The sequence below is a fragment of the Platalea leucorodia genome (genome assembly GCF_965183815.1).
Source record: "Platalea leucorodia genome assembly, chromosome: 5".
NCBI lineage: Eukaryota > Metazoa > Chordata > Aves > Pelecaniformes > Threskiornithidae > Platalea > Platalea leucorodia.
In genome coordinates this window covers 1,330,037-1,573,829 of record NC_138827.1, presented here as the reverse complement: position 1 = coordinate 1,573,829, position 243,793 = coordinate 1,330,037, and the positions used below count along the sequence as shown (strand labels likewise).

The following is a 243,793-nucleotide window of genomic DNA, read 5'->3' as shown; positions in this document are numbered from 1 at the left end:
CCATCCCCTCCCTTCGCGTGAGCTCCCAGAAAACCGATCTTCCCCTGCTTTATTTCCAATTCTGGGGCACCCAACAAAAAAACAAAACAAAACCTTTTCTCTAGCCCACCCCTGCGGGTCCTGCTCCGACCCCGTCAAGTTGCCCAGCGTCCTCCCAAGCCCGCTGGCACCCTCGGGGCCCCGACCCACTGCTGGGTCACAGGAGGGAAGCTCCTGGGCATCGGTGTCCCCACCCGTGGGTCCCTGGTTGGGGTCTGCTGAGGCAGCGGGGATGGGGGTCGACGGGGTCCCGTGAGGAAAGGCGAGTCCCGGGCCTTTGGGGATGGGGGACAGCGGGGTCCCATGAGGAAAGGCAAGTGCCTGGCCTTTGGGGATGGGGGACAACGGGGTCCCACAAGGAAAGGCAAGTGCCCGGCCCTTGAGGATGGGGGACAAGGGGGTTCCGTGAGGAAGGTGAGTGCCTAAGCTTTGGGGATGGGGGACAAGAGGGTCCCATGAGGAAAGGCGAGTCCCTGGCCTTTGGGAATGTGGGACAAGGGAGTTCCGTGAGGAAGGCGACTCCCTGAACTTTGGGGATGGGGGACAATGGCGTCATAGAATCACAGAACCGTTAAGGTTGGAAAGGGCCTCTGAGGTCACCGAGCCCAGCCGCTACCCTAACTGCCAGGCCACCTCTAAACCCTGTCCCTAAGCGCCACATCCACACGGGTTGAACACTTCCAGGGACTGTGAGTGCACCCCTGCCCTGGGCAGCCTGGGCCAGGGCCTGACCACTCTCTCTGGGAAGAAGTTTTCCTAATATCTAATCTAAAAAAAAAGGAAAAGCTAATATCTAATCTAAAAAAAAAAGGAAAGGCGAGTGCCTGGCCTTTGGGGATGGGGGAAAATGGGGCCCCATGAGGAAAGGGGAGTCCCTGGCCTTTGGAGATGGGGGATAAAGGAGTCCCATGAGGAAAAGCGAGTCCTTGGCCTTTGGGAATGGCGGACAACGGGGTCCCATGAGGAAAGGCGAGTCCTTGGCCTCTGGGGATGGGGGACAATGGGGTCCCACGAGGAAAGGCGAGTCCTTGGCCTCTGGGGATGGGGGACAAGGGAGTCCCACGAGGAAAGGCGAGTGCCTGGCCCTTGCCGGGCACGTCTGCGGGCTGGGCGAGCTGGCGTTCCTTATCGGCCAGCGCAGCCGGCAGCCCTGCCGCCCCGCTCTGGGCGCCGCGGGCAGGCGCTGGGGCGAGCCCCCGTGAGCAGCGCTGCCGGGTAAGCCGAGGCCGGCCTCCGCCGCGGCAGCGCCGGGCGAGGAGGGCGGGCGAGGGGCAGCGGCAGCGGGCAGCCCCGCAGCGCGGGCGGAACGCGGGAGGCCGCTTCCCGGCGCCGGCCGGGCCCGCCGCGGTGCACAGCCCGGCGGCAGCGGCGTCTCCGAGCAACCGGTCCCCGGAAGCGGCCGGCGTGGCGGAGCGGGCGGTAGGCGGCGGCGGGCAGGGCCGGGGCGGCGGCGGGGGGCGGCGGGGCGGAGCGGGGCGGGCAGGGCCTGCCCGGCCGCGGGGGTCTCCCCGGCCTCGCCTGCCCTCGGCGGCCCGGCCCCGGGGCTCCCTCCCCGCCGAGGCCTGGCCGAGGGTGTTAGCTGTTACCCGGGATCGCCGGGGCTGGGGGGTCCCCAGGGTCCCGGGGGCGGTGTGGGGGCAGCCCGAGGGCCAGGGGGTGGTGACTAAACCTGCCCCAGGCTCGAAGGAGGGGTGTCGGGGAGGGGGCATCTCATTGCTGCTGCCCCAGCCCACCCCTGCCCTACGATCGCATTTACAAACCGCAAAAGCACTACAGAAATGCTCCGAGGCTGGCCCAGCTCTGCTGTGAGGGCAGGCTGAGAGCTGGGGGGGTTCAGCCTGGGGAGGAGGGGGCTGCGGGGAGACCTCACTGCGGCCTTGCCGTGCTTAAAGGGGGCCGACAAGAAAGGGGGGGACAGGCTTTTTAGCAGGGCCTGCAGCGACAGGACACGGGGGGAGGGTTTGAAAGTGAAGGAGGGGAGATGCAGCCTGGATAGAAGGAAGAAATGGTTTACGCTGAGGGTGGTGAGGCACTGGCAGGGGTTGCCCAGAGCGGTGGGAGATGCCCCATCCCTGGCAACCTTCAAGGCCAGGCTGGCCGGGGCTCTGAGCCCCCTGATCTGGGTGAAGCTGTCCCTGCCCCTGGCAGGGGGATGGACGGGATGGCCTGGGAAGGGCCCTGCCAGCCCAAAGCGCTCTGTGGTTCTGTGATTCTATGAAAGAACCTGTATGAGCAAGAAGTTGGTGGGCTTTGCAGGGAGAGAGCCCTGCTCCTGCTCCTCCGGGACCAGCTTGGCAGTGCTTTCTGCATCTCCTGGCCCGGTGGCCCTAAACCCCATGGAAAGACCTGGAGATGCTCAAGCCTGGGTTTGCCGAGGGGCCGGCAGCCCTCGGCACGGCTGCGGTGACGGGGCAGCCTGGCGAGGCCGGGGCCACATCCCGCTGTTCGCCTTTGCTTTTCCATCTAAAATTCTGAAATGAATCAGTCCTGGGGTCCTTTCTTCATTTGTTGGTTGCGTTGATGCGTTTTAGGCTGCGTCCAGTGTTGGCTTTGCTGCGCCCAAGATCGTTGCGTTGATGCTGTGCAGCAGCTCAGGGAAAAGCTGGGGCTTTCCAGCAAAAATGGGCAGAGCTGGAAGGCTTTCGGCACTTCATGAGCTCAGACTAAGCATATTGGTAGGATATATCTGTTAAAATTAACAGCAGTTGCCTGTGATGACATTTAAAATGTCAACTTTAGATTTCAGACAGTCTATGGAAATTAATAAAGTAGGGTTAATTAATAAATCCAGTCATGGGTTTGGGAATACCAGCTCTGCCGCCTGAGCTCCCCGGCCTGCTCCCTGGTTACTACCGTATGCCACATTAACATATGAATACTTGATAGTTTTCAACTATCGAGATATTTTGTACAGCCTGAAAATTGTATCATCAGAGCCTTCTCTGCCATATCTGCAGCAGCCAAAGGGCAGGCAATGTGCTTAGGTATTATTTAACCCGAGCCATAACCAAAGCAGTTATCTGCATAAAACTAAGTTAATTTAAAAGGTTGGGGAAGGTGTAAGCGGAAAAATTCACAAACTAGAGAAGATAAGGATGAGAAGTGTTTCTCCTCCTTGAGAAGTTTTCCCAGATGACTGGGGCTATCTTTAAAAAATATCTCAGTGGAAAATAAATGTTTGAATTAAGAGTCAGTTGATAGTTCTTCTCTGAAATGTCGAATGGATGGACAAACCTTTAAGGACAGCCGTGCAGAGGCACTGGAAGTCTCTTGCAGCGATACTCTCAAACAACTGTGACATCTCTTGAGGAAAAAGAAGAATAAAAGAATAAACTTTAAAAAGTTATCTGTCCAATATTACCAGTGGTAGCTTTGGTAATTAAAATAGAAATACTGAAAAGCCCCATTCAAGTGCTTATTTTCTTCATTTTTCTCTGGGTTCTTTAAAATAACGAGCTCAATTTCAGTTTTTAGGGTATTCAGTTACCGGTAAATTTCACTTGTAAGGTTTTGGTACTGCAGTATAGCTCGAATGTGATCATGCTAGCTACATTTATATTCTTTTAAATCATTTCTGAGCATATGCCTGTATGTACATTCCCGACATGTTCAATCTGTTATTTTGCCTTTCAGAGCCCCTGTATTTATATCATTTATTTCCTTTTTTCCTGGGAATATGTCTGTGGGTCTTGGGGAAAAAGACTGAAAATCCTTTTTCAAACCTCAAGCTAAATTGTGAAGCAAATCTCATCTCGCCTGATAATAGTAATAATGATAATTTAACAACCTGAGTTAGGCAAGGAGGGAGGAGAGGCGGTGAAGGGAAGACTGTTTTGGCCGGTGTCCGTGGACAAACCGCAGTCTTTCTAGAAGAAAGAAAAGTGAAATGTAGGGGACAGGTTTTATTTCAACTTTTTTAAGGACCGGTCTAATTAATTGTCTCCGTTAGCTGATTTTCACCGAAGTTTCCTATGCCTGTCAGGACCAACCCTTTCAGACAGGAGATGTGTCCTTTGGTGTCTTCGGGGTCTTCCAGAAAAAAAACACCAAAAAATACCCAAGTCCTAGCTATTTCAATAGAAATAGAAAATAAGCTCGGATGTCTTGTTTCTCAGTCCGTTTGGGTCTAATAGTCGTTAAACTTTGGTGAAAGGTGACGTTTTTCAGCTGTACGGCAAGTCTTTGGTCGTTCCCACGCCTGCTGTCCTACACCCCTACAGTCCCAGGGTGTCGCGTCGGCCCTTTCCCTGGCCTTCCTCTGGTCCGCCTGTCCGCTTCCCTTCCCTCCTGCTGCAGCCTTGCAGCCCTTTAGAGAAACACATGTTATCTGAGCTTCTTCTGAGATCCTGCTTCCTCACAGACTCCACTTCTCCGAGGTTATCCTTCTGGGCGAGGAGGGAGAGAGGGAAGTCCCCCTGTGGCCTCCACATCTCGCCGTGGGCTGGAGGGTCTGGGGGGCAGCGAGGGACGGTGCTCACCGCCCTCAGCGCCGGGGAACGCTGCCTGCTCCCAGCAGCACGCTACGAACAAAATCCCTCCCGAGCACTTACGCCTGTTTGAGGGGAAGTCTTGGGGTGTGCTTTGCAGTTTTGCAGTAAAAGGGAAAGTTCAGTCCCAGGAAAAAAACCATTACTCCTTGCAAACGCAGCAACTGTGGTGCTTTTCCCATCGGAGGAGCGAGCCGTGCACCGAAAAACTTCGCCTTGCTGCCTCAAGGGGCTGACAACTCATCCGTGAGCAGACGTTTCCTGCTGCGGTGCTTGGCAGGGCTGTGGGGCTGGGAGCGGGCTAATCGCTCGCCCTTGCTGCTTCCCCATCGCCGCCTCCATGCCGTAGCAAATTGCCAGGTGCTGAGATTTACCAGATCAATCGTCCTGTATTAAAAAGAGAGAAGATCAAACCCACCAGGGCCCTCCACGTTGTGCATCCTCTCTCTGTGTTATAAATACGCTCCGTGTTCCTCTTTCCGATTGACTGGGTCCCTCGCAGAGGAGCCAGCCTCGGGGGCCTGCGGAGTTTTCACATCTCTAACACAGCACTGAAGGACGGGAAAGGACAACGGGCGCCGGGTGCCGACTGTTCTGCGCCAGCGCCCTCCTTACTGCAATTATATTTCTGTTAGAAACCTCCACCTTATTTAAAGAGACATTGTCAACTGCCCCAAAGCTCCTTTTTGTAAAAGTCTTACAACGCCATTGAGATGTTTTCTTAATGACATGAAGAAATATATTGTAGATCAAGAACACTGAAAAAGGAGAGATGCTTCTCCTTTTTTAGGGTCTTGTATCTAATGAATTAAAACTACTACATAAACTTCAATCACTTAATCACTGTAGTCCCTTTTGACAAAATTATCGTCTCTGTTTCCAGATGAGGGGAGTGAGACGGGGGAGGTGAGTGACCTGACCAAGGTTGTTCAGTGAATTTGTTGCAGAGCACAGCTCTGGGTTCCTCGATGATAAAGGAGGCTCTGAGATTATCTGGCTTTATAGCATAAACCGATATTTGATTGTCGGTAGTAGGAGGCAATGTTCCCCAGAGGCCTCATGGTGCACTACGACATCGCCCCTTCTCTAGGAAGTGCTCAAGCGCATCCAGTGTCAGACCCAGGATCCGAGGCTGGCTGGATTCCTGATCTTGGCTGGTCCGACGGGCTGTGCCTGTCAGTGTGCCGTCGTGAACGACTGCTCCAGGACTCGGAGAAGGGCTTTGCTGGGAAGCTCCAGGCTCGCCACCCCTCACTTCAAAGCCTGCAGATTATCAGGAACCTCCTAAATACTTCTCTGATGTGTGTCTGTCTGTTGGCTGTCACTAATGTCGTTATGCGAGTGGTTGGACTTAGTGTTTTAGAACTTGACTGGTCCTCCCCGGTGACTTTGGTCAGCTCAGATTTTCCTTGCATTTAGTCACCGTTATGAAGTTTTATTTCTGTGTTTATTGGCAGGTGTACCGTTCTTCCAGGATTGCTGCCATGGTACTTAAGGTCTTCTTTCCATCATGCTGCTCCTCGGCAGAAAGTGGCATTTTGATCGGCCGCTGGATCTCGGAGCAGAACTCTGCTGTTATCCTTGCCGTGGTCCATTTCCCTTTTATTCCTGCCCAGGTGAAGCAGTATCTCAGTGAAGTCCAGCGGGTGACTAAAGTCAGCGTTTCTGTGCTCGGCTCATGGAGCAATAGCAAACAGGAGAAAGAAGAGAGTCTGAGTGAGTTCTTGGAAGACCTTGGGACAATATTCTCCCATGAGCCATGGATTCAGATAAGCAAAGAGGGAGGCAGCAAATTCTGGAGCTGTTCTACCCTTCAGAAACACTCTAACAACCCTAAGGAGGAAGAAATCATCTTGGTGTACTATGACCAGCGCAAAGTCATGCTTTCCCACCTACATCCCCCTTTGGACACAGCTACCTCCACTGACCACACAGACGATGCTTCAAAGCTCTCTGCCATCTTTGACACGGTGGCGAAGAGTAAGATACTGTTCATGACGGACAGGTACGATGAAGGGCCCATCAAGTTGACCCACTGGCAGTCGGATGGAGTTGAAGCTAGTATCATCGTGGAGCTGATGAAGCAGGCCTCTGTGCCTGCGTGCATGCTGCTGACATTCCTGCTTTCGCTTATCTCTGGGATCTGCAGGTGCAGGTAAGCGGTGCGACATCGGCCAGCTTACCTTTTGCATAGAAATGTAATTCTTCTTTAGGCATTTGCAGGGTTCCTGCTCAACCCTGGTGAGAAATACAGTCAATACAAAATCATTCTGTTGCAAACAGGCTGCCGCAGAGCTGCTGTTAAAGTTTGGGGAGCTCCATTGAAAACTCAAGGCTAAAGGATCCCTCAGATATGGTAGAGCTCTTCAAGGAGCTGGGAGGTTTTGTGGGGCGGCCCTGATCTCCTCCCCATTTGCAGCAGGGGTAGCTCAGCCCCACTTCATAGAATCATAGAATCACAGAATCACAGAATCGTTAAGGTTGGAAAAGACCCTTAAGATCATCGAGTCCAACCGTTAACCCAGCACTGCCAAGCCCACCACTAAACCATGTCCCTCAGCACCACATCTCCCCGGCTTTTAAATCCCCCCAGGGATGGGGACTCAGCCCCTGCCCTGGGCAGCCTGGGCCAGGCCCTGACAGCCCTTTGGGGGAAGAAGTTTTCCCCAATACCCAACCCAACCCTGCCCTGGCGCAGCTTGAGGCCGTTCCCTCTCGTCCCATCGCTTGTTCCTGGGGAGCAGAGACCGACCCCCCCGGCTCCAGCCTCCTTTCAGGCCGTTGCAGAGAGCGATGAGGGCTCCCCTCAGCCTCCTCTTCTCCAGGCTGAGCCCCCCCAGCTCCCCCAGCCGCTCCTCCCCAGCCTTGTGCTCCAGCCCCTGCCCCAGCCTCGCTGCCCTGCTCTGGCCACGCTCCAGCCCCTCCATGGCCGCCTTGGGGTGCGGGGCCCAGCGCTGAGCACAGCATTCGAGGGGCGGCCTCACCAGTGCCCAGCGCAGGGGCACCATCACCTCCCTGCTCCTGCTGGCCACACCGTTCCTGATACAAGCCAGGGTGCCACTGGCCCTCTTGGCCACCTGGGCACACTGCTGGCTCGTGTTCAGGCAGCTGTTCAATTTCATCACAGCTGAAACATTGGGTTTCCAGCTATTCCATGGCTGAGAGAGTGACGTGAGGCTCTCCTTAGTGGCTCGGTAGCTGGGACTCCCTACTCCCCATTTGCTATGAATCCCTCCACGGCTGTGAAATATCAGCAGTGTGTCTAAATCCATCGTGTCTCTAACAGACGGTGGTGCTGCAACCTTGGCACCGTATGGCAGGTTACAGGGAATGCTGGTCTACATGAATCCTTGGGGAAATCCCGTTATCACAACCACGCGACTGAATAGGATGCTTCAAACATAATGCGCGGCAAGCGCTTGCGCGGAAGAGGAATTCTGAGCAGGTTTGAAGGGGAGAAGCTTCTGCATATAAAGCGTAGTGACACATCTGGTCAGCCTGCCTCGAGAGGTTGTGCCGGAGAGGGGAGCGGAGTTCAGGTTCCAAGCTGCAAGGGGACACGTTGATTGATGAAATTTGGATAACAGCTACTACTGTATTCATGGATAAATCTTCTCAAGTACAGCCTAAGGGTTTGGGGAACGGAGTCTTTTCACAGGTTTCCAGTTGTATGATACTGTCATAAAAAAAATTACAGTGAAACTCTTCGTATGCAAAGATTTTCTGAACAGTTGAGTTACGCATTTTGGTGCACAAAGGGAAAACTGTCTGCTTTTGGACAACTCTATTGGAAGAGATTTAGGGTCAAACCCAAACCTGATATAATCAGGGACCACTGGTTCCTGGGACTGCTCGGTAGACACTGACTGTGCACTAATGGTTGTTAATGGTGACTAAGTTAATGGTGACTAAGTTAATGGTTGTTAATGGTAACTAAGTCAGAACTTTGTGGCTGGGTAGAAGATTGGGAGTCAGCTCTGAAGGTCCCTTTTCTGGCTGTCCGGGGACTGTGTGACTACCAGCAAACAGGATGATCCTTTTCTGCATAGGCACTTGGTCTCGAGGCCAGACTTGCCCACCTTGATTGCTGCTAGGACTCAGACCAGGCCTTGAGTCAGGTTAAGCCCAAGCTTTGCAGGTCTCCAGAAGGCCACAGTCTAAGCACGACTTGGGAGCTGGAGCTCGGTCTGGCAGGTTGGGCACAGATAGCTGCTACCCAGCTTATCAGGAGCTATTCTGATTTCAGCTTTTCCTGAGCCCAGTCCGGGTGTTTTGAGCCAGGCTAGCAGCCAGCTGCACGGACCAGCAGGCAGAATGCGAGGCTTGCTGTGCGTAAACCTAGGTTGAACTTGTTCTTAACCTTGGGAGGTGGATACAGGTTTCTTTCTGCTTTGTTTTATTCACCCATGCTATCAGCATTATATTTACTGATCTTACGGGTGGTTTAAAACATCACTCTTGGAGAACAGAGAGCAGTACCTCGCTTTATAACAAACCTCCTGCTTGACCTTCTGAATCGTTTAATGCAATTTGGTTCCCTTCAGCACGTGATGTGTAGTACAGCCTCCTTCGTGCCAACATACGCAAGGCAGGGAGGGTTCAAGATGTCATGTGCAGGTGTCCTGCCAGTCCCCTCCTCCCTGTGCTGGGGCAGGACGTCCCGTAAAATAACATCTACCAGGTTTTTGCTCCTTCTGGTCACAGGACTTCTTTCTTTCCCAGGTTTTTGTGATGTTAAGGGATAGTCAGCTTTGAAAAGCTAAAGAAAGAGCGGAGTGATGTCCTTTCAGGCTGCGGAGGCTTGGGGCTGTTTTGGATGTGCCGCTGTTGGGTATTTGCGCGGGGGAAGCAGGGCGGCAGCGTTAGAAATCTCAGCAAGTGCGTGCCAACGTCCATCCAAGCCTACCGAGCGCTCTCAAGTACAGCAAAAATTAAGGCATTTCTTCAGCACCACCTTGTGCTACGCGGTGGCCATTGCACTTCTCTCTTCAGCGGGACTTGTGTGCAGGATTCCCAGTACTGCCGAAGGTCTCTGGTGTGCTGTTGGGCACATCAGGATGATTTAGTATTGAGGCGATAAACTCGGTGTGCTCCTTTTAAAAACAGTCCGTTTCTAGCAAGGAGCAAAAAGACAGCCGTGGGTTCTGGATAACGGAGCTTTAATATTTGCATGTGATCCAGATTCGGAAAGATTGCTTTTCATCTGATATCTGAAAAATCCGCTCTCGCTCTTGGAATAAAAATGGAATTGGAAAACCAAGATTTACTCATGTAGGCTATGTTAATTTTTTGCCAAAATTCCTTATATTTGGAAATGCCCCAAAGATCTCCTGCTGCTTAAATAATGCAGTGACACGTCGCTGTTTTTTTGTTTTGTTCTGTTTTGTTTTTTTTAATTTGGTTGGTTTTCCATTGCACTTCTGAAAATCATTCTATATACTGTGTGGTAAACAAGTGGGAGCATTTATGGCAAGGCATAGTCGGTACGCACAGGGGCAGAAGACCACGCAAGAAATATTTTTGGCTTTCTTCCTCAGCACTCCTGGAGATGGGAGTTTCCGTAGCACATCTTGCAACTGTTATATTGAGCTTTTTGCAGCGTGTTTGTATTTTTATTTAAATAAGTATGCGTATGTATTTAGTTTGCAAAGAAAGTGTCTGAGTGGAGTAGAGGTTGGTGTTAAGTGGAAGGAGAAGAGTCGGCGGGAGCACGGACAGACAGACCTCTGACGCGCCTCTTGGGCCCGTCCTCTTCAGTCCAGGAGACGCGTTTACCCGGTGCAGGCTGCGGTGGGTGCACGTGTTGGGGGGTGCTCCTGGGGGTGAGGCTGCTTTGGGGATCATTCCGGCTTGTTCAGGACATTCCTCAGGCAGAGGAGAGCAGGAGCCTTCCTTTCCTTTGACCAGGGGCCTCTGGTCGGTGGGTGACCCCCAAGCTCGACGCCTCCGGCCTGGGGAGCTGCGGAGCAGCAGTGGATGGTAGGAGACACGCGTTGCTGGGAGGGGATGGGAGACTGCCAGCCCGGTGCGTGTGTAGCACGGGGCCCCAGAGCCGTTGCTTTCTGCTTGAACTGAGACGGTCTGGCAGCTGTTGGTTTGACCAGGAGTTTTTCACCTTCAGTTGTACATAAGCACACAGCTAGAGCGTTTCTCCTCCCCCCTTCTTTTGCATTTCAAGTGCAGTTCTCTGCTCTAGCAAAGGTTTGCCACACCGGAATTTGTAACCACTGGGCCAGGATATAATTGGAAGAGAAAACTCATCTGCACTTGTGCCTCGGTGAATCTGCGAGGTCTTTGAGATCAGCGGCCAGTGCCGTCGCCGCCCGCGTCTCCCTCCCCTGCACGACGGCCTTTCCTCCGCCGCTTTGGATGCCACCTCCTGACAAGCCAGCTGAGGAGCAGTGCGCTCATTTGTCTCTAAGGTGGGAGGCTGTAACGAAGAGCTGAGTAACTCGGAGGCCTCAAATTAAGAAGAATGATTCACAGTACACTGCGTGTGTCTCAAAAGCAATGGGTGTGAGATTTGAATGGGGAGGAGGAAGGGGGGACTTCAGCACTCTGGTTTTTAAGCTGACAAACCTTGCACGAAGGATGGTTGGAAGGGCTCAGGAGGATGGGGGGAGGAAGGGGACAGCAGCCACAGTGAAGCGAGCAGGATTTTGAACGAGCCATACCTTTGCGATTTGTGTAAAATGGATAAATAGCGGCCGGAGCCCCGGTCTGCCCATCCTGCGTTTTATCCTGGCCAGTCCCAAAGGCACGCTGCTGCCGGCCGACGGGCTGAAGTCCTCCCGATGAAACCTGGGGAAGGCATGCACGCGTTGCAGGGACGTCTCCAGGCCACGCTCACTAATGATCCAAACAGCTGTACAGTTTCAAAAGCAAAGCAGGATACCAGGGATAATTTTAGTGTTTGGAATGACCATAAACTGAAGGAAAACGCCAAAGCATTGAGAGTACGTGAAGAAAGCGACTGCAAGCGAACATAGATTCCCGGACCCTTAATAAGAAGCAGTGAAACACTGTGACAGTAGTGAAACAGCCATCGTGTACGGGGGAGAAGTGACGCAGGTCACGGCCACAGCAGAGTTTATTCCCCCCAGCAAACACGGTGCTTTGTGTTGCTGTACCGCTGCTGTGCCCTCTTTGACCGGCCTGCATCCAGTGGTGTCGTTTTAGACCGCACAAATCACCATCGTTCCTTTCTTTACAGGGTGTGTGGTAATAAAAGTAACTCCCAAAAATAATTTAATTGAGCATCATTTAGTACTTTTCTTCTGAGTCATAAAAGAACCATGTGAGTATTTCCTCCCCTACAAGCCTAATGTGGCTGTTAACTTTGAAACCTAATTAAATGCTAAATGTTGTGTTATCTACATAATGCTGGTCACCCTTGGCAAGGCAGTGGAGAGAAGATAGAAAGGAAGACCTTGAGAAAGGAATTTGGAAGGAATAAAGAAAAAAAGAAGAAAAGGATCAAGTGGAAGAAAAAGAAAAGAGGGAACAAGGGACAGAAACTGCAGGGAGAGCACAGCTGTTGGTTATACCAAGCTCGCACTCGATGGAGACCTGTGGTTAGTCGTACCGGGGTTTGTGAAGCCGTTGCACCGTGTTGTGTTGTGTTGTTGCGCTGTGCACGCCACTGCCTTGACTCCAGCCTCCCGGAGACTTAGAGCAGCGTGCAATCCCAGGGAGGTGTCCCGAACATCAGGATTGCGGTGTCCTTGGAAGAGCGAGACGCTTGGTTTTACAGAATGGAAATGAGGGGTTGGGTTGTCTGCTTTAGATGTCTTGATCTGGAAAGGCTGCTTTAATTCTGTTAACCTTTAGGAGAGTAGTTAACATCTGATATTCTTTAACGATAATACGTTGACACCGTCTCTGGTTGTACAACCTTAACTTTACAGTGAATGTTTAGCACGGAGTTTGTGCGCTGTACAGCCTGCTATACGGCGGCAGCAAAAGCGGACGTTCCCGTGGTGTTTCTGCAGGGTGCTGAAGTTTTGGCCTTTGTCGTTCTTATGGAGCAAACTCTCAACTTGTGAGCAGCTGGGACATCGCCTGCAGCACCTCCAGGTCCTCAGCAGCAACAAGAAGGCTGAAACCCAGACCCAACTAATGAGGTACGGAGTACGCGTAAAGTCACGCACGCCTTTGCTCTAGCCCTGTCTCCTCTGGGGAACCCGAAGCTGGGGTCCTGGGCCCGCACAGCACTACGGGGTCCTCGCTGCGCCATGTCATGTCGCCTTCCTTGCTCTACTCCCTGCTCGTTTGCAGATCTTTACTCTGTTTATATTAATTATGCTTTTTGCCAGAGAGATGCCTTTTTGCCTAGCCTGGGAAAGGCAACCAGGATATTGCCCACAGAAAGCTGGTACTGCACCCGCGTACTCCCACAAGCTCATTGCTTTCACATATGCTGCTGTTAACCAAAAACTGCAATCAGGATTCAGCGGCACTTCCCGTAAGAGCAGAAAGGTTTAAATGCTCCCCTCTTTCCCCCACCCTTTTGGGGAATCTTTCTTGTGGTAACTGGAGACCAGAGACTCCAACAGCGGTAACAAAGTCAGTGTAACAGAGAAAGCAAACATGCAGCACGGTGAGTGCAACAGGGGAGGCAGAGATCTGAGACAGATATTGAATGCCCTACGGCCCTTACGCAGCGAGTCTTGTTCTGTGTGGTTCTCTGATCCTGCGGTAATAGACTCCCCGGGAACACTTAAAATAGATTAGCAGATTTGAAGGCCAGAAGTGACTGTGATTTTTTTAATCTGATATCCCGAATAACTCAGGTCATGGAATTCCATTCAGAAACTCTAGCAGTGAGGGGGCGGGTCCGCAGCCCTTCTGGGTGCGTTTATGTACCCAGAAACACTATTTATTGCATTGACTAGTGGTTCGGGGCAAGTATTCCTCTTGGAAAGCCCTCTGATCTCAACGCGGGTACTCCAAGTGCTGGTGCCCTTAGTACTGGTAAATCCCCCCTGCGTATACATAGGCACATTCCGTCTAACGTTCCTCTTTGTAGCTTCAATCCCGCTCTTCGCCCCCCTTACTAAGAAAGGTTTTGTGGTGTGGCAGCGCCGAGTGGCTCCGTGTTTGGCCACAGAAGTAAAGCACACCAGTGAAAGTCAAAAGGTCTCTACACCGTGTCTCTTCAGTAAATTGTCCTGGTGTCCCTGGGACATTAAAGATGGTATGTAAGTGAAGCCGGCAGTTGTCATTGAAACATTAAACACCATCCTTCCTTTTGCTCTAATGCTGTTTCTCTTTATCCTGCATGCAGGAAAGCCAACATCTTTGTCTCTCTGCTGATTGATGTGGCTCTGGGGATACTGCTGATGTCCTGGCTGTACAGAAAGAACCGAATTGGCCACCTTGCTGACACCCTCATCCCCATGGCTGATGTAAGTCTGGCCAAAGGCGTTTCTCTCTCACCCGCTGTGGGCGCTGACCAGCCCTGGATGCCTGGGGTAGCTGGGAGGAGGCAATGCCTTACGCACGAGGACTTCAGAGTCCTCTCTGAAGTCATGCAAATCAGGTCTCCTCAAGAACAGTGAAATCTTCCAATCAAGCCTGCTGGGGCTGCTCAAAAGGAACACAGCTCTGCTTTGCGTGTGCAGTGAATGCTAATTAGATGTTTACCGGAGGGCTGCTCCAACTCCTAAAGTAACAATTATGGCTGGGACGGAGCTCTGCAGCTGCAGGTGGAGTGGTTATCGAGCCAGAATACTTTTATTCTGGAGTCGACAGGAGGTGTCCTCAAGTTGTTGCTATATGGGGCGTTTGGGGAAAAAAAAAAAGCTGTAACTTGGGTTGAATCTGATAAACTGCTGAAAAGTCAAACTTGATAAGCAGTGCAGCTGTGCTTGTGAAGAGGAATTTCACGGGGAAATCCAAGGGCGTTAGCTAGTCAGGATGCAAACACCTGAAATCCTGTCTTAAGAGCTCTGGTGTACAGATGGTAAACTAGGAAAACTTGCTGTGTCCTGTGATTTTCTCAAGCATAACTCCGCTTGCCCGCTAAGATCCCTCGACATCAGCAGAAATTCATGAAGAACAAGTATGACTCATACTATCCTGCTTTTCTGGTGGTTCATTTTAGGTGCAGTACTCCAATATATCTGTTTAGTGGCAGTAAGGAACACACAATGTACTTTAGAGGCTGGAGACCAGACCACTGATCTGAAGTTAGCTCTGTTTTAAGGGCTTCTGTGTCTTGGGAATACACGTGCAGCCAGCGTCCAGCACTGTCGTGCAGCTGCACAGCCTAATCCTTTCTCTGCCCGCTTTCCTTTCACTTCTGGGAGAGAAGGTGGATCTTTCCATTGGTTTCTTTCTAGCAGCTGGAGAACGTCCTCTCTTTGCTCTTTCTCCAGCTTCTTGGTTGGGAGGAATTATATTCTGATTAGAGAATTCCAGCAGCAATTTATTTTTCCTACTTATCCTGTCTTTCTTAGGAAGAGCTCGTGTTTCCCTTGATGATGATCTGCTTGGTCCATGTCTAACCTTTTAATTGTTACAAGCCATCGGTCTCCGATCATTCTTGTACATGCTGTGCTTTCAGAAAGTGTGTATGGCGTGTCCAGCGTAGCTGTGGATCGTTATTATGGCTATTTTTTTAATCTTTCGTAGTCAGACTTCTAAGGATTGCTGCAGACACTATTCAGCAGCAGCGGTGGGGTAGAAAGGGCCACAATTCTTGCAATACACTTGCTCTTGTATTTGAGCTGTACACTAAAAATATTTTTCTAAGTCATATTCCTAAGTCTTTTCCCTTACAAATATTTTAGCTGGATAAGTTTAAGTTCTCTAGAGCTCTCCCTGTGGCATTACTGTAAGTGTCCAGCTCCAGAAATCTGATTTCTTAACAAGTCTGCGAGGAAGTGGCTTTTGGCCGCGTTCCTGTTTGCACAGGTGGCTCCAGGAGGGGTTCCATCTGCCCGGTGTCTTCGGCAGATGGACGCGCTCTGCGCTGAAGGTGTATCCGATCCCGGCACCTGTCCTGCATCGCCTTGCTTGTGAGAGTCGCTCGTTTGTTCCCCTTTCAGTAATTTAGCTCACCTGTCACTCAACTTATGCATCATAGTGCCAGTTATTTTCACCGTGTCTCCTACGTGTGCGGACTTCATTACCTTGCTATCATGAAGAGCTGTTTACTTACTTTCCTGGAACTGTTAACTCGCCCTTGTGTGGGCGGCTTTGTCGGTTGGTGCCTTTCTTCTCTGCGGTATCTCCAAGCTTATCAATTCAGGCCACTTACAACTCTTCTCACTTTCCAGCCTTGCTTTCTTTCAAGCGTATTAGATTGTGGACATAAAATCATTTGGAGTCCTTTTACTGCCTTTGGTGGGCATTCATTTATACGCATTATGTGCAGGCCTTAAAAAATGCAGATCTGAGCGATCCCAAAATATACCAATGACTTCAGCATTTGGTGTGTGAGCCAGCACCACTTCTTTTCCAGTATGACAGCAAAATCTCCCCGTAGCCATTCAGCAGTAGGTTTCCTCTTTGCTGCTGAGTGTCCATCTGGTACGCATTATTCCCATCACTTGGGCTCTCTCAAGTGCTTATGCGTTGCCAAGTTCAGTAACGCAAACTTTCCCATGTGCAGAATGAGTTGCTTTTCCTTCCCGAATGCTCCTTGCTATTCTGCTTTTGATATGTCCCGCAGACTGATGGTGGCATCGACCTTACATCTCTGTTAGTAAATAGAACATTATATCTATTATAATCAGATTATTATATATTACAAGGTTATATACATGACCTTATTTTAACCTTATTGATTTGATTGATTTTAATATTGACAAACTAACCTTATACAATGTATAACCTTATTGGTTTGATTGATTGATGTTAATATTGACAGTCATGGCTGTGTGGGGGCTGGATGCAGTGCTCATTTTTTCCCTAGCCAAGCTCTCTCTGGAAGGAGGCGGGTGCAGGTAGGTTATTTTAGCTCTCAGCAGCTGCCAGGGTCACCAGCTCAGCCTGCTGACGTGAGGATCAAGCCATGTTCCCTAGCCATCCTTCGTCATCCCCTGACAGAACGGTTCTCAGATCAGCACTTAGCTAGCAGTTGTCGATGATGCACGAGGCATCGTTGACTGCAGCTCCCACTTTCACAGCTTGATGGGCTGCGCTGTGCTGACTGTAATAACGAGTTGCTTTTGTCAGTAAATGAGGCAGATGTGATTCAGAGACACCTAGGGAGTAACTGGCGAGTAGCTGTGTGCAGTACGAAGGACTGATTTTTGGAACAGGCTTTCAAATCCAAGAATGGAAAATGTGAACAATCTTCTCCCTGTAGGTGCCCTCGCAGCTCCTACCCTCCTCTTCCCTCTCCTTCCCACCAGGCTTCCCAATGGTTGTCCTCGGTTTTGCCTTCCACAAGGCGGCCTTCTTTCAAAAATACCCAATTCAAAGGGCTACGGTTGTCTGTTTTAAAAAGAACTGCTTATAAACCATCTTCTTTTTTTTCTCCTTCCCCTCTCTCATCCTTGCTGATGTCTCTTTTTCTTAAGCTGTAATCTCTTTGAAACAGTTAAATGTTTATCATAGATCGTGCCTCCAAAGATGTTACTGGGGCTTAGAGATAATTGGATGTAAGTTCCTATTCAGTCACGTTCTGCTAATCCATAAACTAAGCAAGCAGAGAGGACACTTTCTGGAAAATATTTAGATGTTAATTTGTAAAATAGTATAACTTAGAGCCCCAAATGCCTGCAACAGCCACAGGGCAAGTGTGCTTGGTAGGGAGTGCTTTGGCTCTGCTTGCCACGACTGGCGCTGGGTGCTCTGCTCGGGAAGCTTGCACGGTGCTCCCTGGCGCCCACCGCAGCGCACCCTGCGGCCTTCTCCGTCCCTCACATCGCTGTTCGACTAGAAAGAAGGGCATGACAGTAAAGAAAATATTTCCACAGTGATCTCACCTAAACCATGTTATCTTTAGTCTCCAGTTTGGTAATGGCCCTACACCCCTTTATGAAACACTTCCAATTCACTGCATCTTTTTTATTAGTACTGGTCACGTTCGGTATTCATGACTGCAACAGGAGAATTGGCCTCCCAGTCACCTTTTCTGATTCTGCTTGCTATTGATCAGTCCTAAAATCTCTGGCTGGAACACAACCTGCAAGGTTATGCCTTAGGACTGTGTTTTGAAACTCAATAACAGCAAGCTAGGGCACCTTCCAGAGCTACGTGCCCGTCAGAATTGAGGAGCACCCCTGGGACCGGCAGCCTCCAGAAGCATTCAGTGCTGAAAAACAGCCTTGCTGAAGCACTGCTTTCAAGCATTTAAATATTTCATTAAAATCCCCAAATGCTTTTTCTAAGTTACCAATCCAACACTTTAAATATTAAAAACAGTCTATTTATAAAGTAGCTACCACTTCTCAGCCACAGAGGTAAGATCCATGGGTTCAAATCAGTTCTGACTCGCAGTGAGATATTTTAAGGGACAGAGGGAAAATGAATGAAATAACAAGGCATGCCTTTTGGATAAGTTGAAGATGGAGCTCTTAATTTTGCCACTACACTGAAAGTAAATGTTTACAAAAAGTAAATGTTTACAAACTCGTTTTGCAAGGATCCTGTTGCTTACTGAATAAAATGGAATCATTCCTTGGAAATCATTTCCCCTTAGGGAAATTATCCGTATGAATGATGGGGAAAGTAGGCTACAGCGCATCAGCTTCAGGTAGCACGTCTTGATTCTTCTGCCCGTGCCCAATCTGCAGTGCAATTCACGTGCATGGACTTGACTGTAAGTGGGGTTTTCAGAGGGAGAAGGTTTTTACTCCCAGTCTCTGTTCGTGCGGGACAGCGTGAGAGGTCACTTCGCCCAGGGACGTTCCCCACCTCTTTGCTGGAGGCCATCACTCTCGACCACCTCAATTCACAGCCTGGTAAAGGGACCCCACCGCTGATTTGGGCTTAGGTGAGTAGGTCAGGCGCAAGCTGCTGCGGAGCAGAGCCACCCTGTCTTCTGCCCTGCCGCCTGCAAGGGGGACCTCTGGCAGCGTAGCGGGGTGGAGAGAGAACATCAGTAAATAACATCAGCCTGGGATTAAATCAGCAGACGTTGTGAGTCAAAGCCCTCAGTGATTTGGGGACGAGCTCCATTAGGCTTTTTTCTCCATGATTCAGAGAGCTTCTTTTTACTGGGGTGCAATGGGTATCTCTCCACGAAGCCCGCAGACACACACGATAGGGGCAGGCAAGAGCAGTGCTATACAGCGTGGTTAATCTCGCCTAGTACACCACAGAGTGTCAAGAAAGTTTGTTTATGTATGAAATACATTTATAGAATTGTGTTTTTTACCCTGGTGTAAACACATACAGGTTATTTGTTTGTAAAAATGCACTTTTTTTGCCCAGGAGTGCACTGCCATCTTGCCCCTTTTAAAATCCTGACAGCCTTCCCCATAGTTAGATTGCTTGCTCAGTTCTGACTCTTCAGTTGACTGTCCAAAGAAGCTGATTTGTGCACCAGCGTTTGCCATCTCTTTCAAGAACTCTTATTACCCCAGGAAATCATACTGTGCCAGTCCACCCGGGATGGCCACGAGCAGGTTTGTGTTCCCAGCACTGTTCCGCATTTAAGCGGTTCAGCTCCCTCTCTGCTCTTGTGTTTGGGTTCAGTAAAGAGTCATCTGCCCGTCAAGGTGCGTTTCGGACCTAACTAGTTGTCTGTAAAGTAGTAGTTTGGATGGTTTCTTCCCGTTGGTTTGAAGGGTGGGGTAGGGTACTTCGGGGGAGCAGCGTGTACGGTGCACTGGGCCTTTCAGTGTGGCGGCAGTCTTTTATCTCAGGTGCTTTGCTTCCATGTGTTTGTAGCACGTAGCTGAAGAGCTCCAGGACCTGCTCCAGTGGCTGATGGGAGCGCCAGCTGGGCTGAAAATGAACCGAGCTTTGGATCAGGTTTTGGGACGCTTCTTCCTTTACCACATCCATCTTTGGATTAGTAAGTGCAATTGTTTAACTTTTCAGCCTCCCTTTTCATCTCTTCCCTCCCGAGTGTTTAATGTTTGCCTAGAGGTGAATAATGAATCAAAATGCACTACTGCAAGTACAGACTCGTCTGTGAGTCTTCCTTCTGTGGGAACTCAGGCCAACGTTGGATTCCCACACAAGGAAGTCATGCATATTAAATAAAGTGCTTGCATTGATGCTTCGCAAGAAGTGCAAATCATGACGGAGCTTACTTGGTGCCATTAGTGGTGAGGGTCCAAGGGAAGGCTGTAGGTCTTACGTAGGCCTTCGTAGTCTTTGCCCTGGAAGAGGCAGCTGATAGGATAGGGATGGGAAGCGGGCTGTCGAGATGGAAATGCAAACTCTGCCTTGTCACTGACTTCAGCTTAGTGCAGTTTTGTTATTTCAACACACCTCTGTTATCCTTGATAAGTGGCTTGATGAAGGAGTATAGTCATGATGGAAACAAACTCCCCAGTTTTATACTGATTTACTCTGCTCACCAATCAAGTATGGTCTCGTTTCCGTGACTTTGCTCCCCTTCAGTGATGAAAGAGACTGTGTGTCTCCATGCCATTTTATTTTACGAAAGCCATATGGGATGGCTTTTGTGGGGACAGCAAGAAAAGGGGAATGGTTGCAGTAAAGGTTGATGTGTGAAGTTAAAAATGTAATTAGGAACCTGGACATGAATCTAGAAAAGCAAATCACCTGCGGGGCAAGGTGACCGCTCTGTGTAAGCTGAGCATGTCCTCCCGTTCCTCACCGAGCTGCCACGCCTGGACAGAAACCTAGGGGGAAAGAGAGCTTTTGTTGGCCCTCCTAAACAGAAGATGGCATCTGAAGGAGTTTTCCAGTTTTACTTCCATGTTTTTGTGGCTATGATTTCTGGAGCAATGTTCTAGGGCACAGATAATCAGTCTTTTGTGAGTGTCAGCTCGCAAAATTTGACTCTCGGGATGTCTCGGTCACATACTGACACTCTGCAATGCCCACTAGGCTACATTCACCTGATGTCCCCATTCATCGAGATGATCCTCTGGTACGTCGGTCTCTCGGCTTGTCTGGGCCTGACCGTGGCTCTCTGCATCCTCTCTGACATCATCGCGCTTCTGACTTTCCACATCTACTGCTTCTACGTCTACGGAGCCAGGTGAGTTGATCTCTCTTGGTTATATCTTGGGTATGTTTGGAGAGAAGGGCCACCGAACACTCAGGGCACGTGTTTAATTTGCGGAGCATTCAGTCCTGGCATAGTTCTCTTGAATTCACAATTTAGCCAGCAGTTAATGTATTGCATTCTTTTATGCATGTAGAAGTGAGGGCCACAGCAGTACAAGCAACCTATCTTTCAGTTCTCCTGTATTTAAATGTTTATTTATTGTGGTAGTGACCTTGAAAAATAAAACTACATGACAGGCAGAAGACAAGAAAGCAGTTCCCCCTATGTCTTTGTTTCGACCTTATAGCACTCTTTTCAGTTGCACCCTACCCCATAGTTTTGAGGGGAACTAGAGGAGAGGAGGAGGAAAGGGGAACCCTTGTACTTCTGGAGAAGCCCCAAAGTCCCTGCCTCTGCCCTGCTTCAGAGGTTCTCGTCTGCGTCGTGGAGCACAGCTGGCAGGTTTGGGGTTGCAGCATGGCTGTGGCACCATCCTGGTGTCATTGGCTGGACCTACTGGAGGGCCCCACGTCCTGAGAGCCAGGCAGAGGCTCCGGGGAGCGTGTGGGAGCGCAGAGGGCTTCGGGGCATGGCCGGGGCACGTCGGGGTTCCTGTGCAAGTGGTGCCCCCAGCGTGCTCTGTTCCTGCCTCCATTGACACGTGCTGCAGCAAGGCATCACACAGGCCACTGGAGAGTAGCTGCTCTTGCCAAGCAGATGAGAGACAAGGTAATAAGAAACTTTTGGCTTATAAAGTACAGGATGGTCATTGTTCCTCCCCAGGCTGTGAGCAGAGGGCTTTACACTGCAAACAACAGAAGAAATAGTAGAACTTCAGTTATGGCTAGTTTAGGGGATGGTTAGAAATATTGAGAGATGGCTTATGAATCAGTTCTGTTGTGAGCATAGGGCTTACGCCTGAAATCAGTAATGTTGGGAGTCTCTTCCCAACACCTCTAATTACTGGAATTTGTGTTTGGGGCTGTGAGGAGTGGCCTTGCTCCTCCTAATTGTGCAGAGAGTGGAAACAGGAAAAGCGTTTTCTCAGCTGATTGCTTTTCCCTTGTGAGCTGCAGGGAGCCAGTCCGCCCGCCTCGGCTGTTTGTTAGAAGTGTAGAGCAGCTATATCTTATCTTGCCGCTGGCACCAAACTGCCCCTGCTGTGCCAGGTGCCCTCCGTGGAGGGTCAGAAGGGGACAGCAGTCACCCACATGGAATCACAGAACCACAGAGCGCTTTGGGCTGGCAGGGCCCTTCCCAGCCCATCCCGTCCATCCCCCTGCCAGGGGCAGGGACAGCTTCACCCAGATCAGGGTGCTCAGAGCCCCGGCCAGCCTGGCCTTGAAGGTTGCCAGGGATGGGGCATCTCCCACCGCTCTGGGCAACCCCTGCCAGTGCCTCACCACCCTCAGCGTAAACAATTTCTTCCTTCTATCCAGGCTGAATCTCCCCTCTTCCACTTTCAAACCCTCCCCCCGTGTCCTGTCGCTACAGGCCCTGCTAAAAAGCCTGTCCCCCCCTTTCTTGTCGGCCCCCTTTAAGCACGGCAAGGCCGCAGTGAGGTCTCCCCGCAGCCCCCTCCTCCCCAGGCTGAACCCCCCCAGCTCTCAGCCTGCCCTCACAGCAGAGCTGGGCCACCCTCGGAGCATTTCGGTGGCCTCCCCTGGCCCCGCTCCCACAGCTCCATGTCCTTCCCGTGCTGAGGACCCCCGAGCTGGACGCGGGGCTCCAGGGGGTCTCCCCAGAGGGGGCAGAGGGGCAGAATCCCCTCCCTCGCCCCGCTGCCCACGCTGCGGGGGATGCAGCCCAGGAGACGCTTGGCTTGCTGGGCTGCCAGAGCACATTGCCGGCCCGTGGCCAGCTTTCCATCCCCCAGCACCCCCAAGTCCTTCTCGGCAGGGCTGCTCTCCACCCCTCCATCCCCCAGCCTGTGCTGACACCGGGGGTTGCCCCCACCCAGGTGCAGGACCCTGCCCTTGGCCTTGTTGAACCTCATGAGGTTCACCCAGGCCCATTTCTCAAGCTTGTCCAGGTAACACCAACACAGCCACCACAACACCTCGCATTCCTGCAGCTGGCAGAGGAATTCGGTGGTTCAGGTGCTGGTGAAGCCTGAGATCCCCTTCTGCAACGAACCGCAGGGTGAAACGAGAGCGGGCGTGTGTGTGCAGGCAGCCAGGGAAGGTGGGGCAGGGCTGCAGCAGGAACGCCCGCTTGCTGCCATCTCAGGGTGCGCAGAGCCACGGGGCAGGTGTGTACCAGCAACCTGGAGGAGTTGTCCTGGGCGCTCTCCTGCCTGGGGATTAGTGCACCGAGCTGTGCCTGCCAATCTGGGGGCACCCTGCCAATTCCTTGAAGAAGTTGGTGTTCCTCAAACCAGATTCTTCTCTTGGATAAGATTCCTTGCCTCTGTTTTCACAACACTGCCTTGAAATCCAAGCAGCCTCCACACCTTAACTAGGCTGGTTAACCAGTCTGGCTTTTGTAGCTCAGGCTTTCTCAGGCTCTGTTCTGCCCCACAGATGGGCTGTGTCCCCCTTCTTTACATCCCTGTATGTCGGACACTGCTGCCCAGGGCTCTGTGCGCCTCTTCTCCATCCCAGGGGCTCTTTTTTCCTCTGTGTTATTCCGTAGCGGTGTCTGTTTCCCACCCCTTATCACCCCAAGCTTCTCTCACCGTTGCCATTTTGCTGGGAGGGAGGTAGCTCCCAGTGTCGTAGCCCCAAGTTCCGAAAGCCTAAGGAAAGGATGGGGCAGGGCTGCCATCAGCCATTTAGTTGATCTCTTCCCACTCTTACGGGTGTTTGAAGCTATGGTTTACTAAAGAAGGTGCAGGGGCTCCAGTCCTCTCCCTTGCCTCTCGGTGCTACGGAGGCAAAACTGAATTGTGTTGACTCAAGTGTGAGGGGTAAGACCTTGGCCGCTCCTGCCGTGGAAGGGGCGTGAAGCAAGGGGCACAGGGCAGATGTACACTGGAGAGACAGGGGTGAGCTCGGGGGAAAAAGCTCACTGCTTCTTTTGCTGCAGAAAAGGTGGTGGCATGGGGCTGGCGATGGCTGCTGCTCATAGGGGCCACCCTCCAGCATCACTTGCCACTTCCCATATGCCAGCCTTGTCATCAACGGGAGCAGAAATCGAGAGCCTTGCCACAGCCCTGGGGTGTGGCGTGGCCATTGCCCTCCCGTGGTCCGGAGCCGTCTGCAGTAGCCTGCTTTGCCCGTGCCACGGGCCAGCCCAAATACGGTTGACTGAGCAATTAGTATTTTATCTGCGTCATTCTCGGGCTCATTTCTTTTGCCGCCCTGAGTTCTGCGGCGTCGGTAAGTGAGCGGGCGCAGGGGTGTAATGGTGACAGCTGTTTTGTGTTGAAGCTCGGGAACTCGCAGCTCTGATGCACAGCGTTTTCTCTTTGCTCAGGCTCTACTGCCTGAAGATTTACGGCCTGTCATCTCTCTGGCGCTTGTTCCGTGGGAAGAAGTGGAACGTCCTCCGGCAGCGGGTGGATTCCTGCTCCTATGACTTGGACCAGGTAGTGCTGCAGCGCCCGGGGCTCGCTGCAGGACGCTGCCCACGGGCAATACGGTCCCATCCTCCTTCGACTGATATCGAGACAGAAGGATAGGGCACGGGAGGCTTTGTGCTGCCCAGAACAAGGGCCTGCCCCGGCACACCGCATCCGTGGCTCTTCAAACAAACGCTTGGACTCTGCTGCTCTGCAGCACCCCTCCACTTTTCTGCATGTTCAGGGGGCCTAATTCTGGCAAGCACTGAGCACCCACAAGGCACCCCGGTGAACTTTGGTGGGTGCTGCAGATGCTCGCAGCTCCTGGAGCATGGGAGTGGGTATGGGGGAGGGAGGGAATTTAAAAAGTGGTGCCCAGCAGTGTTGCCACAGTAACAGACGTGCCAGCGTTTCTATTAAAAGACCCTGTTTCATTCACGGTGCGCTGGAGCCTGGCCCACACGTTCTCACTCAAGCAGCAGAGGCAGTTTTTTGTCAAACGCTGTAGCCTCTTTTTAATTTCCGAAATGCCATGCAAAAGTTCAGCAGAGCTGGAACTGCTCCACGCCGGCAGCTGCAAACGTCACTAAAATAATACAATAATATTTGGTAACTTGTAGGGCCAGTGCCGCTCTCTCCGTTGCAGCAGATAACCTTGAGCTTCTTACACCACACTGGAGGAGCCATTTTTCTGTTTCTTTGGTGATGGAAGAGTGAGAGGCTCCGTGCCAGGAGGGCGGGTTTGCGTCAGGGCTCGGTCCCTGTGTACTTTGAGGAGAATGGGTTTGGCACTTCAGGCTTCATCCTGCTGCTCCGGAGGCCGGTGGGAATTATGTCGTTGGCCTGGGTGGGAACAGACATTCAAAGCAGACCTTAAGAGACTTTTGGAGATGTTAAGCAACTGCAGTGGAGTGGCAGAGGAGGGGAAAAACAACTGCTGTGAAGGGAATGGGTCGGGTTATGATCTGTTTCTGGTTAGGTGCATAAAGCTGGGATGTCGCTCCACCTCTGCAAGAGCACTGTCTGGGTTGTTTTCTCTCATAATATACCACGGCCGTGATCTCTTTTTGCAGAGATGGCAGTGCCCTGTGTTCCTGTGGCCTCTCTGTTCTGGAATTGGTGACCGAAAGTTGAAGAGTCAGATCCCTATTTGTCATAAATCTGCATTTCTCCCAGCTGGAATTAGTTAGACCTACGCCAGCTGGGCTGGCCCAGAATAAAAATAACATTTTCTGTGGGCAGTGGAGCTAATGACACCTGCTTTCCTATGGATTTTTCTCCTTCATCCTCTGGATATTGCTTCCCCCACCCCAGCAACTCCAGCTTCTTTCTCTCTCCCAGTTTCCAGGCGAGCAAGAGGCAGAGGTTCTGCGGCTGGCCTGACCAGCTGACTGCTGCTGCTGCGAATGCTTATCCACCAAATTTGTCAGCTTTTCCCCAGCTGCTTGTTCTGCTAAAACAAGGAGGACCAGACATACTTCTCAATTCGCTGCAAAGCTCCCTACCAAATTCCTACTTCTTTGTACCCTTCCACCTTTTCCTGGTAAACACTGGCCAATGGCTTTAAAACTTGCGGGGACAGGGGGTGGCATGGTCATGTAAGTCATTTCATAAGGAAGCCGGCCTGAAATAGGAAATCTTGACTATTGTCTACAAGGGAAAAAATGCTGTCAGGATCCAGCTTATTTATCTTTCCGAACACAGTCCTGTTACAGGGAGCTTTCTGCAAAGGCCCAGGGAGAGAAGTACTGAAAATATTCAAGGTAACAGCATTATTCACACAGGGAGTAAAAAGACATGTTAAGGAGTCTTGCAAACTTCCATTGTCTCCGTTTCCTATTCTTTTATTTTTATTTTAGTTTGTTTTGCCATTGTTCTGCTAATGATTGATTGTGTTTCTTTTTTCCCCTAGTTATTTATTGGCACTTTGCTATTTACAATCCTGCTGTTCCTCCTGCCTACGACTGCACTGTATTATTTGGTGTTTACCCTGGTAAGATTTAACCCTTGGAGCTAGTCGTATTCTGTCCTCTGAGATACCGAAAAAAGGTTTCCTAGTCATGTACAGTCATCCACAAAGAAAATGTAAGTCTTGCCTAAGTGTCCTAGGAAGGGTTCTCACACAGCCCATGTAGGCCAAGCAAGTGGAATTCAGGATACGTGCTTGTGTTTCTCCAAAGGGAATTCCCAGCAAATCCCAGTCAGCGGGACAAGCTGTTCCCCTCTCACTTGGAAGTCATTTTTTATCTTTCCATCCCACGGCTGGGGTGACGGCCCCTCTGGTTTGATCTAGAACTTTTTTTTCAGGAAGTTAACTCGCCGTGTTAATGCTTTCAGCCAGGCTTTGCTCAGAGGGTTGGACTTCTTTATTTTTCTTTTTTCCCCCCAGTATGACCAGTCCTCTCCGAGGCCTGCCTGGAGCGAAATTTTCCACAGACAGTGGCCATCACATGGTTTCAACATCTTTTTTGAGCCCTCTCTTTCCAGTTGAGCTTGGCAGCAAAAATAAACGCAGTCTGACAAAAGGAGGTGCTTTAATCAGGGGACAGAAAACACGGAGCAGGCAGCTCATTTCTGACTGCGTTGCTCTTGCTTAGATGCTCTACGTGCAGTTTCTTCAGGCAGAAATAAGCTGCTTCACTGTTGGAGAGAGGAAAAATTTACATTCACTGATACACAGTGATGGAGTTTCCTAGAAATGGAAGCCTGAATTCTCCCTTTTAGACGATGACCGCTGCAAGTGGAATAGCTCTCGTGTCCTTGCAGGTCACAGCCTCTGCAGCTGCAGGGGCTTCCTTTCAGTTACACCCTTAAGCTAAGATTGTCAAGGAACCTCACGCAGGGTCTGGATGCCCAGCACTTGTAGACATCAGACCCACTTTGGGAGGCTTTAGCTTCGCACACAACAATGTCAGATTGCAGATCAGCTCATGAATTTGCAAAGGTTGCATCTGCCGCTTCACCAAGATTTTCTTATTAAACTGTTTCTCTGTAGCTCCGTTTGCTGGTGGTGATCGTGCAAGGCCTGATACACTTGCTAGTTGACCTGGTTGACTCTCTGCCTCTTTACTCAATCATCCTTCGGCTCTGCAGATCCTACAGACTCGCAGGTAAGTCCTTCAGCACTGCACATGCAGCAGTTCAAGGATTTTGCATTATGCATTTAATTTGGATGCGATGGGTAGCTTCTGAATAGAAAGATGCAGCGGGGGCAGGAAAGAACCTAAGGCTCAAGTCATGCAGTCGTCCATACTGTTAGCCAATTACTGCAGGATGAGGATGTCAATGGAAAGAAATATAATGCTGAAGCAGAATCAGGAGCACCTTTACAACGCCTGTGGCAACTAAAAGTGACATCCAAACAAGCACCGTATAAATGAATTCATCTTTTGATTCCAGTTCTAGTGTACCAGGTCAGGTAAAGCTTCTGAGAGCTCAACAAGCTGTTAACCTTGGGGGTTTGGGCTCTGAAACAAGCCAAATTACAAAAATTACAAAAGTACTTGGAGCATCCGCTGTTTCAAAGGGCTGGATCTGCACTGGCTGTGGGTCAGTGGAGCCGCTTCAGTTCCGTGCTGACTTGACTGACTGAGGTCCTGGTCTGAGGTGTGTGGATTAACTTCAGAGCTCTGGGCAGATGTCGGATAATCGTTCCCTTTTTCAGACTAATCTGTCACCAATGTGAAACTAGTCCTTGTTTTTCCACTTTTGGTAACCATCAGCTATGGCTGGCATCAGAGTAAAGGGTCATTCTGAGATGGGTTTAACTGTCAGCAGCTATGGTAATCTAGTTAAAACCAAGCAGATGTAAATATTATCTCCCATCCATTTAAAGAGCATGCAGCAGGAATTTTAAATATAAGAAAGAGCTTGATCATCAGTAAACCAAGGCTAGTCATCAAACGCAAAGGAAGCTTGAGGCAACCGATAACAGCTTTGTCTGTTGGAGCAGTGCCAGGCTCGATTTTGGGAAGGTGAAGCTGAGCTGTGTTACCAGCTCGGTTGCTTTTCCATGTGTGCCTTCAGCAGGTTCCTATGAATTTCCTGGCAGAAACTTCTTAACCCTTCAGGGCTGTCTTTGGAGAAGAGGAGATGCTGCTGAAGAAAGCTGACCCAGTAAACAGCAGGCCATAGGGTAGAGGGAAATCTTGTTGCCACTGAGAGATGAGGCCATATATTCCCATCAGCCTTAGGTTACTTCTCCTCAGTTTTGTTCAGCCGGCTGCCTTCTGCAGGGTAATAAGCCTCCACCCAGGCAGAGGGTTGTCTTCTCAGTTGAGTTTGTTACCTGACTGACTTTCTTTGTTGGCTATTTGTTTGCCGCTCTTAAACACGTTAAGAAAGAGAACACGGCAATGCCATGCTGCCTGCAAGACGAAGAGGCATCTCTGAGAATTTCTGCAGCCTGTGTTCCTGCCCCAGCACAACAATATGCCATTGGAGTGGTAACAGATGGAGCAGCTGAATCAAATTCAAAGGACTAGAGAGAGTACACATCACTTGATCTCCTCACTGCTTAGGTTTTGCCTCCCTTTTCAGGCTCAGAACTTGGATAAGACATCCTCTGGCGTATGTTATGGCAGCTGATTTTGCAGGCACCATAAAGATGGCTCTACCAAGATGAATGGATAGCTTTTCATGTCAGCAAGGGTTTAGCGCAGCAGTTAAGTTCAATTCAGTGCAGTCGTGGCATCTGGCCTCCAAGTTCTTTGACTCAGTTTCTGAATTGACCAAGTATTACATCGATGAAGCCTGGGCCGGGATAGATGAACGATCCATCCGCACACCAGAAATGAAATCCATATTTTCTTTCCAGACATCAGAAGTGAAATACTTCAGACTTTACAAAGCCTTTTGCAAATATGTCAAAGCTGGTGTCCTCTCTGCAAGAGTTCTGTCCGCCCAGTGCGAGCTCAAGGGTTGCCACCTTGGTTGGGATGGGGACACTGTGAAGTTGATTCAGACCGTGAAGTAAAGCGTAGCAGTGAGGTTCAGGGCTCTCGGACTCTGCCCACACCCAGGTTGCCAAGGTGCTGTTTGGTTGTGCACAGGTCAGTTCATCTTCTCCATACTTCTCTTTCTCTCTTGCCCAATACTTCAATATTCACATCACAGACTTTGGGGCAAGTTTTGTCACGGTTCTGTAGGACCTGTCGTGGTGATGTCTCCATGATTACTGGAATACAAACAAGCAGTGAGCTTGCGTTAGTGCACTTTCATGTGGAACAAAGCAAATGGCTTCATGTCCCGACCTCTCTTGTGCCATCGGTGATGCTGGTGCACGGAAGAAGCAGAACCCTGAGCTCTGGAGTTGGCTGGCAATCGCGGAATAGTTTGGGGTTCTTGTCTGCTGGGGTGACCGGCAGTAAACCAAGCCCTCCTGCTTCTTCGGTGAAGTGAATTCCTCAGGCTCCTGAGCGTTGTAGTAATCTATAGGTTATTCTAAAATAAGTTTGCAGCCTTTCTGTGCACGTATTTTCTTAGAAGTTTAAGACTCCTGAACAATTAAATAATCTCATTAAGAGATTGTTGGCTTGCAGCTGTAGAAGGGAAGTGTGTGGCCGTGACCTACAGAAACAGCATTTTCTGGGCTAATGGACTGTTCCTAGGATAAGGCTCCGGAGCGCTCGACCACGTATCTGAAACTTGAGTGCACGCTTGTTTCTGTCTCTCTCTGACAAATTGCCTGCCTGAAAAGCGGTTCCTGGAATGGCTTGGACACTTCCTCGTAGCCAAAACTCAATAAATCACCTTGAACACTTTTTGTCATCCAGCACATTTGCTTACTGAGACCCAGGGTACTCAAACGTCTTTCTGAAGCCTTTGGGGAAGCCCGTGTTCCAATATAACCCAGCAAAACACAGTTAAATCCTTCCTGTCTTATCCAGAAAAGGCTTTATGATTTGGGGAGACACTTTAAACCAGAGCTGTCTGCTAGACAAGAGCATTCTCTCCCAGGAGTAAACTGTGTAATTTTAATTAATTCAAATTATTTCAAAGAGAAAATGTTTTGGTTTTTTAAATGTGTAAGAGTCATTTAGTGGTGGGGCTTACACAGATGAAGAGTTTTATTTCGGTTTGCACTCCGGAGTCACTGTTTGATCTGTGGCAGATCACTTCATTACTCTTGCCTCATCCTCTCACCCGTAGAAAGGAGTAACAGGGGCACACTTGGCTGGTAGAGGTTTGCAGAAGATGGATTGGGTTTATTTCTCTGAAGTGATTCAAGATCTTTCAGAGGAAAATGCCTCTCTAGTCCTAGCTGTTAGATTTGTTTGAAACATTGCATTGAGCGTTCATGTGCAGTATGTCACCATTGGAATCCAAAATCTTTCCTTTTTGTCTTTAAAGTATTGGGAACGTAGCAAGTCCAAGAAGAAATGTGAAAGTGGCGGGTTTGATGGGGTTAGTAGTGTGTTAAAGACATACGAATGCTGGGATTAATAGGTGGTGATTGCTTCGAAATGCCTTCAGTGCCTCCAGGCCGGCCACTTCCCTCCCGTAGTCTGAAAGAGGGAGAGATTTGCAGATGTGCGGTAGCCACATGAGCACACGTTAAAGGTGAGTTCTCTGCCTGCTGTTAACATGGAGTTCCCATTCTGATGGAAGTGTGGGAAAAGAGAACGGTTTTTCCAGTCCCTTTGCCACCATCAGGTATGGCCGTCTGATTGCTAGGCTCTGTGCTTTCTGTAGGACTGCGTCTTCAAGCTGGAAGTCAGAGGGCTGCTTTTAATGGAGCCAAGAGAAACGCATCATTTGTCGTTGCGCTTCGAACCGCTGTAGAGAGTCTGTGCTTCCTGTTGAAAACGCGTAAGGGTTCACAGATCAAGAAGGGTTGAAGGCTCCGTTTCTAGGAAATGGGTGCTCGGCCAACAGAGCTGAACAGCAAACAGCATGGGCTTTTCTCCCGCGTGGACTTGGTTTCCTTGTTTTGTTTCTTTTCAGCTGGTGTGAAGTTCAGAGTCCTTGAGCAGCAGGATGGAAAACCTCTTCGACTCCTTATGCAGGTGAGTCACTTGTGCCCACTGTGACACTTTCTGCCGCAGGCTTCGCCTCAGACCGACCCCCAGGTCCTTCTCTCTTCTGTAGCAGTGCGGAGACTGCTCCTGCTGAAAGGCCCCACTTAAAAAATTTCAGCTGTGAAATGCTGAAACAAGGGAAGTACGTTTCATGTTGCAATGACTGGCCGCTGCTTTCTCTTCTTTCTAATACCCTGCTTGAGTCCTCCGTTTAGAGAAAATGCAGTGTCTGGTAGGGTGTGAAATGAAATGTGAAAGGTGGGAGACACACGGAGCTCTGTGACTTCTGGAATTAAGACTTGGTGTCATTATCACCTCGCCTCCCGGCTCTGTGCAGCTTCACCTTAGTACTCGCTGAACACTGAGAGAAGCAAAAGGTGGCAGCTAAACCATCCAGACTGAGAGACAGCTGAGGGCTTGTATAAGGTCTCCCCCTCCAGATGTGCTGAAAAGCCTCCGCTGCTCCATGGTGCTGGCAGGATGAGCGCCCGGGCGAGACAAGAGAGGCAAGGGCCTCCTGTTATTCCCCCGAGTTGCTCTGGCAAGGTGCATAGAAAAAGGTTAGCTGTGCTTTTGTAACCTCGCCTTTCTGTGCTCTGCCATCAGAGATACTAAAGGAAATCTTTTTCTGAAAAGAAATGATATGATGGGAGCAGTGGAGTTCTCATTACGCTTTCAGGAGTGATGGTGAAATTTCCATTTCCTGACTTGCGGGAGTGCTGCCGTCTCGCAGCGGCGCCTTGCTTGCTCTTGGCGTCCTAGGAGGAGAGTCTGCAAGTAGCGTATAGAATTTATAACACACACTGGGATGCTGGGGGAGTGTGTGGGAAGGAATTAACTGCAGCTTCCCAGTTCTTTTGCTTTTTCCATCACCAGTCCAGCCCCAGCCCTGTTTCAGCAGTGATCGGATTAGCACGGAACCAGCACACCAGCGAGCAGCGGTTCAGAAGGGAATCCCTTCAACAGATGTCTTCCAGGGCAAAACATCTTCCCAGTTCCTCCGTTTCGGTAGGGTAGGGTGTAAGAACCAAAATCTGTCATTCTCCAAGGCCAAAAGACTCCATAAAAAGGAAACCAAACACCAAAGACGAGGCCCAGGCGCTGCTGAGCAGAGAATTTGGCATGAGCGTGTTTGTGAGATGAGGTGGATAGCTTCTCCGGAGGAAAAAGATCCTGACGTAGAGAGCAGAGGCTGTGAGTCATATGAATATGATGACTTTTCCTTGGACCACTGCAGAAAGATCCTTCTGCTGTCTAGAATATAGCACAAGTCATCAGATCAAGAGGTAGAAGTGCTTTAGTGGATGTCTCTCTTGGCCTTCTGTTCAAATAATAATGAGCAGGGAGTCAGTAAAGGCACTTTTTTGCTCTCTTTGTGCTGGTGGAAATGAAAAATGGGCTTATGTCAGAAATCCTGCTGAATGTACCACTTTCTGATAGGTCTTTTGAGAGGACAATCTAAAAAGCCTTTTTTTAAGCGACGTGCTAAAATTCTTATTTATGGTACGTGATGATGTTCCTTTCTAGAAATTTCACCGTGGCTTTGCCCCCTCCCCGTACGGTAACGGCCCTCGGGAGCCGCGCGTGGTGGAAGTCGGGCTGTATCCATGTAACCGGGCCCAAACCACTTTAAGCTATAGGTGACCGATAACGTTCTCAGCTGTCCTTTGGGGCGCTGGTAATGGATTAGAAATCAATAATGCTGGTTTTGAGCATTCCCATTCGGCTTGTGGTTCAGCCGAGTGATTACTTTTTGTTTGGAAGATAGTGTCACTGGAATGCAAAGTCCAGGCACAGGCAGGCGGAGGGCGGGGGATGATACTTCCATCCCAAATGCTACTTCATTTTCTCCAGGAAGTCTTACGTAGTTCGGTATTTTCATTAGTGCTTAAAATCACTTATTTTGGTGTACAAGAAGAAATATTTCTGGCAGCGTGGCTGAGCTGAACTGATAGCCCGGTGAGAAGACACGATGGGTTTGGCTCCTCTGCGTACCTTCTGCTAGCAGTGCCATCTTTGGCGGCAATCGCTTTGAAAAGGGTTAAGCCAAAGAGGAAGGGAGAAGGGAACAGCTCCATTATGCCACAAAGGATGTATGTTATATCAGGATATATTATAGCTTTGGACTACAGAAATGGCATAAAAGGAACTCCTTTTGCCGCTTCCCCAATAACCGGTTGCTTTTGTTTTGCTTGCTCGTTTCCATTTATAACAGGGGAGGCAGATGCCTGCATGGAGCTGGGCGTAAAACCGCCTCGTGTTATTTCGCAGTGGGCAAGTGTTACCGCTCGGTATCACCGCTCTGCCTAGGCGTGGTTTTCAGCGAGAAATGTTGTGTCCAAACCTGCCAGCCCACGTAGCTAATAGTCAAAGGCACAGACACTGTGTATCTCCCCTGTATAGCAGCAGTTCCTAGCCTCCCCCAGCATGTTTTCACTTAAAACATACTGGTTTGCCGACAGCTGAGGAAATAGGCAGAAATAGTTACTCAAGTTTTACTGTTGTTTGTTTTGGGGGCAGGTTTCTTTGGTCTTTTTTTTTTTCCCTATTTTTTCTTTTTTTTTAGCTGTCCGTGGCCGCAACGCGATGAGGTTGGTTATAGCCCTGCAGAACGTCCCGTAAACGCTGCCGTCGATCCTTGCCCTCTAGGCTGTAGAGTGTGTTTGCAACACGAGCTGCGTGAGTCTGGGTTAGACATGCCTCGGGTGGCATGGGCTCGCGTCCCTGGGACAGATGCTCATTTTGATCGCGTTCAGAACTAGCTTTCTGTGAATCTGGTTGGGACCCATTTAATATCTGCTGATGAGCCGGTGTCCCGCAGCCGGCCAGCGCTGGGTCCGGCTGTTCTTTGGCTTCCCTCCGCCTGTGCGAGCTGCCGCGCTGGCCTTTTTCCTAAACTTCATAGGGATGCTTCTGCCGGCAGGCATTTTCTCCTTCTGCTGCAGCAACGATGTGTTTTGAAACTAATTTGACAAAGGTCTCCAGGATTAATTCTAACGAACCCTTTGCTTGATCACCCTTTCCCAGAGCTCCATCTCTGTAGGCACTGGGTTCGTCCTCCCCCTCTCCATGAGCACCAGACAGCTGAAGCAAAGTGGTGGTACAGGCAAGCTCCCAGAAAACTGGTTGCCCGTCAGTGGACAAAAGAAATATTCAGCTGTTGACAAAGTAGTGACTGTCTGCATGGTTTTTGCTGTCTCTCTTTCCTTTTTGTGGCTGGATTTTCTGCTGTGAATTATAGCCTCCTTTCACGCAGCTGCTCGGTTGGTTCCAGCATAGCCGGACCCTTCCTCTCGAGGAGGACGTCCTTCCATTTTTCCCCAGTGTCCGAGCTTCCTCTAGCTCTGTAAGTCTTCTCACCTCGGCACCTCTCATGTTCGCTTTTCCATGAGATCCACCATTTCTGTGTAATCTGTTTACTCTTTTAGAGACAATCTGTTGCTGTGCATCTTATTCATGCATCAGACCTTGGCCAGACTGAATCAATCCTCTGGACTTCACCTGTCTCTCTACCCTGAAATGCTTCACTGGACTGAGATTTTCACAGAACCACAGAGCGCTCTGGGCTGGCAGGGCCCTTCCCAGCCCATCCCGTCCATCCCCCTGCCAGGGGCAGGGACAGCTTCACCCAGATCAGGGGGCTCAGAGCCCCGGCCAGCCTGGCCTTGAAGGTTGCCAGGGATGGGGCATCTCCCACCGCTCTGGGCAACCCCTGCCAGTGCCTCACCACCCTCAGCGTAAACAATTTCTTCCTTCTATCCAGTCTGCATCTCCCCTCCTTCACTTTCAAACCCTCCCCCCGTGTCCTGTCGCTACAGGCCCTGCTAAAAAGCCTGTCCCCCCCTTTCTTGTCGGCCCCCTTTAAGCACGGCAAGGCCGCAGTGAGGTCTCCCCGCAGCCCCCTCCTCCCCAGGCTGAACCCCCCCAGCTCTCAGCCTGCCCTCACAGCAGAGCTGGGCCACCCTCGGAGCATTTCGGTGGCCTCCCCTGGCCCCGCTCCCACAGCTCCATGATTTTCCAAGGTCTAACATGCTTCTGCCGCCCCTTGTCCATGTAACATGTCTGTCTGCCTCCCCCATCTTCCAAAAGATACCATCTTCCAATACAGCAACTTTGTGACCATAATCAGAGGCCACAAGCTTTCGTAGGCAGAGACTTCAGACGAGGTCATTCTTGGGGTGGTGATTGAAATCAAATAGAAAAAGATGAACTCGGCCAAGGAGACTTAATTTAAAAGGGTAACGAGCAGCCCTGCTGGCGTTGTGTGGTGTGCATCCTGTTCTGCTAGGACTCGGTTCCACCGCGTGGGTACCAGGTGATATCAGGTTTAGCTTAAAGCGTAGCTGTGGGCTGAGGGCTTAGCGCATTAAAGCAGCAGGCCGGTGAAAGAGAGGGCTTAACCGGCACATTACAGAGGAGTTCCTAAGGGCTGCAGTACACCCGCGACGGAGGATTGCTGGCTGCGGCGGGAGGCCCTCTCTCTCCAGCCTCTGCAACCCCCTGACGCAACAAGGCGACGGTCCGCACCCTCGGTAACGAGCATCACGCTCAAATCCTGCTGGTGTTTGCGTCTGCTTCTCTGCTTCAGAATGATTCTAATCATACTCCTTGCCCAGCTCGATTTGTCAATGTTTTGGGATGTTGTAGAAGGCTTAACAGCTTTAGCTAGCCAGAGAGGGGGTTTGACACTTTGTGAGTCGAGGTATTGATGTTTTAAGAGAGGCCAGTGCCATGCAGAAGTTGCCCTTGCCCTCCTCAGCTGCCTGCGTTTCTTACTACAACACATTTTCCTTGCTGCTGTCCCTCTTTCTTCTCGTAGATCAACCCTCTGTCATACGGCAGGGTGGTACAGACGTACAGGCTGCCAACCTACAGCTGCTACCCCAAGGATTCCTGGACATCGCTCTGCAAGAAGCTGTTCCTCGGAGAGCTCATCTACCCTTGGAAACACAAAGGAGAGAAGCAGGACTAAAGACAGCAAAAGAGCTTGAAAGACTTGGTCAGAAAAACAGATTGAATCCTAATGCTTTTGGACCAAAGGCATCTCAGAGCCGGCAACTGCTGGATCCCTTTAATTAGATTTTGGTAATGGGAGGGGCTGAATTTTTAAAGGCAAGTATTTTTAAACATTATTTTTCCACTTTCCTCTTCCCCTACACTGTGAGTGTGTAACGTGCTAATGATTATTTTTGAAGCAAAAGGTTAAACCCATCAGTGCCTCATGGACGCAGCATTCAGTGTCATCGAGGGGGTACCTCCCGACCGGTTTGATGATCCATGTATCCCGCCGTATTAGAAGAGCCCTTCGGGTGGTTGGGAGCCACAATGCTGAGGTGCATTCTGCCAAAGGGTATTTTGGACCTTTTATGCTTCAGCCTCCAAACCAGCTGATCAAAACCAAGGTGAAGGATCAGCTTGTAGAGTCATACGCTGAAAACTGTCCAGTGAGGTCATGCGGGTCCGCAGGATATTTATTCTTTTCCTTTTGGGTGGGCTTGGATTCGCGCCTGCTGCAGCACCAGAGGAGGTGTTAAGCATAGAAGCAGCGGGGCTGGCGGCCCGGAAACACGGACTGCTGTACCTTTGTGCCTGTGTGGTCTCATCTACGTTTGTTCAAAAGCGAATGGTGTTTTGGGGAGAGCTGTGTTTTGCCGACAGCAGCACTGAAGCACAGAGCGCACAGCCTCCGACCCCAGCCTGCTCAGGTTTACGTGGCAGCGAGCCATGGTAGCTGAGAGCTCTGAGCTCTGCCAAGGCTCGGGGCTTCTTCGCGTAGCCGCAGTGTAGGCAAAGGCAGCTTTGCTGAGTCCGGCTCCGGCCGGTGTGTCTGCCGGAGGACTGCAGTGGCCCGGCTTGTTACGCAGCTCGACCAGCTCAGGGCAGCGTGTCCAGCGCGCCTGTACAGGGTCAGTGCGTCCCCCTGTTTCTCAGGGCCCAGGCGAGAGCCTCGTCATGTGGTGCCTCGGCTTTTGCACTTTCTGGTAATCAAGGAGCTTTTAAAGTTCTCTCAGATACGAGGCATTTAAAGCCACTTCTTTCCCTGAAACTGTAGACACGTTTCTCTTAGGAGAGTTTTCCTGTTTTGGATACTACCTCCAGCGTGCCGCAGTGCTCGGCTTCTCAGTGTCCCGGTCTGCCCGTGTGCGCAGTGCGATGTGAGTCTTCTATTCCCCGTCCTGGGGAGAGTGCCTCCCTGCACGAGTGCCATCTCCCACCGGGTACTTTGGTGTTGTGTAGACATTTACATACAATCGTTACCCAAAAGTACGCTTTCTCCAGGTCTGCTGGCTCCTCTTACCCCGCCTGAAACAGCGATGCAGTGTCACTGTCCCCTGCTGCCGCTTTGCACGCCCAAAGGGACTGCGTGAACTGGCAGGTGGGAGGTGTGCTCGGTCCTGCCCCCTCGTCCTCTCTCCGTTCAAGGAACCAAGGACGGAGGAGGAAGAGGAGGATGTGCTGTGGCTGCGCTGCTCAGCCCTTCTCTGGAGGGCTGCCTGCGTATTCCAGTGGGAGCAGGTGGAGGCAAGGAGCCACGGCACGGTGCCCTGGGCTTTAGTAGCCTTCAGCCAGCACCTCCGCTGGCAGGGTAAGAGTTTCCTACCCCAACCCGTGTCTCATCCATGTACTTGGAGCTGTCACAGAAGAGAAAGCGTTGTGGCCCCAGCCGTGTAGGCTGCTTTAGGACACCCCTGACCAAATATAGATCTATATTTGGGTTGTCTGTAGCTGCTAAAAGCCTCTTGTGGTGCAGCCGCTGCCTCTTCAGTCGTAGCTTAGTCAGGAGAAAACGAAGCTCTGTAGGGCCGGTGCTTGGTCCAGGCATTCCTTAGCTGGCAAACATCGGAGCTGCCGAGGTCTTACACTTCTCTTAAGGACATCATGAAGGGAGGCGGAATTACATGGGCCCTGCTGCCCAGAGAGGTTGTCCTGTTACCTTGGTCCGGGGAAGAAGGGCATGTCACTGAAGAAAGCCAGCGTGGCAAAAGCCCTCCACCCCCGTTTGCACCGCAGGCTCTGGGTGGGACAGCGCTGCCTGCAGAAACTGGAGAGATTCGTCGTCTTCTTTAATCATCAGTGCTTAAAACTCGCGTACTCATGTGCTTAAAACCCATGTATTCTCTTGGAATATGGATGCCCAAGTATTTCTCTCCACTCCAGGTGTGAATAACTCCAGGTTGTGATCCATTTAGTGGATGAAGGGTCTGAATAATGTTTCTCACTTAAGTCAGAGTCACGGGCACCCGTCCTTACCGGGCACTCAGCAGAGCAGATTTACACTTTACCTCCCTCCCATGTTTCCACTGGAGCTACTAAATGGTGCTCCCCCGCCTCCTCCCACGCCTGCACAGTTTGGTTTGCCAGCTGCTGTAAGAAACTTTATTATTTTTGGTCTTGTGAAAATAATGTTCCTAATATCCCGGCTTTTAAAATCTTCCTGTGAGGCCAAACAGCTCGCGATGGTCCTGATCGTGGCTGTCCTTTGGGATCAAGTGACCTGAAAGCCCCAGAGACAGCACAGAGCCATGAAAACCAGCAAGCGTGACCTTCCTATTGGGAACCTGCCAAACACATGAGACGGTCCAGTGTTGGGTCTGTTTGCTAAAGGCCAATACTGACTCCGGGGACGGTGAAATATCCAACTGAGAAAAAGCTCCTCCTCAAACCCTGCGTCTTCTGCGGCACGGAGGACCTTGAGCAGCCCGGCTGGGGAATGGCAGCCCCTTGTGGGTGCAGTTCTCCCGCGTCAGGCAGAACTGGTGCCTGAGCTCTTACTGTTTCTCACACTCGCTGTTCTCCTTGCCCGTGATGGTATCTGAGCCTCTGAGTTTCTTCTGCTGGATATTTGCCACGTCTCTCCTCTTCCTTTCCAGCCGCTGCTGTGAAATAGGCTTCCCCCACCCTTTTCCGATTCTGCGCAGAGACAGTACATCAACTTCGCAGACATCCTGCTCAGGAACATCTGACCTTATGTCATCTCTCTAATTAGAAGCTGGGATCAGCATCATCTTCCCCAGCAGCACAGACTGGCCTAGCGCTGACATTTCCTCAGGGAAGAGGCTGCTGCTAAGGTTGTGGCTCTGACTTATCCTCCGATCCATATTATCCCTGTCAGTCCTTGGATCAGAAGTAGTTAAAGATTTCAGATCTTCTCTGATTCCTACCACGCACCCCTTACAGCAGGCAGCAAGCAGTCTTTGCCAACCATCATTCAAAGACTCTAATCTTGCAGACTTTTTTTAATGCTGCATTTCCTTATTGTTATTTCTTCCGCTTCATGGTTCCCAGCGCTGGCACGACACTCGATACGCCTCTTTACACAGGCCTGGGGTTTGTGAAGGAAAACACGCTGCATGCAAAACTCCATCCTGGACAGCAATTCTGCCTTTGAGAAATGCTTTCCTTTCCTAACCAGAATAGCGCGTGACGATGCTGGAAGGAGATCTCAGTAATTACGCTGCACTGAAGGCTCTGGTTGTGGTTTTGGGAGCTTTCCCTGATCCTGCAGCCGGACTGTGCCTTGTTCTGCTGGCACGTGCGAATATACCGTCAGGCCCGCAGAAAGAGCATTGCACGTTTGTATAACCCGTATGTTGACTTGCACTCTTGGGAGCGTAAGGCAGGAAAATCTCCCGCTTTGTCATCATGCAGATGATGAGTTGCTTTCCTTCTGCCCTGTGCTGCCTGATCCTGCTGCCACAACGCCATCTTGTTGCTTAACTCAAGCCCTTGGTGATTTGCTTTGTGCTTAGACCTGCTGACTGCTCCATCACAGAATCACAAAGGGGTGGAGGTTGGGAGGGGACTCTCAAGATCATCTGGTCCAACCCCCTGCTCAAGCAGGGCCACCCAAAGCCGGTTGCGCAGGACCATGGCCAGTTGGCTTTTGATTCTCTCCAAGGATGGAGACTCCACCACCTCCCTGGACAACCTGTGCCAGTGCTCGGTCACCCTCACAGTAGGAAAGTGTTTCCTGATCTTCAGACAGAATTTGATGTGTTTCAGTTCATGCCCATTGCCTCTTTTCCTCTCGTCATCACGTGCTGAGCTAGGAGACCCCATAACTCAAATCTCTTCAGCGAATTTCAAGATTTGCAGTCCCATGTTTCCTCTGTTCCTGAGCAGTCGTATTCAGGGACTGTTCAGCAGTCCCTTTGCTTTTGGGGGTATCTAAGCCCTCGGTGGCTGGAGAGGGTTGCCTGCTCGTGCAGTCAGTTGCCTGACCTGCTCTTTGCCAGCTTTTCTGGACCTGGTAGCAGAGCGAGTGCTTGCTCTCCAGCCAAACTCACCGCCTGCGTTAAGCGTAGAATGGAAAGGTGGAGCAGGAACCCCTAAGCTGGCAGCGGCGAGTCTGCTTGGATCGGGGAGCCGCCGTCGTGCGGTGCTCGGGGACTCCGCTGGGTGATGGGTGGCAGCGCGCTGTGGGTGCGGATGGGACGTGTCTGGATCTCGGCTGGTCCATCCGCATGACGTGAGCTACCAGCTAGTCCAGGAGCTTTCTGGTTGCATTCCACTGTGCGGGATAAACATGCTCAGAGCAACCCAAACCTTATGTGGGCAGCTGATCTGCCTTCCCGGATGGGAAGAGCGCGCCCATCACCTTTGCATCTGGCTCACCGTTTTGCATTGGGAAAGAATGGGCGAGAATGTTCTCTTGCAAGAACCTCTGCTTGCAAGAGTCCGTCCCCTTCGACCCTCGCCTGGCAGCCTCGCCTCCAGTTCTTATCCACGTCTGGGCCTGGACCTCAAACCCAGAATGCCCAAATTCCCCATTTATTGTCTGAACGTGAGGAGGGTGCGTGCGGTGACGAATGCTGCAGGCGCCGGCATGTCAGCCCTGCGGTTCCAGGCGGTGCCGAGCCGCCGGCGCAGGTGGAAGCGCCGGGTGGCTGCTTGCCCGGGAAGCCCCGGAGCCGGGCCCCGCTCTGCACGTGTGGCCCCCCCTCGTGCTGTTATTTAAGCATCTGGCGTTGGGGAAATTCATGAGAACTTTACCACTCTTGTAGTCAATCCTCCTACTGATAACGTTTTCAGTTTTTAAATAAAGTATTATAAAAGAGTGCTGAAACATTTGCAGTTTAATTAGCGGTGTGTGTGCATGAGTGTGTTTGCACACAGAAGAGATGATGAGGAAATTTGATGTGCTGATTAAAAAGCACCGGTACATTTTCTCTTTGCGTTCACATAAACTACCAAGCGTTACGCAGGAGCCAAGCACTTAGAATCACAGAATCATAGAATCGTTAAGGTTGGAAAAGACCCTTAAGATCACCGAGTCCAACCGTTAACCCAGCACTGACAAGTCCATCATTATACCATGTCCTCGAGCACCACATCTATCTGTTCTTTAAATCCCCCCAGGGATGGGGACTCAGCCCCTGCCCTGGGCAGCCTGGGCCAGGCCCTGACAGCCCTTTGGGGGAAGAAGTTTTTCCCAATACCCAACCCAACCCTGCCCTGGCGCAGCTTGAGGCCGTTCCCTCTCGTCCCATCGCTTGTTCCTGGGGAGCAGAGACCGACCCCCCCCGGCTCCAGCCTCCTTTCAGGCCGTTGCAGAGAGCGAGGAGAGCTCCCCTCAGCCTCCTCTTCTCTACTTGCGTAGTAGCAATGCGCTGTTTGTCCTAAAATGTCACCATTAACACCATTTGAAGGTGGCTTCCTTCCCAGCGCCACCCTGATTTAAAACGCAGCAGTCTGGCTTGCCAGGCTCAGCAAACGGCCTTGCTTCGTGCTCGTCGCCGCGCCGTTTCTGCAGAGGGAGGCGCCCGGCAGCGCGCCGGCGGTGCCGGCGGGGCTGGCGTCGGCAGGGCCGCGCACCGTTGGGGCCGCAGAGGCTCTGCGCGTGCCCGTTGCTTCTGGTTCAGAGTTAGGGATGGAGATCTTTGTTCTGCTGGCAGGTTTGGATTTTTTGGTTAATTAAACATTTTAATCAGAACTTAAGTGGATTTTGATTACAAATAAATGAAGATGTCGGGAGAAAAATTGAGCTCTTCCCTCTTGGTTAACCTGCCGCTGAGCGGCTGCGTGTGGCTGCCTGCAGCAGCGCCCGCCGCCGCCGCCGCGGGGCCTGGGCGGGGAGGCTGCTGGGGGCAGGCGGCTCGGCCCGGTCCTGAGGCCCGGCCGGGCGGGTGCTTGGTCTCCACTCTCCGCACACGGAAGGTATTTCGCCACTCGTCCGGCTGAGAGTCTTCCGCCAACGCCAAATCGCGAAGCCCTCGCGAGCAGGAGCGCTGGTCTGGCGGGTCCTGCCTCAGGCCTGGGAGACGCTCGAGGCGATGCCCCTCCAGCCCTGGTTTTCCCCGCGGGCTCCTTGGTTTCCCGCGAGCCTGCCCCTGCGATGCGTTGCTGCTGGCCTGAGGGGCAGGGCGGAGGGGACCAGCCTCTGCCGCACTTGCACAGCGCCGTCCGAGCAGGAGCACAAGCCCTGCCTGGGAATGATGGGTGCCTTGGGGCCACTCCTCACATCAGAGCAGTCACACCCTTGAATTCTTCTCCTTTTCCTTTTCCCTTTTCCCTTTTCTTCCTTTTCCTCCTTCTCCTTTTTCTTCCTCCTCTTCTTCCTCAGCAGTTTGCACCCGGCTGCCTCTTGCCCAGCACCCGGCCCGCCTGCCTTCCGCAGCGTGCCGTCATCCAAGCCGGCCCAGGGCACCACTGCTCGCGGGTGGTTGTCGGAGGCCGTGCAGAGCCGGTGTGCGACCGCGACCGGAGCGCTGTCACCGGCAGAGCCCCGGCGGGCTGTTCCGCGGCAGCCGGCGGATGGGGAAGGAGCGGCGTCCCCGGGCGCTCGGGCTGGCACCCGGGCTCCCTCGCGGCTGCCCCGTGCTGCGCTGCGGGAGCCCAGCGGTGAAGCAGCGTTGCTCCAGGCTGGCTGACGGTCAAGGGCAGCAGGCTGGATGCTCGTGAGCCACGACAGCATCCCCGCGCCGCAGCGAGCCTCTGCCGGGGTCGACGCTCTATGTCTGCCTCGTGCCGAGGCTGCTGCGTCCTGCAGCGTGCTGCCGGCAGCCCCTTAGCCAACCCCAGCGCCTCCTCCGCCTGCTCCTCTCTCCTGATGGTTCCCATCGGTCTGGGCTCGAGTTTGGTTTCCGCCATCCCACCAAGGAGGTGCGAAATCACTCGTATGAGCCACAAACCAGGGCTCTGGGGTTGGCCCTGGAGGAGCGGCAGGACTGAGAACCAGGGGCTAAGAAAAGAGAAACAAAATCGAGTAGATTCCTGCCCATGCTCCTCCTCCCGCCCGCTCCCTGCCGCTTTGGGTCCAATGGAGCGGTGGCCAGAAATGAGAGGAATGGCTTTTCTCTCCTCCCGGGGAATCCGGGCACACGCAGATCCCCCCTCTCCACTTCCCCTGCTCCGCCGCCCCGGGCCCTGTCCTGGGGCAGGCGTTTCTCCGCAGGCTTTACCCTCCGCTCCCCGGGGAATGCCGGCGGCAGCGGCTGGGGGTGGCAGCAGCGCCGGACACAGCCGGCGGGACATCTGCTGTTCCATTCTGCCTTCGCAGGGGCTGGGTGAGCGGGGCTGTTGGGGAGGCAGGGTGGGGGACGGAGGGGCTGCGTTTGGCCCCTGCCATGCAGACAAGCCAAACTGAGCAGCGCTGAGCGTACCCTCATCCCAGGGGGACACAGACCCCTCATCCAAAGCCCCCCCAAAGGAGTTTACGCCGCATGGCTCCAAGGCAGCAAACGAGCTCAAACCCTCGGGCCAAGGGAGAGGAGAGGGAGCCAGGCTGGGACCACCGACGCGGGGGCAGCCCCTCACCCCGCCGCTCTGCCATCTCCCCTCACCCTCTGAGCACGGAGGGAAGGGCTCATCCCTCCGCCTTCCCCCAGCTGGGCAGGGTCGGGGCATCGCCCGCACGCGGCACAGCACCCAAGGGGGAGAGACGCTGCACACAGCTCGCCGGAGCATGGGAGGGTCCCTCGTCCCCAGAGCCGCGGGGCGCTGGGGTCCCGCCGCCCGTGGGGTGCTCCGACAAGGCACCTTGGTGCCCAGAGCTTGTGTCTCAGCCGACCGAGGGCTGACGCGTGCGGCGCTGCCCGGTCCCCAGCACTGCGCCTTGCCAGCCCGTCACCTCCAAGGGTGGGCAGTCCCCTCGGCCGCCCGGCCAGCGTGCTGGAGCCGCTTCGGCTTTGCCAGCTGCCGTTTGCCTGGGCTCAGCGCACCCCACTTCAGCTCGTTTTACAGATTCCCCTTTGCCGGCCCCGCTTTTGGAGGATCTTTGGCAGAGGAGTTGGTGACGGGGGTTATCCGCACGCCCGTGGCCGCAGCAGTCCTGGCCTGTTGCTTGATGCAGGGCAATCCCCGAGAGAGGAAGGTGAATCAGCCATGCAGTAAGAGACAGATTTGGGCAGCAATTAATATTTTATAAAAGCAAGAAGGCTTGCTGCTGCTGCAACTTGAGGAGCGCGGGCCAGGGAGCAGAGCAGGAGGAGGAGGAGCGGAGGCTGGAGGAAAGCGGAGTGGGGGAGCTGGGAGCCCAGGGAGGGCTGCCGCTAGCCCTGCTGAGCCAAGCACCGCGGGCTTCCATGCCACCGGGCAAGGCAAGGGCCCCGATCCTGCGCTGAGAAGCCGCAGCACCGGTTGCACAAAGGCTGGGGGTCTCCTGGGGGATCAGGCTCCCGGGCTCATAGAAACGGGGGACACAAGGGCTGGGAAGAGGCAGGGGATCGAGGGGGCAAGGCAGGAGGAGCAGAGGGACCCTGGGCTACACGGGGGGCATCTTCGTAACAGGGAGCAGGGAAGGGTGCGATGGGTGCCAGTGTCCTCCCGGCACGAGGTGATGGGAAGGGATTCAAAACTGGGAGAGGAGCAGAGAAAAGGCGGGACAGAGGGCGGTGGGACCGCTGCGCCCGGGGCTGGGGGCTGCAGCCTGAAAGCGGAACAAAGCAACGGCTGGAGCGTGATGGGGCCGGGTGGTGGGTCCCATCCCGTCCCCCCGTCACTGCTTTCACCCTGCGCACCTCCAGGGCGGCTCGGCAGCGAGGTCCAGGGGAAAAGCTGAGGCTGGGGGGTCACTGCCTCCATCGTGTGCTGGGGAGGAGCCCGGCCCTGCCGCAGCGGGGTGCTGAGCTGCACAGCCCCTTGCAGTCCCTCCTGCTTTGGGCTGATGGGACACAGGGTTTCCCGTCTCCATCCCTCTTGGACAACGCCGGGTGCCTGCAGCCGTGCCGGTTCTCAGTGCCAGCGCTCCTGGTCCAGCCGGCTGCTGGGGCCCTCGCCCCGTGGCTGGGACAGCCTTCTGCCCCGTCCAGCTTCCTCTTCTTCACCTGATTGCCAAATCTGCGCCCAGAAGCTGTGGCCAAACCGCCCCCCACTTGCTGCCCCAGCCCTCCCACCCTCCATCCGCAGCCGTCCCCTCTCCTCCTCCATCCATCCCTTCTCCCTCCTTCCCCTCCATCCATCCCCTATCCCTCCTACCTCCATCCCCTCTCTCCCTCCCTCCATCCCCTCTCCCCTCATCCCCTCTCCATCCATCCCCTCTCCTTCCTCCCTCCATTCCCTCTCCCTCCTGCATCCATCCCTCCTCCCTCCATCCCCTCCCTCCCTCCCTTCATCCCCTCTCCTTCCTCCATTCCCTCCCCTCTCCTTCCTCCCTCCATTCCCTCTCCCTCCTGCATCCATCCCTCCTCCCTCCCTCCCTCCCTCCCTCCCCTCTCGCTCCTCCCTCCATTCCCTCTCCCCTCTCCATCCATCCTCTCTCCACCTCCATGCCCTCTCTCCTCTCCCTTCATCCCCTCTCCCCTCCCTCCATGGGTGCCAGCAGCCCGGGCGGCAGTGCCTGGGTCAGTTGGGGTCGGGGGGTTTTGCCCCGTCCCGTGGGCAGGGAGGAGGGAGCAGGGCACCCATGTGCAGGCGCGGGCGGGCGGGTGGGAAGGGGCCCCTGGCACCCCGTAACCTGCAGCGGAGCCGGGAACCCGCAGCCCGATGGTCCCGGCCGAACACCCCGACCCCAGTCCCGCTCCCGCTCCTCCAGCACATCCACAGGGCTGACCCTGAATCTTAATTTGGCTTAACGCAGAGGCTCTGCCACGCTCCTCACTCCTTTCCGGAGCGCTCCGGCACTCGCAGCCGCTGGAAGCTCCCAGAGGAGCCGGGGGAGCGGCAGCATCCCTGCGTGCTGGTGGCCATGCCCTGCGCTCGCTGGGCTGGGGGCCCTCGCTCCTGGGGCCGCGGGGGGACGTGTCCTTATAAACGGGACTGACTGGAGGCAGCCAGGCTGGGAACTTAGCGGGCTGCCCGGCTCTGCGAAGATCAGCCAGGATGCTTCGTTCGGCACAGGGGTTTGTCAGCGATGCCGGCGGCGAGGGCACCCGTGGGCTCCCATCCCAGAGGCCACCGCCAGGCCGATGCCGAGGGTCTCGGGGGAGGCTGCTGGGCCCCGGCGCGGTGCAGCTGGGGCAGCGGGGGCCGTTACCGGTGCCACGGCCCCCGGTGGGTAACGGCTCGGCCTGGCGCCCGCGGCCGTCACCGTCCCCTGGGGACACGCTGGGCGTCACCCACCCCTCCGGCCCCAGCCCCCGATGGGTGCTGGCTGCCCCGACGGCGCTCCCCAGGCCCACCCCATGGCCCCCGCCTCCCGCCCCGCACCCGGATGGCCCCTGGTTCTTGGGTGCCCCCCAGTCCTGGGTGCCCCCCACGCCTGGATGGCCACCTCACACCTAGGTGCCCCTCAATCCCAGGTGCCCCCCAGTCCTGGATGCCCACGCACCTGGATGCCCCCCAATCCTGGGTGCCCCCCACACCTGGATGCCCACCTCACACCTAGATGCTCCCCAATCCTGGATGCCCCCCAATCCTGGGTGCCCCCCAGTCCTGGATGCCCCCCCCCCCCCAGGATGACCCCCAGTCCTGGGTGCCCCCCAGTCCTGAGTGCCCCCCTCACACCTGGATGCCCCCCAATCCTGGGTGCCCCCCAGTGCTGGGTGCCCACCCCGCAGGATGCCCCCCAGTCCTGGGTGCCCCCCTCACACCTGGGTGCCCCCCAATCCTGGATGCCCCCACCCCGGGTGCCCCCCATACGCCCCACGCCGGCCGGGCCCCGCCACGCCCCCCCGACTCGCTTTCCCATCATGCCCCGCTCCGGCGCGCCCCGCGCGGCCGCGGCCGCCCCCCGCAAGGCACGCCGGGACATGTAGTCTGCAGCCGCGCCGCCCGGAGGGGCGCGCCGGGGCGGGGCCCGCTTTGACGGACGCGTCGCCGAGCCTATGGGAGCGGCGGCGCCCGGGCGGGGGGCGGGCCCTGCCGCCGCCTCTCCCTCGGCCCGAGCGGGCGCTGCGCGGCGGCGCCAGGCGGAGGCTGCGGCCGTGGTGGCGGCGGCGCGGCGCGGCCCGGCCCCGGGCGCCCCGGCCCTGAGGTGGGTGAGCGCGGCCCGGCCCGGCGCGGCGCGGGGAAGCGGCGGGGCCCGGCGGGGCGGCGGCGCATTGTGCGGGCGGGCGCGGGGGCTTTGTCAGCGGCGGGGGGCGCTGAGGAGCCGGCGGGGCCGGGCCGTTTTCTTCCTCCTCCTCCTCCTCCTCCTCCTCCCGCCGCAGGTCCCCAGCGCGTCCCCCGGCGGAAGATGCGAGGCGAGGCGGCGGGCCGGCTGTGAGCTGCGGCGGAGGGGAGAGGCCCGGCGGGGTCCCCGGAGCGGGGCCGGAGCCCCGCCGCTCTCAGGCCGGCGGGCGGCGGAGGATGCGGCCTGGGCCTCCTGGCCGATGAGAGGGAGGATGGGAACCCAGGGCAGCCCGGTGAAGAGCTACGATTACCTCCTCAAGTTCCTGCTGGTGGGGGACAGCGACGTGGGGAAGGGGGAGATCCTGGAGAGCCTGCAGGACGGGGCCTCCGAGTCCCCCTACGCCTACAGCAACGGTGAGCGGCCGGGGGCGGGAGCCGGCGGGGCTGGGGCGGGCGGCGGGGCCCCGGGCCGGGGGTCCCTGCCCCTGGCGGGGGGAGCGGTCGTTTGGCTTCTTCTCCTTTGGGGTTTTTAATTAACTGGAAGCGGAGCGCGGTTTATCAAGGGTCACGCCGCTGGCAGCGGCAAGGCCACGGCCGTTCCTTCAAATCCTAAAGATCCGCAGGAGAATTGGGCCAGGGAGACGGCAGAGGGGTCGGCGTCTGACGCAACCCCTGGATGCGCGCATCCCGCGGCGCAGCTGGACGCTGGACGCTGGCACCCCGCTCCAGGAGCCGAGCTGGGTCCCCATGGCCGCCGCAGGGGTTAAGGCAAGGACCGAGCTGTACCCGGAGGAAGCGGGTCTGTAACAAAAGAACAGGAGCCTGATTTCCAGGCCAGGGCTGCTCTCGCTTGGTAGCTGGCTACCGGGAGCGCAGCTTGGTTGGTCCGCCTCCTGCAAACATCGAGGTTTCTAATGGAGCCCATGACAGACCATTAACTACGGTGTCACAAGACCGTAATTAAGAGGCAAGGAGTGGTGCTGTGCTATTTCCTGCGTCCCCTCGCTGCAGTTAAAGCCTAACACGGCCTGGCAGGGTGCAGGTCCTGGGGTGGTTTTCAATCTGTCACCCTCCCCCCCAGCCTCCGTGCAAAATAAGGTCCCCAAGGGCTCGACAGAAGCAATCCAGTGCAGACCCTGCATCATCGCCGCAGCCAGCCCCAGGGCTGGAGCAGGTGGTGCTCAGTTTTGCCTGCAAGCAGGAGTCTGAGGGCATCGGGTGCTTCTTGATGCTCTGTGTTGAGGCTGGCTGAATTTAGAGCGTAAAGGAGCGGCGTGGCTCAGCTCCTGACTGCGTTCTCGCTCCTTGGAGCTACTACCAGCTTCCTAGGAGCTGATGCAAGCACGCACCTGCTCCGCAGAGATTTACGGGGAGGTGGTGACTCAGAAGCCGGGATGCTTGTGAAATGAGAGCAGCAAATTCTGGAACTAGAAGGTTGTGGTATCATTCATCTCCTTGGGTGTCTGAGCTGGTGCGGTTTGCCTGCGAGGAGATGCTTGGTGCTTTTAAGCTTCCCTGAAGAGAGTTTGTGTCTCTGAAGAACCTGCCTCACCTGGGAGCGTGGAGCTGCTCCTTGGGGTTAGCGTTTACGGAGCAGAAAGGGATGGAGAGTGTAATGGGGTAGTTGTTTTAGGTGAAGTGTTAAAGTTGGAGTTGTCTTCTGATAGAAATGGATTTGACCGCTGTTCTGAAGCAGGCGATGCAGGAGTAATAGATTGCACAGTGAGTGTGCGGTGGGTGCTTTGGTACATACATAAAAGCCAGGGAACGGTGACTTCGGCTGTCGCTATAAAAGCTTTGTCTCTGTACCCGCTATTTCGTAACAACAAAATACCACCATCTTTTCTCTAGGAAAAGAAGTCTCGGTGAACTAATATTGTCAGAACCTTCCTTCATCTTCCATGGGCAGTGGAACCCGTTCCTAATTAGAGAATTAGGTCACATACTGTTTTTTCGCATTAATATATGCTCTGATAGTCTCTGCTTCTGTTGCTTCTGCGAAGCTACGCGCCTTTTGGATGATCAGATGGAGTGGCTTTGAGAGCCGAGTCCATTTGTTACTGCCGGTATTCCTGACAGCCTTGGCAATCCAGCTCCCTCCGCCCCGGCGCGGGTGGGACGTGCGTACGGACAGGGCACGCTTCTCCGCCGGCGTGCGTTCGCTCTGCCCTGACGGAGACCGTCCCCTGACGTGAAGGCACTTAGATTTTGTGGACAGCTAGTGCCTGGCCTCCTCTTTGACACGTGCCTAATGCTGTCCCAAAACTGCAACGGTGGGATGTTACGCAGAGGCTCTTTTTGTAAATCTTTTACTTTTAAGTGCGTCATCCTCCTCCTCGTCCCCTCCCAGACCCCACATCCCGATTTGAAACAAGTATCGTATCACCTACTTGTTTGATCTGTCCAGAAACCAGAACTTGCCATTACGGGTGTGAAATGGAGTGTGCTTTAGGTTGATCTCGTGCTTGGGACATCTCACATCGCGCTCAGATCCCTGACCTCTGGTGGGGAGGGGTGAAGCCGTTGTGCCCTCTCTGTCTCGTTGGGGTCTGCTGCTTTTACTGTGTTGGCCAATGTTTTGACCCAGGTTTTTCAAAATGCGGTGTGAAATGGATTGTCCTTTCAGCTCTGGGAAGGCACACCTTTAAAAGTGACGCTGTGTAAATGAAGCGCTGTGTTTTTGCTGCTGCTCAGCTGCCGTCCACCTGGCCTCCTGAAGAGGGTTTGAGGGGTGCCTCTCTCCTCGGTGAGCGGCTGGGTGTCGGAAGAGCAGGCAGCCAAGAGATAGCCCTTCTTCTGTCAGCGCTGCTTTTGAGAGCAGTACGCAGCGGGCATCCTCTGCTTGCGTGCGTCGGGTTTCTGAAAGCCTTGTGCGCCGTACGAGCTGCGTCTTTCTTAAAGCATCGTCGTCGCTTCTGTCCATCCTTCAGGAGCCCTGAGCCAAAGCATCGCTTCTCAACTTAGTCCTATAGCTTTGCGCCTCATACTAAATCAGGCACGTCTTAAATTAAACACTGGAGTTCCTATCGTGTAGAGCAAGACCTTAGCAATGTCCTTTTTTTAAATTGCTGTTAGAAATTAATCTGGTCCGTGTAAGTAGAGGTGGTTGTTACTCTCTGGATGCTGATAGCCTTTGCAGTAAGAGGCGTGAGTGATGCCCCTGACCATTGCTGTGCCCGAGCTGCAAGGGCACTGGATACAGAACTTCTGGTGACTTAAAAACAGCGTTCTGAGGAGGGATTTGAGGTCCAGTTGTCACCTCTGTGTGTGTTAGTAGGTTCATGCTGAAGCTACCGAGCGTATCCGTCTCCGGGAGCATCAGGGCAAGCACTCCCTGCGCAGAGCAGGATCTGCCCCCGGCAGCGTTGTTCATGTTGTGTGGCTGGATATTGTCACCTCCCATCCCCAGGAGGGTTTGTAACCGAGGGGGACTTGTACTTTTTCGTGGCCAGCCACAAAAGGCCCTGAATTAAGCCATCTTACTAGTATTTTGGTGAAAATGTGGGCTTTTGGGAGAACATTATGGTTCTTTCTTCTGGGCTTCCAGTGTTGTCTTCCTTCCCAGCTTTCACCCACCCCACTCCCCAAGTCTGCAGTTGTGGAGGCAGGGTGCCATTCTCGGAGCCCCACCGCTGCTCTTGACAGCCGGGGGACCTCACCCGGGAACCAGAAATCCTGCCTTTCCCCCGACTGCCCTCTCCTCTCGGCCCTCACTCCTTCTCCCGAGGAACGGGGGAGGGCTGCTCTGGCCCCTGCGCTGCGAGCCGCGGTGTTACGGCTGACTCGAAGCAAAACCGTGTGCTTTACAGATATGAGTCAGCTACACGGATCACTTTTCACTTTGGTGCTTAAGTTACCCACTCGAGGGCTGCCCTTATCCTTCCCCAAGTACCGAAGCAGGACAGAAACGTCTCTGGTCGCAGGGTGGTTTTGGACAACGAGATGCGGTGGAGCTGCGTGTGAACGCAGGGGCGGCGTGTGTCCTGCAAAGGCCAGACAAGGCTATTCCTCACCTGAAGGACCCATGGCTTTGTCACTACTGTGTCATACATCCACCCTGGAATATCTAGTTATTCATGTGCTTGTGCTGAAGTGATCTTGCCTAGCTGGTTTGTTGGCTTGCGTGAGAAGCCAGCCCTGCTCGGGCGGCATCGACACCGGGTGAGTCGGGGAGGGCTCCCTGCACGGGAGCGCTCGGCAGACGCGAGGGCCATCGCTGCCGTATGAGACGGTGCCCCGCGTGCGCCAGAAACGGGGCCGTGGTCTCACCACGCAGACGTGAATGCGACGTGCTCCATCCTCACGTGATGGAGGGCTTTTTCTGCGGCAGAGCCTTCCCCCTCACCTGCTGCTGTTCCCATAGGAAGGGAGAAATGTGTGTTAGGGAAAGAGTGGAGTGTGTTTGTGAGCAGATGGCTTTGATTGGAAGGGGGATGGATTTTTATTTTTATTTTTTTCCCTGTCCTCAGCTTGAGTTAAGAAAGTGATGAGAAGGAAGCCTTATGTCCGCGCTCTGATCTCCTTTCAGAGAGCACGTGAAAGCTAACTGAAAGCCTCGCCGTACCGCAGGGATGGCGCGGTGACCGCCCCTCCTGCGGCGAGCCCCGGTGCCTTGTCCCTTACCTGGGGCTTGGTGCCTTTATTGGAGCACCATCCTTAGGTGCTCCGTTACCCCGCGGCTATCCAAAGACCCAAGGAAACGTTACAAAAAAGGCACCTTAAGTGCTCAATTGCAATAGCTACCGACAGGCTTTATGGTTCAGATGAAAACTGGATCTTTCCCAAGAGCTCTTCCCCCGTAGCAGAAGCGCAAGGAATTCAGCGGCGAGCCCGCCACAGCTCGGTGTCTGTGCAAGGAGCAGGGTCTAGGGCAGCGTAGCTTCGCGCCCGTTCCCTGGCCGGGCAGGCAGGGAGAGGCAGTGTTAAGGAAGAGCGGCTGGAGCCCCTGCTCAGCCCTAGGAGGTGCTCAGGGCCCTCCCAGCCGGGGCTGTTTGCCCGGGGACCTCACACTGCTGGTTGGTTGTTTGAGTGACCCACGTCTTTGGACGTCTTTTTCCCTCTGGTTGTTTTTCTGCAGCTGTCTAAATTCGGAGGTCCCTAAGCTGTCCCTTTCAAGTCTTTCTCTACAGCAATTACTCTCTCGGTATGTCCTCAGTCACCAGCGTGTATCCAGAAACATCACCTGTAAAACTGCTCTGCTTGGCTTCATAGCAGTCTTCAGGTTAGTCACTTGCCAACCGGGAGATCGTCTGTGCCACAACCAGTGTACGTGGGGATGGAGGAAAGGGGACGCCTTGTCTCGTCTCCCTCGCTGCCGAGGAGGGCGTGCGAGGGGATGCTTCTCGATGCTTCTGCTCCTTGCCTGTCGAGTTTCCAAGACTGGTCGGGGAGGTGGTCTCTTGCTTCTCATCCGCAGCCTCTGTGTTTGCTGCTGTGCTTGGCTGGAGGCCCTGCCGCCCTGCTGCAGAGTTTGCCATCGCTGCTTCGCTTCTCCCAAGCCTTAACGAAGCGTGAGGCCAAGCAGTTCTGCTTTAAACTTCTGCAGCTTCTGTAAGGACAGGACCTCTGTAAATACCTGACAGCATCTAACCTTCCCTTCTTGAGCGTACAAGAAACAGTTGCTGGGTGTACCTGTGTTCGGCAAAACCTCGGGGGGAGCAGCACCGATGCGGTGGCACCTTCTGGGCATAGACGCGAGAGCTAGATACATTGAGCACAGCCTTGAGATTGCAGCTGAGTGCTCATCCCGGCGTTGCTGCAGTGTGTCAGGGCTCTCCTTGGCGTCAGCGCGGAGGGGAACATTGATCCCGGTGCTGCTTTGCTGCTGCCTCCTCCTCCTCCTCGCCTGGCCACGTGCTGCCGGCTGCGTTCCTGCTGTCTGCCGGAGCAGCGTTGTCCCTGTCGGTGGTAGACACGAGCTGTCCGGCTGGGCCGGCCTGCTGTTTCAGCTGCTGCACGCCAGTGGAAACTGCTGTTTATTTTCTGGCATGACTGTATGAATTGGAATAATGCCTTATTTTGAGGTTTTAGCGCTCTGATGCGAGGGGAATCGAGGCAAAATGTTCTAAGTGCAGCCTTGCCATCGCGTCCCTGCAGTGGCTGCGGAATTGATCTGTGGGGAATGCTTCAGCTGGACGGCACCGGTCGTGCTGCTGGAAATGTCTTCCGATGGCTTGCAGAGTGGTGGTTGCAGCGGCTCCCCGTGTCTGCCAGCACTTGCATCAGTGTCCTTCAGGGATGTTCGCTTCCCTGTCATCAGGGACGCAGAACTGATCTCATCAGAGCAGGCTTTGGCTGAGGGACAGCTCCAGCATCTCTTGTTTCTCCATTGTTTATTACTTATCCTTTGTGTGAAAAATATTTCCAAACGTAGAGTGTTGAACCTCTGTCTCTGCTTGATGTGGGACTGACTAGCTGTGGCTTAACCTTAAAACCAAACAAAACCCAAAACAAAGCAAACAAACAAAAAAACCCCCATCCAAACAAAACCCAACCCCCAAACTGTGCGCCTCGCAGGTTTTGGTGTCTTCGGCTCCCTCTCAAGTCAGGATTAAGGATGCACAGCACCGTAGGAGGGTTGTTTCAGGAAGGTTGTGGTTTTGTTGTGTTTTTTGTAAAGCCGGGGAGTTATTCTGCCGAGTTCCGATGGCACCGGGCAGTTCTCGCCTCCTCTGATCGCCTGTATAAAGGCTTTGTTTTTACACGGCTGTTAATACGTTCCTGAGCCCTAAGTGCACAAAGGTGATATGAGCTGAGCAGTATAAATCTGAAATGGGTGGAATGTTTTTTATAACTGGGATTAAAAGTTTCTCTGTATTTTTTTATTTTTAAAAAGCGAGTAGGTTTTGCTCTGTCTGGATCCCGCGATGGCATTGCCCCCTTCTCTTGGTGGGGGTGGGTTTTGTTTGGTTGTTTCGGTATATAAGCCGCATAGGAAAGCCCATGGAAAATGTCTCCTCCTCCTCCGCCCCGTCTCCTTCAGCTTTTGTTTCCAGCTGTTCCCTGGCATGTTTTCCTCCGGTGGCCTCCCTCTCTCGGAAGAGCAGAGCATCTTTCCCTTGCACTCGCAAATAGCTACGCTGCAAGCTTAGGTTTTGGAGCTGAGGTTTTATAACCTTGCTTTTTATCTCGTTTTCTTTCCCTTTACCCCTCGCCTTCCTCTGGCAGCCCAGGCTCCGCACGGAACAAGCAGCGATACAGAAGCATTATGTCATACCGGTTTCTGTTTGATTGCAGGCAGAGGAGGAGGAAGGAAGCAAGCTCTGCTATGAAAATCTTCGGCTCCGTTTTCCTAAAGGCTTTGCTGTGAGTTGGGACTCACCTGCAAGGGAGATTTCCCCGGGGTGTAGAGGATCGTGGCTCAGGGCTAGGGCCCTCCGTCGAAGAGGTCTGTTTGTTTCTGCAGAAGTTGTAGTAATAGCAAGGCTGCAACATCGGCTCGGAGGCTGTTCCTATAGGGCTTCTGTTTGCTGAGAGCTTTTTTACATAGCCATAGCTTTTTAGATTTTCTTCCTCTTTTCTACCTCCTCTTTGTCTCATTTCCATCGCCCCATTGGGAAACCAGACACCATTATATCATTTTAAAACTTTGACACCTGTTCTCCTATAAATATAACCCCTGAAGTGATTAATGTCCTCCTGTATCCGCTGTGCCGTGCTGCAGCCGTTTCAATATCAGGCATTGAATTGGGACGAAAATCCTCGTGCTGTTGAAACACAATATTTGCTGTTTAAATCATCAGTGGCGAAGGAGGAGACAGGCAGAAGGGGACACTGAAAGGCTGTATTGAACTGGCAGTTTAATAGAAGGTGCTGTGCGTCTCTGGAATAATCTCCTTTTAAAGAAAATGCAGATTTTTTTTTTTTTAATTATTATTATTATTATTATTATTATTATTATTATTATTATTTCTTTTTAGAGATGCCATTTTAACTTATTTTCCAGCCCAGCTTCTGAGTTCTCTGGCCCATTTGGGGGTTTTATTGTACCACTTTCCTGTCTTTGCAAATGATCGCTCTCCGCACATACCCCCGTCACGTACACAGAAATTCCCCTGGCTTCTGTTTGCTTCTGTACCGGTTTTAGCAGCGACAGGCTGTAGTCCGTGTTGCCTGTGGTTCTGGAGGCCGAGTGGACAGGAGACCTATCTGGATGAAAGCAAACAAAAACCAAACAAACAAAAACCCTCAAAAAAACCCAAAAACCCCACCCAACGATTCTGCCTATCCTGTTTACTTAATCTGAAACTATCTCTTGTTGTCCCGAGAGCTGTTCTTTTCCTTAGGCTGAGAATCTGCTTAAATAACTTGATGGTAAAATCCCTACAAGACACAGTGCGTGGGTCTGTCCTACGGCACGAGGGGATGAAACTCTGTGGGGTTGATCTTACCGAACCTGAGCCTTATCTGTGCTGCTCGCCGTGCTGGCAAACGTGTGTTTACCGTGAAATGCCTCCTTAGGTTGAGACACGCTTGTGTTCTTGTAGGTGTCATCTGTATTACAAGGTTCAAAGTCAATGCATTTTTCTGTTTTTAAAAACGCAAAATGTTGGCTTTCTCCTGGTCGCAGCAAAAGTCGTGCTTCAGAGCTGCAGCCGGGGGGAGATCTCCGTCCTGCAACAGCCGTGGGTCAGGAGGAGGAGAGGACCTGGGAGGCTCCAATTTGGGCTGAGAGCGGAGGGTTTGAAAACACGATTTCGGGCTGTTGAGAGCCGCCGCTGCGACGCGGCACGCTTCGTGCGGGCGTGTAGAGGGGTGCGTGCTCTGCCAGCAGGACCGGCCGATCCTTTCAGGGCAGGGAGGGACTGTTGAGCGCACGCAGCGCTGTGTTGTAGGTCAGGTCCCTGGAGATTTGTTGTTAGCGCTGGAAACCGCACACCAAAACGTAAAACCAGTGTTAGCAACTGTCCTGATGCCTCCAGCATGGAGGAGTCCCTTTCTGGCATGGGGCTCGCGGTCACTGCTGCAAGACCAAATTCAGGAGCCGGTGAAATTCATGGTGAGTGGTCTCTCCGTAGCTGCTCCAGGAGTTCTGTAAGTACGTGTGCTCGGCAGGCATGTGGTGCTTAACCCATCTACGCCCAGCTGAAACGCTGTAGCCTTCTTTCTGGGCGTTCGGGTGTACAGCGTCGGTCTGGAGCCGGCTGCGTCATTGCTGGCCGCCTCTGTTGCGGTGTCGCAATGTGACCCTGTAAATGGCAAAACCTGGAGATGCCAACTGGCGTTGAGCAGCGGGGTGTGGATGGCAGGAGGGACCGCGGACGCGCGGCCTGCCGATTGGAAACGGCTGCTGCGTGCGTCCGGATCCCCGGGCAGGATCCCCGAGCAGGCGTGCAGCCGTACGTGTGAGCTCGGCACCCCGTGCGCGGTGGCGTGCACGGCAGCCCGGGGGCGATGCCGCCGGGCTCTGGTGCTGTAGAGCAGCATTTCCCGTGTATTAACGTGCACGGTGTTGAGAGGTGTCAATGTGGAAGGTGAACTGCCTCAGTATCCTGATATTGAAAGTATTTGGACAAATACTCGGATGTTTTTGTGTGTTGCGTTTTGGTTTTTTTTCTCTAAGCATATCTTGGTGTTTGTATGGTAATTCAGCAACAATGAAGATTGTTATGGTGCCCTCTGATTTTCTTCATAAGCTGTCTTTGTTTCTGAGTGCAGCTGTATAGTTTATATGGAGATCTGAACTGCAAAGCATGAAGAAACTCTTTTGTTTGTTGTCACTTCTGTGCATAAAATCACTCTTGATTTTCTTCTAAAGCACAAATCCACTTAACATCCCCAATTCGGGACTGACTTTCGACTGTTTCTGTGGCTTCCCGGGTGTCCGCTGAAATTGTTTGAGCTTTAGGAACAGATTTGCTTCTGGCTCCAAATGCCGTTTTCAGATGGAGTCGTCATCCTTAAACGCGCCCGGAACAGAGTTCCTCTGTGCGAGGACCTCGTAGCTGCTGAAGCGCTGCTGGGCTGCGGAGCGGGCAGCGGAGGAGTGAAGTCTTCTGCAAATCTGGGCTTCCTAGAGGTCTCCGAATAAGTGGTTTGCTTTTGGCTGGTTACAAAACCAAACGAGCAATTACTTGTCCGAGATGCCCACCTACGAGCCCTCAGCTGTAGATGAAGATGCCAGCAGTGTGCTCAGGTGGCCAAGAGGGCCAATGGCACCCTGGCTTGTGTCAGGAACGGTGTGGCCAGCAGGAGCAGGGAGGTGATGGTGCCCCTGTGCTGGGCACTGGTGAGGCCGCCCCTCGACTGCTGTGCTCAGCGCTGGGCCCCGCACCCCAAGGCGGCCATGGAGGGGCTGGAGCGTGGCCAGAGCAGGGCAGCGAGGCTGGGGCAGGGGCTGGAGCACAAGGCTGGGGAGGAGCGGCTGGGGGAGCTGGGGGGGCTCAGCCTGGAGAAGAGGAGGCTGAGGGGAGCCCTCCTCGCTCTCTGCAACGGCCTGAAAGGAGGCTGGAGCCGGGGGGGTCGGTCTCTGCTCCCCAGGAACAAGCGATGGGACGAGAGGGAACGGCCTCAAGCTGCGCCAGGGCAGGGTTGGGTTGGGTATTGGGGAAAACTTCTTCCCCCAAAGGGCTGTCAGGGCCTGGCCCAGGCTGCCCAGGGCAGGGGCTGAGTCCCCATCCCTGGGGGGATTTAAAAGCCGGGGAGATGTGGTGCTGAGGGACATGGGTTAGTGGTGGGCTTGGCAGTGCTGGGTTAACGGTTGGACTCGATGATCTTAAGGGTCTTTTCCAACCTTAACGATTCTGTGATTCTACGATTCTAAGATGCCTGGGAACAAACTCGGACCTGAGCAGCCTTTTTGTGAAAGGCTTCCAGCCTAAATCGAAAGCGCTCTGAGTTGGAATGAGGTGGATATAAATGGAAAACGGAGTATGTGTTTTGGAAGGAAATGCCCAGATTTGGGTAACTTCAGTAATTGAAAGGTGTTTGTTCTCTCTCTGTTCCTGGATGTGTCTCTGCACGAGGCGCTCGGCAGCTGGCTGGCTGTGCCGCGCAGAGCTGCCCCGTGCCGCAGCAGCTCCCTTGAGCCGGCAGGAGCTCGCGTGATGCGCTGGGCTCCGCTCGGGGATGTGGCTGCTGGCCGGGCGCGTGGGCCGGGCTCCTCGGCTCAAAACAGCTCAAACTCATCTGCTGCACAGTTAAATAGTGGGGAGCTCCTCGTTACCTCCCACCGAGTTGTGCGGCAGGAGTGGATTCTGTACTTGCTGCTGTGAGCAGGAGGTGGTGAAGGCTCGAGCAGATGGCTTACGTCTACCCCGTCCCCCGCCAGCACCGCGCGGGAGCGGCACTGGTCTCCTACGTGCCCGGTAAGACCCGGGACCTCTTGATCCTGTTCCCAAGGCGGCTGCTCAGCTACGACGCGGGACAGGAGCGCAATGGTAGAAGCAAATGCTTTCTGAGGCTCAGCTCCAGCTCTGCAGGCGCGAGCTGGGGGTGTTTCGCAGTGATGCTGTTCGGGAACTTTTATCGCCCTGCTTAAAGCAAAGACGTAATGCTGCCAAGGTGAAGGCTGACACCAAAAGACACGGACCTGGGGTGAATCCACCTTTGTTTCAAAGCCTATGTTTTGTTGACCCCTGTTGTTGATGGAGATAATTTGTTGTTTGTCTATCTAAAGAGCAGGTAATTGAATGCGTGACTCAAACTGGTGAGCTCATGTGTTGTTTGGAAGGGATTTTTTCTGTGGCTTACAGCTCTGAGCTGACTAGCTAAATTGCTGCTGTTAATGTGCTGTTGTACACACTTTTTAAGGTCGGATGACTTCAGCAGTTGTTATTTGAATAGCTTGAATTCACTTTTTTCGTCAGCTAGTGTTTATGTGCTCATACCACATTTTTTCTGAACGATTTAGTATCACAGATGATAGAGAAGATAGCTACTCTAAGTTAATAGTAGGAGCTGCAGCGGAAGGTAATGCCCCAGTAGTATTGTATACGTACAGGTGCTACTGCCTGCTTTTTAAATTACTCGAGTCGGAGGATCTCGATGCCTGCGTCTTCGGTGCACGCGTTACTCGGGTGCTGGCCCCAGCAGCTGCGGATTTTGGTGTTGCACTAACACGTTCAGTTGTTGCACACTGCAGTGCAAAACCCGTTTGCTTTGAACGTGCATTCAGCAGCTGGCAGCTCCTGGCCTGCTGTTGTTTCCATACCCATCTGCCTCGTTTGACAAGAAATGAAACGACAAGTCTTTCTGTATCGACTTTTGCCCACAAGCAAACAATTCTGATATGAGTCTTCAGTCCCGGCTGCCCTTTTACTCATAGGCATGAAAAACCCCCCAGAACCTGAAAACCCCCAAGATGCAGCATCTTGAGCTACACTCATCGTGCATCGTAGCTTCGTATTCTGCTTCTTGGAGCAACCTGGCTGCTGGACTCGGTGGCCGTAGGTTGACAGTTGGTTGAACATCTCGCGATAAATCCTTCTTAAACGAAAAGGTGCAGGATGTGGGATGCAATGAGAGGGAATGTGTGAACGTGGTGACGGGGGCTCTGTGTGTGTGGGGGGGTAATAACTGCTGTCGTCTTGTGGAATACAGTTGCTTGCAGGAAAATGAGTCCCAGGAGGCCAGTGCCCACTCTGGGATGAGCAAAGAGTCTCTGGAGAAGCTGGTGAGTTTGTACGGCGCTGCCTGCGTCGCAGGAACGTGCTGTGAAACTTCGGGAGTAGCTCTGTCCCTCTTGGCCTGACCTAGCTCCCGGTACACCCCCAGCGCCGGGCGCTGGAGAGGGATGCTGCCGGGAACGCGGCTTGCGGACAACACCCCGCAGGTGGGGGGTTGTTTCACCCTGAAATACCCTAGCGGGAGGGTCTCTGCTCAGGCGGTGTTGTGAGCTGCTGTGCCAGACAGAGGCCTGGCATCCTTGCTGTCCAAATTCCTGCTGTCAGCCCCGTGAGTGAGTGCGGTTTGGTTGTGGGGGTGGGGGTGGCCTGTGGGGTTTTGCCTTGGTTGTGGGGTGGGTTTTTTTGCGTGCCGAGGCCTGGAAGTGGGAATGATGCTCTTATTCTGGAGCTGGGCCGCTGTCGTGACCCAGCACAGACCTGGATTTACTACACTCATCTTTTGGCATCAATTTTGTGACCTCCCAGCACTTCTCTTCCCTCATTTGTTCTCTTTGGCTTGTTGGGGAGGACGGGACTGGCTGGATGTCGCTGCTTTTGCCGTTTCTCTGCGCTCAGCAGGGACGGAGGCATTCCCGCTAATTTGTTTTGGGGGAACCGGAGTGGCATACTGTCCCAGATGTCAGGTGCGGCACGGTGCTGCTGCCCTGTTGGAAATGATTATTGCTTTTCATCATTAACTTGTCCCTACGACAATGTTGGCCGTGGTCAATTTGCTGGCTGCTCTCCCCACGTGCATGGCGCGCCGCGGTCTCTCCGGCTTTCCGAAGGAGCCGGGCAGCCTCGCACGGTGCCTGCGCGCGCAGGGACAAGGCTTTCCATTTAAAACCGAGCTGTGAGAGTCATGGTTTAGAAAGGTCTAGTTAACATCTGCGATGCCCAGGGACTTGGTAGAATAAACAGTCGTCTTTGGACACTGCTCAGTTATTGCTGGCGTTTAGGATAAATTAATTTCTGCACTAATGGCTTAGGCTGAACTTACTGGTGCACAGAACCGCTCCAGTTACCAAGTCTGTTGTACAGTCACTGCACTGGTTTCTGCACAGATTAATGGCTTGGTTGGTTTTTCCTCGTTTAATCCAGCTGGAAGGTTTGCACAAACCCTTTGGAGGGAGAGGGAGGAACCTTTCAGCAGCTTGCGTTTTCTGCCCACAACTAAGACAGCTACTAGCTTACGTGATAAAAAACCCGCCTGCGTATCCCCAGAGGTGTGCCGAGGGACCGCAGCCGGCTGGGGAGCCCGAGCGATACCCAGCCAGGCTCTGCCAGCCCTGCAAGAGGGGCTCGGAGGAGGGGACACCCTGCCCAGGGCCGTCCCGGGGGGCCTGGCCCCGCTGCCCGTCAGCGGTTGTCCGGCCGGTAAGGGACTGCCAGGGAGGGGATGGGGCTGGTGTGTGTAGCTTACATCTGCCCAAAAATTCACAGTCGGTGACGGTGTTCTTGCTGGCATCCGCAGCGTTATCTGAACGGGAGATAAAGGTTTTAAACTAAATTCACCCGTCTCTGCTTAGCCACAGCTCTTGGAGTCCTTGCTGTGAAGCAGCTTTATTGGAGGCTCCTTCTTAACTTTTTCCTTTTGCAAAAGGGAAGGAGAAAATTATTTACATCCCATTGACCCGCTCTAAAGTATTTCTTGGTGTTTATCTACTTTTAAATGAATGTTTTCATTGCTGCAAGACCAGCTGCACGCTGGGTGATTACGGCTTCTGATCCTTCCTTGTGTATTAAGTAAGGATTTCCACGACACTTGGGTTACAAATTCATTGCAATTTGTCTGTAAAGTCTGCCATGCTGATTGGGAGGTATTCTCAGTGCTGCCCCGGGAGAAACAGGGTTTGCTTGATATTCTTGATGGCCTTTGCCTGTTTTATAATCACGGCAGGTCTTGAAATTTTTCAGTTATTGATTTGCCAGTTGCTCGCAGAGACCTACCTCACTTTCTCCTGAGGATCCTCTTAAACGCGATGCAGCACGACCAGCCCTTCATAGCTGGTTACTCGAGTTCGCCGTGATATCGCAGCAAGTTAAATATTTGGTGTGTATTCTCTATTTTTTATTCCAGCCCCACGCTCTCCCCTCCTCCCAGCAGTCGCTGGTCAGTGTGCCATTACACCTGCAAGTTTTTAAGGAGACCTTTTAAGAAGTCCTAGACCTTTTTCTGGACTCAGCAGAGCTGATGGCTTGTAGGAGAACAGAAGCATCTGGGGGTGCTTTGGGGGAAAATCCAGTATTTTCAGTTAGACCGTTGTGGCGTGGTGGCTTTGGCTGTACCAAGGTAAGTGGTTGAGTCTCCATCCCTGGAGGGATTTAAAGAACAGACAGACGTGGTGCTCGAGGACATGGTATAGATGGACTTGGCAGTGCTGGGTTAACGGTTGGACTCGATGATCTTAAGGGTCTTTTCCAACCTTGACGATTCTATGATTCTGTGATAAGGACAGTCACAAATGAAAGTCCGTCCCCGGGCTTGCTGGGTGAGGCGCTGCGGTCGCACGATGAGTGTTTCTGGTGGCTTGCAGCATTAAAATTTCCCAGTAGAGCAGAGCGTTTCTCTAGAGGTGCCAACGGATCAGGCCCGGCTCGCTCATCAGTCTTCCTCTGAGGACTCAACTGCCATCGTTATTAGGAGAGTTGCAGAACGGAGCCACTCTGCCTTAATTACATCTATAGATGAAAGAGCAATCTGCCAAAAAGCAGCATTAGTCAGATAGGTAACAAAAGTCCACTCAATTTGTCTTATTTTCTTATTTATATAATGCATTGAGTGAAGGATTGGCCTTGGCTCATCATCGTTGTGCACCTCAAGTTTTGACCTTATATATCACTTTGCCAATGGGTTGGTTGACTTCTTTTGAATTATAAATAAACTGAACCCAGTTTAATTTTATTTAAAAAAAAAAAAAAAAAAAGAAGAAAGCTGAGGTGGCGTTATACGGCGCGTGTCTGTAAGCTGGGGGAACCGATGGTATTTTTAATGAAGTTCAAATAACGTGCATTGGTTTTTGTTGTGGGTGCACTAACAGAAAGTGAGGTGGTGGATTCCGAGCTCCCACAAGCAGAAAACAGTCCATTTAAGAAGTGAGGTGGCAAAAGCATCTTTGGCCAGTCTGATTCACGCAAACTGTAAATGGCTTTCAGTGATAAGCAGTGTCTCTTGGAAGGAAAGCAAGCTTGTCTTAAAACTATCAGCCTCGCTTGAGTGCGTTGGGTTTTTTTTACTTATTTATTTATTTATCTCCTTTGGGAAGAGATTTTTGAGCCTCACCTGAAATGTCTTCTGCCCCAGATTTGTGAATAAATTATGTTCCTCTCAAAGACACCGCAGATGCAAACTGGAGATGTTGGTGCCAGCCGGCGGCAGCCTAGCCTTCGAGGAGGGTCGCAGGGAAGCCTGCTGGTGGCTTGCTTTAACGTAGGGCGAGTCCCGGCTGTGCCTCTCTGGTGTTTGTATGGGGGCAGGGAGGCTGGGGGCTGGGGGTTGGATCGTTAGAGCATCTCTGGAGGAGGACACTTGATTTGGACCAGTACCCTAAAACGCAGTATTGGCTCCGGCATCGCACTGAGAGCTGGGATCACGCTCGCCCCCGCACGAAGTGAGGATCGCCTTGGAAAGCTGAAGGAGGAAAAAGGCACGTGCTGCTCTTACTGCTGTCCGGTTTTGCTCAAATCCGCCTTTTTAAGGGGAGGCGACCCTTCTGGTTCCCTGCCCAGGCGTTAGGGCAGTCATCCTGAGAGGCTGCAACTGTGAAATTGCCTCCTTTTCCCTAAAACAAAGACCTACACAGAGCCGAGAAGCTGCTGTGCTTACAGCAGTAAATATTTATAGAGCCTTGTGCACTTGAGCTATTTAAAGCAATTTTCCTGAGATATGAATGTGTTTAAAGGGAGAGCCCATGCGTAGCGTGAAATGCGCATCTCCCTTGTCTTTCTACCTTTTCCGATGCAGCTTCCAGTTGCAGCTGTCTGCTTGCCTGCTGCCACCTCCGTTGCGTTTGGGGTGTGCTGCTGCTCGTGCAGGCGCCGTTCGGAGCTCGGCAGGGCGGAGGGCTGCCGTGCTCCGCGCTGGGAATTCCCAAGAGGAAGGGGGGACTGACAACGTAGTATCAAGTGCTGGAAGAAAATCGTCGTTTCTCTTGGAGGGGTTTTACTTTTCCTGGTCACATCAGGTGTAATCTTTCAGGTGAAAGTCTAAGTTTTAACTAAGCTGAGATGGGGTGTGGGTTTTTTTTCAGGTCATATTGATGCGAAGTGTGCTGTGCTCTGCATGAGTAATTTGGAAGAGGTCAGAGTTTCCTATGACACGTCCTGCCTATTCCCATGGGAAAATGGCTTGCTGTCTTAGGTTTTCCTTATACCAACTGGCAAAAGAAATAAAGGTTTGGAATTCCCTGGAGTCTTGCCCGGGAGCGTGAAACCCAGCTCTGCGGAGGGGAACTGAGCGTCTGACATCAGGCTGGGTGACAGCAGGTCGCCTCGCAGAGCGCCCTGCGCCAGGTCGGCTCGCTGCTTGAGAAGCGGGGTTGAGATGGCGTCAGCGTAAGTAGGAGTCTAAAGCAGGACTGGAAAAATAGCAGAGGAGTCGGCCTGAATGCAAAATTAGCGAGAACAGCCCAGACTTGTTTTCCAAGCCTCATTCATTCTGTTGCATCATGCTAGATATTGGTCAAGAAAGAGATGGGTTGATATAAAATAAGCTTTAAACAAGACTATTTTCTTTTCCCCCAGTGCTGCGTGCCCCGAGGGCCGGGCAGGGTTGCGGAGGCAGCTGCTGGCAGCGAGGTGGCTGGTTGCTGCTGCTGCCTGCGCCGCAGGAGCATCGCGTGGGGTTTGTAGCGGCGCATCCCTTCCGGGGGATCAAAGCACGTTCTGGTAGAGAATAAATGTCAGTCTCGAAATGAGCTGTACTTGGCTGCCAGCAGAGGTGCGCTCAGGTGGGGGAAACCCTGTCAACTACAGAAATTAAATTTTAAAAACTTCCCTTAACTTATTGGCGTCTGAGCTGCCTGAAGGGGAAAGGCAGAGGAGCAGCCCTGGTGCTGTCACGCTGCCAGCAGCCTCTGTGCAATGGTGGCATCTAGCGGCTGCTGTGGCCCTCTGTCCCCGGGTCCCTGGGACCAGGGGGAAGCCAAGGCTGAGCTTGAGCTGTAGGCTGGGCCTAGGAAAGCCAGCTGGGCTGCTTGGCTTCCTTGTCAGCTGTAAATGGGAGGGGTATGTGTTGGGCTACTGCTTGGGAAACTGCTGTGTGCTACTGGGAGTAAAACGGTGAGGTACCAGCTGTGAGGTGGCCGGTGCTGGTGTTAGCTGCTGTGGCGAGTCCTGTGATTTTAAGGGCCTCTGTGACTGATGCGAGTGTTCTGGCACCAGCGAGCCATGGCCGTCCTGCACAGCTACGGGAGAGCTGCGCTTGTGAGCTGCATCCTGCTACAAGTGTGGCCAGCAGGAGCAGGGAGGTGATGGTGCCCCTGCGCTGGGCACTGGTGAGGCCGCCCCTCGAATGCTGTGCTCAGCGCTGGGCCCCGCACCCCAAGGCGGCCATGGAGGGGCTGGAGCGTGGCCAGAGCAGGGCAGCGAGGCTGGGGCAGGGGCTGGAGCACAAGGCTGGGGAGGAGCGGCTGGGGGAGCTGGGGGGGCTCAGCCTGGAGAAGAGGAGGCTGAGGGGAGCCCTCCTCGCTCTCTGCAACGGCCTGAAAGGAGGCTGGAGCCGGGGGGGTCGGTCTCTGCTCCCCAGGAACAAGCGCTGGGACGAGAGGGAACGGCCTCAAGCTGCGCCAGGGCAGGGTTGGGTTGGGTATTGGGGAAAACTTCTTCCCCCAAAGGGCTGTCAGGGCCTGGCCCAGGCTGCCCAGGGCAGGGGCTGAGTCCCCATCCCTGGGGGGATTTAAAGAACAGATAGATGTGGTGCTCGAGGACATGGTATAGATGGACTTGGCAGTGCTGGGTTAACGGTTGGACTGGATGATCTTAAGGGTCTTTTTTTCTATGATTCTGTGATACTTTGCCTGTTTATTTTCCCTGAGCATCTTTGGAGTGAGGAGCAGTTGCAGCAGGAGCTCAGGAAATTTTCCAGTGCTGTTTTCTGGTGGTTGCCCACTTTGGTCACGGCCATGGTGTTCTGCCCACAGGCCGGCATTACTCTCATTTAGTGCAGTTTCAGCTGGGCATGGAGGGAACGGGTATTTAAAGCGTTGCTCCGGTGCCTGAGCCGTGGATGTCTGTGACGGGGAACACGTTCCCTGTCTTGGGGGTGCAGGCTGGGCAGTTCCTGAGCGGGGAGCCTACCGAGGGCATTTCTGGGTTGGTGTGTTTGGTGTTTCCACTAACGAGTTTTCTTCTCTTTCCAGTCCAACTGAACCTCTCTCACTTTTAAGAGCTGATAGTCGAGCGATTTATGTCGCCCAATGGCAGCATTTTTGGAAGCACGGTGACTTCTGTGCCTCGAAAACGGCGTCATCATTCCCCCTCCTTGGTGCTTGCAGGCAGCTGCTCCGTCCGCGCGCCTGGGCTGCTGGCACGGAGGGTGCTGAGGACTCCCTGCCTGCAGGAGCTCTTGTGCCTAACGTGAAATGGGGCAGGTCTGTGTGGAGCAGAGTCTCTGGGGATTTTGCGCCTGAAAGAGGGCAGTGAGCCCCGTTAGCCCCCTCCCTAAGGGCCCGTCAGCCTGTGCCAGGGGCTGGTCCTGGTTCAGGAACGGGGCGGGGGAGATGTCTGGATGCTCCCTCCCGGTTGCGGAGCAGGCTTGCTCCTGCTGCTGCTCGCCATCCCTGGGGACGAGGGAGATTTGTATCCGCCTGAAAATAAACACAGATCATTCACTTGTCTCTGGAGGAGGGTAAAACGTAAACTGTCTATTTTCTGTGATAAAGCAGTGGAAATAGTTGGAATTTAAGATAATTATCTTTATTGCCTTTTATAGCACCCTGTGAAGGCTGAAATATAATTTGTTTCTCACTAACAGGGAGCTCCTGCTGATGACTCAGACAAATCCATTTGCTTTATTGACAAACTTGTCTGGTTATCAGGGCAGCGTGCTCCGTGCAGGAAAAGGGAAATACAGGTCGTAACGCAAGGGCGGGGTTTTGATATGGGTACCTGTTGGGGAGAGGGGAGAAATAAAGTTGATCAGATCAGAGTGTAGCGACTCTGCTTTATTAAAGACGATTGTAAATTAGTTTATGCTTTAGTGGGTGTGCAGTAAAGGTGCGTGGTGCTTTGTTTAATCAACTTCAATACACTTGAAGGTTAATAACTGGAGCTTGCGGAGAAGCTGCTTTTCCTGGGCGCCTGGTGCCCGGTGGCGGTTCCCGAGCCCAGGCTTTGGGGAAGGAGGTGGGAGGTGCAGCCCTGCCTCTTCCCTCCTGTGCCCGGGGCCGCGGGGAGCAGCGTGTTCGGCTCCGTTTGGACGTGTTGCTTGCAAGTGGAGTTGCCCATTTTTAAACTTCTCTGCCTGAACGTGAGAGACGGGCTCCCAGTTTTTAACAAACCCTTTGCGTATCTGAAGATGCTGGGCACCCCTCGTGCGAGCGAGTCGCTTGTCAGCACAGCCTGGTGTTGTGGCTTTGAGGGTCTTCTGCTGCTCTGGTACCACGGCTCTATGAAAAGCAGTTGCCCGTGCTGCTCCCAGCTGTTGGTAAAGGGGGAACGCTTTCTGCCTTACCCGACCCTGTATGATGCGCACCTGGGAGCTGCTCGGAAGAAGAAACAGCATTCTCTGGACAGGCTCGCAGTATCGCCCGCCTCCCAAAATGTCCTTTGAATGCTTCGGGCAGTGGTGGTTGTTGAGAGATGGTGGGTCTGCAGGCTGGCTTAGCGGTGATGCTTCTACATTGTTCGTCTCTCTGGCTCACCCCCCCAAAGTCACTTGGGGTAATGCTACAGACCGCTGAATCTGCTACGGCTTGAGTCCTAACAGGTTCTATCCAACCATGGAGAAGCAAGAGGCAATCTAGGGGTTAACTATATTTTTAGGGAGGAGGGAGAGAGCTGCACAAGAGTGGGCTTTGCCTCGAAGCAGAGGTCTGTTTCTATCGAGTCTCTGTAGCCCTCCACAAACACGCGATACAGCAAGGGGGAGAAAACATCGCTTTCTGTAAATGTGAAGTGATGGATCTGGGTGGGCAGAGCAGATTTCTTGTCTGTCTCTGAAGACCTGCTCAGTGTTTGCTCAGCCTTTTATTGGTTTTCTTTCAGGAATTGACTACAAGACCACTACTATCTTGTTGGACGGCAGAAGGGTCAAGCTGGAGCTCTGGTGAGTGTTTCTGAGCCGCTTCGGCTGCGAGCGCAGGACCGGTGACAGGGCGATAGGGGGATGCTGTACTGAGCTGCGGAGAGCTCGGAGCATCCCAGGCGTGCGGGGAGGCTTGCTAGCTGTTCTCACCAGTGAGTTATTCTAGCAAACCAGACCCCTTTCTGTTAATCGAGCAGCATGCTGTTCTTTGCTAGAATGGTCCGATTTCAGTCTTTCTGCATCATACCTGACCGTGTTCCCATACAGCTCTCAGTCACTGAGGGAACAGTATTATTCTGGAAGTAATACTGGATTTTCCTGAAATCCTAGGATGAGAAATACAGCCAAGAGAACAGGAAAGGAGGAGGAAAAAAATGGGTGAAGCTCTTAGTCCCTACAGAAGCTGGATATTTTTCAGTGACTTGAGTAGAAAATTAAAAGAAGAGCAGTGAATAGACCTGACAGTGTCAGAGTATGGTAATCCCCGGGAGAGCAGGACTCACTGGAGCGACCCGAGATGGGAGAAAGCTGCATGGGATGGGTGACCCCTGCCTTATCTGTCAGCACTGGAGGGAGACCTGGAGTCCTTCTGGCCGAGCTCTGCCTGAGGTTTAACCTGCTGAGAAGCTGCCGCAGCAATCCCCTAGATGAAAGGGGAAGGATGGGTAGCCTGCCCCCATTCCGGGTTTCACCCGGATCTAGTAGGGAATGACACAGGCCCTAAAACACGAAGTTAAATAGCCGCTTTACCAGCGCTTGTATCAAGTAGCAGGAACGGTAGTAGTCTGTGTCAATTGTTAAATAGGGATCAACGCCATTTTCTCAGCCTCAGTGACTGACTCCAGCAGCGTATGGTTTCATGGTTTAATTGCACCCCTGCTCTCTGGAGCTGAATGTCCTCATTTTTCTTACAAAAGAACAGAAGCAGCTAATTTATCTCTTCTAGCTTGTACATTTGTGTGCTGCTTATATTCTTTTGTCTCTCTTGTAAGATGGCTGTTTTAACATTTCAGCCCCAAGTGTGCAGTTACCTATTGCTTCCCTCTTGAAACTCTCTTTTTATCCTGTAAGTCTTGAGCTGGAGAGCCAGCACAGAACCCGAACAGCTGATAGCGTTGGTTTATGATGCCTTGATGTAATCTTTTACCATTACTTTTCTCATACAACCCAATATTTGATTGTCGGGGGAGAAGGAGATTTAAGCACAGACTGTGAGATTGGCATCCGTGACCAATAATATGATCCTTGAAAGCTTTAGAGCTGAAAGAACGACTGTCCTGAACTGGAGGTCACTGCCTTTTTCATCTAGCTGGTGCAAACCTGGGGCTGAGGGATTCATCAGCCTTCTCACCGCTCATTAATGTGTCTTTTATCCTGGCCCAGTGAATAGATGTGACAAGCATCCTATCGTGTCTCTGATTACCCTGACGCATTTCAGTATGTGCTGGTTAAATCAGCGTGCTGGGCTCTGGCTTACTGTCCCAGCTGTTCCCACAGGCACCGAGAGGTGCTGGTAATGTCGTCAGACTTATTTACACCATGTCAAGGGTTGCAGTGAGGACAAACGGTAGCGACTGAGTAGCCCCTTGCTGTCACAGTGGGCCAGAAATGCCGTTCCCTGGTCCTGTTCCTGAGCTCCCTGTAAGGTATGATCAACCAGGTCTGTCTGTCTGTCAGAGATCTGGGAATAAAGATACTTCCTTTCATTTTTGGTTAAAACGTGTTCGGAAAAATAAGTGAAACTGATAGTGCAAGACGATTTCTCCTCTCTTGAGCCGTTATGTTCATTTTCCGATCGGTCCGCTGTTCTCCTCTGGAGCGTGTCTGACTGTAACCAAAGGTGGTGATGCACACACCGGTTCTTCCCAAAAAACACCATGCGGAGCAGTTTGGGTACCACGCCTGTTCTAAAGGTCTGACAAGATCAACGCTGATTTTTTTTTTTTTTTTTTTTTAAGTCCAACAGGAGATGTGCAGTATGGGATTTGATTCCCCCAATTTCACAGCTGTAACTTTACTCTTCTTTGTTGCAGGGACACGTCAGGGCAAGGAAGATTTTGCACCATTTTCAGATCCTACTCTAGAGGAGCCCAGGTAGGTGCTGCTCTCAGGGCTTTGATGGGGCACACATCCTTTTCCTTCAGGCTGTAAAAACCTTTCATGCCGTAGTAAAGAGCTCTGAAGAGAAGCACATCACGTATCAAAAGGATGGGATGTATGTAAACGCCAAGAGGCATTGCAGGTCGTCTTGCTCCTGGTATTCTGTTTTTATGAAATGGTGGGAGAGAGGGGAACGAATGGCAGACTTTCCCAGACTGCTACAGAAAAGGTCTGTCACAGGCTATATTCGGTATTAGTTTCTAGAGAAGGGCTGAGAAGAGGGGGTTATAGAGGACAAGGCCATTCTAGCTCTAGACCTGCCTCAGCTTTAATGCGGGAGCTCGCACTTTCTGAGGTTTGTCAGATTTGTTTAAATATGACACTGGCTTTCCCAGTGGAGTTCTTCCAGGCCGTGTTGCCTTCGAGTCAGTTCCAAAAATAGCGTGGCTCCTACTTGCGTGTTTGATGCAGACTTGAAACTAGAGCAGCTCAGTTGGATCGTGAAGTACGTTCCCTCAGACATGAGACAGAGCGCTGCATTTCGAGTTTCTCCTTTGGGCCCTGCTCCAGAATAGCATCTCGATTCTGAGCAGCAGAAAAATCTTGTGCTCCTCTGAAAAACTGCTGTTAGTTAACAGTGCTTTCTTACAGTTTTAGTGTCATCCTTTTAGTAACGTGACAGGCTCCCTCCAGGATAGTTTTCCTGAGTTAAAGGAACTACTGTGTTCTCCCTTTTGTTTCCAAATTGGAAAACTTTGGAGAAAATTCCTCCTCTCTTAGACACAAAGTGTCGGAAGCTATATATCAACCTCCGGACTGTGCCAGTATCCTGGCAGCTTCCCAGCCTTTGGGAAACTTTGCCACTTTTATTCAAGCTCTTGCCACTATTGCTCTTGGCTTTTTGCTCCTTGTAGCTGTAGACCTTTGCTTTGCTAACTGGCAAAATCCATCATGCTCTCTTTCTCTAAGACTTCCTGCAAATTCTCTTGTGCTGTAGACATGAGAGCACCTCGCCTGCGATGTGCTGTTGATATCTGCTCCGGCGTCTCGTTTATTCTTGTTTGCGCACATCTCCGCTGTTGCGGATGGCTTTGAGGCAGCTCCTTCGAAGCAGAGGCCAATTTCCTGGTGCTTGCAGAGGTGCAAGGCAAGGAGCCTTGGAGCGTGCCCTCTGCAGCGGATGAGTACGGGATCTCCCGTTCGCACGCTCAGTCCCATGCGCGAGCTTATCTTTTAGCTGCCCTCTGCCCTCATTTCAGAAAAATCTAGAGCTCCAATCCGAATATAACCTGTGGGCTTGAGACCGTGTCCCTTCCCTTACCAGTTATAAATAAACAGAATCGGTCAGTGTGGTTTTCTGATGACCACATAACTGGGCTGTGGTCAGCCTTTTTCTGAGATGCGCTGTGTCAGATGCCCAAATCAAACTGGGAGTAGAAAGCGGCAGCCTTCCCAACTAACGTGCCCAGAAATATCATTCGAGATCTTTTACCCCTGTCTGCAGCGTGACCTGCTTTTCCAAACTGCTGCACAGAAGGCTTTCTCCCCTTCGTGTAGACCGTGAGCTCCTCGGAGCAAGGGCTGTGTCTCCACAGGGCTGCACCCAGCAGAGCCAGCACCCACGTGCCAGAACGCATAGCTGCTGCCGCCATACAGCCAGCTGGGGCAGACAGGTGAAACAAGTAGCGAGGAGAATATTTGAATCGGATGGAGAGACAGGTACGCATCTGCCTAGAAACTGCAGCGGAGCTGCGAGGCGCTGGCAGAGCCCATCCTTCGGGGTCCCGCAGCCTGTTCTCCCCAGGCGCTACGCTTGACACTGGATGCCGTAAGGTGTCGTGTGTCTGGCTGGCCTTAGGTTTGAAACTGAAGATTGCTTTTATCTTGCTTTCTCAAAATGAAGTTCTTGGCCTTCTTTGCTTTGGAAGCAACATCTTGCCCTTCTGCTGTATTTATCAGTATTGCTTTGGGAACTGTCACCTGAAGATCTCCAAGGCTTGCCTCGTCCATCTCATCTGCTTCCCCCTCCCAAGGAGCCTGAGGGACGTTCGCAATAAACCTCATCAGCCAGGCAGAGGGACCTTTCACGTGAATGCTTTATTGCTGAATGCTGGGGTATGGCGCGCGCTTACGCAGCAAGGTGCGGCTTGTGCCTCCACCTCAAAGCCTGCATTCTGCTTGTGCAACAAATCCCTCTTCCAAAGTACTGTTGTGATGCCTCAGTCCTGAATGCCAAAATAGTCAACCTTTACCCTTAAAACCAACAAAACGGCCCTAAACAGCAAGCTGCCCGGTAGGAGCAGGGGTAGTTCCCAAGTGCAGTATCTCCACTGCCCTCTGAAGGCACAGTGAAAAGTGGGTGCCTCTTGAAGGCTGGTAGCTAGGATCCTTGTACCGTCTTCTCCAGGTGGTTTGGAGTAAAACTTAGATTGGTTTCAGCATCAGGTGACTGGCTCCCATGCGGCGATACAGCAATATTCCTGCATTAGCAGGAATACAGACACTGTCTCTCTTAAATAACTCGCCACGTCTTTCAATGGAAGAGGAAAATATCTTAATTTAAACTCTTAATGGTTAACCAAGGCGAGAGGACTGTTTGTTTTGAATAACAAATGCCTGCGTGACTGCAAGAATGGACTTCAGCACCTCCAGTTATTTTCAGTATGCAGAAGCTAACTTCTTCTGGCATAGCCTTAGCATAAAGACAACTTAACCCAGTGCGATCTCAGGGGAAAAGAGACAAAATGCTCCCAAGGTCTGTTATTTCTTCAAGATGTATTTAATGCTGCATGCTGTACTGACTTCTTTGCTTCAGCCGTCTGCTTTCCTCTCTGCTGTCTTGGTATCGTCAGACTTCAAGACTTCCACTGTAGGAAGCCTGATGCAAATCCAGCTGGAGGCAAGAGAGAAAGCTTTTTTTCCTTAACCTAACAAGCCAAAAGCTCAGGAAGAATAAATAAATACAGCAGAGAAGAGAGACGCCAGGGTGGGGAAAGGTCTGTTTAAAGTACAGTGTGATATTTGTACAAGAACGGCTGGGTATAAACTGGCCACGAGCACCTTCACACCGAAAATTAGCAGAAGGCTCTCGCTGAGTAGAGGAGTGAGACTCTGAACTGAGCGTCCCGTAAGGAGCACAAGGGGAGCTTGAGTTTCCAAAGAGGAGTCTGACAGGGTGGCTGTGAGAGCAGGAGGCTGGCTTCACCAGCCTGCTGGGGCCGGTGCTGCTCAGTATCTTCATCAGTGACACAGACAGCGGGATCGAGCGCACCCTCGGCAGGTTTGCAGGTGACACCAAGCTGAGGGGTGCAGCGGACACGCCTGAGGGACGGGATGGCATCCAGAGGGACCTGGGCAGGCTGGAGAGGGGGGCCTGGGTGAACCTCGTGGGGTTCAACAAGGGCAAGGGCAGGGTCCTGCACCTGGGTGGGGGCAACCCCCGGTGTCAGCACAGGCTGGGGGATGGAGGGGTGGAGAGCAGCCCTGCCGAGAAGGACTTGGGGGTGCTGGGGGATGGAAAGCTGGCCACGGGCCGGCAATGTGCTCTGGCAGCCCAGCAAGCCAAGCGTCTCCTGGGCTGCATCCCCCGCAGCGTGGGCAGCGGGGCGAGGGAGGGGATTCTGCCCCTCTGCCCCCTCTGGGGAGACCCCCTGGAGCCCCGCGTCCAGCTCGGGGGTCCTCAGCACGGGAAGGACATGGAGCTGTGGGAGCGGGGCCAGGGGAGGCCACCGAAATGCTCCGAGGGTGGCCCAGCTCTGCTGTGAGGGCAGGCTGAGAGCTGGGGGGGTTCAGCCTGGGGAGGAGGGGGCTGCGGGGAGACCTCACTGCGGCCTTGCCGTGCTTAAAGGGGGCCGACAAGAAAGGGGGGGACAGGCTTTTTAGCAGGGCCTGTAGCGACAGGACACGGGGGGAGGGTTTGAAAGTGAAGGAGGGGAGATGCAGCCTGGATAGAAGGAAGAAATTGTTTACGCTGAGGGTGGTGAGGCACTGGCAGGGGTTGCCCAGAGCGGTGGGAGATGCCCCATCCCTGGCAACCTTCAAGGCCAGGCTGGCCGGGGCTCTGAGCACCCTGATCTGGGTGAAGCTGTCCCTGCCCCTGGCAGGGGGATGGACGGGATGGGCTGGGAAGGGCCCTGCCAGCCCAAAGCACTCTGTGGTTCTGTGAACCTGGCGGCCCTTCCAGGGGTGACAGAACAGTCTATCTGAATGGCCAGTGCTTAAGAGTGCTTGGTATGAAAAGTGCCTTCGAGTAAGGGACGCACACCAACTTTCCCACACACATCTTATTGTTTCTCAAGTGTAGTGATAAGAATTGAATCTTCCGAAGTAAACCCTGGAGCGGCTGCAAAGTGGAAAAACAGTCTCCAACTAGGGAGCAGACCTTCTCGGGAGTTCTCCTTTCCCCCACAGCGCAGCCTCGTGCTTTGCTCAGGCTGGACTGCAGGCTAGTCCCTCCCCGGTGACAGGACTCTTCTTGAGCACCTCGGTGCCTTCCCCAGTTTAGACTCCACACCATTTGCCGGGGTACGTAGCCATGTGGCTTTCATGTTCGGCAGGAATTTCTTTCTCTTGAAAACATCTAAAATAAAATAGCTTCACTGTCCTTGATGAGGACCAGTCCCTTCTTTCAGCCAAGGCGGACCAGCCGCGTTTGCGTAAGGATTTGCTGCGAGGATCACAGATCTCTCTCGCTGTCCCCCCCTGCCCTGCCCAGCTGATCTGGTCTCATTAGGGATGCAAGGAGCTCCTTGGCTGAAGGTACTGGTGTGCCTGGGACCCCCCTCCTTTTCTCTTCTTGCTTCCCTGAGGTTTGAGTTTCCCTTCTCCTGTCACAGCTGCTTTCATCGTCCCTTCTCTCTTAGGGTCTGTTGGGCCTGCGGGTCCTGACCGCATCGCTTCGGGTCTCTCTCTAGGGCAAAAGAGGAGCGGTCGTGTCTGGGATAGCAGAGCACCGGCCTCGGCACCGGTGGGGCAGGGAGAGCGTGCAGGCCACGGCGCGGTGACTGCAGGGCCAGGGGAGGGTCACTATTAATGATTCTATGATTTCATGAAAGATGGAAACCCAGTAGCATTGCCACCTGCAGAACAAACTCGGGGAGTCTGGAGCCTGCCGTGTTGCAGAAGGATTTTTATATCAACTGTCGCAGTGTGGTGTATGGTGAAAGGGATTTACTGATGCTTAAAGGTGCTTCAGAAATCTTTCGTTTTGCTCTTGGACTTCTGCTCTTTGACTTTTTCTGCTTGGCTTTAAGGTCTCAATCGTACCGACAGCAGAGCTGGCACGCTGATCTCAACTGTTGCATGTGGCTGTGGCTCTTCTGGCTGCTGTGAGCAAATGCAAGCTCTTCCGAGAGTCAGCACAGAGGGCAGAAAGAGGGTTGTGGTGGCGCTTTCTGATCTAGCAAGGAAGAAGCAGTGCTGGTATCATTCCTGATGTCCTCGTGTGCCAGGGATTTAAACTGTTTCTGCAAATGTGGTTTGCCAGCATTTCCCAGACCGTGTGATACAGGAGGCCCTTCATGAATAGTTTCAGGCCATCCACAGGAAGCCCTAAGCATTCAGAAATGCTCCCATCTTGCAGCAAAGCTGCAGCCCTAACAGAATAATGAATGTTGTTGAGTTCTGCTTAGGCAGGTGATTTGAGTAGCTGCTGTTGATCCTGTTCAGGGCTTCTTAGTATGCAGGAAGGTGGTGGCTTTTTTAGCAGCTCAGCAGGCTGAGATGTAGGCTCTGCTCTACCTTATGGCTTTCTTGGTTGCTGCAAATACCTTACCTGCCTCAGGTCATTTTGATGGGGCTGCCCAGCTGCTGGAGGAACCTGCCCTGCCTGCCGAAACGTTTATCAAAAGCTCAGTGAGAAATAAACCCCCCCAATGTGTGATGCTGTTGGGAAACGGTTTGGCAGCAGGGTGTAATTGCCCATGGGCCAAGGTCTGAGGCGCCAGCTGGAAAGCCATGGCCAAACGTAGCTCCGAAAGAGCAGGCAGGAGAGACAAAGTGTTCTGGCTGCTGTCAGCACTGGATCTTTGTTTATGGTTTACTTCATCCTGCGGGCCAGAGACATCCAGTCTAGGGGGGTCTTCCAGGCTTCTTCAGCATCAGCTTTTTTCCATCGGTGGGGAATAGCAGCGAGTGCCGCTTTCCTGGCTGCCCTGTCATCTGCCTGCGCTGGGCTGAAGTCTTCGGCAGTCGTGCAGCCCCCGGACATGTTCTTGCGTGCTTGTGCGAGTGGCTGGAGATCCAGCTCCTCAAGCATCTGAGAAGCCTTTTTGGAGAAGTCTGCTTTGCACTGGTGGGTGAGCATGCTGCTTCTCTCACCTTTAAGAGCTTATTGCTTATTATTATATTGCTTATAGCTTATTGCTATAAGCCTGGTCTAAACCTGCAGCAAGCAGACAGGGATGATATTTATTTTTTTCCCCTTGGTTATGTGGACAGGTCTTTGTGTAAGCTCCTGCTGAAAACAGGTTTGGGTTTTGGCAGAGTAAGTGTCCACATGTGCTGCTGGATGCAGTAACAGATGATCTCGCTGTGTTCCTTGTTCGCTAGACGACGTACTCGTGGAAATTTCTGTCGCTGGTGTGCTTAGGCTCGTGCCAGTCCCAGTAGCGTGGAACAACAACAGTGGAAATGAACTTTGAAAATCAACTGTGAAAAGACTCGAGACAGGTCTAGGGCCGAGTCCGGTCGTCTTCCACCTCACGCGGAGGCCTGTAGGCAGGTTGAGGAGAAAAAGAAGGGCTGTTGGAGGGTCGCTGAGGGCTCCAGAATGCCCTCGGTCTGAGAGCCTGAGGGTGCAGCTTTTCACTTCATGCTGTGGGAACCTGGGGTGCGTAACGCTTACAGAGGTGCTTTGTGAAACTAAAAATTGGGAGGTATGGAGATGTTACGGTGCTGACAACCATCTAGGCACTTAGAGAACAATTTAGGCTGCAAATGGGAAACTGTTCGTTTGTCTAGTTGAGTAAATTAAAATTCTGTGCACATTATTCCAAAGGAGGTTTCTTTTTAAAAAAAAAAAAAAAAAAAAAAAAAACAACAAACCCTAACAGCTCTTACTTGGAACTGTCTACAGAAATGGAGCCAGCTCCCTGTCTGCGTGCATGTCTGTGTACCCTTCTCTCTAGGGGAGAAAATGCTGATGACAAAGTGTATTTGCGGTGCGTGCTCTGGAAACGCGGTGCCTGGAGCACGCCAGTGCTACTTGAAAGAAGCATGACGTTGTCTGGCGGCACCATGAGCTGGCCAGAGGCTTTTAAGACTGCTTCCCCCATCTTCTGTGGAGTCACAGTAAAGCTGGTCTTAATCCCCATGCTGGGGAGGATGGGGAGCGAAGCAAGGCGTTAGACAACTTGGCCTTGGTGTCTTCTGACCTTTGGGAAGCTTTACTGGACAATCGAAACTCGAAATGTGCACGCGTGGAACTGTGTTATGGCTTGGAGAGTAAGCGGGCAGACAGGGTGTTGTCTCTTGCGTTTAGATATCGCGGTCTTGACCTTCCACCCTGCTCCGGAGCTGGGCTTTTGCCGATGTTTTATCCTTATTCCTATTTAAAGAAGACCCAGGCTGCAGCTGCCAGCAAACTTAAAAACTCTCTCCTCCTAGAGCATATTTCTGGCAGAAGCAGTCTTCGCAAACTAGGTTTTGGGTCTGTTTCTCTTGGCTAAAGGAACTTGTCAATCCAGAAGTAAAATAAGTAGACTTTATTTAACTTGCTGGCAGTTTGTCTTGGAAGGGGGTCATCAAACTCTTTGCTTTGTTGGTCCCTGACTCTCATTCAGTCACACGCGCGGCCGTGGAAGCTCGAAGTCAAAACAAATATAACAGAAATGAAAAGAACACGCAGAGTCTCTTCTTTTTTTTTTTTTTTTTTTTAATGCACTTAAAATGTGATGTATCCTGGTATTTCTTGATTTGGTTCTTGAAAAGCAGTATCTTCTGGTTCTGTGGATTTTTTAATTATGGAAAATTATTACTTCCTTCTTATTTTTTCCTATCTACACCTAGGAGAAACCGATTCCCTCCTCCAAGACAAAAACAACCTCCAATTCTTTTTGAGTATGAAGTTTTTTGACTGTTCTAGAAATGACTCTGCAAAAGCTTACGGACTCTAGACACAAGCCCAAGACTTCCCTTGGAGGAAGCAGGCGATGCGTCCGCTCCCCCACCCCACACGTGCTTCTGCAGTGGTGAAGGCTCATCGTCGGGTCCCTCGGGACAACCTCAAACCCAAGCTGTGAAGGGCTCGCTCTTCGTGTTGGGCTATCAAACATGAAAACCAGCCCACCCTGCATGACTTGCCTCTTGTACCCTCTGCACTTTATTTTGTACGTTTGAGCCTTTCTGCAGATGGTACAAACGCAGAGGCGTAGATGTTGGAGGACAGCAGAAGCAAGCTTCCCCCGGAGAGCGACCACCCGGGATGGAAGCGCTGTGCAATGAGGTTGGGGATAAAGCTCAAGAATCAGAATTGTTCTGACCAAGACTTTTAAAAACGATAAAATTGGGCAGGCTTTGTGAGAGCTGCTTGTTCTGAGAGCGCTGTGAGAGAAAGGCAAACGATGCCAAGGCACACCCAGCACATTCGGGGAAACGCTGCTTTTCCAAGTGGGGGGAACACTTCGAGTGCCGGCTCAAGACGTGACTTTATTATGAGGATCCAAGTGCCTTTGTGGCTCTCATGCCCTGGCGTTTATCATTCCCGTGTGCTCCAGATCTCATGCTGATGTTTATTTTTTTCATAAACTTGAGGTTTACTGTACAGGCTTCCCCCCGCTCATCACGGGCTTTGGCAGCAGCAGATATCGTAAAGCTGGGTTTCAGGAGGACCGGGTCGTTTGTGTTTCACATCTGTGTAGTGGATCTTCCATTTCAAGGAATAAAGGAGCCGCTCCACTGGTACATGAGGGTGCTTGGGAGTCTCTGGCTTGTACCAGGACAGATGCTAGGCAGTTTGTCAGCTCCTTCCTTCGCTGTGCTGTATCTAGGCATCTCCTAGGGAGGACTGGGCTGCCAGATGAGACTTTCCTTTGCCAACTTAAGATCTCTTTTGCTTGCGCTGGGGACTTGCTGTAAGGGCGGCTGTTCCTGGAGGATACCCCTGCTTCAGAGACGTCTGCTTCTGCCGAGCTTGCTGCTAAACGATCTGCTGTTCTGGTGTCTAGCTCAGGCTGGTTTGTTTTGCCCTTAGCTTCGTCTCACTGCTGCTGGGTTACCTTCCGTCCGGCGCTGCGTTCCCAGCTGGGGTGCCTCCTCTCGCAGCGCGAGATCGCGTCTGGTCCTCTGTAGTTCCCATTTCAAGGCATCTTCAGGTGCAATTCTGTGAAGTAACCTTAAAGTGCCTCTTGTCGCTTGAAATGCCCTTGGTTGCAAAGAAAAGAGTGACAAGAAGTCAGAAAAATAATGGGAGAGTTGCAGAAGGGCTGCTGCTTAAGATGATGGAGGATGATCTGCTGAAGGATAGGAAGGCTCTGCAGAGGGCCCTGGCCAGGCTGGGGCGATGGGCCCAGGCCACGGGGTGAGGGTCAGCAAGGCTCAGGGCCGGGTCCTGCCCTGGGGGCACAGCAACCCCAGGCACCGCTGCAGGCGTGGGGAGGAGCGGCTGGGAGCTGCCCGGCGGGAAAGGGCCTGGGGGTGCTGGTCGACAGCCGCTGGACATGAGCCAGCAGGGTGCCCAGGTGGCCAAGAGGGCCAGTGGCATCCTGGCTTGTATCAGGAACGGTGTGGCCAGCAGGAGCAGGGAGGGGATGGTGCCCCTGTGCTGGGCGCTGGTGAGGCCGCCCCTCGAATGCTGTGCTCAGCGCTGGGCCCCGCACCCCAAGGCGGCCATGGAGGGGCTGGAGCGTGGCCAGAGCAGGGCAGCGAGGCTGGGGCAGGGGCTGGAGCACAAGGCTGGGGAGGAGCGGCTGGGGGAGCTGGGGGGGCTCAGCCTGGAGAAGAGGAGGCTGAGGGGAGCCCTCATCGCTCTCTGCAACGGCCTGAAAGGAGGCTGGAGCCGGGGGGGTCGGTCTCTGCTCCCCAGGAACAAGCGCTGGGACGAGAGGGAACGGCCTCAAGCTGCGCCAGGGCAGGGTTGGGTTGGGTATTGGGAAAAACTTCTTCCCCCAAAGGGCTGTCAGGGCCTGGCCCAGGCTGCCCAGGGCAGGGGCTGAGTCCCCATCCCTGGAGGGATTTAAAGAACAGATAGATGTGGTGCTCGAGGACATGGTGTAGATGGGCTTGGCAGTGCTGGGTTAACGGTTGGACTCGATGACCTTAAGGGTCTTTTCCAACCTTAACGATTCTATGATTCTGTGATTCTCTAAATGCTGTATGTGCCCAACTGGTACGGAGAGGCAGCTCCTGACGCGTTGACTCGTGTGCCTGCAGGGCCGTGCGTAGCCTACTTTCCTTGTGTCTGTCCTCAGAAATACTTTGATTCAGGAAAAGCTCACTTGTTAAGAATTGCCATGGACCTGAGTGGTGGCTAGCAGTCTGGTCGTGGTCCCGAGTCCTGCTAGCTGGGCTTGGGGCGAGGGTAGAGACCCTCGGAGGTGCCGCTCCGTGTCGTCACGGCTGCAGACGCAATCTTCCCTGCTTGAGTTGTGCCTGGCCTGGTTGCCAGCATCATTGTGCTGCAGCTTGAGAGGTGACTGGGAAGCGAGTCGCGGATGTGGGTGGCGCTTAGGGAAGATGGATGTGGGCCTGAGGGTGCCGTAGGTACCTCTCTTTCCAGAAGAAAGGACAGGGGGAAAGGTCCTTCAGCAGGACCTTTGATCTGACCCTCTGGGCTTCGCCAGCATTGCTGTGCTGTGTGTGTTCTCTGCCGGTGTGGCAGTGACAATTAGCAACGCCAACTGCCTTCAGCAAAGCCCAGCGTGGGTCCCGGTCATGAGATCTGTCCTCCAGAGACGCCGTGTTGCTTATTGGCATCGCGCAACTTCTTCCCTGCCAGCAGAGGGACAGCAGAATGAGACAGGTTCTGGAGAGGGAAAACATGCTGAAGATGGGTGTGCTGTATTAACTTCATCGTGTTCTGCTACCGTCCTACCACTGAATGCAGCTGTTCTGCGTAAGAGGAAAAGAAAAAGATTGTTTCTGCCTCAGTGCGTTTGTAGCAGGTTTGTGAAGGCAGCAAGGTGTGTTTGTGCAGCCTCGCTGCTCCAGGTGCAGTCACCGAGGCAGCTCCTCCTCCGTTGTAGAGACTGCTGCTTTGGAAATTATTTAGGGGATGTTCAAGCAAAAACAGGAGTCAAACCTTCCCTAATAGTCTAGTACTGAATTAGTACAGACCTGTTGTCTCAATTTTTGCCCTAGCAAGCAAGCTGGAGCAATGTTTTGCCCCTTAGCCTTTTGCTTTCTGCGTACGGAGGTGATCTTCCAGGTGTGTCTCCCTTGCAGTTTGCCTACTCTGAAACTTCCTGATCGCTCCTGATTTTCTTCCACCAGGGAATTCTCTTGGTGTACGACATCACTAATCGCTGGTCCTTCGATGGGATAGACCGATGGATAAAGGAGATAGATGAGGTGAGTTGAATGGAAGAACATTCCCTAATAGTCTAGGATGTTCCCTAATAGCCTAGAACTTCCCTAATGGTCTAGGACTGAGTTAGTACAGACCTGTTGTCTCAATTTTGTCTCAATGGATAAAGGAGATATAGATGAGGTGAGTTGAATGGAAGAACACGTGTAGTGGTCTATAGCGAAAATCTGTGGAGATGCCACCTGAGGTGCCACCTCTGATACAGGGACAAGAATGGCTCTGCTAGGGAGAGGAAACGATGGCAGTCTGCTAATAAGCAAAGTATGGCGATAAGCGTCTGCCCTCCATGATTGTATAAATCTGGAATAACAGGAAAGGGCTTGGGAATGGCCAAGAAAGACAGGAAGGTTCCCTCTAAGAAGGTTCCCTCTAAAATGGACTGTAGAGGGGATAAATTAGTCTTCCTCAGCATGTAGTACTGGTTTTGGCAGTCCCTCTTGGTCACAGAGCAGCTTCTATTTCTTTGCCCTTCGCTGCTATTGCAGCTAAGCAGAATACGGGTTGTAGGCTGCCCTTACGAAGGACAAGCCGTGATTTCTCCATTTCTTTCCTTTTTTAAGCATGCCCCAGGTGTCCCTCGGATCCTGGTGGGAAACAGGCTTCACCTCGCCTTCAAGCGGCAGGTGCCAACAGAGCAGGCCCGGGCTTACGCAGAGAAGAACTGCATGACATTTTTTGAGGTCAGCCCCCTGTGCAACTTCAACGTCATAGAGTCCTTCACGGAGTTGTCCCGTATCGTCCTCATGCGGCACGGCATGGAGAAGATCTGGAGACCCAACAGAGGTCAGTAGCATGGAAGGTGCTCCATGTGGGGAAGGCACGAGAGCTGTCTGGGCTGAAATGGAGGGATAGGACTCCCTGCCTAGGTGAGAGGCCTGTTTATTAGTAACTGTGGATTCTGAAAGCACCTGACACAGAGAAATGCCTCGGGTCAGACAAGCTGAAGCTGAGCCACCACGAGCTGCCTGTACTAGCAGAGGAACCCGGCAGGCAGCGGGGAGGGCTGGGCAGCTCCAGAAGGCAGTTCAGCATGTCTAGGATCTGAATTGCTCTGGGGCATCCTACACCTCTCCGCTTATTCTGGATGAGGCTGAGGGCAATTAAGTTCACAACTTGAAAGCACTTCAATCAGATGCCTGCGTGGGATGAATCCCAGCGTACGCACCTCTGTCCTTACCCTTGCCTGAGCCTGTGTCTCCTGTTTTTGGAGAGACGTGGAGGCAGAATGAGCCCCCAGAGCTGAAAGGGACTAAATTGCAGCCCTGCTGTCGGCACAGAGCAGCGGGCTGGGGTATTCCATGTAGCCAGGTATGTGTGCTGCAGTGTGGCAAACCGTGAGCAGAGTCTGCAGTACACCTCAGCCTCTCGTGTTTGAAGCAACATAAGTCTTAAGTCCCGCGTTCCTGGCTGGAGGTAGCAGTGTGCCAGCTGAGTAGCAGCAGGTTTGCACTCTGGGGGTGACCTGCCTTCATATGGACGCTCAGCTCCTGCTCATGAGGGAGGGAAAATCCTGTTTGCCAGCCCCAGTCACCAAATTACCTGCCAGGGCTCCCACCCCTCACCTGGCTGCCATGCTGCTGTCTCCAGCTTGTGGAGGGATGGCGAGCAGGAGAGCAGGACCTGGGCTGCAGTCGCTAGATTTCTTCTGAACCTGCCTCCTGCAGCATTCTCCTGGAGAAGCTGGCTGCTCACGGCTTGGATGGGTGCACTCTACGCTGGGTTAAAAACTGGCTGGCGGCCGAGCCCAGAGAGGGGTGGTGAATGGAGTCAAATCCAGTTGGTGGCCGGTCACCAGTGGTGTCCCCAGGGCTCAGTGTTGGGGCCGGTCCTGTTCAACATCTTTATTGATGATCTGGGTGAGGGGCCAGGGCCAACTGCATGAGATTCAAGAGGCTTCAACAGGGCTCAGTGCCGGGTCCTGCACTTGGGGCACAACAACCCCAGGCACCGCTGCAGGCGTGGGGAGGAGCGGCTGGGAGCTGCCCGGCGGGAAAGGGCCTGGGGGTGCTGGTCGACAGCCGCTGAACATGAGCCAGCAGTGTGCCCAGGTGGCCAAGAGGGCCAGTGGCATCCTGGCTTGTATCAGGAACAGTGTGGCCAGCAGGAGCAGGGAGGTGATGGTGCCCCTGCGCTGGGCACTGGTGAGGCCGCCCCTCGAATGCTGTGCTCAGCGCTGGGCCCCGCACCCCAAGGCGGCCATGGAGGGGCTGGAGCGTGGCCAGAGCAGGGCAGCGAGGCTGGGGCAGGGGCTGGAGCACAAGGCTGGGGAGGAGCGGCTGGGGGAGCTGGGGGGGCTCAGCCTGGAGAAGAGGAGGCTGAGGGGAGCCCTCCTCGCTCTCTGCAACGGCCTGAAAGGAGGCTGGAGCCGGGGGGGTCGGTCTCTGCTCCCCAGGAACAAGCGATGGGACGAGAGGGAACGGCCTCAAGCTGCGCCAGGGCAGGGTTGGGGTGGGTATTGGGAAAAACTTCTTCCCCCAAAGGGCTGTCAGGGCCTGGCCCAGGCTGCCCAGGGCAGGGGCTGAGTCCCCATCCCTGGGGGGATTTAAAAGCCGGGGAGATGTGGTGCTGAGGGACATGGTTTAGTGGTGGCCTTGGCAGTGCTGGGTTAACGGTTGGACTCGATGATCTTAAGGGTCTTTGCCAACCTTGACGATTCTGTGATTCTGTGACTTGTGACTGCTGCCTGCCGGGGAGCAGCAGCGTGGCTTTCCCGGCAGGCTGGAGGTGAGAGCGTGCCCTCGTGTGGCCGCTTGCTGGGAAATCCCCTCCAAGCAGACTTCCCAAAGCCGGCTCATGGTGGACGCTGAGCTAAGAGGGCGCTGGGAAGCCTGAAAGGGCAGAGCCTTCTTCTGGCTTGGTGGGATCTCTGTTGCTGCAGGCGCTCTGCAGAGAGCTGGCCCCGTGGCTGCTGCTCCCCGAGCAGGTCCCAAGCGAGACCCTGCTCCAGGGCTTGCTGGCCCTCTTGCCTACTTCCCTGGGCACGTCCTTCTGGTTGCCAAACGATGGCCTGAGAAGCCAAGTGCCTGGCAGGATCGTCAGCAAGGCACTGCCAGTCCCGGGCACTGTGCAAGAGAGGAGGGGTGGCAATGTCTAAGCACCGTGTTGACACCAAAGCTGGTGTCTCGCAAAGCACTAACCTCTAAGGAGGGCTTACCTGGACTTTCCTAAGCTTTTGTCCTAACTAATCTGCTCCTGTTCAAGGCTCCTCTGCAATCATTACTAGCGTCTCTCCCCAAAGGAGCAGGAACTGCACAGCGTAAGGCATAGCTGTAGGCAGAAGGCAGCCCTTGAAATCCCTTGGCCCTTGACTGTCTGGTCTTTTCTCCCACCAGTGTTCAGCTTACAGGACCTGTGCTGCCGAGCCATCGTTTCCTGCACCCCGGTCCACCTCATTGACAAGCTGCCATTGCCTGTCACCATCAAGAGTCACCTGAAATCCTTCTCAATGGCCAACGGGATGAACGCGGTGATGATGCACGGCCGGTCCTATTCCTTGGCCAGCAGCGCGGGCGGGAGCAGCAGCAAAGGTAACAGCCTGAAGAGATCCAAATCAATTCGTCCGCCCCAGAGCCCCCCACAGAACTGCTCACGCAACAACTGCAAGATCTCTTAGCAGGATGGACGCGCCGTGAGCTTCTAACATATCCACACCCACCCACCGATGTACAGCTGTTTGCACACTTAACCCTTTTCGACTGGATCCTTTCGGATGGGCCGCGGTTGCTTTTCTGATGGCACGCACAAGCGTTGGGAATGTGCTCACGTTTTGGCTTCGCATAGGAAGCGTGGTGCCGGCTGGATCTCGCCGCGCTGGCGGGGAGAGGACTCTGCCAAGTGACCCTCCAAGAATGCTTTGGGCTTTGCCTTTCGGCCTGGGGTGGAAAATTCAGCAGCTGCCGGGTTGGGGAGGGGGGAAGGGAAAAAAGCTCATCCAGTCTCAATGGAGAAATGGATTTAATGGAAGATTGAGAGGCTTAAGGGAGTAGGCAAGGAGAGTCTGTGCTGCAACTTTAACTCTTAGACTCCTGAACAGATTGCTGGTGCAATAGTGATCCTTGGATGTAGAAAAAAAAAGAAACGGGGACGGGGGACTAAAGACAGTTTTCACCGGGATGTTAACCTGCCGTTGCCAAAAACAAAGAAAGCGAGGCAAGAGTTGGCCAATTGGAAAGGGGAAGGAAGCAGTCTGCTTGCCTTCTTCATTTATTTATGTAAATATTATACATATTATATATATCTCACTTGTTTTTTAAGGTTTTTTTTAAGAAGCAGTCAGGGAAAATTTTATGCAGCCATGTAAATACAAGCACTGGATTAACTTTCCCAGTGTCAGCAAAAGGGGAGAAGTGGAGGATTTTCCGATGAAAATATAGAAATGCTTTAAGAGACTTTCAATCACCACCTGGGCTTGTGCTGGGTGTTTTTTAGATACTACATATGCAGAAGGAAAGACCGATTCGTGTGTAACGTACCCCAAGCTGCTTTACTCCGATCATTCCCTAAAACTTGTGAGTGCCGAAGGCAGGGTGGGATGTAAGTGGATCGAGGGGCAGAGCGGAGAGGCCGGGGTCTCGGGGTTTGTTTTCGGCAGGCAGGGCGAAGAGGCAGCTCTGAGGTCAGACCGAGGAGCAGAGGCTGGAAGCATCGCGCCTAAAGCAGAGGGAAAGGGCTGAATTTGTCCCTTATTGCTGCGAAGCCTCGGCCGTCACTTCCAGAGCCCTCCATCCACGACACAGCCCTCTGGACCCTGACACGACACCACCCCGTGCGACAGCCCCCGAATCCTGGCTGCTTCTTGCTTTGCTTTTCCAAAGACGTTCAGCCCGAGCTAGCGTTGCTGCGGCTCCTCCTGGATGAAAGTGGGGAAAGGACAGAAGGAGCTTTTCCCACTGGAGCGTGAAGGAGCCGGGACTGGGAAGGTGAAAAGTTTGTGTGGGACAACAGCGATCCCCAGGACCCATCGCGGCGAATGCGCTCGGCTTTCGTGGCAGCGCCAGGAAATCGGGAAAGCGAGCTGCTTTGCTCTGTAGGACTGCTCCTGGGTTTGAGAGGGGCACGTGTGCTCCGCGGCAAGAGCTTGAGACCTGCACGTGCCGTGGGAGAAGGTCTTGTGTCAAGCAAGGGCGTGCGCTCCCCTGGCTTCGTCCCGTGGCCGATCTGTGCTGGAAATTCACCTGGAAACTTAGAACTAACGCCCAGCCCTTCCCGCAAAAGCTAAGCGGGGCTTGGCAGTGGGACTAAGCTGTGTCGACAGATTCTCGTAGGCGGTCAGGACGTGTGGATTGTGAGTAGCGTGATAGAAAGTGAACTGCTTTTCCTTGTGCTCGCCGGTCTCCCCAGCGAGAAGCCAGCCGGCACAGAGCTGCCGTCTTCCTCCTGGTGTTAGCAACTCCTCGAGGCCTGGGCTGGCTCTTCTCCCCCCCAGAGCAGCTTGTGGCATTGCGTGGGCAGAATGAAGCCGCAGCGGCTCCCGCGCGGCCGACGGACCCGCTTTGTTCAGGCAGTGGGCAGGGGCGCATCCCTCCGCGGGGACGTCTCCTTCCCCTTGCCTCTGAGCCGCCCGGGGAGGGGAAGGAGCCTTCCCCCTCCCCGCTCTGTAGAACAAAACGCAGTACGGGGGCAGGTCTCTTGGCTCCTCTCGAGCGTGCTTTATTGCCCAGCTCAAATGAGCGAGGAGGGAATTAAACCCCAGGCAGATGGAGGGGGGAGAAGAATCCTTTGTAGTGGTGGGTTGGCTCAAGAGCAAAGCCGCAGCCGGGCTCGGCGTGGTGGCGCAGAGGCCAGGGGATTTCGAGAACCTGTCTGGGGTGGCTGGCACCTGTTTGCCATCACTTAACACGCAGCAGAAGACAATCGCTGGCTCAGCAGCCCGGGATATACGGCCGACAGGTGATGCGCCCCGGCACCGCCGAAGCCGCTTCTCCTGGAAAACCTCACCCGGGCGCCGCGGGGCCCCTTCGCCGGGCGGCTCCCGGTGCGCGGGGCGAAGAGGGACGCAGGTTTCCTTCCTGAAATCACAGAGCTGCTGCATGGCCAGCAAAACGTGCCGTACCTCCGCCTGCTTCGGCTTTGCCACGTGTGACGCTCCCCACGCTTTTTCCCCTGCGGTTGATTTTTTTTTTTTTTTTTTTTTTTTCTTCTCACCGTAAAAAGTCTCAACAGACCCTGTCCGGAGCGAGGATGGACGATTCACCTGGAGCGTTTGCTCAGCGAAAACCTTTTATTTTTATTTTTTTTTAATTTAAAAGGAAAAGATTTTTGCATCTGATGTCAACACTAGTCTGTAGCTGCTCTCCAACACTTGTACCATTCCCGAGTTGGTTTTTTGGACTATTTTTTTTTTTTATTCCTTTGTACAGTCAATGTTGTTCAACTGATTATATATGGTTTTGTTTTGTATAAATTAAAGTCTTTTTTTTTTTTTTTTTTTCCGTTTTGAGCTACCAGTTGAAAGGTGGAGAAGTTGTATCAGTTTTCCCCGGGGGCTGGGAAGAGGTTGAAGGGAAGAGGGGGGAGTTTTGCCCGAAGCCGGGGCTTTGGCCCCGCGGCGCTGGAGGCGCCTGTGGCCCCTTCCGCCTCAGCGTGACTCGCGGGAACCTCGGACTGCGGTGCCTGGGGGTCTTAGGGTCACAAGTCCTGGCTCTGGGGTTCTTTTTGCCCTTCTCTACAAATGCAGAAGCTAAAACTGCTCTTATTAAAGGCTTGATTCTCCCAGAATTGCTGATTTTTGGGTAGCGGAGCTGTAGGACAAGAGAATAGCCTGCAAGGCCTTTAGCGTGGGAGGTGGCTGGAGGGAGGCAGGCTGCCCGGCGGCGGGCCCGGGGCTGCGCGCAGTCCCCGGTGCGCGGGGCCGGGTTTGGCGGGGCTGGTCGAAGCCTCGAATCGCCGCTTTGGGTCGGGGAGATCCTGGGCGGAGAGGACCGAGGGCCGCAGCAGTATTCGCCCATCCTACCCAGGCTGCCCCAAGCTGCCGGTCAGCCTGGGAGAAATGTGACCTGGGAAGGGGAAAGGGAGGGAGCTCAGGGCACCAGTGTCACCAGTGGGGTGTCACCAGTGCGGTGTCACCACCGGGGGGTCGCTGGGGCTGGCGTTCGGAGGCGTTGGCTGGGGCCCGGAGCCCGGGGAAGGGGGGTTTCTCCTGGGGTGGAGGGAGACTTCTTGCCTGATCCTTTTCTCTCTCGCTCCCATCCCACCTCCCCTTGACCTCCCTTTTCCCCTGCCTGCTCGCTTCCCTAGGATCAGATTTTCCACTTCGTACCAGACTGGCCACGCTTGTTTTAACAGCTTAAGTAGTAATTGCCGGGGCTGGGAGGGGGCAGGGGGAAATGAGATAGTGTCTGCAGCCTGGAGGACCCTGGAGCTGAGGTGAAAGCCTGGTCAGGGAAGAGTCACGGAGAGTCTTTTTTTCCCCCTCCTTTTCAGGGGGGTTCTGGAGGTGTCCGTTCCCTCGCCAGAAGCAAAGGCTGTGGGTGGTTTCAGGTGGGTGCGGGCAGCCGGAGCCCGTAACGCGGGGGCAGCGGGGGCTGCCGTCCCTGCCGTGTCCTCGCTCGCGAAGAGCGGGGCAAGAAAAGGCCGCGCGGCCGGAAGGTCGGGGAGAGGCTGGCCGGCGCTCCGGGGTCCCTGTTTCTTGGAGGAAGAGGAGGGAGCAGGTTGCTCTGGGCTGGTTCGGGTCTTTCCTAGTCGGGGGCGTTTATCCGAACCCACCTTCCCGATTCGAGGGTGTCTCGGGCAGATCCCGCTCTCCCCTGCGGGCTTGTACCGCGCAGGCTGTGAAGAACCGGTGACCTCCATCTGACTGCACCCGAGATGCTTGAAAATGAGGACGCACCGACCCATGGGTGCGGTGGTGGGGCAGGAGCCCTCCTCCCTGGGTACAGGGTGTTGTCTGGGGGGGGGACGACACATGGTTCCCCCCAGGACGGGGTGCTGAGCCGCTGCTTGTGCTCCCTCGTCTTGAAGGGAGGAGATGGAGCTGTAAAACTGGCATCCATGTCTGGGATCTTCGCAAGTCACCCCCAAAAAAATCCCCGTTTTGGGGTGCAGTGGGTGATTGGATGTGCGGAGGCGAACAGTTTGGGAGAGACTGAAGTTCTGGCTGCTCTCAGCCTTTAGATGATGAAAGCCTGTCCTGGGCTTGGTCCAGGGTGGGGAGAGCCACCTTTTCTTTCATCTTCTGCTGAAGCAGCACTGGCAGAGGCTGGGCGTGGGTCCCCAGCCGTGGGTGAGCGTCTCGAGTCCTTGGGAGCTGCACTTCCAGCCACGTGGCATCTGGCATCCCTCCGGCCGGCCTCGTGCCGCCGAGGCGCAGGTTCCTGGCAGGCGCTTGTCCCGGCCTCGCCGCTTTTGATCGTGGTGACCCAGGGATGAGGCATCTCAGGCTCCCGTGTGAAACACGGGCCGCCCCTCAGGGGCTGCTCCCCCGGCTCCGGAGAGGGCTCAGCGGGGCAGGAGCCGGCCCAAACCCCAGTGCCGGCCTCTCCTCAGACTGGTGCCGTGACCATGTGGACCCCAGCGTGGGGATGGGCGAAATCTGGGCTCCAGGTTTTCTCTTCCCCCTCCCCTTCCCTCCTGCAGCAGCATCCTCAGGAGGACCCTGGGGCACCCCGAGCGCACCCCGAAGTGGCTCTGTGTCCCCAGGCTGCGTCCTCGGGGAGCACGGCGCCGCGGCAGCCTCCCACGCTGCCTCCCAGCCAGAGCGCGCCGGCTTTGGGGGCCGGGGATCCCGCGCGTAACGCCGCTGCAGGCAGCCGGGCGCTGGCGGTGCCCGCTCGGTGTCTGCGTCGGCTCCGTGGGCCCGGGGGCTCCGGGCTGCCGGGGCAGGCAGGGTACGGCCCTGGCAGCTCCCGGGCTGGGCCGTCCTGATGCAATTCCCTGTTTGCAAAGCACCTCATCAGTGAGTGTCCCAGGGCAGCGTAACCTCCCCGCCATGTCCGGGGCCGCTTGGCCACGAAACTGGGGTGAGTGGGGTCCCTGGGCACAGCCCCGGGGTGCGTGGGCACGGCAAGCTGATGTCAGGCCCGACCGTGCTTTGGGATTTCAGGCCTGCAGGGAGCCCCAGCACGGAGCCGCTGGCAGCGCAGCCGTTTCTGCCGGCCCCGGCGGCCGCTCGGGCGGGGAAGCGGCGGCGGTTGCAGGTTGCAGCGCTGTGTCGGTGGCACCGGCGGGAGGTCAGCGTGCCGGGGCACGGCGGCTGCGTCCCGCTCACGCCAACGTGGCGGGTGTCGAGGGCCCCGAAACGCCTGGTTCGGTGCAACGGGGCTTCCCCCGGGAGCTGCAGGCGGTGGGAGCACCGAACCATCCCATGCAAAAACTCCTCTGGGGTGTGGGTTGGTTGGTTCCCCCCTAAAAATGTCCAGAAAAGGCTCCCCACCTTTTTTTCCCCCCTCCACTGCCCCCCCAGTTTGCAGCCCTGCAGAAGGGAGGCTGGGGGCTTCTGGGCCGCCCCCCGGGGCAAAGCCCCTTCGGGTGGGTTTGCTGCTTCCCAGGAGCTGCAGACCCCTCCTCGGCGCTGAGGCGGGTGGGTCGCGGCTCTCGCCGGTGCCGGAAGAGTTAATGCTCCCAAAATGCCATGAAATGTTCCTGCTGCAGGTCAGTCTCCACTGGGGATTAGGGAAATCTGGCCGGGGAGCCAGGGCCGGCTCCTGCCAGCTTAGGGCCGGCTGCGGGACGTGCTCGGGGAGGCAGCGGCGGGATTGCAGCGCAGGCACAGCGTGCCGGAGCACTCCCGCCGGGGTCTGGCACGGCCAGGCGCTGCCTTCCAGCTCAGAAAAATACAGCCGGTTCAAAAAGCCTGGCCGTAAATCAGCAAGGAGGGAGGGCTGGGAGCCGCTGCCGGGCTGGGTGAGCCCCTCCGGGGGGGCTGGGGGGCACCCACCCTGCCACGCTGCCGGGCGAGCCGGGGTCCCGTGCGCGGCAGCGCGGCACTCGCGGGATGCCGGCTGGCGAGCAGGGATGAGCAGGGCGGACGCGTGCCGGTGCCGGCACCCCGCTCCTGGGTGCGGGGCTGCCTCTGCCCGCGGTGCCAGCGGGTGCCAAGAGGCGAGGTGCGGGGTGAGGGGCTCCCAGGCCCGCCCGGGCCCCCGCAGCCTGGGCTCCGCGTCTCTCCCTGCCGGCGGCCCTGTCCGAGTGGACCACAGGCTCTGGCTGTTTTCTCATCCTGCAGGAATTCGGCTCCGTGGGCCGGGCGGGTTTTTTTGTGTCCCCCCCCTCCTTTCACTCTCCCTCTTTGGAGACTTTCCGCATTCTGCCTTTGATCTCCCCCTGTCTTTGCCCAGCCGATCGCTGGGCTCGCCGGGGTTAGAGGCTGAGGTCAGCGCCTTTCCCATTCCAAACACCCAGAAACATCAGTGGGAAGGGAGGGGATTCAGATTACAACCTTCCCGTCCTCCCCTTCCACCCCACTCGCCCCGCCGGCGGGGAGCCGGGATGGACTGAGCCCCTCTCGCCGAGGGACCCCGCTGCCACCGTGTCCCCGGCGCCCCGAGAGCCGAGCGGCGGCGATGGATGGAGGTGGCGGGCGGCATCGCCGGTGGTCCGGCAGGCGCTGGGCGTGCTGAAGGGCTGAAGTTTGGTCCTCTCCTCCTCCTCTTTGTCCCCCCGCCCGCCCGCCTTCTCCCTCATCCCCTCCATCCTGAATGGGATTTATCCCGAGCCCTCGCCAGCGAGCCGGGCCGGTGGCGTGGGGTGGCCAGATGCCTCCTCGCGGGAATTTCGGCTGCCTAGGCCGGGGCGGGCGAGCGGGCGGGCGGCAGCGTGCTCCCATGGGCGTCGCGCTCCTCCTGCCTTTGCTGGCGGCGGCGGCGGTTGGGCTGAGCCTGCAGCCGGGCAGGATGCGGCACCTGGGGGTCTGCCCCAACCAGCTGAACCCCAACCTCTGGGTGGACGCCCAGAGCACCTGCGAGCGGGAGTGCCAGGCCGACCAGGTGAGCGGGGGGCTGCAGGGCTGGGGGGGCGTGGGGATGGGGATGGGGATGGGGGGACAGCCCCAGGTCCCCCGAGGGAGATGCTTTGGGGCGCAGGTCCCCTCCCCGGTGGCGCAGCCGGTTCAGTTGTTTCGGTGCAGCGCGCTCAGCCTGGCTGCAACTTCGCCCCTGCAGTCGGCAGGCGCACTGGGTGCCCTGGGGCCGCTCCCTGGCCCCCAGCAGGCAAAGAAACTGCTTGGAGCCCCCATGAACCACCCCGAGCCGTGCCCCGTGGCCAGGACTCCCCCTCTGTGCGCCCCCAGGATGCTCCCACCCAGCTGAGGGGCTGGGACGAGGGGAATGGGTGCAGTGGGACAGGGACCCCCACCAGGCAGTGGACGGCCTCCCCCCAACTTTTCCCTGCGGTCCGGAGCCCACCCACGGACCGGGCTGCCCCGGCTCTGGGCTCCACCGCAGCAGGCAGGGGCACAGCGCCTCCGCCCCGGTTAGGGCTGCCTGGACCAGGCTGGGGGGGTGACTCCTTCACAACGCATCCATGCAATGAGTTCTGCCTCCCCTCAGCCAGCTAAAGCTGAGAGGGGTGAGATGCTGTCTGCTGGGGGAGGAGGGGCCGTTGTCACTGCAGTGCACCCCTAAACCTGCTGGGGGGGCTGGGGGTGGCTGAGGGGGGGCTGGGGCCAGCGCAGCCGTTCAGGGGTGGTCTGGCTCTTACCCAGAGCCCAGCGATGCCCCGGGTGCACAGGGCTGCGCGGGGGGCACCCGCCCACCCGAAAGCCCTGTGGGGGGTGGGAGCAGCACCCACAGCCACAGCACGGCGGTGACCTCCACGTCCCAACCCCCAATCTCCTCTCCCCCCACCCCCACCCCGGCCAGGACTGCGAAGGCTTCGAGAAATGCTGCACCAACGTGTGCGGGCTGCGGAGCTGCGTGGCCGCCCGCTTCGCCGACGGCAGCCTGCCGGCGCTGGCGCTGGCGCCGGCGGCCTCCTGCGAGAGCTTCGTGTGCGCGCAGCAGGGCTCCGACTGCGACATCTGGGACGGGCAGCCCGTCTGCAAGTGCAAGGACCGCTGCGAGAAGGAGCCCAACTTCACCTGCGCCTCCGACGGCCTCACCTACTACAACAAGTGCTACATGGACGCCGAGGCGTGCCTGCGCGGCACCCGCCTCACCACCGTCCCCTGCAAGCACATCTTCACCTGGCCCGACACCAGCCCCGTGCCGCAGGAGACGACGGCGCGCCCCACGCCGGGAGCCGGCCCCGAGGTGCCGGTGCCTCCCGCTCTCTACAGCAACCCCTTCCACCAGTCGGTGCGTGCCGGCGGCACCGTCAGCTTCCGCTGCGACGTCAGCGGGCGCCCGCGGCCGGACATCACCTGGGAGAAGCAGAGCGAGCGGGAGGAGAACTTCATCATGCGGCCGGACCAGATGTACGGCAACGTGGTGGTCACCAACATCGGCCAGCTGGTCATCTACAATGCCCGCCACGAGGACGCCGGCATCTACACCTGCACGGCCAGGAACGCTGCCGGGCTGCTCCGCGCCGACTTCCCGCTGTCGGTGGTCAGGCGGGAGCCGGGGGGGACCCCGCGGGCCGGCAGCCCCCAGCCCTTCCCCAGCGCCGAGTGCCTGAAGGAGCCGGACCGGCGGCGGTGTGAGGCCCTGGAGGTGCGCTGGCACTTCGACGCCAAGCAGGGCTCCTGCCTCACCTTCCGCTACGGGGGCTGCGGGGCCAACAGGAACCATTTTGAGACCTACGAGGAGTGCCGGGCTGCCTGCTTGGGCAGCGCCCGCCCCACCTGCCTGCTGCCCATGGTGCAGGGTCCCTGCCAGAACTGGGAACCCCGCTGGGCGTACAACCACCTGCTGAAGCAGTGCCACTCCTTCGTCTACGGCGGCTGCGAGGGCAACACCAACAACTTCGAGAGCAAGGAGACCTGCGAGGACGTCTGCCCCTTCCCCAAGAGCCTGCAGTGCAAGGCTTGCCGCCTGAAGAGCAAGATGGTGCTGAGCCTCTGCCGCAGCGACTTTGCCATCGTGGGGCGGCTGATGGAGATCGTGGAGGACCAGGACTCCGGGATCGCCCGCTTCGCCCTCGAGGACGTCCTCAAAGACGAGAAGATGGGCCTCAAGTTCTTCAACATCAAGTACCTGGAGGTGACCTTGACTGACATGGACTGGAGCTGCCCCTGCCCCAACATGACAGCGGAGGACGGGCCGCTCATCATCATGGGCGAGGTGCACGACGGCATGGCCACGCTGGACCCCAGCAGCTATGTCCGGGCGGCCAACGACAAGCGGGTGAAGAAGATCTACGAGCTGATGGAGAAGAAAACCTGCGACCTCCTGAACCGCTTCCAGGACTAGGAGAGAGCCGGGACGTGCCGACATGGGGGGCCACAGACCCACCACGGGGGGCCGCAGCCTGGGGGGCCCCCGCACCAGCGCTTGTATCTACGGATTAGCACCGTTGCGTAGTTCCCTCCAGGCCCATGCTGAGCCCCGGCCCAGCTCCCACCCCCCTGTAATTTATCTGCCGCATGCTCCCCCGGGTGCCCCCTCGGGTGCCCCCCAGCAGCAATAAAGGACTGGGTTGGGTTGCAGAGGGGTGGGAGGTCTGCCAGGACCCCCCCACCCATAAAAACCTTCCCACCGCACCGAAGCCTCCGGGCCCAGCGCAGCACCCCCAGTGCAGGATCCGACGCCCATTGGCGCTGTGGGGGGAGTGGGGATGCTCCCCCCCCCCCCCAGCATCAGCGCTGAAAGCATCAGGGAGCTGCAAAGCCCCAGAGTTTATTGGTGGCAGGGATGGGGTTCCCGGGGTGGGGAAAGGGGGACGGGACCCCCCGCCATTGGCACGGCGTCCTCTGGGGAAACCAGCACCAACCAAGAAGTCTCTGCCATGCCAGGGGTGCTGTCCCCCCCGTGCCCCCCATGGCAGCTGTGGTGGCTTCTCTGGGCCAGGCTGGGGCACCCCATCGCAAAGGGAGCCCCGAGGGGGCCGGGGGAGATGGGCCCCCCCCAGCCAAGCCCAGCTCCAGCCAGGGCGAGTGGGTCACCACCCCGTCACTGCCGTCCCCAGCCCTGGCTGGCACCAGCACGGGGACAGCGTGACCCCTCGAGGAGGTGTCAATGGGGGGTGGCCGTGCCGGGAAGGCACTGGGAGATGCCGGGAGATGCCGTCGGGGCCGGCTACTGCTTGCGGAAGATGAGACTCTTGTTGTTGGCCGGCATGTCCACCTGGAAGCACAGAGCCGGGGGTCAGGGGGTCCCCCCTGGTGCGGGGACCGTCCCCCCGAGGACCCCAGCACCTACCATCCTCTCCCGTTGGCCTCAGCCAGCTGCCGCAGCAGTGCCGTGTCCCGAAGGCCCCAGGCGGGATTGCTGCCGGGGAGGGAGCGCGGGTCAGACAGACGGACACCTTGCGCCCGCGCTCTCCCAAGCATCCCCATCTCCCGGGGTGTCCCCAGGCGGGGGAGGGCTCCCCCGGCTGCCACTTTAGGTCTTGTCTTGAAGGACCACGCTGGGCGGGAGCTCCCTGGGGCTGCAGGCAGCACGGGCAGGACAGGCAGCATGGGCAGGACAGGCAGCATGGGCAGGACGGGCCACCAGCAGCCCTGGGCCCCCCAGCTCCCCCTCCTACCTCTGCCTCAGGCTGCGGTCAAAGTCCACGTTGCTCTGGGGGCTGATCCGGCCATCCACGGCGTAGGGCTGCCGGGACACGAAGCCGGAGCTGCAGGCACGAGCCGTTGTGTGTCCCCGAGCCCCTGCCCCAGCCCATGGGTTGCTGTCCCCACCACGCACGGAGCCAAGTGAGAAGGGACACGGCCCCCAGGAGGGACCACGGGTCCCGTAACCCTCCCTGGGTCCCATCGCCCCCCAGGCCTCTGGACCCTGCCCGGGAAGGGGTGAGGGAGGACAGGATCCCTCCCATCCTGGGGGCGAGCGGCCAAAGCAGCCCCATCCAGGGCTCAGCACGTGCCCCAAAGGGCTGAGCCCCCCCAGCGCCGAGGCCCCTGCTTTCCCATTCCCCCCAAGCCATGCCCGGAGCTGCCCTCCCACCCGCCCCCCCGCATCCCCAGGGACACCCCACACCCGGCGGGACGCTCCTGCGCCAAGACGGGTGGTCGGCCGAGCAGCACCCACCCCGTAGGTGAAGAGCACGCCTCCAGGCTTCAGCAGCACCCCAGCACCCTTGAACAGGCCCTGGGGAAAGAGGGGGGGGAACCGCGTCAGGGGGCTGGGGACACCCCCCAGGAGCCCCCTCCTCGGCCCTGGGACCCCCAGACCAGGGGACAGGGACCCGGCGAGGGCCGGCGTGGCTCCAGCCCTGCCCCGCTCACCTCGGTGCACCGCAGCTCCGCAATGTGCATCATGTTGATGCTGACGAGGAGGTCGAGGGTGGCGGGTTGGGTGCCCCCCCACGTCTCCCAGCCCTGCGAGACGTCCAGCAGGATGGGGGGCAGCACGTTGGGCACCCGCATGGCCTCCGCGTAGGCAGCGATGCTGCGGGCACCAAACCCCACGTCAACCCCAGCCGGGGCATCGCCTGCACCCCCCACCAGCACCCGCTGCAGGCGGACCCAAAACCTGCCTGCCCTGGCTGCCGGCAGCATCTCCCGGCTGGAGTCTCTGATGGCTAATAACAAGGTTGTGCTTGCAGCACAGCCGGGGAGGCTCTGCACAGGGTGGGGGGTCTGATATCGCTGAGCTTTGCAACAGGCCAAAGGGTGACGGGGCTGCTGGGGGGGCTGCCGGGGCAAGCAGCAAATGGGCAGCAGCCAGACTGCTGGCAGCACACGGACCGAGAGACCCCAGTGCCTAAAAATATCCCAGTCCACCGTTGCCTCTCACCGGGGCAGCCGGAGCACGCTGCCCTCCCAGCTGCCTGCATGCACGCTGCCTGCACCCACATGCCCAGGCTGCCTGCACGCTGCCCGCACCCACACGCTGTGCTGCCTGCAGCACTGCCAGCACCCACGTGCTTAGGCTGCCTGCACGCTGCCTGCACCCACGCGCCTGGGCTGCCCGCAGCGCTGCCTGCACCCCTGCGCCCGGGCTGCCCGCACGGCGCCAGTACCGCTGCACCGGTACCGTGTGATTTTGGTGTGATTTATACCCTTTTCGGGACATTTGACAGCCAGGTCTCGGTTCCCGAAGCGCCGGAGCAGGGAGCCGCAGCCTCCCGGCCCAGCCTGGGGATTATTTTTAACCAGGGCGGCGTGTGCCGGGTGCCGCTGCCGGAGCGGTGACGGGTGGGAAGGACGCCGGCTGCGCCCCCCCGGAGAGGTGCCAATTTCGGCACCTCCCCACTGGCTTTGCTTTTTTTCCTGGGGGAATTCCTCCCCGCGCTGCAGAGCTGGGGTTTATTTTTGTTTCCTGAACGGAAACCGAGCCCTTCCAGTCCGGCGCTGCAATGCCTGGAACGGGCATTTGGCCACGGTCGGCCCCGCGTGCGCTGACGCAGAGGAAATAAACACGGCTCGCCGCGGCTCGCCGGGGCGGCGCGGCGCTGGGAGCGGGGTGCGAGCCACCCACCGCGCGGGTCCCGGTGAGCTGGGCATCGGGCCCGGCGTCGCCGCGGAGCGTTGTGGCCGTGCGTGGGTAATGGGAGGGCGACTGGCACGCAGCAACGCGTGGCCGGGCGCTTTGCAGGCAGGAATCGCTCCGTGGCGGCGTGGGTTGGCGGCGAGTTGGATATCGGGGCTCTTCTGGGAAAAATCAAGCCCTGAGCTGGGGAGGCTGGGCTGTTCGGGAGCGGGACGCTGGGCTTTGCTGGGTGAGAAATAAAGCATCAACTTGGGGAGCCTGGGTCATCTGAGAGTTGAATATTGAGCCTTTCGTGGAAAAAAATAGCGCATCCAGCTGGGAGCCCGGGCCGCTGGCGGCCGGGTACTGGGTCTGCCCGGGAACAGAGCACAGCAGCGAGCCGGGGAGCCCAAGGCCTCCGGCCCTGGGGCTGTGGGGAGGGGAAGGGGCTGGACTGCGCTCCCTGGGGACCCCCACCCGTGCTCCTCAGGGACCACCACCCGTGCTCCCCGGGGATCCCCACCCGTGCTCCTCGGGGATCCCCAAGTGTGCTCCCCAGGGACCCCCACCCGTGATCCTCGGGGATCCCCATCCATACTCCCTGGGGACCCCCACCCGTGCTCCCCAGGGACCCCCACCCGTGCTCCCCGGGTATCCCCAACTGTGCTCCTCGGGGACCCCTACCCGTGCTCCTCAGGGACCCCCAACCGTGATCCTCGGGGATCCCCATCCATGCTCCCCGTGGCTCCCCACCCGTGCTCCCCAGGGACCCCCACCCGTGCTCCCCGGGGGCCCCCACCCGCGCTCCCCACCCACCTGCGCAGCGCCCGGGGGTCGATGTCGGAGGGCTGCCAGCGGGTCTGCGGCAGCGCCCGGGCGAAGTGCGCGGCGTGCAGCCCCGCCCCCGCCCCCACCTCCAGCACCCGCAGGACGCCGGGTCCCGCGTGGGCTCCGGGCCCCGCGTACTCCCGCAGCACCGCCAGGATCGGGCCCTTGTTGCGCTCCGCCGCCGCCGGCGCCTGCATGGCTGGAGGGGGCGGCGGCCGCGGTGCGGGGACTGCAAGTCCCGGCAGCCCCCACGGGGACCGCCCCCACGCGTCGCGGGTGGAGCCTCCCACGGGGGGGGCGGTGTAAAAAAAAAAAAAGGGAGGAAAACGGTTGTGCGCCGCCCGGGAATCGAACCCGGGTCGCAAGAATGGGAATCTTGCATGATACCACTACACCAGCGGCGCCGCTGGGCGCCTCCCCGCGCCGCCGGCCCTCGGCCTCCGCCGGACCGCGGGCGGAGCGGGGCCCCGCCGCTGCCGCCCCCCGCCACGCGTGGGACCCCCGCCCCCCCCCGCCCCGGACAGGGCCGCGCTAGCGCCCGGCGTGGGCGCCCCCGGGCAGCGGGGGTGCGCGGGAGCGGGGTTACCCCGCGCCGTGAAGCCGGCACGGGGGGCTCGCAGCGAAGCCCCCCCCCCGCTGACGACGGGCGGATCCCGCCGCAGCCCCGGGACCTGGGGCCTCCGAGCGCGGCAGGCGCGGGCTGCGCCCCCAAACCCGGGCAGGCCGCGGGTGGGGAAACTGAGGCACGGCCCCTGGGTGTCGGGGCGGGCGACGGCAGCGGGGTCCCGTTTGAGCGCGGTGACGGGGGCTGCTTGGGGCTGGGGAGGCGCGGGGGGCCAGCGGCTGCGGGGGGCGGGGTGCCCACGGGTGCCCGGCGCCCTGCAGGATCAGGCCCTGCTTTGCGGGGTGCTCTTTGGGGGGGGCGGGCACCCTCCGGCCCCTTGCCACCGCGGCCACGCGGCGGGAAGGCCAAGGTCACCGGCGCGGGGTGGCTTTGCTGTCCCCGCAGACCCCGGCGGGTTCGTCCCGCGGCCTGTCCCCAAAACCTGGGGTGCCACCCAGCCACGGGTGACGCTGCGGGGTGGCGGGGGTCCGGCTGGGGTCACGTCCCGGGGCAGCACCTCCCGCCGCGTGGGGAGACCTCGGCGCGCCTTCCCGCCCCAAAGGTCACCGCCGTGGCCAGGCCGCGGCCACCGGCCCCGGCTTCCCGCGTGGCGGGGTGGCCCACGGCTCCCGGGCGGCCGCGGGTGCGCGGCTCGGGGCGCGCCGGGCTGGTCACAGCGCTGGCCCCGGGGCGGTGGCACCCCAGCCCCTGCCTCTGCACCCCTCGCTGTCCCCTGCCTGGGTCCTGCGTGGCCCGGGAGCGACTCCTGCGTGTCCCCGTCTCCCGAATGTCCCCGTGCGCGTCCCCTCCGTGGTCCCTGTGACTCCCGTGGCCCCTGCGCACCTGTGCCGTCTGTGTCGACGTGTCTCCCGTGCTCTCTACTTGACCCCCGTGTGTCCCCGCGTCCCTTGCGTGCACCCTACGTGTCCCGTGTCCCCCACCTGTCCCATATGTACCCTCTCATGCATGTCCCACGTGCGTCCCCATGTCCCCGGTGTGTCCACCTATGTCTCCTGTGTGTCCCCACGTCCCATGTGTTCCCCCGATGTGTCCCAAGTGTCCCATGTGTCCCCTACATCCCGTGTGTGTGGTCCCCCTATGTCCCGTGCGTGTCCTCTCTGTGTCCCCACATCCCATGTGTGCCCCATGTCCCACATGTGCCCCCCCCACGTCCCATGTGTGCCCCGCGTGTCCCCTCTGTGTCCCCACACCTCCCATGTGTGTCCCCTATGTATCCTGTGTGTCCCCTGTGTGTCCTATACATGTCCCCATGTTCCACGTGTGTGTCCCCACATCCCATGTGTTCCCCCTATATGTCCCGTGCGTGTCCCCTGTGTGTCCCCATGTCCCATGTGTGCCCCGCATGTCCCCAAACCTCCCACATGTGTCTGTATCCCGTGTGTGTCCCCTGTGTGTCCCATGCGTGTCCCCACATCTCCTATGTTCCCCATGTGTCCTCTGTGTGTCCCCTGGGTGTCCCCACACCTCCCACGTGTGTCCCCTATGTGTCCCATGTGTGTGTCCCCTGTGTGTCCTATACATGTCCCCACGTCCCACGTGTGTGTCCCCACATCCCATGTGTTCCCCCTATGTGTCCCATGTGTCCCCACACCTCCCACGTGTGTCCTCTATGTGTCCCGTGTGTGTCCCTTGCATGTCCCCACATCCCATGTATTCCCCCTATGTGTCCCGTGCGTGTCCCCTGTGTGTCCCCACACCTCCCACGTGTGTCCTCTATGTGTCCCGTGTGTGTCCCTTGCATGTCCCCACATCCCATGTATTCCCCCTATGTGTCCCGTGCGTGTCCCCTGTGTGTCCCCACACCTCCCACGTGTGTCCCCTATGTGCCCCGTGTGCGTCCCATGCGTGTCCCCACGTCCCATGTGTTCCCCCATGTGTCCGGTGCGTGTCTTCTCTGTGCCCCGTGTGTCCCATGCGTGTCCCCATGTCCCCTGTGTTCCCCCTATGTGTCACCTGTGTCCCCACACCTCCCACGTGTGTCCCCTATGTGCCCCATGTGCGTCCCATGCGTGTCCCCACATCCCATGTATTCTCCCTATGTGTCCCGTGCGTGTCCCCTGTGTGTCCCCACACCTCCCACGTGCGTCCCCTGTGTCCCGTGTGCGTCCCATGCGCGTCCCCACGTCCCATGTGTTCCCCCGTGTGTCCGTCTCTGTGCCCCGTGCGTCCCATGCGTGTCCCCACGTCCCATGTGTCCCGCCTGTGTGCCCCCCCCGTGTCCCCTCTGTCCCCCCCTGCGCCCCCCCCGTGTCCCCCGGCCCCCCCCGCCCGCGCGGCCCCTTTAAGGGCGGGGGCGTGGCGCGGCGCGGCCGGGCCGGGCCCGTTAAAGGGCGGCCGCGGTGCGGGGCCGCGCGGGGGCCGCTGCGGGCCGGGGCGGTGCGGGGCCGCAGGATGTACACGCTGACGCGGGGCCCCAGCAAGCTGGCCACGCAGCGCCGCACAGGTACCGGGGAGCGGGGGGCCGGGGGGGGGCGTGGGCAGGGCCGCGGGCCCCGTCCCGCGCCGCCGCCCCCCGCGCCGCCCTGACGCCCCGCCGCCGCCCGCAGGTCCGACGCAGCAGGCGGTGGAGAGCAGCAAACCGGGCGAGCTGCGGGGCCGGCTCCAGCCCGGTGCCTGGCCCCCCGCCAGGTGAGCCCCGCGGCGGCGGCGCCGGCCGTGACCTTGGGGAAAGGTTACCGGGGCGGCCGGGCCCCGCCGCCGGGGAGGGGCCGGGCCGGGGCCGGGGGGGTCGCTCGGTGCCGGCGGGGGGGGGGGGGGGGGCAGCGCTGCCGCTGCCCGCCGCCCCCGTCCCCCCGCGGGAGCTGGGCCCCCCCCCCCCCGGCCCGGGGCCGCGGGGGCGAAGGCTGCTCCCGAAAAGCCCGGGGGAGCGGGGGCTGCGGCCGGCGGAGCGGGCAAAGTGCAGGCAGCGGCGGGCTGCCCGCTGCGGGGGGGTGCCCGCTGCCGGGACCCGGCCTTGCGCACCCCCCGCCGGCCCGGGGGGCACCGGCTGCACAAACCCGCTGGGGACCGGCGCCCCGCACCCGGTGCCCGGGGCTGGCGGGGGGTGCACAGTCCGGGCTGCCGCTGGGATTCCCGGAGGCCGGGGGTGGCCCACGGGAGGGTCCGGAGGCTGTCCCGGGCCCTGCAGCGGGGGGCAGCTTTGGGGTGAAGCTCACAGCTTCTGGCAGAAGCGGCTGGGGGTCTGGGGTGGGCGGTGCAGGGGTCTGGGCAGTGGGGGGCTCTCTGAGCAGGCAGCCCTGCGCTGGGGGCCCCCACAGCTCTGCCCGGTCCCCCCAGCCTCACCCACGGATGAGGAAAGCCTCCCGTCCTTCCCGGGATCTTGCGCTAATTAACCAGCGTGGCCGCTCGCCCTCCTTCAGGCGGGCTGCGTGGGCACGCTGCTGCCCGCCGCCCTGCCTGCAGCGGGCAGGGATGCCCGCCCCGTGCCCCCCGGCCGCCCCGCGTTTGGGGTGCGTTACCTGCCCCAGGCCCTGCCTGCAGAACCGGCAGGAGAGGTGCGGGCAGGAGCTGCCTGTTCTTGGTCTCGCCCGCCCTGCAAACCGTAACCTGTCCGCGCTCCCGGCGCCCCTTAGACTTTGTCCCGTGAGAAATGTGGCCGTTGCAGACGTGTCCCTCCCCAAAGCTGGGCAGAAAAGCCAAAATACTGAAGTTTTGCGTTGAACGTGCCCACACGCCTCGTCCCAGCCCTTTCCTTTTGATCTGCCCGGTTTCGCGGTTTCCAGGCCGGGGCTGGTTTAAGCACCCTGCTCTGGGGAGGGGATCCCAGCTCCGCGGAAGCCTGACCTGCTCCCAGTTGGCAGAGGGTTTCGTCCCAGTCCTGGGGCACCTCGGGGATGCTCTGGGGGCCGGGGCTGCTCCAGCAAACTGAGATGCTTGGGCTGCAGAGAGCAGCATGATGGCGCGCCCTCTGCCCAGTGCCTAACTAGATTTCACTTCCATTTTCCTGATATTTCAGCAATTTTGGTGGCAGATTTTTTTATTTTGGGGCCTGCACTTGGTGCCGGGGCTGGAGGATGGGTGGGAGACGGGCAGGGCGTGCTTTTCCCTGGGGAGCTCCCCTCGCTTGCACCCCTCTCTGCGCAGGAGCCCCCTCTCCCAAAAGGTCCCTTTTGGTCCCCTCCCTTGGGGACAGGGCTGAGCGGGGCCGGCTGGCTGTAACCGGGGCTGTGGGCAACCGTGCACGCCGTGGGGCAACCTGGGGCACGCAAACACCCCCTGTCCTCGCTCCAAGGCGTGGTGGGAAGAGCTGCCGGCCCCCCTCACCGTCCCCTGCCTTCCCCGACAGCCCAGCCCAGAAACTCGTCTTCAACAGAGTGAACGGCAAGAGGCCGCAGGTGCTGCCGCAGCAGGTCTCGGCCCCCGAGGAGTGCTACACGCTGGCCCACGAGGAGAACGTCCGCTTCGTCTACGAAGGTGAGGGCAGAGGGTCCCTGGGGACAGCGCCCGCTCGCCGTCGCATCCCCGGAGGGCTGGAGGACAGCGGGGTCCCTCCCCAGGCAGCTGCATGGTGCTGGGGACCTCGGTGGCAGGGGAGGGGTCCCCAGCCTGGGCAGCTGCCCTCCCTTGCGCCGGCTCCTGCTCCTCTCCCGCAGCCCCCCCGGGCTGGGAAATCCCCCTCCCCAAACCATCCCCTGCCTGTTCCCCCCGCCCCAGCCTGGCAGCAGGTAGAGCAGCAGCTGGACGGCAGCCGGAGCGGGGAGAGCGCCTGCGGCCCTGTGCAGTACGTAGAGAAAAACCCCAACCCCGGACTGAAAAGTAAGTGGGAAGCGGTCGTGGCACTCGGGGTGCAATGAGCTGGCGTGGGCTCAGCCGGGCACCTGAGCAGGGCTGCGGTGGGAGGAGGAGGATCCCGGGGCTGGGTTGGGTCTGTCCGGCTGGTGCTGGGGGTGCTGGGGGGCAGCTGGCCCCCGGCACGGTGGTGGGGATGTCCCACCGTGCCCCCTCGGAGGAGCCCAAGCAAGCAGGACGCCTGGGTGCTGACTCTCCTGGAACTCTTGCCTTCTCCAGCCACCAAGGTGGGTTCAGCGTCGTGCTGGAGGGGAGCCCCCGGGTCCCGCCGCGGGGACCTGCCTCTCCCGTGGCCCAGGAGGACCCAGCCGGAGCGCAGTGGGGACGGGGACACCGTGCTCCTCTGATGGCAGCTGGAGCAGGGGCTGTGCACGCAGCCTGGGGGCCGAGAAGTCCCCAAGAAGAGAAGGTCCCTGTAAACCCAGCCTGGCCTTTTGGGGACAGGGCACAGGGGTGGGGGAGACTTTGGGGTGTCATTTTTTCCAGTGGCAAATGGCGTGGTTCAGGGGGATCACCCGGGGCGCTGCTCCCTGCTCCGGCTGCTACGTGCTCCTCTCTCCCTCCCCTCTCTTTCAGACTTTGTTCCCATCGACCTGGAGGAGTGGTGGGCACAGCAATTTCTGGCCAAAATTGAAAACTGCTCATAAAAGGGAAGAAAGGTTTGGGTTTGGTTTTTTTTAAGAGAAACAGTGCTGAGAGCATCTGGGCAGAACCCAGAATCGGTGGCGTTTTAGACCCACGTTTTTAAAAGATGACCGAAGCGAAGTGACCCACGCTGCCAGCCCAGCGAGGCCAGCGGGACCGGACCACAGCCATGCCCGGCCGCGCGCCCCCTCCCTGCGCCCAGCGTGGAGGAGCAGCGTGCGGCCCCGGCCAGGATTCCTTAAGTGCCAGTTCTCGGACCGCTGCAGCTCCTGCAGCCTCCAGCTCCCAGGGACACTGCGGTGCCGTGCTGGGGCCGAGGAAGCGGATCCCCCGCTGCAGCCGTAGCCACGGGGAGGACAGCGGGGTGCTGTAGCAGGGACCGCCAGACAATAAAGCGCTGAGACTGCCAGTGGAGAGGCGCTTGCGGGCCGGGGAGGAGGTGTTTGCAGGAGGCGGTGAAGCGGCTGGGGTGCAGCATCGTGGAGCAGGGCACCCCTGTGGAGGGGGATGCTCCTGGCTGAGCGGGTGCTGTGCTGCTCTGGAGGCAGAGGGCTCGGCGCATCTCCCTGGAGCTGCAGCCTTGCCCCGGTGCTGCCTCAGCGCCCCGGGCTCAGCCAGGGGCTGGTGCTGCCTTGGGTGTGGGGTTGGGACTGGGGTGGGGGAACGGGGACAGACGCATGGGCGGTCAGAGCCAGGCTGCAGCACAGAGGTAGGTAAGGCTGCAGGAATGAGGGTGCTGGGGCAGCCCCCCGGCCACGGGTGCCCTCCCCATTGCTCTGACAAGTGCCATTTTGAGCCCCGAGCTCAAGGTCTCCCCCTTGCCCATGGCTGGTGGGGTGCAGTGTGGGGCAAAGAGAGGGTGGGTGTGGCTGCCTGGGGTGGAAGGGATGTGGCCCCCCCACTTTGCCCCCAGAGGCACCTGGCATGCAAAAACCCCTCAGCACAGGGGCTTTTCCAGGCTGCACTGAGCCCTTCCCAGCCAGGTTTTGGAGGCCATCCCTGTCCTCCCCCCAGGCAGAGAGCAGGAGCATCCCTGTCCTCCAGCCCAAGCCCACCAGGGCTGGAGCTGCTCTCTGACTCCAAAAGAGGCCAGGAAACAGCCACTAGAAAAAAAATGTTTATTATTCCTATGATGGGAATAACAACCACTCCGCAGCCAGAGGGGACCCACAGCCACCTGGAACCCATGCTGCTTCTCCTACTGCACACAGCCACCGCAGCCTGGGATGCCAGAGCGTTGCCACCGCAGCCTGGGATGCCAGAGCGTTGCCGCCAGCGGCCACGGCCCTGCCAGCGTGAAACCTGGCTGGCCGCGGCAGCAGCGCCCGTCGGGGAGCAATCCTGGTCCCGGTCCTGCCCCGGGCTGGTGTGGCTCAGCCCTGCGGCTGTAACCACGAGGGTCGAGCAGCACCATGCACAGCCGGCAGCTCCTGCCCGGGGTGGTACAGCACCGTGACCAAGAAACACGGCTTCCCTAAGATGTTCTCCATTTGGGTGACCCTGGCGGTGGTGGCTGGTGCCAGGAGATGCCGGCCTTGCCCTTGACTCCTCTACCACGGCTCTGCCGTGGCGTTCACGGGCACTGCAGGGGTTACGCTGCCTCCGTGCCACCGGCCCCAGGACTGAGCCTTGCAGGGTTGGGGGTTGTTGGGGTCCCTTGCACCGGTACCCCAACAGGGCATGTCCTGGGGGGGCCCAGCTGCCCTGCCTGCTGCCACCATCCTCGGGGTGCTGCAGACCGCGGTACCTGGCATAAGCCCAGGCTGCAGTGTGGCATCCAGCACTCCCACAGCCCCCCTTCCCACTGCTCCCCAGCCCAGGCAAAGCCCCGGGACCTCTACTGCATCCTGCCACATCTCCCCTTCCAAAAAAACCCAGTTACGGGGAGTCCCAGCCCTTCCCGGGGGCCTCCGGGTCCCCTCCCGCCAGAAAGCGTCCTGGTCGCTGGTGCTGGGGTCTCCCACCGCGGGGTGCCCCAGCAGCGGCCGGCTCTGCTGCCTGCAGGGATGCTCCCAGGGAGCAAACCCTCCGTGCCAGCAGCTCCGAGGGGTTCCAGGACTGCCGTTCACCTGCTGGCTGCTTACTAATCGAACCACACATCGTTAAGATCCAGGGAAATTCTTAGTAACATGATGCACCATCGTTTTGGAACAACAACATTAGGCAAAGGGGAAAAAAAAGGAACAGGAAAGAATGAGTCAGTCACAGGAACAAAACAAAAACCCAACCCAAAAATATAACCCAACCCCTGACAATGCAATCACTAGAAGGGAATCAGCACCCTCGCCATAAATATTAATTCATTTTATATGTGCAATTGTGTGTATTACTATAGTGCAAATAGCTCTGCATTGATCGCGGAGCAGCTGGCCCGAAGGGGGCTGCCCCAGGTGACACAGGGACTAGTTAAGGACAGACGAGAATCAACACGGACTTCAAACAAACAAACAAAAAAAGCAACCCAACCACTGGGAAATGCCAAAAAAGAAATCCCAGGCGCTGCCTCCGACTCGGCGCGGGCAGGGCTGGGCAGTGCTGGTGCCTCACGCACCGTGCCCGGCAGCAGCCCCCAGGGCCGGGCAAGGGCAGGACAGTGCCGTCGTGCCCTGCCTGCCGCCGGAGCGGCCTGGCGCGGTGCGGAGGGCGTGGGGACAAGGAGGGGGACGTGGGACGGGCGTGTGCTGGTCGGAGCTGTGCAGGGTGTCAGGGGAGAGCACAGCAGGACACGGACACAGTGAGAGCATCGCTGGCCTTCAAAACCGGTCCTGTGGCTGCACAGCACGCTGCAGGGCAATGCTGCTGGTTAAACCTTTCCGTGGAGGCAATAGCGAGCCCAGCAGCGTCCCCGGGCACCCTGCGACACCTCTCGCCATCCCACTGAGCACAGCAGCGTCCCCAGGGACCCTGCGACACCTCTCGCCATCCCACCGAGCCCAGCAGCGTCCCTGGGCACCCCGCGACACCTCTCACCCGGCGCTGCCTTCGGCCCGAGCTCTGGCTCTGCAGCCGTACCCGTCACGTGCTGTGCCAAGGGGCTGAGCTCTGGGCATTTCTCCATCACCACCTCCTCCCTCCGGCCCAGCGCCAGCACCCAGCGCCGCACAGCCAGCTCCCCGGCACAGCCCGGGCCGGCGCCAGCTCCTCGGGCCAGGCGGAGCCTCCTCCGCCAGGCAGGGGACAGACGGACAGCTTGCCTTGGCCCCTCCAGCTCCTCACAAAGTGCTTCTAAGGGGAACCACAGTGCGTCCTCATGAACCCAGCGAACAATTTGGATCTAAGCTATTTGACAGCCTCCTGTTGAATCACGAGCAAACCACCGAACGAGACACGTTGACATGCGGGCAAAGACCACGAAGCAGCGTCCTGATGGGCGCGGGGAGGGAAGAGGGGCGCGGGGGAAGCGCGGTGCCGTTTGGGGACAGCATCCCGCTCCTCCTCTGCCAGCCCAGTCCCCAACACCCATCTCCACCCACCCAGGCTCCCCCCTGCTTTTTGGGCTTTTTTTTTTTTGCTGTATAGATGGGAACGAAGGCTGGAGAGTGGAAGTGTCACATGCACGCACACACTCACACGCAGACCCGCGCCGGCGCTGCGGCGGCACGCGATGCACACGCACCCTTTGTGGTCCCGACGGCAGAAGGTACGACGCCATCCTCTCCCCCCCTCCCCGGTGAAAAGTTTCTTACATTTATACATTGTTTAAGACACGCCGATATATAAATTACTGTCTCTATATATACTATGTATAGGCAGCAGGGCCAGTCCATGAGGAAGGGCACCAGTGGGGGCTTCTGCTCATTTCCCTCGGTCCTCTGTGTAGTGCTGGAAGCGAGTGAAGCTCATGAAGACTTGCTCCAGGGATATCTGGCTCACCGAATAGTCTTCCAAGCGATACTTCTCTTTGGCTTTCTCCAAGGCCCCGAAGACCTGCAAGGGACAGCGCGGCGGTTACTGCAGGGCACCTCGGCCGCGGGAGAGCCCCGCGGGCCGCGACTGAGAAAGCAGAGGACGCCTCTTCCTCCTGGGAGACCCGGGGGAGTGAAACCTTCCCGAGCAGGAGGCGGCGGGCAGCCAGGGGGTGGATTACTTCGCAGTAATCCATCAGTAATCAGTAACTCGGTACCTGACCCCATTTAAAAATATCTATGATACATACACAGATCTCTACGTGTGGTCTCCTATATGTACCCCTGGGCTGGGATCCCAGCCCGAGGCTTCTGCTCAGTACAATATATATAGAAATATATTAGTATTTATACATTATACAATACATTATATATATAAAATATATATCTCATATACAAAAAACTATACAGTATACTATATACACTATACTTAACTATCTGTATATAGTATACAGATAGTTTCTATATATAGTTATATACTATAGTTTTTACGTAATCTGTACGCTATGTAGTCTATACATAGTATACTCCATACTATACACTATACTCTGCTATACACTCTATCGAGAGTATATAAGTATATATATAGGTTTTTATATGTATCTGTATACTATATACTCTGCATATAGTGTATATAGTTTTTTATATCTCTGTATACTATATGCTCTCTATACTCTCTATATATGCTCTATATGGAGTATATATATGGGAATGTGGATGGCACTGGTGGACACAGCGCTGACCTGCCAGAACCTCTCTGCTCCCTGCTGCTGTATATAGTATTTATAGTTTTCTATGTATCTGTATACTATATACTCCATATGCTCCCTATACTCTCTATATACTCCATATGGAGCATATATAGAGAGCAAACACACACTATATACGGCAGCAGGGAGCAGAGAGGTGCTGGCGGGTCGACGCCGAGTCCACCAGTGCCACGTTCGCAGCCGGGAGCTGCGGGGTGGGAAGGAGGCAGCTACCCCCCGCCCCTTCCCGCGCCCCCGAGCCTTCGTGGGACGCTGCGAGGCACCAACAAAGGCACAATCGGCTCTTGCTCCCCAGGGACCCCGCTTGCCCTCCGGAGGGCTGCGGGCAAGGGCAGCCAGGTCAGGGGGGGACGGAGCGGTCCCGGTGTGTCCCGGGTGCTCGCGCGCTGACCGTACATGCAGGCAACCTGTTTGGGCCAGGAGGTGGGAGAGGGTCAGGGAGAAAACCACTTTTTACTGAGGTTGTTTGTTATAAATCACCCGGCTTTTGGACAGAGCGTGGCTCTGGAAGGAAAGGAAGATGAGCTGAGCGTGAAAGCGAAGCATCGAGAGCACGCGAAGGGGCAGGAACAGGGCGGCCCCTCCAGCCTCCTCCCGCAGAGGGGTGGGACGTGCTCCAGCACCCCCTTACCTGCGCCCAGCTGAGGTTCTTGTTGGTCAAGTGATAATGTACCATGCCCTGGTGCTCGTGTTTCAGGACGCTGCCTGGGAGAGACGAGCAAGGAGAGGCTCCGAGTTAGGACGCTCGCTGAAGCGCACGAGCAGCATCCCCCCGTCCCCTGGAGGGCAACCGCCCCAGCAGCTCCCGGTACCTGGGAAAGTCTTCTCCACGAAGGCCTTGAAGGCCTGCAGCTCCCCCTCCTCCTCACTCCGCGTTTTGGCCAGCAAGGTGTAGCCGCTGCCGAACTTGCTTTTCAGGTGCTGGGGGCTGCCCAGGCACTTGAACTGCCCGTTCACCATGATGGCCAGCCGCGTGCACAGGGCCTCGCACTCCTCCATGCTGCAGGACAGAAGAGGACTTGTTCAGCAGGGCAGGAGCACCGAGACAGAACAGCAGAAGCTTCTGGGAAGGGGCTGGAGGTGGATTTTCTCCTCTCTGAGCTTTCAGAGGAGGGGGATTTGGGTAAAGCCAGCCGCTGCTGGCTGCGGGAGTGCCCACCCACCAGGCTCTGGAGGTGGGTCCCATCCCCTGGACCCCACCACCCTCCTGGCTGCTCCCTGATCTCTCAGGCCAAGCCCTGCCCGGACGAGTGTCACCTGTGGGAGGTGAAGATGATGGATTTGCCACACTCCCGCGTCCGCGTCACCGCGTCCCAGAGCAAACGTCGGGCCACAGGGTCCATGCCGGTGGAGGGTTCATCCAGGAAGATCACGGGGGGACCACCGATGAGGGCAATGCCAGCGCTCAGCTTCCGCTTGTTACCACCGCTGCAAGAGACGGGAATGGGGACAGAGACCCGGTGTGAGCACAGGGAGAGCCCCGCAGGACGAGGGGCGGAGGGCAGGGGGTGTCTCCACGTCTCCTCTCACCTGTAGGTCCTCACGAGCTTGTCGGCGTGGGGCTCCAGGAGCAGCCCTCTCAGCATGTTCTCCACGCAGCTGCCGATGTAGCGCTCGGGGATGCCCCGCAGCCGGGCGTACATGCTCAGGGTCTCGCGGCCCGTCATGTGGTCCAGGAGGGCATCAAACTGCGGGCAGTAGCCGATCCGCTGCTGGACCTTGGGGCAAGAGGAACCCAACGGGGATTAGCTCACAGGCAGGTCTCTGCAAGGAGGTGTCCAAGCCAGAAGGTGCCTTGGCACCCACGGGGCTTTGCTCTGCACTTTGCACCTCTGCAAGGTTTTTGCTCAAAGCGCTGGGGACTGAACTGCAGCTCCGCAACCGCAGGTGAAACGAGAGGGAAATTCTCCCGTCGCTGGAGCGGCCGGTCGGGCGGGATGGACACACGCAGCGCGCCTCGGGACGGCAACCGCGTGGTCCCAAGGAACCAGTTTCCCAAGCTGGTTCCTCATTGTGAGGGGCCGTTTCAGGTGGGCCCGGCTCTCAGGAGAAGGAAAGCACTGGAGGGTCTGTACCTTCCCCATATCCCGGTCTCCTCTGGGGCCAAGAGCCCGACAGAAGGCAGAGTCCCAGGGGAGGAAGCAAGCAGGGCCATGCTTTCAGGGCAGACCCTCCCCGTGTTCTCCTTGCCCGACGTTGTCTGGGGTTGACAGGGGTAGAGGTATCCAAGGATTGAACTGCAAGCCTGACCCCTGCTCATCTCTTGCTTTTCCAAAGGGAGTGGGCAATTCCCAGCAAAGAGACCTCTAGCCGGGGTCTGGAAAGGTTTGACCCGCTTGTTTCAGAGAGACCATCACCCGGCTGTGATCACTAACGCACGTTTTGCACATTTCCAACTACGGAGCTAAACCCTTTGATGAAGGGTTTGCCACCCTCGCAAGGTTTGGCTTCCATTTGTTTCACATCTGTCATCTCAGCAGAGAGGGGACCGCTTCCACGGGGCCAGATCTCGGAGAGCTGGGCCAGACAAGGATGCAGCCTCCCTGGGATATTACCTCCACCCCTGGGAACCGCAACCGTGTCCTCCTCAGAGGCACTTGCAAGGTGGCCCGGCGCGATGCAGGACTGTTTGTAACGCTGCCCTCCGCCCCTGCAGCCCTCGGTACCTTCTTGATGTTGGCCAGAATGCTGTGGCCATCCACAAAGGCGTCCCCCGATGTGATGCTCTCATCACCAGTCAGCATCTTGAAGGTGGTGGTTTTGCCTGCTCCGTTGAAGCCAAGAAGGCCAAAGCATTCCCCTTTGCTGACCGCTAAGGAGATCCTGTCCACCGCCAGCAGAGACTCCCGGCTGTCATAGACCTGGTGGAGACCAACACACAAGCCGTGCCCGTCACCGCCCGACGGCACAGCAAGGCACGTGGTGGCTTTACCAGCCCCGTGAGGACCATGGCTTAGCTGGCAGCAGGATGCTCAGGAAAGGCCACGCTCTCCTCACCTTGGTGAGCTCCTTGATGACCAGAGGGCTGCTGAGAGATGACAGCAGTTCTGGTGGCGACTCCAAAACCTTCTTCCTCTCATCTGCCACGTCCCGGTCCTCTGGCATCACAGACACCCTGTTCAGCAGTGCCACCTAAAAATGGGGGAGAAAAAAAACCCTCTTTGCCACCGGGCTGCTGTGGGACAAATGGGTTCCTCCAGTGCCCCCAACCCGGGCAGGATCCATCCCTTTCATCAGCCACGCCTGGTGATGCCTCACTCCCTTTGCCAACCCATACGCTCAACAGGATTGGTCCCTCCACGCAACCTGCTCCGGGGATGCTCCTTGGGAAGATGGCTTAGGTGAAGAGGGCCTGTCTGCAGCTCGTAGGGACTCCTGGGCTTGGTTTGGAGGGCACCTTACTTCTCCCTCCCACACGCTTCAGCTCACCCATTTCCGCCGCCTGCAGATGCCACAGACCAAAGTCCTCAGTCTCCAGAGAAGGTTTGTCTCAATGAGGAAAAGGAGGAAGAGGAAGGAGAAACCCTGGATGGTCAAGGAGGTCAGGTATCGTCCGATCCCAGGTGTCTCCCAGGAAAAGTAGTTCATCTGATAACTGATATCTGAGCAGGGATGGAACAAAATCAAGACTTGGATCAATCCAGACTCTGGGGAGGGGCAGGTAAGCCCCAGAGAAAGCTGTGAACCCAAAGCTTTGCCAAGCTCGTCTCCATCCCAGCCCACACTGGCTCCCTGCCCACAGCTCTTTCCAACACTCATCTCCATCCCAGCCCACACTGGGCTCCCTGCCCACAGCTCTTTCCAATGCTTCCCACAAGAGGATTCAGGTCTGGAGGGGATCTGGCAGAAGAAGCCCAGTGGAGGCACGCAGAAGAGATCAAGTCACTCTTGGGACTGGGATTTCTTTACTTGTCTATGAAATTTTCCCTGGCCCACGTTTTCCTCCAAATCATTAGTAAGAAAAAGATTTCTTAATTGGATCACCTATGAGTGTCAAACGCTGCCCAGTTTTTGCTTTATAATGGTACCTGGAGCTACTGCCCAGGTTGGGTTAGAGGCCCCATGGTACTGCCCAGCTCCAGCCCCCACCCCAGAGACCCCCCAGTGCGGCTCCGGTGGGATGGCCAGGATGGGCAGGTGAGGACCAACACAGAGACTCACTGAACGCCTTGCAGATGAAGATGGCTTCAACGGAGGAGGTACAAAACTGAATGAACTCATAGTTCTGGTAGAAGTCACTGATGCATTGGCCCAAGCAGTAATTGGGTAAGATGAGAAAGACTTTATCCAGGGTTTTGGAGAGGTCCACCAAGCCCAGCTCTGAAAGAGGAGCACAGGAGGATCAACAGATTGGAGTTAGCTGGTTTTAGAGAAAGACCCTGATACTTCCAAGTTCAGAAGGAAAACCAACAGATCTTGTCATGTTTAATGGGGAAGAATGGACTGTCATAGGGTTTTTTTGCTAGTGTGGGGACAGCCCTGGGGTGAAAGAGTCCCCTTGGGGGCTGGATATTCTTGGTGAGAGCAGAGTGCAGTGCTGGGCAGGCACGGAGGGCAGCGACCCACCTGGGATGCTCATGATGGTGACCGCGAGGAAGGTGGCCGTGCCTGAGAGGATGTTGAAGATGGTGAGGCGGGTGTAGGCCGTGGCTGCCACCGAGAAGAAGAAGCTGAGGAGGTACATGAGGGGGATGATGGCCCAGCCATAAAGGAGGAAGATCAGCATCACATCAACGAGGTGGCTGTCTTGGGTGAAGGCTTGCACGTCAAAGGCTTGGAATATCACCTGGGGCACAGCAAGGTGATGAGAATGCACGTTTGTCTTGACCCGGATAACCCCTCGCAGATGGTTCCTACCAGCAGCCCGTGCCTGTCCCCAGGGGAAGCCCTCTTTCTGCAGACTGGGATGCAGAAGGGCAGATCTGGGGAATTCCTCTCCATGCTCCCATGTGTCTGAGATTTTCTGGTGCCCACACCCAAGTGTTCAGGTGCCAGAGGCTGCAGTCAACTGACCCAGCTGGTTGGCCATGGCCCAGCTCCCAGCAGGACCGAGGGACAGCTTTCTCGCTGGTCCTTTCTATTAACTGAGGCAATGCCAGTGGCCTCATCCTTTCCCCTGCACCCACACAGAGCCCAGCTCTCCCAGAGGAGCAGCACCCAGAGCTCCCAGCCAAGGGGCGGACAGGAGGGTGTCAGGGGTGACTCACCAGCATCAGAGCACAAGGGATGAGGAAGTTGATGATGTCCCAGAGCAGGGCGGAAAGCCAGAAGTTGACCACGTAGACGCCGCTGACAAACTGGACGTGCTTGGCTTTGATGGCCCGCTCGCTGACCAGCAGCAGAGCGAAGGTGCTGGCGAGCGAGGCCATGCCGTACAGCAAGTTGATGGCAATGGCGAACCCGGTCTGGCCTCTGCGGAGAAAGCGGCGGGGCAGGTTAGGACAGGGACAGCTCGACAAACCAACGCTGAGGCTACGCGGGGACAGCACACCCACACCGTGCTTCTTGTGGAGGCTACACTCACCCAGCCAGCCAGCACGCAGAAGAAACACCCCACAATAAAAGCGCACCTCAGTAAGATGGCATCTCCCACACACAGCCCACCTAGCACACCACAAACCCCCACCCTGCCTTTGCGAGGTCCCACGCCTGTCCCCTCTGGTACAGGTGAGGTTCAGAGACCCTGGATGCAGGATTTAATGAAGCGTACAGCCATACACACCCCTCTGCTCTGAGCACCGGGGGGAAACCAACCCCAACCAGTATCTAGAGGGGAATACCCAGCCACTGAGACATGTGCACGGGGTGACTTGGCTGCCAGGCTCAGGCAGGTATGTCACCTACACAGCTTTGCTCTCCTGACCTCCTGAGTACAATCACAGCTACGTTTGGCTCTGAGAAGCTCCAACCTGGCTCCTCCACTGATGCCAGTACAACCAAGCCAATCTGCACCCATGGCAGTCACAAGCCCCATCAGGAAAGCAAGCGCCGTGCCACCAGACGTACTCCATGAGCTGGTCTTTGGCCTTCTCGGTGATGTTGCGGGGCTGAGGGTAGTTGGTGACTGTGATGGAGGCGTTGGGGCCTGCCAGTACCCTGAAGACAGCGTTGTCGGCCAGCATAAGGGCCGTGGCGGGGGAGTGATACGCCTGGTTGTTGAAGAGCGCGGTGACCACTGTGCGGTTCCCGGCTCCTTCGAAGGAGGCGGCTGCGATGTAGTGCTCGTTGAAGGCTCCCCCTTCCTCGGAGGCTCTTGAGATGAGGTACTCCTCCAGGCCACCTGCCGAACACCACGGCTGTTATGAGCAGGCTCCGTCACATGAGAGCTAACTGGGGCCAACTGGAAAAGACCCCAAGCAGCCCCAGCCCCGGTGGCCCACCCTAGCCCTGATGATGGCCACAAACGCAGGGTTATGGAGAACACAGCTCTGCTTGGGTGAGGAGGGGTCCTGCCAACTGTGGGACTCTCCCATGCAGGAGAGACGTCAGATATGCCGCAGCTGGGACCCGAGCCTCCCACACCAAGGGCCCTGGCGAGAGAAGCCCGTGGCTCCTGCACACCCCACCGGGCATCGCCTGCTCCACGCGTGCTCCGTGAACCCTCACCCAGCACCTCCAGCGGTGACTGACGCTGGGCGTCCAGCAGCTCCATGTACTGCTCCGCCAACCTCTGCGACAGACCCGAGGCGGACGAGATGCAGAAAGGCACGATGGTCTGGCCGTAGGGCTCCAGCGTCAGCCTCAGCAGGGAGGAGTCCCTGGGTCCCGGGAAGGTCTTGGCCACGATGAGGGCAAAGGCAGTGAAGATCAGAGGCACGAGGAACTGCGCTGCCACCATCTTCCAGTTGCGCCAGCTGTACATGGCTCGCTTCATGAACATGGCGTAGAACTGCTGGCAGCACAGGTAGAACTGGGAGGGGAGAAGTCAGGTCAACGCGAGCCCGACCAGCTGCGGACAGCCCCGCCGGCCACATCACCCCACGCAGCTGATGGGGGCAACGACCCCAAAACCACCTCCCCGTCCTGCGTGTAGCCCGTGAGCCCGCAGCAGAGCCCGCTCTCCAGCCAAGCCTGTACAGGGATTAGCAGGGCAGCTGCTTGACTCCAGCACGGCAGGTCAGCCATCGAACTCCATGGCTTCCCAACGGGATGCAGTCACTTTGGGATCTCAGGTGTTAAAAGCAGCTTCAGCCATGACCTTTACCTTCCTCCACCTCTCAGCATTTGAGGTTCACAAATAGGATTACTGCAACACGGCTGCCTGCCAAAGCGACTGGGCTGAGACGCCTGGGAGCTCCCAGCCCGGCCCCTGCAAGCACCTTCTCTGCTTTTTAAGCCCATAAACATCTTGCTCCCCTCCCGCCTTTGAGACGTGCCCTTGAGAAGCGTGGGGAAATTTATCACAGGTGCATAGGCAGCGGGCCGTGAAGGGCTGCCAGGGATCTGAAACACAAGCCTCGCCAGGGACCGAAGATGGTTTTTCTCATCTCCCTGCTGGAAATCCCAAGTGATGCAGCAACGGCAGATGAAAACCACTTTAGATCACCTGGGACACCTTCAAGAGCATCTCTGTGGACCTCAAAATTAACATGAAGAGGATGGCAGTGACCAACCCCAACAACCCTAAAAATAATTTGCCCTAAAGATTCCAATTCCAATTTGATCTTCCAAACCACGTGCAATGAGACCAGCCATGAGGGAGGCTCCACCTGGTCACCCCGCTCCAGAAACCCCCTTCACATGCCCTCTCCCCATTCCCGCTGCACCACCACCCCCAGCACTCACCCCAGTGTTGAGCTTGATGCTGGAGCAGTCCTCCGTAATGAGCGCCCCGCTGTCATCCGTCATATCTGTCATGCCGCTCAGGCTGCTGGAGTCGTCCATGGCCCAGTCGTTGGAGCGTCTCTCGTGCTGGTACTGGAGAGCAGGCAGCTGGATGGCCTGGATGTCCATGCTGGAGTCCACCAGCTTCCCAACCCTGTCCCAGGAGGGAAAGCAGGTGATGAAATACAGACGCAGACAGGATCAAGCTGTTCTGAGCTGGGGAAGCCAAAACCAAGGGACGAAACGCAACACGTGCCCCAGACAGCTGTGTAAGGACACGACCATCGCTGAAGCACAGGGACACCGGTCATCGCCAGATGCCACCCCACCGGGGCCAGCCTCCCTCCTGCCTACCTCAGGAAGACTTCCTCCATGGTGGTGACCGAGGCGCCGTAGCTGGCGATGCCCAGCTCCTCCCGCTTCTGCTCCAGCTCCGTGAACAGGGCCTCAAACCTGAACGGAGGAGCGAGGCATTAGATGCTGATGCTCGTGAGAGGGGGCACTCAGAGGTCAAGCCCCTCTGGGCATCGGCCCTGCAGCCGGTTTGAGTCCTGCCGCCAGCTCCGGGGCTGCTGGCAGCACTAAGCACCCCTCTCTCCCCAAGGGCAGCTTTTAGGCTCCATCTTCTGCCTTCTTGCCACAGGCAGCCTCAGCTATCCATGCATTTGATTTCGGAGCCAAGCCAGCCTGCCTCGTGCGTGCCACCCTCCACACCGCAGCCGTCACCAGCTATCAGCAACCAGCGCTGTCCCATGCAGTTGCTGCACGGGCAGTGAAGCAGCGGGCACGGGGGCACGAGAGCGATGTGCCAGCAGACGCAGGGGAGGACAGCGGTGAAAGGAGGAACTGAATCCGATTTTCCAAGACCAGCACTGACGCAGAGAGTAGCTCCCCTTTCCAGCAAGCCCGTGATGACAGCATGTGTCCCAGTGTGTGCAGACAGGGGACCCACCTGGGGAGGGAAGCAGGGGACGATGCCGTTACCTGTGCGTGCTCTCCTTGGGCAGGATGAAGGACAGCTCTGCCCCGGCGTTGCTCTCCATGGTGGCGTTGGGCACGTACTGACAGATGAGGCGGGAGATCTCCCCCAGGTTACAGTAGGGCTCCTTCACCATCACCATGTGATATCCTGCCCCTGGGCAGAGCCACAAGAAGGGAGAGGAGGGTAAATCGCAGCCCGGCCTGGCCCCGGGGTGCTGGAGCAGAGAGGGATGCCAGGGCACCGCAGAGCATTGACGGCTTTGCCTGGCTATGGACACGACGCAGAAGCAAGCGTAGGGATGGGCCTCGGAAGAGGCAAAACTGCACAACAGGGAGCAAGCGGCCATCAGCCCAGGAGCAATGGGTCCCCTTCCCTGCCCTATATCCCCCTCCTGCTCCTCCCTGGCAAGGAGAAGACATCGAGCATGGCCTGCCTGCTCCTCCCTTACCATATTTACGCTTGAGGAAGAGTGAGGAGCCGCAGCACTGCAGCTCGCCCTTGGCCATGATGGCTATGCGGTCCCCCAGGAGGTCAGCCTCATCCATGAAGTGGGTGGTCAGCAGGATGGTGCGGTTGCTCCTCTGCTGCTGCAGCAGGTCCCACGTGGCCCTGCGAGAGGCTGGGTCCATCCCTGACGTCGGCTCGTCCAGCATCACCACCTGCACACAGGAGATGGGTGCTGGTCAGAAAGGGCTGGGAGAGGCGCAGCAGTGCAGGAGGGGGCAACCCCAGGGCCCAGAAGGAGCCTTGACCTCGCAACGTGCATGCGACGGTCTTGCTTGGGGGAGCAGCTACCAGGCAGCAGAGCTGCACTGCAGCCTCAGGGCCTGGTCCTCAGAGTTGTCCCCCTTTGTGGGGGTGTCCTACCCCCTCCTCGCAGTCCCTGCATCTCCCACTGGCTCACCACGGGTGAGGGACAACCTCAGAGCCACCAGAAAGACCTATGCTGGCCCCAGAAAGGTTCGAGGTGAGCCTCGCTGAAGATGCTTGCCTTGGAGTCCCCAATGAGGGCGATGCCAATGGAGAGCTTGCGCTTCATGCCGCCGGAGAGCGCCTTGGTCAGAGAGCGGCGCTTGTCCTCCAGGTTGAGGATCCTCAGGATGTGGTTGATCTCCTCGGGGCACTTGGAGGGTGGGTACCCCTTCAGCTGCCAGACAGGGGGAAGGGAGGGTTAAGCCTGCCTGCAGGGGTAAGTGAATCTGGCAAAGACCCTTCTCAGCCACCAGCTGCTAAATCCCACCACAATCCCTCCTCTACACCCGGGCAGGAAAGCGGGGAAGCACAGTGATGGACTCCTGCCCAACCCTGATGGCACAGCTGGTGTGGGGGTTTCCACGGAGCCACGCTGCTCATGACCCTCCGCTCCTCCATCAGCCAAGCAGGGAGCTCCTGCCTGCAGATAAGGTGGAAAGCGGAGGCAAGGGCTGTTCTGCTTATCACAGAACCACAGAGCGCTTTGGGCTGGCAGGGCCCTTCCCAGCCCATCCCGTCCATCCCCCTGCCAGGGGCAGGGACAGCTTCACCCAGATCAGGGTGCTCAGAGCCCCGGCCAGCCTGGCCTTGAAGGTTGCCAGGGATGGGGCATCTCCCACCGCTCTGGGCAACCCCTGCCAGTGCCTCACCACCCTCAGCGTAAACAATTTCTTCCTTCTATCCAGTCTGCATCTCCCCTCCTTCACTTTCAAACCCTCCCCCCTTGTCCTGTCGCTACAGGCCCTGCTAAAAAGCCTGTCCCCCCCTTTCTTGTTGGCCCCCTTTAAGCACGGCAAGGCCGCAGTGAGGTCTCCCCGCAGCCCCCTCCTCCCCAGGCTGAACCCCCCCAGCTCTCAGCCTGCCCTCACAGCAGAGCTGGGCCACCCTTGGATCATTCTTGTGGCCTCCTCTGGACCCACTTGAGGGATCTCACCACACTTTCCCAGCCTCAGGAAGCCGCAGGGTGCTGCAGGGTGCCTCCCCCGGGGCTGGCTCCCAGGGGCCCAGCAGCACTCCCCCCAGGCGCCATCCTCACCCCTGCGTAGAAGTGGAGGTGCTCTTCCACTGTCATGTTGTCGAAGAGGACGTCGTGCTGGGGACACAGGCCCAGGCTGCGGCGGATCAGGACCATGTCCTGGGAGATCTCGTAGCCGTTGATGTACGCCTGCCCGCTCGTCGGAGAGTGCAGACCTGGGAGGAGAGAGACACAGCGGACTCGGCTCAGGGCTGAGGATAACCCCAGGCGGCAAAGAGCCGGCGGAAAGGCAGGGTCCTGCCGAGCATCCCCCCCCGCAGCTTTCTGCCAGAAGTCGGAGCAAGCCAGTCTCTCGCTGGAGCCAGGGCAGGCCAGCCTGGCAGAGGTTCAGGCAAGGCCAGGGCAGACCTCCAGGGAAGGTTCCGTGAGCGCCCTGGGGTGGCAGGAGCAGCTCGGAGTGACAGGGAACAGGGAAGGACGGACCATCGAAGGTCACCATGTCCCACTGTGCCAAAATAGGCTGCCTGGAGCTCAGCAGCTCAGGAATGAAGACAACCAGTTCTTGGCCTGTGCCCTCCTGCCTTATCACAACAAAGCCTGCAAAGACCCCTCTTACAGCAGGTCCTTTCTCTTCTCAGGGCTCTCCAACACAAAGACTGGCTGTCATTTCCCCCACCGGCTGATCCCACCCTCGTGGAAGGCTGAGCAGGGACCCCCAAGCTCCCTCCATCTCCCCAGGCAGCGACGTGCCTCTCAGTACCCCAGCATCCCTGGCCAACAGCTCAATGAACCGCAGGTGGTCCAGGGAAGAGCAAAAACCCCTCCCCAACCGCAGAGATGGGGTCCAGCCCCCCTTTGCAAGTCGAAGCGTCAGCCCTTCCCCGCCCCGTGCCAGCCCCACAGCAGGATGCGGCTCCTACCCGTGAGCATGGACAGAGTGGTGGTCTTCCCAGCACCGTTGTGTCCCAACAGGACGGTGATCTGCCCTTCATACATGTTCACCGTTAAGTCCTTGACTGCCTCTTTCATCTTGTTTCCCACTTTGAAGACCTGCGGAGATCACGTTAACGAGTTGATGCTGCGCTCCAGGCAAGTGCTGTCAGATCTGCCCGCTCCGTTCCACCCGGCAGTCAAAGCCCGTGGTGCTCACGTGGTGCTGGCATTAGACAACAGGCCTCACTCAGGTTAAAGAAAGATGTTACTGCACCTGCAAGTACCTCACACTTCAGCCCGCAACAAAATGCAGCCAGCTCTGGGGAAGGGCCTTACCTGCCAAGCAATGCAGCCCTGGGCAATGGAAAATGATAAGGAAGCTGCCTGCAGGCAGCAGTTTTCACAAAAACAACATTATGATGTGTTTGTGCTGTGCCGAGCAGTCGGTACCTTGCAAAGGTGCTTTATTTTGATTCCCGACACGAGGTCAGCAGGTTCCTCCTCAATATACTGGCTCTTCAGGGCTTTCTCGGGGTCCTCCTCCTCCTCCTTCTCTTTTCCCACGACAGTCCTGGGGCGCCCGCACCAGTACGACGGCTGATGGAAGAAGGCAAAGAGAGAAAAACTCAGGCACAGGCAGAGACCATCTCTTCTCCCCAGCCTCGTCCACCCTCCTCCTCCCACGCGGATGCCTCCCACGGATCTGCAAGACCACTGGGAATTGCCAACCAGCACATCTCCAGCAGGCAGGGCAGCCAGCGGACGAAACTGCTCCTCCTGCCCTGCCGCCTTCCCCTGGTTCCCCCTTACAGCAGGGTTGCCCGTGATTACACAGGCAGCTTTTTCCCATCTTCATTCCCGTGGAAAAGGTCAGCACTTCGACGAGAAGCAAAATTGCTCAGGCAGAAGCACCCTGCCCAGAAGAGCCCACGCAACGGAGGATCGCCCCCTCCAAAATCCTTGACACGCACTAAATACAAAAAGCCTGGGGTCCGGCTGCTGCAATTACAGCCTGGTTTTTGACCAGGCTCTCCAGGAATGAAAATAAGTGTTTTGGACCTTAAATCCTTGTGGAAATAGCAATTCAATAACTCCTGGACCCAAAATCAGCACCCTGCTGTGGCCTGCGGCAGACAGCTGCGTCTCTGCTACCCTGGTCTAGCTGCGAGAGGGAGCGGGATGGAGGGAAACTGTGCTGGGATACGGAATTTAGAGGGGAGGAGGAAAAACCTCCCGATCAAATAAGAAGGGATATGGCCCCAGGATCAAAACCGATTGTGTCGCTGTGGCTTAACGAACCCTCAGCAGCCAGCTGAGCCGCAGTAACCACCGCAGCTACAGCCGCTGAGGACGATGCCAAGCATTTGACTTGGCAGCGCGAGGGCGGCGCAGCTGGCGGGGTGACGGGCGTCACCCATCCCCTGGCAGCAGCACGCCGAGGCTGGCAGCGGGACGCAGAGCGCCCAGGTCCGCCCGGACGGCAGCGCTCGGGGAGTTTCAAATGACTGGATCTGGTTGCTCGCACCTGGGGCTTCTCTCCAGCGCCTTCCCTTGGGGCACGGCGACACTTACCAACACCCCGCACGCCAACAAGTGTCAGGACAAAGATTTAAAGCCAGGAAGACCTTCATATTCAGTAAAAAAATACAGCTGCATCGGCCTTTACTGAGGACACGCTGCAGTCCCTTTGATTTTGGAGGCCAGATGGTGCCACCCTTGTACGTTAGCCTAGCCCGCTGCATAGCACGGGAGCGGGAACCATCCCCGAGACGCCCGCCAAGCCCGCTGGAAGGGGTGCGTAAGCAGTGCTCACCGTCAAGAAGAAGTACCATGGCTGAGGCACGCCGTACTCCCCTGGGAAGACAGCCTCCACATACCAGGCCACCACGCCGTAGAGCACCGAGTCCAGGAGCAGCATCCCCAGCACTTGGGCTAAGGTAAAGTTGTCGTCCACGCTGATGGGCTTCATGAGGTCCCTCCACTGAATGCCAGTCCCTGCAACGCACACGGGGCACTGCCTACCTCTGCGTCCCCAGAAGGACAAAGTGCTCCCAGGCTGCCAGCATCCCTCTCCTAATTCACTGCTTGGTAACGGGGAGCACATGCATGGCTCTACAATCCCTTCTATAGACGGAGGGAAAAGAGACGGCAGAAGGTGCACTGACATCTCCAGGCTCCCCACCCCATCACGCTTCTTCCATCGCGTCCTCTGCAACTGCCCCGGGAAGAAGCAGGCTCTTCTCCAGCCACTGCCCCTCCGTCACCGCAGCCGCCTTTTTAGTGCCACCACTTCATAATAGCGTGGCTGCTGCTGGAACCGACAGCAAATTCTTATTAACATAGAAATTAAAGATATACATTGGGAAGGAGGAAATGCAATGGATTCCGTCCCTTAGAGCAGAATTCGCTTGGTAATTAAAGCGATGATGGCATTTTGCACAACCCAGGCTGCCAGGGGCATGGGTTTGGAGGGGCAGAGCCCTGGTGTTGATAAGACCTGCGGGAGCACTCAGCAATTAGCCCTCCTGCTCTCGTTAGAGCAGGCAAGTGCTTCTCCCCGGCTTCTTTCCACCCTTCACACCACACGCAAGCCAGTCCCGACCCAGCACAAAACAAGGCTGCTCCTCTCCCGAGGGAGGGGAGGCACTTGCTCACCTTTTCCTTCGAACATGCCTATAAGCTGTGCCCCCATGGCCATGGCCACGTTGGAGATGAGGCAGGACGCCAGCTTCTGGCTGTGGGACATCAGGTCGTAGCGGGGCGAGATGAAGAAGTAAGGGATGTAGGAGAAAAAGTAGAGGAAGCCGCCAGCGGCAGCTGCAACGTTTGCTGCCAGCACAAAGAAAAGCAGGAGGGAAAACGTCACTAATACGGCGATGCCACCATGTATTTCTCACCAGCTTTCCATCCACGGAGAGTCAAGCCTTTTGCACCAAGGGTGGTTGGTTACAGGGGGCGGGATGAGGACTTGCCCAAGTCCCAGGGCAAGGCAGGAGCAGCGCCGGGCCCCAACCCCACGGCGGGCAGCTGCAGAAGCACCCTGCCCACCCCAGACCAGAGCGTCCTGGGGCCAAGACAGACAGATGATTCCCTAACGCATGAGCTTGTCTGGTTTGGGAAGCGACAGTACACACATCCCTTCCCAGGCACCGTGGGGAAAATGCAGCCAAAAAAGGGAAGAAAGTCCCCCCCACCGCATGTCGAAGCAAATTATCCAACACAGAGCCCTGTGCAACCTCATGTAACTCCAGAGCTGGTCCTGCTTTGAGCAGGACAGACCGATGACCTCCAGAGCTGCCTCCCAGCCCACCACAAGGCCCATAACACCCTCAAGCCCCACGGGTCAGCAACACAAGGAGGCAGCCGGGGAGGGACTCACCTCTCGAGAAGAAGGTGCTCACCATGAAGTTGAAGGAGATGGAGGAGATGGAGAAGATGGCGAGGAAGGTGAACACCAGCGTGGGGTCGCTGTTGGTGAGCACTGCTCCCTGTTCGCTCACCTACCGAGAAAATCTGGTTACACCCAGGGCTGGCGAAGCCGGCCACGGCCGCAGGCACGTGCGGGCAGCGGAGACCTGATGTTCTCCATGGGTTAAAGACAAACTGAGAGATGGGTGAGAATGCCCAGGCCCTCCTGGACCACTCCAGAGGGAAGAAATATGGATTGACCTTGTGTCGTAGGGTCTAAGAGGCAGGGGACACCTTGCTTAGCATCCAGGCAGCCACCTCCTGCTTCTCATGGTTTGGGCACAAGCAGAGAGGAGAGCTTGAGTCCCTCCAAGGGCATGCAGGGCTGCAGGAGGGGGGTGGTCCTGCTCTGCATGGGACTGCCTGGGCCTCCCTGGTGCCTGTGGGGCTCCCACCCCTCAGCCCCCTCCTGGGGAGGTCACCCCTGCCATGAAAGGCAGCCGGGGGGGCAGCTCTGCCCACCCAGCTCTGGACAAGGCCAACTCCAGCCTCTGTTACACATGTGGAGGAGTCCTGAGACACCAGGACGGTCCAGCCCGTGGCAGAGGAGCCTTGTCATCCCTGTGCCTTGCCAGCACAGAGCTTCTGGCCTGCAGAACGGTGGCCTGGGGAAAGACACTCACCTTGACACAGAAGAGCACGGTGACGAAAAACACAGACACCAGGAGGAAGAGGAAGAACATGAGGAACCAGGCGCTCCAGTGCAACCAGTTGCTGAGGCCCATCATGTGCATGTACTCCTGCGGGGAGGTCATGCCGTCACCCAGGGCTGCACCCACGCTTCCCAGGCATGGCCAGGGGCAAGGTGGAGGCCCTGGTCAGGGTGGTGGTGGCTTTGCCCTGCAGCACTGGTGAGGGAGGTGGCAGCCCCAGGTCCCACTGAAGTGGTCCTGCGCAGCCTTCAGCATCGCGTGGTGTCCCCGGGCAGGGGCTGCCACCGCCACAGGAGAACATCTCCCCAAAGAGCCGAGCTGAACCCAAAACCACAGCAGCAGATGCCGGCGGGGCCACCACGGTCACCCGGCAGCCGGGCAGAGGGCAGAGCAACCCCATGCCCAGGAGAAGCCAAGCCCTGCACACTCAGCCCTGCTGTCGCAACCACCACAGCAGCCGAGCTCCAACCACCCCCACAACACAACTCAGACAGACGGCTTTCTACATTCAAAAGACAAAAATCTTGCTTCCCACATGCTGAACTCTTGAATCTACAAAACTGTTGAGTCCACAAGTGTTGCCCTCTCTCCAAGCCACCTTCCAGCCCAAGAGAAACACCAGCCCTTCGGTCCAGCAGCCTTGGCCGCACGGCAAGGAGAGCCAAGCCGTGTCCCGGCGGCAGGATTAGCGACATTCCTGCCTAGGGCTTGCTAATCTGCTGCCATCCCCACCTCCTGCTTGCTGGCTCCAAACCCAAGGGGCGTTTTGTTCCTAATTTAAGGCAACATCCATTGGGCAACGCCGCAGAGGGAGGGGAGCACCCAGACGTCCCACCGCTCACGTTACCTTCAGCTTCTTCTCCTTCTCGTGCACGACGGCGCGGACGATGTTGAGCGAGGTGTAGGTGAAGCTGAGCATGAGCAGCAGGGGCAGCTGGTTCTGGATGGCGAGGAGGAAGAGGTCGTTGACGTAGGCCGGGTAGGGGAAGCGCTGCACCACCACCGTGATGTTCTCCAGCAGGCTGGCGGAGCTGGCGTTGGCGTGGTACTGCATGATGGCTCTGTCCACCGCATGCTGCACCGCCAGGAAACCTTCTCGGATATAGCCTGCACGGCAAAAACGAGACGGGGAATAGAGACGGGTCTGGGTTTTGGAGGGACGGCCTCTGCGGGAGGGATTGCTTGGGAAGGAGAACAGGAAACCAAAAAAAGAGCTTGTAGGAAAAGCAAAATGAACATCGCTATCGAGACACTCCTGCAGACATGGAGGGGCTCGGGAAGGATTTAAATCACAGCAGCTTAAATCTCTCATAATCGCCAGTCAAAAGCAGCTGGCAGGAAAACTCAATTTAAACTGCAGCCGCCTTTCTGCAGGCACGGCTTTATTTTTGTAAGGAGGGAGATTCCCCATCATCATTAACCACCACCAGTGTCGCTGAGCTTGTATTTGGTCCCTTATTTTTTGTAAACCAAGAGAATACGGGATACTACGGAGGTTTGAGTGGGGAAGAATATATCCCATTACTCACACATCTGGCTTAAATTTTTGTGCATTAGAAAGCAGTGAAAGATTTTTAATTTTTATGTGGAATTTCCACCACGTGACTTGAATGGAAACTCAAATTCTGCTTACAAAGCCCCAAACGATCATTTTGAAGTTAGCTGCTTAAAATGACCTAGACAGAGAAGGAAAAGGTAAGACTATGAGACCATGAACAGTGTTTTATATTAACTAATTTACTAAGCAAACACTGTAGCGAGGGCACTGCTCTGGGCTGCTGGTCACCCCGTCCCGCGGGACGCTGGAGCCAGCAGGTATCGTCCTCGCGGGCTCGGGGTTATTTACACTGCGTGAGCAGAACCCGTTCGCCCGCTTTCTCGGCCTCTCAATCGTTTCCTTGACATCGCCATTGAACGATGGAAGGAGAAGCCCAACCGAGGGGAATACCCCTTTGCAGCCACAGAGGACGCTCCCGAAAAATCAGGTCCTAAGCCAGCCCCAGCAACGTCCCCGCTGCCTCCTGCTCCGTCCGCGGTCTGGCTTTCCTTAAAAACCTACGCTCAAACCACAGAATTGCTCTGTTTACTTTCAAAGTATTTAAGCAGCACAAGAAACACTGAGCAGTTTGGACCCTGAAATAAATTTTCCATTCAAAATATAAAAGGAAAAAAACCCCTAAATTTTAAAAAATTCATGTAAATAAAAATTATTCTTATCCAACCCCGCTCAGCAGCGGTACCCAGAGGCCAGCGGTGCCCAAGAAGTCACGGGATAAAATGTAAATAAATATTATAAATAATAAATATAATAAATATTTGAAGTATTTAAATAAAATTAAGTTAATTAAAAAATTAATTTAATTAATTTTTAAAAATTAAACTCTTATTTAAAAGCTCAGAGCCTTAACTAATCTCTGCAACGAGCCGTGTTGCTGTACAGGGAATTACACCCATCTCTTTGGCTGTGAAATAGCCCGCGGCAGAGGAGAGGCGGCCCTCACCCGGCGTCCCCCCATCGGCAAACTTGGCCTCCCGGGGCCCGGGCAGCTGGAAGAGCGGGAAGAGGTAGCTGGTGTGCCAGTCCCGGTCCAGGTTGGGGTTCAGACCCGTCTGCTCGCTCCGCGGGGCGTTCCTCGGGCTGTACTTGAAGCGCAGCTCATAGTCGACCTGGAAGGAGCGCAGGAAGGGCGTCGCGGGCGGGACGGAAAGGAGCGGCCTCTGGGCCGCGGAGGGCGGGAGGACACCGGCCCCCGCGTCCTCGTCCCCCCCGGCTCCGCTCACCTGGAGGGGCAGCGGGGCCGTGCTCTGATGGAAGCGGTGCTTGAACACGACGGCGGCCAGCACGCTGCCCGAGCGGTTGTCCGACTTGACGTACTCCTCAAAGTCCCGCTCCGAGGCAAAGCCCTGAGCTGCGGAGGGGGGAAAAGACGGAGATGCAGGCAGGGAGCACGGCAACTCAACGCGGGCTGATGCCCAGCCATCACCGAAAACATCTTTTTGGTCCAAGACACAAGGGATGAGCTCCAGCCAGAGCTGGGAAACACCGCTGCTGTCAGACACAGGGGATTCATACGGGACGCTGCTGTACCCATCACGGGGCCCGCAGATGATTCCTCCTCCTCCTCGAGAGCAGGAGTCAGCTCTCCTTTCAGAGAGAATCCTAACATCAGTTTGGAACATGAAGCGCTAAAATTTTCTGTGCAATGAGATTTCCAAAAATACTTTGTCTTGGGGAAGTGACAGCCACGTTCTTTACCTATTTTAGGGCAATATTTTTCTAGATGGAAACTGCAATAAAATGCGATCAAAAATCAAACCACAATCCTGTTGTTTTAACAAAACAAAAATAAAACCTTTGCCTTGAAGTTCTGATAAAACTGACGCATCCCTGGAATAGAGCACCATGATTTATCAGAGTAAAAATCTGTACCGATTTCGGGGGTGGAAGCGGCAGCCCCCGGCCCCTGCTCACCTCTGATGTTGATGGGTAAAGCTCTCTCCACCGCCTCGGCAATGCTCCTGACGGCGCTGCTGTTGGAGGGGACGTAAGCCAGCTCCCAGGGGTTGCCGGGGTGCCGGCGGTAGAAGAAGCCCGGCAGGTCATCCACGGACTGGGGCGGGTAGACGGTGGCGTTGGGGTGGCTGATGGAGTGCACCCGGTGCCGCAGCGCTATCAGGATGGCGGCAAAGAGCAGCGGCAGGCAGATTTCGATGACTGTCACCAAGATCTGCCGTTTCTGCAGGAAAGATAAAGAGGAAAAAAAAAATATGTAAACATTGAGGGTACATCAAAGGCAGTAACGAGGTTCAGGGCATGCAAATGCCACGTAGCAGAAGCGTTCCTGCATTTCGCAAGGTTTCACAACCTGGGTTTTTCCAGAGCCCAGGAACGACACTGCCCCAGCTCCTGCATCCTTCGGGACCTTCCACCCAAGGTGTCCCCTTCCCTAAGCACCGCTCGGTCACAAACCGCCCTCCTTTAGAGCCCTCCCCGCCACGCTGCCGGGTTTGAACGAGCTGAGCCGGCCGTTCGCCCTTTCCCTGTGCAACGGGGCTCAGCCCAGGAGCAGGCAGCGCCCGGGGCTTGCCTAAACCGCTCCCGCAGGCGACCACAGCGATGCACCTCCTGCGAAGAGGGCTCGTGCCGTGGGACCAGCCGCAGCCGGGCGAGCAGAGAACAGCTTTCACCAACCTTGCCCAGCACTCGCAGGGCTGGGAGCTAAAAATACTGTCACTAAACGAACGGCTGGGACGAGGAAGCGGCGGGGAGGTAAAGCAGAGCAAAGCTAATGCAGTCAGTGAAGTGTTTTCTGCTGGAGCTCAGCGGCTGCAGGCAGCAGGACGCGGGCCCTGCGTCCCAGCCCGGGACGGGCCCTGGCAGAGCCCCTGGCCACGGGCATCGGTGCCCTTGCGCAGCACGGAGAACATTCCCGCGAGCTCAGCCTTCACCCCAAGGCCTGCCTGCGCTGAACAGGGTGGCTCATTTATTATTTTTAACTGAGGTTCAAGCAACCGAGCAACGAACTCGAGTCCAGTAAATACACTCGGGCAGCCAAGCCAGAGCACGGCCCTCCAGCGGTTTCCCCCAGGGCTACCTCTCCTGCAGACTTCCCGCTAGCTACTAACACCCGCCACCGACCCAGGTTAATTAGCACTCAAGCCAGGTTAATTGGCATTTAAAACTCTGTTCTTCCCAGGGGAACTGGGGGCATCGCTGACCAGAGGGGCGGCGGGAGCAGCGGTGCTGCCCAGGGCCATGCGCGCCCACGTCCCTGCAGCGCAACCGCCTGATCTGGTCTACGGCAGGAGCGGGGACACGCTGCTGAGTGATGGATTCATGCTTGTAGAATCGCTGCGGAGGTCACGCTTGCTTGCAGGGAGGGAGGCAGTGAGCACCACGCTGCTCCCACTGAAGCTGCATCACCCAGCTGGGGCAGGGATGGGGGATGGCAGCAGCCAGAGCTCGGCCGGGCACGCCACATCCCGCCACGGGCAGGAGGGCACGGCTCGGCCCTGCGCCGCGGCGGCAGCCAGGCAGGGCTCGGTAGGAGAAGTGAAACCTGGACCCAGCCACCTTATTTCCTCCTGCAAAGGGAGCTGCCTTCAGCCGAGGCCAGCCCAGGTGCGAGCGCAGCACGGCACGCCAGACCTCAGTCGCTGCAGTGACCGCTAACGAGACATCCCGGGGAGCAGCTCCGGGCACAGCGACTCGCGGCTGCTCGCTTGGAGCACGCGTCCCGAGCAGAAGCAGCGGCATTAACCTCTTCCGAGGGATCTGGCTAAGACAGGCTTTACAAAACTAGGGGGGTTTCTACCCTTCCCTCCACCGGGCTGGAAAGAAGAACAACACAACGCACAAGAGGAGCACCGAGAGGTTTATTCTTGCAACTCTGCTGTCTCAGCAGTTGGGTTTTATCCGATGGCGCAGCCCCTCCCTGACATCCCTGCACACTCAGTGTTGTTAAACCATCTCCTGCCCAGCCCCACGGCCGCCGGCACAGCGGTGCCACGGCCGGGATCACAGCGGGGCGCAGCGATGGGGTGCGGTGCTGTAAAAACCACACCTGCAGACACCGGGCGCCCGTACGGGGCGAGCACGCTGCAGGCAGGGTACGGCTCAGCCCACGTCAGGGCTCCTCTCCTGCCTGCACTGACCACGTGCTGGAGGCAGCACCCCGGCCACCCCAAAAGCTCCTTCAGCTCTGCGGACACCAAGCCTTGAGCTGCGCGGGCCATGGACTTAAGCCTCCCGTCCCTCTGCAGAGTGGAAAAAGGTTTTACTTTTTAAATACAGGGAAAAAGAAAAAGCAGCAAGTGGGGCACGCTGGGGTGGGCAGAGTCTCCGGTGGGGCAGAAATGGAGCCCCGAGCGCAGACCAGCCCAGACCTCCCGGGAAGAGGGACAGTCCGCCCTGCCGCAGCCGGGATGAATCGGCTCTCAGCCGGTTTGTCAGGAGGGGCCACACGGATGTACGGCCACGCAGCCGCTCCCCGCATCGCCCCGGCTCTCAGCACCCACTGCCAAAGCCAAAAACCCCTCTCTGGGCATCCCCTGGGAGGAGCTGCCTGCTCCGACCACAGCTGGGGACGAGCCACTGCTGCAGCCGGCCCCGGCAGCGCGGCCAGGAGGCTCCAGCTCTGAGGGGGCAGGGAAAAAGGAGCCTTTCCAAAGGCCACGCTCATAAAAGCGAGTGTTGCAGATGTCTGATGGTTTTATAATGCAGCTCTGGCGGACCAGCTGCCTCCCGCTGATTTACTATCGTATTAACCCTCTCTCAGTCTCCTGGGCTGTCTCCAGAACGGTTGCCTGGCTCCCTGAACTCACAGGCTAATACACATTTACCAGCACAGGCTTTCGCTGCCGCAGAAGTCATTTAAGGTGCCGTACTCCAGAGGTGACGGGGATACTCATCCATAATCACCACCTCCGCCTGGCCAGGGCTGCCCCAGCTTTGAGCAAGCCACGTGTCCCAGCATCCACCTTCACGCCGGGGCGGTGACGGCTTGGGAGCTCTGCGCCTTCACGGGGAGCACGTTTTTTTGGGAGGAGGGGAGCAAAGACTGCAGGTTGTATTCTGGCACGGTAGATCCGAGTCAGCTCGCGGCCTCAGGAAACACGACAAGAGGTGCCCCCGCCCCAGGGCGCACAAAAGGTGCAGAGGGGATGGGGGATCGTCCTACACGTGTCTGGGGCGTACACGGGGGGATGCACAGGGCTGGCCATCCCGCGCACCCACGGAGCACGCTCCTGACTGCAAACCAGACCTGCTGCCGGTCCCTTCGGTCACATCCGAGCCCTGCTGCCTGCTCCCCGCCCTGCCCTGCCGCAAGGCCTGGCGCAGGCAGCCCCGCCAGCCCTTCCCTCTGCCTTTTGTTTATTTTTAAAGCAACGTCGTGCTGATCTACAGCGGGGTTATTGAAAGCGTAAAGCCAGGCTGCGGCAATCTCTGCTCCCTCCTCTTCCGCCGCCCTCTGCCAGGGCCGGCTCCGGGTCCCCGTGGAGTCGCAGCTTCCGCCCAGGAGCACCCGCACGCTGCCGAAAGGCGCTGCGGCAGCAGGCGAGAGCAGCAGAGCCAGGAGGCCCCGAGGCCCCCACAGCCCTCGTCATCAGCCAGCTGCCAGGCAGCGAGCTGGGCTGGGAGCAGATGCCAGGACAATGGTAGTTTCATTTTTTAAGACCCCCAAAAGCTGCTTCTGAGGGCTGGAGAAAGTAATGGAGGGGGAAAAAAAAAAAACTGAGCCCCGGTGGGTTTACAGGCATCATGCAGCAATCACCACCTCCACAGGGGGCTGTGTAACAGGGCAGCTCAAGAAACCCAGCGTGGCACAGGAGGGTGCCCGGGTCGTCCCGCCCGGCGGGAAGGGGAACCCAACGGCGCAGCGTGCACTCGAGGGGACAGGGACATCTGAGGACGCGGCCCTGCCCGTCTCTCCCCAGCACAAAAGCAGGATGACACCGCACGCCCAAACAGATGTGTTCTCCCCCAGGAAATGCCTTGGGCCCACGGGGAAGGTTTGCTGGAGAATCAAGACCCCAGGCAAGCTCCGAGGTACCCACGTTTAGTGATGACGGAGGCAGCCCCCCGAGCGCGCGGCGCCAGCCTACCTGCAGGATGTAATTCTTCCAGAGCAGCAGCCCAAACTGCCTGAGAACAACCATCCTCCCATCAGAAGGGGACCACCGCCACCACCGCCGCCGCTCCGCAGGACCCTGGAAGAGAGGAGAGAGCCGTGAACGCCGGGCGCTCGCGGACATGGGTGGCAGCAGGGCAGCACCCTGCATCCCACCTGCCAGCGACCCAGGGGCAGCTCTCTGGTTCCAGCCTGATGCGGCAACAGCCAGCTCAGCCCCAAACGGGGCAAAATAACCGTCAGGCTCCCTCTCCAAGGGTCACCCGTAAGAGCCAGAGCTCGTGGTTTCTGGAGCGACCTGTTCCCGGTCATCGGCATGACCTGAGCTGCAGGAGAGGGAGGCCGCTGTCTAGAAACCCAACCCGTGAGCACCAGCAGTGCTTCACCCAGCAGCAGGCAGGGATCAGCTTTCCCGGAGCAGCAGGTTACAGAACTGCAAACAGCGTCCCGAGGAAGGCCACCAAAGTCCTTGCAGCCCATTATGTTGGGACTGGTGAAGATTTCACGTTGTGCCTCCGCCTCCTGCAATGTGAAGGGCTGGTTTTGCAATGTTAACGGTGCGTTCCCAGCAGAAACTCTCTTTGGAGAGGCGAGGACGAGAAAAGGGCAGGGAAGCGGAAGGGAAGGTTGGCGCTTGGGGACGATACTCTTGAGGACAATACACCCGCATCCTCCCCCTCTTTCAGGAAGCATCTGCCACCCCTCCAAGTTGCTTTCGTCTCCATTTGCAGTGGTGTTTCCTGACGAAGCACTGCTGTCCCACCAGGGACACGCTTGCGGGGGTCACCCCGCAGCGCGGCACAGAGGAGGGGCAGCCCCGGCACACGCGGAGCCGCCTGCCCACGCTGCCGGACGCGGGGCAGCCTCCAGCCGAGCAGCCCCTCAGCCTCCCAGCACCGCAAACCCCCTCCTCCCGCAGCGAGGGGGCCGCCCCGGGTGACAGCAGCACCCACCAGCCCCACCACACCCTCCACGGGCGGGCAGCTGCCGGGGTCACGTCCGAGAGCCTGCGCTCCGGACCCTGGCAGCACCGAAAGCCTCTGCAGAGACAAGGACGGACACATTACCTACCAGCAACGCCCCGGGGGATGCTCAACAGCACGTTCTCCAGCCCCGGTCCGGACAGCATCAGTTCCTTGGACCCAGCCAGCACCCACCAACCTCAACAGGGAGCTCAGGGTGCCGCAGCGAGGGGAGAGGGGAGGCTGGTGACCCAACCTGCCCAACCTTTGCTCCCGGACCGGTGACTGGTAAACGCACATTGCGAGCAGAGCACCGACAGCTGGGAGCAACCGAGCTGCAGCGAGAGCAAGCTAAAAACCACGTAGGTCTGCGGACAAAACAAGAAGCATCCATCTACCTAGCCTGCCCTACGCAGCCACCTCCTTGGGCCTCCAGACGCGTCCTCCTGGCTCGGCACGCACCTCCCCATCCCCAACCCAAACCCCGGGTGCGTTCTCAGAGCAAAACACACGCCTTCTTTTTGCCACCCCATGCGCCGCAGTCAGATTTCCGCAACAGCAAGAGACGTCTGGGCTCGAGCACCCTGCTCTGGGACCCAGGAAAAAAGCAGTAGGGGTCCATTCCTGCAGCCCTGAAAAGCCCACCAGACACCCCCCGAGCAGCAAGCGGGGAAGGAACAGCACAGGGGACTTTGCAAAGGTGGCTGCTGCCAGATTTGAGCTTAAACACCTTCAGGTTCACCCCAGAGCACCGTGTCTCCAGCTGGCCTCCGCTCCACACGTGCCCTGGCAGAAACACCACCGGACCCCTATAGCAGGTCCCCCAACCCCACGTACCGCGCACGGCAGGATCCAACACACCTCCAAACAAGCCCCGCAGGGGCAGAGACCTTCCTCCCACGCTCGCTTGAAGGGAATCCAGAGCAAACCAAAGGAATCAAACTTTTTTGCTTGTTTTAAAGAGGACAAATGCGACAGGTCAGGCTGGAGAAGGCTGCTGCCCTCGCAGAGATCCCACCTCCTGCTCCCGCGTCTCTCCTGGCTGCTCACCCCGCCGCACCCTCAAACGCAAGCTGGACCCCCCCCGACCGCCCACGCAGGTCCTACGGCTGCCATCGGGGCCGGTGCCTCGCTGAGAAAATGTCAAGCAGCTCTTGGGTAACGCAAACACTACGCAAAGGCGGCAAACTTCATCATTGCCAAAAAATTTTTTCCAAGCTTTTTAGGGTCCCAAGAAAACCCGTACTGGACCTTTTGCTCGCTGGAGAATGAGAGAAGGAAGAAGCTCAGTTACAACAGGGCTACTCTTACCAGATTTAAGAGTGAAAAAGGCTTTCCAGGCTCTGGGCATCCACAGAAATGATTTCTTTCAATGCAGAAGGGAAAAATCTTTTTTGGAAGGTGCTGCCTGGCTCAGCCCCGAGACGCCCATGACCACAGGCAGTCGAGGCAGGGTCCCGTCGGCCCCCCTGCCTGCATCCCAGACCACCTTTGGCCGCGGGGGGCTGCGCACCTTGCAGGAGGACACCCTGCGACGCGCCTGCCTGGTCGGGCGGTCCCCTCCGGAGATGCTCTCCGGCCTGACCTCAGCACTACGCGCTGCGAGACAAGACCGACTTTCCCAGCAAGGGGCACAGACAAAGACCTGGGGGAAGAGCGAGACGACCACCACCAGCTTCTGGGAGAACAAACCCAGTTCCTCTCCCCCTCGCTGGAAATACCCTGCTCTCCACGCCGACCGCGGCGGGAGGAAGAGTCCCCTAAAGACGTGAGCGCGGATTCACCCTGGCCATCCCCAGGCAGGTCGGCGAGGAAGGAGACCCTGCTGCCTGCCCGCCCGCAGCCCAGGCGGGTGGAAGCCAGGCAGGTCCTCGCCGCCTGGCCGGCACCACCAGCCCCTGCCACGCTGCCGAGCGCAGCGCAGAGCCATGCCGGATAACGCGGTGTCCGTGCCAGCTGCCAGCCTGGACCGGAGCTCTCCTGCCGGTGGATTTAGATGAGGACAGGCTGAGGATCGGCAGGGATCAAGGCCACAGCATCCCACCTCCTGACCCACTTCCATGCCACCTCGCCGCCGTCTCAGCGGAAAGGGCCGGGCGAGCCGAGCAAAGGCCACGTGCTCCCGGGAGCTGGCAGTTATTTTAGAGCACTCGCCGCATTTCTGCTCTTCTGATGTCCCGTTCCCATAGAAACAAGGCCTGGAAATGGCAGACATTGCCTTTTTTTTTTTTTTTTTATAAAATCGGCGTTTCTCCCCACCGACTTGCAGAGGCACCGTGCCATCCCTAGAAGATGAGCTGCAGACCCTGCTGGGCGCCTCCGTCTCCGTGGCCAGGCCAAGGGCCGTGCAGTGCCCGGGGTGGTGGCATCACATCCCTGGCAAGGGCTGTCGGTACCCGGGTGCTTTGCACGCTGCCGCCAGAGCGGGAAACGCCTCTCTGCTCCCCACAGCGCCCGTGCTGGAAATTAAAAGCACGAGCACCTGTGGTGGGGGGAAGGATTTTTTTTTTTGATCAGCATTTCAGGAAGAGTAAGCGATTTCTGATGCCGGTGCGTCTGGGAAGCCCCATCTCCCGAGGCCGGGTCCTGCACAAAGCAACTGGGGCCGGTGGCCGCCAGACCAGCCATGGGTGTCTGGAGGCGTGCAGCCCTCGCTGCCGTTTTTAATTCCCCCTCTTGCTGTTCACAGAGATGCAAGAGTCATGACACAGACAGACCATAAAAAAAATCCACCTACCGCAGCGTGAGAGGTTGTGCAAACAGAGCAATAAAACTTTGTAGGAGGCTGCAAGCCCAGCGGGGCGCAAGGGGCTGCTGAGCCCGCGCCGGCACCGAGCACGCGGGCCCCAGCAGCCTCGCGGCCCTCTGCAAAACCAGGGCTCCCCCGGGTCCCCTACGGACCTGGTTTTTCCCCAGATGGGAAATTCAGGCCCCAAAACATAGAAGTAAACACAAACAGTGCTGGTTCAGCGTTTGCAGAACCGGGTTTTGTGCCGGGCCGCTGCCCTGGCGTGAGGCAAGGAGGGGGCCGGTGGGCGCGGGGAGCCAGGCAGGCTCCTGGGCCACCGAGCCGTGTCCACAGCAAGCCCCAGCACTCGGGCAGCCGCGGGAAGAAGCTGCTGCATCAGAGCTGGTCGTACCCTTCGCTTCAAAAACACCGTCACTGGTTTGTCCGGAGAGTTTGCAGTTGCACGGAAAGAGCCAAACTCTGCGGATTCAGTGGCCTCATCGATTTGGCAAAGGAACAGGGCCTGGAGCCCAACGGGGGAGCTCCTCGTGACCCCTCCTGCAAACCACCCCCCGCCTCCCGGGACACGCAGCGAGCCCGCGGCAAGCAACGCCGGGGCGAGCTCCCTTCCCCCGGGGGCTACCCGCGCTCGGGCCCTGCTCGCCGCGGGCCACGAGCAGATGCAGCAGCAGGCTGCGAAGCGGCGGCTTCACACGCCCGAAGCCCGGAGACCCAGGCCGCGGCTCCGTGTGCTGTCAGAAGCCGCGGGTACCGGCGGCGCCTGCCGGGCCAGGAGCCCCGGGGTGCAGCCGGCCGCCGGCGGGCGCTGGCTCGGTCGCCGGCAGCCCCCAGGAGCCGGTGTCCCAGCCCCGGGGCGACGGGGAGGGGGACCCGGGCACCGCCGCACCAGCCGCGGCCGCCGGCGGGGCCGGGCAGGGGCGCGGCGCTGCCTGCGAGGGAGCGGGGCCCCGGCCCCCCCCCGCCCCGGCCCCCGCGCCCCGCGCCCGGGCACGGCCAGGGCTGCGCTCGCCCCGGCACCTCGCCGGCCCCGCGCAGGCGGCGCCCACCGGGACCGGGCCGGAGCGCGGAGGCGCCCGCAGCGGGCGGAGCCGGGCGAAGGGCCCCGGAGGCTGCCGCAGCCCCGGGCGGGGCCGACCGGCGGCGGAGAGGCCGCTGCCCCGCGCCCCCAGCCCGCCGCGCCGGCGCCCCCCGGCCCCCCGGTACCGCCCGCCCCCCGGCCCGCAGTCGGCACTCACCGGGCCGGGCGCTCACCGGGCCGGGCGGCGGCGGCTGCGGCTGCGGCTCCGGCTCCGGCTGCGGCAGCGGCTCCGTCCCGCGGCCCCGCCCGCCCCCGCCGCCGGGACCCGCCCCGCGCACGCGCCGCACCGGAGGGCGGGGCCAGGGCGCGCGGAGAGGGAGCGTGCGTCATCGCGCGTGTGGGAGAGCGCGAGCGTGCGTGTGTGTGAGCGTGAGCGTGTGTGAGTGTGTGAGTGTGAGTGAGTGTGAGTGTGAGTGTGTGTGAGCGTGAGCGTGTGTGAGTGTGTGAGTGTGAGTGAGTGTGAGTGTGAGTGAGTGTGAGTGTGAGCGTGTGTGAGAGTGTGTGTCTGGGTGTGAGTGTGAGTGTGTGTGAGTAGGGGGTGTGCGTGTGTGAGTGTGAGTGAGAGTGTGTGGGGGGGGTGTGAGTGTGAGTGGGGGGGTGAGTGTGAGCGTGTGTGAGAGTGTGTGAGCGTGAGTGTGTGTGTCTGGGTGTGAGTGGGGGGTGTGTGTATGAGGGGGGGTGTGAGTGGGGGGGTGTGAGTGGGGGTGTGAGTGTGTGTGAGTGAGTGTGTGAGTGTGGGTGTGAGTGTGAGTGAGTGTGAGTGTGTGAGTGCGGGGAGTGTGAGTGTGAGTGTGAGTGGGGGGTGTGTGAGTGTGAGTGAGAGTGTGAGTGGGGGGGGGTGTGTGAGTGTGAGTGAGAGTGTGGGGGGGTGAGTGTGTGAGTGTGAGTGAGAGTGGGGGTGTGTGTGAGTGAGTGTGTGTCTGTGTGTGAGTGTGAGCGTGTGTGTGGGGGCAGTCACTGTGAGTGAGGGTGTGTGTGAGTGAGGGTGTATGTGAGTGTGAGTGTGGCGGGGGTGTGAGTGAGGGTGTGTGTGTGTGAGTGAGTGAGAGAGTGTGTGTGTGTGTGAGTGAGTGTGGGGGGGTGTGAGAGTGAGTGTGTGGGGGTGTGAGTGTTGGGGGGTGTGAGTGTGAGTGTGTGTGGGGTGTGAGTGAGAATATGTGTGTGCGTGTGTGAGGGGTTGTGTGTGAGAGAGTGTGTGAGTGTGACTGTGAGTAGGTGTGTATGTGTGAGTGTATGTGTGACTGCGTGTATGTGTGTGTGGGAGTGTGCGTGAGGGTGTATGTGAATGTGAGTGTGCATGTGAGTGTGCATGTGAGTGTATGAGTGTGTGTGTGAGTGTGTATGTGCACACGTGTGTTTCATACTGTGCGTGTGTGACCCTCTGTGTGTGCATCACCCTGTATGACTGTGTGTGTCTGTGTGTGCACACGGGTGTGTATGACTGTGTGTGTCTGACTGTGTGTGCACACGGGTGTGTATGACTGTGTACGACTGTGTGTGCACACGGGTGTGTATGACTGTGTACGACTGTGCCCGCGGGTGTGTATATGTTACTCTGTGTGTGCATTACTCCGTGTGTGTGCGTTACTGCGCGTGCGTGTTGCTCTGTGGGCCCCAAACACCTGGGGCCTTGCACGTAGGGGTGTGTGTGCGCACTGGTGCGTGTGCACAGGGCATTGCACACCCGTGTGCGCACCAGGCGTTGTGTGTATGCATGAGGGTGCGCGTAGGTGTGCGCTGGGCGTTGCACGCGCACACAGGTGTGTGGGGACGCGTGTGTGTGCATGTGTGTTCAGCACCGCTCAGGTGAGCGTGTGTTGCGGCGTGGAGCTGCACGAGTGTGCCCGGGAGTGCCTGGGGGAGGCCGCTCTCTGCAGGGGAAGGCTGGGGTGCGTGTGCAAGGGGGCTGTGGATGTGCGTGTGCAGGGGGCTGTGCACGTGCAAGGGGGCTGTGGATGTGCGTGTGCAGGGGGCTGCAGGTGTGCAAGGGGGTTCTGGATGTGCATGTGCAAGGGGCTGCGTGTGCAAGGGGGCTGTGAATGAGTGTGTGCAGGGGGCTGTGGGTGTGCAAGGGGGCTGTGGAGGTGCGTGTGAAAGGGGGCAGTGAATGAGTGTGTGCAGGGGGCTGTGGGTGTGCAAGGGGGCTGTGGATGGGTGTGTGTAGGGGGCTGTGAATGGGTGTGTGTAGGGGGCTGCGGGTGTGCAAGGGGGCTGTGAATGGGTGTGTGTAGGGGGCTGCAGGTGTGCAAGGGGGCTGTGGAGGTGCGTGTGCAAGGGGGCTGTGAATGGCTGTGTGTAGGGGGCTGCGGGTGTGCAAGGGGGCTGTGAATGGGTGTGTGTAGGGGGCTGCAGGTGTGCAAGGGGGCTGTGGGTGTGCGTGTGCAAGGGGGCTGTGAATGGGTGTGTGTAGGGGGCTGCGGGTGTGCAAGGGGGCTGTGGAGGTGCGTGTGCAAGGGGGCTGTGAATGGGTGTGTGTAGGGGGCTGCGGGTGTGCAAGGGGGCTGTGGGTGTGCGTGTGCAAGGGGGCTGTGAATGGGTGTGTGTAGGGGGCTGCGGGTGTGCAAGGGGGCTGTGGAGGTGCGTGTGCAAGGGGGCTGTGAATGGGTGTGTGTAGGGGGCTGCGGGTGTGCAAGGGGGCTGTGGGTGTGCGTGTGCAAGGGGGCTGTGAATGGGTGTGTGTAGGGGGCTGCAGGTGTGCAAGGGGGCTGTGGAGGTGCGTGTGCAAGGGGGCTGTGAATGGGTGTGTGTAGGGGGCTGCGGGTGTGCAAGGGGGCTGTGGGTGTGCGTGTGCAAGGGGGCTGTGAATGGGTGTGTGTAGGGGGCTGCAGGTGTGCAAGGGGGCTGTGGAGGTGCGTGTGCAAGGGGGCTGTGAATGGGTGTGTGTAGGGGGCTGCGGGTGTGCAAGGGGGCTGTGGAGGTGCGTGTGCAAGGGGGCTGTGAATGGGTGTGTGTAGGGGGCTGCGGGTGTGCAAGGGGGCTGTGGGTGTGCGTGTGCAAGGGGGCTGTGAATGGGTGTGTGTAGGGGGCTGCGGGTGTGCAAGGGGGCTGTGGAGGTGCGTGTGCAAGGGGGCTGTGGGCGTGCAAGGGGCTGTGTGTGTACACGCACGGGCTCGTGTGTGCTGTCGGGCTGCAGGCGTGAGCGGCCGTGCGCGGCTGGGCCGCAGGGGCCGTTTGGGCCGAGCCCTGCCCGGTTCCTGGTGCACGGTGCGTGCCGGCGTGTCCGTCCGTCTGTCCGTCCGTCCCAATCCCGGACGGCAGCGCTCCGCACCGCGCCCTGCCCCGGTTTGTGGGAGCTCACGCCAGCTCCGGCCCGGCCGCGCAGCGCCCGTGGGAGCGGGGCCGCTCTGTCTGCAAGTGGCACCTTCCAGATAAGGATGAAAGGGCCGGCAGAGCAGCGGGCCGGTGGCCAGCAGCCCTGCCTGGCCTTTGCCAGCCCTGCCCGGCCCTGCCGGCCCTGCCCGCTCCCGCTCCCGCTGCCAAGTTGGCAGGCGAAGGGGCTGGAGGACCAAGCCTGGCTGCCGGTGCCGGGAACACCGAAGGGGGGAAAGTTTGCCGAGGAGGGTGGGGAGAGGGGACGGGGACGGGGACGGTGACAGCCACGGCTCAGGGGGCAGGGGGTCCCCCTCGGGCGCCTGCCCGGTGCTGCGCCGTGCCCGGGGGGATTTGGGGCACCAGGGTGACCCTCACCCCCTCCGGGCCGTGGCAGGCAGGGGAGCCGGGCAGCCCCGAGCTGCTGCCTCTCGCCATCTGATAAAGAGGAGCAGTTTTTGGGGGGTCTCCGTTTAGATGAAGGCTGCAGCGACGGCTTCGGGGGTGGTTTTCTCCCATGATCTTTTCACCTCGATCGGCGTGGGGTTTTGTAGGCATCCGCCGTGCCCCGGCTGGCCCCGGGGAGAGCAGAAAATAAACTAAGAAACGGGGCAAGGGTGAGGCTGTCTCAGCCAGGGAGAGGGAAGCAGCCATATCAGCTCTAAAGATAGCCCGGTACGAACGGAGAGTGACATCCCGCGACTGCGCTGCCGGGAGCCATCGCGCTGGGAGGGGAGGCCCCGCTCGCCGCCTCGGCGGCTTTGCTCCCGTCGCTGGCAAAAGCTGAGCTTTGGCTTCCCGGGGCGCCCGGAGCGGTTACAGCCACGGGCCTGGCCCCATAACAGCCGCCTGCTGGGTTTCTCCCCGCCGGCCGCGCTCTGCTCGGAGGGTGCTGCTGCGCTGGACGGGGTGGCCGCAGAAGAAGCGTCCCCGCTGGCTGGGCTGTGCTCGGGTCCCACCTCCCGCTGGGCTGCACTGGGAGATGCGCAGCCCCGGTGCCCGTCTGCACAGCCCCAGCCGGGAGCCGTGTGCCCGTGCTCCCCCAGCTCATTCAACAGACACCAGTGGAGCCGAAGCCCGTCTGCCGGGACAGCCGAGCAGCCACCAGACCACAGCAGAGCTTCCCCGCTCGCTCTCGTCTGCTTGGCGGCACCCAGCAAAGCTCCTTACAGGGCTCAGGGGCAGGAGGGAGCCAGCCCGGCTCAGCGAGTCACTATCCCTCCGCAGAGCCGCGCGTCCGCTTTGAAGCATGAATAACGCAGGACGGCTGGGCGCGGGGACGGCGCGCGCCTTCCCGCCGAGCGTTGTCCGGCTGAGGGCTCGTCGTCCCTCCGTTTGCCTTCTCCCGTTGCTTGTCACCATTTTGCACAGCATCCTGCTGCGGCCGCAACGGGAACGGCGTGATGGAGGTCTCGCCCTGGGCCTGCGCCCCAGCGCTCGCCGCAGCGTGGGGACCCTGGTCCTGCCTCGGCTGACGCCTGCAGCCAGCCGCACAGTCATAGGTGACTGCGGTCCTGGGGAGGATCTGGGACAGTCGGTGCCCGCGGTGACACGCTGGAGCCTCGTGTCAGCCGCCCGTCCACACCCCTGCTCGAGCCGGGGTTTGATCCTCCCCAATTACAGCCGCCTTGGTTCTCCCCTTGACCTTCCCTCTTGCCTCACGCAGTTCCTCTCTGCGCCTGCCTTTGAAGGAAGCTGAGCGATTAGATCAAAACAAAAGTCTTGCCAAAGAAAGTATTTACAGGCTCCTCATGCCTCCTAGGACAGAAGACGGGAGATGTTGCAACGAGGTGCAGTGGCATCACGGTGACTCAGCTCGCACCGGGCCGGGGAGCGGGCAGGAGTCGTGGTGGGGGACTGAGCACAGGAGAAACCCCCGGGATGCTGCCAGAAAAGGGCAGCGGGGTACCAGGCAGCTAGGCAGCGCTTGCCTGGGGGCTGCCCCTCTACCAGATCTCCCATCACTGTCTCATCGGCATCCGAAAGGAGGAATCAGCCCCTGTGCTGGCCGGCCAAGCTGGCCAGCCCCATTGCTGCTACCTGCTGGTGGCTTGTGTCTCCCCGAGATCCCGGGATCAAGCTGTTCTCCACCACCTTCCCCCGTTGGCTGTGTTCCCCCCACCTGCCTAGGGGCTATTCCCGGGGGCAGCCGCTGGGGCTGCCCCACCACCAGCAGCGGGGATGCCCGTCATCTGCCTGGTTCAGAAACCCCAGCCCTGCCCACCCCATACCGGGTTTCAGGGTTCAACCTGTTTTAAAGGTGCTGGCTGGCATCAGGAAACCATCTTATCTGCCCATTGCGGCCACGCCTCCCCATCACCATCCAAACAATCATAGAACCACAGAATCACAGAATTGTTAAGGTTGGAAAAGACCCTTAAGATCAGTGAGTCCAACCGTTAACCCAGCACTGCCAAGGCCACCACTAACCCATGTCCCTCAGCACCACATCTCCCCGGCTTTTAAATCCCCCCAGGGATGGGGACTCAGCCCCTGCCCTGGGCAGCCTGGGCCAGGGCCTGGCAGCCCTTTGGGGGAAGGAGTTTTCCCCAATACCCAACCCAACCCTGCCCTGGCGCAGCTTGAGGCCGTTCCCTCTCGTCCCATCGCTTGTTCCTGGGGAGCAGAGACCGACCCCCCCGGCTCCAGCCTCCTTTCAGGCCGTTGCAGAGAGCGAGGAGGGCTCCCCTCAGCCTCCTCTTCTCCAGGCTGAGCCCCCCCAGCTCCCCCAGCCGCTCCTCCCCAGCCTTGTGCTCCAGCCCCTGCCCCAGCCTCGCTGCCCTGCTCTGGCCACGCTCCAGCCCCTCCATGGCCGCCTTGGGGTGCGGGGCCCAGCGCTGAGCACAGCATTCGAGGGGCGGCCTCACCAGTGCCCAGCACAGGGGCACCATCACCTCCCTGCTCCTGCTGGCCACACCGTGCCTGACACAAGCCAGGGTGCCATTGGCCCTCTTGGCCACCTGGGCACCCTGCTGGCTCATGTCCAGCGGCTGTCGACCAGCACCCCCAGGCCCTTTCCCGCCGGGCAGCTCCCAGCCGCTCCTCCCCACGCCTGCAGCGGTGCCTGGGGTTGCTGTGCCCCCAGGGCAGGACCCGGCCCTGAGCCTTGCTGACCCTCACCCCGGGGCCTGGGCCCATCGCCCCGGCCTGGCCAGGGCCCTCTGCAGAGCCTCCTGCCCTCCAGCAGATCGACACTTCCACCCAGCTTGGTGTCACCTGCAAACTGACTGAGGGTGCCCTCCATCCCCTCACCCAGATCATCAGTGAAGATGTTGAACAGGACCGGCCCCAACACTGAGCCCTGGGGACACCACTGGTGACCGGCCGCCAGCTGGATGTGACTCCATTCACCACCCCTCTCTGGGCTCGGCCGCCAGCCAGTTTTTAACCCAGCGCAGAGAGCACTTATCCAAGCCGTGAGCAGCCAGCTTCTCCAGGAGAATGCTGCGGGAGACAGTGCCAAAGGCCTTACTAAAGTTCAGGTAGACAACAGCATCCAACACGCAGGACGGGTTGGCAGAGGTGCTGTGGCGGGGATGTGCCAGCGCGTCCCCAGTGCAGCCAGGCCAGCTCGAACGTACGGCCTGGACCCGGCACAGGGTACGCCGGCTCCTCACCTCACCTGCAGCCAGCAGCAAAATGCAGATGTTGGGAAGAGGAACATCGCTAAACAATTTCTCCTCTGGTTCCTCTGCTGTCCCCACAGCCCTGCCGCCGCGGGGCAGTATCCGGGCAAGGACTTTGGCCGGTGTTTGGCCACTGTCTTTGTGCCACCACCTCTGTGCTGCTCCTTGCCCTCCAGCCGAGCCTCCTGCTGCCCTGCTGCTCCCTGCGAGGGCAGGAGGGAGCGTGAGCAGGGCGGACGCCCCGTAGTGCCCGGCGGCACCCTCCTCCAGGGCAGCCGGTGGCTCGGGGACACGCAGCGAGGGCTTCCCTGGACACCGCCTCCCGTGAGCTGCCAGGCCAGGGACAGACACACCGACTTCTGCTGAGACCATTTCCCATCTTGTCCTGGTTTCTTCCCACTCTTAACTTTGCTGCAGCGCTGGATGGTGCAATCCTGGGAGCGGCGTTTTTTACCCTCGAGCGCCAGCGCCCGGGAGGGGAGCGCCGGGGTGATGGTTCCCAGGGAAGCGGGGGAGCGGATCCAGCACCTTCTGCTCCCCCAGACCGGCCAGAAGAGCCCTGCTCCCGCCGATCTGCAGCGCCCGCAGCACGCACGGCCACACAACCTCCGCCCCGCTCCCGGGCGCTAGCAGCCGCGCAGCATCAAGGGTTTGCTGCTGCAGAAGGGGAGTGTGTGTGGGCACACACAAATGCTCAAATCCTTGCTGGCCATGGGCAGAAGGATCTGCTCTGCGAAGCCAGGCTGGGAACAACCATTTTTCTTGGGATCGCTGGCTGCATAAAAGCAGAAGGGACAAGGGGTTCCCATCTTGCTTATTCCAGGGAAAGATGTGTCCTTGTCGCTTCCCAGGCAAGATCCCGGGGGTTGCTGCAGCTCGTCCTCCCTCACGCCTGCAGCGCCGGCGCGGCGGTGAAGAGGTTGGAGTTAGCCTGCGAGGCCGCCGCGGGGGCCTGGGGGCAGCGGCTGCTCCCCCACGCCCGGGGGAACGAAGCGACCTTGCTGCCCTGCCTGGTGCGGGTGCTTGCTGGGGCGAGGACCAGGACTCCCGGGCTCTTTGCCCCCGGGGGTGGATTCCCTCTTCCCTTGCCCCCCCGGGCGTGCCAGCTTCCAGCCCCCAGCCCTGGCTGCCAGGCTGCAGCCTCCCAGCTCTTGGCCGGTGCCCAGGGGCTCGGCACGGCCCTCCACGCCGGGGAGACGTGCGGGGTACACGGACTCCCCGTGCAGTGCTCAGACACAGGAAGATTTCCGTGGGCTGGGAAGGTTGGCATGGGAGGAAGGTTGGCGTTGGAGGAAGGTTGGCATGGGAGGAGGCTTTCCAGGATCCCGGGCTGCTCTTCCCAACCCCTGCCCTCCTCAAACGGTGATTTCCCTGGCGGAGCTCTGCAGGGAGCCGGCGCAGTCTCTGCCCGCACCAGCCTCCTGCAAAGTGTCCCCAGGGTGTCCCTGCTCTGTCCCTGTGTCCCCGCTGGGGGTTACAGAACGCAGCGCCCTCGATACACCGGGCTGCACCACCGGCATGGGGGAGACATGGCTGGAAACATCTGCTACCGCTCCTCCTCCATGCCTGGCCGAGCGTCCCGCTGCGGCTGGGGAGGTGGCGGACGGAGCTGGGGAGGCAGCACGGCCGGGACCCGCGCGGGCAGGCTCTGCCTGCACTGCCCGCTGCTGCCCGAGGGCCGCTGGCCCTTCTCCCCGCGGCCGCTCCCCTCCTGCGCCAACAGCCAGCACCTCTCAGCGCCGCTGGACTGGAGCTGCCGGTTCGGAGCCAAAAGGCTGCCAAGGCCTCTCCCAGGACTGTAGCACCACTGTGCAAGCGGCATCACTTCACTTCAGGACCAGAGAGGTGTGTAAATGCAAAGGAATAGCCTCATTTCATTAAGAGCAATTGAAGAGCTGGCAGCTTCGGGCGCTCTGTTGAGCTCGTAGATCTCTGCCAGCACGTAAATCCGATAAGTCACGCGCTCGGGCCGCTGGCAGCCGTGCCGGGAAGCGAGGGGTGAGATAAGGGAGGCAAAACTGAGCCAACACCAAGGAAATCCCTGAAGGGAGGAGACGATAGGGATCTTTCTGCTGCCACCCCAGCTGCCTGCACGCTCCCGGCGGGCACAGCAGCACGGACCATCCTCCGCATGCAAAGGCCAGAGGGAAACGGGTCTTGTCCTAAAAGTTTAGACATTTCCCTCTTCCAGGACCAAGGGAGAGTTAAAAATTCACCTAAACCACTGCTTTAGGGAAGCTGGATCCAGGGCAGGCAGTGCAGCTGGCTACGCAGGCTGGATCTTGGCTTAGAAAAAAACGACAGAAACTTTTGGGATAGAGGGAGCAACTCCAGGAAAGACGAGCTCTGGCTAAAGGAAAACAGAGCCGGGGTGCTAGCCCTTAAGATGAACACCATCAGAGGAGGCGTTTAAATTGAGGATAGTGGGTGAAACGAGTGGGCAGTGGGGCGGGGAATCGTCCGGAGGTAAATTCATAACCCTGTTCCTTCAAGAAAGGAATGAGAAAAGCCAGAAAAAAGGGACATTACAAAAGCAGGCTGCCAGGAAAAGATCAGGTGCTCTGCGACGGCTGCGGTCTGGCGGGGAGAGAAGAGCGGCCTGGTTTAGACGAGAATAAGGCGTGGGGAAACCCCAGGGTGCGGTGGTGCGGACAGCCCGGGGCCAGAGCTGAGAAGCAGCTGGTGGAGGGCTGGTGTGCGAGCAGGGCGAGGGGAGGCATCAGCTCACGGGAGTAAATGGGTTACGTGCATCAGGAATCCGCAGGAATCCGCAGGGAGCGGACACGAAACAAGGAGGACGAACAGAGGAGGGCGTTAGGGCTTGCCTATAACAAGCTGAGGGGTGCAGCGGACACGCCTGAGGGACGGGATGGCATCCAGAGGGACCTGGGCCGGCTGGAGAGGGGGGCCTGGGTGAACCTCATGGGGTTCAACAAGGGCAAGGGCAGGGTCCTGCACCTGGGTGGGGGCAACCCCCGGTGTCAGCACAGGCTGGGGGATGGAGGAGTGGAGAGCAGCCCTGCCGAGAAGGACTTGGGGGTGCTGGGGGATGGAAAGCTGGCCACGGGCCGGCAATGTGCTCTGGCAGCCCAGCAAGCCAAGCGTCTCCTGGGCTGCATCCCCCACAGCGTGGGCAGCGGGGCGAGGGAGGGGATTCTGCCCCTCTGCCCCCTCTGGGGAGACCCCCTGGAGCCCCGCGTCCAGCTCGGGGGTCCTCAGCACGGGAAGGACATGGAGCTGTGGGAGCGGGGCCAGGGGAGGCCACCGCAATGCTCCGAGGGTGGCCCAGCTCTGCTGTGAGGGCAGGCTGAGAGCTGGGGGGGTTCAGCCTGGGGAGGAGGGGGCTGCGGGGAGACCTCACTGCGGCCTTGCCGTGCTTAAAGGGGGCCGACAAGAAAGGGGGGGACAGGCTTTTTAGCAGGGCCTGTAGCGACAGGACACGGGGGGAGGGTTTGAAAGTGAAGGAGGGGAGATTCAGCCTGGATAGAAGGAAGAAATTGTTTACGCTGAGGGTGGTGAGGCACTGGCAGGGGTTGCCCAGAGCGGTGGGAGATGCCCCATCCCTGGCAACCTTCAAGGCCAGGCTGGCCGGGGCTCTGAGCACCCTGATCTGGGTGAAGCTGTCCCTGCCCCTGGCAGGGGGATGGACGGGATGGGCTGGGAAGGGCCCTGCCAGCCCAAAGCGCTCTGTCAGTCTGTGATAAACCCCCCCGAGAAGATGGGGACAGCACCCCCAAAGTGCTAAGTGAGGCCATGAGGCTGTGAGAGCACGAAACCGCTGCCTGGGGAGACCTGAAGCGGGGAAGTGTCACAGCAAAGCCACCCTAAACGGCTGCATTTGGAGCCCCCAGTTAGGAAACCACAAGAAACAGCATCCCTCGAGCCATAAACTGGTGTAGGCAAGGGTGAAAAACCTCTGCACGCTTCCCTGTTCTTGCCAGAAGGAACTACATGAGATAAAGACACTGGTTGGAAGAAGTGAAAATCAATTACAGAAGAAAATACTTGCAAACAACAGGGAGCAACCGTCCAGCCAGCGTGGAGCTGTGGCTCCGAGCAAGGGATCCTAAGGCAATACCTCGGTGAACCTGCAGGAGGGCGGTTTAACAGCAAAGCAAGCTAGCCAAAATACTAATAAACAGTGAAATTAAAATGAATAAACCGAAATGGAATAAAATAAAAATTCTTCAAAAACTGGCATTTTCTTTTTCAAACCAGGAAAACGGCAACATGCAAATCCCCCAGCAAGTTAAAAACCGCATTCGCACAGATGAAACTATATTTTGAGCGTGATTTGCTTACCGCGTGGAAATCAACCCCAGCGCATTTTTGCAAACCCAGCCGAAGCGGGAAGGCTGCCGGACGCCCACGGCGGGCGGCGGGGCCCGGGCTGGCCACGCTCGGGGCAGGGCCCACGCCGGGACACGGGCGCAGGTCCCCGGCCTCCCCGGAGAGCGGGGCGGCAAACGCCAGGCTGATGCTTAGGAAGGCTCCACGGGGATCCAGGCAACACTGGGATCTTAAACCTGGCTTTGGTGCCAGGCAAATTTGCTGAAAGATGGAAGGAAAAATGGCATTAGAACACGTGTGAATAAACACGCAATGCCGAGGCAACGTCCGGCACGGGTTGGAGCAGGGAAGTCTTGCTAGAATGACATGGAAGATGTAAATAATGGCGAATCAGACGATAAATAAACAACATTTTTTGCAAAAGTTCAACAAAATCTCTGTCCAAAAGCTCTTCAGGACGCTAAGGTGGATTAACAGTGAGGTTTTGCTTGTAAACCAACTGCTTAAAAGTTAGGAGACAAGGGCAGGAATAAACGGGCAGGATCTGCGCCAGAGCTGCGCTGGTCAACACACGCGTAGAGGAGAGCAGATCTTGCTGACGCCGTACGGTGTTTTCATGGTCAAATCTAAAGCTGACTGTGAAGAGCTGGAAAGGGATCGCAGGATGTCAAGCGGCTGAGCAGACGGACATCAAATGCAATTCCATATAATTAAATTCCAGGCAACGTAAAATTAACCCTATGTGTACGCAGCGGTGGGCTCTAAGTGAGCTTTGTCATTCGGGAAAGATGCCGGGGTCCCTGCGGGCGCCTCGCCTGCACGCCCTGCGTGGGCAACCCGGGGACAAGGGCATTGGGAGGGAACTGCTGGGATTGCTGTGACCTGCGGGCACGGCCAGGGCAGCGCGCGCAGGACAGGGCAGCGAGGCAGAGAAGCAGCCGAGCAGGGAGACGGAGCAGCTCCCACGGCGGGGAGACTCAGTGCGCACCGCAGCCTGGCCGGGCCCCGGGGAAGGGACCTGGTAAGGGGTCACTAAGAGGGGAAAAAGGAAAGGAAAATTTTCATTTCCTAGAGCAGAGCTTCAAAGAGCACCAGAGGGCTGGATCCGGTTCGAAACGATGGGAAGCGCTTCTCAAACCGCGCATTACCGTGTCGTGGGAGGCTGCCTCCGCTGCGGAGACCGAGCGGGCAAATGGAGCCAACAGGGCACGGGGGAGCGCGCAGAGGTTGGTGTGCTGGGGCCGGGGCAGCCCCGGGGTGCCCCCAGCCCCCCCGGCTGAAGAGGACAAGGACGAGGTCCCGGTTGCCTGCTCTGATTCAGCCTTTGAATGGTCCCAGGCCTCCCCACCCCGCGGGGGGCACGCCAGCCCGGTGGCCCTTCCCCAGGGCCCAGAGCCCGGTCCCTGCCCCAGGCGCTCCGCAGCCCCTCGCCCCGCTCCTGCGTGCCCTGACGGCCCTGCGGGGCACCGGCAGCGCTCGGCAGCTCCGGGCCAGGGGCTCCCACGCTCACTCCCAGGGCTGGAGAGCCTAAAGGTGCAAAGCAGCAAAGCTCCACCTCGGGGTCTGCTCCGTCCTGCTCCCCGCAGGCTCTCCGGGAGCCGGTCCCCCTCTGCAGCCCAAAATCCCGCTGGTTTTCAATGCCCGAGGCAGGAAAGCGGGAGCAAAGCTGAGCTGAGAGCAGGCAGAAGGCGCAATGCCTGCGGACACAACCCCCTCCAGCGTCGCTGCGGGCACCCAGCTCACCCTGCCGATGCAAATTACCAGTTACGAAGTGCAGAAAATTGCTGTCTAGTTTGCCTTTCATCCATTTATTACGGCTTTCTTTTTATTGCTAATTATCACTTTCGGTACACCACTGAGTGGGGGGGTTCTCTTCCGTGGTGCTAGCTTGGTGGCTCTGGGAAATAGATCTTAAAGAATGATCTTTTTCCACAATTTTCTGTCCGCCTTTTCCCATCGCCGTTTCTTCTCAGAGTTTTTCTTGTCTTTATGGGGTTTGACTTTTTAAAGCACCACGTCTTTTTGTTTACTGAATGGATTATTCTCTGCCCAAATTGAATGTAATCAGGTCGTGATCAGTGTTCCCCAGGCAACCACCAACGAAATTAGAGAGCTATGATCATGAATTAACACTGAAAGTTTAAAAAAAATAAAACGGCAACTGCAAGGCTTAATAAATCATTGCTGAAACAAGGCATTCGCAGCGGTGCCAGCAGTCACCGTGGAGGGCTTTAGCACCTAGGGAACGTGAGGATCACGTTCTGGGGTTGGGAGGGACTGGGAGGGGGCGACCAGCCGGCGGCAGGACGACGGCTGCCGCCGCTTGGCTCTTCATCGCAGGAGCTGTCGCCTTCCAGTTCCCCCTCGCTCCCCACGGCCGCGGGGTTCGGGTGGCTCGGGGGGATGTGCTTTGAGAAGCGATGGCATTACGCGCGGGGTGCTCTCTGGGACAAGAAACTCGGGGTCCCTGCTGCCCACCCCTCGCCTGCCCCTTCCTTCCCCTGCTGCGGGTCTCGGGGCCGGGCGCCTTCCCCCAGCAAAGCTCAGTCTCATCCCTCCTGAAGGGAAAGGTCTAAGTCTACCCAGGTTTCTTTTACGGTAATGCACTGGTGCCTGCTTGAGGTTTACTGGCATACAACGTACATAAGGGATGGCATATGCACACATATACAGTTATCCCTCCTGCCTGTATGACGCTGATTAGCACTCGTTAACTTGGAATCACAGAACCACAGAGCGCTCTGGGCTGGCAGGGCCCTTCCCAGCCCATCCCGTCCATCCCCCTGCCAGGGGCAGGGACAGCTTCACCCAGATCAGGGTGCTCAGAGCCCCGGCCAGCCTGGCCTTGAAGGTTGCCAGGGATGGGGCATCTCCCACCGCTCTGGGCAACCCCTGCCAGTGCCTCACCACCCTCAGCGTAAACAATTTCTTCCTTCTATCCAGTCTGCATCTCCCCTCTTTCACTTTCAAACCCTCCCCCCTTGTCCTGTCGCTACAGGCCCTGCTAAAAAGCCTGTCCCCCCCTTTCTTGTCGGCCCCCTTTAAGCACGGCAAGGCCGCAGTGAGGTCTCCCCGCAGCCCCCTCCTCCCCAGGCTGAACCCCCCCAGCTCTCAGCCTGCCCTCACAGCAGAGCTGGGCCACCCTCGGAGCATTTCGGTGGCCTCCCCTGGCCCCGCTCCCACAGCTCCATGTCCTTCCCGTGCTGAGGACCCCCGAGCTGGACGCGGGGCTCCAGGGGGTCTCCCCAGAGGGGGCAGAGGGGCAGAATCCCCCCCCTCGCCCCGCTGCCCACGCGGCGGGGGATGCAGCCCAGGAGACGCTTGGCTTTCTGGGCTGCCAGAGCACATTGCCGGCCCGTGGCCAGCTTTCCATCCCCCAGCACCCCCAAGTCCTTCTCGGCAGGGCTGCTCTCCACCCCTCCATCCCCCAGCCTGTGCTGACACCGGGGGTTGCCCCCACCCAGGTGCAGGACCCTGCCCTTGGCCTTGTTGAACCCCATGAGGTTCACCCAGGCCCCCCTCTCCAGCCGGCCCAGGTCCCTCTGGATGCCATCCCGTCCCTCAGGCGTGTCCGCTGCACCCCTCAGCTTGGTGCCATCTGCAAACCCGCCGAGGGCGCGCTCGATCCCGCTGTCTGTGTCACTGATGAAGACACTGAGCAGCACCGGCCCCGGTGCGGACCCCTGAGGGACACCGCTCGTCACTGGTCTCCATCTGGACACTGAGCCATTGACCACTGCCCTCTGGACGCGAGCCCCCGGGCAGTCAGCCATCCATCCGCTCCTGTTCGCCAGTCCGAAGGCCGCTGATGAAGCAGCTTGCCAACGCGGCGTCTGCAGCAACGGGCGGACAAAGGGAGAGCCGGGCCCCCGCGGGAGGCGCCGGGGACACCTCCCGCTCCTGCCCGCGGGCGCCCCTGAGGAGGCCCCGGCCCCGGCCCCGGCCCCGGCCCCGGCCCCGGCCCCGGCCCCGGCCCCGGCCCGCGCTCATGCGCCATGGGGCGGCGGGGCGGGCGCATGCGCGGGGCGAGCGACCGGCGGCGGGGCCATGTCGGGCCGCGGGCGGCGGGGCCGCGGGCGGCGGGGGCCGGCGGGAGCGGGGCCGGAGCAGCCGGGGCCCGAGGCGGCCTGCGCCTCCCCGAGGTGGCGGCGGCGGCGGCGGCGGGGGGGAGCGGGGCGGCCCGGCGCGGGCGGGCGCTGACCGCTGTCCCCGCTGTGCCCGCAGGGTGAGGCGGTTCTGCCCGCAGTGCGGGCGCGGCGTGGAGCCCGCCTTCTGCTTCTGCCCGGCCTGCGGCGGGAGGCTGCCCCCGCCGCTGCAGCAGCAGCAGCAGGAGGAGGAGGAGACGGAGCAGACGGCGCCGGCCCCGCCGCGGCAGCAGCCCCGCAGCCCCGCGGCCTCCCCGCCGGCTCCCCCGGCCCGGGCCCTCGGCGCGGCGAGGCCCAGCTCCCGCTCGCCCCGCAAGGCGCGGCCCGGCCCGGCGGCGCCGCTGCCGGCAGACGCGGTCCTGACGGACCAGGGCGGCAGGCGGTGGAGGCTGGTGCGGCTCCTGGAGCAGGGCGGCTGCGGGCTGGTGTACGAAGGTGCTGTGGGGTCCGGGGCGGGCGGTGCCGGGAGCGGAGCGGGACGGGGCCGCGGGCGGGAGCAGCCCCCGGGCCCCGGCTTGGGCTGGGCGCCTCGCAGGGGCCGCTGCGGGCGTTGGGTGGCGGCTGTCGGGGCACCCCTAAACGGCCAGAACCCGCCGTGAGCAGGCGTTAAGGACACGGAGCTGTGGGAGCGGGGCCAGGGGAGGCCACCGAAATGCTCCGAGGGTGGCCCAGCTCTGCTGTGAGGGCAGGCTGAGAGCTGGGGGGGTTCAGCCTGGGGAGGAGGGGGCTGCGGGGAGACCTCACTGCGGCCTTGCCGTGCTTAAAGGGGGCCGACAAGAAAGGGGGGGACAGGCTTTTTAGCAGGGCCTGTAGCGACAGGACCCGGGGGGAGGGTTTGAAAGTGAAGGAGGGGAGATGCAGACTGGATAGAAGGAAGAAATTGTTTGCGCTGAGGGTGGTGAGGCACTGGCAGGGGTTGCCCAGAGCGGTGGGAGATGCCCCATCCCTGGCAACCTTCAAGGCCAGGCTGGCCGGGGCTCTGAGCCCCCTGATCTGGGTGAAGCTGTCCCTGCCCCTGGCAGGGGGATGGACGGGATGGGCTGGGAAGGGCCCTGCCAGCCCAGAGTGGTCTCTGATTCTGTGACTTCGCGGTGCAGAGGTGATGGCGCTCTGCAGGGGTCCGCCGGGATGGCGGTGACCGGCTGGCCCGGGGCTTTGGCCTCCCAGCGCTGGGCATCCCAACGCAGGCGTTGGCACTGGCGTAAGATCGAGCGGAGGCTGGGCTGCTCTGCTGTCTGACGGAATGCACATCGCTGGGGCCATACTTTCTCTTTCTGGGTTTTAGGTTCAAAACCTAAGTGCTGTCAGCACCGGTGCCGTAGGCGGTGTCAGTATTGACCAGATGTCAGCTCAGGATTCTCAGCCTGTTCTGGGGGGCCAAAGAAAGCAGCTAAATCATCTGGGCTGCTTCTCAGCTGTTCAGTGACTGCTGGTCTTTTCTCTCCAGCCTAGCTGTGCGCTTCCAAAGGGAAGGTTTCCATCTTACTCTCCACTGTTAACTTGGAAACACTGTTCAGGAGGAATTTTATCCATTAGTAAGCTTTGCCTGATATTTGGCTTTAGTTTCTTTTTAATTATTTATGCTGTTGTATAACAAAGTCTGGGTATCCACCTATGTCTTTAAAAAGATGTGATGTTAGAAAAGGAGAAAAGAAATGTTGTTATTGTAGTGGAGGGTGCTTTTTTAGAAACACCTTTTGTATGGCGAGCAGCAGATAGAGCACTCGGTCTAAGAGCAGGAGGAGGAACTACCCCAAGGCCAAGTAAGGGGTGCAAATCTTTTTGGAGGGGGAAGGCCACATATAACTCGAACGTCCATGCAGAGCAGAAGGGACTTTGGCATCTCTTACAGGCTTGACAAACTACGAAGTGAGCTGGAGGGAATGCTCAGCAAATGCATTTGGGGGTGCCTTTGAGATTCTACTAATGATTTGTTCTTTACATACCGCCTTCAAAGCACCCCACTGCTGTAGCCATGCCTAGATGCTTCTGTGACTTACGCAGAACTGCACTCAAAGCATGTCAGGGGTGCTGTGCTTCTGGAGCAAGGTAAGAATTATTTTGTAGTAATCTGGGAGGACGCTGTCGCAGAGGACGGTTTTGCAAAGAGCAAGCGAGAGAAGCAGAGGATAAGTAAAAGCCAGCTGCACAGGCTGCGTCTAATGATGCCGCTGGCACTGCACGTACCTCTTTTCTGTGCTCCTGTAACCACATCTGTTCCATCCTTCCACAGCACAGTCAGCATCTGGAACCTGTCCTCAAAAGCAAAGATACTCCCTCAAACTTGTGAGTTTTGATCTGTTTGGGTAAGGAATAGTGCATCGCGTGCTGTGTCCAGGGCCCGGCCCCTTTGGCCTGTGTGGCTAAGAGTGTCCGAGGAGCTCAGAGGAGGTGGTTGCAGGGGCTCCTCCCGGCTTAGGAGATGGATATAACTTCCTGAGAGTGTCGTGCTTGGATTTCAGTAGAAGTTGGCTCTTCCACTAAAGGTGTGAAGAAAACAGATATAAGGATTAAAAAAAGGAAAAGCCTTCGTCCCAAAGGGTTGCCTCTCTGATCCACCAAGCTCTGTAATCTGCAAAACTGAACTTGGTGGCGTCAGGTAGCGATCTGGATTCATTCATGCCAGACCTGCTTTTTTCCTGTATGGCAAGCGTGCGCATGCCCTGCTGGAGCGTGGGGAAACCGGAGAGGTTAGAACGCGGTGGCCGTGCTGAGGTGGTGTGATGAACCAGCACCGAGAGGCTCTGTAAGGCCAGTGCACACCTTTCAATCAAACAGTAATTATAGCTGGGGTTCCGAGCCAGCTCTCTAGGCACTTGCCAATAACTTGGGTTCTCCAGAAACACGCTATTTCCAGTAACAGCTCTTCTCCAGCGGAGATTCAGTTGGTTGGTTTTCAGTAGCTCACAAACCAGAGCAGGAAGACCGTTTTCTGGTCTGCTGTGGCTCTCGGGAGCTGCTTGTCTGTTGGGAGACCAGTGCTGACTGCTGGCTCTGTGGGAGACCTGGTGGTGCCCGCGCTGGAAAAATCCCTCTCCCTTTTGTCAGAGAAGAGCCATTTCAGAGGATGGAGAAGGAACACAGTGTTAATGAGAAAAGACAGCTAAGCGCCACAAAACTAGAACCAGTAGGTGGGAAACGCAACGCTCCCAGCTGCTCTGTTTTGCACCTTTGGCACCTTCTGGCGCTTTGCTCGGTAGGCTGACGGTGCAGCCCGGCCCTCGCGGTTGCAGAGGGCTGTCGAGTGTGATAGGGCACACGAGAGCATTTTGGCTCCCGGATTTGATGGCTCAGATTGGCGCACCCGACAAGGTGCAGAATAAAATATCCTCTGGAACACGGTCGTTTGTGGTGTCTGGAGCCTGCTGATCCTCCAGCTGCCTTGGCCAGTTGTGGGTAGGGCCTTTGGTATCAAACCAGCCATATATATATGCTGCCTCCTCCCACGCATAACAGCATCTGTCCTGAGTTAGCTTGCAGTATGCTGAATATACACACACACACGTAGGTGTGCGTAGGCAACGCGTACATATTGACTGTACACTCGGTGCATTTCAGGTCACTCAATAACAGCGGTAGTAAAAGGGCAGTAATGCTTGCTGATTTAAAAAGAGGGACTGTAAGGTGTCAGCGCGCTACCCAGACTTTTGAATGTCACAAATACAGACTTTCTTGTCTCCCTTTCTGACAGCTAAAATAAAATGTTACAGTTCTTTGTTGGGGCTTGCCTGTTTGCAGAAATAACCTCATCTGCCTTGTGGCTAAGGTCACCTCTGGCTCTGTTTAGAAGAATAGCTTTGGGAGCAGAGCTGGCTCGGGGTTGCCAGCGGCCTGCGGTGTCCAGGTGCTTTCAACCCACAGGCAGTTCTAAGTGGTAGCGCTGGAAACGTCCAACGTGAGACAGCCGCTCCCTTGTTCTGGGCTGATGCTCAGAGTTTATGCGGTTGGTAGGCACGGCATTAAATAGTGAACCAAAAGACCTGAGCTCTGTTCTCAGCTCTGTTGCTGATCTGGCATTTGATTTTTTTTTTTGGGGGGGGGGGGGCGGGGGGGTTGTTGCCTTCTTTAAAATGAGTAGTGAAGGTCTTGTAGCAGTCTTGCCCAAGTTTCCCTTTCTAGCAGGGCGTGTGTGGCTGAAGTAATGCTCCTCCTTCCTCTTCCCTTTAGGATGTCAAAGATGGCAAGATCTACAATGAACAGAACTTCTTCCAGCGAGCCGCGAAGGCAGGCACAGGTTGGTGCTTCTTGGAAGGGCAAGGACTAGGCTGCTTGTTAGGAAAACGCGTCCCTCTCTCATCGGTTACGTGGGTCTCTCGGAAGGCCAGGCTAGAGTCGACGGATTCACTGCTTGCTTGGTGCCAGAGTGCTGAGAAGCTTGGCCAAGAGCCTGCTCTCCCAGAAGTCTCTGTGTACCTTAGGACACTGCAGTATCGGCGTTTTGAAGCTTTCTTGCTCTGCCCACGCTTTGTTTTGATCTGGCTGGTGGCTGCTCAGCCCTGTGGCCTGACCTGCCTTGGCTCCCTCTCTGCCCCTTCCACGGGCGTTCCTGTCAGCTGCTGTCTGGTATTGACTCCGTTGACCCAAAAACCTGAGCATGAGCAAAGCTGGCCAGAAAACGTGGGCAGGTGGTTGAGCAGGGGCGATGGAGGAATTCCTGTCAAACTTGCACTTCTGGGAGGCCCCTAAAGATCTGCTTCTCCATCCCTCTCCCTCTGCCCCCTTCTTCTTCTCCCTAGCCCTAGAGCCACCACATGCCTTAGCCTGCTCCGGTATTCCCAGCGTCCTTTCTATCTTATTCTTGCCCTGCAGTGCCATGTGCATTGAGATGCCAATACCGCAGCGCAGCGGGCTGGCATTTCTGGGCCAGAATCAGTAGGAGAGAGGCTTCCCGCTGTCAGCTGCCCAGGGCAGAGCAGGCCTTCGGAGAAGGGGCGTCCCTGGCTGAGCTCCTTCCTTCTGGAGCTCCTTAGCAGCATCTGCCACACTCTGTCCTCTCCCCTTCTAGTGGAGAAGTGGAAGAAGCGGCACTCTGTGCCGTTGCTGGGAATCCCCAATTGCGTTGGCTTTGGACTGCATGCAGATAGCTACAGGTGAGGTGACTGCGGAGGGCACAGCCACGCTCTCCCGCCCACGACTGCCATCTTCCTGGGCTCTCCCTCTTCTCTCCTTGCTGCCTGCTAGTCCCTTGCTCGTTGTCCCCTCGGCTCCTAACCTTATGCTAACCTAGCACATGGTTTGCCGCTCTCATTATCCCGTTTCCTTCAGGCCTCGTGTTGCTGGTGAAGTCTTTGCTTTTGCAGCTTCTGCCCCTCAGGCCAGGGGACACCTTATTCCTGCCTTTAATGTTAACATCAAGGGGAGACTCAGACTGTACATCTGCAGCACTTGGGCTTGGCAGTGCTGGGTTAACGGTTGGACTCGATGATCTAAAAGGTCTTTTCCAATCTAAACGATTCTATGAACACACGATCAGCCTGTCTCTCCTTTTCTGTTACCAAAAGTTGAGGAAATGTTTGCCCAGGTCAGCTTGGAGTTGAAGGGGGGGGGGGTGTCTAATCCAGGGGGGTCGCTTGACAAGTGTCTGTTGCAGGGTTTCCAAATCCGGTAGGTACTGCTATGTGCTAAGCCTTTGTCTCTTGTAGGTTTTTGGTGTTCTCTGACTTAGGGCGAACTCTTCAGTCTGTCCTGAACGATGGCTTATACCTACTGAGGGAGAAGGCAGCTTTTCAGATTGTAGTCCGGCTGGTATGTAGAGAACCAGTACTTCCTAAGAGACTTTTTCAGAAAAGACGTAAAACTTTCTTCCAGATCTTTCAGCGGTGTGCTAAAGCTGATGCGGGGGGTTGGCTGGGGTCTCTAAGTAGCATCTCTCGAGCCTGTTGTAAACTTGAGTAGCATCTTTTGAGCAATATGTCACCTTGAAGGAATTTGGGGTAAGGAGAAGGGGGGAAACCTGACACGTGATGATCAGAGGCTGTGGGAGATGGTGCTTTTTGTGCTCCTCCACACAGCTGCGGGGGGCTGGGGAGGGTCCAGCTCAGCGATAGCCAGGGTGCCGAAGGAGCCTGCCTGGTTCTGATATGCTCGCCTATTCTGCTTACTCCTAGCTAGACTGCCTGGAGTACGTTCATGAGAACGAGTACGTGCATGGGGACATCACGGCTGAGAACATCTATCTGAACCCAGCAGACCTCACTCAGGTAGGGAGCGGGAGCAGCGCTGCGAGGAACGGCAGCGAAGGGGGGCTTGTGAAACGGGAGAGAGCAACGCCCGGGTTCCTGCTGCGGGGCAGGGGAGCGGTGCGGTCGGTGCGGTGCTCAGGCAGGTGCTGTGGTGCAGGATTGCAGGCTACGCTGTAGGCAGAATTCGCACCGCACGTGCGCTCAGATGCGTACTTCGTGATGTCTTCCAGGTGACCCTAGCAGGCTACTGCTTTGCCTTCCGTTACTGCCCGGGAGGGAAGCACGTGGCTCAGCGCGAAGGCAGCAGGACCCCTCATGAGGGCACGATAGAGTTTATCAGTCTGGACAGCCACAAGGGAGCGGGTGAGTCTCTGACACAAGGCAGCAGAGCTCAGCTAGAGCTGTTACTGTGGCAGTGCTCGCTGGAGCTGGGGCTCCCTGCTGGCGTTTGTTACTGCTGCTTTCCAGGCAGCCACGTGCATCTGGAACCAAGTTCCCGTTCGGGCTGTTTCCTCTTGCCTCTCCCTGGGCTGCTGTGTTGGGACTTGCCAGGTCGCTCAGCAACTGCAGCGGGAGGCGCAGGGATGCTCCTGCTCCATCTGGAGCCTTGGCTGCTGCAGGCGTGCGAGGAATAGAAAACAGGGCCGCCGCGTGCTGGCTTAGCGGGGATCTGTTTCAAGCCAGACTGGATCCCTGCCCAAAACAGATTTGCAGCAGGCTCTGCTCTGACCTTGAAGCAATGAGGGCTGGAAAGGCGTTTAAATTAGCCGGTTCCTCTCCTGGTTGGGATGTGACTCTTCTCTCCCGTTGTTCAGGCTGGGCAAATCTTCCTCCAGAGGCTGGGAGGCGATTCCTCAGCTGTGTGAGTGAGCAGGCTCCCAGAAGCATTGCTGTCCTAGAGCACATCTTGATGAAGCTCTTGCATTTCTTTATTTCTGCTCTCTAGACTTGTGCCCCTTGACGAGGCTGCCTGTTTTACAGAAGGGGCACCTCAGGCAGAGACTTCCCAGGTTGTGCAGTGAGTGCTGGGGTCCTGACTTGCCTTTGGAGCAGAGGCGCTGGCCTGGGCCTCTTCTGAGATGGCTCCCAAACTCTTTGTTTTTTCACACGTGAATCTCTCTTCCTTCCCATCAGGACCATCTCGCCGGAGTGACTTGGAATCTCTGGGCTACTGTCTTCTGAAATGGCTCTGTGGCTTCTTGCCCTGGTCTGATGAGCTGGACAAAGTAGAAACTGTGGTGGAAAAGAAGGAAAAGTAGGAGAAATCACCTGCTCTTTGGGGAAATGCTCAGCAGAAAGCAGTGAGGGAGGTTTTTGTGACTGAAATCCCTTGGTCACAGTACACTATGGGGATGTGGGCAACTCCCACTGTAAAGGCTGAGCCTGGCCAAGGGGTGTTTGGTGAACCCTGATTTCTGCTCCATTCAGAACGTGGCCATCTGAATCCAGGCTCTTTTTTTGTCCCTGTTGCCAAAGACAGGCTGTTCCGGTGCCTGCTCCGTGGCCTCTCACCCGACAGCACTCTGCTCTGGTTATTCCAGGTACAAAGGGGACGTGCCGTGCCTTCTCCGGCTGTGCTTCAGGCAGAAATGCATTCCAGGTATGGGCTTGCTCTCTGTGCAGTGGGGTTGGGGAAGGAGGGCGGGCTGTACCTGCAGCTGGAACCTTCTCTGCTGGGGTGCTAGTCCAGGATGGCTTCCCCTGGCGACGCTGACCGAGCATTGAGTGGGCTGGCTGACAGGCTCCGCCTGTGAACAAGCCCCTTGTTTTCTTTACAGCAAAACAAGGAGGGCTGCTACCCGTTTTCTGTATTCATGAGCCTTGCCGAAGAGGCAAGTGTTCTGGTGGCTTTAAAAATGCAGTATTTGGGGCTAGAGGTCAATTCCCCATCCCGTCTTTGAGCTTCATGGTAGCCTTTGGCTTTGTGTTCCTTCCTGCAGCTGGCCAGGGCAGGTGGGTGAAGGGGCTGGGGGAGAGCAGGCCGAGGCGGCCGCTCGGCAGCTTTGTAAGGACAGCCGGCGCTGCTCTGCTGCTCCACACCCTGATCCTTGCTTTGCAGATGCCCTGCAGAGCTACCTGCAGCAAGTAATGGCACTTGAGTACGAGGAGAAGCCTGACTACGAGGCCCTGCGGCAGCTCTTCAAGAAGCCACTGGAAAAGATGAAAGCTTCAGCTTACGACTGCATGGACATCAAAATGGTGCCCTAAGTAAGTGCCGGTAGTTCAGACTGCAGCGGTACCGCTGGGAGCACAGGAGCCGCGCGGCGCTGGCGACCGGCTCGCTGCAGGCGGCGGCCAGGAGGCGAGGGCAGAGCAGGGGTCTGTGGCGTCTCCTGCTGAGACCGAGGGGCTCCTCCTGACGCGCGGCGGGCGTCCCGGCCCGTCGGCGTGCCCTGTTAAGAGATCAGCCCAGTGCTACTCAAAGCCAGGCCTAGCCTGTCTCACAGCGTGGTTCCTCAGTTCTTTCTGGGAATACTTGTCCTTGGAGGAAGCCAACAAGGGTTAACAAAGCAAAGGCTGAACAGTCTGCAGGGGGGTAGGGGTGCTAGCAAAATGCAGACTGATGCAATCTGGGCCTTTTTTTCATGTTTTTTTAAGAACTGAGGCTCTGGGCTGCATCTTTTGCTTTTCCTTTAACAGAACGTAGCTTGCAGTTCTGGTTCTGTTGCCTGGGCCTGTGGCAGTGAGCAGGGCTCTCTAGGCCCGGGTGCTGTTTTATCCATGAGGCACCGCCAAGATTGAGGCTCGATAGAGAGGCAGATCTGCTTTTAGTCTGGGGCTGCAGCAGCCAAGGCCACTGGATTAAGCAGCAAGCCCCAGGAAGGTGGAGCCAGCTCCTCATCACCTAACTTGCTCTTCCTGGGAAGGAACTGAACTGATTCACGTTCCTCTTTTGTGCCTTTTCTTCCAGATCAAGAAAACTTGCACAGGAAGAGTTCAAAGCTTTCTGCAGCGTGCAGCCTTTCCTGCAGATATTTAACTTTTACCTGCCTGTTTTAGAACTGAGAGATGTTTTTATAAGTGTTTTCTTCCAATTTTAACGTGACCTAATGCTGATTGTTGAGCTGCTGCTGCAGCAAGTTAACGTGAAGACACTCCTGCATGGCAAGTGATTGTAAGCGGGAGGTGGAGAGCTGCGATGTAGCCACCGGGAGGAGGGTGAAGCTTGGCACAGAAAAACTAAATCAGGGACTTTTTTTTTTTTTTGTAGCTACAGTGGCAGTACGTAGTTTTGTAATAAACTTTGTGGACAGGCACCCAGGGCTGCTGTTAGCTGGTTATTTGGCACGTTCGAGGCCTGGCGGTAGGCTCTTTCTGGGGCTGCCGCAGAGTTGCGGTGGTGGTCGGAGCCCCACGTTCTCCCGGCTGCTCCCGTGAGTAGCCCCCAGGCAGCCCCTCGGCACTTCACCATAGAGCTAAACTCTGACTTCACCCCCAAACATCCCGTCAGCTCCCCGAGCCCCAGGGCACTGAAGTAAGACAGGGAGCCATCTATATTAAAAAAGTTTTATAAAAAAAGTCACTACACTGTGTGTGTCTGAACTGTTGCCGTCTGCCACAGTACCTTCTAAACAAAGGAAGAGTCATGGAGTCCAGTTCCAGTGTTACATTCAGTGATATCTCCTGGAAGTCTTGTACCTTGGTATGTCAATGTTCGCCGCCTGTTTGCGGAGAGAAGGCTGGTTCCCTAACGTTCACAGGCTGAAGGAGCTTTAACCCAGGCTTGCTCGGCTGAGGTCAGTGGAGGTGGTTTCTTCAAACTGAGACTGAAGCAGCACAGATTTCATTTTTGAGAAGAAAAGCCTATGCTGCCCTCGCAAAGCAGGAGCCGGTAGCAAGGCTTAAATCGGGGCTTCTAGTGTTCAAGTGATGTGTGCTTTACTCGAGGACACGGTCGTGGAAATAGCAAGGAAGACTGGGCGAGACAAGACGTGAAGTCGAGCCGCTGGCTGGGGCGGCAGCTGCAGCAGAGGCTAACAGAGCACGGAGACCACGTCACTGTAGTACTGGGCAGGGAAGCGCTAAGGCACGCAAGGAGGATTTTTCAGGCGAGGAAAACACGGCAGCTAGGGCCTGAGGCACATGGGGTTTAAAACCATCTGAGAGGTAGGTAAAAAAGAAGCTCAGACCTGCAGTGAGCCTTCATTTACCTCTTGATTGTATCCATAAAACCTTGTATCAGTGCAGCAAATGGTATGTACATAGAAGAGGGAAGCACCAGCTGAGTGAGACAGTACCTGGCCAGAAGGAAAAGGCAGCACAACCTCAAAAAGGTCTTTCAAGTGGAAGAATTCAAGCATAGTGTTACATCCAGTAACTTGAGAACCAAAGTCAATTCCTTTCGTTTATAGCGCCAGGCCTCACAGCAAAGCAAGGGGCCCGACGCGCTCTTTCCTACCACCAAGGAGCAACTGGTGAGGTATGACAAAAATGAGCTATAAAGTTTCACATGTGGAAAAGAATCTTAATTTGCAGAGGATCAGACAATAGGGAATATTTAAAAAGGCAGCTATCAAGGAAAGAAGTGGCCCAGAAGTGAGCTACAGAATTACAAGATAGGCATAGGCAAAGGTGAGGGAAAGGGCTCTTTTTGGAGGTATTGACAATTATTCGCTATCATCCCTGTATGACTACAACAGCAATACTGTTTCCAGGAACCCTAGAAAAGTAAAGAGCATGAAGAAATCAGAGGCTTAAGAAGCCCAAGTTCACCCTTTCTTCGCTATGTTCTGCCACGTTTTTCCGCTTGACCTGCCTTCTGTCACACTTGCCCTCCCTAGGCCTAGCACAGACCGACTGCAAACGTGATTCCAGGTCGCGAGGCAGGCGCGGCTCCTTGCTGATGGCACTGCCAAGAGGCAGCGCTGAGGTAGGTTTGAGAGGTGCTCCAAGGCTGCCTTCCGCAGAAGACGTAGGACTGGCACTGTTGACGGAAGAGTAGCCCGAGCTCCCTTCCCGGTTGGGATTTCTTGGGGTGAGATATGCTGAAAGGCTGCGAGCGTCATCCAGCAGCTCGGCCTCCCTCGGTGCTGCCGCCTGCCCGGCCCACTCCACAGCCAGGTTGTCCTCGTCACTGGAGTCCTGACAGCAGTGCTCCGCGGGATCCATATAGACCACTGTCACGTCCAGGATCCCACTGGGACCGGTCACTGGGGAATGGTAAAAGAAAAAGGTTTGGTTTGATTTGGGCAGCACCAAGCAGGCATTCAGTGGAGAATTGGGCAGAAGAAACCCCAAGCAAGAGCATAATTCGGGTCAGTGGCACCCTGGCTTGTATCAGGAACGGTGTGGCCAGCAGGAGCAGGGAGGTGATGGTGCCCCTGCGCTGGGCACTGGTGAGGCCGCCCCTCGAATGCTGTGCTCAGCGCTGGGCCCCGCACCCCAAGGCGGCCATGGAGGGGCTGGAGCGTGGCCAGAGCAGGGCAGCGAGGCTGGGGCAGGGGCTGGAGCACAAGGCTGGGGAGGAGCGGCTGGGGGAGCTGGGGGGGCTCAGCCTGGAGAAGAGGAGGCTGAGGGGAGCCCTCATCGCTCTCTGCAACGGCCTGAAAGGAGGCTGGAGCCGGGGGGGTCGGTCTCTGCTCCCCAGGAACAAGCGATGGGACGAGAGGGAACGGCCTCAAGCTGCGCCAGGGCAGGTTTGGGTTGGGTATTGGGAAAAACTTCTTCCCCCAAAGGGCTGTCAGGGCCTGGCCCAGGCTGCCCAGGGCAGGGGCTGAGTCCCCATCCCTGGGGGGATTTAAAAGCCGGGGAGATGTGGTGCTGAGGGACATGGGTTAGTGGTGGCCTTGGCAGTGCTGGGTTAACGGTTGGACTCGATGATCTTAAGGGTCTTTTCCAACCTTAACGATTCTGTGATTCTATAAACCTTATGTCTACTTACACATGGAGGGGAGGGTAGAGCACTAAGTTCACCCTCAGTTAAAGCAGTAACCTTTCCCCCCTCAGACTGGTTGCATGTTTAGAAAACGAACAGCCAGTCCCAGCATCAGCAAACAAACAGATAATACAGTGTTTCTGACACTGGGCCATTCATCACTTCTGGTCCGCTATCGGCGGTATCTGAAAACAGTCTCACTGTGAAACGCTAAGCAGCTACAAACCCCTTCGTCATGTTCTGAAGCAGTACAGAGAAAGAGAACAGATAGATACCTCTAAAAGAGTTTAACAGTTACAACCCCTGGGAAAGGGGAGAGTTTTTCCAACTGGTCTTCAGCTGAAAGTTCAGGCTTCTGTTGCCTGAGAAACAGTTTTAAGCAAAGATGAAAAGACAGTTTCAATTCTCTCCTCTGCTTTTTATAAGGAGAATAAAACCCTCACCATCTCCATCTCTCTCGCCTTCACTTTCCTGATCACCTTCATAACCGGAGCAGGAATCTAAACTCCAGTCTAGGAAGTTATCTAGCAGACTTTCTTCCTGGGTGGATAGCTCTGCTGTGGGCGTAGTCACAAAGCTGCCTCTGTCGTCCTGAATGCTGTCCTCCCTCCTCCTGCAGCAAGAAAATCCAGAAGTCACGCATTAAAAGCCACGTCTTCTTTTCCGGCTCTTTTAATAGGTATGTCAAAGTAATTAGAGAAAAACTGATCATAGTTAAGGATGAAGCCTCAGGATGCCAGAGGGGAGGCAAGGCTCACGCTAATCGTCAGGGACATTTACGGTGACGAGTTATACTAGCCTTTTAGGTCTCTTTCCAGAGGGAGAGCTAAGGAAAGTCTGAATTTCCACCACGTTCGTGTGCAAGGGACTGGGCTCCGGGTCCTCCTGTTTCACACCCAGCAACGAACAGAGCTGGCTGTAACTCATCATCTGAAAAAACCAAAGAGCCAGTAAGAATTAGACCGTAGGATTCTCAGAAGGAGTAAACAGCCAGGAGGAGGCTATTTATTTTCTAGGAGACATCTATCCCAGCGAGTTCTTCCCACAGGTACTCAAACAGAGCAGTTACAGTCTCTGCAGATCAAGTTTAAAACTACCACTTTATTTAGAGATTCTCTCCTCCAAAAGTCTAAAGTTAGAACCCGCTTCCCATTATGTGAAGTTTACCACATCCTGCCATACAGTAGCTTTGGCGCCAGCCAGCAGCCATGAAGACAAAGAGCCAACTCACCTTTTCTTTGCCTATTTCTTCATAACGCTCATCTTCAAATCGCTGTTTCACTGCGGTTAAGGACACCTGCCTATAATCCTTTGGGACATCGTCATGGAAACTGGAAAGAAAGATTAAAGCCCTGATCTTAGAATGGATTATATGAAACTATGCTAATGAAACCTGCCAGGTGAAGTACTTTCCCTCTGTCCGTCTCAGCTCTGTGCTAAGGAAGGCTGTGTGCCAGCAGAGCTGCTAAGCAGCTACCCAGGACACTTGGTTTCTAAGCATATGAGCATCGAATTCCTTTTTCTGTTCCTCGAGGTAAACAAGATATTTGCCTGGTACTCTTTAAAAAATGAGCTACTTTTGCTGGAACTCCTCCCAGAGCTCACCAATAAGCCAGTTGCAGTCTTCTGAAAGTAGGGCTGTTGAGGAGCATCACATTGTCTGTAACCCAGGGCCACTACCAGTTGCGAGCAGCAGCATCGCTGTCCCCGATCCGGCCCCCAGGCCTTACTGCCTGCTGCAGTTTCCCAAAGCCCCGTCCTTCCCTGGGAAGGGCTGGCTGCGGGTGCAGCATGTCTGCAAGAGCTGGAATCCGAGTACTCGTGTGCCCGCCCAGAAGAGTTCCAAAACTATTACCACTTTTGGTGGAGGCTTAGCACGCAGGGCAACAGGTCTTCAAGAGAGAAACCGGTGCACTCGGAGAGCTGGCTGGTCCAGGGGTGTGCTGGAGAAGAGAACACGTATTACCATTCCACGAAGCTTGGTAGTTCGGTAATCACAGATTTTTTTCTTTTTCTGGGATAAAGACCACGATCCCTACAAGCTTATGCCTGCAGACAGTTCGTTCAAGTCTACCGCTAGCTTCAAGGACAGGTTTACCTGCCAAAGTGCAGTTCTACTTAAGTACAGAAATCTTCAGTCTCATTTAAACACAAAGCTTGCGCAGCCTGATGCCAATACTCTTGTTCCTCACAGCTATTAAGCGGCAAAATAGACTGAACTCGGCCCTTCCTGATGAAGTTTTATACCTGTCCCCCTCTTCCCCCCCAGGCGACTGGGACATCTTGCCTAAAGACAAAGCAACACACAAACCAAAGCTCCCTCCCTGACGCACCCTGCTGCCGCCCGCGGAAGAGCCTGCTCCTCACCTTGCCTGTGTAGTATCTTGGCCAGCAGCAGCGCCGCAGCAGCCAGCCGAGCCGGGGAATACACACAAAGGCTCGTGTTTAAGAGGGACAGCTCACAAATGAAGCTGTAGAGGTGAAGGGTTCTTCTCTCCAGTGAGACTACATTTGACAATACTTCTTTGTAGTCCACAATGGTCGGTATCTAGTGCGTAAAGCAGAACAGAGGTTGGCAATACAAGATAAGCACCACGTATCTAGAGCAGTTGTTTCTTTTTCTTTGCTGTTTTCTTTGCATTAGGGGTTTTTTTTGTTTGTTTGTTTGTTTCTTTTAACAGCTACACTGACATTGAAACATTCTCTAGTGAAAGAATAAATGGCCTCTTAAGCTTTAATCTCTGCAGAAAGGCAGAGGGGTTTGCATCTGCATGCTCAGAAATGTGTGTGGTCTCCACAGCTGATGGCGAACGCTCGCATAAAACCGCAACATCTCGGGTAAGGAGAAGTGCTAACTACGATAGCCTGACTTCAGCAGCAGCCCCAGGGGTGAAATATTCCATCCACTTTCCAAACTCACCCGTATCTTTCCTTCTAGGGCAGAAATGATCTCACCCATCATTCTGACCAGGTCTTCGTATTTGTACGTGTTGTCTGTTAGCCACACAGCTTCCCGTATTGTCAAGATCTCTTTGCTGATGAAACTGCAATATTAAATATTATTAGCAGTTAACCCCAGAAGAAAGGGAATTTCTGCACCTGTGCACTGCTGGCTTTGGGGCAGACGAACACACCCAAGATGACCGAAGAGTTAAACAACTTTCTAAGGTACTTTCACAGGTACAGACCAGGAAAGAACGAACAGCAGCTCTTCAGTTATTTCGCCTTTAAGCTGGAACCACCTACTAGAACATTCCCAGTTCCTCATTTATGAAACCTCTCCTAGGTTAAGACGCAAGATATTAAGGGAACTAACACAAAAGAATAATTCTCCACCACACCATGCTCTTCATCTGAGCGTCCCAGACTGAACCAGGTAACAGCCCTGCTGCAGTTGTTCCTTACAGGGTTGCTCAGGCTAACGTGCCATGAAAGACTAATTGCTGCTGCTGCATTTAGTCCAATCCACCACTATGGAGTTTTTTTTCATATTCAAAAACATGTTCAAGAAATAACATTTTGTGTCTCATTTGCAGGGATTGTGAGTTTTTGTATGCGAACACAGCTCAAGCAGCAGTCAATGTAGAAGGAAGCCAAAGATTTTTTCTAGTATTACTATTAGCAAGGGGAAAAACAGCTTGAGCTGCAGCAATTAATTGGAATGATCACAACAACCACCTCTGTTCACCAGTCAGAGCCCCTACCGTGTGCAAATGACCATGCAGGCTATTCCCAAAAGTTGTAGTCGAGCCCGAGGTACAGGTCTCAGCTTCAAATAGCGATCCACGCATCCCACTGTCATGTGAAGGCACAGGCTAGAAAAGTCTTTCATGGTAGCCACTTCTACCAGCCAGTCGATCAGGATGTACCTAGACAGGAAAGAGAGACAACCGGCGCAGTTAGACGCCATCCAGCCTGTGCCGAGCGCCCTCCCCACCCCTAGTTCCCGAGTCCCTTCTCCACTCAAAAGTTCCAACCAAGAAATTCAACCACAAGGATTTTCAGAATAATGACACGTTGCACCGAGACAAGGATTTGCAACCAGAGGTCTGGTATCCTCTGAAGGGTCAACGGCCTTCTGAAGCTGTCTGTGAAGTGGAATTAGAAGCTAACCTGTAATTAATAGGCACTTGCACAAGGAAAGGGGTAGGGCATATCAGTTTGGAGGCTAAAGGCCACCTAAGATAAGTGGAGAGTAACTATGCCTCTGACAAGTCAAACAGCGCCTCTAGTTCTTGAGGGGCTTGTTAGTCTTGACAGATGCAACACCTTACACTCCTCATTCCAGTTCTTCATCGGGGCTTGAAATCAGGGCTCCAATACTTCCTCCTTGCAAAAGGTCACGTGTTTCTCCGATTGTACATAGCGCATCACAGAAAAGTAAAAGATGCCGTCTTCCAACAGACCTCGTTCTAGATTTGTTTCCCCTCTACAGATGTAGAGGGAAATAGGCGTTGGTTTCTGCTGTGTGCCCTGACTCCCAGATGCGAGCTTTTACCTCATTGTTTCATTCATTCCTTTCTGCACAGTGAAGATACTTTGCTTGCTGATAGGAAGGGAAGCTTGAAAGATTTGAGACACCATTTCACTGGAAGATTTTGCTTCTAATCCTAGTTGGTTTCCAGTCCCACAAGCTTTGGCTAAAGCTATCTGTAGTGGAGAGAACACGAAAGAAAGTTGTTTTGTTTGGGGTTTTTTTTTTGGCTTTTTTTTATCAAACGCAAATTAAAGCGGCACAGGATGGTCCTGTAATTTTCCTGCTGAAAACAGAGCGAACACAACAAACTACTCGAAAGGTAACAGAAGCGGTAGCTCTTAGGGTGGCTGAAATGCTGGACACCCGCATTATTTGGGGGTAGGCTTTTAAGTCCATCAAAAGACGCATCCTTACTCGGATTGTAGCACAGACATGCAGTATTTTCCAGAAGAGGGGCATCTGCAGAGTAAATACACACACGCATATATAGATATTATTCGGCGATTTTGACCCTGCTTCTGAAGAGAGGAGTCTAAGCCTACAATGACAGCATAGCAAAGACTGAATGAAAACAGTTTTCCTGGGAAAAGTCAAGTCTTACCTGTGCTTCCCAGCAGCCCTTCGCTGCATAGTCCCGTAGCTTCCTGAGACTTTGGAGGTATCTGCCAGGATCAGACATCTACAGAGAGGAATGTAAACAGATTTCAAAAACCATGACCTTTACACAACGAACAGAAGGACTGTAGTACTAATATCCAGAGGAAAACCACTGCCTGCGGGTACATCTATTATTTCAGCAACCAGTCTGTTCCTCATCGTGATGACAACGTTGGTTTTAAGAAACTTTCTTCAGTGCTTGCCCAAGGTCTCAGAGGAAGCGAGACAGGTCACTCGGGATTCCAGCGCGGGGGCCTTGGCAGATTTATTCACGACGAGGCAGGCAGCCTCCCCGCTCCCGCGTGCGCCATACGGTCGCTGGCCAGCAGCGCCTATACCTTTAGCAGGGGTAGCATAAAGGAACTTCTGCTTGCACCTCGGCTACAACTGCTCGCAGACTCAATTACTTGAAACACCGAGGCAGACACCAAAGCTCGTTTGAGAGAGTTCTTAGCGCTCTCCTTGTTTATGAAGAAGTTAAGCTCCGAGGAACAGCAGTTTCTTTCTGCGTATGTTCATTGCACATAACAGAGGTCCAGAAGTTACAGTGAAAAAGTTGTTTTAAGACAAAAAAATACTACTTACAGCAGCCTTTCTGTTACTTTCCCAAAGGAGGTAGGAGCTGTTTAAACAACCCTGCTTTGAAGATTCTTCAAACATTTCAAGGGATTCTTTTCTTTTTTCTTCATCCTAAGAACAAAAGGCATGACGGTATTTTTGCTGCCCAGCCTCGCTCACTAGACAAAAGCTCTTTGGCTTGCTTGCCACTGAAGGGTTTGGGTTTTTTGATATGCGTTGTGACCGGAATGCTTCCTTTGAGACCTGAACACACCGCAAGCCCATGATCAAGCCAAAATTCATTTCACTGTCTGTAATATTCAACAAGCTAAGTTGGTAATGTTCCTTTAAACAACCAGTACATTAAACTCGTGAGAACAGAAATTCCTAGGCCACTCGAGGAATAAGAGCATTTGGCTGATTTTATGTTTAAATCAAGGTAAACAGCATTAGCATTACCAAAAAAGTACCCAAACACATCAAATCAGAAACACTGCTCACCTCAAAGAGACTCAAGACCTTAGCCAAGCAGTGGAGAATAGATCCCTTTTGAGCCTGAAGAAAGCATTAAGATAAAGCGTTGTTACAGATAAACACAGAACAATAGCAATTTTTGCTAGTAATTCCAGACTACAATTTTGTTTGCCTTTCAGTCATTCCTCCCCCTTGCTTTTCTCCATGTTTTGTTATCTTTGAGACAGTACTGAATCTCTCAGAAGAGACAGCACAGGCTGCTGGCACTCATGGTATACCAGGTGTAGCTTGGCAGTAAATTCATTAAAATGATTGATCCTCAGTCATTTAAGCAACAAGAGCACAGGAGCTCCTTGGGGAAGCAAAGGTATTTTTTCCAAAATAACTAGATGCAGCTACTAGCCTATGCTAAAGTCAAGGGCAGAAAGAAATCTTACTTTCTCCAACTGACACTCTGCTTTGAGACTCTCATAGACCACAGCTTTACAGCAGCTTCCACTCAAGGACCAGGGAGGACGGATAAAAAGCCAGATAAACGGGGCTGCGCACGCATTCAACCGCTCCGCCAGACTGAAGAAATGAGATGCCTTTAACCCATTCACTTCTGCACGACCCTCGTCGGAGATGGACACTGAACAACAACAAAAAAAAGCCAGAAATGGTTTTGAGTTTATTCACAACGCTTGGCATTTAGTCAGGCCAAGCAGGCGACAGGATACAACCAGGAAAAGGTTGAACAGTGTCTTCCCTTTAGAGCCTTAAAAATCACGGAGATGGCGAAAGAAGAAAAATCTTACTACAATCAGTCTTTAGGAACAGATCACCCTAAGCTGGGGCGGGAGGGGCGTTCTGCACATACCAACGCTCAAAGCAGCGTTGATTCCTGTCAGCGTACAAACAAATCGGTATGCGAGTCACCTGCCTTGCCAGCACCTTCTGCAAGGAGGCTCCCCCGTCAACTGTCAGCACCTTTTGGTACATCTGTCAGTCTGATCTGTCCCTATAAGTAAGCCTTTAGCTCAGCTGTATTTCCTTCTGTCGTGCCACCTTCCCCAAAGACCCGAGTACGAGCTTCCACACTTACAGCCTTCATTGTACAGGTACGCTATCCCCAGCTTCACAGCAGCTTCAAAGTTACCCCTTTCAGCAGCCCTGAGGGGGAAACAGAGAAGATACTCGAGGTTGAAATCGGGAGGCGCTTCCAGGCCCACATCCTCAAACCAGTTACTTCAGTGGAGGCCAGGCTGTGAATCTGGTGATCACCAACCGTGAATCTGGTGATCACCAACCATGAGCATATCTGCTTTCACTACAGAAGCTAAACATCAGTTATGCTGCGGCTTTTCTTGCTGCAGCCCTTTCGTATCCCAATGTCCGGGGTAATTTGGCAATTCACAGGAACTGTTTCCCATTCCCATGCTACATCCCCAAGGCCAGAATGCAATACCACGCTTTGGTACTTGTACCCTTCAGGACAGGCATCAAGCCCTTGTGCTCCTCCCTTCCAGACCGATGTGCACATAATAGTCTTCTTCAGAAAAAACGTAACGCATGCATCAAAGAAGGAATAGTCAGAAGCAAAACAATTATCATGACATTTAAACTGACAGATCCCCTTCAAATCAGATGGATAAAAAGACACTTTTTAAGCAGATTTATTATTACCCTTTCAAACTGCACTCGTTTTAATACTGAAATTTACCCATTTTTTCAATACACTGGTTTGCACAAGAAGTGACCAAACCAACTCAGAAATACGGTCATGCTCTCGAGCCTCTGATTTCACTTGCACATTCATATGGAAGTACCACTGACAGATTTTAGTTTATGTGCTATGTTCCCATATGGAATATTAATGCCCTTAAAGAGAAATCACTTTGGTATCTGCAATGGGCCCTGCTCCAGTTAGAGACAGCAGTTAGAAGCTGCAGCTTAGACATGAAATCAACACTTCTTCATCACCCTAAGCAAAGACTTCCACAAAAAGGGAAAGCCCGATCCCCCGGTTACAGTGAGGACAGATTCGAATTGCATATCCACCTTCCAACAGCCTCTGCTACAGTGTCAGACAAACGTGATTCTCAAAGCTTACCTTTCAAACATCTTCAGATTGTTTGGAGAAGGCCATATTTCTTGGAAACTTGCACACGCCCAAACACTAGCATGATTATCCACAAGGTACTTAAGATGCGAGTGCACCTGTAAGGGGGGAGGGTAAAATAACAATTACTAAAATAAAGGGACAAACAGAAAAATAGTTCTTTGCAAACTAATTTTAGATAGGTAAGTAATTAATTGCAAGTTAATCGTAACTTGTTACCTGCCTAATCATCATTAAGGCAAGAGATGCCAAACCAAACTCATTTGTTCAGCCATGGTGATCTAGCAGGACAATTCCCACCAAAAATGTACAGAGAGCACTCAAATACTACTGCTAATCTTCTTAAGCTTGAGTACTGAGAAATAAAACTGCTACTGGGAGAGCAAAAATCTCATTAATTACTGCATGTATTCTTTGGTTTTCTTCAGGTTTACTCTGACACGAGAAGCCAGCCTTTTCCACGTGCAGTCCTGGCTCCTAATGGCAGAGAGAAGCCACGGCGCATGGCAGAGGGGAAGCAGTAGCAGACTCACAGCTCTGACCGAGAGGATGTCCTCGGCGGGAAGGCCTTTCAGAACGTGAAAAAGAACATCTTCGGGCAGACTTAACAACGTCAGGACTCGAGGCCGTTTTCTTATCCTTCGCTTTGAAGGGAAGGAAAAACACCTGGAACATCTACAGTGAATCACTGGAAAACAAAAACATGGGACACCTCAGTTAGTGATGGAACAGCATGAGGAAAAAAGGCGCCACAGAGCGTACGCGTGCACGAACACGTCTTTACTTGAGTACCTATTTACTGAAGCATAGGACACTTCTTAAAACATCTTAATCATAGAGACATTTAGCATGTGTCCTGTAACGCTGTAAGACTAAGCCACAAAGTAGTGAGTGACTCGTTCAGTTTAGTCACCTAAGCTCAGAGCTCAGCAGAGATGGCTCATGCTCAAGTCCTCTTCACTGAGGAGAACCCCTCCATGCCCTAACTTTATCATTTGACTGTGTTTAACTAAACTGTCACTACTACAACTTCATTTACCTCCATTTACTTTCCCTTCTCAGCTGATAGCAGTCCTTGGAATGTGACCAGAGAGGTGAGGAAGTTAAGACCCACCAAACCAGCTCAAGACAAAAGCCCATCTTTCCAAGCAGCCGGTTGCTGCCATGGGTGCTCATGGAAGACCCCCAAGAACCAGGAGGCCTTTTGTTCAAGTGTCAGCACCTTGTAGCATTCACAGACTAAGGCATCGCCATCATAGAATCGCTGAATCGTTTAGGTTGGAAAAGACCTTTAAGATCACCAAGTCCAACCATTAACCCAGCACTGCCAAGGCCACCGCTACATGGAATCATAGAGTCATTAAGGTTGGAAAAGACCTCGGAGATCATCGAGTCCAACCGTTAACCTGACTGCCAGGTCCACATCTTCTGTTCCTTGTTAAGACAAGGTTTACTGTCGCTGCATTCACCGAGACTCTCTACAACGGCCTGAAAGGAGGTTGTAGCGAGGCGGGGGTCGGTCTCTTCTCCCCAGGAACAAGCGATGGGACGAGAGGGAACGGCCTCAAGCTGCGCCAGGGCAGGTTTGGGTTGGGTATGGGGAAAAACTTCTTCCCCCAAAGGGCTGTCAGGGCCTGGCCCAGGCTGCCCAGGGCAGGGGCTGAGTCCCCATCCCTGGGGGGATTTAAAAGAAGGGCAGACGTGGTACTCGAGGACATGGTTTAGTGGTGGGCTTGGCAGTGCTGGGTTAACGGTTGGACTCGATGATCTTAAGGGTCTTTTCCAACCTTAACAATTCTGTGATTCTATGAGAGAGGAAAACGATCTAACACATAAGGCAAAATCAAAAAGAGCACATGAGTACTGCTTGCTGGTAGAGACTCCTGCTCCACAGTAGAAGGCCAGGCCCCTTCCCATCCCCTGGGGACAGCGCAGCGTTTGGGCTGCTGCTAAGAGCCTGGCCCCCGCCTGCACTCAGGAGCCCCAACACCCTCAGCAGTCGGACTAACAAATGGCAGAAATTCAAATCCGTGAAAGGTGCCAGGAGGTAAAAAAAGGACATTCCCCACCGCCAGCCTGCAAGTGGGAGCAAAGGATCACCCTCGCAGAGCGGTGCTTGGGTAGGAGGACCCGAACCGGTCCCAGCTCACGCTGCACCTTTCAGAGCCCTGCCATGCAACAGCGGAGATGCCAGCGCTGCTCCTTTCCCACGTCAGCCTCTCGTAGCTCTCAGGAGCACTCCACGCAAGCAAGAGAGGCCCATTTCTGAGCGAGAAAAAGGCTGAACATTTTCTTTGCAGACATGAGGGCTCAAAAAAATAAATTCTGAAGTGAAAGCTTGAGTCCCATAAATTAAAGGGCCATGTAAGGGCCTTTGTCTTTATTACAGAAAATTTCTTGGTTGTGTTTTCCAAATCTAGTTCAAATCTTATACAAAGAGATTATACTTGGGAAATGTATTTACCGGCTTTTTTCTAAAAGAGTTTAATAAAAGACACAGACTCCGCTAGAGAGCCCAATACTGTGCAGTATGCACATGCTAGGATTGCTTACCTTATTTTCACTAGCTCATTATTAGTTTGAATATTTTTTGACATAAATGAAAACAGTAGAGTCAAAGGAGTAGTGTAATACCTATACCAAACCACCCCATGTTATCTACGAAGTGAACCGAGTCAGAGCTGTGTACTCTCGCTAGATTACAGGGTCAAAGGCATAAGCTGAGAGAAAGAGGCAGCTCTCCAGTTCTTCTTTTACAATGAAAGCAGAAGGTGGCTGAAAAGTCAGGGTGAGGACAGAGAATTTTAATTAGGCAAAAATTTTTCTCCATTAATATTTTTTCCCCTTTTGCCTGCTCTTCTACTTTAGGTGTTTAACATCTCCCGGTTATAACCTGACATATGGAAAGCCTCGTGATCTCACACTAATGTCCAGTCCTTCACACGGAACTTCAGTGAGAGACCGGAGAAGCAACGCATTGCGTTTCTCTTTGAGAAGATAAGAGCAACAGCTCTTTCCAGCTGCAGAGGCAGTGAATGGCAAAACCATACAGACTGGCCAGTTACAGCCCCGTCTCTCCCTGAGCAGGTCAGCCCACGGGACCGGGATGCGTCCAGACTTACAGAACGGATAGCCAATGCAAAGTTTACAGACAGTTTGTTCAAAGCAAAGTTGCTGCATCAGGCTCAGTTACTTAATACAGGTTTTTCAGTTTGCAAAGGGAAGGTTAGCTGGATTTTCAGCAGGATCCTTAAGAGGAGCCTGCAGATTCCTCAGGGATCCACGAGCCATGGCTACCACTGTGCTCATAGCGGTTTTTCTGTTCATATATGCTATGAACGTCCTTAGCACTTCAGGTTTAGCGAAATGAACCAGCAGCCTGATGTAAAATAGCATCCAATGTCTCACCAGTAGCACGTACCTACCTGTTACCTATTCCCATGAAAATAAAAACTTTTTGATGTGCGCAGGGCAGAATGCTGCTATCCTTCCCATCCTCATCCCCCCTCTGGTGAAAACTTCAGCAGTATTATTGCCATGAAAAAGAAACGGACTCTATGCTGGCGTGCCAATTAAACCTGTCTGATCGTCTGAATGACGGGGGAGCACGGGGCACTTGGGCAGCTCCGGGAAGAGGAAAACTCGATTTCAAAAGACAGGAAGCCGCACAGGGAAATCTTCAATTTGCTGCTTCACACAATCGGAGTGGTTGAGGGTGGGAGAGACCCCTGGAGCCCACCCAGCCCAACCGCCCTGCCCAAGCGGGGCTGGCTACAGCGGCCTGCGCAGGACCGCGTCCCCGGGGACGGAGACCCCGCAACCGCTCCGGGCAGCGACCTGTGCCACCCTCCCAGTAAAAAACCCTTTTTACGTTTGAATGGGGTTCCCCCCATGTCAATCTGCACCCAGAAGACGTCTTAGATGTTCCTCCGCATACAGTCCACGTTTCTTAACACCTGGCTTCGAAGGCAGCAGGGCAGGAGCGCTCGGACACGTCCGCCAGCTACAGCTACCGTCAGAGCGGGAAAGGAGCGGCCTCGGGCAGGGCCCCGCGCCCCGGCGGGCAGCGCCCCGCGGGCCGTTGCCGCCGGCGGAGCCGTCCCTGAAGCGGGAGGCCCCGGGCAGCCGCCGCCCGGCCTGGCCGTGCCCCCCCGGGCCCCCCGCCCGGCCCGCACCGCCCCCCGCCGCCGTTTGAATTTCGGCGCGCAGCCGCCAGGGCCCCGCCGCCGCCGGCCCCCGCGGCCGTTGCCGGCCCCGGCGGCCCCTCAGGCACCGGCGGGAGTCGCGGCGGTGCCCGGCCGGGACCCGCAACCCCGGGGCGCGGCCCTCCCGCCCCCAGCGCCCTCAGAGCCCCCTCAGGGGGAGCCCGCGGCGGGGCGGGGGGAGAGGCGGCGGCCGAGCCCCTCGGAGCTGCGGGGCAGGGAGGAAAAGGGACGAAGCGGCGCCCGCGGGGCCCGCAGGCCCGGCCCGCACTCACCGCCCGCCTTCATCGCGCCGCGTCCCCGGGGAGCGAGCGGGCAGCGCCGGCCGCCGCGCCCAGAGCGGCTCCGAGTGAGGGGCGCCGGAGGGGGCGGGGCCGCACCGGCCGGCGGGGGGGCGGGGCTCCCTTCGGGGGCGGGGCTTCCCGCGGAGGACACGCCCCCTCGCCGCTCAGCGAGGCTCTCAGACGGCGAGCTCCGCCCAGGACACGCCCCCTGCGCCCCGCCCCCCGCCCGCCATAGGCCCGGCTCCCCCGAGCAACGCCTACCGGCCGCGCGCACTTTTTTTTTAAACACAGCAGGCTCTCTGATTGGCCGGGACGCCGATGAGGGGCGGTGCCCGCCCCGCCCCGCGGGCCGTGATTGGGCACCGAGGATGCGAATTCGAATTGGGGCAGTTGGCGGTTCGAGCAGCTCGCGGACGCGGCGGCTGCGGCGCATGCGTACGGGGCGAGCCCCCCACCCCCCCCCCGCCCCGCGCGGGGGCGTTGCCATGGCAGCCGGCGCCGGCTGCGCGCCCCTTCCCTCCGGCCGCGGCCATGTTCCGCCGGCTCCCGCAGCCGGGGCTGGCACGGAGGTGGCAGCCCGCAGGTGGCCAGGGCACAGCGGTGGCCCGGGCTCCCCCGAGGGCCGAGATTCCCTCCTCCACGCTAAGTCCCAGCCGGCAGCAGCCTTCCCCGCCGCCGCGGTACTGCTCACCCACAGCCACCTGCTCCGGCACCAGGGCTTGCAGGGCCAAGGGAGCTACACCAGACAAACCGCTGAGGGAACACTTGCGTCTTATTTCCACCTAATTTATTCCCACCCTGAGTGGCCGAGGCCCAAGGGTGTCAGTGCTGGAGCAAGAGCAGCAGGGAGGACCTGGGCAGGCTGGAGAGGGGGGCCTGGGTGAACCTCATGGGGTTCAACAAGGGCAAGGGCAGGGTCCTGCACCTGGGTGGGGGCAACCCCCGGTGTCAGCACAGGCTGGGGGATGGAGGGGTGGAGAGCAGCCCTGCCGAGAAGGACTTGGGGGTGCTGGGGGATGGAAAGCTGGCCACGGGCCGGCAATGTGCTCTGGCAGCCCAGCAAGCCAAGCGTCTCCTGGGCTGCATCCCCCGCAGCGTGGGCAGCGGGGCGAGGGGGGGGATTCTGCCCCTCTGCCCCCTCTGGGGAGACCCCCCTGGAGCCCCGCGTCCAGCTCGGGGGTCCTCAGCACGGGAAGGACATGGAGCTGTGGGAGCGGGGCCAGGGGAGGCCACCGAAATGCTCCGAGGGTGGCCCAGCTCTGCTGTGAGGGCAGGCTGAGAGCTGGGGGGGTTCAGCCTGGGGAGGAGGGGGCTGCGGGGAGACCTCACTGCGGCCTTGCCGTGCTTAAAGGGGGCCGACAAGAAAGGGGGGGACAGGCTTTTTAGCAGGGCCTGTAGCGACAGGACACGGGGGGAGGGTTTGAAAGTGAAAGAGGGGAGATGCAGACTGGATAGAAGGAAGAAATTGTTTACGCTGAGGGTGGTGAGACACGGGCAGGGGTTGCCCAGAGCGGTGGGAGATGCCCCATCCCTGGCAACCTTCAAGGCCAGGCTGGCCGGGGCTCTGAGCACCCTGATCTGGGTGAAGCTGTCCCTGCCCCTGGCAGGGGGATGGACGGGATGGGCTGGGAAGGGCCCTGCCAGCCCAGAGCGCTCTGTGGTTCAATGTGTGCTGGAGGAAGGAATGGAGCTGCACAGACAGAGCCCATTTCTGATGTCCTGAACTGCGGCATCGCCCTTTACCTCCCCAGAGCCCTGCTCCTGCCCCTTTGTGGCCTTGGGTGAGGGTGAGGGGGAATTAGGAAGACCATTAGGAGTCAAAGTTCAAACCTGAGTCTAGGATTCAGGGAAAGCCCTGATCCTCAGAATGCAAAGAGCAGAAAGCGATAAAGAGGTGCATTGAAAAGGCTGGCAGACAAACAAAGCGATGGGAAAAATCAGTTATTGCTTTAGCTCACCTGAAGGCTTTTGTGAGTCTTTCAGAAAAGAGCAGCAAGAAGAGGAGCTGTCATTTTGTGGGACATAAAATGACCGTGTCGTGATTTGTGGCGGCTGGAAACTTTCCCAACGTTGTGCACCTTGAATAAACATCGTCGCTCCCAGTGCAGTTGAGGTTTCTTCCTGGTAGCGTGTGCATGAGTTTTATTTAAGGACAACCCTCGATTTCACAAGCGTTTTTCATCGGTAGAACATGAACTTGTGGGTGCGTCTCTGCCCATACACCCTTGCAAGGGGTTGGGACAGCTTTGACATCTCACCAGTGATCTCATGTTATGGCTGGGGCGGCTGAGCTTGGGGGCTAGGTGGCCTGCAGCCCTGCGCAGTGACCACGGGGGACGAGCCGCTGGGGACAGGCTTTCTCCCGTGCAGGTCCACCCCCTCCTCCGTCCGCTGCGCAATGTTCCTGGGGCGCCCAGCGGCTGCTGACGTGGAAAAGCGGTACCGGGAGCACAGGGAATATTTAGCTTCTTTTAATTGAGAAGTGTTTTAAGGTAAAAAGTTAACCACGCTACTGGCTTTTGTTCCTTATTTCTTCTCCCCCTCACAGCTGTTTCTGTCAACTAAAAATAAGTTGAACCAGCAAACAAAACATGAATAATCAGCTCCCCACGGAGAGCTAAAATGCCAGCAGGAGATGCTCCTCGAGTCATAGGCGATCCGCGGTGCGGAGTCCCCTCGGGTAGATCCCGTTCTTTCCAGACACAGCAGCAGCAGAGGAAGGCAGGGCATGGCGAAGTTTATATTTGAGGGAGGGGTCGTAACCAAAACCACGGTGGGCACAGGGCGATGGGAGTTGGGGTTTTCAGAAGCAGTAAACTTTGGCCCGTTTTGTCCTCTCTGGACTCAGATGGCAGAACATCCAGATGGCTTAATCACCGACAGACAGACCGGGTCAGAGGCTGACCGGTGCGCGGTGGGATTCACACTGCCGAAACGCGCCCATCTGGCGAGAGCTTCGAAAGCCTGTGGTGCCTGCAGGCCCTGCCCAGAGCCGGCAGACAGGACCGGTGTGGGGCCCGCGCCCTCTCCGGCGGGCAGCTGGACACCGGGCTGGATACGCCGTCCTTCGCACTTCTGCGCCTCCTCGGGAAGGCGTTACGCAGTTAAGAGTCAGTCCCTGCAGAGGAGAAGGCTGGTTAGTGCGTGTTTTAATCACCGTTGCCAGCTCTTTATCATGCCTCTTTCTCCACTGAAGAGCAGGCAGAGGGATGTGTTTCTGCTACATCAGAACGCCTCTTTGCTCCCTCCACATCTGTTGGCTGTGGAAGTGAGGGCAAATACAACAAAGGTCTTTTGTTCGCCTCGATCGCTGTGATTTAAACAGAGCTCAACAAAGGTGTAACGCGTACTCCAGATGCTGCCAAACCTGTGATTCTTCGCATCTAGCACATGTAGCACATCTAGCGATGTGCTACACTAGCTCCAGTTTCAGTCAAGGTGTTGATCCCTCTTATGAAGAGATTCAAGGGCCTGAGACCGTGGCATCTAAGCAATACGTCCACAGTCAACAGCAACATTTCAGCAAAACTGCACATTTGCTGAAAATACCTTTTAATCAAGCAAATATCAGCTTGCACTTTTCCAAGTCCATTTGTGGGAGAAAGAGGATTGATTGCTACACAGATATCGCTCACTGGTGTCCTGCTTCTCAGCACCTTCAGCCTTTTAAGCCTTTTCAGATGGGCATTTGTGAAAGTCTTTTTAAAGCTAGTCCGTTTTTCCACCCTAATTTGTGCATGGATTGTGATCACATTCAAACGTGCAGATTTTAAGGAAAGAGCAAAGATGAAGAATTTCGGTCAAATAGGACTTAACAGAAAGTGATATCAACAAATACGCATGTCGCATCCCGTCGAATGCCTTCAGCTAGAGAATGGGTTAACAACCGGCCGAATTTGGACATTCAGAACGTGTCCAGTCTGGCGAACAAGTTGCAGAGAAGCACCTAAACGCTAACGGCTGCGTTATGTGCCGTTGCAAAAGTCATTTCATTCAGATTTACGGTAAAACGACATATGTCTACGTTGCGCAGCGGAGCTGCGTGGTTTGCAGAGGTTCTTTCCCCCCAGACTAGCGCTGTCCAAGATGGTTCCAGAATTGAAACCAAAATGACTGTGATATTATAGGGCTACATGGCAGTTAATCAGCCAAGCTGAAACCCCAGAGTAATTAGCTCAGCCGCAGCAGCATCACAGCTCCGCTGCCTTCAGGATCTAGCACTTGTGCAGGGCCTGATGTGATGCCATTTCGAACACGAGGATGCCTGAGGCTAGGAAAAAAGCGTGCAACAGGGAGTCATTTTGCTGCAATTTTTACATAGTCCATGATTATTCAATCAATAAACATGATAGTTTTATATTATAACATCTGAAGAATGTGTTCAGTCAGCTGTAAAATGGTATCTTTTCCACAGTTCAAAGGGCAAACAAAAGCAACAGAAGCCATTTACTGTATAAAAGGCTGAAATGCTCTATGAAATTTCCTGGCGAATAGGCGGAATTACGGAGAGGGCAGGAGAGCCAATTTTCTCTTGAAAGATCCAATCCTCAGCTGAAATAGTGGTACTAGGCTTTGTAACTTCTCCTGTCCCACCTTTAAAAGGGTGGTGGAACGCAGCGCGTTGTTACGCTCTTAGCACAGTGCAATAACTACTGGGCTGCAGAAGGAAGTTGCTCTCCAAGGGAGGAAAGAGCTTCTCCAAATCCGCAAAGCTCGCTGCAAATGGGGTGGAAGTGTTTGTCCGAGGTCCTTGGATGACAAGGCAACTGTGGCTGAAGTTTTATGTCGGGACACCTCGGCATATTCTCTAATGGCCACATCCCTGTCCTGTAGGCATTTCCACATAACGCTACCGAGTATAATTTGCAATCCCGGCGTTTTGAGTTCGTACTAACATTTATTAACAACGCTGTTTGGAGGCAGTGCTGCAAATCAGCAATGAGGGGCAGAGCAGGATGTCTGTAACATCTTCATCCTTTCTCCAAACCGTTTCTCTTTCCTAAGGAAGACGCTTGGGGAACATCCCAAAAGAGTGAAACCCTTCCCTCGCAAATCAGGACATGAAACTACCACGAGGTGGCATCAAACCCATATGATGGGGCATCAAACCGTCCGCTGTTGGGGTTTTTTCCCAATTCTGAGGACATCTCAGTGCAGAAGTCCTAACCCAAGAAGGAGTGCACTGATACCTTAGAAGCCGAAGCTCTTCATTTTACAAATCTTCGTCATGCTTAGTGCTGCTGTGTGCAATTTCACCGCCTTCCACGAGCAGTACTCCTCCACCGTAGTAAATGAACATGAATCAGGCTCTCTGCATGAAGTAGGTTAATGCCGTGCTTTCCAAAATCCAGGTCTGTCCCCACCAAGGCAGAGGAAGAGCGAACGTGGCTTTTAACAACAAATGACTTGGCAAAAGAGGCCTGTGATGGGCTCCATTTTCCTGAAATGGGGGCTGTGGTTTCTGCTGGTGCTATCTACCATCTGCCCCTGAAGTCTCAGCGCACAAGGTGAAACAAGCGTCTGACGTGCTGAATCAGCTAGCGGATGTGTGCCGGTGTGTTGGCTCGTGTGAGGTCCTCATTCTGAGAGGACACATGATCTGGGTGAGGGGATGGAGGGCACCCTCAGTCAGTTTGCAGATGACACCAAGCTGGGTGGGAGCGTTGATCTGCTGGAGGGCAGGAGGCCCTGCAGAGGGCCCTGGCCAGGCTGGAGCGATGGGCCCAGGCCCCGGGGTGAGGGTCAGCAAGGCTCAGGGCCGGGTCCTGCCCTGGGGGCACAGCAACCCCAGGCACCGCTGCAGGCGTGGGGAGGAGCGGCTGGGAGCTGCCCGGCGGGAAAGGGCCTGGGGGTGCTGGTCGACAGCCGCTGGACATGAGCCAGCAGGGTGCCCAGGTGGCCAAGAGGGCCAGTGGCACCCTGGCTTGTATCAGGAACGGTGTGGCCAGCAGGAGCAGGGAGGTGATGGTGCCCCTGCGCTGGGCACTGGTGAGGCCGCCCCTCGAGTGCTGTGCTCAGCGCTGGGCCCCGCACCCCAAGGCGGCCATGGAGGGGCTGGAGCGTGGCCAGAGCAGGGCAGCGAGGCTGGGGCAGGGGCTGGAGCACAAGGCTGGGGAGGAGCGGCTGGGGGAGCTGGGGGGGCTCAGCCTGGAGAAGAGGAGGCTGAGGGGAGCCCTCATCGCTCTCTGCAACGGCCTGAAAGGAGGCTGGAGCCGGGGGGGTCGGTCTCTGCTCCCCAGGAACAAGCGCTGGGACGAGAGGGAACGGCCTCAAGCTGCGCCAGGGCAGGGCTGGGTTGGGTGTTAGGGAAAACTTCTTCATGGAGACAGTGGTCAGGCCCTGGCCCAGGCTGCCCAGGGCAGGGGTGCAATCACAGTCCCGGGAAGTGTTCAAGCCGTGTGGATGTGGTGCTTAGGGACAGGGTTTAGAGGTGGCCTGGCAGTTATGGTAACGGTTGGGTTGAGAGGGTGAAGCCCATGGCACGGGTGGATGGAAGCGGTGGATGACCCAGGCTGGCTCCTGCCCGTGCTGCAGAAGCCAGGGGCCACGCTCTGCACAGTGCAGACCCTCGGCAGCGGTGAGCAGCGTGGGGGGCTCGGGTGGCAAAGGCACGGTGACGCTGCAGGAGACCCACGTCAAAGGCAGCACGAGGAGCGAGGCTCGTGTCTCGTAGGACCTGGCAGGTTCGTGTCGTGTGGTGGTGTGTGTGAAATGAGTGCCCTGGCTCAGCCACGGTCCAGTGACAGCCCAGCTCCTGTGGCGGTCAGACCCAGCGCAGGCAGCCCCAGGAGAGGGGGCAGAGCGGTGACCGACCGCCGGGGGTCCTGGGGACAGGCTCGCTGTCAGCCTCTGCCTTTCCCGTCCCCTGGGGTTGCAGGGCTTTGCTCCAGGCGCTCTCAGCGGGGCATCTGTCACTCCCACGCCATTCGAGTGGAAACTTATCGGCTGCCCGGCAGAAAACAGGGAACTTGGCCAACCTCTTCCAAAACATAGCCCATTCCCTTTAAACTCTTGTGTTTTAAACACTTGAAGAGTATCAGTTCTTAGAAAAACACACTTGTATGGGAGGGAGGTACTGGAGCGGAGCCAGTGAGCCGTAACTGGGAGAAAGGATTGCACAAGGCAGGCAGAGCAGTGCTTTATCTGCCAGACAAGCGCAGAGCCAAAGGCCCTTACCGGGACCAGACTTTCTCGTCCGGAGGCTCTTGCTGATACGAGACATTCAATTTATATATTTTTATTTGAAAACAACCCATGTTTTCAAGATCCTTTACACAGGCCCTCAGCACCCTAGAGGCTGAGGAAGGGGCTGTTGCACTGGGGCACGATAGCTGGAGGCACTGGCATTACTGGGTAAGGTGAGCAGCAAGCTGGCTCTTGTTTGTGTGGGCACGTCTTTCCCTACAGTCCCTAAATGCCTCTGAAGAGGTCTGGGCCTTACCACCGCGAGGGCAAATCTTCAGTCAAAAGCTCCTGGATGCCTCTATAGCCTCTTTTATGGTTTACCCTCCTCTCAAAACAAAGTGATTGCTAGCTGAGTCTTCGTTATCTCGCAAGGCTAAAAACACAGATCCCCTTCCGTGCCTGAATCCATCCCTGGAGGATTTCTCTCTCCCTCGTTGTTGTCCCTCCGCCACAGGAGTTAGAGGTACCCCATCTCTCTGTTCCCCCCTCGTCCTCCGAAGGACTTGGGAAAGCTGCCCTCTTTCCCTGGTGCGCAGGGGGAAGGACAGCCCTGGCTTCTGCTGGGATGGCACGGGAACAGGGGATGAGGGGGGATGCCTGGATCGCCGAGCCCCGCTCCCCCCTGGCCACAGCACCCGTACGTGCGGGTTTGCTTCGGGAGAGACCCCGAGCTTCCTCACTGCACGTCCTGTGGCACCACAGGCCGTCAAATAGTCATCAGTACTCTACTACACGTTTTATAAGTACAGTTTGAAAAAGAAAAAGAAGAAAGGAAAAAACATGTTCTTAACCCATTGCCAGGCCAGGGCTTGCAGGCCAGCCCGCAGCGCAGTGCTTCCCAGCAGCTGCGGGTCCCTGGGAAGCGCTGGCCCATCTTCCATGTCAACTCTTGGGATAACACCATGAATAGCTTCATTATAGCCGAAGCACAATTTGCCATGACTAGCTACGCATATTTATATCCATCATGTACTTTGCTGCTCCACACAAGTGAATGAAGAAACCGTGTGGCTCCAGCTGGGCTTCAGATCGCCGTGTATACAGCTCGCCAAGCTGGGCTATACGTGCTGCTGATCTACGTATGGCCAGGCGCTAATGCATCGCAGAGGGCAGCGATCGCCCTGATTTCAGAACGGGCGAAGGAATCCTGCCCTGGTTCGTTGTGGCTGCTCGCTGACTACACAGTCTCCACCACTTAATACTGGGTGTAGGGTTGTTTTTATTTCCTGTAAAGAGCAGAGTGTTTGGCAAAAGAGGAGAGAGAGAATGACAACTGTGTACACATTTCACATATTTCTGGTATTATTTCTCCTCCGGAGAAGAACAGAGCTGTTATTAATAATCACCTTGCCAAGTTTCTGAATTGATATTTTGAAATGAGCTGGGTGTATAATTTAGGAACCACAGGCAAGGGAGAAAATGTGCTTTCAATTAAATTTGAAACGGGTGGAGAGTTGATGATGCAGAGAGATAAATGACGGCGATTCTGGAGGGCTAGAGCTGTAGCAGAGAAAGCCGTAAACCAGAGGTTTTCCAGACTTGGTGAAGCCAGGGGCATCGTGCAGGCTGGCGGAGAGAAAGGCGGTACGAGAGGGGGAGACGGCAGAGTCCCTGTGGGTACAGCCCTCAGCCTGGAGCTGAAGGCGTTCGGCACGGCTGAGCATCACGGCATCGGGGCTCTGCACAAGCCAGATAGTGGGTGCTGGAGCCCGGGAGCCCGCGGGTGGCCACGGGCAAGGAGAGCAGCAGTCCCTGGCAAGACAGAGGCTGGAGCGGAGCTTAGGCACCGGCGCAGGCATGCGCCATGTCTGGTATTTGCTGTCCTCTCTGAGGAGCGCTGACCTCTGCCCGGGCAGTGCTGTCCCTACCAGGTACAGAGGGAAGATGCAGATAGAGACACCCGGCAAATACCGTCACGTCGGCAGCACCAGAGCGCGCAAGGCTCTATGGAGGGAGTAAGCCTTTGAGAAACGTGCATTCGGCACGTGAGGGATGCAAGTTAAACTGTGGGATAGTAGAAGTACTCGGCAACTTTGTCAGTGTTTCCTCTCCTGTAATCTACGATCTCCTGCAGAAACTGAGCGGCAACTTGAAAACAGAAGAAAGGAAGGAACTGCTCAGCCGCTGTACCTGCAGACTCTGGCGTGCGACTCCGCGCTGTGACGTCTGCGTGCGCCTCCCGCCCGTCAACCTGAAACAAGGGCTCCGAAAGAGAAATTGTGCAGGATTACCGGTTGCCCTCTCTAACCTCAGCAAAATCAAATCTTCTTCCTGCAACAAACAAAATCCTTGTAAGACCTTGCCCATGGTTAATGTCACAGCGGAGGCTTTCTCTTCTTGCCTACATTCCAGTACAGGCCTGCTCAGGCAACAGGACTAGCGTTTGGCTTATCAGAGCAAACCCACCTCTGCCAGCCTTAGACCCACCAGTGCAAATACACTTGGTGGGCTTCCTGGCGCTGCCCGCCGGCTACCAACAGGCACTGCTCCTCAGAGGACAGGCAACAAACGGGTGACAGAAACACCCTTTCCAGGTGTGCACTGCAACCGCCGGCCAGCTGTGGTCACAGAAAAGCTTCCTTATCATAGAGCAACCATTTAACAAACACCGAAGCCCACACATTTAGAAATGTGGCATTCACAGCTCAGCAGCCGCCCAGCCCTGGGGACCCCTGGACCCCTCGGTGTCCCCCTGCAGCCCCCCAGGCCGGAGCTGAGCCCTGCCTGTAGCACACAGCACCCTGGCTCGGACCGCGGAGCTGCCCCGTGGTGCCTGCCCTGCCCGGCACCCATGGCTTTGCATAGCACGGGGATCGGCTCCCAGCGCGTGGCTCTCCAAGCCCAGCCCTTGCTGGCAGGGCCTTCAGCACAGCCGCTTCCCCTCCTCGGGGCTCGGCTGCCTGTGCCCGAGGCCAGCTCTGCTGTGGGTATACACGTCCCGGGCCTGGGATCAGCGCGCTGTGTGGGACAGAGCAGTGAGAAGCCTTGTGGGGATCTCCCGAGCTGCCCTTAAGCTCAGGATCCTGCCCTCGGGGCCGTCGCACGAGCTACATTGCAGCTATGGCCATGCTTGAACGTCTCCCTCTCTGGTTTGGACCCTGACCTGCTGACTTGACTTCTTGGCTTGACCTCGGACCAAGTCCTGCTACATTAAGAGGTGCTGTACCCTTCCTTCCCAAATAGGCAATGTTTCCTCTGCGGTAGTGTATGTCAAAATATAGTTTGGCCGGTGATTAGAAGGCTGGAACACAATCTTCTGTGACTTGACTTGGCTGAAACACAGCCCAGCCAGTCTGAGCCTTGTAAACACGGCAGCTTCCAAGGAGCTAACAGCGGTGCATCTGCACCCCTTGTGAAATGTAAGCCTCAAAGCCCTGCAAACACAAGGCATAAAAACCTCCGTCACTTTTCAGGCTCCGCTTCAGCAAGGAACAAATTTATGCACAGCCACAATGGAAATTCATTTCCCTGAGTTTTCTGGTGCCAGGATTTCATGGTGTCTGCCATTACACTTTAGAGGCAATTTTAAAGGGTAGATCTTTAGAGACCTGGATTTTTAATACAAAAAAAAGAAGTGGAATATGAAATGTTGAAAAATACCTTTTGAGCTCTCCGCAGACAGAGAGAAACTGCTTTCCCTCATGTCTTTTGTCTCCTGCAAATAGATAATGACACGCATTAAATACAGGTCCAGATCCCCAAATGTATTTTGCCAACTAACTGCCATCGATTTTCTTTGTGGATCTATGACTGGTTTCTCCGTGCTCTGCTTGCATTGCCCCTCTTCCCAGCAAACTTTGCAGAAGTGCAGGGAAGAGTCTGACTGCTGCATCTAATTGCGAGCAGAATGAATCATTAGCACATTTCTAAACAGTGTAACTAAACCAGAAAACAGAATCAAGCTGTAAGGCCACCATCTTATTAATTAGAAGGGCAAGGGTAAGAATTAGGCTGGCAAAAATCTCCCATATGAATTGTTTTGCAATGGAAATTTAGCAGTTGTGAAGCAACCCCAAATTCAGCAATTTATGACGAAATTATTTTTGATTGCTCATTGTTTTTTTTTTTTTTCAATTTGGGGCAAATAATTTGGTTTGTTTTTTATATAATAATTTGCAGGCACATCTGGAGGCAGGCGGAGAGTCCACGAGGCAGGAGGAGGCCTGTGCCGCTGTAGGACGCCGTCACTTTCTTTGCTTTCAGTTAATTGCGACATAAAAAGTGACTCCATTCCTCTCGCCGTCCCAATTGCCTTTGTTTCAGTCTGCTTCCCAGAAATTGCCTCTCTGAGTAAGTACGAGCAAAATGTCCGCCTCCTGCAGCGAGCGGCGTCAGCTGCAGGCTCAGCCAGCTCTGTACAGGTGCAGCCGTGTCTGAAAGCTAGTTCAGAAAAAAAAGAATCGGTTCCTTATTCAATTGGTATTTCTTAGTCTTCGGCTGCAGAGGGTCGGTGTGGGAGCTTCCCACATGGCATATCCCAAACACAAGCAATTACGCCCACCTGGGCAGGCTAAGAAGCATTCCTCCAGCCTTCGGTACAGATGGTGACCTCCTCGAGGTGAGGGGATGGGTGCAGGGCGGTGATTTGTCTGTCTGCCACCGTCCGCTTCTGGCTTCTGCACCTCCCCAGTAGCCCTATATTCTTATGCCTTTCAGGCTTTTTAGCATTTAAAGAGCTGGCCTGCGTGCTGTAATGACGTTGCTTACCGCCCGTCTCACGGTGCCTGCCTGCTCGCAGGGGGAGCTCTGGATTTGTCCTGCCTGAACCCCCACAGCAGAGCAAACCATGGCCAGAAGCAGAGAGCGTGCAGAAGTTCCTGCCTGGCGCAGTCGCCAGCCTCTCTCTCTGAAACGTGAGTAATCCCTCTGCAGATGCCGGTTGCGGTAGTGACTTGTACGCTTTGTGTGAGCTCCGGCTTCCAGCGACGCTCCCCGGAGAGCCGGGCTTCTTCACTCGCCAGCGTGGTGGGACGGGGAGGGCTGGCAGAGCTCCGAGGGGGAAAGACTTCTTAGCAGTTCTTTTGACAGCTTTCAGGAGCAGATGAGCACTCATCTGCAAAGGAAAACACAGCTAGCAGATCTGCTTGATGATGTTCAGTCATCCACGCCGGCTTTGGGTTTTCCAGCCCGTTCTTGGTCACAGAAGTAGCTCATGGTTCTGCTGGTGCAGTACCCGAGCAGCTCAGCCGCGCGTGTTGGCATGCAGCTGATGGCTGACATCACTCACAAACCTGACAAAATCTGATGAGGGCACAAAAGATCATAGAGTCATAGAATCATGGCTTGGTCTGGAAGGGACCTTAAAGATCACCTAACTGCAGCCCCCCTGCCATGGGCAGGGACGCCACCCACTAGACCAGGTTGCTCAGGGCCCCGTCCAACCTGGACTTGATGCTCGACTTCAATGGAAAGAGCAATTAAACCTCCTTTCTGCAACAACTGAAACAGTGGAGGCCACCACAGGAGGCACAGGCAACCGTATGAAGGTCTGAGCCAAAGCCCTGAAGCTCCCTGGTCACCTGGGACCTACCCTTGCAAAGTTTTCACTGCGCAAAGCTGGTGCTGGGGAAGGGGCAGAGCTGTGCAGCCGGGATCCCAGTGGGGGAGATGGGCGCTGGCTGTGTTGGGGTTGCATGGCCTTGGGCCCCACAGGAGACTTCTTCTGGATAAAGTACTTCCACTGGAAGTAGATGTGGATTTCTAAGCAAGGAAACTGTCATCCTGCTTGTTTGTACAGGGCTCAGGAAAGCAGGCTTTATGTGCGTTTTCTGTCAATATGGCCCATCACGCTGAAGAACGTGCCTGACTGATCCTCACTTTCTCCCACTAGCAGAGCCAGCTGTGCCAAGTCCCGTCTGTGGAGGTACCGCACAGGCTGGACAAGAGGCTGGTTTTCGCCTCCCAAATCCCCACTGCGTAGGAAAGTAAAATTTTCACCTTGTTCTGTGATGACCGTGATGAAGATGAAGAACAAATATTCATCCAGCCTGACTTCAGACCTTAATTAAGTTACCTGACCGAGGTCCTGGCAGGCACTGGTCCTGGTGGAGCCGGCAGCGAAGGGCAGGCGTCTCTGGCGCATGAATCGGGCACCGTGCGGCTGGTCTCAGCCTGCGGAGCTCTCCAAGAGAGGCGCCCCGCTTGTTAGGCTCCAAATGCATAAAGTGGGGTGAGTTCAGGCACAAGTGACATCCTCGGTGTTGGAAATGAAATCTGCAGCGTACAAGCCACAGGCTAACGTCTCAGCTGCTGAACTAGCTTTCCTCTCACTCTGGTGTAAGTTAAATTAAAAGACTCTTCATGCAAAATTACACCCATGTTTAATTCCTGTTGTTGGCATTACAATATGAGTAAGTAGCCCTCGCTGCGGGTGAGGACCCTGCTGTTTCAGGCTCTGCACGAGCACGGCAGACTGGTTCCTGCCACGTGCGTGTGCTCGCTTGGCACTGCGTGGCAATGTGGTGATAAAGCTTTGATCAAAATCAGAAAAATTGTGGCCTATCCAGGAAAGCCAGGTAGTCATATATGCCAGGCTTGGAGATCCCATTTTCCAGTTTCTGCTGTAAATCAAGGTTTTTTTTTTAACATCCCAGGAAATAAAACATTTGCAAGGGAGTCCTGGCTTGAGAAAAGGAAGTCGCTGATATGCTTGCAATTACATTTCTGGCTTTATGAACTACAAAATTAGAAGTGATTTCTGTAAGTGGGCTGAGGCTGTAACAGAAGAAGCTTGGAGAAGCGGAGCCAAAGAGACGAGCATGGGAACGCGTTCAAAGAGCTGCCTTAGGCTCCGCCGGCGTAACGTGTTACTGACAGCTGGCCAGGAATACACCAAGCCCGCTGCAAGGCCCAGGCCCTGTCCAAGGCATCTGCAACCCAACACCGGCAAACTCGAAGCGAGGACATCACCGGGGGAGGAAGGGAAGCGTGTCTGCAACAGGAAGGAAGAGAAGAGCAATAAACACAGTTGCGGAAGCAGAAAGGTTGATGGAGGACTTCGGAAGCTAGGGAGTGACTGGTCAACGGGGGACAGGGTGGAGAAGGGGTGGCCTGAAGGACAGCAAGAGCAAGAGGAGACAGTGGGTGGGAAGGGAACGGACAGTGGGTGGGAAGGGAGAGAGAATGAGTTGAAACTCAATTTTTAGTATTACTCATTGCGGATAAAAAAATGGGTTTAAATAAGTGCTTGCTGTAAAAGTCCTGCTGCTATGACACTGCATGCTCGTGTGTCCGCTCTGCTGAGTCCTACAGATCACCCCGCTCCCTGTTTGTGGCACGCACCAGCCCCTCCTGATCCGCGCCCGGGAGAGCAGGTAAAGGCAGGGAGCCCTGCAGCCGGCAGCGCCGGGGCAGCACCTCTCTGTGGTCCCGAGCGCTTCCAAGCAATGCCCAAGCTTCCTCCCGGACCCCGGACCCTGATGGCACCAGGAGGGTGAAGAGCCAGGCCAAAGCCTCTGAACCTGCCTTCCGTGGCGTTGCCCCAATGCTACCAGCAACTCGATGGTTAAACAGCATTACGCTCTTCTTATAGCTGTCTTCAATAATTATAAAATTTCATTTTCTTTGTGGTGATGCTGTAACTCAGTGAGCTGGAAACATTCCCAGAGAGGAAAGATAACTGTACTCTGAAGACATTTAATTGTTTTATGAAGCACCCACAGAAAATGAGACTGAGTTATCTCTAAAGAGGCAACGTTGAAGCATTGGAGCTTCTCCTCCCCAAGAGGCACCTCACGCTGAGTCTCTGACAGGTCCACTTTGCCTCTAATGTGCTTCTTCATGCTGCTGTATGCTCTTTGCAGCTGATTGATAGGTTTATTTTCTGCCCTTCATCTAAGATGACTGTTAGCCAGCTTGGCTTGGACTTCCCCACACTGAGATAAGAGCAAAGTTGCCAGGAATCCAAGTGATCTCAGAGAAGGGTACTAAAAAGCCTGACTCTCCTGTCGCTTGTAGCGATGAAACCTCGGGGAGCTGCTGTCCTGACCGCAGTCTGGCAAGGAGCGACTGCTAAAAGAGATCCCAAAGCCTGCCAGATGTGCGGAGCGATGTGCGGAGCCGCCTCTCTCCGGGTGGCATTGCCGGGCCCGGGGGGTCAGCTGCCAGCCCGACACTTTAAATTGGGGTCCAGCTGCTGAGCTCTTGAGTCCTGCCAAAGGTCTCCAAGGGTTAAAGCTTTCCTGGTGGGCTTTCAAGATACCAACCTGAAGCCATTTCCAAGAAGGAAATTGAAGTGGGAAAAAAGAGCCAGTGGAAGAATAAAAAGTTAAGGTCGAGAAAGAAAGGCTTCAAATGCTCTGGAGTGAGCACTTCGCTTACAGGACCACCACGAGGCTGTGGCAGTAGGCCTCCTAAGCTGTAATTGCAAATGGAACAGGACTTTTCAGGGCAGTCTTGGGTCCACGCTAGGTGGAGAAACTAGAGAATAAATTCCTGGGAAGTTGGGTTTGCCGGTGGCCGAGTGGGGTGAGGCAGCTGGGGCCTCCCTGAGTGCTCTGGGCTGTGCTGGGGAGCGCAGGCAGCTCCCTCCAGGCTGCGAGGGGACCGAAGCACCAACGCCACGTGAGCCTTCGCTTGTGCACGACACAGCACCCAAGCAACTTCGCTTTGGTGAAGCCAGACCTCGTGTGAAGTGCTTCAAAGACTTGTTCTGATACACACAGGGAGCAGGAACTTTATTAACCAGCTTTACTTCGCTGAACAGTCTCTCCATAATCACAACTGGTACAAATCGCGTTCAAAAGAGCGTGTTAAAGTCATTAGCTGAAGATTGGGTGAGAAAGTTATCCGTTCCCTAGTGATTAACCAGCAATTTCCTACCTGTCAAGGCCCAGCACTGTACTCTTATTAGACTTTATGAAACATGCAGGGTCTGTGTATGCAGAGAACACGGTAATTGCTTTAATTACAATTCTTTTGATTAATATTTTTTATTCACTGTCAAGAAGGTTGCCTGCTTCTGCATTTGTGGAGAACACTTTTCATCCCCTTTGCATGAGCAACAGCTCCTCAGATCCCTACCACTCTTCCCAGCAGAAGAGCACGAGGTGTTTGCCTGTGTGCGTTTGCATGATGAGAGCTGTCGTGTTTTGGTCCTAAGCTCCCTGTAATACCCTGCATCTCCATAGCCACAGCGCAGCTTAATTTTCCGAAGTCAGCAGGCAGACTGCTTTCCTCCTGCCTCATCTGTTCTCAGGCAGGCTCATTAATGGTGCTGCTGTCTTGCACTTCAGTGCTTGCTGTAATCAGATCATACCAGTCCCAGAAGATACCTGTTTGAATTGCCAGAGCGAACTATTACATTTCCAGAGCTCACATCTGATAGGAAGGATCATTCGATGCCATTGAATTAGGGCAGGGGTAGGGACAGTGCCATGTCGCGTGTTGGAAGAGTGCAGGACCTGGGTGGAAGGACAGTGGCAAATCCACAGATGGTGCTGGGATGAAGGGAACAGATTTACCTTCCAGCGTTTGTTGCTGGATGCTCAGTAAATAATTTTACTTAAGAATGCTCTGGAATTGAGGTTGTAGTGCAAGAAGAGCCTAACCAGAGAGGCTGGGACGCGGTGGCAGTCCCAGCCACGCGACGGCACGTAGGAGGCAGGGAGTCCGGCAGCTCGCTAGCAGATCCCGGGAATGACGCAAGCAGAGGAAGCTTCTCTTTCCTGAAATCTGATTTTGATCTCCTCACCTCAAGTCCTCCTTGTTGGCCGGTGTTCCCCAGGATGTCACACCTCGTGTGAGCAAAATGTCAGCGTGGGACATCAGAACCGAGCACGCAGGGGGACAGCGGCAAACCTGGACAACCTCGTGGGAAAGAGAAGAGTGGGGGTGGGTGAGTGGGATGGTGTCTCACTCGCTGCCCTGCCAGCTCTCTGAGCAAGACATATGGGTGAGGAGGGACACCATGCAGGGACATGCTTGCCTACGTCTCATGCACATATAGAAAGACCTATCTCAGTCCTTTGGTCATGCAGCTGAAGCACGGGGCCACCAGCATCCTTTGGGTGACCGCCTGTGCGTGCACCACCACGTGGTTAATGGTTGGCAAGTTGTCCTCGCTGAAAGTCACCCAGCGATGTTTTGCTGACGTAAAGATGGAAGGCACTGTGTCTCCATCCAGCGCTCCAAGGGTAGGGAAAGAGCAGGATATTCAAAACCTGTGACATGCCCCAAAGTGGCGGCCTGAGAAGCCAGGTACCACGCTGGGCCGTGGCTGGTTGTGCAGATACTGGTGGATTCCTATCGCCTGCAAACCCTTGGAATAACTCAAAGCCTTGCCTGTACATCTGTTAGCTGCGTCATGGGGCTAGCAAACCCCAGGACTTGGAAAGACTTTACTGCCAGAAAAATAGAGGCAAGCTCTTTATATCCATCTTACCTCCACAGAAGCATATCTTAGGGGCAGAGAGACACTACACGTGACTAACTGACTAGTAGCCGTGTAACGTAGTACATACTGGATTCGCATCTAAGAATGTTTGTACTGTAAGATGTGAGAAAAGCTGTACAAACAGGGCATTGGTTCTCTCCCAAGCAGGGAGAACGCGGTGGCTATGAAAACATGCGGCCAAACTACGGGCTGGTGCAAGAGGAGCAGAAGATGAGCGTGCTCCCAGTCCCGGGACTGGCAGGGGCTGTCAGAGACGGCTTTACCAGGGAGGGCTGGTTTCATGCACGGCTCAAGCCAAAGAGCATAAAGTAGGGGGAATATTGTTCATGAAAAAAGAAAAAAGCATTTAATGCAGGTACTAGAGAGACGAAAAATTATGTTATTGTAGAAACAAAGCAAGGCATTGCCAGGGATGGACACTGCAGACAGCTGGGGACAGAGCCTGTGTGACTGCCAAGGCAGAAGGAGTCTATGGCACGCTCCATTTACAAAACGCATATAAAATATGAAAAAAGGATGGGAACCCCTGCTGCAGCCAAATAACGGTATCGGAACAACCTGCGTAGGCAGAGTGTTCGCATGTTGATTGAAATCAAGCCAGGTCAATGGGATTAACAGCCTCCTCTTGGGAATGTACCAAGGGAACTCCGCATGACTGCAGGCCGGCTGAACCTCCTCCGTTCTCAGTTTCATCAGCAGAAAGGCGGCCCCACAGGCAGCACGGCATCTGCCGGCGAAGGCACGGTCATCCCGAGCCGGACTCAAGGTGGAGAGCACTGCTAGCGGAGCTCTCCACACTGCCTTGGTCCCCTCAGGGAGTCTCGCATCTAACCTTAGGCCAAAATTCGCGCTCTGTTTCGGTTTAAGATCTGGCAGAAGCAGCCCCCAACTCAGGCAAGCGTGGGGCTCCCAGTAGGAGCATTCAGCTCAGCCGTTCAGCTGGAAACGAGCACCACCAACTGAACATCTGTGACCTGGGCACGGACAGGACCTCGGGCGCTCCCAGGAGAGCTCCATGGATTCTGGGTTTTAGGTGGGATAGCTGTATGCGTGCCCTGCTGCCTGACAAGCCTGACTTTACCACCACCGTAGTACAAAGCGGTTTTTGTTAAGAAACATCTGGCACAAGGCTGCAGCTCGTGCCACTGCTGCTGGGGGTGTGCTCTCGGTGGTCGGGGGCAGCACCCTCCAGCCCAGCTTTTCAGGGACATGATAGTGATGGTACAATAAACATTCTCGAGGCTGCATTAAATATCAACTTGACGTCTTTTTCTCAAGGAAGAGTAAAAAAACAAGAAAAGAATAGTGATGCTGAGGGTGTCGAGATGAAGATAAATGCAATACTGCAGCTCCTGTGATGGGTGGTGGGCTTGGCTTTTCCTCAGCAAGGTTCAAGTGCCGTTTGAGATGGCAGCACAGAGTCACTCACGACTCGCCCACCTCTCCTTCCTTCTGCGCTTTGGTCGGCAGCGGCTCAGGTGAGCCGATGGGCACTTGAGTCGGTCGCTCATCCCAGCACCAGGACCCGCTCCGCCTGGCCAGGCACCGTTCGGCACATCAGCTGCGCAGCCTGGAGACAGACGCTGATGGATCTATCTACGCTCCATTCCAGATGTAAAACTCCACAGCCTAAAGAATTGGAGATTAAGTGGTTTTGGATGTAAGCTTAGAGTTTAACAGAGGAAGGCAGCCTCCAGAACAAGAAGTACGGGGCCGAGCTGCTGCAAGCAGACCCTGAAATGCAGCGTGCGTGCGGCCCCGTCCCTCCCCTCTCCCAGAGGAAGCTGTCTCTGACTCCATCAGACAAACTTCAGATAAAGGCAAGGGCCCACGGATCCAAAGTCTCCTGATACCGAACTTCTCTGAAGTCCGGGACATCCTGCGAGACACGCTCAGGGAAGAAACACTCAGGGCTGGGCTGTCCTTATTCCATCTGAGGAGCACAATAGGGAAGCGATAAAGGAGCAATGGAAAGCTTTTAGGGAGCTATTTTTAGCCTTTCCCAGCCAACTGAAAAGCTTTACAAATTGCAAGTGAGGGTTGTGCCACAAAAGCTTGCTTTGTGTCACTCCTGTCTCATAGGAGAGCGCAGGTTGGGAGAGACAGAAGATGATGCACTTCAAAGGCCAGCACAGACGCCGGGCCAGCTACCAAGCCGAGACGGCTTCCATTTACAATGAATCATCACCATACCTTATCACAGCACCCAAAGGCTGTGTTTTAAATCATCATCTTCTGGCACAAGGCACTGCAATCCATGCCCTAGAGCTCAGAGTCTCAGCAGGGGATCTCAGGATGAGAAGCAAAGGCTTTGGATAAGTCACGCATGGGATCTAGAGCAAAAATGGGAACCAGTTCCAGATGCCCAGTTCTGAAGGCAAAGCATCTGTTTTAAAGCCATCTTTTGCCCCCCACAGGAGAGTTTCTTACTTTTACTTCCTCAGGATCATGGAGAAATCATACCCTTCACAAGCTGCTAGGGAAGAGCAGCCTGGTTTCTTAGGGAGCAAAGCTTCCATGTCAGGTCCTCCGATCTCTCTCCCTCAGCCAAGGGCTGTTTTTCATCTGGTTTTTGCTTGAATATTGCACAATGCTTAAGCAAGAGGGTGGGAAGACTCCTGTTCTCAGAGAGAAACCAAGTGAAATATCAAGAGGAACATCCCTGCAAGCCTAGCATTGAATGTAAATATGCATGAAACCCCAAGGCTGAGTCCTTTCGTCTGAGAAGATGGTAATAAAAATTTACCCTTCAGCTCACAAGCCCGCAAACCAATGAATAATAGCCACATCCTGGTAAACTCCGAAACGTTTCATAATAGAAACGGAAGAACCTTCTGGGCATTGCATACTTTCATTAAAACATGAAGGAAAAAAATAGGTTTTTTACTAAGACTAGGCACGTCCTGCTCCCGAGGTCTGTCTGTAGCGCTCGTGGTCTGTGCTCCGAGGAGCGGCGGCCTGGGAGAGCTGCTTCCTCTCGAACCCAGGCCAGGCAGGCTCAACTGCAAAGAGCAATTTCTTCAGTTACAGCACAAAAATCCGAGGGCACCGGCTGCCTCCCAGAGTGCTGGTGTTATCCTGTCTGAGGGAACATGTGCCTACTGGGAGCTCAGGTCTGGTCACAGCTGAGATTTATGCCTGCAGTTACTGGCAGAAGGCAGGAGCCTTCCTCTACTTACAGAAGAACGGAAGAAAATTACAGAGCAGGGTCCGAGCCGTGGACTGCCATCCTCTCCTCCCCATCAACACGTTGCTGGTTACAGCTTTGCCTGCTTTGCAGGCACTGGTCTCGCTCCCAAAGATGGCTGTGCTCCATCTGAGACATGTAACTGGAGGAAAGAGTAAACAAACTCGACGTCAGAGCCAGGGTTTGTTCCTTCTTCATCAGCTTTCTGAAACGTGTACGGTGCCCTGCAGCTGCCAGGGAGCCTTCTGGGCTCTGACACAGCTCCCATAAATCAAGAAGTTTTACAGCAGGTCTCAAGGTCCTCGCCTGGGCCTTACCAAGGACACTGGTGGCTCTGGACTTGCGTTCCTGTGCTGGAGCAAATTTTCAGCGTGCAGCCGGTGGAGTCCTTCTTGGAAGCATCTCCGCAGACAGGGACGTGAGGATCGACTCTCGGGAGGCTTGTGTGACTGACCCCAGGCAACCTTCCGCAGACTCTTACGTTAGCTCCCTGCAGGACCCCAGAGTTAGGTTTCACGTCCAGTGGGACAAACAGCCCTGTCCTGTTCTCTTCTCTTCCAGTGTCATGGAAGGTATCTGCTCCCTGAAGACATGCTGGTGCTCAAGCACCCTGGTGTTGACACGGTGTCTGGGTGGATGAAATGAGGCTGCGATGTTAATCCAACACTGCTGGGAGGGAAGATCAGCTAGACCCAATGGTCCTTCAGTGGGCTGCAAGGCGCTGCAGCGGGCCTGGCAAGCCTTTCGCTTGCCGTGCTCGAGCAAGCCTGAGCCATCGGGGTTTTGACAAACACTAGCCGGTATTTTTATTCAGCAGTAGCGGTATTTTTATCCATCTCTGGTGTGTTATGGCACATAACACCAGTGCCCCAGGAGAGGCGTGAATGGAGCTGCCCTCCTGGTTTCGCAGCTCCTTGCTTTCCCAGGCTTCAAACCACAGCAGAGCCTTTTTCTCTCCCGAGCCTGGGTCTGGGCCGTGCTCAGCGCACAGCTGCCAGCAGGTGAGTATTTAGTTCCAGCACACCCACTTTTATACAACACCTCCATATTTTTCTTGAAGAGTGAACAGTTTTGCGAGTCTTTTGCTTCTTTGCTGATGCTTACGAGAGCCTCTCAGCTAACGAGGGTTCGACATTGACCCTGCCTGGCTCAACGCCCACTCCGATAAGTGGTCCCACCAATGGCTGCGTGAATTCCTCCTGTGCCAAAGGCACGATGGAAGCAAACTGAATAACAGCCACTGCGTAGGTATGTAGTTACTTTTACCAAATCCTTACAGCTAAGGTTTTTAGATACTATTTGACAGGGCTGGACTGATTCTGCCTCCAGCCCATCACCACAGTGGGCTGGACCTGGCTCCAAAGAGCCTCGTGGAGCCGATGACTCCGCGGGTGGGAGCGCGGCCCGGGGAGATGCGGTGAAGAGGTGGAGTCAGACGCGCAGGGCGCATCTCCTAATCCCCGCGTCTCTTGGTGCGTGGAGTGACTGGGGGCAAATCACATCTGCCTGCTTGCGGGACGGGCTCGATGGCTCCGTTGGGATGCTGGGAAGAGAGTGTGCTAATGACGGCAGCTGCCGGGAGCCGCAGGCGTGTGTGTGACCGGGGGATAACAAGGGTTGGCGCTTTCCTGCTCCTGAGAAACCATGGGGCCTCATTTGCTGTGAGCCAAATCTTATAGAATCATAGAATCATTAAGGTTGGAAAAGACCCTTAAGATCATCGAGTCCAACCGTTAACCCAGCACTGCCAAGCCCACCGCTAAACCATGTCCTCAAGCACCATGTCTACCTGTCTTTTAAATCCCCCCAGGGATGGGGACTCAGCCCCTGCCCTGGGCAGCCTGGGCCAGGCCCTGACAGCCCTTTGGGGGAAGAAGTTTTTCCCCATACCCAACCCAACCCTGCCCTGGCGCAGCTTGAGGCCGTTCCCTCTCGTCCCATCGCTTGTTCCTGGGGAGCAGAGACCGACCCCCCCGGCTCCAGCCTCCTTTCAGGCCGTTGCAGAGAGCGAGGAGGGCTCCCCTCAGCCTCCTCTTCTCCAGGCTGAGCCCCCCCAGCTCCCCCAGCCGCTCCTCCCCAGCCTTGGGCTCTAAGACGTGTTCTTTCTAAGACTTGTGACTTCGCTCGTGTTTGTTTTCATATATTGCAGCACATCCAGAAGACCCGAAGCTCTTCGGCACAGGGACAACATCTGTCTCATCTGAAATAACATTACACCTTAGGTGCTATTTTAATAAAGAATAAGACTGATTATTTCTATGGGTTTACAGTGTATAACTGAAAACTCTTAAACGCTTGAAGCTGCAGGCCAGCACTCCTACTGATTTCAAATTTTTCATGGCAGACTTCACACCAGCCTTTTGTTTTTACTAAATTGTCCTGGGTTCCTTTGTGGGGTTTGGTTGTTAACACATTTTCCCTCCTGCTGAAATTAAATATTAGCATTTCTCCATCCCAGCGAATTTCAAAGAAACAAAGACATAAAATACAGACGCCTCCACGTATATTAAGCTGGTGTTGAAGAAGAATGAAATGCAGGAGTGCTGGGAGAGGACAGGGTTTCATGCGTAGACCCTGGAGTCAGAAATCCTGTTAAATCCTGTTTATCCAGCAAATACACTTAAGCATCGCATCTGACCCGGAGCTTGGCTGTGCTGAAAACAAGGCTTGCTCTTGAGTACGCGGAGGAGAGCAGCCTGCTTTACAGCAATATGAGGGCTGGAGAACTGCATAGAAATATAAATGGTCTGCGTCTAAGAGGCAAGCTCAAGCAGCTTGATGTGATTTTGGAGGAAAAAAGCTCTTTCCCATGCTTTCCGTTGTCTCAGCTGAGCCATCTGATAGCCCTTCAGACTGAGTCCATTGCACTGCTTTTCCCAAGTTTGGGGCTTTCCTTTAAAAAGAGGAAGGCCACTGTCCCCTTTTGGGATGGGAAGTGACTCTTAGGGAACCGCGCAGCTGTGGCAAGCGAAGCTTCCCCCTTTGCCCCATCTCTCGCGCGTCTCCGTGCCGGCCCCAGCCCCTTCGCAGGGGTCCGTCTGCACGCAAGCACGCCTGGGTGGGCAGGAGCGGTCGGGGCTCGGGGCAGGGCATCGCGCTGGCTGGGGATGCGCGGGCTGCCCGTCCCTGGGACTAGGCTGTACGCCGTCACCGGGCTGCTGTACCGGGGGGGCTGGGGTTCAGCAGCTGGCTCGTCTGAGGCCCCTCTCTCCTTAGCTGATGCCCTACGAGGAAACGAGTAGAAGTAATAAATGAGAGAGAAATGAGAAGTAAATAAGTGAGAAAAGGTACTTCCCTGAAACTATCCGGGGGGCTGGAAGGGAGACAGGTTAACAAACATCCCTGAGGCTCAGTCCGCTTCCTTCCACCGCACCTTTCCTGCAGGCAGCGGTTCCCTGCGCAGGCAGCGCTGCCTGCGCCCAGCCGCAGGCGAGGCTGGGGCGAGGGCGGCGGTGGGAGCGCAGGCAGGGCCGCCAGTCACGGCGCGGTCAGAAGGCACGCGGCAGCCCCGGCCAGCCTGCGGCAGGAGAAAGTGGAAAACTACAGAAAAATCTGAAGAGCTTTCTATAGCCCCGAGGAGGCCGACGAGGCAATCTTTAAAGCTGTGTTACTATAGCAGCCCTGATGGTAATTTACCAGTACATCTCCTTTTCTCTTCTTCACGCCCTTTTCACAACAAAAAAATGAGATTAGTCTCATCTTCCCCAATTACCTCGCCATGTTCCCTTCGCAGCCTTCAGCTAACAGCTTTCCAGAAGAGCCCACAACATCGCTGCGCAGCCGAGGGCCCCGCATTGTTCTCCCCCGGCGCAGGGAGGAAAACAGCCTGTGCCAGGAGCATCCGATGGGGACGAGGCCGATGTCATGGGAGAAGACACGTGGCTTTTGCACGATGGGCTCCCATGGCACGGTGCCTCTGCTGCGCTAGCCACAGTTTCGGCAGGAGCTTTTCGGATGAGCAGGAGAAACGTTTTGCTGGAGGTGTGGGCAGGAAAGACTCATCTGCCTCAAACCCCACAAACGTATGGGGGTTAGGAGTAAAGCCATAGATCAGTGCCAGATTTCCACTCTCTGGTTTTGCTACTGATAATCAGTTTTAACTTACCTGATTATATGTTCTTCCATGGAGAGAAAAATGGGGTTTGGGGTCTGGTCCCCCCTGAGAGGCTTGGGAAAAGCAGAGGATGGGGTTTGGGGTCTGGTCCCATGTGGGGAGGCTCGGGGAATATTTGTTGCCTGTTGGCAAGCAGGTGCCGAGTGCCCCATCCCCGTCCCGCACTGCTGCCCGCGCTGCAGGACAGCCCGTGCCAGCGTCCTGCCTGCCTGGTGCCGCGGTGGGCAGGGCAGCGCGGTGGGCAGCCGGGCGCAGGGCAGCCGGGGGCTGGAGGGGCAGGGAGGGGGTCAAGGCCCCGCGGGACCCCCAGCGAGGGCAGCGATGCTGCAGCCCCCTCGTCTGCCTGCCCGTGCCGGGAGCAGGACTCTTCGTTGTGGCACACCATTGCAACTTTTGCAACTGGATTTTTTTCCTGTACCGATGGAGCTACGAGCTAGGATCAAAAGCCCTGGGTGAATCATGCAGGATGGTCTGTGCAGAAGATCTGGTGCAGGGCAGCCCGCCCCAGGCCAGTCCCACCACCGCACCATCCTACGCTCCCAGCACGGACCTGGAGACCGCCCAGAGCCGGCCGTTTACTTTGTGCTTCTCTCCAGTCCCATCCTACGTGGCAGAGGGCTCCGGAGCCTGCCAGAGATCTCCCCAGCATCGTTGGTATTCAACATGCTCTTTCTTCCTCAATATTTTTCCTTAATCCTGCACTGGAGGGGAGACGGGAGTCCTCCCTTCTCTGCCGGTGGTGCCTAAAGAAGAAGGGCTGCTCCTGCTGTGCTTCCTGCACAAATCAACCTAATTACGCGTTCCGGTGGCAGCTAACGAGCTTAAGGCTTTCGTGGCCAGCGCCTCCTTCCCTCCCTGCGGGAGAGGCAGCTTCAGCCGGGACTGTCCTTAGCTAAAGAGCTGCCCTGGTTTCAGCTGGGATAGAGTTAATTTTCGTCTTGGTAGCCGGTGTGGGGCTGTGTTTTGGGTTTGGGATGAGAACAATGTCGATGATACACCGATGCTTTGGTTCTTGCTAAGCAGTGCTAAGCTGTCTCTGAATAGGTGCTAAGTGGCGCTCACGCTGGTCAAGGACTTTTCAGCTTCCCCTGCTCTGCCGGGTGCACAAGAAGCTGGGAGGGGGCACAGCCGGGGGGAGGGCTGGCCCAGGCTGGCCCAAGGGCTATTCCATACCATATGACATCATGCTCAGTATATAAGCTGGGGGAAGAAGAAGGAAGGAGGGGGACATTGGGCGTGATGGCGTTTGTCTTCCCAAGTAACCGTTACGCGTGATGGAGCCCTGCTTTCCTGGGGATGGCTGAACCCCTGCCTGCCCATGGGAAGGAGGGAATGGATTCCTTGTTTTGCTTTGCTTGCGTGCACGGTTTTTGCTTTGCCTATTTAACTGTTCTAATTTATTTTACTTCAATTATTAAACTGTTCTTATCTCAACCCACGAGTTTTCTCCCTTTTACCCTTCTGATTCTCTCCCCCATCCCACTGGGGGGGAGTGAGCGAGCGGCTGCGTGGTGCTTAGTTGCTGGCTGGGGTTAAACCACGCCAAGAGCTTTGACAGTGGCGGAGGAACAGGAGGAAAAATCTTTGGGGAACAGAAGAGCATCGCTGGCGTGGCTGAGGCTGCTGAGCACAGAGCTGTTAGTCACGGGCAGGGCTCTCGGTGCGTGCTGGAAACCCCTGCTGCGTGGGCGAGTCTGGATGCTGATGAAGGGGGGTTCTGTGGCCCTGCTGCCGCAGGTGCCTCCCCGCTCCTAACCCTGTGTCCTGCAGCACCTCAGGCACATGCAGACGCCTTCCCGGGCTCGATATCACAAGCGCTTTCCCCATGCTGCATGGCACGGTTGGCAGCATGTTTGTGTTGCTGTACAGAGCTGCTGGTAGGTGAAATCCCCGTGATGGAGGAAGACACCAGCAGATGCTGCTCATGATGACAGCTGTAGGTGCATGGGGGTCTGGCTGCTTGCCCATGCTGGCTGTCCCCAAACTGGCTCTTCTGGGAAAGGATGGCCCACTCCCATCAGCAAACTGCTCCTGGCACTTGTCCTCCCCGTGCCGCCTGCGCCCGCCCTGAGTCACCCCAGCAGGAGCCAGGAGCTGAGCTGAGCTCCCCATCGCCTGCAGTGCCATCGCTGACCACCGGCTCAGTCCGTTGCGAGGCTCCTGGGTCCCACGTGCTATCGCACTCCCCTTTCAGTACAGCATCTCACCTACTGACCAAGAATAAATTAACTTACTATCCCCAGAAGCAGAAGTATCCACCTCATGGGGCTTTGGCAGGCACCACTCTCCAGATGCCAACCGGGACTGCTCAGAGTATGCTGCGCTTGCAGCGAAGTTTGACATCTTTGCTTTATTGCACCAGCTGTGAAGCCATTTCAGTGCTGCGGCATTAATCCATCAGCCGGAGCTCACCCGGCGCGAGTGTGACGTTTGCACTGGTGGAAGCAGGTTTCTGGGTTGCTAGGAGTGACTCACGCGTGTGCACGGACCGTGGCTGCGGAGAGGCACTAATATGATTTTCTCAATACATGATTGGTTTCCCAATTTCTAAAAAGCTGTCTGGCAGGCTGGGCCCCCTTCCAAGGTTTCCTGGAAATAAGATGTTAAGAAAGGTGCTGCTGTCAGAGGTGTTGAGTCAAGATCAAGCCCCTCGCTCAGTCCAGTGTTGGCTGGTGCTGCCGGGCCAGGACTGCGACTTTCTAAAATGAAGTCAAAACCACAGCGCCAGATCGCTTGCACGCCCGGGGCTCAGGAGCTCATGGCTGAATTCCAGCTTGGCTGGCTCGTCCTACACACCCCAGCTTATTTTCAATCCAGCACCAAGTTTAACCTTCGCTTCTGATCCTGAGCTGTTGTGCAATGTTAATTATCGTGTGCTGCAGTGCTCCTCCCAATTCACAGAGGTGTTTTGGGACTGGGCGAGGTGATTTCTGCACACAGAAGAATGGGACGTGCTTGGGCACCTTTGATATACATGGTGCCGTGTCACTGAAGGACGAGGGCAGGAGAGGGGGTGATGCTTGCAGAAGATGAGTTAGGAAAGAAGAAGGATGCAAAGACTTTACGTGCCATGGCTGTCCCCCGGCTACCTGGCAGATTATTCATTGCCTTCATTAACTCAGTGTTAAATTACCCTTCTTTTCCTTTAATTTTTCAAGAGGTTTATTGTTTCATTTTGTCTGGTTTATCTTTAAAAGGACTTCTTGTAAAAGTAAAGCTTTCAGAAGTCACTGGCATGACAGCCCACAGAAAGAGAGCATCCATTTACTCCCAGCGCCGGCGCGGGGCAGTGCTAGAGGAAAAGGGCCTCTGATTACACTGAAAGACGGCGTCTGGGCAGCGCAGCTGCTCTCTGCGGCTGGCAGACAGCTCTCTGCCGTCGCCGCTGAGCTCGCCGGCAGGGCAGGCGGCACAGGCAGGGCTAACGGCCAATTCAGCTGTGAATGCTTGCCATTAGGAAATGGCCCAAGATCACCAAATTGGCTCCAGGCCACCTGCCAGGAGATCCCGAAGCTCTTCCCCGTCTGACCCGCCGTCCCTGCGGGAGACTTCTCGTGATGGCCCTGTCCCCTGCGCGACTCCCTCCAGCCGCCCAGCCTGCTCTGCCTGTCATTTTAGCCACTTCCATTAGGTCTCGATGCACATTTGCGAAGTGCCGGGTGGGTATCGGGGGTGCTCTGCAGGGCAGGGCAGTGCTCGGAGGGTGCTCTCCCAGCGAAGGCACCCCGAAGCAGTGTCAGCCGCCCGGCGGGGGCTGTGATCAGTGCACATGGGCGTATTTGCTCAGTGCACGCTGTTACATTTGGTGCTGTTGCAGCTTCATGGCTGCATGAGGCTGACCCAAGCAGAGGCTCCTGCTGCAGCAGGGGAGGATGCCCAGTGCACTGCTGACAGTGCTGACACTGCTGACACTGCTGACACTGCTTGCACTGCCCACACTGCGGCAGCATCACGTGGCCGGTCAGGCACCTGATGCAGGTGAAAGCACGTTTTTCTCCTGAGCTCAATTTCACTGATTAAAAATCAACATGTTTTAAAACAAGAATCAGAAACATGAAGTGCTACCCCAGCTAGACCCTCTCCTTACAGACACGCTGGTCTCAGTGCATTCTGCCTTCACCGGCCTGGCCAGTGGAAGTAGATCTTTTAGCAAGTTCTCAAGTCAAAGAATTTCCATTTATTCCGTGGCAAGGTGCTGGCTCCGAAGCTGAGCAACACCTGGGGGCCACGCGTCCTCGCAGCCTCTTCTCGTCAGCCAGGGAGGAGGTGCCAATTGCAGCTGGGGTGATGAACCAAGAGAGAAAGGGTCCCTCATGCAGGGGAGAGCTCAGGCCTTTGGGGTTTTAGAGGAGAACAGATGACAGTTTACATTTCTGCATGGATTTAGAATCACAGAATCAGGGAATGCTTTGGGCTGGCAGGGCCCTTCCCAGCCCATCCCGTCCATCCCCCTGCCAGGGGCAGGGACAGCTTCACCCACATCAGGGTGCTCAGAGCCCCGGCCAGCCTGGCCTTGAAGGTTGCCAGGGATGGGGCATCTCCCACCGCTCTGGGCAACCCCTGCCAGTGCCTCACCACCCTCAGCGTAAACAATTTCTTCCTTCTATCCAGTCTGCATCTCCCCTCTTTCACTTTCAAACCCTCCCCCCGTGTCCTGTCGCTACAGGCCCTGCTAAAAAGCCTGTCCCCCCCTTTCTTGTCGGCCCCCTTTAAGCACGGCAAGGCCGCAGTGAGGTCTCCCCGCAGCCCCCTCCTCCCCAGGCTGAACCCCCCCAGCTCTCAGCCTGCCCTCACAGCAGAGCTGGGCCACCCTCGGAGCATTTCGGTGGCCTCCCCTGGCCCCGCTCCCACAGCTCCATGTCCTTCCCGTGCTGAGGACCCCCGAGCTGGACGCGGGGCTCCAGGGGGTCTCCCCAGAGGGGGCAGAGGGGCAGAATCCCCTCCCTCACCCCGCTGGCCACATTTAGTTCAGCCTTGAGTCCCTGACACTTTTGCAGATCCCTGATTCCTCCCCGTGTCGCGCCATGGATATACAGCCACGTGCCAGTTTTCTGTGTGCCAAAAGCCTTGAAGCACCTGGCTCCACAACCCCCCTTCATACCCGCCCAGGATCCGCCTCTGCCTGTGCTGCCCTTGCCAACACCGTGCCTGGGTGCCCCGGCGTGGAGCGGGGAAGTCTCCAGCACTCTCCTCCGGCAGCTGAGTGCTACCTGCCCTCTGCACCCCAGCTGCCAGGTACGGCGAAGCCTCCACAGCTTCTGCAAGAGGCAGCTGGAGCCAGAGGAACCAGCATCGCCCGGCGCCAGAGCGCAGATCTGCCCGGCATCTCCTCGGCGAGGGGGAGAGGCTGTGAGCTGAAGCGAGCTGCAAGGACGGGTGCCGAAGCCCGGCAGCCGGGCGGCTGGAGCCGCAAAGGCATCTGCAAAAGTTGGTGAGGGAGCATCGGCGCTGCAGGGGAGCGCTGGCCCGGGCGCTGGGCAGCGCAGCGCCGGGTTTATTGATGAGCCGGGTTACGCTGGTGACTCACAGTCACTGTCTGTACCTGGCAGTGACTCAGCTCTCGCTTCTCCGCTGTGGCACAAGCTGTAATAAAATCCCGGCTTGTTTCTCCAGAGGGTTTTTTTTACCCTGCTTCCCACCCCCACTGCAGGGTTAAGGACATCATTTACCAGTACGGCAGCAGCCGTCACAAGAAGAAGGCTACATGCACAATTAAAAGCTTATTGGGAGCTTCTTGTCTGCTGGCCAAGGATCTGGAGGCTAAAAGGCCAAAGATTAGAGTGAGGCATGGTTAAAACGCCATTAAATGAGAACAAGTCCAGACCCCGCTGAGCCTGGGATTGTGCCTCTGTGTGCACGGCGGGGAGGGAAAGCCCCGTTCCTCCCTCCGCAGCTCAAATCTGCAGCCAGGTCTGGCTGAAGAATAAGCAACGCGCGCCTGGCTGGAGACAAGCCGCTGGATTATCCCTGAGGTTTTGCAGCGGAGAGCGTGCTGCCGCCTCCGCTGAGCACCGCCAGCCTCCCAAAAGGGCTCATGTGGTCTCTTCCAGCTGTTTTCCGGGAGCTCCCAACTCTAAAAGTTGACGTTTCTGCCTTGGGCTTTGGCTTGCTCCTTCCCTGCCCCAGAGCTCTCTGTCACCCCCCCAGCCGCTCTCCAGCCTTTCAAGGGCGCTCTCCTCTGGGGTGCTGGGCTTTCCTGCTCTCCCTCCCAGGCACCGCTCTGACCTCTTTGGGGAGGAAATCCCTTTTCTCCCACAGCTCTCCTCTTCCTCACATCTCTCTAGGTTTCCACCTTTCCCACGCAAGCCTCAGTTTCTCTGCCCATGGATGCTGCGTTCTCCGGATGGGATGTTCACTGGCATCTCAGCCAGGGGTAAGGTCCACCCTGGAGCAGAAGATGTGGTCTTGGAGATAACCACTCTGGATGCAAAACAAACCAGTGATTTTTACTGTGTGCCCACAAAGCGCTGCCGTGCTGCTCTTCTGCAGTGCCTGTGGCTGAAAGCAAATCGTACTTGGAGGATGCAAAGTGTTCATATCCCAGAGAAATTCCTCCAGGGAGTTTCTGCCCCAACAGAGCAACTCTGAGAAAATCCCGCTGGCGAATACTGCAGGAGATTTTTGGCACTGCGCAGCCTCTTCCCACTAATATTCCCCCAGGAGATGGTGTAGATCATTGGGCTTAAAAAATAAACGCTACTGGTGTATCTCCTAGAGCTGCCTGGAGCGTGCTGGGCAGCGCGTGATGCAGCCACGGAACAGGACGATGGTTCCATCCCAAGGGCTTCCCACCAAAACCCACCACCAGGTACAGCCTATGGACAGAGGGAGAAGGAAACAGCAAGGACACGGTCCTGGCCAGCACGTGCAGCTCGACCGCGGCCATCTCCGTCTGTGTGCCTTGTAGGCGATGCAAGGAAGGCAAGCGTTGAGAAAAGATCTGAAGAACGATGGGGTGGGTTTGTGGCTCTGGACCTTCTCCAGAGCAAGGGGAATAAAAAGTCTGTAATTGTTTCCATTAGAGCACGTGTCCCTTAGTAGAAGGCTTTGAATGCGCCTCTGTATCCAGAAGCAGTCTGGATGCAGAAATGAGAGTTCCTGCCACCATGTGCAGTGACAAGAGCTCTGAAGCTCCCGAGCCAGGGGACACCGTGCAGCAGCCCCAGCTCCTCCGCCCGACCCCGCTCTTCTGCCCGCACCGGCAGTGCTCGCACCCTTGGGAGTCCCTCGCGGTGGGGCCCTCTCTTTAACACGGGCCATCTCTGCCCCAAAGGTCAGTCCAAGGCTTTTTTGGACGTGGTTTTGAAAATAGCCCTCAGATTGATGACATCTCTTTGCCCTATTTTTATCTCCTGTTTATAGGGCCAAGGCTGTTCATTGCTTCATCCCCCTCTGTCCCTCTTCTACATACTTCCACTTTTCAGGTTTTATTACTCCATTTATAATTAATTTAGCCTGTATGTTTTGCTCAAAGGGTGGTTGGAGAGTCCAGTCCCTTCTTAACCTTTTCGGTGCTGCTTCCTCTGTAGTTAAGACCCTGTCCCTTAATATTAGGGTTAATGCATCCTTAGAGGATGCACAGACAACCACGAGGTCCTGTCCCTCAGCCAAGCAAGGCGCTGGAGATGCAAAGAGCAATAGGTTAGCTTTAACCCCGTTGCTGTTTTGTTCCCTGCCAAGCTGCCTGACGGTAATTTCTCCTGGTTGGCTGCCGCGGCAGCGGGCAGCGCATGTACAATCAACAGCCGGACCTTCCTGGAGATGTACCGGCTCCTTACTGCGGGTTAACTTGATTGCTTGCAATCGCCTTTCTGTAGCTTTGGTGAGCTGAATGTGGTGAAGTGCCTCTCCTCATCAGCGTGCGGTCGCAGACTCCTCACACGGTCCCTCTTGAGTTCAGATTGCAAGATTTCCTTTGGTCCTGCTGTGGAGCGGCGCTGGGCATGCACAGCAGACACGTTTCCCAGATATCCACTATGAGTTTTCCAGATGTCTACCAGCCCCGATGGAGTTATTCTTCCAACACACTCCAGAGGTCCAGAAAAGCCAGACAAGCACCCCAACGTACCTGATTCCAACAAATTCCTAACTGGAAAAAGAGCAGGTGCCTGGGCGACTCTGGCTGTACGGCAGCCCTGCGTACAGGGATGCATTTGGCACGCAGGTACACTTTTCAGCGGTAGTAGGCTATGTCTTACAGCAAACCGGATCTGTTGTTATTCTAGGTCAAATTTGGAAGAAAAGCAATTATTCCAGGCTGGCCTTCAAATATGAGGCTCTCCTCTGGACAAAACATATGGACTTCATGTTCATGTATATTCTTTTCTTATCCTTCCCTGGTGAGTCACTCTTTCCAGATTTCTTGCTGGTGTCTCCTGCTGTGGATGCCAGCCACTTCAGATGGCAAACGTAAGCTGCTGCCTGCATGTGGGCTCAGTCTTCAATTTAAATCCTTTCTGTGCGTGAGGTTACTAGTTTTTTCCTATACCTCTTGCAGTAAATATGAAAATTCCCTTTCCCTGTAGTGGCACGATGGTGTTTGGAATAAACTGATTGGATTTACGTCTGTGTGATGACCCAGCACTGAGAGGCTTTCACTGGTCAGTTCTAAAAAGCCTTTAGCAAAAGACATTCAGCTTCTGTACATTCTGCCGCTGAAGGCACGTTCCTGCTGCTGCGAGGGTCTTCAAAAACGGGAGCCAACAGAAAGCTGTATACGGCAGAAGCGTTGCGAAGAAGGTTGCTGTGCTCTGCTGTCTCCTAATGAATGAGCAGAAGGGAGATCAGCGAAGCTGGAAGGCGTGAAATCTAAAACTGATGAAAACAGGCTCACAGCATCCGGCTCCGTTCCCTGCCACGTGTTACTGCAGGAGGCAATATTCAGCAGAAGCCCAAAAAATAATAGGGCTGACCTTCACGTGGAAGAGGTGCAGCGGTGCTGCAGGACTTGCACAGCCTACAGCAAGTTTTAAGCTTTTTCATTTCTTCCTGGGTGCAAAATGCCTGAGAAGCTCTGGGGTTACCACGCGAAGAGGGGGAGGTTGTTGGCTGGGGAGACACGGGCGAGCGAGCGGCGCGGGGGGAAACCGCCCGAGCGTGCCTCCAGATCTCGGCTTTACTCAGTGGCTGAAACTTTGAAATGCGTCTCAAAGAATCAGAAGTCTCTGGCAGACATCCTCAGAGGCTGTATTTTAGCTCCTGTGCTTGGTGCCGGTGTCTTGTGGCTGGTTTAAGTTGAGAACTTCTCTGTGCTGGCTCGGGAAGCGCTTGCTGGGAGCCGCACGAGCCCGCTCCACGGCTGAACACGAAGGTGCCAACAGCCCGAGCTGGCCAGGCTGGGCGGCCGCGGCGCTGCCTGCGCACCGCACCTAACGAGCTCAAGCAGGCTCTGCGCGCTAACGTGGAGCGGAGCTGGCACCCGCGGGCAGGTCGCTGCGCGGAGCTCACGGCAGAAAGCGGGGATGCACATCGTGCACGGGGGAGCTGCCGAACTGGGACCTGCCACCGCTTTTGTGACTCTCAGGTCGCATCCACCGATATTGCCACAAGTGTTACACATCTCCTGGGGAGAGGAGCCCCACGAGACCGTGCCGACTGGCTCAGTGCCGTCCAGCCAAGCAATGCCCCTCCCACTCCTGCTCACCCCCTCCGGGTTTCCCGTCACCCCAGGAGATGTCGGGGGGATGGCGCAAGCCACCCCGGTTCAGGGCAGCCCTGCAGCTGCTCTGCACTGACCGTACTGCGAGCACAGTGGGATTTGGTCACGACGGTGAGGCTCATGACTCCTCCTCGTGCTCCCGTTCCACCCCAATAAGCTCTGGTCCAAAAATGAAATGCTTATTTTTAATGGCTTTAATAAATTTTAGCCCACAAGAAAGGCAGCCATGAGTGGATTCAGATACTTCCTAAAAAATGCCATCCATCAGCAGGTCTCCCGTCCTGTCCTGGAATTGTTTTCATACCGTACAAGGCTGGCCATCCATTTAAGAAGCGGTAGTGTGCCATTGCTCTTGGCTCCTGCATTAAGGACCCCCACAGCTCAGAAAACTTTGAATACCAACCTCAAGAAACCCATTTTCATGCTTAATTTCTAACTCCAGAAGTGCCTACGTTCAGAAAAGCCCGAGCAAGTTAAGCGAAGGCAGTATAGTGAGGGGTGATGCTGCTTTGTAGCATTTGGTTATTTTTGTTACAGATTGGTCAAGTGATGTGAAAATCCACCCACGTGGGCAGTGCCCAAACTGGCGACGTTTTCGCTGCAGGCCCCCTTGGGTTTGGGGACAAGCCCGTGGCCACCCTGGCTTTGTGCAGCCCACCTGCAGGAGAGGGAGAAGCCCCGCACCACAGGGGCTCTGTGGGTCGGTTTTCCCCTGCTCTCTGCTTCCACCGTGGCCTCCCCATGACACAAACAGCCAACTATCAAAACCCAAATGACATAAAAATGCAGTGATGATGATTTAGAAATGCCAGCTGGGTCCTCTTAGGTTTACGCCGTGGGTGCTTCATTCCTCCAGCCTCCTCTACGGTTGCTACACCCCCGTGGGACCCCGTGTGCCACGATGCACCGTTGCTTGTGCGAAGCATCGGGGCAGATACAGTCCCACCAGACAGCCCAGCTCGCTGGGAGAGACGGACAGACAGATGGCAGTGATGATTGATGTGATGTGATGTGATGTGATGTGACGTGACGTGATGTGATGTGATGTGATGTGACGTGATTGATGTGACGTGATGCGGTACTGCTGTGGAATTTCCAATTATTTGTGTTTGTTCACCTACTATACCCCCAAAATTTTTGGTCAAACTGAAAATCTCCATGTAAAGATTTGGTAAGCTGGAGTATTTTTTTAACGCTGAAAAGTCAACACTTTGAGTGAAGAAGAATAGACTTTGCAAGATTTTGTGTCCCCTGCCTCCCAGCAGTTCAGGCTTGATTCAGGGAATAGCTTAAGAACGTGTAAAACTCTCAACACCTTCAGATCCATTCTTAGCTCTGGCAAAACATTTCAGCATATGGTCTTGAACACATGCTTAAAATAAATCCCACAGAAGTGCTTCACCAAGCTGGGGCGCTACCATGAGCCGCAGCCTGCAAGTTACGCAAATTCAGCCTTTATTGGGCACTTTAGAGTCCAGCAGAAGTAGCTATTGCAAACGAAAGCTAGTCGAGAGTTAAACCAGGCAGCAAGAAGTGACCCACATGGCACGAGCTGGAGCCGTGGTACCGTTACCCGAGATGAGTTTTGCTGGGCTCTGGCGTGGTTTATGCTGTCCTTCCTCAGAAGCGCCTGCCGGTGCCCGGTGAAGAGTAACGGTAACAGCCCCGCGTAATGAAAAGCCAGAGCAAACGTCTCAATCACTGATGCCCTCTGCGAAAACTAATTGCTGAGCCAGCCCCGCAGGGGTTCTGCTAGGCAGCTCTTCCAGAAAACGTCCTCGGGACAGAGGGCCCTGAGGAAAACGGTGGTTTTGCTGTGAACAGAACAAGGAAATTGTAAAGTCCTGAAAATGCCGTTGCAGAGAGACCCAGGGCGGTGGTTCTGCTCCGCAGGGTGCCGGGCGTGAGAAGCGGTGAAGGTGGTGGGGCTGGGCAGGGCTGGAGGAGGGACCACGCGGGACAGCGTCCACCAGGAGATGCCTTTGACAGCCTCCGCGACACCTCAACGGAAAAGGGCAAACTCACAGGTGTAATTTTGGTGTTGACTTTCTAAGTGGAATGCTGCAAAATGGAGAGTTTAAAAAAATTAAATATAGTGTAAGAAGTACTTTTAAAGAAATACTTATAAAGAAGTATTTTTAAATAAGTGTCGCTGCCTTGATCTTATTCAGCGAGAGGAAATCTGCTCAGTGAGAAAGGCGGGTGAGAGCTCTACAGCCTGGCAGTGTTAGCAAACGCCACTTCAGTTTAAACAAAACCCCACTGCTCCTCTCTCGTTTTTCCAGCTGTCATTATTTTTCCTGCCTCCCCGGTTATTATCTGCTCTCAGAAGCCTGAAAACACCCCGTGTTTTCCAGCAGCCGCCGTGCCGCCTCCTGCTAGAGCCGCTTTCGCCGTCCTTTCTCCTGCCGCTCTCCTGGAGGACCACGCTTGGTCCTTTACCGTCCTTCCGAGGGGCAGCTTTTCCAGAGGGATGCCTGCGGCAGCAAGCCCTAGAAAAACCTGTTCCTTGCTCACAGGTGCTACCGAGTTTCCTGAAACACCCTCATTGCCTACAAATCCCACCATCCCAGCTGCCTCCCAGTTGGCTACCATTACAGAGCTGCGGGTTTGCTTGGATTTTTAACATACTTCAGAGCGTGCTTGATACTCTGCTATGATTTAGTGGAGACAGGTCACATTTTTGACCTAATGTACTAGTTCTTTTAAATATGGAAGTGAGATTTTACTCCGTACTTGTAGCTCGGAGCGCGGGAGGAGCTCTCCGTAAGTGCGACGGGACAGGGAGGCACGACGGCCGCCCGTGCCTCTAATGGAAACCGATTTTAGTCCAGCAGAAAGCCATAACGATGTAATGGTCTCTGGCATTTTACCTTGATAATGCCATGGTATTTATAGTCTTTTTAATACATTTCATGACATAGTGCTGTTTTGTACCTGATTTTCATAAGATCAATGAGAGAGAATGATAACCTTTTATAATTTTTTTCCACCTCCACAAGCTGCATATGCACGGATTCAGGAAAAATGCGCTTTGCCTCTCGCGGGGTGGGAGGCCCAGCCCCAGCGCGGCGCAGGGCAGCCGTTGTGACCGCGAGGAGGAGAGGGCGGTGGGGAACCCGCGGGTTTCTCACCCTGCTGCATCTCAGCCGTCCCGCATCGGCGCAGCTCCCTTCCTCCCGCCGCGTCCGAGCGCACTTGCGAAGGCGTCGTCTTCAGCACTGCCCGCCGGGCACCGGCGGCTTTTCATTTTGAGGAAAAAGGCACCAGAACTGCATCTTAAAATTAGAGGTCGGCATCCCACGGATGGTTTAACTGTATCCTGGATGTCCGAAGCGCCGTGCCTTTCAGTCCCCCTCGGCGGCTCAATCTGTGCACCGCAGTCTGTGGGTATTTGTTAGATGGGCTTTAATGTAATCACTAATTGTCGGGATTAGCAGCCGTGGGGAGCTTCTCCCTGGTCTCAAAGGGCTGTCAGGGCAAGGCGGGTGACTGATGCACAACCAGCAAAATAGAAAAAAAAAAAAGGAAACATGGGCAGGAAGGTCATGGGAGAGTTTATAAAAGGTGACGGAGCCCATGGGTCTCATTCTTGGAATGTAAATAGGGGGTTTATAATGGGTAGAGTGCTGTGTGTGGGAGCCCGTGCCTCGCCCGCGGGCCACCAGCTCCCTGCACAGCCGCGAGCCCGCCTGCGCTCAGCGGGGAGGGCTTCGCTGCGATCCCCCCGTCCTCCTCGGGCAGCGGGATCCCAGCCCGGCGGAAGGAGCCACCTGTCCCCGGCGAGGCCCTGCCGCGGCGCGTGACGCCAACCGCTCCTGCCCATCTGCTCCTGCCGCGCCGGCGCCTCGCCGCCGCGGGACGGAGGGTGGGGTGGGATGGCGGGGGCTGGCGTCTCCCCCATCGGCACTGAAGGAAGGAGAGGTTTGCCCCCGGTGCTTCCGAGCGGGCAGGCTCTGGCTGCCGGCTGGGCAGCGCTGTGGGATGAGGCCGGGTGCATCCCTGGCAGCTGCCGAGCACGGCAAACCCTCTGCCCATCCCCGCTGTCTGATGCCATCCCTGGCTCAGGCGTGGGCCGGCTTCCAACACGCCCCAGGCGGTTCAGCACAGGTCCAAATGCGTTCACATCCACCACCTGCACGGACAGGCACGTTGTGTCCGGGCTGGACTCGGCCTCTCTGATCCTGTGCAGGCACCGGCTGCCCAACTCACCGAGGAGCTGAGCTCCAGCCTCAGCTCTGCAAATACTGCGTGGAAAAGGCGATGCAGTCACTGCGTTCCTGTGCCTCAGTTTTCTTTTACTGGGGAAGAAAATACCCTCCGTGTGCTTCGCAGCATGAGCATCTTCAGGCCGGGCTTGCAAAAAGGGTGCCTGACCATGGGTGAGTCTCCGGCATCACCCCAATAACCTTGCTGCCAGCAAAAAGACGTTTATCATGGATTTTTTTTGAACCTTGTGGTAAAACCTGCGTTGTTTTTAACTCTGGTTTGGGGCACCTGGCATCCAGTGTCACCGGAGGTTTGCTCCTGGGAGCTGACAGAACTTGCCACACGTTGTCGTGATGCTTTGCAAGAAGGATAAGCCGTTCATGTAAGACACGTTCTGATGCCATGGTGACAAACAAGGTTAATAAACCCCGGGCTGATACAGGAGATACCTTCGAGCTGGTGGCACAGCTGGCCTTTTCCAGGTCTCCGGAGCAGGCTCTGAACCCAGCTTGCATATGGTGACACAGTGAGATGCCTTCCCCCAGCATCGCTCCAGGGAGGGATTAGCACTGGTTGAGAAACTTTGGTGGTAACACATGGGAGCCTGGGGATAGTTTTGGCTCATGGTATTTCAAACCTGAGCCGGGGGAGCGGTGCCGGCACATCTGCTGGGGCAGGGCGATACCCGGGGTGTGTAGGAAATGGTGCGGTGGTGGTGGCTCTTGCTGGGGACCCGCAGCTGGCTCCAGCCTTCCCATAGCAGCAGCTTCACCCGACGGACAGAAAGGGAAAAGGACAAGTGCTCAGAGTCCCATCAAATGATTCAAAGAGGGAAAAACCCACTTGCTTTTTACTTTCTCCTGCCTCAAGCCCAGCCCTGCTGTTTTGATCCATCACTGCTGATACACTCCCTCTCCTATTTCATCTTCTTTCTACTTTCTATCGTCTCCTTTCAAGGCTTGGTTAGTGCATAGGTCCTCATATCCTACTACTTCACCCTCTGAAGGCCCCAGATAATGATGTTGACCTACCTGAAAGAGGGATGTGTGTGACTTGATCCAGGCGTCACCTGTGCTTCTCTCCTGGTCACGCAAATGGGGCTCTGAGGTCCTCCCAGACCTGCATGGCAGAACGGTGAGCCCAAGGAGCAATCGAAGCTACTCCTCTATTCCTTCCTTAGTCCCTCCAACTGAGTAAATCAAGTCTCCTTCTTAGCTACCTCCCTCTCGGACAGATCCCTATCAAAAATATTGAGATGGATATGGATGAAACAGGAATGGAAACGTATGTGTGTGAAAGCACAAGAAGAAACAACAGTCAGGTTTAAAAGAATGGTCTATATTGGTAAACCAAGGAGATGACTGACAGCAGTTAAACAGGTGAACCCTGGGGAACAAAAGGAGGCTGGAGCCGGGGGGGTCGGTCTCTGCTCCCCAGGAACAAGCGATGGGACGAGAGGGAACGGCCTCAAGCTGCGCCAGGGCAGGGTTGGGTTGGGTATTGGGGAAAACTTCTTCCCCCAAAGGGCTGTCAGGGCCTGGCCCAGGCTGCCCAGGGCAGGGGCTGAGTCCCCATCCCTGGGGGGATTTAAAAGCCGGGGAGATGTGGTGCTGAGGGACATGGGTTAGTGGTGGGCTTGGCAGTGCTGGGTTAATGGTTGGACTCGATGATCTTAAGGGTCTTTGCCAACCTGAATGATTCTGTGATTCTATGAAAAGAGGTGGAAAAGGTCTTTCCCATCAAAGCGTGGTGGTTACGCTGCGACAGGGCAGAGGCACAGCAAATCCCAGTGTTGCGCCCGAGACCGCGGCCGGCCGGCTCCAGGTCTGACCTAACACATGGAGAACAACGAAAGCAGGCGTGAAGCGTGCTCAGCAGCAGGTCTGGAAAGGCTGCTAAGCGTGTCAGCTCTTCGGTGGGTAAAGAGGAGGGGCAGCTGCCAGCCGTCCCCCGCCACGGGGCTGGGACCAGCGGGGCTGCGAGCAACCCCCGTCCCTGCCGGCAGCCGTGGGCACGGCCTGCGAGCCCGCGGCCCGGGGCCCTGAAGATGGTGTCTGCCAGCAAGGGGACACGGAAGCGGCCAGATGAAGGGTGCTGGTGTGACCAGAGCCTGCGTGCTTCCTCAGATGTCCTTCCCCAGCCAGGCCCGCCGGAGCAAAGAGCGGCCTCTTCCCCAGGCCTCGCCCGGAAAGCGGGCTGTGATGAGCGGAGGGTGGCACGCAGGAGCGGACACCGCGGGTGGCACTAAGGAACTGGCTTGATCTGAAGGTGGTGCCCCTCGGGGTGGTCTGCAGCCGGTGGGACTCCTACCTCCCTACCCACCTCGTTGGAGGAGGACACGGGCTGAGATGTTTGGTTTGGACAACGTCTGGACGGCACAAGGGCAGGGAGGGCTCATGTGCCCAAGCAAACTTTGCAGCATCTTTGGACATCACCAGCGCCTTTGTTGCAATGAGCCCCCCCATTTCTCTGCGGTGCATTTGGTGCTGCAAGATCCCCAACATCCTTCCGAACCTTATTGTCCTTAATCTGTGTAAAAACCCTGGGGGAGGACGGTATAAACCCAAATCGGGGCTCAGGCCAGTGGCAAGAGGAGCTGAACCAGCCCTGGAAGGCGAGTGGTGGCCTCACCCCTCGCTCCAGCCGGCTGTCCCCACTCGCACCCCCAGGCCTCCCTGTCCCCTCCTGCGGCGGTGACGGGGACCTGGCCAGGGCCTCGGGGACCTGCCTCGGGCTGCTGGAGCACCGCTGGTGCTGCAGCTCCGTTTCCAGGGAGGGGACCCCAAATTTCAGATACGGCTGTGTTTGGGTGGTGGCACTGAGACTCGCTCGGGGTTCCCAGGAGAAGCTGTAGCTGCCTGGGACATCCCTGCAGCACCGAAACAGGGCTGGTGTGCAACGCCATCTCTGTGACGGTAAGCCATCCAAGCACACAGACTTCAGCAGAAACTGCATTTATTTGGAAAAAAGCTTCCTGTAAGAGCAAAATATTCTGGAATTGCCCGTTCAGGGCTTCCTAAACCAAGGTTAGAGCAGCGCCCGGGAGGGGATGCTGGGTTAGACGGTCTATTGGTAATGGTCGTGTTTCCAAAAGTCTGCTCCCAGTGTCGACTCGGTGCCTGGCACTTGGCCCCTCGTCCTGGCCCTGGGAAGACAGAGCTTTCCATGCCCAGCTAGGGAAAAAAAGCTGTTAAAATTTCCATTTGCGTGCCTGCAAAAAAAATAACTGTAAGGGGAGTAAATAAATTAGTTGATTAGCCAAGAATTCAGCCCAGCTGTCTAGGAGTTACTCATTATTTTGCTGGCAGCTTTGGACTGGAGCCAAGTAGCCACGCTTGGCCGTTCCCGCGCCTCCCTGCGCACGTGGACTTGTTTTTAAAGTGCAGGGAACGGTGCCGGGCGCCATTTCGCTGCGGTGGTTTTTGGTAGGGGTGGATGGCTCGGGCCGTGCAGGCTCCGCTGCTCCCTGCCGGGATAACGAGAGCCTCGCTCGCGCGTCGGGCTGGGCAGGGAGCCGTGCAGGACCACGGCTCGCCTGGGCCTCTGCTTCTGGTGGGGAGAGCAGCTTTGCTTCTCCTACCCGGGAATTTCCAGGCCCAGCTGACACCTGGAGAAGCAGCAAAAATAAATGTATTTTTAAATCTGCATGGGCTTGTTTAGGAAGCTGGAACATGTGTCTTTTTTTAGGGTCCCCAGGTGCAGCAGACACGGTCATGCACAGGCAAGGGTCGCCTCTTCCTCCGGCCGCAGCTGGTCCCCGGCACCTGGGCTCCCCAGGAGAGCCGGCAGCACCGCTGGGCGCGGGGGACACAGCGCAGCCCCGGCCGGTGGCACGTGGGCGCGCCTCTGGTGCACGCCCCAGCCCAAACCCTTGTCCCCTCGTCCGGGAGCCGGCTGGCCTGGTCCTTCCCTGCTGCACCGGCCACGCTGCGGGGAGAGCGGAGCGGGCATTGCTGCGGGTCCCGCTCCTCGCAGGAAAGGTGAACGGGCGCTGTCTCTGCACCCCCCAATATCCAAACGGCGTGTGGAAGCAGGGGATGTCCTCCAGCGCAGGGATGCTCGGCAGGCACCCGGCTCCGTGTTAGGCTCAGCTCTGCCGCCGGCCACCTCGCTGGCAAGGTGATGCTGGTACGGCTTCGTTCCTCCCTCAGCCGCGCAGGGGTCCTGCGGCAGCCGGGAAAAATGGTCCCTCCCAACTGTCCCTCTGCCACCCACCTCCGAAGGGCTCGAGTCTTCAGCCCCTGCACAATGGAGAGTCCCCACTGTCCTGGGGAGGACTGGAGGCCGGGCGCCCTGGGGAGCGCTGAGCTCGGAGCCCGGTCCAGCCCAGGCAGCTCCAACCCCAGCTTGTGCAGCTAAAGCCAGGCAGCAGGAGAGGACCCACATCTCAGCTGAGATAGGAAACTCATGCCAGATTTATTTTAAGGATGTATATTTTTATTTTTAAGTTTCCCCTTTGTAGCTGTTCTTAATCTGGTAGCAACGCTTTTTAACCCTTCACTTTGATGCAACAAAACCGGCGCTTTTCCTTTTAAGCCTGTTTAGCGTTGCAAGTGGGTTTGGGTGGATCTGGCAGAAACAGGGCAGATCGCTGTCAAAAAGCTGAATACATTAACGGGGCTGAACTGTTGTTATGGAGAAAGCCTTGGGGAGGCTGGCGCTGGGGGCGAGTTTAGGGTGCTTAGAACAAGGGAATATTCCCATTACACTGGAAGAGCAGCCTCTGACGGGGGGTGTTGGTGCAATCAAGGGGCAGGTTATACCGAGGCCTGCGTTGGGAAGCAGGCGTCTCGGCACAGCCTTTGGGCCATCTTTCCTCCCCGAGTGACGCCTGCTGGGGAGCGGGGGGCTCTGGCAGGGTGCAAGGCTCCAGCAAGCCGTGGTGCGCGGGGCGGCACGGCCGGGCCAGGCTGCGGCTCCCCACGCGCACAGTGCCTGCAAGGGGTAGGAAGCAAAGCAGACAAAAATGGGTGTTCGAGTGAGCTTTACAGGTTTATTAATTTTTGGTTCTGTTCACCTAGAAAAGGTAAAGAGCGTCTCTTAGCCCCAGATTGCGATAAGAGAGCTGCAGCGCTGCCTTCCCAGGGCAATTCGCCGCTCCCGGGGACGGACGGATCCGGCTGGCCCTGATGCAGCTTCTGCGCCGACACCTCAACCGCCCGGTTTGGGGCACGAGGCATCCGAGCGAGAGCCCACCAACGGCGCTCAGGTGGGAGACCCGGCCCTCCGCTCTGCGGCGAGCGCCCAGGGCTGAGGCACCCGGAGCGGAGGGGGACTGCTGGGCACCGCACCCCGCGCAACCAGCTGGTGGTGTGCAGCGGGATGCCCGGGTGGGACGTATGGGTGGGATGCTGGGGTGGGATGTATGGGTGGGATGCCCGGGTGGGACGTATGGGTGGGATGCTGGGGTGGGACATATGGGTGGGATGCCCGGGTGGGACGTATGGGTGGTATGCTGGGGTGGGATGTATGGGTGGGATGCTGGGGTGGGACGTATGGGTGGGATGCCCGGGTGGGACGTATGGGTGGGATGCTGGGGTGGGATGTATGGGTGGGATGCCGGGGTGGGATGTATGGGTGGGATGCTGGGATGGGACGTATGGGTGGGATGCTGGGGTGGGATGTATGGGTGGGGTGCTGGGGCGGGATGCATGGGTGGGATGCTGGGGTGGGACGTATGAGTGGGATGCCGGCGTGGGATGTATGGGTGGGATGCCAGGGGGGACGTATGAGCAGGATGCCAGGGTGGGATGTATGGGTGGGATGCCGGGGTGGGATGCCCTCCAGAGCCTCCCCAGCCTACACAGGGAAGGGAACAGCTACGGCCAGGAAGCTCCTATGCATCCACGATGCCACCAGTGGGGACCTGAGGCCGAGGGTGAAACGGCGTTGTCGCCTGCCAGCGAACAGAGAGCCATCGGCTCCGTCCTGCGCGCTGCCCAAGGGAGAGCAACATGGGGTGGTGCCAGCAGGGTGGCAAATATCGGCCCTCCGGGTGCTCTGCGAGTGAGGCCTGACCGCGTGGGTCCTTTTATCTTCTTCCCTCCAGTTTCTTTGCTGAACAGGGTGTAACTTTCCTGGCCATGTATTCCTCAGCCAAAAAAAAAATCACTCGGTGCTCTTTAAGGAGATGACTTTCTCTAGGATTTGCCCTTCAGCCAGTGCGTGCAGCGGCCACAGGCCCGCCGGGGACCTCACCGGCGTCTGTCCATGTAAATAAAACCCTTGCAGACCACAGGAGGGATTTTGTGCGTGTGTGTCTTACCACAGAAATCAAATCCAGTAAAGTTTTTAACAGAAACAAAGAAAGCATCAGTCTGCGTCAGACCTTTTAGCCCAGGATGGGGCTGGGTCGGCACTCGGGCTCATCCGGGCTCTCTCCGGGACGGGCTTCACCTCGCCGGGTAAGCGCTGCCCTGCCGAGCCGCCCCGAGCGAGCTCTTTGGGAGCGGGAGGAGGGAGGCAATTCGGCACTGGGGAACCAGATTGCAAGATCAGAAAGGGCGCGATGTAACAGGGCCGGCGATTTCGGGCTGGCTGGCAAGGCTTTCCTCGGGCGCACCCGGACAACCCGTCCCTGCATCCCACTCAGACGGGGCTCGCTTCATGGCCGGGGGGGAGAAGGGCTGAGCACTGTATAAGTGAGCTAAATTTGGGCAGATTTAGGCACGGGGCTGATGGCCCAGCCAGCGGTGATGAGCAAGGTGAGAGCAGAGGAACGTGCAGGCAGCTGCAAACCTGCTTGCTGCAATACTTATAGTGAGAAGAAGGAAATAAAAAATAAGATGTGATAATAATAACAAAACTGAGCCGGCCCCTCAGGCTCTCAGTAGCTGAGTGCGTCGCTGAGCATCCATCCCCCTGACCCACACTGCTGAGCCCCCCCGGCTGGAAACCACGGCTTCGCTTACCCCAAGACAGGCTGAAACCGTGAACGTCAGCTACGCAGACACCCCGAAGCAAGGCTCGGGCTCACGGAGCACGGCCCGGGCTCGACGCCTGCTCCACTCATCACCCGCGGCAGAGCTGGGCTGCCCTCGGTAACACCACCCTGCCTCCTCATTGCTCGTGGAAGGAAAGCCTGGGTCAGAGCTGGGGCTGAGAGTGCCGCCGAGCCTCCCAAAGTCCGTGGGGATTTGAACCTGACTTCGCAGCATCGGGACACCAAGTCCCAGTATCCCAGCATCCCAGTATTCCGGGCACAGCGGCTCCGGGCTACGCACGCTGCGGCAAGCAGCGGCTCCCGGGGCTTTCTCCCCGCAGCGGAGCACGATTTAATTACAGTGGCAGAACGGGCAGGGGCAGAGCTGCCCGGAGGGAGGGCGGCCTGTGGCACGGCACGGCGGGGAGGGTCCTGGGCCCCCTGCTCAGCGCGAACCCGGCTTTGCTCCCGCGTGCCCCCGTTTGCGGCTTTTGGCCTTATTCACTGCCTTCTGCTGTGCGTGGAAAGCCTCCAGCTGCCCAGCAGCCGGGCGCGGGGCTGCTCTCTGTAGCTCTTGGCACGGCCGCCTGCCGCGCAGGAGCCCGGAGGGGGCTGCTTTCGGGAGGCCCCTCCGGGTGCGGGGCCGCCCGGGCAGGGGAGCAGCCGGGCCGGGAGCAGAGGGGCTGCTGCGACAGCCTCCGAGAGGGACCCCCGTGCCCACGTCTCACGCTTATTTTTTAGGGTAAAGAGTTCAAAGCTAAATTCAAAGAATGGGAGCAGGCACTTCGTTTCCAAAAAAAGTGGTAAAAATATATTTGCTCCTTTTTAATGCAACTCCAGCTCCTTCTCCAGCAATGCTTTCAGACTCCCACAGCTGGGGGATGCCGCTGCGAGCTCACAGCCCCAGCCCCTTCTCCCCGGGCATCCCAGGCAGCCGGGCCCCCCCGCAGAGGGGACCTGTCCCCCGGGATGCCACCGGGCTGGCTCACCCGCACGGTGAGAGAAAGAGCCCGGTTTCCTCCGCCGCTTGCCGCGCTGCGCGGTGAACGGCAAACACCCCACGGCGGCTGCGGCTGCCCCTGCGCACCTCCGCTCCCCACGTCCCCCCGGCCGGCGCCGAGGTCCGCCGCCCCTCCCGCCGCGCTCAGCTCCCGACCTCCCCTTGTCACCCTGCTGTCCCCGGGGGCTCGCGTGCCGCTGTGCACTGCCTCCCGCCAGCCCCCCGCCGCCGCGCCTGCCCCGCATCTCTCCGCACCCCACGAGTTTCTTTCGAAACTCCTTTTGTCCTGAGCCGCAAGGGTCCTCGCGACAGGGAAAAAGCACAAGAGGACAGAAGTGGTGCTGGTCACGGAGCAGGCCGTGGCACGGGTGATGCGCTCCTCGGGCCACCCTCCGGGCTCTTGCCGTGCCGGTCCCGGGCAGGCAGGTGGGATGGCGCTGGCAGCGGCGTGGGTCGGCGGGTTGGAGAACGACGGCAAGCTGACCTTGGGCAGGGTGCGGACCTCCCCGGGTGCGACAAAGCCGGTGCTGTCACCCCTCTACCGTGGGGCGCAGGGCGGAGGGGGGTGTGTGAGCAGGGGGCTCCGGGTGGAGCTGAGCCTCTGCCCCCAGCCCGGGTCATAGGGCTCCCTGCTCCAAGGAGACGGGCTCCTGGCGCTGCCTCTTCCGCTGCCTCTCCCGCTTGGCCCGCCAGCACACGTAGGCGGCCACCAGCAGGCCCACCCCGAAGATCAAGGTGGCCACTGAGACCATCTTAGCGATGTCCATTTGTGGGCCATTGATGGTGAAGGTGATGCACGTCGCTGCTACGCCGATGACCACGGAGACGATGCCGAAGGGGAAGATGCAGCGGTACCAGGATTTCTCCGTCCCGCCCGTGGCCAGGGCCAGCTTGTTGAGCGTAGCGGTGGAGTCGGTGGCCGTGGCTAGTGGCAGCCCTGGTTTTCCTCCCTGCAGGCAAGTGAGTGAGTTGGACTTGCAGCCCATCATGTTGGCGAGAAAACCCAGGAACAACCAGCGCAAAGCGCGGGCGGGTTGGACGCGTGTTGCCGTCCCGCCACGAGCCGCTGCCGTGCCGGTGATGGAGGGAAGAGGCCGGATCCTACATGGCCGGCTCTGTCCGGCGGCTGGGGTGCCTCGGTGCAGTCGGGCCGGGATCTCGGCTGTCGCTGCTCTCGCTCCCAGCTTTGGCTCCCGGCTCTTTTGCTGCCAGAAGGAGCGAGGATTGGCGGTGGCAGCGGTGATCTCATGCCGGTGGGAGGACCGGCTCGGCCTCGCTGCCTGTTAACTGTTTCGGGCTCTGGGCAGGCAGCTGCCTGCAGCCCAGCCGGGATCACTCCCGGGATGTGTTTTCGCAGTTTGCATCTGCTTTCGCCAGCCCGGTCCTTGGCCAGGCAGCGCTGGGGCAGGGGAGCTGGCCTGGCTGCCACCGTCCCCAGCTCCCCCCAGGGCTACGCCGCTGCAAGTACCGCTCCGGGCAGCCCCACGGGCAGCGACACCCCGAAGGAACGGGCAGCGGGGCTTCCAGCCAGGCCACCGAGCCCCTTCACACCCTCCTTGCACACCACCACCGCCATCACCTCCTTCCAAGTTGCTCTTTCTCCCTGTGTCACCCTCTGCCAGCTTTTTATTTTTGTGGGCAAAACCTTTTTGTGCCCCCTTTCCCCCTGAGTGGATCAGGGAGACACCGAGGCTGGACCTGGCACAAACAGTTCCCATCTCCACTTGCTTCTCCCACACTGTTTTTTTTTAATTGGTTTTCCTGAAGGAGAGGGGAAAGGAATGAGCTATCGCAGCAAACCTAAGAGACCTGGAGCCTTTCCCAGGTCGGAGCTTCCCCCGAGCCGATGGGGCCCAGCTGCATTTCTGCATCAGCTGAGAGGAAGCCAAAAATAAGGGAGAAAATCCACATTGTGGCAGTAAACGGAGCTGTGCAGCGAGGGCGGCTCTGCGGGAAGGGGAGAAGATGGAGGAGCAGAGGAGCTGACGGGACTGACTCGGGAACAGGGACATCGGGGCATTAGTCCTGACCGCAGGCGTTATCTTCCCTTTGCTTGTGGGCGCTGCTCTTGCCTACACCGGCCCCGGGGAAATCATCCCGCTCCAGTGAAGGGGGAGAACAAAGCTGGTTCGAATCAGCCTTTGCCCTGCTCCAGGCTTGGTCTGGAAAGCTGCCCAAGACAAAAGGGAGGTGGCTGGGTCTGCAACAGCCCCAGCATCTCTCCTTGCCTCTAGTTTCTTAAATACCATCCATAAATACCAAAGGTGGAGGTTGATCAGGGATCAGATGAATTCCCAAATTCCAGGGAGGCTTTGTGCTCCTGCAGCACGGCCCGAGGCAGGCAGCTGCAGGGCACTGGGGACCTGAGCAGAGGCTCTGGCCGTGCAAATAAATAGCACTGGGAAAATAACCACCGGTAAGTCAGATGTGCAGCACGCGGTGCTCTGCAAGCTGAGAAGCTCTGTTATTTATTCTCCTGATTGCTCATTAGAGGGGAAGAGCGGCAGCACAACCCCAGCGGCCAGCGAGAGCCCCGCGAGCGGCGATCTGCCTTCTCACGGCCGATGCTCCCCGGTACAAGCTCAGTCTTCAGTTTCATGAAGCTTCGTCAAACTTGAAACCGTTCAGGTTTAAATCGTCTGTGCTGAGCATTTACCCTACGCTGAACCCTTGAAGAAAATTTCAGCTAAAATAGTTCAGCTGCTGCCGGGAGCAGGGTCTGGAAGAAACCAGCCCAGTGACAAGGCTGGCAACGGGCCGCTTTCCACACCGCTTCTCAAGAAAGCGGTGATGTGATGACACCCCCAAATACAGCTCCGGCCCCCCGAGAGGATGCTGCTGCCAACTCGGCCTGCCCTCGCGGGCAGGACCAGCTACAGCGTCCCCACGCCTCCAGCCTCCGCTCACCGGGCGGGGAAGGACTTGGCTGCCGTCGAACGCGGCAGCGTTAGCGGGCTGGCAGCTGTACACGCTTTTTACGTGGTGCTGAAGAGCGGTGACTGGCCTTGAAAAGGCAGGAGGTGACAAAAACAAGCTCCAACTGGTTAGAAAAACACGACGACGCTTTAATACATCTCAAGTTCTGATCCGTAGCGAATTTGAATATTTGACTCAGCAACACTGATGTGATCCTGCTGTAGCAACCCTGTGCAGCTCCTGCATCGGGACAAGCCGTTGCACCCACTACTGTGTTAACAACCGCTTAAAATTACACAGGAGTAAAACATATATCTGTACACATACATATGCATGTATACACGCATATATCAAACTCCTCCATATATCCACTGAGGCACGGCTCACCAGATTGCCTTTCCAAAGCAGCAGCAGGCAGCGCTGCCTGCACGGCCAACCCAGGACCCTCTAAAAGTCCGGAGATGGTTGAAAAGGAATTTGTTCTTTAAGTACTGAAAGAGCAGCTAGCAGAGGCACACGGGCCGTGCATCATGTTGCCACGCTGGCTTTGCCCCGGCTTGAAAGGCAAAGCGAGCAGCCTCCGCAGGACCAGGGCAGCCCTGCACAGGGCCGGGCCACGGCCACCCCCAGGAAACGTCTCGCACGCAGGCGGAGGAAGCGGCTGGATGAACCTCCCCTTCTCCATGCAGAGGCCAAAGTCAGGCAAATCTTTCCCTTGCTTTGCAGCGGGTTTCTATAAAACTGACGAAGGTGCTAAAGGAGAGAGGAAGAGGCTTCAGGTTGGGCTGCATGGCGTGAGCCCATTTTTTGGGGGCACTGAATTCCCCCGCCTCGGTGGGGCTGACAGGCTCCTCCGCCTGGGCCCTCAGCTCCTCCCCTCCACGCTCCTTCTTCTGCCGCTGCCGTAAGGGTGTAATTTCGATAGCAGAAATAGAGACTCGCGTGCATCCTCCTCCCTCTTCCCACAGGAGGAGAGAAAAGCGCAGCTGGGACTGGATGAGTCAGGCTGCAGGAGCCGAGATGGCTGACACCCCCGGCACACACGCGCACCCCCGAGGAGCGCGCTGACCCCTCCGGGTGACGGACGGGGACGGGGCAGCGGGAGCCCTCCCGGCAGCGGGGACGCTGCCCTCGGATGGGGAGAGGCTCTGGGGCCTGGCTCTCAGGACTGCAGCAAAGAGCTGCGGGAAGGAACGAAAACCAGCCTGGAACCAGAAACTTCTGCTGAAGAGGAAGAGAAAAGGAGCAGAGAGGGGAGCAGAGAGGGTTCATGGCTTCGGTGGGCAGTGGAAAGCTTGTGTTTTGAGCAAGAAATCCAGATTCCTAGGAGGGAAAGAGAGTTGAAGTGAGAAAGGATGAGGAACCCAGGATCCCTCAAAACAGATTAATTACTCCATTTTTGAAGTAAGAAAGCCCAGAATCAAATATGACACAGAGCAGCACCAGGGAAGCCTGGAAGAGCAAGGCACGGGAGGCGATCCGTGTCCCCAGTGCACGGGCAGGAGGAAGCGTTTTATGGTGGGAGTCCATAATTACATGGGTAACCAGAGACCCAACGCAGAGAGCCACAATAATTCAGAGACCACACAGAAATGCTAAAATAAAGGACGCAGAGACACCCACACCCCACTCGCGCTGCCTACGGCTTGGCCACACGTAGCCATCGCCTCCGCACGCGCCAGTGGCTCCGGACGGGTCCTGCCGCACTCGGGATGCCCGACGCCTACGTCCTGGAGCTAGCACGACTGTGTAGAAGAAGGGTTTTGTGGATGAAGGAATTATGCCTTTTGTTTCCCAGAAACTAGAAGGCAATGGGCCTGGAAACAAGAACAGAAAACGACATAGCTTAGGGCAAAACACCACCTTTGGGCAAAGATAATCAAAGATAATCTCTGTTATGCAAGTCTCATACAGCCCTGCACTAGTCAAAGAAATAATACTCACGCGTGCCCACCTCCTTTCTCATTTTCGGGACACACAGCTCAATACCCTGGGCTCTGAGTTGTAGAAATCCAGCAAGTGGCAGCCCTGAAGCCCGCGAGAAGCGTGCTCTGAACAAGAGACCCTCACTCCTTTAAAAACTAAATACCAACAGACCACACGCGTTGACTTAGCACAGAGAGGAACTGGAAACAAAGAAAACCTGCAGTAGTTGGGAAGAACTAAGACATCCCCACCAGTTTTTTTTCTTGTGGCTCTGTCAGGAAATTAATAATTCTGCCTTCATTTGTACAGTTCACGCAAGAGCCATGCACTAGATTAAGAGTAGGGCAAGAAATACTGAATAACTATTTACTGCACAACTATCGCCCATAATAAATAAACTCTGGCTGCAATAAAGAGTTGCAGTGACACGAGAGCAGGAGAATACGGCATCAACCGCCACGCAGCCCGTTGCCACAGACGGCCCACATCGCGGCTGCAACCCGGGACCGTGGCTTTTCCCATTAAATACAGCCATTGAATACGCGCACCCCACGGACCGACAAAAGGTACCCAAACCTGCAGGGTGGCTCCCCAGTGCCCGACGGCTGCAAACGCGGAGGGAGGAAGGAATTACGTGGGGGAAGCAGCAGCCACATCTGGATTTCCCGGAGGCAGCGGTGGTGCTGGGGGCCGGGTGACCTCCCGTCACCGGCGGTGCAAGGCGCCCGCTCCGAGCTGTGCCACAACCACTCGGTGCTTGCCATCACACCGTGGCTGCACCCGGCCGCCGAAACAACCCCGGTAACGACAGCATTGTTTTGAGCGGTTCCGTTAATGGCAAGATAAAGAAAGTCCTCACGCAGCAGGCAAGCTTCGCTAGGGAAGCACGGGGGCCTCTCGTAGCCCAGTTTAAGTTGCTGCGCACCGTGTAAAACTGGAAAATAGGCAGCAAAATAAATCAGGAGGCACAATCTTGGATTCTGGTGACCCAAGAAGTATTTTCCAGGTCCATGATTCAGAAAAGAAAAAAAAAAATAAAGCGGGGGAATAAAGCGACAGCAGCCATCAGGAAGTGTGGGTCTGAAAATAGCAGCCAAGTGTCACCTTGATCCACTCCAACAAAGACTTCGGCAACAGGGACAAGTTGCTAGGTGACATCGCCCTGCTATTTCGGGTCGGTGTCACTCCGCTGCGCGGTGAGCCCCGCTGGAGCATCTCCCAGCGCCAACTGCTCCGCGCAGGCGGGGAAGCCAGCGCCAGCCTGCCAAAGGGACTTCCGAAACAGGGACGGCTGCTGAAATTAGAGATTCGTGTGCCTTACAAGAAGGATGCTTTCCTGTGGATTCAAATATAGATAGGAGCAGATGGAAAAGAATTATTATATCATCCGCCCGGCGGTGGCTACGTCGCTTCCCAGCGCTGTGCAAGGCTGGGGCGGGCTGAGCACGTACAGACCTCCCTTCGCTCCTCGCCCGTCAGCTGGCTACCCCACGTTAGACCACAGCAGACACTGAACGCAAACGATACTGAGAACCAGGTATGATGCAGAAACAGGAAAAAACTGCTAACTGGGAGAAAAGCTGATCCACGGCAACTCTGCTGATCTCCTCTGCGCCTGAAGGAGATGCGCCGGGTGCTCCTGCCTTGGGCGGGCACTGCCCGGAGAGCGGGGCAAGGCATGGGCACAGCTCCAGGACATGCATGCTAGTTTTAAGGCTCACAGATAAGAAATACACCTTCTACATTAGAATAAGCTATTTTACTGTAATCAGTGCTTTTTTTAAAAACCAAACCCACAAAATAACACCCTTTGCATTGTCATACGCAAACCTCTGAATTACTCTCTGTAAATGGAGACCTCGTGCTGCGAGGAGGAAGGGAGACGTAGTCCCGTACGATTCAAATCGTTGATGGTTTGTTCATTCAACCAACGCCATGAAATCCGGCGGGTTGGCTTTTGCAAGGACACCACGGTCACTGCCGCGAGCTTTGTCGCGCTCAAGGCGGCTCCAGAAGAGCGCAGCGATGGGCCCCGACAACCGCAATCCAACACCAGACAAAACCGGGTGGTTAAGGTTGGTAACGGTTGCGAGGATTTTACCTAACACCCCAATTTCCTAATGACGTTAAAAGCGAGCCGTCCAGGCTCACAGAAACACATGGTTACGTTTAAACTTATATGCCCAAACTTGTTAAAATATAAAAAATACTATGCCTGATTCAGCCCTGCATCCAGTAATTTGAATTCTGTCCCATTACGCAGCCAGCACATAATCGTAATTAAAGCACTGCAGACTGTTTATGGTTGCATTAATTTTTTAAAGGTAGTTTTTTGTGTCTGGTGTGGTGTTTTTTTTTTTTTTTTAATTGTCACTCTTACGCTCTCTCCTTCAGTGTTCATTGGCCTGGTTGGTACCATAGACTCCATCCCTTCTGAAGGCAGCGAGAACGCAGGTGCCCATCACCTCGCATGACAGCGCTGAGCTGCCCAACAGCTTCAAAAGCAGGATTTACTGCCAGCGTGTCCTGTAAGAGGCTTCATTTCAAAAGTGTTGTACATTCTGAAATTTAGAGCCTGAAGCAGGAAAAAAACCCAACCCCCAAAGGGCGAGCTCCTCCGACAAGGCACCTTTCCAGCCTCCAAAGCTGCAAGGCTGTGCCAGCGGCACAGGAGACGCAGCGCACGAGCTGTACCCGAGGAAGAGGGACGATGCGGTGCCGCGGAGGCGCAGCGCAGCGTAATTTAGAGCACAACTTCATTTGCGCTGCGTAAAGCAACCCCGCGTTGAAGTCCTACGGACCCGAATGTGCGCATTAAGCCTCCCTTGTTTAATTCTTCTTAAACCGGAGAAAAAAATGAGACTAGTAAATTGTTTCGCACTACAACATGCAAGGGCATGCGTTACCACGACCGGGAGTTTGCGTTCTCGGAACCCGGGAGGGAAGGTTTCAGACGGGCTCTTCTCCGGGGTCAGCCTCCTCCACTGACTCAGAGCTTGCTTCTATTAGCTTTTTCCCATCCGAACTCCAGATCCACCGATTATCTTTCTTGTTCTGTCTAAAAATAAGTCAAACATCTCCGTTTGCGTGCCTAAATAGCTCACTGCTGTAATTTCTCGCCTTCTGAAATTACAGTTCAAAACTCGCTTTTAATTTTTCTTTCCCCTCCCATTACCAGCTCTGCACACCCTGGCGTACGTGGCACGCTGCGTCCTGCCCTCCTCTTTCTGCCTGGGCTCAGATTAATTAACAAGCAATAGATTTTTCTTGATTACAATGCTAAAGCCCTTCTCTCTTCACAAGTTAAAAACACGATGATAGATCTTTTCTTCTGGATGGTGGTTTTGATGTTACAGAAATAGTATTTGATCTGCATGGTGGATAATAGAGATTTTAATACCTATTTAATGAACTGTTTTCATGTCGGACTGAGTCATGATTGAGGTTTTTGTTTTGTGAGGCTGTTTTTAATGGAAGTGAAGGAGGACTAGGGAGCTTCCAGTGAAACCAGATGTCATCTGCGCCAGTCCCAGCGTACGTGCTTCAAAACCAAAACCCAACACCAAGAGGCCTTGCTCCAGAAAGCATAGACGTGGCAAAATCAGCTAATGAGCAAGTGACACAATACCAGTCTCCATTTTACAGACCAAAAGCAAAGAGCCCCTGGTGTCAGATCCATCATCTGCTCCAGCATCTCAGTGACCCCGCCTGGCGACAGGACTCGGGACCGGCAACGCGCAGCTGCGAACTGGCTGCCCGCCTGCAAAAACTCCGCGTTGGCCCCTTCTCCTGGCTTTCACAAGGCCATTACAGCATTTCCAACTCACTGCTTACACTATACTGGGAAGGAGAGCCCCGGAACAGCCCGGAGCAGCGCTACGCGGCCGGCGTTACCCACGTTCAGCATCCGTGGCGTGGTTCGCGCTCACACGTAACCCAACAACATCACTTGCAGATTTATCAGAAGCAGACAAGATTTCTCAGCAAAGCTTCAGCTGGAAATCCCAAGTTCACGCTGAATTCTGTAACTCAGGGAGAGACTGATTTGAGTTAAAAAAAAAAAAAAAAAAAAAAAACCAAAAAACCAATGGAGGTGTGTGGAGGACATATAGCTCCCCCCAGTACTTCTGCCACAAAGCAAGCTTTCTGTCTCAGCATTTTACAGCACCGTTGCTCTTTCGAGAAACCCTCGACCGGCACGACAGCACACACTGCCCAACAAGTTGCTGATTCAGGTGTCTGTGCTCCAGACTTGACTGCATACAGTGTTTTAATTAAGCAAGCTCTCTGGAGCTCACCGAAAGCTCATTTGGAGAATAACACTGACAGCCAATTTGTCATCTACAGGGAGAACTGGGAGTTTTCCCCCCAGTTCAACACTTACCATCTACAGTTCATCTGATTTTGCCCCTCGAAGCCGCAGGCTGTGCCCCCGGCCCGGGCGGCTGGGGAGTCCTTCCAGCCCTTGCCCCGGGGTGGGACCCTGCGGCTCGGGCCACACACGCAACCATTTCAGCGGGTCACAGGTAGCCATGCTGCGATCCCAGGGTGGCCCAGCTCTGCTGTGAGGGCAGGCTGAGAGCTGGGGGGGTTCAGCCTGGGGAGGAGGGGGCTGCGGGGAGACCTCACTGCGGCCTTGCCGTGCTTAAAGGGGGCCGACAAGAAAGGGGGGGACAGGCTTTTTAGCAGGGCCTGTAGCGACAGGACACGGGGGGAGGGTTTGAAAGTGAAAGAGGGGAGATTCAGCCTGGATAGAAGGAAGAAATTGTTTGCGCTGAGGGTGGTGAGGCACTGGCAGGGGTTGCCCAGAGCGGTGGGAGATGCCCCATCCCTGGCAACCTTCAAGGCCAGGCTGGCCGGGGCTCTGAGCACCCTGATCTGGGTGAAGCTGTCCCTGCCCCTGGCAGGGGGATGGACGGGATGGGCTGGGAAGGGCCCTGCCGGCCCAGAGCGCTCTGTGAGTCTGCGAGTCTGTGCTCCACCACTGCACACACACTGCTAGACCCCCTCAAAAAGGCGGGAAGAGGCAGGGCGTTCCTCCACACCACTCTCAGCATCACAGAATCATTAAGGTTGGAAAGGACCTTTGAGATCCCCGAGTCCAACCGTTACCCTAACTGCCTGGTCTTGGTGAGATTTGCCTTCTTTCTTACCAAGACTCAAATTATTTCTGTCTTAGATGGAGAATATCCCTAAAGCCGTGCTGTTTAGCCACTACGTGCTGTATCTCCCAAGGAGGGGGCTGTAGCAAGCACTTGGTGGCACACCTGGGAACATCTGCAGGATAAACCCCATGAAGGTTTCAACACTATGAACATCCAGAACTAACCAAAGACTGCTAGCGCGCGTGAAATCCTGGAAGAGGGTCTGCTGATTGCGCTGTGCACTACCAGCAGCGCTGCCTGTGTCTTCGCGCTGGTCAAGCGTATTTGCAAAACCAAAACCAGTAAGTGGAGAAGTTGCAGAGGGGAAGGGAAGAAGGAAGCTGGTGGAAAAGACAAACCGTAGCAGTTGGAAATGCTTAAGTCACAGATTCTGGAAAGAAAATTAAAAAAAACAAAACAAAAAACCCCACAATCAAACCAAAACTGTCTCCTCCCAGGGATCCAGCTTCACATCCTTCAGCAGTGAAAAAACAAAACCCTTTTATGACTCTACTGTAGGGGACAAGGAAGGAACAGGAGCCGATAATCCTCCCTGACCCTCGCCACGCTTCGTCTCAGCTCGTGTCTGCACAACACTGGGATCATCTATCACTTTCCAAAAATACTGCTCGTTTCCTGTGTTTTTGTAATACCATCCCCTGGCATCACAAACACTACCTTTTGTCTTTCTTCTCATCTCAATTTGACGTACCAGTGTAATTTCTTTCTATTACAATGGCACATTTCATAATGAAAAAGACCCCCCAACCACCGAGTTAAGTTGCTATTGAATCTTTATCTCTGCTATAGCACAAGAATCATTTGAAAAAGTGAGTCATTCAAACGATTTGAAGTCTCACACGTTTATGAAAATTATAAAATGTCTCTCGCATGGTGTAGGAAGAGCAATAAAACCACACTGCTCCCAGAGGCACAAACCAAGCAGCTACCTGCCAGTCATCACGCCGGGAGCTCTGCTCCCTTTCTGCACCCTCCGGCAGCGTCAGCTTGCTTCTGAGCCTGTAACAGCCCTGCGAACCCATTTCTGTGGGCTCGGTCTCTCTTTCACAGCCCTTTCACACCCATGCGGTCCTTGCTGTGGCAGCGAAGGCACCGCCAATTTACACTGGACTGCTCTGCGCAAAGAAGCAGATGCTCCGTGACTCACGCAGGGCTTACAGACACAAGTTATGGATAACAGCACGATAATTAACAATACCAGATGTCATCTCTAAAATTCAAACATGCGGATGCTAATGCCCGTGGCATATGACCACGTTAATATCGGAGGCAGTGTCTGCTCCTATGAGCAGCCTCCAATTGATACCTTGCAACCCTCCAGCGCTGTTGGCCACAGCGTGGTTTCCCCCGTAGGCCGCGCAGATGTAAGCCACGCAGGACTCCTCCGCACGCTGCAGCGGGGAAGGCGGCAACAAACCCCTGCCCTGACTGCAGACTCCATCGGAAATCAAATCCCATCTACAAAGAACTGAATGCAATGCAATAAAAAAAAAAAAAAAAAAAATCAAGTGAGAGATGCTGATTTTCATCTATTATACGATTGATTTTAGTGAATTCTGAGTGTCAGAAAGGGCCAAACAGTCAGAAGAGACAGACAACTAACTCGGGCCTTGAAAAAAAACTGAAGGAAAAAAAAAATAACTACCGTTAGCACTGCTAAGAGCTAAATCCCCCCAAGTAGCGAGCCCTAGTCCAGCTGAGAGACCTAGTGCGAGTCCAACTGCAACAAGCAGCGGCACACCGCGGCCCTTCCCCGAATGGACTGCGGAGCGCCCCAAGCAGAGGCACTCCACACGCCGCCAAGGCTTTGCTTTAATTGTCGCGCAGCAATGCCGGGGGTTTGGGGATTACGCGCAGAGACCTGAGACGCAGGAGGAAGCGAAGCTGGAATTTTCCCAGGGTGACAAGGTCAGAACTGCCACGGCATCTGCGTTTTCCACCGCCAGGCAGGACGCCCCATCAGCCCCCCGGGACGGCTGCTCCTCGGCAGCTACCGGCACCGGTTCGGCGGCAACGCCAAGGGCCGAGTGCCATCTGCCGGGCTGCTTCCTCAGCTCCCTCCTGCGCTTCCCCGCCGGCTCCCGGCTGCGGAGCTCCGCTCTTCTCAGACTGCTGCCGCAGGCATGATCCCCAGGCAAGGTGACATAGCAAAAGCATTTATTTCAGTTGTAGGCTAGCTGTAAGTCCTTAGAAAAGTGCCTGGCAAGCGGTGAAGCTGCCTGAAGAGGCCCCGTGCTCAGCAGCGACGAGACCGAGAGGCTGATGAGAAGGGAGGGCTCCAGCCGCACTGCAGCCCAGGCCCCAGCCCGGCCCAGAGCAGGCACCTCCAAACAGGGTGGCTCCCCAAGAGCCGGTGGCCCGGGCAGCTGTGGACGAAGACATCGAAAACGCTGTTAGCCAGCGAATATTAGGCAGTGGCCGCGGTAATGCTGGTTATAGGCCAACTGCTGAACACTGTAATAGGGAAGCAGCAGCTCAGGTTCTCTGGATTTTCAGATGCTGGAAGGCTGCGCCCCACTGTACTGTGGCTATCTGAGCTGTATAAACCATGGTTTATCGCCTGCAACACTGTCTGCATATAGGAGTCTGGCGTCACGACTGAGGCAGTCAAGAATCTAGAGCCAGCCAGAGAGACAGACCTTGGAAGAAAAGCCAAAACCAGTGTCCAGGAAGCCCTGGACCTCAGAGTTAGCAGGTCATAAAAGTGATACAAAAGAAACAAACAACCAACCTAAAAAAGAACACCTGAAATTTAGTTGGACAAACAGGCAGAGTAAAAAAGTTAACAGAAAAGATTTATTGCTTAAAAGTGTCTCTGGTTACGTGAATGGCAAGGAGGAGGCTCCCACCGGATCAGTCTGCCAGCTCATCTCTCACCAGCACAGGGAATCGCTTGCCTCCTTCACAGAGCTGCGTGTAAATCGCCCGATAGAGCTGAGCTGCAGAGGCCCCTGGGCAGAGCCCGGACTCCAGGACAGGCAGGAGCTCTGCCATCATGACCTGGGCAGGAGCAAAGGAGACACGTCACCAGAGCCAGCATGCACTTTCAGGATGCCATTAAGCGAAGTGGCTGCATAATAAGTGAAATCTAACCAGAGCAGTATGACTAATAACATGCTAATTGATAGACAGATGCTTTCTTTTGTCATATTTAACAAAGGCAGAGTTGTTCATCCTCTGCTCATGAAGCACACCAGCAGCCACCCAGTGTTCCCAGGGCAGCGAGATAAATGGCAGCGCTTTTCCTCTGCTGCAGAGACGGCCCAGCGCTGGCATGAGCTCAGCGTTGTGCGCGAAGCTGAAACCGATGTCGATTCAGGGGCTCTGCAACCACACAGCGAAGCGCTTACTCACCCACCAGTAAATTCAGGCCTTCCCTTATGACTGTTCCTGTCGCCTCCCAGTTGGGTCACATTAATCCAAGACAGACAGGCAAGTGGCCAGCTCCATCCAGCCCAAACAGAACAAAGCTGCGCGCCTCCCCAGCCGCACAGGCTACAGGGGATGCTAAAGGTGTCCCACGTTCCCCAGCCTGGCCTCTGGTTTACTAAGCCTAGCTCACCATCTCAGTCCATGCTCTCAAACAACCCACTGGCCCGTCGCAGCATAAGTAACAGCACAAAACTCTGGGATTGAGACTGTGACTGACAACTCAAGCACAGGCAAACTTCCCATCAAAGGACAGAAGTTAGCCTTTACTGCCCCACGCTTGAATTAACGCTCAGAAATTTTGCCTAGGATTTTTCCCCCCCGCCTCAGCTGGCATCAGCTAATGAAGTCCGAGCAGTCTGCCCGTTAAAAACCCACACAGCCTACTGTGCACACTGCCTTCCCAGGGGAAGGGTGACAATCGACTGCCTGCGTCAGTCACATCCCTCAGAGCATTTTTCAGCGGTGGAAACAAAGGAAGATCCAAACCGAAGAGAGCACTGGGCATCTGCAGGGGGTTCCCTTTCCTCTTCTCCATAAATCCCTGCACAGGGCCAGGAAAACAGGGCGCAGTTGCTCATCTCTGGGAAGAGTTAAGAGCTGCAGACATGAAAGCTACCTAAGGGGAAAGCTGGCACAGGAAGGAGCGCGACACTGCTCCACGGCCTAAGAGAGAGCCCCTTCTCTTTCCACCTGCCTGGTCTGCTCCTGATGCATAAGAAGAGAGAAAACAGGCCTTCACCATAAAAGACAGGTTAAGAGCTACCAGGACTTTCTATGATTCTTGGCATTTCTCCGTGGAAAGGCAACGGACAGGCTTGGCCCAGAACTATGTACATCCTTTCCCAGAGTATTTATCTTGTACCAAGTCCGTTCACTTCACCTCTCCCAAGAATTTTGCCTGTCTTGCACGCTCTGCACAGAGCTGCTTCAGACACTCAGCGCTCACCCAGCACGAAGCACCCATTTAGCTACATGTGCGGAGGAAACCGAGTCAGTCGATGAAGCATCGGGCAGCAGGCTTCGGTCACTACTTCATTTTGGGCAGACAAAAACCAAAACCCTCATAATCCGTAATTCAGAATTATAGTGCTAAAGTCCATTTGAAGAGAGGCAGCAATCTATCTTCAGCCAGAGGGAGGAATGTGGCCAATTATGAATAACTCTTCCCTGGCTTACAAAAAATGGCTTTTCCAAAGCCTCTACCATTCAGATCAACGACAAAGGTTAGGTCAAAGGAGTAGATGTGACTTCGCAGATCTTCTCTGCCCAGTGCTGCTGTTGGTTGAGAAGAACAAATGATCCCTGTGCAGCACGGTGGAGAGACTGACCTCCTATCATGCTCCTACAGGCAGCCTCAGAACGGTGAAGTCACGATCAGCAGCACGGTGGTTTGAGATTTAAAAGGAAAGGAACAGCCACCAGAGGAGCTCACTAGCTGGAGGTCACGCAGGAATGAGAGTGGGTGCCCGAACGGGACTGCAAAGGGCTGCCAAAAGGGGTCTTCAGGCATTACCCACAACATTCTCCACTGTCAAACTCTGAGAGAGTAGCTAAAAAAACCCCCTTATCAGGAGAGGGTCAGACACTTAAAGGTCTCTACTCTGGCCTTAGCAAAAAAAGGAAGCCCATTCGTCTACAGAGTAAGCAAAGCACTGATGGGACTTGGACACAAGGCATAAACATGGAAACACCACCGGGAGAGCTTGCTGCGCTGCTGCTCCCCATCAGGGGCCCCTACGCCAGCTGTTGCCCCTCAGTTGCCCTTTTCTTGCCCTACCCCAGGAGCACCGACGCTTTTAAAGGCTCACCTTTTGTAAGGCAATTTCTTGGTGCAGCATCGAGACTTGCAGCTTCAAGGCAAACAGGTCCCTCAGCTCCTGGAAACTGGAGTAACAAAGGAGAGGCACAGCCAGCACGCCGGCACTGCCACACGGCTGTCCCCTGGGAGGGACGCAGGCTGGAGAGCCGCTTCCCACGTCCCCCGTGCAGGCTGGGCGCAGCCGCCTCTGGGACTCCACAGCTGCCAGGGTGGAAGAATTGGCAAGAGGCAGAAATACACAGTTAAATCTGTACCTGCAGAATTTGTGATCTCCTTACTGTTCCTAGAAACGAATGACTAATGACATTGTATTAGTCAGGGTAAGCTCCTCACACACGGCCCAACCAGGACACCTTAAGCTATGGGATGCTGTCTCCCCCCTCTCTCAACAGCTCCACCACCAGCCCTCCTGAATCGCAGCAGGTGAAAGTCCCAAGCCTCTCCTGAACACAAATGGGTGGCAAACAGATACCACGGCACCAGAGGATTTTACATGTTACATTACCATTAAGGATAACCAGGAGAAAAATGGTGTTGGTCCACAGTGTTCTGCGCACAGATGGCAAACTACCGTCCACGCAGAGCTGGCCACATTCACACCTGACCACAAAACCAGGGACTGGGTGCTCACCTGCTTGCAGAAGCTGCAGCTTCTGCAGGCACTGGGAAACTGTGGTTTGCAAACCCTCCAAGGTCAGAAGGCTTTCATACTCTCTTTGCAGAGTGGGATGGTCTAGAAGAGAAGCAGAAGAAAACCAGCAGGCATGAGCACACTGAAACCTTCCCCACCAAATACCAGTTTCTAGAGCGGCCTTGGGTGCACCAGCCCTCATTTTAGGCAGAGAATGTTCCTGTCCCTCCTGTCCAGCACACGCCAAGAACACAAGACACGTGGAACTGGGGCCCACTGAAATCATCCCTATTCCACCTTCTGCCCCCTTCTCCTTACCTGCAGGCTCAGCTTCCACGTACTGCTTCAGAAGGGAGGGGACATCCTGGAGCACCTTTAACTCCTCCTCTATCTCTGCAGGACTGAAGGCCGGCATGGGTGAACCAAACTCAAACAGCAGCAGCTTAAGGAAGGTTTCACAGCGCCGGCCCTGTGCACCACCCCGAGCCCCGGGCCAGGCTAGCTGGAGTCGGGGGCGGAGGGGGAGCAGCCCGTGAGTGGTGCTGCAGGGGAAGGCGAGGACAGCACAGCTGTGGATGGCATGTTTGCCTTCTGGCCGCGTTTGTCTGGATCAAAAGTTTTACGACTGCTCAAGAGCTGCACTATGGAAAAACCACTTCCTAGAGACCCAGCTTGAACTCCTGTTATTGGAGGCATAACTCTTTCCAGATGGGAGCACGCTGCGGCGCGATTGCACCCGGTGCCTGCTGTACCGCACCACGTGCTCGCGGAAGGGGGCGGCGAGCTGAGAAAGGATACGGTTGTCTGGATCCTCTCCATGAAACAGTTCCTCGCAGCTGCTGCATCTGCACTTGTTTGGCAGAGACGACACCTCTCCCATGCCCTGAAAATTCAAAAGGGGCAGGAGGTGGAGGAGCCATGCTCCATCGTACCAGACCGCGCTCGCACTGAGCTGCGACACACCACATATCAGCGCTTCAAATACAAGACTCTTCCTCACCCCTCTTTTACAGGGTATTTACTAGCCGTTCCCCCCTCGTTTTTGACAGCTGGTATTACATCAACAAGGACACCCTGCAGAAAGCATCAGGCACTGCAAAACACCTATGTTATTTCTCTCAGCTTGTTTTGAGGGGAAGGATTTGCAGCCATCAGAAGAGAGACAACATATTTCTAGAAGAAGAACGTGAACTTGCAGCACGTCAGTAATTCTGTTGCATCGCCCTACCTATGTTTTTATCCCATAGGAAACAACAAAAGTTCACTTCCTTTCTTGAAGGCTGTCATTTGCATTTCTCTACATTTAGTTTGTTAGTAAAAGCGTACAAAAAGGAGTTACTGTGGTAGGGCAGACAGGACAAATTCTCACCCTAGCGCTTCCTTCATATGCCAAACTTCCTCACGACTCTCCTTTAAACCATGTTTTTTAGGACAAGGTGGTATGTTTGGCAAGCAGCGTGACAGCAGTGCGTCAGTATCAGGGACACAAAACAGAGGTTTAAGGACAGCATCATGAGTAAGCTGGCCAGGACCCTGTATCAGACCGCAGTTTTTAAAAGAAAGTGTGCTAATAAAAACAAATAGCGCTACCGGAGAGGTGCATTTCACTTACAGCGTTCAACATCTCCCCTGATGCCCAGTCCCCATAATATCCTTTAAGTAAAGGACTGCTTGAAAGAGCCAGCGCAGCTCAGCCAGTCTCCTAAAACCTGCCGCAGTAAGCGAGAGCCATCAGGAGGAAGCTTAAAATAGTCATGCCGTGCATGACTGCCTAACCTGAGCGTGCATGGGGCTTCTCTCCATCCAAATGGGTCTTTTAAATCATGATAGAAACTGCGGTTTTCAAAAACACATTATGCAAAGAAATAGCAAGGTTAATGGAACAGAATAGAACAGAAGTTACCAGGCAAGATGCACTCCCTCTATACGGGATCTTCAGAACAGAGGTTATTTTCAATCTGTCACTGAGTTGAAAGCAATAGCGAAGAGTGTAAAATTACACCAGAGCGATTGGGATGCCGAAAGGCTCAATTTACAAGTGAAAATTGAGGGAACCAAGTCTTTACAGCTTGCTGAAGGGCAACTAACGAATTGGTGTCTGATAAATGACAGCTCCTAAGAGGAGGAGGATTTCTTGAGGGTAACACAAGGAGGTATAAGCTAGATTTAAGCTACGGTTTAAACTTAATATCTGGACAAACCAGATGAGAAATCTGCTGAATTATGGCAAGATTTCCCAAAGCAAATGGTGGCAGACCCCTTCCAGAGGCCTGGGGAACAGACTGGAGCACAGGGCTCCCCAGACACCCATCCGCCCGCACCGTCGGTGCGGTAACATCGTCACTGGCGCTATTTAAGGGAGTTCTTCAGCAGGAATCAGCCTCAAACACAGCCGCGGTGCTTCCAGGCTAGACGGGGGCTCCAGCGGAGAAAAATCTTTCATTGCACAGGGTATACAGGCACCCACCCCACGGGGCCTCCTGCCTTCAACTACCAGTACACAGTATCAGCAGAGGCTTTTGCAGCACTGTTAATCCCACGACTAAAGCACTCCAGTACCTTTACAACTCCGGGATTAACAGGGATTAGCACTCTGAAAACAAGCTGTAACACTAGCGGCTAGAAGAACATGACAAGACATATCCTCAGAAACAGCCCCGCAGAGACAGGCTGTATCGGACCCCTCCTCCTGCTCTGCGCTCGGGCCCCACACCCGTGGGGTCAGCGCC

General features: G+C 56.1%; 10 protein-coding genes and 1 long non-coding RNA gene across 22 annotated transcripts in view; 5 read left to right on the top strand and 6 right to left on the bottom strand.

Annotated features, from left to right (window-relative positions):
• Positions 1-1,187: 1,187 nt before the first annotated feature.
• Positions 1,188-41,257, top strand: PIGQ (phosphatidylinositol glycan anchor biosynthesis class Q). Of its 9 annotated transcripts, none has more exons than XR_014228321.1 (12): positions 1,354-1,458; positions 5,984-6,681; positions 12,518-12,649; positions 13,813-13,933; positions 19,374-19,500; positions 20,508-20,661; positions 24,088-24,199; positions 26,085-26,165; positions 27,168-27,282; positions 31,118-31,179; positions 36,011-37,346; positions 37,471-41,257. XR_014228321.1 is itself a non-coding variant. In XM_082313409.1 (11 exons), exons 2-11 carry the CDS (start codon positions 6,011-6,013, stop codon positions 36,161-36,163), a joined length of 1,728 nt encoding a protein of 575 aa, XP_082169535.1. In that variant the 5' UTR covers positions 1,188-1,254; positions 5,984-6,010; the 3' UTR covers positions 36,164-41,257. The 9 variants fall into 9 exon arrangements, 7 of the variants coding, with proteins under 7 accessions (XP_082169535.1, XP_082169541.1, XP_082169539.1 ...); XR_014228322.1 differs by lacking the exon at positions 37,471-41,257 and adding an exon at positions 30,620-30,733 and having other exon boundaries at positions 30,866-31,179; positions 36,011-36,094; XM_082313409.1 differs by lacking the exon at positions 1,354-1,458 and adding an exon at positions 1,188-1,254 and having other exon boundaries at positions 36,011-41,257.
• Positions 41,258-47,423: 6,166 nt separating this feature from the next.
• On the top strand, positions 47,424-88,515 carry RAB40C (RAB40C, member RAS oncogene family). The gene is made up of 7 exons (XM_082311726.1): positions 47,424-47,542; positions 47,718-48,033; positions 68,430-68,490; positions 70,503-70,563; positions 81,997-82,074; positions 82,651-82,873; positions 85,423-88,515. The coding sequence occupies exons 2-7, from the start codon at positions 47,880-47,882 to the stop codon at positions 85,701-85,703; spliced, it is 858 nt and encodes a 285-aa protein (XP_082167852.1). The 5' UTR covers positions 47,424-47,542; positions 47,718-47,879; the 3' UTR covers positions 85,704-88,515.
• A 4,335-nt stretch (positions 88,516-92,850) lies between these two features.
• WFIKKN1 (WAP, follistatin/kazal, immunoglobulin, kunitz and netrin domain containing 1) lies at positions 92,851-95,376 on the top strand (the record flags this gene model as incomplete). The annotated part of the gene is made up of 2 exons (XM_082313606.1): positions 92,851-93,012; positions 93,886-95,376. 2 exons carry the CDS (start codon positions 92,851-92,853, stop codon positions 95,374-95,376), a joined length of 1,653 nt encoding a protein of 550 aa, XP_082169732.1.
• A 686-nt stretch (positions 95,377-96,062) lies between these two features.
• On the bottom strand, positions 96,063-99,570 carry METTL26 (methyltransferase like 26). Its single transcript, XM_082312436.1, is given in 7 exon segments — positions 96,063-96,249; positions 96,325-96,332; positions 96,335-96,393; positions 96,653-96,720; positions 97,156-97,215; positions 97,353-97,515; positions 99,355-99,570. Coding segments are annotated over 7 exon segments (615 nt in total). The 5' UTR covers positions 99,564-99,570; the 3' UTR covers positions 96,063-96,201.
• Positions 99,571-102,311: 2,741 nt separating this feature from the next.
• On the top strand, positions 102,312-105,826 carry MCRIP2 (MAPK regulated corepressor interacting protein 2). Its single transcript, XM_082312159.1, has 5 exons — positions 102,312-102,434; positions 102,538-102,619; positions 104,277-104,404; positions 104,645-104,746; positions 105,356-105,826. Exons 1-5 carry the CDS (start codon positions 102,383-102,385, stop codon positions 105,424-105,426), a joined length of 435 nt encoding a protein of 144 aa, XP_082168285.1. The 5' UTR covers positions 102,312-102,382; the 3' UTR covers positions 105,427-105,826.
• Positions 105,827-106,528: 702 nt separating this feature from the next.
• ABCA3 (ATP binding cassette subfamily A member 3) lies at positions 106,529-138,552 on the bottom strand. Of its 3 annotated transcripts, none has more exons than XM_082313472.1 (31): positions 138,485-138,552; positions 133,513-133,617; positions 129,380-129,644; positions 128,689-128,816; positions 128,409-128,574; positions 126,755-127,014; positions 125,878-125,994; positions 125,166-125,286; positions 124,442-124,615; positions 123,600-123,781; positions 122,237-122,383; positions 121,774-121,903; positions 120,914-121,068; positions 119,897-120,052; positions 119,354-119,564; positions 118,908-119,058; positions 118,278-118,376; positions 117,885-118,077; positions 116,706-117,009; positions 116,106-116,379; positions 115,307-115,511; positions 114,666-114,885; positions 114,261-114,419; positions 113,529-113,701; positions 113,097-113,231; positions 112,766-112,960; positions 111,630-111,817; positions 111,357-111,527; positions 110,912-111,099; positions 110,731-110,804; positions 106,529-109,351 (listed from the first exon to the last, which is right to left on the bottom strand). In XM_082313472.1, the coding sequence occupies exons 2-31, from the start codon at positions 133,564-133,566 to the stop codon at positions 109,220-109,222; spliced, it is 5,127 nt and encodes a 1,708-aa protein (XP_082169598.1). In that variant the 5' UTR covers positions 133,567-133,617; positions 138,485-138,552; the 3' UTR covers positions 106,529-109,219. The 3 variants fall into 3 exon arrangements, with proteins under 3 accessions (XP_082169598.1, XP_082169599.1, XP_082169597.1); XM_082313473.1 differs by having other exon boundaries at positions 138,501-138,517; XM_082313471.1 differs by lacking the exon at positions 138,485-138,552 and having other exon boundaries at positions 133,513-133,882.
• A 15,047-nt stretch (positions 138,553-153,599) lies between these two features.
• Positions 153,600-168,810, top strand: VRK3 (VRK serine/threonine kinase 3; the record flags this gene model as incomplete). Of its 2 annotated transcripts, XR_014228300.1 has the most annotated exons (13): positions 153,600-153,694; positions 153,777-154,132; positions 155,931-155,983; positions 157,865-157,931; positions 158,703-158,787; positions 159,340-159,442; positions 159,805-159,897; positions 160,110-160,242; positions 161,014-161,134; positions 161,421-161,479; positions 161,939-162,087; positions 168,436-168,592; positions 168,693-168,810. XR_014228300.1 is itself a non-coding variant. In XM_082313297.1 (12 exons), 11 exons carry the CDS (start codon positions 153,600-153,602, stop codon positions 162,085-162,087), a joined length of 1,314 nt encoding a protein of 437 aa, XP_082169423.1. In that variant the 3' UTR covers positions 162,791-164,021. The 2 variants fall into 2 exon arrangements, 1 of the variants encoding a protein (XP_082169423.1); XM_082313297.1 differs by lacking the exons at positions 168,436-168,592; positions 168,693-168,810 and adding an exon at positions 162,791-164,021.
• CCNF (cyclin F) lies at positions 164,172-178,511 on the bottom strand (the record flags this gene model as incomplete). The annotated part of the gene is made up of 17 exons (XM_082313605.1): positions 164,172-165,029; positions 166,198-166,367; positions 166,554-166,684; positions 166,986-167,085; positions 167,610-167,697; positions 168,122-168,302; positions 168,675-168,798; positions 169,459-169,623; positions 170,253-170,404; positions 170,833-170,910; positions 171,474-171,578; positions 171,948-172,001; positions 172,358-172,551; positions 173,005-173,072; positions 174,013-174,119; positions 174,555-174,733; positions 178,499-178,511. The coding sequence occupies 17 exons, from the start codon at positions 178,509-178,511 to the stop codon at positions 164,566-164,568; spliced, it is 2,373 nt and encodes a 790-aa protein (XP_082169731.1). The 3' UTR covers positions 164,172-164,565.
• Positions 178,512-196,294: 17,783 nt separating this feature from the next.
• LOC309590410 lies at positions 196,295-198,697 on the bottom strand. Its single transcript, XR_014228141.1, has 3 exons — positions 198,516-198,697; positions 198,279-198,418; positions 196,295-197,714 (listed from the first exon to the last, which is right to left on the bottom strand). It is a non-coding gene; the product is annotated as an uncharacterized lncRNA (long non-coding RNA).
• Positions 198,698-225,792: 27,095 nt separating this feature from the next.
• LOC309591351 (transmembrane protein 100-like) lies at positions 225,793-226,164 on the bottom strand (the record flags this gene model as incomplete). The annotated part of the gene is made up of 1 exon (XM_082313565.1): positions 225,793-226,164. The coding sequence occupies one exon, from the start codon at positions 226,162-226,164 to the stop codon at positions 225,793-225,795; it is 372 nt and encodes a 123-aa protein (XP_082169691.1).
• An 11,792-nt stretch (positions 226,165-237,956) lies between these two features.
• TEDC2 (tubulin epsilon and delta complex 2) overlaps positions 237,957-243,793 on the bottom strand; it is a gene marked incomplete at its 5' end in the record, with an annotated part of 21,475 nt that continues 15,638 nt past the window's right edge. The window contains 5 exons of the mRNA XM_082313598.1: positions 237,957-238,182; positions 240,423-240,634; positions 241,065-241,166; positions 241,383-241,491; positions 241,863-241,947. Coding sequence (XP_082169724.1) covers positions 238,036-238,182; positions 240,423-240,634; positions 241,065-241,166; positions 241,383-241,491; positions 241,863-241,947 — 655 coding nt within the window. The 3' untranslated portion in view covers positions 237,957-238,035. The remainder of the gene's footprint in view (positions 238,183-240,422; positions 240,635-241,064; positions 241,167-241,382; positions 241,492-241,862; positions 241,948-243,793) is intronic.

What these genes read in the sequence shown, in the direction of transcription:
- PIGQ (XM_082313409.1), top strand. Translation starts at nt 6,011, where the DNA reads ATGGTACTTAAGGTCTTCTTTCCATCATGCTGCTCCTCGGCAGAAAGT. An exon ending in CCCTCATCCCCATGGCTGAT is followed by an intron (nt 13,934 to 19,373) that starts GTAAGTCTGGCC and finishes ATGTGTTTGTAG; the next exon opens with CACGTAGCTGAAGAGCTCCA. An exon ending in GCTCCTATGACTTGGACCAG is followed by an intron (nt 24,200 to 26,084) that starts GTAGTGCTGCAG and finishes TTTTTCCCCTAG; the next exon opens with TTATTTATTGGCACTTTGCT.
- RAB40C (XM_082311726.1), top strand. Translation starts at nt 47,880, where the DNA reads ATGAGAGGGAGGATGGGAACCCAGGGCAGCCCGGTGAAGAGCTACGAT. An exon ending in CCCCTACGCCTACAGCAACG is followed by an intron (nt 48,034 to 68,429) that starts GTGAGCGGCCGG and finishes GTTTTCTTTCAG; the next exon opens with GAATTGACTACAAGACCACT. An exon ending in GGATAAAGGAGATAGATGAG is followed by an intron (nt 82,075 to 82,650) that starts GTGAGTTGAATG and finishes TCCTTTTTTAAG; the next exon opens with CATGCCCCAGGTGTCCCTCG.
- MCRIP2 (XM_082312159.1), top strand. Translation starts at nt 102,383, where the DNA reads ATGTACACGCTGACGCGGGGCCCCAGCAAGCTGGCCACGCAGCGCCGC. An exon ending in GGCCACGCAGCGCCGCACAG is followed by an intron (nt 102,435 to 102,537) that starts GTACCGGGGAGC and finishes CGCCGCCCGCAG; the next exon opens with GTCCGACGCAGCAGGCGGTG. An exon ending in CGTCCGCTTCGTCTACGAAG is followed by an intron (nt 104,405 to 104,644) that starts GTGAGGGCAGAG and finishes CCCCCGCCCCAG; the next exon opens with CCTGGCAGCAGGTAGAGCAG.
- ABCA3 (XM_082313471.1), bottom strand. Translation starts at nt 133,689, where the DNA reads ATGCAGGGTGCTGCCCTGCTGCCACCCATGTCCGCGAGCGCCCGGCGT. An exon ending in GCATCAAGCTCAACACTGGG is followed by an intron (nt 117,010 to 117,884) that starts GTGAGTGCTGGG and finishes CTCCCCTCCCAG; the next exon opens with TTCTACCTGTGCTGCCAGCA. An exon ending in ATCATCTTCACCTCCCACAG is followed by an intron (nt 111,100 to 111,356) that starts GTGACACTCGTC and finishes TCTGTCCTGCAG; the next exon opens with CATGGAGGAGTGCGAGGCCC.